This window comes from Canis lupus, chromosome 5, assembly GCF_003254725.2.
Source record: "Canis lupus dingo isolate Sandy chromosome 5, ASM325472v2, whole genome shotgun sequence".
Taxonomy (NCBI): domain Eukaryota; kingdom Metazoa; phylum Chordata; class Mammalia; order Carnivora; family Canidae; genus Canis; species Canis lupus.
The window spans coordinates 19,331,746-19,620,103 of record NC_064247.1 but is presented as its reverse complement, the minus strand read 5'-3'; the positions used below and the strand labels follow the sequence as shown (position 1 = coordinate 19,620,103).

Genomic DNA, 288,358 nt, shown 5'->3' with positions numbered 1-288,358 from the left:
TTTCCCCTGGCAGAGAAGCAGGAACATGAGCAGTGTGTCTGTCAAACAAACGCCTAGGCCAGCCTGAGAGAAGCTTCCTGGAGACACCTGGAAAGTATTCAGGAAAGAGCCTGCACCTGGCATCAGGCAGCTCTGCCTCTGAACCCTGGCTCAGCCCTCGTGAGCTGTGTGAGCTTAGGCAATTTACTTAACCTTCCTGAACTTCAGTTTCCCTCTCCATAAATGAGATAAACAATAGGTCACCAAACAGAAGCTATTGCTTTTCCTTGACCTGTAAGACTATTTCCCAAACTCATCTCAGATACAGCCATTCCTGGGGTCACAGGGGAAATCATTTCTTAATCCCCCATCCTTTGGCCCATCTGTAAAACAAGAATAATATCGTTCAGGTCTGTGGTTCTTGAATATTATTTATGCATCAAAATCATCGATAGAATATTTTTAAAATACAGATTCCCAAGCTCTCATCCAAGAAGTTCTGATTCAGCACTTCTGGGTGAGGATCCATCAGCATCTGTCTAGTCAAGAACCACTAACCCATGTTAAAAAATGCGGTGGAGATTCAACAAAACAATGGTTTGCAACTCACAGAGCACGGTTCCTGGCATCCAGTGTTTGCTTACTACGTGGCTCTGGTTGCAATGGTGAGATGGTGATGTGGATGGGAGTGGGTTGGACTAGGATGGTGGTGGGAAATGGTGATGAAGGATGGGGCACACCAGTGGAAGTGGGGAGTGATGGTGGTGACTGGCAGGTGGTAGAAGTCAGCTCCTTGGAGATTGCTAACTCAGCAAGAAGATTCAGACTACCTCTGGTAGAGCATGAGGAGACAGAAGATGAGAAGGTTCCATTGGGAACAAGCATTCCCTCTGGCCTTCATCAGGGATTTCTTTCAAAGATTTTATTTATTTATTCATGAGAGATAGAGAGAGAGGCAGAGACACAGGCAGAGGGAGAAGCAGGCTCCACGCAAGGAGCCCGACATGGGACTCGATCCTGGGACTCCAGGATCACGCCCTGGGCCAAAGGCAGACGCTCAACTGCTGAGCCACCCAGGCGTCCTTCATCAGGGATTTCTTTGTGGACTGTATCAAAGAAGCAGCAGCTCTTTGGAAATCATGTTCTCCTGTCTTGAGGGATAGGAAGTAAAAATGAAGCCACGGACTACAAAACTGTACTGACTCAAAAGAGATCAATTGTGTGAAACCGTATCCTACAATCCAAACTAAGATCAAAATATTTTCACACTGGTTCCTACAGACCCAGTGGACTCCATAAGATCATGAAAATGATTTAACAGTAATTCCATACGAACTCAAGTTCCAGAGACTAGACCACCGACAATTCACTTATTTGCAAATTCTGACCCATCCTTGCCCAGATCTCACTTACTAACTTCTTCCCTAAAGCCACCCTATCACAAGAGCCCACTAACTTCCCACTTTTCAGCCACTACTGAGACTCTATCAACATGATGCTCCCCATGTTGTAGAAATCACCGCATTTCCCAGGGGCTTTTATAAAGGGGCTTCAACAGGGAAGGCAGAGATCATGACCCTTTGCTCTTAGAATGTCGGCTCCTTTTCTTAAAACACCATGTGGACCCACTGAATGTGGGAAATGGCTCATTGGGGAATCAAATACTTTGAAGAATTCAACAAGTTACCAACTCCCTGACCAAAGCAAATCTCTGGAATGTTGGAATAAACCCTCAAAGTTAAATTTATTTGAATCTCTTTGTCCTCATTATGAAGAGAGATCTGGGGCCTGGAGGAACCATCAACAGGACACTTAACCTTCCCACACACAGAGCCCTCTGAGCATCTCTTGAAGAAAAAAGGCCAGTGGAAAAGCAGGGGTGACTTAGTTAGATCTGCAGAGGCCATTTTTCTGACAAAGGTCAAATTCACTGGATCCAGGGGTCAGAACACAGACCTATATTTTGGGGGCCACCTTTCAACTCCCTATCCGTCCTTGACGCTGTGAAAGTAAGAGATGCCTGCCATCTGTACAAACCTGGCTCTAAAGGTATCCCTTGGAGCCCATCTTAAGAATGTCATTTTATTCTTCCATGAAATGTTCCTTAGTTTTACCTACTTAAGAAGACTTTCCAAGTTATCACCAGCAAAAAGATGTCCTTAACCTTTTCTAGAAAAGCCCGGACCCTGAGAAGCATAGATGTTGACAGGAAGCAAACGCATTTCCTCATCCTGAAAACTCTGCTCCCCTCCGCCTGCCTGGCTGTTCACCAAACCCCATGCAACTCCTTGAGGCTTCCTGGAAGCCACCCCTCATCCACCCTATTCATAATCCCGCAGAGATTTGGCCAGTCTTCTGTTGCCTTCACTATGTAGTGTGTGACTTCCTGATGCTAACTTCATCTCCATCTCCCCCCCGCCCCACACCACCACCTCCCTGCTTGGTATGAGGGATGGGGGGATGGGGAAGCAGACAGTTGACCTTGAAGGTCCCTAAATTCTAGCCAGAGTTGAAGCTATTGAGCTGGGAAACCACGTCCCTCTTGCAAGACCTCCACTTGGCCTCACTTCCCTGCTCAGGGATATGTCATCTTCTCCCCTCAATGCGAGCCACCTCATCCTCTTCTCCTGCCCTTCCAGGGCCGTCTGTGGGGCTGGGCTCCCTTCCTTCCTGGCTCTTGGAGATCTGTGCCTCCAGGCAGGACTCCTCACTTCTTACTCCCACCCACTTGGTTCTCACCTCCCCTCTGAAGGAGTCAGAGCAGAATTCTTAACTCCTCTATCTATTCAGCTCCTGTTCCCTTGCCAATAATTAACCTTATGATTATTTAATGAAGACACACAGAGGACTCCAGCATTCTTAGTAAAGCACCACAAAAGCCTGATTCCAAATGCTATTATTTACTCATCACGTTACCAGCCAGAAAGTGAGAAAGAACTTTCTATAGGTCTCTGTGCCTTCTCTGTTAGAGGCGGCAGATGGTTCTCAACCAAAAATAGACTTGGTCATGCTTGATATAAAAAAATAAAAAAAAACACAACACACAATGCATACACCAGACCAAAAGGACAGAGATGGAAAGCAAATCAACAACTATTACTACTACAGCTTTATTTTTGCATTCAAAGGCACTGGTTTGTATGTACTCAAATCACATCAAATCACCATCTATATGGAATTGAAGAAAACTAAAAAAAAGACAAACCTGTGTGTGGTATTTTTTCCAGCAGACATCAAGCTCAAACACTAGATTTTCAGTTCAAAACCAAGCACATAATAACCCTGCTGCCTGCAGGGGCCTGGGGCCCAAACATGGCCTGTGTGATACCCTCAAGAACAAGTCCAGGGGGGATCCCTGGGTGGCGCAGCGGTTTAGCGCCTGCCTTTGGCCCAGGGCGCGATCCTGGAGACCCGGGATCAAATCCCACATCGGGCTCCCGGTGCATGGAGCCTGCTTCTCCCTCTGCCTGTGTCTCTGCCTCTCTCTCTCTCTCTGTGACTATCATAAATAAATAAAAAAAAATTTAAAAAAAAAAAAAAAAAAAAAAAGAACAAGTCCAGGGGCAAGGCCAGCCCTGTGGATTCCAGGGATCAATTGCTTCAAATAATTGTCATCCTGTGACTGCCTTCCCTACCTCCCTTGTGGGCTGGCTTGGAAACTTCCGCAGTGGCTGATCACCTTAGTCTTCACCAGAACAGCAACCGTGTTCTCTTTTCCAACTGTGCACAGGGCAGCAGGTGCTTCACCGCCTACTCCAGCAGGTCTGTGAGCAGCAGAGCCAGCCCCAAGTCATCCTCCCTGCTCAAAGCCCAGCCAGCAGGGCAACTCTAGGGAGGCCACAGGGTCACTCTCCCCCAAGAGCTGGCAGCAGAATTCAAAAGTTTTCATCAACCATAGGAAGTAGAAAAAATATCAAATGGGGAGCGGGGAGGAATCCAGTGAGTTGTGCTGTGATAAGCTTGCCCTGAGGAGTTTCTGCAAGTCATTATTTGGAAGCCTAGAAGCAATGTCTTCCCCAGGGCTGCCTTGTTCTCACAAATACTGAGAAGCCAAACAAAAACACTCAATCTCAGAGCTTCCAGGAACCCCTGACGAGGCTAGGGATAGCCCCCAGCGGAACAACAGTTCTGTGTATGAGGAGAGATCAGAGGCCAGTGGCAGAGGCAAGGGACATGAAATCCAAGAACCGCCCCACCCAGATAGCTCCATACTGGACTGGTTTCCATCCATCCATCCATCCATCCATCCATCCATCCATCCAGCACCTAATGTGTGTCAGGGGTTACAGCAGTCCTTGTCCTAGTAGAACTTTCACAGGAAGATAAAATAAGATTTGTGATCATAAAATACCTGTTTTCTCAGAGACATGCAAGTTGAGGTATTGAGGTACACGGAGAAGGAGGAAGGTCTAATGCCCAAGGCAGGAGGGTGTCCTAGAGGAAGTCATGTCTAACCTGAGAACTGGACATAGAGAAGGACCTTACAAGGAGGAAGGAGAGGCAGAGTGTGGCAGACAGTGATGGTGACTGTGGCCATATTCTGTGACACTGAAAGAAAGTCTACACCTGGAGCAGAAAGGAAAGGGGAGGCACATCGGTGGAAGAGGAGACTGGGTGGTGGATTATCGGTGCTTTAAGGAATCTGGACATGCTCCCAAGGATATCTGGATAGTCTTAAGTAAGGGGGAGGTGGGGGACAAACTGGAGATGGGGAGCAAATTCTATAATGAGATCTGCAATTTAGAATCACTTCTCTTAGAAGCAGCACCTTGGCCTTGAGCTCTTCATTATCTTTGACATGCTCAGCACGGGGTCACGGCAATTGATAAAAAAATTAAAGTTAAAAAATATAATAAAAGGCAGGAGATAGGAGGCAGAAGATGGAAGGAGTCCTTTAATATTGTCTGAGTGTCATTGTGGGAGCCAGCAGAAGGCCTCCAAGGTCCAAGGCTCTCTAGAATCCACATATGAAGGGAGAGCCCTCACTACCTCCGATGCCCAGGAGAGGCCAGGCCACCACCCTTCCTGCACACAGACGGGCTCCCTCATATGGCCTGCCCACCAGCTGGGCCTTGGGTAAGCATTCCACTGTTTTCTGGCCAGTGGCTCCCCATCACATTAGGTCGAGTCTGTGTTCATAGAAGATGCCCAGAGACTCCCTCCACATGCTCCACCACTGTCAGTGCAATCCTAGAGACCAGCCCCTCTCTCCTGCCCAGAGTCAGCATATTTCCAGAGGGTGGCTGTTGGGGTGCTCCAGGACATCCCTGGGGAGCACGTGGCCTGAACATTGAGCTACTGTTGGTAGGTGCATTTGACACTTTTCCTAACGGACCTGCTTGCTGCCTGTTCTGCAGATGGGGACACTGCTAGTGGACACTGTGAGGAGGCCACTCCGGGCCAGGCCCCATGTGGGCTCTTCTGGGCAACCTCCCTCAGGTCTCTGCCTGGACAGGTTTCCCACACCCATGACAAGAACCTGGAACTGGGGGTTTGGGATCATGTGGCCTGAAGGAGACGTGGAAAAGTATGGAGGTGCATGGAGCAGTGAGAGAAGAGTAAAGAATGAATTAAAACTCTTCTAACCAAGACAAATGGGCCACTTACTTAGAAACAATCTATTGCCAGGTACCAACAGGAATCCTGAAGCAACCAAAGACCTGTGACCCTATCAGGGGTTTATACGTTTCCTGTGCAATTCAGAGCTCCTAGAGGTTGACCCCTTGATTTAGGGGAAAATGGATGCTCAATAAGGCTCTAGAGACACAAGCATACATGCATTGATAACTCATGTTTGTATAGAGCCTTAGAGTTTGCAAAACTTTATTGCCACCACATTGGGTTTTCACAAACCAGATGAAGTAAAAATGGAAGGTATTACCACTTGGCAGATGAGGGAACTGGGAGGAGGTGAAGCAAAATAGGTGTGGCACAAATGATGTGAGAATTCGGTCTGAAAAATCGAGAATCAAGCCCTGACTCTCCACCAACCAAATCTGTAGTAATAATTGTGTTTGTGTATTAATTCTGGCAAAAATGGCTGTATTTCCCTCATTTCCAAGTTCCTGTGGTGGGAATGGGCCCCTCACTGCTACCCCCAGGCATGGGGGTAACACAAGCAACACAAGTCACATTCACTCCATGGCTCCCAACAGCTTGTGGCTCTTTCAGTTCCAGTGTACAAGTGCTTTAAGCAGAGCCTGGCCTGCGGTAAGCAGTATATGAATGTTAGCTGCTATTGCTTATCTCTCTGTCCCCAACACCTAGCACCGTGTCTGGCACGTGCCGGGCACTCAGTAATGCTGAGGGCAAGATTGATCAGAAGGCCTTCATCGTCCAGTGCAGAAGAGAGACATACATACATATAATGGCAATGAGATGAGTGCTGTGGAAGGTATGATAAGTGTGTGGCAGTGGGAAGTGTGAGGGGAAGCTGCTGGTCATGGGAGGAAGGGTGAGGGAAGATGCACTGAAGAGGTGATCCATTACATGGGGCCGAAAGAGGGAGAGTGTAGAGCTTGGACATCTTAGCAGGAAGGTAAGTATGTAGGAAAGTCCGTAGATAGGATATAGCAACGTGTACTCAGAGAAGAGCAAATAGGGGCACCCGGGTGGCTCAATGGCTGAGCATCTGCCTTCAGCTTGGGGCATGATCTTGGGGTCCTGGGATCAAGTCCTGCATCAAGTTCCCTGCGAAAAGCTGGCTTCTACCTCTGCCTGTGTCTCTGCCTTTCTGTGTCTCTCATGAATAAATAAATAAAATCTTAAAAAAAAAAAAAAAGACAGCAAATAATTCAGTCTGACTGGAAGGTAGAATCATGATGGGGAATCACGGTGGGGGGAATCATGGTAGAAAAGGTTGGAGCCAGTGGCCAGGGCGAGATATGAAGAGGTTTGAATGTCAGGCTAAGGAATTTGGATCTAATTCTCTAGCAGTAATAGAGACCCAGTGAAAGCTTCTCTTTGAATCCAATAAATGGATATTTAGTAGGGAGAATGGATTTGAAAGGAGTAAGACCAGAAGCAGAGAGGCCAGTCAGGAAACTACCTTCATAGTCCAAGTAAAATACAAGAAAAGTTTCAACTAAGGTTGGATCCTAACATAAAGTTGAATCCCTTGGATGTGTCAGGGGAAAAGAAGAAGGAGGCAAAGATGGTGCTGAGGTTTCAGACTTGAGTGCCCAGGTAAATAAAAGCACCACTAACTGAGTTTAAAAAACACTGGCCTGAAAGCACATGAAGGTTTCCCATCTAGACATGCTGGAGACACTTGTCCAGTGTGCACAGCAAGCTGTGCAGCTGCTGGCTGAAACTAGAAGAATTTGTGAAGAGCCTGTAGGAGAGCCAATCCTGGAGCTGTAGGTTTGGGGTTGTCAATGACAGGCTTAAACCACAGCAAAGGGTGCCATCAGTCAGGGAGAGAAGGTGACCTGGATTTGCCATGCATGGGAGCCATGGCCAGATGCTCATTCTGCCCAAGAACTTGGAGATGAGAGAAATACAGTCTTCTAAGAATGAAATAGTAATAAACAGACAGCGGGTATGAGGAGCTAACTGTGGGAGTTAACCAAGAGGTCTGTAGTCAAGCACCCCAAGAACTGAGAAGGCCTAAAACACTGATCAGAACAACCTGGTGTGACCCCCTTCCTTTGAACCTTGTCTATAGCTATGAGGCCTGGGCTTGCTGCAGGATACCAGCCTGAAGACATGTCAGTGTCCCAAGAGCATCTCAAAGAAACCAAGCAAGAGCCGTGTTTGCATCATGTTCCACCCCTAGCCTTTTTCAGTAAACCTAATCAAATGAATTTCTTTTACTGTTTTTAGTTTATTTGAGTTGGGTTTCCTCAGGCACCTGGGTGGCTCAGCGGTTGAGCATCTGCCTTTGGCTTGGTTTGTGATCCCGGGGTTGTGGGATCGAGTCCCACATCGGGCCCCCCCAGGGAGCCTGCTTCTCCCTCTGCCTATGTCTCTGCCTCTCTCTCTCTGCCTCTTATGAATAAATAAATAAAATCTTTATTAAAAAAAAAGTTTGAGTTGGGTTTCCTGATACTTCAGCCAAAAAATCTGAAACTAACATCCTTAGTCAGCTTATAAGCATAGCAAGAGGATTAATGAATGGGTCCCAATAGGGATATGGCTGGGGACCAGGGGACTCAAGTTTAAGGGACAGACCATGCTTTCCAGGCTCATTGCTTATATAGGGTTGAGATCTTTGACTTCCCATTTTCAGAACTCTGGACTCATGAAGGATACAGTTTCTGTGGCTCTGTCTTAAGAGTGAAGAAGCAGGACGCCTGGGTGGCTCAGCAGTTAAGCATCTGCCTTTGGCTCAGGGTGTGATCCTGGAGTCCTCAGATCGGGCTCCCTGCATGGAGCCTGCTTCTCCCTCTGCATATGTCTCTGCTTCTCTCTCTCTGTCTGTATCTCTCATGAATAAATAAATAAAATCTTAAAATAAAAAAAATAATAAAAAAAGAGTGAAGCAGCATCTTTCCAAGCAGACTGCAATAAACTTGCCCCTGGGTCTCATTGGGCCAAGTGGGTCACAGCCCCTCCTGAACAAATCCTGGGCTAATCCACATTGGCCTGGATTCCTAAAGTCAAGAGAATGCCTATTCTTAGGCCCAATAGGCCCGACTTTGGAGCTAAGGGCAGGGTTGGCTTCCTCTCCAGCACATGGGAGTAGACAAGGGTTGGGGACCCGAAAAAACAAAACAAAACAAAACAAAACAAAAAAACAAACAAACAGGGATCCCTGGGTGGCGCAGCGGTTTGGCGCCTGCCTTTGGCCCAGGGCGCGATCCTGGAGACCCGGGATCGAATCCCACATCGGGCTCCCTGCATGGAGCCTGCTTCTCCCTCTGCCTATGTCTCTGCCTCTCTCTCTCTCTGTGACTATCATAAATAAATAAAAATTAAAAAAAAATAAATTAAAAAAACAAACAAACAAACAAACAAACAAAAAACAAACAAACAAAAAAAAACAGGATAATTCCTAAATGACAGGGAAGCGGATGTCAGGGAGGCAACAAAGACTTCCACTAGACAAACCAACTTTACCAACTTTGAATACAAGCTGGCTTCCTAGTTAGACCTACCTGAGGAGAAAATAAAAACACTGCTCATACAAATATCAGGGCCCAAGTTTTATTTCATATTAGTAAGGTTGTTTTCATTTTCAAGCAGCAGCTATAATAGATAAACCCAGAAATTTCAACGGTTTAATACACTAAAAGTTTTTCTTGCCCAAACTCTAAATAGCATTCAGAATGATAGGAATGTCTGCTCTAAAGATGCCAGGGTCCCTCCTGCCTTCTTCAAAGTGACTCTGAAAGTCATCCTGGACATCAGCATTCAGCCAGAAGATGATGGAAGAGAAAGTGGAGGATTGAGAGGGAAGTTCTATGGGCCACACCTGGAAATAGGGGACTTTACCTCCGTCCATGGTTACATGTCACATATAACTGAAGGGAAGTCTGAAGAAGGTGCTCCAACCATGTGCCCTAGAGGGAGGGGTATGTAAGCAGCATCCAGTCTGTGCCACAGAGGCTTCTTAACATTCCCTGGCTACCTTCCCTGTTACCACCCAACCTTACCCTATCTGCTCCCTCCACCCATTTCTTTTTTGTTTTAAGATTGTATTTATTTGAGAGACAGAGAGAGAGTGCACAGAGGGAGAGGGAGAGGGAGAAGCATACCCCTCAATGAGCAGGAAGCCCGATGTGGGACTTGATCCCAAGACCCTGAGATCATGACCTGAACCGAAGGCAAGTTGCTTAACCGACTAAGCCACCCAGGTTCCCCACCCCCTCCCCATTTCAGTTGCCAAAGAGAGAAAATGAAACAGGAGAGAGGATGGAATCCTGGAGAAATATAACATGTAATCTGTGACCCAAGAATAAAAAGAAGCAATGAAGATGATGGAGAGAGGAAATCCAAGAACTAAAGACAAAAACCATGAATGTGGACGCATAGAGTTCGTTCATAGAAAGGAATCCCAAAAGAGAAAGAAGACTTAATCTGTCTTCCTGCCTCATCAGATGGTTCAGAGGATTGAATGAGCTAGGAAAGTGGAAGCATTTCCAAAGTGGTAAAATGCTGTAGCCATGGAAGACATGACTTCTGATACCCTATCGGTTTCCTGCCACCATCAAAAACCCAGCCTGCCGGCAACATTCCCAGTCCCTGGAATTGCCAGTCCCACCCTACTCCCTCATTTTCTGCACTCCCAGCAGTTCTCCAGCCAGGAAGATTGGACAACTACTCCCACAACCTGAAAAAATGCCCCATGATTCCACAATGCCAGGTAGAGCTTCCAAAGTGAAGAGATGCCCCTCAACCCACAAGAGGTCATGAGGGCTGGCATCCCCAAGTTACAATGTCCCAGGGCCCCTTGCTCACACTGGACTGGACAGGACTGCACTTATACTGGAAGAAGAGAAAAGAGAGAGAGAATAAATACAAGAAATCTCTTGTACAGGCGGTGAGATGGGAGGGTAGGAGGAGTGTTTCAAAAGCTTTTCTAAATTTAATTATATGTCATTTTCTAATTGTACTTCATAATTGTGTAATTATCCCCAAGTATTTTTCTTTAAGTAATAGAACTCATAATTACATGCTAATTGAAATGTGTAATCTCGTCATTAGGATATGTAAATACATAATAGTGTGAAGATAGGTAATTAAAATTCCAGGGATGACTCTGCCATAAAAACCTGTAACATGTTCCTGCTTCTGTCCCAGGATTCTCTGCTCCAATAGGCTTTGAAATTCCACCTGGACGGGAGAGATAAGCTCCAGGACCCAGGAAACATGGAATGAGACAATGCATTTACCAACAAAGACAGGCCAACAGGCAGTGAGATTGCCTGCCTCCCTCTTCGTGATCCTAAATTCCCAAAATTCCTCTCCAAGATTTCCCACTTTCACACTTTTCCCCAGCAGGAAGGAACCCTAGACTTTCAGAACAGCTAAATGTGGGCCCTCTGATAACTCTACCCCACCTGAATACAGAGCTCAAAGAGGGCTAGATTGGCCATGACACCAGACCCAAGTGATGCACAAAAGGAAGAATGTATATCCCCTCTGTATTAGGGTTCTCCATGGAAACAGAACCAGTAGGATCTACACAGACATATTCAAGAGGAGATTTATTCTAGGAATTGCCTTATGTGGTTATGGAGACTGAGAAGTCCCATGACCTGCTGTAGACAACCTGGAGAAGTAGGAAAGCTAGTGGTATAATTCAGTGCAAATCTGAAGGCTTGTGCATCAAAAGCTGAAACAGAAAGTTCTGGTCTGAGTCTGAAAGCCTGAGAACCTGGAGCACTGATGTCCAAGGGCAGGAGAAGATGCATGTCTTAGCTCAAATAAACAGAGTAATTCCTTCCTCCACCTTTTTGTTTTATTTGAGCCCTCAACAGGTGGGATGATGCATGCCCATATTGGTTAGGGTAATTTCCCTTACTCAGTCTACCAATTCAATGCTAATCTCTTCTGTAGGCACCTTCCTAAATGCATCCAGAAAAAAACGTTTTACCAGCTGTCTGGGCATCCCTTGGCCCATTCAAGTTGACATATAAAATTAATCATCACACATCCCTGTTTCCCTAACCCCCTAACCCCTGTTATGTCCCAAACCAATCACAGATCAATATCTGAGATTTCCTTCATGGGTAGAATCTGCCCCTTTAGGGCATCCCACTAATCAGGATCACTCTGTGAGAGGTTTCAGCCAGCTGGACAGTCCCAAGGGCAAGGCAGAGAACCACGGACACAGACCGTGAACAACCTGGTCGATGTGAGATGACACACTCATGCCTTCCTCTGTAGGGTGACAAATGTCCTCATGGAGTAATTCAAGAGCTAAGGAAGCACAGTTGAGGAGGGGAATTCACTCAGACATGAGCAATGGGGAGGGTGTGAGGACAGGCTTCTTGGAGGAAATGATACCTCAATTCAAGCTTGAAGGGTGAGTGAAAGATGAACCCAGTAGAGAAGTCAAAGTAAAGAGGTTGTTAGGTAGAGGTGACAACATGTGCCACAGCTAGGAGGTGAGAATGTGGACAATTCAATAGGGTGTAGAGCATGAAGCAGAGGGTCAGGAGAAAAAGGCCAGAGAGGAGACAAGGCAGGACTGAAGAGCCTTGTAACCTTCATTAAAGTTTGGGCCCTCTGAAGATAATGTCATTGCCTAATTTGGAAAAAGAGAAGGCTGGAAGGGTGGAAAGATGAACAAATTGGAGGACTGATGAAGTGATGGCAGATGGGAAGGTCTTGGATATCACAGCCAGGCCTAAAGCAGGCCTACAAGCTGGGCTCCCTGGAGGCTGTGGTGTTTTGTTCTCCTTCTGATTGCCTCGTCCCACAAGGCCAGCAGCAAAGAAGAGCCTAATCGCCTAGACCCAGTGCTCTCTCCAGTATGTGAGCTCATCCTGAGAACATAGAGAGGCTTCCTTTGTCCACCCAATATTTCTTACTGGCTCTAGTCACTTCATATAGACACGTACACTCCAAGACATGCATGGCAGCACTAAAGGCCCTTGACCCCCCAAGTCCCAAAGGAAAAACCTCTCCAAGCTAACACACTTAAAGAGAGACTTTTACACCAAACACATAGATTGATATTTGTTCCCATCATCATATTAAAAAATGAGGATTTCAAGCAAGCTGCTAGGAGATTCAGGGTGGGACATTCAGAAATCTCAGAGTAAATGGGCCTACAGCCCAGATGTGACAGGGCAGACACTTTTCTGGGAATTGGGTCACACCCTTGCCTTTCAAGTGCAGGACCTGTTGAAGTATGGCTTGAGTGCCAGAGAGGAAGAGGGAGGATGGCTCTCTGCAGGAACCTAGTGGGACTCCTTGGTGACCACTTTGGTGTGGGAGGGAAGAGGAGGGGAGATTAACGTCAGAAATTGGAAAGAAGGGAGGTAGAGTCCCCCATCTGTGCGTATTTAAGCATTTTCTCTGTATACCAGTCAGATGAGGGTTGAACTGTGACTTGACTCAGTGTCCCCAGATGCCAGCAATCTGTTACAAGACCCCCTCTAATCACTTACACTGAATAATTCTTATTACAAGTCCTTTTTTCTTTCTTCTGAGATGTCGTTTGAGGAACATGAAGAATTCAGCCCCTGTGCACACAGAAATCCCCATGCCGATGTTGGCAGCCTTGTTCTACCATGATGAGCTGGAAGGCTGGGGATAAGGCGTGAGAGCAGAGGGATCCTCAATACCTGTCCCTGTGCTACTCTTTAGAAGATAACGGGGACCTTCTTCCTGATATTTTCTTGGAAGCCTGGAATCTCAACTACAGTCACTGAGGCCTCAGATGCCAATTTTGGCCAGATGGCTTAAACCCCATCCCATTTGTTCAGAAAAGTAACAGTTGCTGTGGCTTAGACATATTCTTTATGAAAGTTTCTATAATTGGCTGCCTCAGAGACACACACAATGGGGCTTACATGGTAACAATACAGCAGTGTATTAAGTTAAATTACATTTCAAAAGCCATTATCTACCTCAGAAGTCTTTCCCAATAGGTCTGGAAGATGAGGCTGGATAGTTCCCAGCTGAGTCATTACCCAGGGCCTCTCTGGCGAAATCAGCAGGTGGAAGGGCAGGAGCAGATGGGATGAGGGAGTCACCAGCAACCAGAAAATGCAGCTGAGATTCTTGGACATAACTTGTGGCCTGACACCCTGTCGTCTAGTTGTGGTCCTCTGTCTTGGGTTGTTCATTTCAGCACCCTTATGTCAGAGGCCATGCTGTGACAGATGGGGCATGATGAATTTTCAAATCACACACATGTGAGTTCAAGTCCTGGCTTTGCCACCACAAGTTGAGGGATGCAGAGAATTTTACTTTACATCTCTGAACTTCATTTTATTTCAGTAAAATAAAAATAGACACATACATCACAAGACTGTTGTGAGGATTAAATTAATGTCGTTGAGTACTTGGCACATAATAGGTATGCAACAATGGTCTTTTCTTGCCTCCACTTGACATAAAATATGTCCTACCCTCAGGGCTCTTTCCTTGCCCCAGAAATTATCTCTGTCTAGTTGGCTGGCTCATCTCCTTCCTATCCACCCTAATAAGAAAATGGCGAGTATTTACTGAGCAATCACTAACAAGGAAACCATAAATGGTGAGTAATAAATCTGGAGGGATGGGGAGAGTGGTCAGCAAATGATGTCCTAGAGAAAAAAAAAAATAATGATGTCCTAGAGTCTCATAATTAAAGCCATTCATCATCCAGTAGATGATAAGATACAATCAGTAGATGATAAGATACAAGGGTTGAGTGGGGGGGTGGTAAGTGAGACTCCTTGTAATGGAGTACAAGGGATGGAAGATTCCAGAGGCCATGTGCCAACCACTACTCCATACTGCCTATCTTTAAAAGTTTAGACAGTTGGACAGTCTGGGTGGCTCAACAGTTTAGCGCCACCTTTGGCCCAGGTTGTGATCCTGGGGACCCGGGATCGAGTCTTGCGTCGGGCTCCTTGCATGGAGCCTGCTTCTTCCTCTGCCTGTGTCTCTGCCTCTCTCTCTCGCTCTGTGTCTCTCATGAATAAATAAATAAAATATTTTTTTAAAAAGTTTAGACAGGGATCCCTGGGTGGCTCAGCAGTTTAGCGCCTGCCTTTAGCCCAGGGCATGATCCTGGAGTCCCGGGATCGAGTCCCACATCAGGCTCCCTGCATGGAACCTGCTTCTCCCTCTGTGTCTCTGCTTCTGTGTGTGTGTGTATGTGTGTGTGTGTGTGTGTGTGTGTGTGTGTGTGTCTCATTAATAAATAAATAAAATCTTAAAAAAAAAAAGTTTAGATAGTCGGAAAGAGAAGAGAAGACATGCAAAAACAAACCAAGTACAGCCACAGGATTATGAGGTTATGGTTAGTTGGGGGACCATAGGGCACTCTGTGCAGCCAATGCTAGTTCAGATGGCCAATATTTGGCAATGCAAAGACTAGAGGAGACAAGTTTGAGAAAATAGCATGAGGACTCAATTATTGCGAAGCTCTCCTTTATTGGTTCTGGTTCTCCCAAGAAGCTGAATATAGAATCAGAAATGTGGATTTAATCCCAGCTATTCTGTTGTTGTTGTTGTTGTTGTTTTAGAGAGAGAGAGAGAGAGAGAGAGAGACCATGAGCAGGGGGAAGGGGAGTAGGAGAGAGAATCTCAAGCAGACTCTATACCCAGCATGGAGCTGACACCAGGCTCCATCTCACAACGCTGAGATCATAACCTGAGCCAAAATCAAGAGTCAAACACCTAAAAAAAAAAAAAAAAAAAAAAAGAGTCAGACACTTAACTGGCTGAGCCACCCACATGCCCCCTAGCTCTTCTGTTTAAAAGTTAGTAACATTGGACACATCACAACCCTCCTGATCCTTAGTTTTCTCAACTGTAAAATATGAATAAGAATATTGGTTTGGCTGGGGTACCTGGGTGGCTCAGTCAGTTAGGCATCTGCCTTCAGCTCAGGTCATGATCCCACAGTCCTGGGATCAAGTCCTGAGTCTGGCTTCCTGCTCAGTGGGCAACCTGCTTCTCCCTCTCTCTCTGCCCCTCTTCCTGTTCATACTCCCTCTCTCAAATAAATAAATAAATAAAATCTTAAAAAAAAAAGAGAGAATATTGGTTTGGGTTCCAAGATTAAAGAAGAAAGTGGTAAACGGTATACAGATCAGTGATTCCCAGGCACACCCAAATACTAATATTACCTAGAGTGGGGCTAAAAATATAGATTTCTAGAGTTGACACAGCTCTGACTAGCCAGAGCAGAGCGGGAACATGTTTACTGACCAATTGGAGGTCCTGCCAGGGCTCCCTTGGACTGAACCTAGCCAGAAGCTGGCCACCATGGAAGGTAGGTGAGGCAGCTTCTGGGAGTGTTTCTCCTGGCATATACAAACAAAGGGATAAACACAATAATTTGCACTCTCCCCTTCTCAAAACCTTCAGTGGCTGCCTATTGCCTACTAAACTAAGCCTCAACTCCCTAGCTGAATGCTCCGGTCTTTTCTAGAGTCTTCCTCCACTCACTGCTCACATACTTGAGTCTGAAATGGGAGTCAGTTGGCACCACTTCTTTTCTAGCACATTTAGCCTTCTGGTGTCATTCCACCTGCTGGAATGTGCTCCCCAGCCCCAGCTCTGTTTTAGGAGATCCTACTCAGCCTTAATTTAAGGTCTATCTTGAGCTCTGTTTCCTCCATCACATCTTTGATCACCTCCAGCTGGAAGGATTCTTTCCTTCTGCTACTACAAATTTCATAGCTGGGTCTTATATTATTCATCACATGCCATACCGCCATCCATGTCTATCACTTCCACTGTTTGATTAAAAGACCCTGGAGGGTAGAAACTCTATCTTGTATTCCCTGGTTCTCAACACTGTCCTGCTCAAGTTGTCTCTCCTTTCTTCTGCTAGCTCATGATTTCTATACCCTCTTTAAGATCCAATCAACTGCTAATCCCTCTATCCAGAGAGCTGGACAGTGTATACCTGGCTCCCTACCCCACCTAGGGAGGCAGTGTTGTGGTTGGGAGCACACACATTCAAATCTGAGTTCAAACCATAAAACTCTCTCAACTCAAAAACTGTGTAACACTGAGAAATTTATTTAACCTCTCTAAGCCTGTTCTTCACGGCACCTTTCACAGCAAATGGGTGAATATATGTAAAGCATTTAGCGCAGTGCTGGGCATACGTATTCAATGCTGAATAAGTGTTAGCTTAATATTAAAACTTCACTCTAAGCTCCCTGAAGACAGGACCTGCATCTTGATCTTTGTTTCCCTGCTGCCTACCCAATGCCTTGTATACAGTAGATAGTCAGTATATGTCTGTGGGCTGCACGAATGAATGTGCATTCAATATTCAATAAATGCTGAGTTAATTTATTGATTGTTGGTTGGTTGGTTGGCTGATTGGTTGGATGTATAGAGGGATAGGTGGTCCAATGGTAGGTACTTTGTTGCTTATTGATGGCATGGATAAGTAAATCAGTAGTTATTCAGTATATGTTGGCTGGTTAGTTCATCGCTTGAAACAAATGAATGAACAAGGAAATGAATGAATAATAGGTATTTAATAAGAAGGTTGGTTGTTTTCATGGTTGATTGAATTAACAAACAGATTTTCCACAAATAGCAGATGTTCCATAAATGTTGGCTTGTTTGAGTGAATGAACAAATATCCCTAAAATATAACAACAGCCTGGAGCCAAAGCCAGAGAGGCCACAGCTAGAGCGTTGGAGGAGGAGAGGGCTGATAGAGCCTGCCCCCCATTAACTGCCTCGGAGGAGGTTCCCTTCTGCCTGCCACTTCTGAAGCTCTCCCCACCACCCCACAGCTGAGTATGCACATTGCCTGGGGCTGCAATAGGACCTGGGGGTGGGGAGAGGACTGGAGATGGGCCACCCCAACCCTCTTCTTCCTACTCAGCCGAGGACCAGCCTGTACAGGCTCCAGAGGCCCCTGGGCTATCCTCCCTGCCCCACCCCTGGGTGGGGTGGGCTGTACCTCTGAGCACAGAAGTGAATTCTAGATTACCTCCTCACCCCAGGGGCAGGGATGTCAACTAATTGGCTCACACATCCTTGGCCCCATTCCTTAGACCTGCTTTTCCCCTGAGGCAGCCCCAGCAGTTCACGTCTCTAGTTAATGAATTATTTTGCAACACGTCTGGAGATGCATGAACTCGAAATCTTACACATGTTGGAGGATTTTTGCCATTTCCATTAAATATGCCATTCACTTGGTGGGTAATTAAATGTGCAATAATGGGCTCTAATTTCCATCTTAAATAACTTCCTAGGAGCAGCAGAAAGGGAGATGCAGGGTGTAATTTTCTGGAAAACCTCCCCCCAACCCTAAAGCTTTTTGCACGTAGAAGAAGGGAGAATTCAGTAAAATAAACTTAATTTTGATCCTATTCCACCTGTGAGTCATCTGCAATTAGCCCTATTGGGGAAAGAGAGGAGAGACTACAGGACAATAACAAGCCCCCACCCCAAAGCCCAGGGGAGCCTGGGGACAGCCTGAAGGGGGGAGGTATAGAGCAGCAACAGCAGCTAGGGTATGGCTGGGAGGGAGCATCTCTGCATACCCCACACCCTCCTCCATCTCTCCATGCTTCACACACCGTACACGTGTGCTGTAGGTGAGCACACACATGCCTGTGAGGACCCCCAGCACGGGATTGGCTTCCTAGCCCTAGAAGCTCCAGTCTGAGCCAGCTGCAGGGAGGCAGCCAAGCAGCAAGGGGGAAGCAATGGGAATGAAAAGAGCCAGGTGTGTGATGCCCCCTCCTAGGGAAGCAGCATGGGCTTTGAAGTCAGATACATCTGGGTTCAAATTCAAGCTCCCCCACTTGCTGTGAGAACACAGTTGGATTACTTCACCTCCCTGAGACCCAGATTCCTCATCTGCAAATGAGAGTAGTCAAACCCAACTGAGAAGATGATTGTGATAATCAAAGGATAAACCATGGATAAAGTCCCATGGTAGCAAGGTCTTGATAAATCACATTCCCTCCTGTCCTTCTACCCTCATCCCCCCTCAGCTGGCCAAGAGGGCCAGGCTTGCCTGGGTCAACTTTTAGTTCCAGGGCCCCCAGAGACACTCATCCTCCGAGAGGTGCCCTGATTCCTCCCTGCTCTACAGCATCACTCCTCGGACTGGCTTGTACTGGTCCCACTCCTGCCCTTCCCTTGGTCCCATCTCCAGGACAGCATTTCAGGGGAAATGGAACTTTCAGCCTATCTCAGGGCCGGCCTGAAGTCACAGACAGGCTGAAGAGGCCCGAGGGAAATGGGCTCCTGATGGGAACACAAAGATAGCACAAGGCATGAGGCCAGGCTGAAAAGGCCAAGAGCAAGCCCTCGATATTCTAGCATGGTCTGTGGTGACTTCTTGGCCAGCCCCCAGAGGCATTCCTCCCTCAGTGAACCTGCAGAAGCTGATGGCTGGAGGCATGGAGCCAGGCTGTCCTGAGCTTGGAGGGCCCAACACCAGGGCTGTGCCTGACTGTGTCTCCCCTCAGCTTGGTAGAGCCGGGGAGCCAGGACAAGCATGCTGGGATGGGGCTGAGGGCCGTAACTCAGGCTGCCTCCCTGCTCCTCCGACTGGTCTGCACTCTGGGCGTCTGGAAAGGAGATTGAGTAAATAACTGAGGACACAAGCCAGGTTGTCTCCAGATTTCAGTCCAGGAGATAGGCTGCATAATGGCCTAGCTGGAAATAGACTTGGGGTAGAGGTAGAGTGAAGACGAAACAGGAAAAAAAAGAAAACCTGATTGACTCAAAGCAGAGGCTCCACTCAAATGAAAAAGGAGATACGAGTGAAGGTGCTGGGAGGGGGTGTGGAGTCCTTTCTGAGGTGAGAGCAGAGACCAGAATTGAAAGGGACCCAGAAGACAGTTACCCAGCTCCAGGGCCTGGGCCCCATTCAGTGAGGTGAAGGGGGCGGCCCGTATCCGCCTCAGGCCTCTCAGGACCTGCCCCTGAGTGTCTTCTTCCACTCACTCACTCTCCCTGGCCTTACTCTTTACTTACTCACTTACTCAGCTAATCTTTCTAGACTGTCAACGTTACACAAAGCAGACTCTTCCTATGATAAACACCATGGCTTTTAGAGGCAGGAAGGCCCGGCTGAGTCCCTTTTCTGTCGTTTACAGTTTTATGACTTTGGTTAAGTTACTTGAGGTCGCTGGACCTCAGTTCACACTTCTCTGGAATAGGATAGGATAGTCGTGCAGAGGAAAGAAGGAAACGTCTACAAAGCACTTACTGACGGAGGGCACACGATTCTGTGTGAACTCTAAGATTAGTCATTGCTGTTACTATGAAGCCAATGTGCTAAGACTTTGAGATGCTCAAAACATGATTATCTCCTTGGAAAATCAGCGCATGAGATACACTATATAAGATTGTGTCCCCAAGGAGAAGAGTGCTCTGTTCTTTTTATTGCCTATGGCATGCATGATAAGGTTTTACACACAATAGGAATTCAGCATTTGATAAATGGAGTTAAATTCCTTAACGACCGAGGATGAACCATTTCGGGTGACAGTTGATAGAGAACGTGACCTTATACAGGGACATTGGGCTGGAGAGGTGGCCACTTAAGTTTGGGCATTGACACAGACCCAAATCTAGACCAGCCAGGAAGTTGGTACCTGGACAGTCTCCAGAAGTTTGCCTTTATGATGTTTCATTTGAATTTTTCTTAAAGACATAAGAGATCAAACATTACACATAGGTGGTCAGGTATTAGCGCTACAACATTCATCTCTTATCTTTTGTGCACTGTTTAATCCTTCCTGGAGCAATGTTGACGTGCAAAGCAATTCCAAGTTGTGAAGATGAAGGGAGAGGTATTGAGGGGGACGCAGGGAGAATTCATAAAATCATAGGGCATGACACGAATCTGGAGGCTCTGCGCATAATACGAGACCACAAGGGCAGAAGGGGCTTAGGAGGTCACCCTCAGGCTTCCTGCTCATCTGACAGATGAGCACACAAGGTCCAAGGAGGCTCGGTGACTTAGCCAAGGCCACTGGCTGCCTAGTGACAGAGCTGGGACAACATGTAGTCTCCTGAGTCCACTTGGATGATCCACTACACCTGGCTGTCCTGTTCCTTGAACATGAATTCATCAGAGAGAAGCAGATGACTGCTTTCCCTCCCAAGCAGGCCAGAGGGACCCCAAGAACATCACTTAGCAAGAGAGAGCCAAGCACAGCTCCTTGTGAGAAAGAAGGCAATGCAGCGGGCCATGGCCACGCTCCAACAGATCCCTGTTCTTCTTGACTCCCCAGCCACCACTCCTTGACTCCCCAGCCACCGCTCTCTACCCTGGCTTTTGAAGGGATTGGTGTTGTTAAGCAATTTTACATCTGCAACAAAGCCAGCTATTCAGGAGACATAATCCTGGACACAATTAGAACTGACACCTGCTTTGAATAACAAAAACAAGCTGAGGGATATTTAAGTGAGTCACAGTGCAGTTGCCACATTAAAAAAAAAAAAAAAAAAAAAAGGAACATGGGACCTGAGAGATGACCCTCTGGGAGGGATAGTGGCCATTGGGGCCAGGCTCTCCAAACTCAGGAAAGCACCCAGAGCCCCATCTGCCCTCTCTTCCCAGACCCAGCACACCAAAAAGACACAGGACAGCAACGTGCAGCAGAAGTGAACACGCTGGGGCCCCAGGGGGCGTGGGGCACACTGAAGATCCTGGAAGCTACGAGTGGACCCAGCCCCAGCCTGACCACATGTGCAGAGTCCCCTGCTCTCCCCCTGCCCTCACACCCAGTCCGCTCATTCTCCACACCATCTCATTCTTCCTGAGAGCTGTTGCAAAGTCTCAAGTGAGAATTTTTTTTTTTTTTTTTTTTTTTTTTTTTTAGATTTTATTTTTTATTTATTTATTCATGAGAGACACACAGAGAGAGAAAGAGAGCCAGAGACACAGACAGAGGGAGAAGCAGGCTCCATGCACCGGGAGCCCGACGTGGGATTCGATCCCGGGTCTCCAGGATCGCGCCCTGGGCCAAAGGCAGGCACCAAACCGCTGCGCCACCCAGGGATCCCTCAAGTGAGAATTGAGGGACTTCTCTCGCCCTATGATATCCAGAGCCTGATACAGGTTGAGTGTGTAGTGAGCATTTAATAAAGAATTGTTAAATAATTGCTGTCAAGTATTAGCATTCATTTCCCTGGCAACTTTATAGCTTAATTCTATCGTACCTACTCCTTACTTGGGTATTTTATGATCTTTCAGATGTGGGTGGCCCTGAGCACCATTTCACGGATGGAACACTGAAGTTTGAATCAGTGAGGAGGACTGGCCCTGGATCACCAGGTAACCAGAAAAGCCAGGAATCCAGTAGTTCTTTTGGCCTGTACGCTCTCTGCCCCATCACGTGCCTCCCTGCCCTGAGATGTTCCACAGAATAGCATTTAAAAGGGAACTCCCCTGGGGCACCTGGGTGACTGAGTCAGTTAAGTTTCAACTCTTGATTTTGGCTCAGGTCAGGAACTCAGGGTCCTGAGACGGAGCCCCACATTGGACTCTTCACTGGGAGTGGAGTTTGCTTAAAATTCTCTCTTTCCCTCTGCACCTCCCCACAGCTTGTTTGTGCATGCTCTCTCTCTAACTCTCTTTCTCTCTCTCTCAAAGAAAAATTAAAGAAAAATAAAAAATAAAATAAAATAAAATAAAATAAAATAAAATAAAATAAAATAAAATAAAATAAAATGGAACTTCTTCCCACAGTCCAGGACCTACCTTGGGGCCATGCACGCACATTGTAGGAGCTCATTAGCTAAGATAAACCAATTTAGAGGTATTTGACTTTGGAGGCTATTCTCTCACAGGGGCCAGGGGATGAGTGGGGGAGGTGATCTAAGCCTAATGGTAGAGGTAGGGGCTGCTACATAGGCAGTGGTGAGAGGAAGCAACAAGAAAACAGAATAAGGGGTGCCTAGGTGGCTCAGCCGGTTAAGCATCTGCCTTCTGCTCAGGTCATGATCTCAGGATCCTGTGATCCAGCCACGTGACAGGCTTCCTGGTCAGTGTGCAGCCTGCTTCTCTCTCTCCCTCTGCCTCTCACTCCCACTTCTGCTCTCTCTCTCAAATAAATAAATAAAATCTTTTTTAAAAAGGAAAAAAAGAAAACAGAATAATAAGGCAAGTTCAGATAATAATAAAGAGCTGCAAAGATTGTCACACTTGGGAAATTTTAGGGGAAATACACAGGACAGAATGCATCAGTGGAATCAAGGACTCGTGTGAGTCAGACTCTACGTGCTCAGAAACTTGCGGAAGGGGAAACTAGGGCAGATGAGGTCTGAGACACTTCATGGACGTGGAGCCCTGTGTTGGGCTTGAAGAAAGGTTAGAATCTGGCTGAGTGAAGGGCGTAGGAGCTGCGTCTTCCCCACATGAAATCCAGAACAAGGTAAATGGAAGCAGGATGGGTTTATCGAGCAACTATTATGTGCCCGGCACCGTGACAGATGCTGTCCCATCTATAAGAGCTCATTCCACAGAAGAGAGAACAAGCATAATGGGAGGGCATGGCGACAGGGGAGAGATCAGACTACAGCAGGGGGCCCAGGTAGGAGAGGAAAGGAATGAGAGGCAGAGGCAGAGGAGTTCAGGCTAAGGCATGAGCCTCCCAGCTCGCATGCTGGGCTGGGAAAGCATCCCTAACCTCCCACATGCTTGCCACAGCGCTGTTTCCTGATTGCTCAGTAACGGAAACTAAGCCAGGAGCAACGTGAGAGTGGGAACCGAATCCTACATCCCTGCAGTGGTTCCCAGACTTTAGCATGTGCCACAGAGGCACCTGGAGGGTTGCTCAAACACGGATTGTAAGGCTCCACTTGCACAGATTCAGTAGGTCTTGGGTCAGTCCTGAGAATCTACATTTCTCACAAGCAGCCAGGTTCACAAAAGACCCTTGTGATCCTTGCTTCCAGGTTCACAAAAGGCCCGTGTGATCTTTGCTTCATGAGGGGGTTTCCTCCTACATTGAACAGAGAGCTGGCTTGTGTGACCAACAGGATATTGTGGAAATGATGGTGTGGGACTTCCAGGCAAGGTCACAAAAGAAGTTGCAGCTTGCCACGTTTATCTGGGGCTGTTCCAGCCACCATCCTGTAAGGACACTCAAGCAACATTGAGGAGAGGTGCACAGGGGTGGGAAGTGAGGCCTCCCAGCAGCACCCAACACCGCCGTGCCAGCTGTGTGAATGGGCCACCTTGGAGGCAGGTCCTCCAACCCCACCCAAGCTCCCTGACTGCAACCTGAGCAGCTTCCTAATAGGCCCTAAGCCAGAAATTCCAGGAACTATGAGGGATGATAGATGGTCACTGTTGACTTAGGCCAGGAAGTCTGGGGGCCATGTGTTAGGCAGCCTAGGTAACTAACACATCAGATGGTGTTGACACAGCTGGCCCAGAATGACTGCACTACTTGACTCATGGTCCCTAGCATGTGCCTGGCATACAGGGTGCACTCAATAAAGGGTTTTCAAATGAATTAATGAGTAAGTGAGCGGATGACTGCATGGATGCAGGTGGGTGACTTACAGCTGCACGTACTGGGGAGCCACGGAGTTGGTGAATGTTAAGACATCAGAAGTATCTGAGGATAAGTGCTGAGAAAGGTCTGTGGAACTGTGGTTTGCGGAGAGGCCCTGCTGGCAAAATTGCCCGCTTAGGGCACAGTGTCCTCTCTAGTTTCCAATGCCTCTGTCCAAGAACGGGGCAGCCAGGGAGACTCGGCCTGGGGCCTGGTCTCTCTCATTCTCCTTCCAGCGTGCAGGAGACCTGCCAGGACATCCATCCACCCTTGCATTTCTATCCTCATCAGAGATCTTTCATCCCTCTCCTGCTATCCTAGGTCAGCCCTTCTGCCACAATTCTGCAGCCCTCTCTTCTATTCCTCCAACAGGGGAGGGCAAATACTCTGCTGCTGGCCCCATGATGACTTTCCTCCCTCCCAGCCTAGGATGTTTTATCCCTTCTACATTACTCTTGTAAAGCAGTTCCCAGGACAATGCCAAATATTTACCGAGCACCGGCTGCCTGTGCCAGCCAGCACCAGACTGAGTAGATAGAGACAAATAAGACCCATTTACATCTGAAAGATTTCTGTTAAGGACTTCACAGTACTCAGGACCAGTATCTCTGTTTTAGTTAAAATCCCTTCGTGTCAAACTCCACCCCACACCTCCCCACACCTCTAAACCACTGTCATCAGTTTGGGGCTGGTGTGGGTATGGGGGTTGTGACCACAGGCCTGAGCTAGGCACCACCTCACTCAGGGGCAGAAATCTGCAGAGAAGTGTTAAGTAAGAACACCTCTATCAGAGGGGACCGTTTGCTACAGCCCTAGCCCAGGAAACGTTCTCTGCTCCTCCAGATATTTGATTACTGCATTTGCAACTAGCCTGGAGTCTCGGAAGAAAATTGACTTTACTTTGATGCTTTGCCAGCTCGCTCCCTCTCTTGCTCTATTGGCTTCAGTCACTCTGCCAGGGCTTCGGACTTGTTTGTCTTCCCTTGCATTTTGGCCCGCAATGTTTGTGCAAGCAATGCTCAGGATTCAGTTGGGATTTCTAAAAAACACAGTATCTGATATGCTGCAGAAGGTTGGGGGTGTCTAGCTCACTTCTGAGCAGAGCTTTAGATGCTGAGCCATTTATTTTTAGCATCGTCATGGTCAGGGTAAGTGAGCCAATCTATGTCCCCTTCTCCCCTTTGGGTCTCAGAGGTCACTTTCCAGGATGCCCAGAGCCTCCCAGACAAATGGAATCAGGGTAAAGGCAGAGGGTTGAGACCAGCCTCAATTGCTAACCTCTCCCAAGCCTTCCCCATAGGAGCTCCGGAGTAGCTTGATGATACTTGTAAACTTCTAGAGAAACTCTCATCCACATGAGGAAGCAGCTCACATGGTCCCACAAAGGATACAGACCACCTGTGTCACCTCAGGCAGTGCCTGTCCAGGAACACTTCAGCCCTACATATTCAGGTTCTCAGAGTGTGACTTCCAGCCCCTTCCCTAAGACTGCCTTCTGTAACGAAAGCACCTCACACCTATCAAGTCCAAATCAGAACATTTGACCTTCCCCTCTATCTGCTCAGACTCCTTAATATCACCACCAACCAGAACATCTCTATGTACCAGGAAGCTATCCAGTTCCCGGTGGGTACAAGCATGCAAAAACCCTAATGTTCACTTGAAATTTCACATGCCATCATTATCAACTCATCAGTTGTTCCCCTCAACTAGTAGACTCACTCTGTTCATTTTTTTAAATCCCTGCAAAATATCAAATCTGCAAACCATAGTTTTTCCATCTATAAGTTAAATGACATTCTGTGAAAAAAGTGGCTAGTTCAGCTTGCAATTCGGTCATACCAGTGCTTTTCCTAGACACACCCACCATATTTCAGTGCACAGCAGAAGGGCTCTGTGGGTGCACCACACAAGCTCAAAAAAGATGTAAATGTCTTGTCTCAAAAGTCAAAATTTAATACAATTAGTGCTCGGTTGCTTCATCTAAGATACTCTTTAGGGACTCCTGGGTGGCTCAGTGGTTGAGCATCTGCCTTTGGCTCAGGGCCTGATCCCAGAGTCCCAGGATCGAGTCCCACATCAGGCTCCCTGCATGGAGCCTGCTTTTCCCTCTGCCTGTGTCTCTGCCTTTCTCCCTCTGTGTCTCTCATGAATAAATAAATAAAATCTTTAAAAAAAAATACTCTTTGGTGAAACTGGATTTTTTATTTTATTTTAATGTGAGTATGTGGTGGTGAAAACCTGCTAGAACAGGTTGGCAGTATTGCCTTGATCTATGCCAGGGTGCCAGTGGTTTTATCCACCACTGTTCTTGAAGTGCCAATATTATGAAAAGGGCAAACAAAATATTAGTATTATCATGAAAAGTTTTAAACATACAGATCCCTTGAAGGAGTCTCAGATCCCTGGGTCCTTGGACCATACTCTGAGTACTACTGGGCTAGAGCAAAAATAATAGCTAGGACAACCAGGTTCCCTGTCTGAAATTATTTAAAGTGAGAAACACTTAACCAACAGGGTAACTAATAGGAAGAGGTAAACTTGAGAACAGTAAAACCCTTAGATCAGAGCCCATAGGCCCCTGTCCTGGGTGGGCCTCACACCTCAGGGGGGCCAGTGCTTTCTTTCATAAGCCTAAGACCTGTGGTGAGAAGGGCTAGCAGTATCATCTAGATGGGACACCACCAGCCTGAACTAGGACTTGCAAAGGTCTGTTCTCTATTTCTTGCCTTTGGGAAGCTCACAGATGCTCTACCTCATATGTGGGATTAACCAGATTCCCAGAAAGCTCTAGGCTCAGAGCAATGTGGTTGTCACAGGCTGTCATAGGTGGGTCCTGGTTCCAAGAGGGCAGCCTGGTGAGATGATCTGCTGGCCAATGCAGTAATTCCTTCATGGAATTACTGAAGTTTAGGTGACCAGGATGGTATTGTCACATTTCTTTTGTTGATACTCACTTGTGTCGACAGAAGATGAATCCAGGATGTTAGGCTACCAAGGGTCCACCACCAATCCTTGGGCTCATGTATCAGCTCTCATCCATCTGTGTTCATCCATGGTCCTCCCTTCAGTCTACAGCATCCAAGGACAGGGAGGCACCCATGCTCTCCCATAATTAGCACCTTTGCCTTCTGCAAACCCCATATCACATATCAGACCATTCTCTGGGGATGGCTGGGCTATCTCCTCCTACAGCTTTATTTATTTATTTATTCAAAAAAAATTTTTTTTTAATTTTTATTTATTTATGATAGTCACAGAGACATAGGCAGAGGGAGAAGCAGGCTCCATGCACCGGGAGCCAGATGTGGGATTCGATCCTGGGTCTCCAGGATCACACCCTGGGCCAAAGGCAGGTGCCAAACTGCTGCGCCACCCAGGGATCCCCTCCTACAGCTTTAGAGATAACAGTTCCACCATGCCAACAGGCCTTTCTTATTAATAATGTCTTCTCTTGATTCTGATGGATATGATGACATCATATTATTTCAGGTTAATCTTCATCCAAGACAAGGGATTTAGCAACTTCCTCCACCTGGTGTTCTTCATCTGTCCTCCCTGCAGGTGGCAGTGTACAGTACTGGAGTGGAATCAACACTGAAAGAGATCATATTCTAAAGCACCCAAAGAGGTCAAAAGAAGACATGATTGGGAAATTCTTAAATTCACTTTCATTTTTAAAGGATTTTTGTGCTGAATATAAACTTCTTGGCTGACAATCTTCCTTTCAGGACTCTGAATATGTAACTCCACAGCTTCTGGCCTCCTTGGGTTCTCATGAGAAGTTAGCTGTTAACTCCATGGAGGATCCCTTTATTTATTTTTTTTAAAGATTTATTTATTTATGATAGAGAGAGAGAGAGAGAGAGGCAGAGACACAGGAGGAGGGAGAAGCAGGCTCCATGCCGGGAGCCCAACACGGGACACAATCCTGGGACTCCAGGATCACGCCCTGGGCCAAAGGCAGGCGCTAAACTGCTGAGCCACCCAGGGATCCCCGAAGGATCCCTTTAAATGAGTCATTTCTCTCTTGCCATTTTCAAGTTTCTCTGTCTTTGGCTTCTGATCATTTGACTATAATGAGTATAGGCATGAATTTCTTGGAGTTTGTCAGGCTTTTTTATGTATGTATAGATTAATGTTTTAAATCAAATATGTTAAGTTTTTAGCCATTATAAGTTTTCTCTCTTTTCCTCTCATTCCTCGCCTTCTGGGACTCCCATTAATGTACATTTTGGTGACTTGATGGTGTCCCACAGGTCTGAGCTCTGAGTTGAGTCAACTAAAGACACACCTTGAGAATGGCTGTCTTTCAGGAACTTCCATATGACTCAAATAATAACATTTCTCTTTTTGGAGAGTCCGAACCCATTCTGCCCTCTTCTGTGGCTACTATGCTGCTGGTTTTCACAGAAACCATAGTTGTGAGGCTGTTGGCTTCCAAGGTTACTGTGGAGCTGGGGAAAGGGGAATGGAAACAGGGCAAGATAAAAATACTAAAGAAACACAGTGTTCTTGCTGACATTAGGCCATTTCTTGAGTAAATGATCCACAAATTGTTGCATAACTTGGTTAAATTCCAGAATTCTTGAAGTTGATTTTGACTATATTTGCCAGTGTTCTCATTACTTTTATTTTTTTTTATGATTTTATTTATTTATTTGACAGAGAGAGAGAGAATGAGAGAGCACAGCAAGCAGACCCTCCCTGAGCAAGGAGCCCAATTTGGGGCTCAATCCCAGGACCCTGGGATCATGACCTGAGCTGAAGGCAGACGCTTAACCAACTGAGCCACCCAGATGCCCCTCTCATTGCTTTTATGAAGAAGATTTTTGGAAGTCTTTCCTCCCTCATTCTAGAAGTGCTTTAAACTGAACACCCCGATTGTAGCCCTATCTGAAAGATCGTCAGTGAGGTAGAACATAAGCCATGGCTCAAGCTAAAGTTATAAGGAAATACAAATGGAGTAAGATGAGGAGGAGCTGGCAAAAGCTATAAAGTGGATGAAAAACAGAGTACTGGGGAAGCATGTTAGTTAGTAGAAGGCAGAATAAGGAGTAGACACACAGAGTTGCTGAGTCACTAAGTGGCCAAACATTTGAGGAAATGCACGCAAATTTCTGCTGCGAATGTCCCTTCAGATACCTTGAAATCACAACCACCCACCTCTTCCTGCTCTCCCTGAGATCTGCTCAGCTTCCCTTGGGATCTTTAAAATAAAGTCCCTATACAATGAAGTAATTTGAGTGAGGAGCTGTTCCTTCTAACCAAAAGAGGCAAATAAAACATCCAGATGGAGAAAAGGGAAGGAAATCCCGGGCACAGAATTCATCATGTGCAATGGCATAGCCAAGTCATAAAACAGACTGGAGTGTTTGAAAAGATAGAAAACGGAGCCAGAAAAGAAGAAAAGACTGAGAGGCAGGAGAAAAATCATCAGAAGGACAAGGATTGTATTTCATAGTTGTTAAAGGAGATGCTGGAGGAATCTGGAAAACGTTTGCTCTGGTGGTTTCTGTGAGGAGAGGGCTGTGCACAGCATTATATCCTAGATTTCCAGTAGGCCAGGGTTTGATTCTCCCTAAATTGGGTTAATACCTGGAGAACCCAGACTGAAAGGATCTGTTCTTTTTCTTTCTTTCTTTTTTTTTTTTTTTTTAAGATTGCATTTATTTATTCATGAGAGACACAGAGAGAGATGCAGAGACGAAGGCAAATGGAGAAACAGGCTCTTGGCAAGGAGCCTGATGCGGGACTTGATGCCTGGACCTGGGATCATGACCTGAGCCAAAGGCAGAGGCCCAACCTCTGAGCCACCCAGGGGTGCCGGGTCTGTTCTTTAAAGCAGAGATTCTCAAAATGTGCTGCCAAGACCAGCAGCACCAGCACCATCTGGGAATTTGCTAGACATGCAAATTATCAAGCCCCACCCTAGTCCTACAGAATCTCTGCATTTAACAATCACTTCGGGTGATTCTGATGCATGCTAAAGAACCTCAGGTCCACCAGCTGAGAGAGGTCTCTGCTTGAACCTAGTGAGGAAAAGCCCAGGTAGATTAGAGAGACACATGCACAGAACTTGGCAAGGTGAGACATTCACCATCCATGAGCCCACCTGCATGTGGCTAAGACTGAGGAAGTCTCACTCCTGGTCACAGGAGTCTGTGCCTCTCCATCACTGGCTTAGGGAGGAGATGTGGAGGAAGGAGATAGGGGAGCATTGCATGTGGTAAGGGCAATGAACTTGAGCCCCTCAGTGAGTGGAGGGATCCAGAACATCCTAGATCCAGATTTATCTTAGCATTATTATAGGTTCCCACCTTAGTTTTCTAGCTGATCAAAGCTGCACTGTGCTGATTTCAACATAAACTCAAGATTGTAGAAGCAAGAGAATGAGTAGTCCTCCCCCAGGTTCTGTCTCTTATCCCCCTTAATCTGGGACTAGAATGTTCAGGATTGCCTTGGTCAGTTAGAGACAGTTCCACCTCTACTCTTACCTCAATGGTAGACTTGGGTGCAAAACCAGCTCACTCCTCAGCCCTCAGCAGCTTTGATCACACAATTTATCGATCCTCAACATTAGATCCAATAGAGGAGCTTTCAAAAAAAATTTTAAGTCTGAGCCCCAGCCCAGAGCGATTAAATCAACATTTCTGAAATGGGCCTATCATTGGTATTTTTAGGGTGATTGCCAGGGTGATTCTAACACACCAGGGTTGAGAACCACTGATGACTCTGGTTCCTTTGTGAATCCCATCTTCCTACTGTGAAGGAAGAGAACCCTATGGCAGGGGCCTGGCAGCTGTGACAGACACACCAAATCTGCAGGTTCAAAAGATGAAGTGAGGGAAATTGGCCTAGGGAAGTGGAAGGACCTGGAATTTCTATGAGTATGTGTACCCAACTCAGGAGCTCAACGGTATCCTGAGGACACTGAGGAGCTGTAGACAAACCTGAGATGGGGAAGTGTGTATCTAGAAAAATCATGAGGTGGTGGTGGTGTAGGGTGAAGACCAAGTGGAGGTAGCTGTATTGAACCAGTGTAGTTGATATGTCTGGTTCGGTGCCTGATACAAAGGAGGTGCCCCAGAGCACTGGTTCCCTCCCTGCTCCTTTCAACCAGGAGCAGTGGTCTGGCCACATGGAAAGAGACCACACACTCATTCTCAGAGCTGTAGTTGGGCTGGAACCAGCTCCTTGCTTATAGAGAGACCTGAGCTCAGCACACTCTCTGGGAGTTGACACCTAGAAGTGTGTGGGCTGTGAGTAGAGGTATGAGATCTCTGAACATGATGCTCAGACTAACCCCCAGGGATATGTACAGCACACTGGAACCTGAGCAGAGGCCCTCGAGGGTCACATGGCAATCATGGCTTCAGTTCACTAGGGTCACAGTGCCACCAGGAGTCCAGGGAAGCTGCTGAACTTCCCACTGGAGATCCCACAGGGTCAAGAAGCTTCCCCAAACCTCTCTATTCCCCTCACTAGTCCTTTTGCTCTCTAAGCTCCAAGAACTCATTAAATCCTTCCTTGATGTGATTTTCATGCTCTGGTGTGAGCACCAGAGATAGATAACAAGCTCTCCCAATAGGAGATTCCTTTTGTTCATCCTGAAATAAACTCTTTCCAAATTCAGCTTTGAGACCCAGCCAACAGGTCAGCTGCTATTCTGACCATGACCTGCTCCTAGAGTGTGCTGCTCGTGCCAATCCGTGCAACGAAGACTTACATGTCTTCATTTATTCAGTCTGCTCAGCTCAGCATTGTTTTTGAGAAAAATCCAGCCCGGCCTCTTGGGACCTTGTCTTAATAGACTGGTTTTGCAATGGCTGCCCCCACCCTGCTGTTTCCTATCAATTTAGCTGCTTTGCCAATTCACTTTCATTATAATCTCCTTTTAAGCTTCTCAGCCCCCTACCTTCAGTGGAGGCTTAATGGGTTGTTTTTCTTTACTTGGAAGGACCAATGCCAGAAAAGTATGGATGTGAGGAGGGCCTGAGAACCAGGACCATGCCTCACCCAGAGCTTCAGCATCCCACCACGTTCTCTGTACCGGGTCTGTCCTACCCTCTTGGTATCTTAGATCTTGCAATTAACAGAGAGAGAAAGGCTGCCTGGCTCATAGACCCCGGGACAGTTTATTGACTCCATGATACCTGATGCTTCATGATAGTATCATGAATCCAGACCATGGAGGATTCAAGCCCATCTCCAAAAAATACATTTCAACAAAGTTCACATATATGTTAAGTCCCTTTCCCCATCTACACTGCACACTGCATAATTTCCACTAAAAGCCCCATCCTGAACATCATCAGAAGAACCTATATTCAGGTGCCTGGGTGGCTCAGTCGGTTAAGCATCCAACTCTTGGCTTTGACTCAGGTCATGATCTCAGGGTTGTGAGACTGAGCCCTATGTCAAGCTTTGCATCTGGCTCTGCACTCAGGAGGAGTCTGATTGACATTTTCTTTCTCCTTCTCCCTCCACCTCTCCCCCACTTGTGCATACTCACGCTTGCGCGCTCTCTCTCAAATAAATAAATCTTTTAAAGAAAAACATGTTCTATGACTTGTACTGAGGATATTCCTTGGAATAATTAAGGGACAAATGCAATGTTCATTCTAATTAAAAGGTATTGGAGCTCAGGCATCTCATGTAAACTCTCACCTTGAAGAGAACAAGACAGGACAGGGTTGGGTATGCAGGCTCTAGGGCCAGACTATGGATTTGAAGCCCAGCTCTGCCACTTACTAGCTGTCTGACCTTGAGCAAGACACTTAACCTCCTTGTACTTCAATTCCTTCATCTTCAAAATGGGGATAATGAGAGCAATCATCTTCTAGGATTGTTGCAAAGATGAAGAGTGTCGGTAATATAAGATGCATGAAACAGTGCCTACTACATAGCAGGTGTTTAGTAAAAGGAGCTGTTACCAGTTTCCTCTTGGGGGGCTTTTGTGCTTCATGGAAGCTTCACAAGTGTACATGGGTAGAAGTTTCCAAATGGATGTGAGGTCTCCCAATATTCTGACATTTTGCTTGGATTCTCCCAATGCTACAAATCACAGATAAGTACCAAGATTATACAGATACCATATGCTGTCCAAAGGAAAGACAAACCTAATGCACCCACCCCACCTTTCCACTCCTGCCAGTTTTGAGAGAAGTGCCTGTCAACATCCAACTGAAGAAGTATATTAAGTATTAATATAACCCACACGCCAAAAAGTATTAATGTAACCTAATTGTTCAACTTCAGCCATGGTAGGACCAGCTGCTGTCACCTGGTGAATGCCCAACACAAATAAGCCACTTAATACCCTTAACTCAGGCTAGGAATAAAATCGTATGTCTTCAATTTCCATCTGTGGCTTGGGGTTTCTCAAACAGTTGATTTAAATCTCATTTTAAACATATTTTAGCCATCTAAACCATAATGAAAATGTGCTATATATTAAAAAAAAAAGAAAGAAAGAAAATGTGCTATATACCCAATTTTGGTATTGGGAGACCACCAGCCCATTAACCTAGGTTACAAAATTAACTCATTTTTATACAAGCCTCTGAATGAAATTTTCCTCTTTTAATTAACGCATGTCTTGAGACTGAAAGTCAAGCTGTGCAAAACTCATTGCTATTAGCAATGACTTTAGCGGGTAAGTCAGGATTCCTTGGTGCTATGCAACCAAAACCAAAATCTGCAAGTAAACTGGATCTGGAAGTGAATATAACTCTGTAGTTTGATGCATAGCCTGTGACTTCTTATACTTCTTATATTCATCAAAATGACACTACTGTTCTCACTGATTGATTTTATACTAAGTACATGTTGCCAATTTGCAATGATAAAATAAAGGCATGCTAATAAAACACTGCTTTGTATCATATATTTAAGGGCTCCAAATAAAGATTTTATCTTCAAAAGCAGTTTGAAACCCTACTCTAATGGTTATGATGGCGTGCTGGTGCCCCTCAAATTGCCCGTCTCTTCCAGAATACTCTCTCCATTATACATTTATACTCTTATTATATATGACCATGACTCTCTCCTGATTTAACAGTCTCAGAGGCTCCCTCTCCACTTCCCATTAGATAAAGTGAGGACCTCTTGGTCAGGCTGCCACATACTCACTGGAATCAGACCCTGTTCTGGGTCCACAATCATAGAACTACTTGCAAAGAACCACTTGCTGTTTCCCAGGAAATACCAGGTATTTCACATTGTTCCATTGGTCCCAAAGGCTCTGTTCTCTCTTCCCACCCCCAGCTGTATCCCTGCCCCTGCCTCAGCTCAGTTCTGACATTCACAGAATCTCCTTACCCAACCTCATGCCTTATTCATGCTCCTGCAGCACCTGACCCTTGGCCCAGTACTGAAATGATTGGTATAAGAGATCCACACATGACTAGGAGTTTCTGCTGAAATAGTGAGATATTTATCTCTACATTCTGGTACACATGAGGCACGTGATAAAAACAAAGGAAAGGCAAATGGGGAGTCGGGAGAAGGGAGGACAAAGGGAGGGAGGGAGGGTGGGTGGGCAGAGGCCAGCAGGACAAATCAGGGAGGATTGGATCCTCCATGGTGACGTCCTCACAAGGTGGACACAAAACAACACGGCCTCTCATGCCACCCTGCCTGCCTCCTAGGAGTGTGATTAAGTTATGTTCTGGACTGTGTGACTACTCTGTTACTTGCTCTTTCAAGATAATAAAAACTTTAATGTGATTTCAGTTTCATGATAATAAAACCGATGAGGCAGGATCACTCCTACTATACAGATGAGGAAGCTGAGCCCCAGACACATACGGTGATGGGCCAGGGTTAGAGCCCAGACGCCACTGAGAGCCTGATCTGACCCCTGGAAAGGCCCCAGCTCACCTACCATTGTGTGCTTGTGTGTCTGTGTACGGGAGCACAGACAACATGGCAGGGTGCTGAAGGGGCTGGGGGCTTAGTCTTTTCTACTAAAAACTTGATTCGACCAAGGCTCGCCTTCTTGTGAATCAGAGGCAGCTGTTCTGTTTTGGGCTTTCTAGTCTGCACAAATATGTTGGTATGGAAACCACACTTTGGAGATTACGATCGAAACATCATTTGCCTCCACTGGTTTTCTTAAAACCCTACATGCTGATAGTAGGTGGGAAATTTCTACATTTATCACTTCAGTCCTTTCTTGGCAACGAGCATCTGTCTGTAAATAGCTGTACAGTAATTGCAGCAAACTCTTTCAAAATATTTCATATCTGTGCTCTCTCAGCAAATAAACTGCTCTCAGACCAGTTTTTGGTGCTTGTCTGCAACCAGATCATGAACCCCTTGAAGACATTGTTATTTTATTCAGTTCTGGGTGCTCCAGGCTTGAGATGGGTCATGACATCAAGGAGACATCCAGCAAATGGGGTTTGACTGGATAAACATGACAACTGGCAGATGTGCCAGTACAGATTCGAATCAATAACCTTTTACATTTGCCTAGCTCTACATGATCTCTAAAGCTTTCTTGTCATTTAATTTGCCTTGACTCTGTGAGTTACACAGGACATATGTTATTAGTCCCATTACCTAGAGGAGAAAATAGGAACGTAACAAAATCCAGAGACAGCTGTGCTCAATAACAGGCAATGAAAGCTAGATCAGAACCCAGACTCCGGGGATGCCTGGGTGGCTCAGTGCTGAGCATCTGCCTTGGCTTAGGGCGTGATCCTGGGGTCCCAGGATCGAGTCCCATATCAGGCTCCCCGTGGGGAGCCTGTTTCTTCCTCTGCTTCTCTGTGTGTCTCTCATGAATAAAAAAATATCGTTAAAAAGGGAGAAAAAGGAAAAGAGCCCAGACTCTGGGGTTCCTGGGACCAGCACCCTTCTCTCCCCACTGACCGGGCCTCCCCTAACTGCCTTCCACACATGGTGCAACAGATACCTGAGCCACAGACTCCACATCAGACTGCGACACCCCATGCTTGCTCTTGTATTTATTCTCCTGTTTTATGAGCATCTTCTATGGTGATTTAGTTTGATATTAATCGGCAAGGGCTGCCCCAACAGAATACCACAGAGCACATGGCTTTAAGAACAGAAATCCATTTCTGAAGCCTGAAGTCTAAGACCACGATGCCATCAAGGTCCGTCCCTGGTGAGGACTCTCCTACTGCCTTGCAGGTGAGCACCTTCTCACGGTGTCCTCACATGGCCTCTTCTCTGTGCTTGTGAGGAAAGAGAGAGCGTGCCGGTGTCTCTTCCTTTCCTTATAAGGCCACCAGTGAAGACCTCATCTAACCTTAATTACCTCCCAAAGGCCCTGTCTCAGTATACAATCACACTGGGGGTTAGGACTTCAACACAGGCATTCCGGGAAGACAATCTGTCCATACAAGGTTAATCCAGATCTCTCCAGAATGCCTACAGACTGTATCCTGGCTCCTCTCCTACAGACCTTCCCTGACCCTACACAGCCATTTTTCTAATCAGCCTTGACTCATCTTCATTCTTTTTTTAAGATTTTATTTATTTATTCATGAGACACACAAAGAGAGGCAGAGACATAGACAGAGGGAGAGGCAGGCTCCTCTCAGGGAGCCCAATGCGGGACTTGATCCCGGGACCAGGATCGTGCTCTGAGCCAAAGGCAGATGCTCAACTGCTAAGCCACCCAGGCGTCCCAACTCATCTTCATTTAAATTAATTCTGTTCTGTGACAGAGTTCTGGAATACAATCCATTTGTCCACTAGAGTTTCCCCCTGTGCTTATCTCAGTTAATTTCTGAGTGGCCACATGAGTGAGAATCACAATGAATGTCTCTATTTTTCCATTGAGCATGAGGGCAGGGGCTGCCATAGGGCTGAGCTGATGTGAAGGGGAGTTCCCTGAACTGTGGCCAAAGGTGCTTTCTAGTACTTTAGAGGAGTGGAGGCACACGGAAGAGGGGATCTACCTCTGCAATCTTAACCTCTGTCTCACTCAATGGGCTGCAACAAATTTCAGCTCCCATAGAGACCAGAGAGAGAAGCCTGCCCTGCTTTGGGCTGCTCACTCTGTAAGATCCTGTCCTGTAGGGCCAGTACCAGCATGAGGGAGGAGCCGGCCCATCCTGTGTGATCCCAAGAGCCCTGCCTCACTCGCCTCACCCTAGGCCTGATCCTGCTGTCCTGGCTCTTTCTGACCATACCCTCCCTCAAGGGAGAAGCTCACAAGGCTGAGGCAATGTGCCCACCCACAGCCCATGTGTCCCCTTCTAGATCCTAGAATTCAAGTGGCCCTGAGGCTACACAGGTCTCTCCCGGAGGGCAGACCCCACTGGTGGACACAGCCCTAGGCAGGAGGAATGCCCATAGGACTGTCCACATAGGGCTCTGCGTAGGAGGGAGTGGGTCAGGATGTGGGAAGAAAAGGTGGCCACATGCCGACTCTTCCCATCCAGCCACGTTCCGGGGAAGAATCCAGGGATTCTAGGATTCTAAATTTGAATCTGGCCTTCCACATCTTTAAGAAGGTTTATTTGTCATGGCAAGACATTCCTGACTTTATTTGCTAGTTTGATATGTTACTTTTAACTCTTTAGACAAGATGGTATATGGCCTTCCACCCACACTCCTGACCTAAGCCCCACAAATGTTAAAGTGGACCTGGGGGAAGCAGTCTTGAGAGGCTGACTTAAGATTCAGCAGCCCCTGTGGGGAAACAACCACACACACACGTGCACACACATGTACAAACAAGTGACTACAGGTCTTTGTTTCCTACATATGACCATTGTGATGGCCATTGTGTTCATTACCAGGGCCATGAATAATTACTTCCTAGTAATTTATGATCATGCCTGGCAGGGTAAAATGTTGAGGTGGTGTGTGTGTGTGTATGTGTGCACAAAGTGTGAGCACAATGGGGAGAGAGAAGTGAAAGGTGGTGGGAGCCCTGTACCTGGAAACTGGCCAAAATTAGATCCACATCCTCAGGGTGAGGGGAGAAATTCTGTAGAGCCTCACACATAGGTATATACACAAAACCACACACAGACCACACAGATACAGACACACACCATATGGATATCACTTCCCAGGGGCCATCCCCAGTCCCTAAGACTTTCATCTCTTCCACTCCCTCCCACCACCAGTTCTGACCTGTTGGGATTGACTGTATAAAAAGTTGGGACGCCTCGGTGGCTCAGTGGTTGAGTGTCTGCCTTTGACTCAGGCCATGATCCTGGGGTCTGGGATCGAGTTCCACGTCGGGTTCCCCACAGCGAGCCTGCTTCTCCCTCTGCCTGTGTCTCTGCCTCTCTGTGTGTCTCTCATGAATAAATAAATGAAATCTTTAATTAATTAATTAATTAATTTAAAAGTTGTCCATCTTTTGTTGGCCCCAGAAACAGGACAATGTCACCAACATATGGTTGTATGGTCTTAGACGTGTATGGGGAGGTGATACTGGACCCTGTCCAAGGTTGCTCACAGCTGAAGGGTTCCTAGGCCCAGCCCCAGCCCCAGGCCCACCCAGCCCCAGATGAGGCTAGGCCATGATGAAAGTTATTTCTCAATTGTGTCATTACCAGGGCCATGGATGATGAATGCACCCAGCTGGAGCCCTCTCTCTGGGGTCCTCGTGGGCAGCACCCTGTAAGGCCCACCACATGCCCCTGGGTTTACAGGTCCTGGGACCTGAGCTGCTTGCTATGGGTTCATGGTGGCAAGAAGGTTGGAGAGGGGAGAAGACGCCCCAGCCTCGGGGGTTGGAGACATGGCCAGAAAGCCCCCTTGCAGCCTTGCCTGCAGCTCTAGCCAAGGTCCTCATGAAAAGACTGCCAGGAGTCAGACTTTCTCCCTGTGCCAGCATCGCCCCCACCTGCTCCAGCCCCTCCTCGCCCGGATCCGCTGTGCAAATACAGGGCCACTGCCAACTGAGGGAACAGTAAATCTTCCCTCACTCTTTTATTCATGGCCTTACCTCTGCAGACGGTGCTGAGGAAAAACAAACCCCACAAAATCCCTGTGGGCTCCAGCAGTCTGGCAGCCTCTTCTTTGCTCTTCTCTGGATGGCGGAGGCCGGAGGAGAGGCCCACCCAGACAACAGCACACCCTCCTCCGCCCCAGTGAGCTCAGTGGGCACCCCATGCTGAGCCCCATACCAGTTCTGGGGAGCAGAAATCAGTGAGACCTGGGCAAACTGGGAAATCACTATTTGTGGCTTCCAGGAATGGCACTACATCCACCTCACCTTCCTAGCCTCCTTCAATGTGCAGGAGAGCTTCTGGGCCTGGGCGGGGGCCAGGCTGGCAAGGGGAGGTACAGCTGCGCTGGCTGCCCGCTGAGGAACCACCATCAGAAAGGAGGGGCAGCCAGGACCCCAGGGCACTCTTGTTCCAAGGATCCCAGGGCCAAGGCAGCATCTGCTCATGCTGTAGCCTTTGCAGAACAGCCAGACCTCGAGAATTCCCGGGAAACTTCTCTGCCTCCAATGCTGGGTCGCCAGGGCGGGCTTCTTCTAAGCTCGGTCAGAATGAAAGAGGACTGGAAGAGGCCGAGGGGCACTAGATTTTACAGAACGCCTTTTATATGGAAGTCAGGCAGCGAACTTAGTGTGACCCACTGTCCTGGTTTGCCCAGATGGTGGTTTCTGGGGACATGGGGCTTTCAGTGTTAAAACCAGGACGATCCTAGGCAAATGGGAAGGAAGGGTCAATCTGAGGGGCCATGGGAAAGGATTCGCCTGTCACATGGCCAGGGCCAGAGGACAGCTTGGACCAAAGCTGCCTGTTAATGTTTCTAACCAAACCTTTCCTCGCTGCTCCTCCTCCTTGTCTGCAGGGGTAGGCAGGGGAGTGGAGGGCATCCTGAGGCTGGCTTAGGAGCTGCCAAGAGAAAACAGGCAGAAGGAGAACATCTGTGGTCTTTGTGGGAGGGAGGAAATCACCTCACTATCTTTGGGACGCTGGGGCTTGTGAGGCCCTACACAGAGCCTAGGGTGTCAGGAGGGAGCTAGGAGAGCACGTGTAATACTGCCTGTCAAGGGGCACTACCCATCCTGGAGCCCTTCACCCCAACACAGACACTGGACAAATGGACATGGGGAAAAACAGCTTTAAAACAGTTTGCCTGGGGCACCTGGGTGGCTCAATAGTTGAGCATCTGCCTTCAGTTCAGGGTGTGATCCCAGGGTCCTGGAATCGAATCCTGCAACAGGCTCCCCTCAGGGATCCTGCTTCTCCATCTGCCTAAGTCTCTGCCTCTCTGTATGTCTCTCATAAATAAATCAATAAAAATCTTAAAAAATAAATGTGTTTGCCTGGTGTTGTGCCCACTGCTGCCAGGACCCAGAAGGCAAGCCTTCAGGGAGATCAGCTGTGAGTGGGGTCCTGGTGTGAGCATGGGGAGCCAGCTTGATCCTTCATCTCTCCCAGCACCACCCTACGGAACCTATGGTGCCCCCCATGCTGGGGCAGACGCCTCCAGAGGGAACAGAGGTTTGACTTAAAGCTGAGGAGGCAAATCCCAAGGAGACCACTAGGCCCAGACTCCTATTTAACAGGTGGGAGACCAAGTTCAAGGAGGCTGAGTCACTCACACAGGGACACACACTCTTGCGTGGTTGGAGCCCCAGACTGGGCCTGTACCCCATCGGATGCCACAGCCAAAAATCCCTCAGAAGGGAGGAGGCTCAGAAGATGAGCCCAGCCCAAGAAAGCCCCTGCCTTCCTGGAGTCCACACACTGCTCTACGAGAGGCACATGAGTGGGAGATCCGCGGCTTCTGGAGCAAGGCTGCTCTCTCCATTCTGTCAGAGTCCACAGCCTGGTTTACTCCAGCACTGGCTCCAGCACCAGCTCTGGCACCGGCTCCCAGTGGAAACCCTCCAGTAGATGCCCTGGGACTGCTCTGCTCCCGGGGCCTCTGGAGCAGAGCAGTGAGTCTGCAGAGGTGCTGGCCTGCTCCACCTCTCACTTGCCAGGTGCTGGAATATGTAAGAAAGATCAGCCTGACCTCAGCAGTAGGAAGCTACGCCCCATCTGCTACTAGGAACCCCCCTGGGGGTGGTGGCATTTAAGACAGGTTTTTTTGTTTTTGTTTTTTAAAGACAGTTTAAATAGCTGTTAAGAACCCTGGACGGGATGTCCGGGTGGTTCAGCGGTTGAGCATCTGCCTTTGCCCAGGGTGTGATCCCAGGGTCCCGGAATGGAGTCCCGCATCAGGCTCCCAGCAAGGAGCCTGCTTCTCCCTCTCCCTGTGTCTCTGCCTCTCTCTCTCTCTCCATGTCTCTCATGAATAAATAAATAAAATCTTTTAAAAAAAGAACCCTGGGCTGCAGAAGGGGAAGTGGGTGGGGGGATGGGGCAACTGGGTGATGGGCACTGAGGAGGGCACTTAATGGGATGAGCACTGGGTCTTATATGTTGGCAAATTGAATTTAAATAAATAAATAAATACATTTTTAAAATTAAAAAAAAAAAGAAGGAAAGAAAGAAAGAACGAACCCTAGGCTCCAATCAGTTAGCAGGAAGCAGAGTCCCAAGGGCAAGGCATACCCCCAGAGTGCATTCTGATGTGTCTGAGTAGAAAGGTGTTGTGTGTGTGTGGGGGGGGGAGCGGTATCCAAAGCAGGGATGCTGAGAGAGGCTGAATAGTGCAAGCAGGTGTAGCTGGGCTCTCTCTTGAGTAGCCAAAAGGGCCCTAAGTGCATGGCCAGGAGAAGGCAGGGCACAGAAAACAATGGAGACTGGGGAAAACCATATCCTGACAGCTCCCGTTCCCAGCTTTTAGCATTCATAGCATTTCCACTTTTGTCCTATTATGGGTGAGCCCAGCACTTCCAAAAGTAAAATGTAGTAAAGAGTCTGAGGAATGTTTCCGAGGAATGACAAGTTTGCTCCCTTGTTCACAGCAGCGCTTCTAGGAAAAGCAGGACCCCACAGAAGGTCTAATAAGGACAGAGAGCCTGTGCCCACTGTACCCTCCAGACCTTGCAAGCACGGAGAAGGAGTAGACCATGGGCATGGCAGCCAGGAACAACCTACTTGGGAGGTCTCAGGGAGCTCGCCAGCTCTGCCTAGGCAGGTGGGACCCTGAATCCTTGGACCGGAGAGACAGGTTTCCTGCACAGAAATGCCCTGACTTATTCCATGATAGGCCCTTGGAGCTCCCTTAGCAATTACTGCTTTGTGCCTGGCTGGCCACTATAATTTATTGCAAATAAGTCTCATAGCTCCAATAAGGCAGTCGGCTTCTCTACCTCTGAATCCCCTACAGAGCTTAACACAGCTGGGCACCCAGCTGGTCTCCATTAAAATCCTTCTGGACCCGAATCTCCCCACCCTTTCTTGCTCCCATCTCCACTGCTGCACTCTGGCTGCTGGCCCAGGGGAACAGGGCTGCCCCCTCCACTCCCTAGCACACTTCCTCACTTTCCTAAGAGCAGATGAAAGAATTGGCAGATGCTAACAAAGGAAAGGCAGGTGGGAGCCTCTGAGTCTGCAGATCAGACTGGTAGCCTGGCAAAAGATACTAGGAGCTTCTGTAGGTAAACAGGAACCCGCTATTAGCAAATTCTCTAATTAGGGTTCTCTTTATCGTCCTCCTGTGGAAGATACTCATTTGTAACATTTAAGTCACACCATGAATCTCACGGAGAACTAGAAATCTGTAAGAATATTGCCTAAGAAGGATTTCTGGCAGGAGCCACTTAACTTCCCAGGTTGTGCTTACCTCACCTATAAAAAACAACGATGGCAATGCTTCGTGTAGACAGGTGACTCAACTAGGTGGTAAAGCACCTTCCAGTGTCCACTTCTGCATAACACTGGACCATCCCGTTCACCCACGTGCAAAACAGTGATGTGGATGTAGAGTAAAAAGACCCACGGTTCACTGGCACTAGTGGCGGGTCTTGGGGAGATACTTAATCTTTCTGAACTAATCTTCTTGCCTGTAAAATGGGCACAAGAATAATAATATCTTCATCACGTAGGTATTATGAGATTGAAGTGAGATACACATGAGCAGTGTCGATAAACTGTAAAACCCAAACGTTACTGATTATCAACTGGCTATAAGGACTGTGATAAATAAAAACCTCCCTTTAAATAAGCCAATGCTTCTCGGTGACATGAGAAACACCAAAACGATCCTAGTTGATGGATTTCCTGCTAACTCTTCCCTGCTCAGGGGGATCAGCTGCCCTGAACCTGCCTCTTGGGATGGGGGCTTTCCAGAGTCAAGGAGTAAATGCTTGAGTTCAGGGCAGGGGCTGGAGTCTAAGAACACAGGGTGAGGCTATCTGCCACCTGCCAGAGCCTCTCCCATGTTGCTTCTGCAGTTTGAGAGCCAACGCCCAGCTATCACCTCCCAGGTAATACAGTGACAGTAAATCGAGGCCCTTATGTTTTAGTGTACTTCACGCAAAGGGAGCAGATCCTCCAGGAAAGAATATTCATTTGTACTCAAAAAAAAAAAAAAAAAAAAAAGTGCTGATAAACTCACAAAAAAGTTGTGTTATTGCTAAATGCTAATTGCATTTCCTTGGGTAAGCACCATAAAAAATTCATTGCAGTTTTTAGAAACAAGATGCCGGCCGCGTTTTAATTGCTAGAGAGGAGAGAGTTGGGGAGAAGCTGAACCAGGAAAATGCTAACTGGGCATAAACTCAGAAAGAAATCTCCCCAAGAAAGAAGGCCCAGTGCTGAGGTAGAACCTAAGGAGACATAGGTCTTGGGAAACCAGAACCTCTTAAAAGAACACTGACTTAATGGTTCTCAGGCCTGTGACATCAGCCCACCCGGACAGATGGGGCTTTTAGCTGCAGATTGTGACATGTAGATTTAAGAAATGTAAAGAATTAAATTAAGGAATGCCAAAATTCTAGAGAGATGAGCAGGAGTCCGTTGCAGAGCTTTAAGAAACATGTATGGGAGGAAATTTATAATTGTATCCCTTAGTGTGTGTGTGTATGTGCATGTGAGAGAGATTGAGAGAGAATGAGAGAGAGGGAGGGTGTGTGGGTGTATGGGAGACAGACAGAGATAGAGAGAGAATGAGAGGTGGACCGAGACTGTACATCACTTCACTTTAATAACAGTGCTCCTTAGACCAGTTCACAGAACTGTCATTTTAAAGCCAACACCCTTACCCAGCACCAACCAGAGTGCTCTTGCAGTGCCCCCCCCCCCCCCCCCACCTCAGCAGGGCCAGCCAGAGCCAGGTGAGAAGAGACAGTGGGTGAGAGGACTGAATGGGGAAGATCCTGTCTCCATGGGCTCGGCCCTGCCTTGACCCCATCTGCCCAGAAGCCACAGGGCCAGTGGCTCCTCTAGGGAGGCACCTGCCCCTGCCTGAGAGCACATAGAGAGGTGGTCCCAGGGCATCCCTGAGCATCCTCTCAAAAGATGTGCACAAGAGCTGGGGAGGGAAGAGGGACAGAAGGGCAGGCACCCAGCTGCTGCCAGCAGCCTCTTCCTCTCCGACTCCATTCCCACACCCCCCAGCTCCCCCACCTGCCCAGCCCAGCCCCACCCACTCTCCTGTTACTGAGGCTCTCTGTTGAGGAACAGGGACTCCAAATGAGGCCCAGCTCCAGGGACTGGCCCGCAGCTGGTGACTGTCTGGTGTGATAGGAGGTCCGTGCCTTCTGCATTTGAGGGTGCTGCTTCTCCTCCATCTAGTGAACCTGCCGGAGACCCAGGAAACATAAGGCTGGAGGAGCAGTAGGACTAGGGGAGGGAGCCCTGGGCTGACGGTGGAAGGAGCCAGACCTACGGCACAGCCCCATCACCTCCCAGCCCAGTAACATTCATTCTAGTAAGTCTAATAAGTCACTTCACCATTCGGAACCTTGATTGCTACTTCTATCAAATGCAGCTAAAAATATGTGCTTGAATGAGAAAGTGGGTGCATATGTCCCCCGTAAGTTCTAAACTGTATTACCAACTGACAGTGCCTGTGCCCAACCCTGCAAAAAGATGCTCTTTGTCATCACGCCCTGTATTTGTAAAGTTCTGTATATATATAAATAACACACAATCTTAGCCCTCCCGCTAAACAGAGGAAGCTGAGCGCCCTGCCCAGTGTCCCACAAGAATTAATCCCTTGCTGAACCCAAACTGTGAAATGCCTGGCTCTCTCCATAGTACAGGAAATGCGGGCACGGGCACTCATCACCGCCTTAGAAACCAGGAGAAAACACGCACACGAAAACCACGCGGACCACTTGCTAACCACTCGCTAACCAGCGTGGCACCATGCAGCTAGCTGCTCCTGGTCTTACCTCACTCACTCATCGCAGGAGCATTCCAGGCAGCTGTGGTGCTATTACCAGGAACCTGAAGCTTGCCAGGGTTAGGGATTTGCCAAAGCTATCACAGTAAATGGCAGATCTGGGCTACGAACCCAGGTCTACTCTTACTCAGTTAATACTTCAATTGATAGAAATCCAATGGATTCGGTGTTATAAGCATCACTTCCTTCTCCCACTCTAGGGAACATTCTCCAGCCCTGAGCAGAGCCCAGGTCTAAGAGGTGAAGGTCACAGTTTCTAAGGGTTGGGACCTTTACAAACTCTCCTGCCTCACCCCCACCTCCACACTCACCCTCGCCGTGTCATGGATCCAGTCCAGGAACTCAGCAACCTTGGCGTAGACACCCGGGTGATTGGGCTCCGCACAGCCACGGCCCCAGCTGACCACCCCCACCAGGTGCCATGTGTCCCCATCTGGGCACACCAGGGGTCCCCCGCTATCCCCCTGAGGCCATAGAGACACACAGAAACAGGCCATTAGTCCTCCCTGGTAGAGGGAGCAGACCCTCCATTCCCAACCCCTCCTGCTTCCAGCATGGGATCTCCACTTGCCTAGCCCCCCCTTAAATCCTTAGCACACAGTTTGACTTGCCCAGGCACCCCTCCTCCTAGAGAGGCTGCTCAGAGCAGGGGCCAAGCCACAGCAGATCCCCCCAATTCCCGCCCTCCACTTTGGTCCCCCTCACTGCCGTACCTGGCATGCATCAGCCCTCCCGTCCATGTAGCCGGCACACAGCATGCGGGGGGTGAGCGCCCCGCTATACATGCAAGAGCTGTTGCAGAGCTGGGCGTTGAGCAGAGGCACCATGGTGTCCTGAAGCGTATCTGAGTTGTGGGCTGCGGGAGGTAGACGTGGAGATGGAGGAACACAGAGCCAGGCCACGGAGCACAGGGCAAGGCCACGAAGACATGACGGCAAGAGGGAAGGTGGTTAGAGGCCCCGGAGACACAAGACCCAAAGAAGGGAGCCCAAGGTGGGAGTTGGGAAGGAGGCACGGGGCTGTCAGACCAAGAGTGAAGAGGGGGTGGAACTCACATGCACCCCCCCCACACCAAATGCTGAGGCCACAGCACTCCCAGGATGGAGGGCGGCTGTGTGAAACACCTGGCTTCAGGGGAAACTCAAGGAATGTTCTCCCAGAAAGACCCAGGCAGGGTAGACGAGGTCCCCAGAGATGAAGAGGGCTGGTACTGCCGAATGGCTGGGGAATGGAGGTGGGTAGTGGAGGTGCCTCACCTGGGGGCGAATGTCCCCCCACCCTCCCACCCCTAGGTTCCCTGGGGCCCTGGGAGCTGACTCACTGTGGCTGGGGTCCGTGTGGCCCCAGCCAGACACCCAGCAATGAGAGCCCCTTGGAAAATCTTGCTTCTCAGCTGGCAGGCACACAGCACCCACTGTGTCTGTGGAGAGGCACTCAGGCTCAGCTTCCCTTCCCTACCACCTCACCCTCAGCCTGGGGGAAGAAACAGGGCTGGCGGGTGCTCCTCACTCCCTCTCAAACCACCCTGGCTTCCAGCCTCCACCAACCAGGCCCCCACGGGGCCCGGGGGGAGGGGGGGGCAGGTTGCACACTGCACCATGTTGGCAGGGAGGTCACCATTCACAGAGGACAATGCATAAACTGCCATGTGCATGATGTGCATGGTACCTTCTAGGCTGGGCAAGGTACACACTGCACCCCCAACCTGGGGACTGAGAAAGAGTGGGAATTCCTTCTGGGTGCTCATGCCCAGCTTCTCCTAATGAGGATTCATTTTGGATTTTCCTTAGGGTGTCTGATCCCTCTTGGGGCATTGTTTCCAAAAGCGTGTGGCAAGTCCCACAGGTCGGGCCCAGACTTGTTGTTCTTGATAGCACAGAGACGTGCCATTCAATAAACACTAATTCACATGGGGAGAAAGGATGTCCTTCTCAATGCCTTCTGTCCCTCAAACTGTACCAAAGAGAAAGATTCCATCGAGTGCCCCTCTGTGGCTCGCCCAAGGCCTGTCAACCTCCACCTAACACAGAGGGGGCCGGCCTCACAGACTCAGGCGCTGCGAGTCTGCACAGGGCACCTCGCTGGGACTGGAACGCTATCTAGTTTGCATACTGTGTTTTGTTTTGTTTTGTTTTTAGATTTATTTAATTATTCATGAGAGACACATGGGATCACACCCTGAGTCAAAGGCAGATGCTCAACCACTGAGCCACCCAAATGCCCCTACTTTGCACATTGTATTTTTCCGGCTGTTACTTTGCTACGAGTAAGATGGGTTCTCCTAGGTAGGTAGTAACCTAGTTCCCCTTTCAAATGTACTTAAGTCAATTTAGAAATATTAACTGCTGGGATGCCTGGGTGGCTCCATGGTTGAGCGTCTGCTTTCAGCCCAGGGTGTGATCCTGGAGACCGGGGATTGCATCTTACATCAGGCTCCTTGCATGGAGCCTGCTTCTCCCTCTGCCTGTGTCTCTGCCTCTCTCTCTGTCTCATGGATAAATAAATAAAATCTTAAAAAAAAAAAAAAAAAGAAATATTAACTGCTGAGCAACAGCTCAGAGAGTACAGGTCAGTGGTGGAATCTGTGAAAGGCAGGCAGCAAGCACCCTGATCTGGGAAGCCTGAGGCTATAGGCGGTGGTGGGAGGGAGGAGCATAGAATGCACGCGAGTGTGTGCCTATGTGCACGAGTGTGTACATGTGAGAGAGTGTGCGCATGTGTACTTGGGTGATGACCACATGAGTGTGCACACGTGTGAGTGCACGTGTGTGTTTATTGGTGAGGGTGCATGCACACGGGTGTGTCGGCGGAAGGGGAGGCGGTGCTCTTCCAGGGCAGCGGCTGTGGAGAAGCCAGACCCGGAGTCAGGACACCAGGCTCAGGAACTGTTGGCTGCGTGATCTTACAAAGAGTCACCTTCCTTGCTAAATGTCACTGCCCTTCTCTGTTTATACCTGCCTCATCTACCTGGCAGGGCTGTTATGAGGACCAGGGGGAAATAAAGCCTATTAACTGTAATGTGCCACACGGTGGCTGGGACCAGGGGCCCGCCTGGGGACAGGGGCCGAGCAGCCTATTGGTAGAGCGACAAAGAAGCTCTGCTGGGGACTTTGAGGCAGGTCCCACTTGCAGCCCAGCTCTGTAAAGGGCCACACAAGAGCTGGTGCAAGCCTAGGTCCAGGTGATGCCAAAGCTCACTGTGGTCCCCAAATGAACTGAATGTGTTAAGATTTATACCCCTGGGAGGGAACCTCAGAAATGAGCTAGCCTCCCTGCTCCCCCTGCCCTCCCCAAGGCCTGCCCCCCTCACCACAGCCGGCAGTTTGCTAGCTTGCTCGCCCCAGGGCCAGCGCCTCACCTGAGAAGTTGAGTGGTGTCCGGAGCCGCAGCAGAGCGATGTCGTAGTCATGATTCTGGGTGCTGTAGAGAGGGTGAGGGATGATCCTCTCCACCACAGCCCCCTGGTGGGGCCTGACGGCACTGTGGCTGACCAGCCCGGCATGCACCCGCCAGCTGGACAAGCGGAATAGCCTAAAACTGCACACAGGAGCCATGCTGAGCCCAGGGAAGGATGGGGCAAGAAGAGGTTGGCCTAAGTGAGGTGGCAGGTGGGGGAAGCTGGCCAGAGAAGCCATTAGCGGATGCCCCCATCACCAAGCTGGGAGCTCCGAAAACCCGGGGACTGTGACTCCCAGTGTCCCTGCAGCAGCTGGCAAGACACTGGGCATGCAGCATGTGCTTAATAAGTGTCTAGAACTGCCAGAGAAGTCAGATACTGTGGGTGATCTCAACTCCCACCCTCTGTCCTGAATAACTATCCTCCATGTTTTATAACATCAAAGAGGCTTGTGTGATAGCCTAACTGTGAGGCAGGAAAACTTCTAGGAGTCCTGTCTCTCCACTTACTACCTATGATCATGGGGAAGTCACCCCTCCTCTCCCAGCCTCGGTCTCCTCATTGTAAAATGAGGAGTGCTTATCTGCCCTGCCTGCTGCCAAAAGAGGCCCAAAAAGATCGTTCACTCATCATTCATTCCTACGCTGCTCCAACCAGTATTTATGAGGCACTTATTATATTCCAGGACTGTTCTAGGCCATGGGGACATGGTAGTGGGAAAAAATCAACAAAGAGACTCAGTGGTAAACAAGATGGAGAGTCTCTGTTCCCATGGAGCTTCCAGTCTAAAGGGGAAGAAAGGCATTAAACAAATAATTACACGGAAGGTGATTTAATTACAGCTGTGATAAACATTAAGAAGCACAGAGTGCTGTGAATGTGAGAGCGTTTGAAAAACTTCAAAACTGAGCAAATATAAAGAACCAATCTTTGTATTAATGCAATTCATGCAGAGCTGTTCTTGGCATGGAACGGGGAGAACTTCACAATCCGAGCCTCTCAGAACGGGCATGGGGCAGCAGACAATTCGACGTGGACGTTATACAGGACATACCGACCACCAAACAGAAAAGGGCCCCCAAGGCCTCTGCTCCCCAGCGGCCCCTGAGACTTGCCTGTGCATGCAGTGTGCAGCGGTCACCACCCAGCGCGGGGCCAGCACAGAGCCCCCGCACGTGTGCCGGGAGCCCAGGGCCACACTGGCCTGCCAGGGCCAGCTCCCAGGAGCCACGGCCTGCCCGCCGACTATCCGGGAGGCCAGGGGCCTCGCCCCACACTCTGCAAACCGAGAAGCAGGAAGGAGATGGTGAGCGAGGAGGGAGGTGGGTGTCAGCATGGTCCTAACTCCGGGAGTGTGAACAGCTCTCATTTATCACTCCTGCCCCTAAGTTTGGGGGATGGGATGGTAAAAGTGCTCATGACACATCTGTCTGCCCCATCAGGGGTGACCGTGCCTGCATTGTCCATGGAGCCCCAACACCTAACAAAAAGCCTATCCCACAGAAGGAGCCAAAATGGACAGGTGGCTGGAAGAGGAGAGGTGAAGAGATGCATATACGACTGGGGGTCAGACGACAGGAGCTCCAGACTGTCCCGCATGGCTCTGAGTTTGCCAACTTCCTTTGTCTCTTGGAGGTGTTAACCAGTTAGCAGCCAATAGTAATCCCTTTGGGGCCCTCCAGATGAAAGGGGGCGGGAGCTTCCAAAGTCACAGCAGGTAGTGCCAGGAAGTGAAGCCAGGAAATCTGCCTAGATCAGTGGCTGGTGGGGGACAGGACAGAAGCTTGGACGGGGCTCTGTTTTGGGGCAGACCTGTGTCTGTAAGAAGGGGACCTGCAGGCAGAGGGGCAGGTGGCCAAGGAGCTCCACCCCAGACCCAGTTGAGCCTGTCTGTGGGGCTCTCCATGCTTAGGACAGTGGGGAGACTCCTTCCTCCCACCGCCACCTTCCTGGACCCAAGATGTGACTCACCAGAGCATCTGAGGGAAACGATTAGGCCAGAAGCACAGCTGTCCCTACAAAACAGAGGTGGCAGCAGGAGGTTGGGCAAGGCCCCCCTGAGGGCATGGAGGCCATGGGTAGCTGCCAGATGGAGCCAGAAGAGGCCTCTGGGGCAGCCCCCCATCTGCTTCCTGCCCCATCCACACCCCTAGTCCCCTCCCCACAACAGGTCTCCAGGTCGGCAGTGCTACTCTGCTCCATCAGCCCAGGGCACCAGCAGGAGCTTGTGGCCCTTGAGGGCTGTCTTGGGCAGGGCCCTAGGTGACAAATTGAGTATTTGTAGATAGGAAATCTAGCTGTGCTCACTGAGGGCCCCTGAATAAACATGTGTTCAGGGGATGGATAAAGGAGGAATGAAGAATAGCATGCTTCGCCCCATGCCCTCCCTGGGCTTACTCTGTTCTCTATCTCCAGCCCTTTGCCTGGCTGACACATCCTTGCCCTCCTCTTCCTCCTCCTTCCTAGCAAATCCTAATCCCTGCTGGACCAAAGCCCTCTTCCCTCTCCTACTCATCTCTGGCTCCAGCAGCCCAATGCCTTGATCCTTCTAGTGGCCCAAACCCACAGTGCTCTGGCTCTCCTGGAAGAGTCCGTCCCTACTCATGTGAACAGAGTTTGTGATTTCTGACTGGGAAATGGTCCTCTATGTCCTACTTCACACAGCCAGTGTCCTCACCACCAGGCTCCCATGACAGGAAGATTTTTGCTGAACCGTCCGCCAGGGAGTAAGGGACCTCACTCAACCTCCTCAGAAGCCCTACCTGGGCTGCCACACCTCCTCCAGGAGGCCTTCCAATCTGGGAGAGAGCCACGCAAACCCCTGGGAGCTGTTGAGCTTGATGTCAGACAGGTTCACTCCCTTGTGGTGAGTGAGTCTTGGCAGAAGAGAGGAACAGAACAGGAAGAAACTGGTTTACACTGCAGCACGGGAGATGCTAGAGTCATGATCAAGATGTGCATGAGATACAATCCATGCAGCAGTACAGTCACTGAACAAGACTTTGACAATGACGTCTTCTGGGATTTCTATTTGTTACAAAGCAGGGATGTTCAAAGAAGAGACAAGCTGGGGCACGATCGTGCCCAGAGGCCAGGAGATGGCCAGAATGACCTCTTGCCACTTCCTGATCACTTTGATGGGGACAGGCAGGTAGAGGTCTCCAACTCTCCTTCCCCACCTCCCCACCAGCCCTCCGCCCTCCCCGACCCCAAGTGGGAGCCCTGGCCCCACTTACCTGAGATGCCCGAGGTTCTGACAGATCCTCAAACCCAGGGCGGAGCTCCAGCCCTCGTAGCAGACCAGGAGCCAGTCTGGCCGTGCCCTCACCTGCACTTCCAGCAAGTCCTCCGTGTTTATCCTGAAAGATACTGAAGGCGCAGCATGAAAGTCACATCCTGCCTGCCGCAGGATGGAGGGGCAGGGTGGGCAGGGGGAGCTGGACCTGGCCATCTGAGACTGAAGAGGCCTCAAGACAAAGCTTCTAGGTCACCCAATGTCAGGCTCCCTGTCCCCCATGGCATCAGGCTGGTTCTAAGAACAAAATAACCCCTATTTGTGCTGCATTCCAGTTTTGTGTTTTCACCAAGTGCTTTTAAACTGCTCTGTCGCTCATTGTCACAGCAACCCTGTGGGGTGAGTGTGACCGTCTTCCCATTCTGCAGAGGGAAAACTAAGGCATGGAGGGTTAAGAGACCTGCCCCAGATCACAGATCTGCACGTGATGGATCCGGGACTTCGGTCCGGGTCCTCTGGTATCAAATCTTGCGGTAATACCAATGATGGTTACCACTGAGCATATGCTTTCTCCAGGTTCTGTGCGAGGCTCCTTTCCACATTAGCTTGTATTATTCTTACAACTTTAAGTAGTAAATAGTCCTGTCTCCATTTTACAGGAAGGAAACGGAGGTCCCAAGAAGCAGTGTGCCCAAAGTCACACAGCTAGCGAAAGGCAGACTCCACGCTTATTCTAACTTCTATAACTGATTCCAGCCCCTGTCTGGGAAGATGATCTTCTGATCCTCGGTGGCTCATGTTTGGTGGGGAGAGAACAACATGAAAGGAAGGTAGGGGGGTGGGCAATGTGCAGTAGGTGAGGCCCCTGCTGCCTACACGCTTGCTCCCCACATGCACCTGTTCCCCCTTCCCATCCTGCTGGCTCACTCTGCCCCAAATGACAAGTTGCCATCCCTACTCCCCACCTGGGTTCCTGGCCTGGGGTCCTGGCCCTGCCCCATTCCCCAGGTAGTGCTGAAAACTCCACATCAGAGATGGACTTTTCAAGGCTGGACCACATCACTCCCTTCCCCCAGAAGAAAAGCCACAGATGCTGGCAGTGATGTCATGGCCTTCATTCTGATACTCTTGCCCCTGGCTGGAAGTGAGGATCCCAGAGCTGTGAAGGGGTTTGGGGCTGGGGTTGGGGGGCAGTCTGCAGGCTTGGGGCTGTGGCCTACCTGTTCTGGGGAGCAAGGGGAGCAGGGCTTCCTGACCGCTGGCCTCAGAGCAACCCAAAGGCATCTCCTCATCCTGCAAGGTCCCGGGAGTAGGCTGAGAGGCTGCTGGCCACAGATACAGCACTTCAAAGGACAAGGGTAGGAAGAGGGTTACAGAGAAGAGACTAGGAGAAGGGAGGGACTCCCACATGCAAGGGCCAAGGGACAGAACAGAACCCCTGTAACAGAGGGAGACAAAAGCAGCTGCCTGGGGACTCCTCATGAGCCACCCAGCCTTAGACGGGTCCCCACCTACCACACTGAGGAGGGGCATAGCTCACTCTCTCCCTCTTGCTCTCTCTCTCTCTCTCTGACTGGGAAAGATTTCTAGAGAAAGTCTGGCTTGGGCTTCCCTGGGTTATCCATTCAAGTACCTTCCACTTCCCACTGTAGGACTAAAGCATTCTTTACACTAAGCCTAAATCCCTCCTGCAGCCTCTCCATCCCTTCTCCCCTGCTGTCAGTTCAGAGTAGGTGAGAAAGATGCTCTTGTCCTGTCTGCCTCTTATATCGGATTGTATCTTCCAACAGGCATCCCCCAGACCCAGTTCCTCAGCCCTTCCCAGAGCACTGATGGGTCCCAGCACTGACCAAGAAGCCACACGCCGACACTCGCACCAGCCAGCAGTGCCAGGGCCCCCAGCCCCACATAGCAGCGCCGCCCTGAGCACCAGCACCCCAGCGGAGAGCCTGTGGGAGAGGCTAGAGGAGTCTGTGTCCCACCCCTGCCTGCCAGCCCCCCTCTGCCCTGAGGCACTACCATGGGGCCAGTTTGCCCCACTGCACCTGCCCATCACCGCCTGCCCCATCACTCCTGAAGCCCACCGAGCCCAGTCAATCCCCAAGCTGGGAACAGAACACAAGCAGGTCTGGGATAAACAGTGAGGCAGCCTCTCACCATCAGTGACTTGGAGCTGTCCCAAATGTAGGAAGATTAGGGGAATGTAAGAAGATTACCCATTCACTGTCCCCACCCTGTCATTCCCCTATAGCCCAGTCTGGCCTACAGGGTTGCTGCCGGGCCTCCGGCCTCTGCAGTGGGTCTCCTGGCTTTGCTTTGATGATCCCAGGTCCTGGGGTCTCTTCTGCATACTGAGCCTCCATGTCAGCTTGGCCATCTGGCATCAGGCTCTATGGAAATAACCATTGGTCACTCAGCAGGATCTCCACACCAAGGAGAGAAGAAAGAAAGAGAGCTTACTTCTCATCAGGAAATCAAAAAAGGCTTCCTAGAAAAAGCAGCCTGAAACAGTCCCTCATAGGTGAAATGGGCTGGACTGGACATACATGAGCTTTGGGTATTCCAGGCAGTTGAAGAGGCAAAAGCATATGGGTGGGAAAGCATAAAGCAGAGTACGTTATATGTTTGCCTGACGTTCATGTGCCATGAAGGGAAGAGTAATGGAAAATAAGATCTTGGAAGAAATATCAGACCAGCAGTTCAAAGCTAGATCTATGTGCACTTAACAGCTCTCCAAACTTCAATCTTCTCATTTCTAAAATAAGAGTGATAACCACTACTACCCAACAAGCAACCTCCCTCCTCTAGTATCTTATCTCCATTCACTTTCCAAGTCAGAGCAATCCTCCTATAATCCAAACATAAGCAAGCTAATCCCATCCTTAAAGTACCCAGTGAATCTTCATACTTTTTATGAAAAATCCAAAGTCCTGTGGCCTGGCCCACAAAATCCTCTGTGATCTCACCCTTCCTTGCCTCTCCATCGCCACCTGCCAGCATGGAACCCAAGATCATACTAATACACATGCCAGTCCTCAGGGCCTTCACGAGTTCTCACGCTAGAGACTTTGCACTGGCCTTTTACCCACGGGGCTGACTCCCACGACCCTTTAAGACCAGCTTAGATGTCACTTCTCCAAGAAGCTTTCTTCAATCTAGAAGGTACCTGTTGGGTCCCTATATTGTGCTCATTTACTTCTCTTTCTCTCTGTCCTTCCCCACTGGACTAGGCTCCCAGAGCCTAGCTCAGGGCCCACCACAAAGTGGGAATTCAGTGTGTCCACTGAATGAAAAGAAGGAAGGCAGGCAGGTGGGGAGACCACAAAAGATTATATGATCAAAAGGGTTTTATAAATTACAAAGTACAATGCAAATGCTAAGTATAACAATAATATTAATAAGAAATATGTAAAAGCTATGGATCCTTTCTTTGAGGGACTTAGGACACAGTAAAATAGATAAAACCTCTTAAAAGTTAAAATAACTCCAGGGGCACCTGGGTGGCTCTTTCAGTTAAGCATCCAACTCTTGATTTTGTCTCAGGTCATGATCTCAGGGTCATGAGACTGAGCCCCACATCAGACTCTTTCTCTTAAGATTCTTTCTCTCTCCCTCGACCCCTGTCCCCACCTCCACCCACCCATGTGTGTGCATATACTTTCTCTCTCTCTCTAAAAAAAAAGTTAAAATGACTCCCATCTCCCCTGAAGACCACAACTTACCCTGTCAACACCTACAGTTATACCCAGTGATCATAAAAACCTGAAACACTGACTCCAAGACAATGTTGGCTTACATGGGATTTCCATGTGTCACATGGAATGTTCTTGTCACATTCCTCAATCCTGTTCAATTGAACTTCATGCTCCTGCCCCTCTGGCTGGGAGAAGAAAAGGACTTTGAAGACTCATCCAGGTCAGTCACTTCTAAATCACCCTGGGAACTCCTCTATTGGGACTGTGAACACCCTTGCCAGTACAGCTCACAAGTAGGGCAGCAGCCCCAACTTTCATATGAAGCAAGACCCCACTCCTACCTCCCATCACCTACACCAGCTACAGCCCAGGATCTGTAGGGCTGGACCTCCCCCCAACAAAAGGGCTTGCTTCTCCACAGGAAACATGCAGTCTTGGCTTGCCCCTTACCATAGATACTCCTTGTGTCTAAAGATGAGCCTCAGGGGTACAAGCAATGAAACTGAAGAAACACAAGTGGGGGAGAGTGACTCAAGCACCCATAAGAAAGCAGAGAAGTGGCAACGGCATTTGGGATTTGGGTTTCTTCTCTGAGAATACAGTTTCTCTTTTTTTTTTTTTTTTTTTATGATAGTCACAGAGAGAGAGAGAGAGGCAGAGACACAGGCAGAGGGAGAAGCAGGCTCCATGCACTGGGAGCCCGACGTGGGATTCGATCCCGGGTCTCCAGGATCACACCCTGGGCCAAAGGCAGGCGCCAAACCGCTGCGCCACCCAGGGTTCCCCAGTTTCTCTTGAACCGACATCCTTCTGAGCAAAGTGGCAATGCTTGGTCTAGAAAGAATTCTAGGGCATGCCCAGGATTTCCTCCTGTCTCAGTATCAAGGGAGCTTGGCTTTCAGTTCAGCTTCTGGACTAACTAGCCTCACCCCAGGAATTGCTCTACCTCAAAACCCACATGTTTGAGCTTATGCAGTAGCCTGGAACAATGGTCAATAATGCTGCAGGATCTCCTGGTCCTCTTTTTGAATAGCAGTTCAATGTAATTATGATTTGCGAAGCACTGTCTATGTGCAAAACACTTGGATAGGCCTACAGGAGATAAGAGAAAAGAAAAGTCTGTCCCTGGAGAAATAAAGAGAAAGTTGGCCACACAGGGCCCCCTCCAGGATCTAGCCCTTGCACCAGAGCTGCCAGAGGAGGCTCTTTCCACTTGCCTAAAGTCCCCAGGGTGGGGGCAGGGAGAGAGAAAGAGAGAGAAAGAGGCCAGGTCAGGGATGCCCCAGATGCATGCACGGCCTTACCATCTGGGTCAGTGGCACCGAGGTAAGCCCTCAGGGTCTGCTAGCCAGAGTTCTGCTCCTGTTCTTGGATCAGCACTGATTAAATAGCCCAGCCAGCTTGGTTGGAGGGTGAGGTTTCCCTAGTTCACATATGGGCCCCTCCCTGTATCCTCCCCTCTACACACACACACACACACACACACACACACACACACGTGCCAGAGAGACAATCAATCTGCTCAGAAACCATGAATAGACCCTTGTTGCAGGAGAGGGGGCCACGGGCTGGGCTGGGCAGCCTCAGCCCCTCCCATTTGCTAACTAGAAGCTTAGAAACAGAGAGAAAGGTTACAGGGAGGAGGGGAAGCCAGCTACTGTTGCTTAGCAACCAGGTCCCTTGTGCCAAACAGTGTGCCCCATGCATGCTAGCACAATTCCCCCTTCCTGCTGACAGGACTGTATCGGAGGGACGGGTAGAGGATTTTTGGAAATGTTTCTGAGCCCTCTGGATCACATCTCATCTCTGTGTGGGTTGGATTTCCCAGCAGTTTGGGGTTGTCATCATGTTGGAATCGGGATGATAATGAGGAATCTCTGCCATTTCTGTCCTCAGGGCTACACCTGTCACCCCCATGCTGGGGAGATGGGGCCTCTCCACCCAGCTTTCCTGGGGGCAGTTACTACGGGAACCCTCAGCGCCATCTTGCTTCAAAGCACAAGTGGCCCAGCTGAGCCCAGGGTAGGCCAAACACACCTGGGAACCACATCTCTTCAGGGAGTCGTCAGAACAAGGATGAAAAAGGCTTGTGTGGTTCCCCTCCTTCAATGCTATTCAGAGATCCCTCAGCTGGACCAGTTAAGAATATAGGCTTTAGGGATCCCTGGGTGGCGCAGCGGTTTAGTGCCTGCCTTTGGCCCAGGGCGCGATCCTGGAGACCGGGGATCGAATCCCACGTCGGGCTCCCGGTGCATGGAGCCTGCTTCTCCCTCTGCCTGTGTCTCTGCCTCTCTCTCTCTCTCTCTCTCTGTGACTATCATGAATAAATAAAAAAAAAATTTAAAAAAATAATTTAAAAAAAAAAAAAAAGAATATAGGCTTTAGAAGTCAGGCCTTCATCTAAGTCCCATTCTGCTTCTTCCCTTCCTTAGCCTCACCTATACAATGAGGATAATAGTACTTACCTCATAGGATTGACGTTGGATGGAAATGAATGAGATAATTGAATATAAAGCTCCCAGTCTGGCATCTAGCATAGTATCTACTCAGTAAATCTTGTCTGCTATCATTACTATTACCACTGAACCCCATCCACACAGGTTTTATTTTTGCTGTCTATTTCCCTCACACAGTCAGTCAATTCTGAGCTTATGGTAATCACACAGAGCTCCCACACTTCTAAGACAATGAAGAGACAGAGGTCAGCTATGAATCATAGAAGCAGGAGAGAACTGGTCGCTGGCGCTGAGAGAAACCCCTGGTTAGGCTCTGAGATCTCTTAAAACAAAGACCCCTCAGCTTACAAATATGCATGCTTACCTTGTGTCCAGAACGAGTTTGGGCATGGCGAATGAATAAGTCACAAGCGAGGAAACTGTAAGCTGAGAGAAGACATGGGAGCAGATATAAATAACTGTTATTAGTGAAAAGTGAAATAACAGAGGAATGAACACAGAGGTATAGGAAGATAAAAAAATAGCTGACTCCTTTGCCCAGAGGACATGGAAAAAAACTTCATAGTAGAGGAGGCATTTGAGCGGTGTTTTGAGAAATGAGAAGGCAATCATATAGAAGGGCATTTCAAATACACTACAGGTGATATCAGTGAAAATGCCAAAGACCTCTGAAAATTCTCTTCTCCATAAAAGCAAGGAGAAAACTGACAAAATAATTATCAGAATCAACTTTTTAAAAGTCTGGAAATTAACCAAAGGCTTACAGCAATGTGGAAATCTTGGTAAGAACAGTGAGCTTTGTGGCATTTTAATTTGTTGTATTCCATCACCCTCTCTCCAGCTCTGAAGTAGTCTTAGAAACTAACATCCCATAGTCACATGGAAAACTAAGGGCAGCCCCAGTAACTCAGTGGTTTAGCACTGCCTTCAGCCCAGGGCATGATCCTGGAGACCCAGGATTGAGTCCCACGTTGGGCTCCCTGCATGTAGTCTGCTTCTCCCTCTGCCTGTGTCTCTGCCTTTCTCTCTCTGTGTCTCTCATGAATAAATAAATAAAATCTTAAATAAAAAAATAAAAGGAAAACCAGCAGCCTGGCACCACAGGTAGAACAGGATGGAAGTTCCTTCAAAGTCTCATTTCCAGAGAGTTGGCATTATTTGAACTGTCTGGAAGATCCCTTTATGGAGACCATCTTACTTTGACTGGACTTTGAGCTTACCCAGTATGAACAGCTTTTTCCCTAAGATTTGTTGAAGACAATCAAAGACAGTTGTTGAATTTTATGGCTGCCTAAGACAATGGATAACGGTTGGGGCAAACAATAAGCTAATCAAAAAACCTTTAAAACCAGGGGAAAAGGTGTCCACAGAGGCTTTGAAAGGCTCTGAAATATTCCAGAGAATCTAGAAAGCAGGCTCATGCACAGGAATGGCACATACTCAGGGCTGTGTACATATTTAGGAAAGACTTCGGAAAGGTCCTAGGCTCTCATCTCTGGCTAATCTTGATATTCTGAAAAAGAAGGAAGTGAAGGCTAAGGCAGAGTTGTAAGCTTTCTGGCTGAGTGTTGAAGGCATGCCCCCAACATGCCCATAGAGTCCTTCTGCAAAGAGTGAGAGACTTCTTGGTTCTAGGCATCAAAGGCAAACCTCTGTCCAATCTTTAGCTGACCACTAAGCTAACTGAGAAGAGCCATCAGTGGCCACACATGACAAAGAATACAGGCATTACAGAATTCATTCAGAAAAGTAACTAAACAAACAGCTAAACAATAAACACTAGGGAATGGGGAGAATCTGATTTCCAGAGTTGATGTATTATATTATTTATTTATTTATTTATTTTAAAGATTTTATTTATTTATTCATGATAGTCACACAGAGAGAGACAGAGAGGCAGAGACACAGGCAGAGGGAGAAGCAGGCTCCATGCAGGGAGCCCGATGTGGGATTCGATCCCGGGTCTCCAGGATCACGCCCCAGGCCAAAGGCAGGCGCCAAACTGCTGCGCCACCCAGGGATCCCTATTATATTATTTAAAACCCAGTTTTCAACAAGAAATTGTGAGGCACACACAAAAAATAAGAAAGTATGGCCCATATACAGGGGGAGAAAATGGAATCAGTAAAAGGTTCTGGTTCAAGATACTGAATACAAGGCTCCTGAATTCACTTCTTTCAAGACACACCAAATCTATGGCTACACGGAGGGCAATTCTCTCTGAAAGAGTGACTAGCTAAGTGACTCTTACAATAGGGCTAACAAGGAAATATCCACATCATAACTGGCAGGGAAGTTTGAGACACTCTTGCCATAAACTCTACTCATGGCACAGCAACATATAATCAGGAGGGAACTTAGAATTTTCAAGTTCTCCCTAAGCATTTGAAGCCCACATCTTGCACTCCAACTTTTAAGACTTCCATCTGAAGGACAGGCTCCCAAACGCCTTGTTCTGAAAGTGAATGAAACTTGCATCCATGGTATCCACTATCAGGTCTGAGCACCTTATTCACCTTATAATTCATATAAGTTTTAACACAGTGACTATAGTCTGTAACAGTGCAATATATAATTAAAATTTGCTAAGACTATACAACTTAAATGTTCTCACTAAAAAGTAAGTAAATAAATATGTGGGATACAGATATGATAATGAACTAGATGAGAGGAACCCTTTTACAATGCATATAAATATCAAATCATTAAGATGTACATCCTAATTTTACAACCATAATTTTGTTAGTCATTAAAAAAAAAAAAGAATGTGTTTTAGATTAAGCTAGGACTGGCCTTTTTTTAGCCATCCTTCTCTGATTTGCTACCTAAGAAGGCTCTCTTCTCTTTCTCTCTCTACTCCTTCCTTCCCAGGTGAGCTAAGTACCCTGGCTGTTTCCTTGGTTTGAAGAGGATACCCACCTCTAAGGTAAGGTAGCAGAGGCCTACAGTACAAACTTTAAGAAAGCACTCACTAGTAAATGGAGTGTCAGTACTTGAATATCCTAAGAGTAATGTCTCCTTAAATTTTGTGCCCTGGGGTGCACTATCTGAAACCAACTGAAGCATGACCCCTCTGCATGAAGGTCCTGGGATCTCTATTTTTACCATGGTGACTCATATGTATCCTGACCCAACTCCCCTTTCTTCCCCCTGACAACTCGACTCCCAGAATCATGTCTACAGATAAGCTATGAATCATGAACCTTGAAAGTTTGCTTTCTCTCCTAATTCAGTCACTATTCTCAAAAACAACAAGGGCCTTTCTCACTTGTCCTTTGGACAGATCACACTGTTGTATTTCTCCTTTGTCCAAATGGAAATACCTGAGTTCAACTTATACAGAATTCTCAGAAAGTTTGTTGAAAGAATCTACCATTTATGCTGCAAGAGGTTGGAGGCCATCCAAAACCAGGTCTCCTGACATCTGGCCTGGATTTTCTCCCATTCCTATCACACATACACACCCCACAAGTCATATGTTCATAGAACAGGCAGGCTCAGAGAGAAGTTCCACCTATGGACTACTGCTCTAGCCAGTGCCTGTGGAGTTCCATCCTGCTCATAATCTTCTCTTCCTGACTGCCTACCCCACAGATTTCAGACTTGCTTAGATAGCTCTGATAATCACTCTCTCTTTCTTTCCCAGAGAAAGGAAGTTTGGTGCTCTCTGTGGAGGTTGTGAAAGCATGCGTGGGATGAGATGCAGGATCAAGATTCTGAACAGCTCTGTACATCCTTTCAGTGCAATCCCATTCCTCTCTTTAAAAGCTTCATCTTTACCAAGAACACATCTCTCACTCTCATCTAGCCTCCATCTGCTGCACAGTCCATCTGTATGTACAATATCCCCAGGTCCCCTCAAACAAGTCCCACTGCCTCCCACTGGGGTTAATTCAAGCCACCAGACTCTCTAATGCCATCCCACAGCCTAATGAGGCCCAACTATGTATCTCGTTCCCTCCAGCCCTCTGGAGAGTGGTTTTCTCAATGAAGAAATTAATGATTCCTAAGTCTAATATAAGAGAAGCTTTAACGTGTGAAAATTGGGAAAATGCGAGATCCAGTTAACTTATTCCAGACCATTACTGTGTCTTAATAGGCAGTGAAGAAACCCTGTCTGTTGCCATTTTTGCTTGCTTTGAATACAAAGAAATAGATAAAAGTGTATTTAGAATGAAAAGAATAGCTATGTGGTCTCATATGGTAATCAGTTGCTTAATCATTAGCATACTGCTTTCTGAGTACTCTCTTCTGTCTTATTCTGACCAAAATCTAAAATAGAGGATGCCTAAGTGAGTGTGGAGGGCAGCCTCTTCAGAAGGGTCCTGAAGAGGCTAGAGATGGCCCCTACTTTCTCTTCTCCCCTCACTCCCCCTTCTATCCAGCAATACCCCACTAGCAAGAAGTTTGACTCTTCCTTGGCAAATAGAAATCTTGAATATCTTGGGGTCACCTTTGCCTGCTCCCAATTCCTGGCCTTCCATCCAGTCATTCAAATTGGACATCTCACAGATCTACCTCTTCTTCTTCCAGCTCCACAGCCACCACCCTAAGCATCCACAAGCATCTTCCCCAGAATTACTGCAACAGCTGCCCAAACGATCTCCTGCTTCTTGTCTATTCCATTCTAATCAGTCTGTGTCCCTTCACTCCTTTTGAGCAAATCTAGATGTTCAACTATCAATATGGAAGGATAAAATAAGTGAAATGGACTGCCTCTTCTTTTCTACTGTGCTGCCAAAGTTACATTTTCTAGAGCAAACCTAAAAATATTAAAAAACCTTCATAGATCACCATAGCTCCCACGATAAAAGCATTGATTCATGTGCTCATTCATTCATTCAACAAGTGTTTTGCAGGTTCCTATCAAGTGCTAGGCACTTTTCTAGATTCTGGAAGTAGATCAATGAATAAGTCAGGCATAGCCCTTGCCCTCGAGGAGCTTATAGGCTTTTACTGTCAAGCCAACAATAAGAATGCAATCCCTGATGGAGGAAGAACAGGGTATAAAGGGTACATCTAACTTGCACCCAGGGTATCCTTATCATGGCAGAGGGTTTTTCCCAAGTTTACCTAACATACTTTTCTAGTCTCATTGTTTTTCCTCCCCTTTAACCTCCCTCCCATAAGCCAGTCACTAGCTGTTTCCAGAATATCCCTAGAATAAACCATTGCACCTTTGTTCATGCTGTTTCCCCATTCCTGAAATGCCCTTCCTCCTTTAACTAATTAATTATTGTAGTCCATCAATCAGCCAAAATGCATTCATTGAGAATGTACTATGTGTAAGGCACTGTGCATATACTGAAGATAGCAATACTGAGCAAAACCAGACACAATTCCTGCCCTAAAGAGCTTACTATTTCATGGGAGGAGACACACATGAATCAAAGGACCACAAAAGGTACTTATAGCTCTGAAAAAGTGGTATGAGAGAGAGTTACAAGGTACTAATGGAAGCATGTAACAGAGACGTGATTGAGTCTGAAGACTCGGGAAGGATGTCTCCAAGGAAGAGATGATTCAGATGGGATCTGGGAGGGGGGGAGACTGCTCCAGGCAAAGATAACAGGCAAATTTCCCTTGGCATGAGAGTGTCTGCTGATACCAAGGGACTAAAAGAAGAGGAAGCCGAGAGCGTAAAAGAGATGATGTGTGCAGAAGCAGGAGCAGTGGGTAGACCAGATTAGGCAGAGACTTTAGAGCTAAGGTAAAGGTCGGTCATTATTCCCAGAACCATGATGATCATTTTTAAAGATTTTATTTATTTGTTTGAGAGAGAGCATGGGCAGAGGAGTAGGGAAGGATAGAGGGAGAAGCAGGCTCCCCACTGAGCAGGGAGCCCAACAAGGGGCTCCATCCTAGGACCCTGGGATCATGACCTGAGCCCAAGGCAGATGTGTAACTGACTGAGACTCCAGGCACCCCATGACTACCATTTTTAAAAAGCAGCCCAGGCACATAATCAGATTTCCACCATCCTTTAAGACCAAGTTGAATGTCCCTCTACCTCCCCCAATAGCCCTTGCACTAGTAGCTCATGAATCACATGCATGTGGGACATGGCTGAGGGCTAATTGGTGCTAAGCCCTCAAAATCAGGGACACTCTATCTTCATCTTTGTCTTTTCTGCTGCACACAGTGTCAGGCACGTGTTAGGTGCTCAGTAGAGGTTTGTTGAAGCAATCAATCAACGTGTGCAGTTGCCAGTCTGTTTTATTACCTTTCTTCCACCATCCTTTCAGTCAAGAAAGTTCTACTCACCACACCCCACCCACTCCACCTGAGTTCAGACTCCTGTGATCTCTTGCTTTCCAAACAATCTCCCTGCCTTTCTTCTCAACCCCACACAACCCATCTTCCATGTGGGTTCCTCCCTAAGCAAAGGTCAAACCAGGCCACTCTGCTCCTTATATAAACCTTCACTGACACCTCATTCCTCTCAGGGTCAAATACAAATTCTTTAGTCTAATTATTCAATGCACATCATGATCTAATCTCAAACTAATCTTTTTGGCCTCATGTTGCATTGCATCCTTTCTCCTTCTGTACCTTATATTCCAAGTATAGTCAAAGTCCTAGAATATTCCTCAAGTAGACCGCCACCCCCACTTCAACTCTTCGCTTAGCCTGTGCTCTCAGCCTAGAATGTCCTTCACTCAGTTTTCATAAGGAGAAAACTGCTCAAGATACAGCTCAACAGCCAGCCCATCACCAAACTTCTCGCCTAATTCCCCAAATCCAGAATTAGTGGCTTCTTTTTGTACAGGCATACCTTGGAGATATTGCTGGTTCAGGTCTAGGCCACAGCAATAAAGCAAATATCACAATAAAATGAGTCAAATGAGTTTTTTGGTTTCCCAGTGCATATAAAAGATATGCTCACACTATACTGTAGTTCATTAAGTGTGCAATGATAGCATTATGTCTAAAAAACAATGCACATACCTTAGTTAAAAACATATTGCTTTAAAAATGCTATCAGCTGAGCTTTCAGCAAGCTATAATCACTGATCACAGATCACCCTAACAAATAAAATAATAATGAAAAAATTTGAAGTATTGCAAGAATTACCAAAATGTAACACTAAAACTCTAAGTGAGCAAATGTTGTTGGAAAAATGGTGTCATAGATTTGTTTGATGTGGGGTTGCCACAAATCTTTAATTAAACAAAAAAATACAGTATCTGCAAATTACAATAAAGTGAAGTGCGATAAAGTATGTCAGGGCACCCAGGTGGCTCAGCGGTTGAGCGTCTGTCTTTGGCTCAGGGCATAATCCTAGGGTCCTGGGATCGAGTCCCACATCAGGCTCCCCACAGGGAGCTTGCTTCTCCCTCTGCCTGTCTCGGCCTCTCTGTGTGTGTCTCTCATGAATAAATAAATACAATCTTTAAAAACAAACAAATAAACAAGGTATGCCTGCAGAGATGGAGTTATTCCTAGTACTTTACCCAGGAAACAGCCCATCATCTCCTCTGCACTGTACTGTCCCTGCATCAGCCACTGTGGCAGCCATAAAAAGTGAGAAGGACAGAAAAAGCAGCTCTCTCCTCCCCACGCAGGAGCATGCATTCCCCAGAGGATAGCAAACAAGGCCTCCGTTGTTCAAATATTCAGACAAAATATTACCCAAGTTGTATTCTAGAAAATGATTTCTAAGCCTACAAAGATCTGTCCATCGTTTCTGGCTGATTTCTCAAGTTCAGAGATAAAATACGAAGTTTGTAATTCACATGCTATAAATAAAAGTACACCTGCCTCCCAAATTGCTCATTTTGTTAAGCAACCACTTTTTTTTTTTTTTTTTAATTTCGTTGAAAGCCATTTATACTTTGGGAACCATTCACATTTCTACCTAAGGATTTAGGCTTGTAGAATACACAGCCGGGTCTGGACTATGAGAAGATTTTCCCACATGGTGAGTTGGTGGTGTCACCACTGGACAAAAGGACATTATTCATCCTGCTTTAATTAAGACAAAAAGGAGTAACAAAAAATATCAGTCGTAGGGTTCATTAAAAATAACTGCAATGTCTGCTGTAGTTCAGCAATAGCCATCTGACACTTTAAGTCAATGTTTAATGACCGATAGGACTGTAAACCTTTGTGACTTAAAGAAAATAGGTCCCTCTCTCCAAGTGCCACCTTCTTGGAAATCCACATTGTTACCCACTGGTCTTTCCTTTCTTCTCCTAAGACTGGCTGTCATCCATCATCTGAAGCCCATTCAGGCCTGACTGTGCATCATGCAGTTGGGGGCACCACACTCAGTTCTCTGCCTTCTTGGCATCTGGTCCAGCTCAGCGCTCCACGTGCAGAACACAGAGACCAGTCATGACCTCAGAAATACGCCCAGATTTCTGTTGGATTTACCAATCCACATACGCAAAATGAGAGTTTTCTTCTTTTTCACGTGGGCTTGTGTAGGGGCAGCTCCTTTGACGTTTATTCTGTCTTGGTGACCATCCTGGAAAGTCAAGGACTTCTATCTGCATTTGGCAAGTGACCACACTCAGAGGGCAGAGGAGCTCAGTGGTTTGCCCACGTTCATGCTGCTGGGCCAAGTGACTGGAGCAGGAAGAAAATCATGTGTTCTGATCCTGCTTCCAGAGCCGCCCCCCACAGCCCCTTCCACCCCGTCTCCAGGGCTGCCCCGCCCCCCACAGATCTGGGAAGGCCAGTGAGAGACTGACAAGATGAGGACCCCTTGAAGGGAGAGGCAAGCCTAAGACTGGGTTGAGGTGGGGGAGACAGGGAGAGGTTTGGGGAACCATATCAGCTTGGATGGGAAGGTGGGAGGGAAGGGTGGAAGTGGTCGACAAATCCAGCATCATCAGCCCAGGAAGGTTCTGCAGGGAAGGAGATTTTCAGAAACCCTTTCTTTACATTATGGGAGAACTGCTTTGATGTGTGGTAAGGTGAGGAAAGAGGGGAATGAAACTGCAGGGTCTTGCTTTTTTTTTCTGGTTCCCATTTAATTTTAAAAGATACATCCAGGGGCACCAGTGTGGTTCGGTGGTTGAGTACCTGCCTTCGGCTCTGGTAGTGATCCTGGGGTCCTGGAATTGAGTCCCACTTCAGGCTCCCTGCATGGAGCCTGCTTCTCCTTCTGCCTGTGTCTCTGCCTCACTCTCTTTGTCTTTCATGAATAAATAAAATCTTTTAAAAATAAAATAAGGGATGCCTGGGTAGCTCAGCGGTTGAGCACCTGATTTTGGCCAGGGCGTGATCCTGGAGTCCTGGGATCAAGTCCCACATCAGGCTCCCTGCATGGAGCCTACTTTTCCCTCTGCCTATGTCTCTGCCTCTCTCTGTGTGTCTCTCATGAATAAATAAAATCTTAAAAAAAATAAAAATAAGAATAAAAAATAAAATAAAAGATACATCCTGGGTGGAGACCCCAAATGCCCCTTCAGCTCTCCTCTCTTTTTCCTGCCAGAACAGGAGCAAAGTTCCTGGGGCCCGGGGCTGCATAAAGATGCCGGGAATCAGCAGTGAGCTCTGTCAGTCTCGCCTCTGTCCTCTGCCAGCCTGTGAACTGGGGTTACAAAGCAGCTGTCACAGTAACTTGACTAATTAAATTAGAGCCCACTGAATGCTTTATTGACCTGAAACTCACTCCAGTGAGCAGGCCCAGTTAAAAGGTGACTATGTTCATGGCTATGAGTTAACAGATTAAATAAAACAGACAAAGATAACGATGGGCAAGAGGAAACGTCCTGTTACTGTAAACAAAGTGTGTGAAGCACAGCTGCCAGGGTGTGTGACATGTAGATGTGTCTCGGGCATGAATTGGGGTAAATTGTGGGTTGCCCCCCCCCCATTCAAATACCTCTGTTGAATGTGACCTTATTTAGAGAGAGAGACTTTATACAGGCAATCAAGTTTTAAAAGGCCATTAAGATGGGCCCTAATCCAATATGACGGGTATCCTGAAAATTAGGGGAGATTTGGATAGAGACACATCAAGGGAAGATGTACAAAGAGACAAAGGCAGAAGATGGCCATCTACAAGCCAGAGAGATGACTGGAACAGATCCTGCCCTCACAGTCCTGCCAACACCTTGAGTTTGGATTTCTAGCCTTCAGAACTGAAATAAGACATTTCTGCTGTTTAAGCCACCCAGTTTCTGGCATTCTGTTATAGCACCTCTTGCCAACTAATACATCTGAAGACATATGAGAGGCAGAAAGATGCCTGGGTGAGGACTTTTCATAAGAACAATAAAAAGAGCACCAGCTCTGAACTCAAACAAACCTGGGCTGGGACCCTGACTTCCTATTACCAGCTGTGTGCCCTCAGGCAAGACACGTAACCTCTCTGTGCCTTGATTCCTCATCTGTAAAACAGGGACAATAGTATCTTCTTTGGGGCATCTGGGTGGCTCAGTGGTTGACCATCTGCCCTCGGCTCAGGGCTCAGGACGTGATCCTAGGGTCCTGGGATCAAGTCCTGAATTGGGCTCCCCGCAGGGAGCCTGCTTCACCCTCTATGTCTCTGTCTCTCTCATGAATAAATAAATAAAATCTTAAAATAATAATAATAATAATCTTCCTCAAAGGAGTGGTTTTAGAATTAAATGTGAAAACACAGTCTTTGGCTTATACAGACTCAGGTTGCACACGGCCCCTCAGCAATTAAGCACAGTTGCCCCTGTAAATTCTGACCATCCAGCAAAGACTGATGATACTGATCATGAGTCCCTTTTGTAAAATAACTACAAAGTGCACATTACCTTGATTATTACCATGCCGTCTACGGGATTCTGTGAACATTATGATGAATGCTTCCCATCTTGATTCCTTCTGCCTCACTGAATTTATTGCACACTTGCTCTTCCTCCTGTCTCTCTGACTAAAGACTTCAGCTTCCTGCTCCTTGGTCCTCCTCCTTCATTTCTCCTGCCAGACTTGGAACAGAAGGGGAGTATGCTCAGCAGCCCCCAAGGCCTCTCTCCCTCATCACTTCCCTCTCATGCTCATTTCTGGAGACAGCCATGCAGACTTTGCAAAAAAATGTTTTTGTTCCCTGCTTTAAGAAAAAAAAAAAAAGCTTGTTACTTAAATCCTCCCACTTCCACCCATAAATAATCATCATTGTAATAAAACCAAATGGAAAAAAAAATTAAAAAAAAAACAAATGTAAAACCACTTCCAGTAGTAGTAGTAGTAGTAATAATAATAATAATAACCTCAACAACCCTGTTTGTTCAGAGTAGTTGGCAAACTGGCTGTTTTGGTTAACTGCCTGCCTGTTCTATTTAAAAGTTGCCCCCCCCCCAAAAATAAATAAATAAAAAATAATCAATGAATCAATAATCAAAGTTGCTCAATCAAAGTTGAAGACCCATTTTCAAAGAACTAGAATATAAATCACAAATGCTAAACTCCAAGTACACTTGGATGGTTTCATCTTCACCAGTCCAGGAGGTTGCAGAATTTGGCAGTGTTTCAGGGCTTCAGTTAGTGCCGAGGACTCCTGGATAACAAGAACTGAGGGTATTTTGTGTCTCTGGGTGGTATAAATCCTAAACAAACAGGCTTTTAAACATATATGCAGGGACACCTGGTGGCTCAGTGGTTGAGCACCTACCTTTGGCTCAGGTCATGATCCTGGGGTCCTGGAATCAAGTCCCACATTGGGCTCCCCACAGGGAGCCTGCTTCTCCCTCTGCCTGTGTCTCTGCCTCTCTCTCTGTGTCTCTCATGAATAAATAAGCAAAATCTTAAATATATATATGAATATGAATATGAATATAAATATGTATATATATATACACTAATATCCACTCACAGCCTAGAGAAGAAGTCCCCCTGGGACCCAAAATCAACCCTTTCCCATGTTAGAGGTCTCACGGGTTACTTAGAAGGACAGTCCAGCCCACACGGCAAAGATGTCCGTTCTCTCTGCATGTGGGCTGCAATGTCCCATATTGTGTGGGGCTGACGTGAAACCACTTCAAGGTTATCACTAAGGTTACTCTGTCAGCTCCATATCAAGAGAGGCATTAGACACCATTTCTGCCCTCAGAGGAGTTCCAGTTTCGTTGGGGAACCACCTACATAAATAACCTCTGAACTGTATACACTGAGCTCAAAGCTCTGAACACTGGCATTAGCGGGTCTGTGATCGCTCCGCTATGTCAGGCTCTGGGCTGCGTGTTTTACATAGATTATCTCACTCAATCTTCTTAGCAGGCCCATGAGCTCTGTCACATTATTATCTCCGCTTTACAAAGGAAGATTCTGAGTCAGAGAGAATCAACAGCTTGTGCAAGGTCACAGAACTAAGGAAATGCAGACTCAGGTTACCCGGGGCAGTGTGACCCCACAGCCACCCTCTTCTGCCCTTCCTCCCTCACGAGCCCAGCCAGACCAGCTACCAAGAAGACCCATCACAGGACCAGATTGAAATCCCTGTCCGTCTTTCTTCCCTTCCCTCTTATCCCCATGCTCTCACCAACAGTTCCCACTAGTCTTTCCCAAGATAAGATGAAACAAAAAACCAGAAAACTAAAACTAGAGGTTCTCTTGGGAGCTCCTTTCTCCTACTCCACAGCAAAGTCCAAGGCAAGATATACTTCGGTGCAAATTTAAAAAGGTGTTTATTGTCTTCACTTCATGGAAGAGTAATATTGCTTTCTTAAAAAAAAAAAAAAAGATTTTAATTATTCATGAGAGACAGAGAGAGAGGCAGAGATATAGGCAGAGGGAGAAACTGGCTTCCCACGGGGAGCCTAATACAGGATTTGATCCCAGGATCCCCGGATCATGACCTGAGTCAAAGGCAGATGCACAACCATTGAGCCACCCAGGTACCCCTAATATTGCTTTCTTAATGAGACTGTGACTTTGTCTTTAGGAAAAGAAAACTGTCTTATGGGTCTGATGGTTTTGGAATAGAGGTGAAATTTGGTGGGGTGAGGTCCAGAGCTGACGACCAAGAAAGAATTCTTGAGACGTCTATGGTGCAAAATGACTGTTTTATTAAAGTATGGAGACAGGACTCATGGGCAGATAAAGCTGCTGCCTAAGGCCTGTGGGGGGTGGCTGATTTTACACCCAGAGGCTGGGAAGGTAAGCAAAAGGGAGATTTCAAAAGGATTTTCATATGCTAACGACGACCCACACGATACTGGAGGCCTTGCCATTGTCAAGTTAAAGATTGCCTTTCCGTCTAGCAAGGTATTAACATTAGAACAACAAGTTTCCTGAGGAATGTGACACACATCCCACCCTGGGCAGTCCTCAGTGGGTTATCAGCTGTGCTTTGTCCTCAGCTAGCCCTGTTCCCTCGTCAGGTCTGCTTCTCCTCTAACTGAATCTCTCTTTCCATCTTACTGCTTTGCTGGCAAAAATTACTAAGACAAACAAAATGCAGAAAGTTAAGACTCTATGGAGTTCTCTCAGGGGCCCCAAGTGAAATGATCGTAAGTTGATAAAGTGAATGTGAAGCAACCAGGCACATGAGGTAAAGGGAAACAGAAAGGGAATCAGAAGTAACGTTGCCTCGTGCGTGTACTACAGCGCCACCCAGCTAGATGGACGAGGTAGCTGGTGTTTTCCTAAAATGAACAAGAAGGAGATACAGGGCTGTGGGCGATTTCAGAAGCTCTCTGTAAGCCTGCTAGAAGTCCCAATCTGCTAAAATCCAGAATGCCCGATGTGTTTTTTAACCAGTAGCCTTGCTAATAATTGCTTTCAGAAAGTCAAGGAAGCAAACAGGGGAACATTTTATCCAAGACATCCGCCGGAGAACAACTGCAAATTTCACAACAGGCTAGGAAGACATGATGTGGCCTGGCGCAGGCCCTAGCTCTAGGAAAGCATATTTCAAAGAGCACAGCAAGGTGCCAGAACCGCCTTCATGGCCGCTGCCACAGACTTTAACAGACAGACATCATTCTATGAATGAAGGGAGGGGGGTAGGGAGTTCAAAACGGAAAATCTGACAATAAAATATGATGATATTAAAAAAATATGCTGCTATCATACAAAAACAGCAGTATGGCTGCAAATGGAAACCGACGATTGTGTTCTCCAAAACACCACCACAAACAACAAAAAACAAACGGGCCCTTCATACGCAAAAGTATCCGAATGGCCTGGACAGAGGTCAGGAAGATCAAGCACAGCCCAGGATGTGCGGAAGTTTATGAAAAACATTATTTCAAGAAATTTGCAGGGGTGGGGCGGCAGGGAGGGAGTGTAGTCAGTGAAAGGAAAGGAACAGAAAGAGCTCAGCTCTGCTGGGAGCTGACAGGGTGGTGTTAAAATCCAACAGAGAGCAGGCTGAGCGATTCCGACACTGTTGTGCTTCTGTATTTCCTACCAAGGAGAATTTCTCTGAATTCAGCCTGGAAAGGATAGAATGAACATAGTTGGAGGAAAAATAAAGCCCGGGGTGGGTGGAAAGACAGAAAAAGGAAAACTGGGTTTTAGATGAACTCACAATTCTAGCCTCAGATGAATTCTATCCCATGGGACTTAATAAAAGAAACTGCATGTGTAGTTGCACACCCAGGCTATTCGTGAGCATGAGCAAGTGCCCTGACTTTGAAGGAGGCAAATGATCTGCTGGTACTTCGGACCAATGTGATGGGCTAACGCCCTAGTTTAAAAAAAGATCCTAGGACACATTACTAAATAGACAGTTGGTGAGCAATAAGTCCTACTTTTTAGTTTTAAATAATAATGAAAATGTAGATACAGATATGCCAAATGACCTCGACTTTGCATTTAGGAACAGAGCTTGGTATTGAAATGAAATGAAATTTATAACCTGGGTTAATCTGACATAACGTTACGCATAATTTTTGTCATACTACACCTTAATCAAGCATAAATGGAGCCCTTCATGCAAATGAAAACAATTACTATTCTCTTAAAGCAGCATTTCTAAAGTCAGAGAAATGGGAATGGGAGACAGAAGCCAGGAAGTGGCTGCTCCACACCCCACATCACTCCCTCCAGAGAGTCCTTAAGGAGAGGGGGCTGCCCTGCCTTAAACTGAGCCAGCCCCAGACTCTAGCCCATAGTCAGTCCCTGGATCCACTAGCTGGAGCTGGGTCACCATATCTGCTGGAGTCTCTTGTGAAAGAAACCCAGGAAAATCTTGTTCTAAGAGGGCAGAGGATATCCTCTGATGAAATAATCAACAAGATGAAGTCTTTACTGGTCACCTTTACAACACTCAGAAACTATGGGGTTGGGTTAGCTGGAGTGAGCAGCTTGGGGCAGAGAGGACTCGACATGGGGAAGTGGTGGTGTGAGTCGGCTGTCAAGCATAGTTTGGTGCATACACAGAACTCACACCCAGTGTTCAGGGAATGGGAGTCGAGGGGAACAGTTTGAGCCTGAGTGGAGAGGTAAGGATGGGGACACAGGCAGGGAGGCAGGCAACCAGAGGACACTCCTGCTGGTGGAGACCGGGGAATGACAAGAGCTGAGAAAGGAAACAAAATTCAGACTTTACACAGGAATGAGCCCTGGGTTTGAATAGATATGCTGTCTGGCATTTGCTCCAACACCCGGTGTGTTTGTGGGAGCAAGGAGGACGGGGACATACGGATCAGATGGTCATAGTTGTATTGCTTGTATGATCATAACTGTTGCAGATGGGTGATGGGTCCCTACGGGTTCACCATACTGTTTTCTTTTTGTTTAAGATTTTATTTATTCATGAGAGACACACAGAGAGAGGTAGAGCCATAGCCAGAGAGAGAAGCAGGCTCCATGCAAGGAGCTCAATGTGGGACTTGATCCCAGGACTCCAGGATCACACCCTGGGCTGAAGGCAGGTGCTCAACCACTGAGCCACCCAGGCATCCCATGTTTTCTGTACTTTTATATATGCTTCTCCCTACCCTTTTTTTTTTTGCAGCGACTAAAGCTCTTCCATTTACTTAGAGTTAAAAAGAAAAACAACAACAGGGCAGCCCTGGTGGCGCAGTGGTTTAGCGCTGCCTGCAGCCCAGGGCGTGATGCTGGAGACCCTGGATGGAGTCCCATGTTGGGCTCCCTGCATGGAGCCTGCTTCTCCCTCTGCCTCTGTCTCTCTCTCTGTGTCTCTATGAATAAATAAATAAAATCTTTAAAAAAAATAAATAAAAACTAAGAAAAAAAAAAACAACAAAACAAAATCCTTCTAATGGGCTACATGAGCATACCTTCTGTTACTTCTCTAACCTCCCTTCCTCCCACTCTCTCCCTCACTCTCTGCTATTCCTGGAGTTCACCTGGCACACTCCTTCCACCCTAGGGCTTTGCAAGGGCTGGTCTCCCTGCTCAGAATTATCCACACCCAGGTAGCCACAAAGCTTGCTGGCCTTCTCAAGATGTACTCTGACCATCCAATTTAGAATGACAGTTCACTTCCTCTTCCCTCTTTCTCTGCAACTTTGGTGGAGTTCACATTTATCCCTCTACATTGATGTTTCCCATAGCATTTAAAATCTTCCAACATCCTAATTTGCTTACTTTATGTTTATTACCTGTCTTTGTCACTAGAATTTAAATCATTAAAAGGACAGGAAATTCGGGTTCTGGGGTGGGGTAGTGGCATCCTTCAGTGACTAGGGCAAGACTCGGCATCCAATAAATATAAGTGGAATGAATGTAGGAAGTTTTAGAACTGCTCAGACAAGGTAGGGGGTAGGTGTCTTTGGTCTTGGTACCAGTTTTTTCCCACCCCACTCTTTCACACTAAACAAGAATCTAGGGCACCTGATTCCTGAGGAGGAGTGCAGAACTTATACATAGCTCATCAGAATTACTGCCTTCCTCCCAACCTCTAGGCAGGGATTTCATAACTTGGTTTTGAGACCTCAAAGGCTGTCCCCAGTCATGTCATGTGACATCACAAAATTCTTAAACCACACTCCTCATGACACAGTGAGAAATTCTGTCTAAACCATATGATAATTGAAAAACTCAAAATTAGAGCTTTGTTGCTTTCAAGAAATTTTAGGCTTCAGCACAATGCATATACTCAGGAGGAAGTCATCACAAATGTTCAAAATCAAGTCTATAAGGAAGAATGAGCGCACCAAAACCCAATTAGAAAAGACTACTTTGTGCCAAAACTTTTTTATGTGAGGCAATTTCCAATAGCTTTATCTCTTCCTGCGTTTATAACTATCTCCCTTCGTGAAGAAGTTACTCCTATACACAGCCTCACTGATCCATGGTACTAACTAGCTGTGGAACCTGGGCGCACTACTTTGGGCTAGTTTTATGTCAAAACTATCCTCGGCGTGTGTGTGTGTGTGTGTGTGTGTGTGTGTGTGTGTGTTTACACATACCACTCAGGACTTTCAAAAGATAGACAAAATCTTGACAAATTAAATTAACAATAGAACGAAACCGGGGGAATCATTGCCTTAAAGGATAGCATCAGTATTTGCAAGTGTGGGAAGCAGATCATCCAAAGAAAATACCATTCTATTCAGAATCTATTCATTCTAATACCATAATCTATTCACAGGTGATTGTTCGATGACATTTCACAGGTTATAGTTACTAAGGATGCTGTTCAGAGTCTGAGTGACCCTCCTGGGCTGATCCAGGCCAACATATACACCCAGGACGAAATTTCCACAGACCAGCCCTACATGCCTTGTGATGCTCCCAGGCTTGAGGTAAGAGTGCCATCTGGAGGATCCCCATTTTTGAGAGAAATCCTTGTGCAAAACTGACCATTGAAAAAACCAAGAGGAAAATCACCAACAATTCAGTATCCACATAGGGCCAGAAGTCATTAGCAAGTAGATTCAAGTTATTTATAGTCTCGCCTTTATTTTTTTTTAAGATTTTATTTATTCATGAGAGACGAGAGAGAGAGAGAGAGAGAGAGAGAGAGAGAGAGGAGAGAGAGAGGCAGAGACACAGGCAGGAGAAGCAGGCTCCATGCAGGGAGTCCGATGTGAGACCCGATCCGGGGTGTCCAGGATCACACCCTGTGAAGGCGGCGCTAAACTGCTGAGCCACTCAGGCTGCCCCAGTCCCGCCTTTTTAACAAAATTTTTTCTTTCCTCTGAAAGCTTGGGGAACCTTTCTTGAATTTCATTCTTACAGTCATTTGTCTAGTTCTGGTTGTTATTTGGAAAGAGGTTTCTTCTAGTCGGCCCACAGAGCCACTAAATGAGTCCTTGGTCAAGTTCGCCTCCTCCCAAGCTCTCTCTAAAAGCAGGTTCCACTCCCCTTTCAACTCAGGTTCCCGGTCAGAACAGGTACCTTCAAGGTCCCTGTAAAAGCTTCTAGGCAGACCCACTCCCACATGCTCAGATGGCTCATCTCTAACTGAAATGAACACCCACTGAATCATCGGCTCTCCATGGCACTGGCCAGGGAGAAAGATGCAGTGCACCTGCTCTGTGTTCCGTGGTATTCAAACTATTCATTAGGGGAAAACAGTCCTGAGAGACCAGAGTCGACACAGCCTCAGAAGAACTGCAATGCAATTTTCTTGCTGAGGGGAGGGAAAGAATGCAAAGTGTGCTTTTCAGTTACAAGAGATCCCACCCCCAAATTGCTGTACCTGTCAAGCAACAGGAATAGCTTCTATGAACAAAAGAAATCTGCTAGTCGGTGTAATAGTCCTGTGATGCATTTATTTCAGTTCTGTCCTTAGTTCCCCATTCTCTCAATTGCTGAAAGAAGAATGCTACCTGAAATTGTGCGCATTTTCAAAAACAGATATTTTCTTCACCTGTGAAAATGGCTCCTTTCTCTCAGGAGAGAGACAACTCCTTTGTTCTCAAAAAAACTAAAGTTGGTTCAGGCAATTCTTTGTTCTGTGAGTTCCCATTGTAGGACGTGCTCAGTATAGACAAACAGCTTATCATTAACCACAGTGGAGTTCTGTTATTAAAAACAAAAACCACCTTCTTCCTTATTCATTATTCTCTGCGACCCTTTGAGCAAGAAGAGGAAAAATGAAGCAACTGCCATGAGTATGGGCCGAACATGAACTGAGGGTAAAGACAGAACATGTGAGGACAGGAGGAAAAAACATTGTTCTTGTGTGCCAGGAATCAAGGCGTTAAGCCTAAGGAAGCATGCCCACGGTCCTAAAACTTCTTCCAGGCCACATCTGCCTGGACAGCACCTAAAAATCACACCCTTTGCCCTCTTTCTGGGGACAGGAAACCGTATTTCAGTACTAAGAGTCCTACCGAGGTTCAGGATAACCTAGATATAACGCATACCTCCGATGGCCGAAATTAGTTAAAAACAGACTCAGCTGAACTGAAGAATTACCTGTGTCCAGCAAATGAAGGGTTAGGATACAGAGCCCAGAGTTAGCATCTCAGGGCATATATATGTGCCAAAGGAACATCATCAATTTAAAACTTTTGCCATTTGATAAGGTACAGAAAGAGTGGAGCTTAAGAAAAGAAGGTGAGAAAAAAAATTCCAACCAAGAAAACAGAATTTAGTTGAAAGAGCAAAGTGCCAAAAATGTATACTGAAGGGAAGTCCTAAGACTTCTGAGAAATTACCAGAGAGTTATGAAGAAGACAACAATGAGTGAGTTCTCTGTGAGGATCATAAATGTCAATAAAAAGAATGGCAGAGAAGTCAAGGAAACTCATTGGTCTCTTTTGTCAAAGCTCCCAGGTTATTAAAGACTCTCACCCTTAACTCTGAAAAGCATTATTTATTGGAAAGAAATATTAAAGGAAGTCTCCTTAATCCAGCAAGGACAAATACAGTTCCCCTATCCCCCAAAATAGATCTCCCATCTGCTCACAAGTTCTCCACCTGCCCCAATCTCTTGGGATTCCCTGAATTTGTCGATCTGAGGCCAGGGCCTCCATCTGCAATGGAGTCAGTTCCCAGAAGGCCCAGAGCAACATGAAATAGTGCTACCCTATACTTTCTTATCAAGGGATGATGGCCAGAAAAACAACAAATTGGGGTGTTTTGCTTGACAGCTCATCTTAACATCCAGTTCTTCAACAAAGCCTCATACAAGCCAGAAGGTAAGGCGTTCTTAGGTGAAATCAAACTTCCATGATAAACCGGTTCACCGAAACTAGCAGATGATTCCAAGAAGTCTTTAAGGGATAATTATGCCAAGAGAGGAATCCACACAGTCAAGACATGGCTTTCTTAGGAAGATACAGCTATTTAATCTTAGCAAGGGCAGCTGCTCTTCTTTCTGTGTTCTGGAACAAGGCACGAATTAAAGCTTTTACTTCACTGGAAGAGAATGCAGCTGCCAAGGGCCCCTTTCCATCAGCCCACCTGCAAAATAAAAGATAAAATTCTATTTCCTCTTATGTCTCTGTATAAGCAAGATTTTAAAACTGCTTATCTGTTCCCAAATGCTTATTTGTCTTAAATAAAAGTAAAACAAATCCTGGCATCCTTCTCCTTCTTGATGGCTCTACTACTCTATCTCTTTAACTTCTTCTGCTTCTTGGAGGCATCCTGGTATCAGCACAGTTAGATGAAGAGATCAGGTTGGGAAGATAAGACTATTCCCTCTTATTCTATACTAAGTCCTGTTTGAACTTGAGAATTATGGCCACATCCTCATATGGTTACATGGAATCTTGGGATCAGTAACTATTTTTAAAAATGAGCCACAGGCAACAAACTTTAACCAACAAAAGACTGGTATAAAAAATACACAGTAAATTCCCAAGAATCAATAATGAAATCACAAACAACCCCATTGGATAAAGGGCAAAAACCACGAACAGGCATTTTACAATAGAAGAAAAATAAATGATCAGTAAAAAGATGTTCAATATCATTAGAATTTAGGGAAATATAAATTACAATGACAAGGAACTACCATTTCACACTAACTAGCAAAAATTTTAGCATCTGATAATACCAAAAATTAGTGAAACTGTCAAGCAACAGGATAAATAATGAAATATCTGTAAAATAGAATATGATACAACAGTGAAAACAAACTACAGCTCTGCGTACTAGCATGAGTGATCTTCAAAAACAAAATATTGAACAAAAGAAGCAGGTGATAGAAAATTCCATTTATAGAAAGTTCAAACACGAGCAAGTCTAAACTATATTGTTCACGGATATGTGAAAGTGTGGTGAAACTATAAAGAAAGGAAAGGAGAGAAGTACCACAAAATTCAAGACTGTTTGTGGCTGTTTGGTGAGAAACATCTGGAGAGGGGAATACGGGAGTCTTCACAGGACAGGTATTATCTTTCTTACATTAGGTAATAGGTACACAAACACTACTGGTTTTCTTTAAACTGTAAGTAGATTATGTATATATACTATATTCCTTCATATGTATATTTTTATAATGTTAAAACACTTAAACTACACAACTGGAGGTAGCTTCTTCAGTAAAAAATTTTCCCCATTAGTTACCACCCCTATGTTTACTGAGATCTCTGTGTTTACTGAATTCCTTAGAGGCAGAAACCAAGAAGCTAAGATACACTAGTACTATAACTGTTCTCACAAAAAAGAATTAATGATTACGAGGCTGCAGCAATGTCCTTTATAACTGCAGAAAGAAAATGTCTTATCTGCTGCCTCTGGAGTCTTACCTAAAGACATCTTATTACCCACTAAGGACTTGTAAATAACAAATAAATAAATCAAATTTTGTACTAATGTAATTGCAAGTATTTTGATGTGATTTTTTTTTTCAGGCAGAAATCTCATTTTCATTTTTTAAGATGGACAACATATGCTGAGAACAACTCAGACACATCTGTGGAGACTGCGCTAATGCACTGGAGCATCTTTAATAAAGTAATAAAGCAAGCCAAAGCAGGCAGACAAGTAGCTGTAAGGACGGAGAAGGACCTTAAGGCCTACTCAGGGAGTTTCCTCTGCAAAGTATGCATACTCATCAACAATTTACCAGACAATAATGGGAGCATCCATAAATGTGTAACTAACCCATATCTTATCTTTTCTGTGCAGCATCAATGAGCTCTGCACACTAAGTATGATGCAATAAAGCATACAACTACTGCACATGGCAACATTAACTGATGGTCTCTGGTGTCGGAGAAAAATATCAGGCACTTTATTTAAGAAAAGATGAATCCTCTCTATGTGTATGATGCTTAATCTCTAAAGCCACTGTACTCCCTACAGAAGTACTGCTGGTCGATCAAACAGTGGTTTGATGCTGACTATTCCGTACAAATAAAAGTCACTTTTGTGTTAACAAATCAAAGCCAATATTAAAATGGATCCACTGTTGGGTTAAAACAGGCAACAATTTCCATCCAGGTGTCAGAAGGTTGTACTTCTTACAAATGTAAGATCATTGGTGCAGTGTGTCAGAACAATATGCTCAAGACCAAAATAACATGAAAAAGAAGCCTTTATGTTATCAAATATGGGAAAGTGGTAATGAAATCTACACTATTACAGGCCATGCAAAGGCCTCAACTACTGCTACTCAATATGAAACTCTTTCCTAAGCAAAATTAAGAAACAGAGAAAAGTACTCCTATCAATGGCATTAATACTTTGTAGCTATCTTTGGAGAGACACAGAGAGAGAGAAAGAGAGAGAGAAAGAGAGCGCATGTGAGTGATAATCCCCTATAAAAAGGGTTATACCCACCGATCCCCAATTTCTTGCAGGCTGGCTTGTAACATCATCATCAATTCTTTGAATGGCATCCATTTTGACACATAGACTGGAACTTCTTCTTGGTATTTCGTGTTCTTGCTTTCTTCAGACAGAGGTGCGAATACGTGGGGTCCCTCATCCATCACTGTTTTGCATAAGGAATACAATCTATCACCATCTTCAGTAGAGATGTCCTGGTTTTGCAGAGAGGGAACACAAAAGAAAAGAATTGGGCCAGCTCACCAGTAAGGAAAGGGCAAATCTCTGGTGCATGCTCTCCAAGGGGTCAGCTACAGCAACATGTTTTCCAACCAATTTAGTACACCTTAAGAGACATAAGAAGGTATCAGCAGCTTTCTGACAATACTCCTAAAGCTAGAATGACACAAAATATGTTTCAACAGATTGTCAATAATTTAGTTTGTCTGCATGAAAGAGCCCATTTCTCCAGCAGAATGCTGCACCACTTGCTGCAAAGCAGGGGATATTTTTATAAACAAGGACTTAACCAATCTATGCTTTAGAGACATCAGTTGGCAGAGTCCAGGCAACCTGCACATTGGCTCACATTTAAAATCCCAACTGCAACAGTGTGTTACAAAAGTACCTGCACCAGGCTGCACTTCACTTTACCACAAAATTTCATGCACTTGCAAATTAAATAAATATAGGACTTTCTACCTTACATGTAGGGCCTACCCAGTTTCCAGACTCCTCCTTCATAATTCACACAGATGCTAAAGGGAAAAGCAGTATAATCCTACTTTCTTATTTAAGTATAAAAGATAGAAATTAGCAAGTCTCTAGCAAAACAGAATTAAGACGAAACTGAAAAAAAAAATAACAGTATAATGAGTTAGACATAAAACATGAGCAATTTCTTCTACCATCTGTGTTGACTAGAAATGAGATTTCAACATCATTTTCTTAGTAAAGCAACAATCGGAGGCAAGAACTGCCATCCCAAGTCTGGTGAAGCACCTAATGGCCTTTACCTCTAGAGCAGTGATTCTGCCAATGATCTCAGAAATTGCCGTATTGAGTAAAGTCCCCATAGCCTTGCAATATATATTCACTGGCAGGACATCCTGCCACACGATTCCAAGTCTCTTCAGCTGGTGTAGTACCTGTCAGGAGAATATAGCTGTTGATGTGAAAGAGAGACTGTTGCAACTCTATTTTTTACATTCACATTTATCACGCGTGTATGGGAAAAGAGGCATTATATGAAGGTGAGGTAAAGTCATCAAAAGTATGAGCTTCTTGAATATATGACTCTGGTAATATCCCTGCTGGATGAAATGTACATTTATCCTGAGAACGGGAAACCACTATAAGAAGATAAATCATATGGACGCCTGGGTGGCTCAGCAGTTAAGCGTCTGTCTTCAGCCCAGGTCATGATCCTGGAGACCCAGGATCGAGTCCCACATCAGGCTCCCTGCACGGAGCCTGCTTCTCCCTCTGTCTATGTCTCTGCCTCTCTCTCTCTGTGTGTCTGTCATGAATAAATAAATAAAATCTTTTTTTAAAAAAGATAAATCACGAGCATTGAAAAATGTACAGAATTGTGAACTTACTATACTGTAGACCTGAAATCAATATAATACTGTATGTAGTTTTCACTTCAATAAAAAATATCAATCAATAAATAAAAACCATGTGCTCATTAAAAAGAAAAACACAAAACAGAAAGAACCACGACAAATCATATAGGAGAAAGGGACACGGAAATAAAAGCTAGTATTTCAAATTTCTCAAACTCAAGTCTATGGATCAAAACCTTGCTATGACAGACTTATTAATAACTAGTCACGTTATTGGGTGGGTAGAAAGATAGCTTCCTGTTGGCTTGGTGGGACAAGGAAAGGGAAGACTGTAAACGTGACTGTAAAAGGTATCCGTATTTTCTGATGGGGGTTGTGGTGAATCAAGTGAGCTACATATTCTTTGCTGCTTAAAACACAAGGGGGAGATTATCTAGAGAAAGAGCACAAATTTCAGAGCTGAAAGCAGCTGCCCACCTGCCGGACTGCTTTACTTGCTGCAGAATAATTCTCTTCGTCATCCATGTTGGAAAAGTTTCTAGCACTTGATAATCTTTCCAGGAGTTCTCCCTTCTGTGCCCTCATTTGAGCCAAAAAACACTCTGTCCCTATGGTGGGGAAGTAGAATAAAGAATTCTAAAAGTTATTCAATTACACACTACAAATCCAGGGTGGAAGATGGGAGACAAGCATGAATCATACATTATTCTGCTTATTTGAAACTGCTTGCCAGATGACATCATAAAGCTGTTTTAAGGTTGCTAGAAATAATCACTTCTAATACATTAGCCAGTCCCTCCAAGCCCACTCTCAGGATAATAAGTCTTTCCCAATAGTCTGTACAGGGTCAGATAAGAAACATTACTTATTCAGAAGCAGCTACTTATTTTTCTGATATATCTATGCCACCTAAGGGAAAAGTCATGAAATAAAAAGCTAAGTGAATCATATACGTTCTCTGCTTTTCTTAGGCTATCATTATAGTAAACATATTGATTCATCCCACACTTCATTTCTTTTGATTTTTAATAATCCCAAGTAAAGCTAGGTAGTAGAATGGAGAGCTACCCTAAGGTTTTGCAAAAGAACAAGCCCTGACATTAGTAAGCTCTTACCGACAATGCTAACAGAATTTATCACAATACAAATCTCATTACGTGTTATTCTGCTGACAAGACTCTGATTTGGTGAATTCACTGTGCACCAGCAATGCAGCTTGGATCTCTAATGTACCATGAAACCATGTCATGAAAAAGTAATACTTCCACAAAGACTACATTCACTTTATAAAATTAAATAAATGGGAACAGTTGCAAACTGAATGCTCTCCCACTTTCCAATATACCTCAGGACCACCGCCTAACTTCTACCTGCCTAACTCACAAATTACAAAGATACTAGGCAGAAAAGCTGCATAATCAGTATGTTTTCCTCAATTTAAGGTATGCGTTACCAAGTCTCCTGAAGCTGGGTACAAGATCCACAAAAGTAGCGGTGCCATCACAAAGAATGGGGGCCAGACGTGATCTGAACTGATGCCCCAGGGTCAGCAAGTGGTGAGCAATATACATACAGTTGTTGTGGTGAATGGCAGCCAACTGGGGCAGTGTTTGAAGGTTTTCCCTAGGTGAAAAGGAAGAAAGAAATCACAAATTGTTGAAGCTGAGGTGGATGAAAAGTTACTTCTCTTTTAATATACTTAGAGGCTTTAACAACTGTCTCCTGTACAAATATATGACGAGATACAGTCTCATCACTCCCATCCCAGGCAGTGTGAGGCTGTTCTGAGTGCAACCAGGTCCTGAAATACTATTCCAGATTAACAAAAAAGAAAGAGCAAGGGAACCCAGATGTTCATGTGTCTGACTCTATGTATGCAAACCTAGCAGAGTGGTACACAGTAATTCCCTTCAAATCTAAGGCTGACAAGTCTGTGGAAGTGGGGACTCACTTCCTCTTCCTCCAAATTCCCTTTTTCACTTACACAACCAGGCACTCAACTCTTCTAATTCACTAGCTTCCAAATTGGCTGCAGATCAGAGTCACCTGGGAAATTTTAAACTATATTGATGTTTAGACTTTAATAACCAATATTCTTTAAACATGTGGTTTTTTAGTGGTTTATTCCAGTTCATTGTGAATTTCAGTAACCCAAATATTTTTGGTGGGAATATAAAATTGGTGGTTTTAACCCAACTTACATTTTAGACACATCATATCATACAGAAATCAAACACATATCACTTACTTGTGATATGTTGGCACAACATCATGGAACAAATGGAAGATGTTCCTCACGGAGTAGAAAAGTTGAACAGCACTGAAGGAAAAAAGTTTCAACAGAAATGCATAAGGGAAAAAAAAAAAAGAAATGCATAAGGATACTGACAATGAGAAAAAAAGGTCAAACTCGGTGCACATTAGTTGATAACTAACTTAGTTATCAACTAATGTGCACTAATTAAACTACGGTTTAAGAGAACACTGCCTTGGTCAGTGCTGAAAACACCCTTAATCTAGGTAGAAAAATATTCTCCACCAGTATTTGCTAACTAGACTGCAGTTCTAAAAACCTGGATCTACTAATAATTTTAAGCACAGCAGCATTAGCCCAAAGCCTCTTTCCCATTATCAATTTGTGTTCTGCCAATACCCAGAGTATCCCTTCAGTAACAAATGGAGCTAAGCCTCAAGCAAATGTCACCTGCTCACTGACGCACTCTGCAAAGGGCAAGGTATCAATAAAGGCATTCACTTGGTTCTTTTAGAATCAGTCTGACTTTCAGCTTTCACCTTTTCTCCTTCTTCCCCCAATGCAAGGAGATGAATCAACATTTCTAGGATAGGATCTAACCTCAAAATTTTTTGCCCTTTAAATCTGGCCTTAGAACACCTGAATATTATTATTAAAATGCACTCAGAGCAAATATACGGTTTGTACAGCTTACTTCCACAAAGGAATATCTTTTTTTTTTTTCACATAGGAATATCTTAAACTATGTATGTACCTTGAATAAGTCACAGGAATTCCACAAATATTTAGAAAAGCAACTCATGGTTACTAGATCCCAAAACACTGTTACTACCTGATTACTAAGATACCTGATGAAATTATTTCATTTTATTTTTGCTGCACGTGTTGCTATACAAGGTTTGGTAATAGGGAAGTGAGTTATAACATGCCTGTGTTTGTCTGTCCTGGTAAAAACTATTTGTTTTGGAGGAAAGAATGCATATAGATACATAGTACACAAAACGACTGTTTGGTGTTCTGTGTTACCAAAAAATGGAGGAAATACTGCCTTGTATTTCTAACTTCTGGTCTAACATATATCAGGTGAAATAACAGTTACTCTTAAATTTATTTTGCCAAAGGAGTATATACTTTTTACATGTATTTTTCTTCCTACTTATATTTAAAATTGGATGGACTTGTGAACACAACAATTCACTGAAGTCATGGAAATATCTTGGTAAATATATTCTTTCTAGTGCAGAATAAAATAAAGGGGTTTGTTTGCAGGTAGAGATCGAAATGAAAGCTCTGGAAGCCCACCTGAGATGCAATGTGGTTAAGTCAGGTCCAGGTGGGACTGTTCTCTCCTGTGAGGATGAAAAGTAAAGAACTGCTACCCACAGATTCAAACTAGAGAGACTTTTGTCCGTCTGTCTGCTCTACATCTTCTCAATTCTAAGAGTAGGAGAGGTGCTCACAAAGCAAAAAGAGATTCAGACGAGATGTGGACTAGAGTTGGAGGTACCTGAATATAGTGTAGATTAAGAGAAATCATCCTAAAAGGGTAAAATCAGATCTCCAGAACATTCCATGCTTTTCCTTCTACCTTTGGCCTTCCAACAAACTATTATTGCATTAAAAACAAAAATGTAGGGGCACCTGGATGGCTCAGCGGTTGAGCATCTGCCTTCAGCTCAGGTTGTGATCCTGAGGTCCTGGGATCGAATCCCGCATAGGGCCCCCCTTGAAGAGCCTGCTTCTCCCTCTGCCTGTGTCTCTCTGCCTTTCTCTGTATCTCTCATGAATAAATAAATATAATCTTTTTTAAAATGTAAATTAAGGGGATCCCTGGGTGGCGCAGCGGTTTAGCGCCTGCCTTTGGCCCAGGGCGCAATCCTAGAGACCTGGGATCGAATCCCACATCGGGCTCCCGGTGCATGAAGCCTGCTTCTCCCTCTGCCTGTGTCTCTGCCTCTCTCTCTCTCTCTCTCTCTCTCTCTCTGTGACTATCATAAATAAATTAATTAATTAAAAAAAAAGTTTTAAAATAAAAAAAAATGTAAATTAAGTATAATTAGGATCTGTTTTTCAAAAGGTAAAATGAATTCTAAGCTAAAAGGCCGGGGCAGACTGGAGTAGATGGTGTAATAACCATTATTACCACCGCCACCGGTAATAATAAAATAAACATTTAAGTATTGATCATTTTCGAGGTGGTATTCTAACTTCTTTACGTGTGCCTTCTCATATAACATCATTCAACTCATATAAAAAGTAAAAGTCAAACAAAAATTAAAAGAGCTTTTTGTAAAAAAAAAAAGAGATTAACTTTAATGTTAAAGAAACTCCACTCATCATCCATACACGTTTCCATTTTAAACATATGCTGTGAGAAGTACATGCTACTGTAAATAAAAGTTAATTATCAGTATGTATCAGTGTGCTGCACTGTTTTTCTAGGAAAAAAAAATACTAACTAATGTTAGGATAAGAAAACCCAAAGAATTCCAACTAATTTTCTTAATAAATGTCTAGGTTCGGTATACATTTAAACCAGTCACTGCCGTTTTCAGAACGCTTACCACTGATCACTGCTGGTTGTTGCCTCTACTAAAGTCTGGTAGGCAAGTTCCATTAACTGCTTCACAGATTCACTGATACGGCACGTGGGCAAAGAAAAGGAATGTTGGTCCAATGTATTTTCAGGCTCTAAATTCACCACCTCATTAAACTGAGTTTTGGACATATTCTGTACTTGTGGCTTCTCATCCTTCTCAGGACAGGGTAAGGCTGGCACATTTATCTTATAATCAGGAGTAATCTAAGATTCAAACACAAAACACAGAAAATGTATTGTCCTGAGAATAATGCAAAGGCAAATATACAGAAAGGATAAGATGCTGGTGGCCTGCATGATGACCCAGCTGTGGCTCTACAGAACAATCAAAAGATTTGAATAAATACGGAAATGATTTTAATGACTGCTCAATCTTGGGTGAGAGCATGTCATAAGTAAATAAAGAATCCCCTTTACTATGGCATTCTTCCATTTCTTCTGTGTATTCTTCATAATGGTGGAAACTGGCCCAAGATTTCAGGTAAATGAAAGGACCTCCAGAAATCATCTTTCTCGGGCCAGACTATGAAATTATTGCAGACAAGTATAATTGTGTGTCCTGTGGTCATTAAACACATTATTTCCTACCAGGAACGTGTGTTGGTTCAGTCTAAAAAATAACCCATTCAGGCTAGCATATCGTCCCCTAAACAAAACAGAACTTCAAATCAAAACCGAAAAAGCTTCCCTTACATTTATACAGAACGGAAATTCCTAGATGTATCAAGACCCTGAAAGAACACCAGGCTGCTAGGCTGCAAACATCAGTGATATTTTTAAATCTGACTTTTAACAAAGTCACTTAATTTCTCTAGTCCTCAATTTTCTCATAGTAAAGTGAAGAAATTGTCCTACAATAATGGTCTTCAAACCTCATTTTCCAAACATACCAGAAGGGCCAAGGAAAAAAAAAGAGATTAAGCAGGTGGGAACAGCAGGCTCTGCTGCAAGAGCAGCAGTCCTGTTCTGCACATGCTGGACTCCCCACCACGTTTCTAACAGAAAAAGCTCCAAGTTCTAAAAAAATGGTTATGTCACCAAATTTGCCTTCCTGATCTATAAAATGATATAATAAAACCTACTTCAAAGGGCTATTAAGAAGTTTAAGTAAAAAAAATAAAATAAAATAAAATAAAAGTTTAAGTGACAATACAAATGTCTCAGGGTTGGCAGTCAAATTTATGGCTAAGAGAGTAGAAGGAAAACATTATAGAGGTGATTTAAAAAATGCTAATGTTTGTCTGAAAAAGAGTGGGCCCAAAATACACGTGACCCAATTAAGTGACTTCTTAAGGAAGGTGAGGGAACCCGTGATGGAAGCATGTAAGATCTAATCTGCTGCCTGTCAGGTTAAAATGTCAAAACAAGACCCACAACAAAACGTAGCTTTAGATCTTAGGGGAAAATAGTGGCTATACACAAGGAATGGTTTAGAGGGAATTTAGAAGAAAACCATGAAAGGCCATTTAGCTGAAAATGGTTTTTAGAAAAAGGAAGAGGATCTTTTCAAAGCTGGGCAATGGAGAAGATCTAATCCCAGGGCCTAAATGCCAACAGAAAGAACCAGGATCAAATCCAGAGCAGTGGTTCTCAAACAGGAACAATTTTGCCCTCTGGAGGACATCTGGCAATGTCTGGAGATATTTTTCATTGTCACCACTGGGAGAGGTGCTACTGGCATCTAGTGGGTAAAGGTTAGGTATACTACTAAGCATCCTACAAAAGAGCCCCCCCACCCCAACCAACAGCAAAGAATTACCTAGTCCCAAATGTCAACAGTGCCACTACCGAGAAACCCTGACCTAGAGAAAGCTACTATTAGGATTTGAGTTCTTAGGAAAATGCAGTCACAGTGTCAGAGCTAGTTGAGTATAGGGAGCTCAGAGATTGTCTCGTTCAATTCTGTCACATTACAGAAAAGGAAAATGAGGTCCAAAAGGTTAAAAGATTTGGCCCAGGGCCACAGAGCAATCCAGTAACAATCCTATTTACATCAAAAAGTCATGAGACAGGAAAGTGGGTCATATATGAACTCATTTACCAGATATTTACTGAGCACTAAGTACATAGTACTATGTACCAGTATTCTCTTGGTACCGGGGAGATACGACAGTAGACAAAACAGTGGGGAAGAAAAAAAGAGCCCACGTGGAGCTTATTTTCCAAAGAGAAAGAAACAATAAATAATAAGAGATTCAAAGAAAAATAAAAGCAAGGAAAAAAGGGCATAGGAATAGGAGGAGGTCACAATTTTAAAAAGAATTGCCAGGAAGGGGAACAGTCATACCCCTAGTCATACAGGTAAACATGTTCCAACAAGAGGGAACAAGAGATTCAAAGGTTCTGCAACCAAGTGGGCTGAGTCAATTCAGGGAACAGCAATGAGTCCCAAGTGTGTGCAGCAGAGTAACTGAAGAAGAATGCAATGGGAGATGGGGTAGAGAGGAATGGTGGGACAAACCCTACAAGGCCTTGGAGGCTACAGTCAGGCTACTCTTTTTCTAAATCCAGGGAAACCCCTGGATTTTGTGCAGGATAATTACATAATCAAATGATATTTATGTAAAAATAAATAAAACCCCACAGCACAGTTGCTGGTACTGAGTGGATTACAGCTCCTTAATTATTCAAAATACCTCAAAATGTGTTCAAACCTGTGCCTCTCAAATGGCTGATGAACTATTTTGTTAGGTGGACACAGTAACAGGGCACCTCCAAGGGAATATCGCAAAAGAAGGGACAAAGGGGGAAAAAGAAAAAAAAAGAAGGGACAAAGGGAAGAGCTTCATCCCTATGACTGTGACATGAGAAAAAGAGCTGAGAAATGTTCTATTAAGAGACTACCTTAGTTTACATTTTACTTTAAGTAATACCTTACACTTACCAAATATTATTTGATATATGTAAAACTTGAAAAAAAAATAGAAAATACATCGAGGGCAGCCCGGGTGGCTCAGCGGTTTAGTGCCACCTTCAGCCAAGGGCGTGATCCTGGAGACCTGGGATCGAGTCCCACATCAGGCTCCCTGCAGGGAGCCTGCTTCTCCCTTTGCCTATGTCTCTACTATCTCTGTCTCTCATGAATAAATATATAAGATCTTAAAACAACAACAACAAAAAAACTAGTGCCTCCGCTAGCCTAAGAGATGAAGTCAACATTTTTACAGCAATGTATAATCTCTGGACTCAGAAGCCAAATTACATCTGTCACAAAATTGTGGATTAAAAACTCAAGTAATAAAGTTAATTTCAACAACAGGAATCTATGATATTTACTTGTTTTTCAGTGTATACTATGCTTTCGTGTACACTCTCTTATCTGGGCCTCACAGTAACCTAGGGAAGAGGCAGCTATCAGGACCCCTTGAAAGATGAGAGAACTACCCGTTGCAAGATGAGTAACTTCTCTCACTGAGCTCAGCAATTGTCATACTCTCTTCCACTCTACCAAATTTGTCTCAAAAATGCACGCGGCTCCTAAACACAACATAATACGTGATAAGCCCCAGTACCTTCACAGTGTTGTGAATTTCAGAGGTCATTAGGTTTCTAGCTGCCACGATCACATCCTGACATTTCTTGTTAGCAAAATGAGAATTGATGTTGCGGGCATATTTCAGCAAATCCGTAGTATCTCCTTTTAAAAACCTCATCTCTTTTAGGGCATTTTCAAATTCTTCAGTGGACTGTATGATCTGAGAGAGACAAGGGGGAAAAAAGAAAGAATTATATACACATATTCCATTTCAGTATTGGAATTTCAAACCCAACACAAAAAAACTAACAGGGACCAGGTAGGCATTTAAGTTTTACAACAGACCAGCAGTTAGCAGGTATACATATATTAGGTATTCTTCTGGCCCAAAATCCATTAGGAATACTATCTTCAATATGAACTTCTGATTCTACTTAATAAAAGTGCAAAGATCTCTAAAATAAATACACTTATTTTAGTGTTCAAGGAAATGCTAAAAGAAGCAAAAAAGTAAAGTGTCACACAGTAGCTACAATAGTTGATACAAGTATAAAAGAACAATTGTTTTCCAAAGGTATCTTACTAATGAAAATATACTTAAAAAGAAAACATACTTCCCAATCAAAAGGTAGAAAGTAGGGAGAGAAATGAAGTAATAGAGAATTTGCTTTCACTCCCTATTAATAATTTCCTTAAAAATCTCACTAAAGTGCAAAAGGTCCCCAAGGAAAAACAAAAGATACCAATAGGTACCTACAGTCTCTTCCAACCTTCTGTAATATATCTGCACTCACCTCTTCATACTGCTGCAACTTGCTGCTATTAGTTGGGATAGAATAAACCAAGCAGTTTTTAATGAGGCACTCAGACAAGTCCTCCCAGATCATGTCACCAAGCATCTCAGCCAATATGATCTTAGATGTTTTTTCATTTTCTAGGTCAGTATCAAGAGGTAAATCTGAAACAAACAAAAAAATTTTAAACAAGACGCCATTCACAGTTAAGATTATTCTCAAGTTTCCTAGTTTTCTAGAATTCTAGAAATTTTAGCATGGGGAAGAAAACAGCACAGATCATTCTACAGCTATCTCAACTGCCTGCGTGGGACAAAGCATGGCACACAATTATTACTTTAGTCTCATTGCTGAACTGAGCAATCTGCACTGTATTACTGCCTGTACTCTACAACAATAAAGTATTAAGCCATCCACATCATACAGTAATCATCTACTGCAAATCTACCGATCGAGTTACACGACAAGCACTCCGAAGTTCTGCATACCAAGTTGAAACTCACTTCAATAAAATCCCAGTTCTTTAATAATGAATGAACATCCTCTGTCATCTTTGCCTAGGAGCAGCATGTTTATCCTAAGTGAAATATCAAAAAACACCTTACATTACAGCATGATAACTAACCTAGCAAACAGAATACTTCAATACCTCTATAGTATATTGTATGGTGGTTATTTCCCCCAACATATTTGGATGGAATTATTGAAAATATATTAATTAATTAAATAATTAAGAAACAGTGGCCAACATAGAGGGAAGAGGAACCATAAAAGACATAAGCTATTTTTAACCTAGTCCCAATTCACCGACCTTAGAGGATAAGAACCTTAAAAGAAAGTAAACATATTATCTCAGAGCCTTGAGAGTCTTAACAATGTCTAAAGTCTAGACTTGTACAGCCACCAACCACATTTTGCTGCTGAGTACTTGAAATGTGGTTGGTATGATTGAGGAACCGAATTTTTAAGATTTTTTAATCTATTTCAGTTTAAAAATGAATGCAAAGAGGAGTGGCACCTGGGTGGCTCGTTAGTTAAGCACTTGACTCCTGATTTCAGCTCAGGTCATGCATGACCTCAGGGTCATGAGATCAAGCCCTGCATCTCTCTCCCTCTGCCCCTTACCCTGCTTGTGTGCTTGCTAAATTAATGAATAAATGAATGAATGAATTAAATCTTTTTAAAAAATGGGAGTCAGGGTATGTGATCATAAAGAGAGAACACAAAGCAGCTTGTGGCAATAGAATAGTTCCATATCTTGATTATGGTGGTGGCTATGTGGACCTACGTATGATAAAACTACACAGAGCTATACACACACACAAATGAGAGCAGATAACACTGGTGAAATCTGAATAAGCTCTGTTGAATTGGACCATCGTCCATTTGCTGGGTTTGGTATTATACTAAAGGTAGACGAGATATTAATGCTGAGGGAAATGGCTGAAGGGTACATGGGACATGTATATCTTTTGAATAAAAATTTTGAAGTAAAAGAAAAAAAGGAAGCAGTGTAAAGTAGTTTTGTTAAGCACAACTTCGTTGTTTCGGTAAGACTGCAACATCACTTTAGCTACTGTACCATGTAAGCTATTATGCTGTCTGTAGTGCTCATGTCAGAGGCAGGCACACATCATTTCTAGTACGTCACATGAATACCTCACCAAGCTAGTCGGCGTAAACAGATCCATTCCATTCTAATTATTTTTTTCTATGCACCAGTGTAACACTGTAATGCATTTATTTGAATACTTATGCATACAGCACAAGCTACACTGGTACCTAGATAAACTGTAAAAGGCAATTAAATTGAAATGCTAATTGTAATTATAATATAATTATTTTTCTAAATTTAAGAAAAATAACCATGGACAAGGTATACTACCGATGAAGAATTAAGTGAAGATGTAAAAATGAATAGTATCATGGGAAAAAAAAGACTGGAAGAGAACATCACACATTTCACAATAAATGGCAGCTGCAATTTACTAACACAGAGCAAAACAAATCTGCTTTTTAAAAAAGAGAATAAAGTAAACAATATTGAGACATTTTCAGCAAATATACATATTTCACTATACTGTTCAAAAGTACTCTATTCTTATTTTAGTTTTTTATTAAAAAAAGGTAACTGAATTTTGTCATATTTTCCATATCTAATGACATGGAATTTAATACGAAATCTATTATTAAATACAATTTAATATGATGACATAATAAACTGGTTGATAGCTTTCTTATGTTAAATACCTTTGCACTCCTAGAATAAGCAATGGCTCTTTTTTTTTTTTTTTTAAAAGATTTTACTTATTTATTCATGAGAGACACAGAGAGAGGCAGAGACATAAGCAGAGGGAGAAGCAGGTTCCCTGCAGGGACCCTGATGTGGGACTCGATCCCAGGACCCCCCAGGATCACGATGTGAGCAAGGCAGAAAATCAAACACTGAGCTATCCAGGCACCCCACACCCCAGCAAGGTCTCCCCCACCCCCTTTTTTTTAAGACTGACTTACTTACTTACTACTTACTTACTTACTTACTTACTTACTTACTTATTTATTTATTTATTTATTTATTTATTTATTTATTTATTTATTTATTTATTTATGATAGAGAGAGAGAGAGAGGCAGAGACACAGGAGGAGGGAGAAGCAGGCTCCATGCAGGGAGCCTGACGTGGGACTCGATCCTGGGACTCCAGGATCACACCCTGGGCCAAAGGCAGGCGCCAAACTGCTGAACCACCCAGGGATCCCTAAGGTCTCTTTTTTAAAGATATTGGATTTTTAATTTACTACATTTTGTAAATGTTTGCATTTAAAACCCAAAGGTAAAATTGTTCTACAGTGTTTTCTCTGGGTGTAAACTATCATTATTACATTTTGGTATTATTTATGCTGGCTTTTGTTTTTTTATTTCTATTTTTTAAGATTTTATTTATGTATTTATTTGAGGGAAGGAGTGTGAGAGCATGAGCAGGGGGCAGACAGGCAGAGGGAGAGGGAGAAACAGGTTTCCCACTGAGCAGGGAGCTTGACATGGGGCTCAATCCCAGGACCCTGAGGTCCTGACCGAGCCATCCAGGTGCCCCATCCTAGTTTTTAAAAACTTAACGTAGGACATAGTCATATTTTTCTATTGACCGAAAGAGTTTGATTAACACAGGGATTATTTATAATTTGAAGTATACACAGAAATGAGTATAAACTCTCTGTGCCTGACTAGTGATCTTTTTAGTGGCAAGTCTTTGATAACCTTTCAAATTTCTTCTACAATTACTTGTATGTTCAGAATTTCTGCTCCTTGGTAAAAATGTGTAATCGATACTTTCTAGAAAATCATTCATGGCAAGAACAAAATTTGCTTGTTATGACAAGTCCCAAACCACTAAGATTTATAAAGAAAAAGCTCAATTTTCTTTTTTCTTTCTCTATATCCACAAGCTTCTTTCTCCATGCCCAAGTGACCAATGCTATCATTTTCGTTTGTATTCTTCTATTATAGTTTTTTAAAAAATGTGTGTCTATATATATATATATAGACACATACACGTACTTGATATGGACTGAATTGTACACTCTCCTCCACAATCTGTATGTTGAAGCCTTAACCCCCAATGTGACTGGATTTGGAGATAGGGCCTGGCCTTTAAAGAGATAATTAAGATTAAATGTGGTCATAAGGGAGAGGTCATATTCCAATAGGATTGGTCTCCTTATAAGAAGACGAAGAAACACCAGTGATGCACTCTTACAGAGGACAGACTAGTGAGAAGGCTGTCTGCAAGGCAAGGAGAGGGCTCAGGAGAAACCAAATCTGCTAATACCCTGATCTTGAACTCCCAGCCTACAAAACTATGAGAAAATAAATTTGTTCTTTAAGCCACACAGCCTATGGCATTTTGTTATGGCGGCCACAGCAAATCAATAAAATTCTCATATAAGGGACTGCTCTCTTTTTTATAAAAATGGGTTCATGCGGTGATCACTGGGTGGCTCAGCGGTTAAGTGCCTGCCTTTGGCCCAGGGCGGGGTCCTGGAGTCCCAGGATCGAGTCCCACGTCGGCTCCCTGCATGGAGCCTGCTTCTCCCTCTGCCTGTGTTTCTGCCTCTCTCTCTCTATGTCTAGCATAAATAAATATAAATAAATCTTTAAAAAAATGGGTTCATGCCATAGATTTTAAACTTAACTTTTTTGTCACTTAGAAACAGATCATAGGGCAGCCCCAGTGGCTTAGCAGTTTAGTGCAGCCTTCAGCCCAGAGCATGATCCTGGAGACCCGGGATCTAGTCCCACATCAGACTCTGATGGAGCCTGTTTCTCCCTCTGCCTGTGTCTCTGCCTCTCTCTCTCTGTGTCTCTAATAAATAAATAAAATCTTCAAAACAAACAAATCATAGCCATCTCTTAAGCCAACATCTCCATGTCTGCTTCATTTCTTTTCCCTAGAAAAGAATGTACCAAGTATGGCTCAAACATATGTTATGTAACTATTGCCCAAATGATGCACAGTCCAGTATGCAAGTATACAACACTACTCAAACATATAACCTATTGATATCACTTCTGTAAAGAACTAAAAAGTGGAACACTAGGTCAAAGGGGTGTGTGTGTGGGTGTGTGTGTGTGTGTGTGTGTATATATATATATATATATATACTATAATAGAGCTTCATATTATTTTCTACAAGGCACTCATAAAAAGCACTGAAAGAAACTACCTTTTTACTTTTTCTTTTTTTTTTTTTTTTAAAGATTTTATTTATTTATTCATGTGAGAGAGAGAGGCAGAGGGAGAAGCAGGCTCCATGCAGGGAGCCTGACGTGGGGCTCGATCCCAAGTCTCCAGGATCACGCCCTGGGCCAAAGGCAGGTGCTAAACCGCTGAGCCACCCAGGGATCCCCCTTTCTACTTTCTTACCAGAAGTGTCTCATACAGATCTTTTAATGTCAGCCCTACCTAAGGATGAAAGTTCACCTTGATACTGTGATTTCCATTCCCCTACTAGGGAGGTTAAGCAATACATTTTTATTTTTGTTTATGAACAAATTGCACCTTCTCTTCTGTGAATTGACTATTCATATTTTTGACCTATTATTCTTTTCCTATGCATTATGTCCCTAACTGAAGGCACAAGAAAAATACCTTGGATTTCTGCAGTTTATACAAGTCTGAAGACTTTTTTTTCCTTCTCTACTACTGTTAAAACTAGAACCAATTCCTTTCTTTAAACAGAAGTTATTTTATAAATAAGTAAATTAAATGACCACCAGGAAGGCATACAAACACCAAGAGCATTTTAAAATTCTTTTCTACAGCAAGAAAGTTTGACTATTCAGTAAGACAACTGAGAAAAGCATAATAAGTCTAAATAAATAAATAATTCTTTAAAAAAAAAAGTAAGTCAAATAACTAAAAAGTATTAAAATACCAGAAATACTTTATTTTTAATAGTATAACAACCAAAAAAATTATTCAAAGCAATACAGAAACTGGCTATTTCAATTGTGAATATACAAAGATCTAACAAATAGGCTAAGATGGAATGTAATCTCTTATGTTAAATCTAGTTTGTTTCTATCAGATTAATGGGGATTTTCCTATTGAAATATGTAAAACAATACTTGGTCCAGGGCGCCTGGGTGGCTAAGTTGGTTAAGTGTCTGACTCTTGATTTCTGCTCAGGTCATGAGATGGCAGGGTTAAAAGACTGAGTAGGAGTGGAGCTGCTTAAGTTCTCTCTCTCTCTCTCTCTCTCTCTCTGCCCCTTCCCCACCTCTCTTTCTCTCCCTCTCTAAAAAAAAACAAAAAACAGTACTTAATTCACCTCTGCTTCTCCCATAATTAAAGCAAAAGTCCCAAAATGTGACATTACTAAAAGTCCAGTGAGAGAAATATATCCTAGAATTCAACTAAATATTACAAATGCAGAATCCGGGGTAGCACTGGTGACCCTATTTTCAATACAGGGAGGAGAATGAATGTAAAACAGGGCATGAAGTAAGCAGGTGATAACTTTACTCCTGTGGCATAATTTACTCCCCTCCAATCCTCTATATATTCAGATTGGGGGCATTTTTATCTACTTTAAAATATTACTTACTTTTAAAAACAATACTGACTTTTCCTAAATATAAAAATACAAAAGCACTACCATGGGGCTACATACCTAGAAGGTGTTTCTGGAGCACTTCCAGTACCAGTTTGATCTTTGCAAAAACTTCAGATGGTGACGGATGTTCCAAGTCAGTCATTACAGATTCAAAACGAATAATAATGATGTTAGGCTGCCTTTCTGTAATAGCACAAAGGGATGGGCAAGATGCCAGAGGCTTAAGGATATACTTCAGCAGCAGCTGACCTGAAAAATTGTGTGAACACTCATCAGAAATCACTGGAACAAACTTTTAAAAAGCAAGCATGCCCCCCCACCATATCAAAAAAATTCTTTGAACCTAATAATAAAAATACCTATACTGTGACATCACACACCACTCATGCACTGCAGGTTTTCCCACTGACGTTTCCCAGGCTGTCTACAGATTTTTTTTTTTTTTTTTTGTCTACAGATTTTTATTTAAATCATTCAAAAAGTCAAATTAAATAAATAGCAGTAGCTGGTTTGAAGAAAGGAAAAAAGGAAAGACAAGAAAGGATCCAAGCCCTTAATAAAATGGGTAGTATTTATAAGAATTCCATTTGATGAATCACAAAGCCAAACCTTAGGTTTCATCATCAATATTACCTAGAGAATAATTTTACAAACCTCTCTGTCATTCCTTTAACACTGAACCTTCTGAGATCTCATGAAAATGAAACCACATAGTATGCCTTACCAAATGATTTAAGCTTCATTTGTAGTTCCTCAAGAATAGAAAATGCCAACAGGACAGAACTGATTGGTGGCACAGGGGTCTTCTCTTCTTCTGAGACTGTTCAATGTATAAATGAAGTTCTGTTTGTAGGAAAGATTCCAAGTTGCTGGTATCTAAGAAAAAGGGGGAAAACATCAGCTGTCTCAGCAATACAAGATATTCTCACTTCTATTCCGCAGGGGTCATTCTCTACTGAGATTTCTAAATATGTGGTTTTGTTACAATACACTTCTAATGCAACCAAATTTTAATTATGACATACATGTCCTTGGCATCACTTTAAAACAGGAAATGACTTTCTGGTATATTCAAAGAATCAAACTAAGTGAAAAAGCAAAATGATGTGCCTAAATAAATTGTTTATTATACATGTACTGAATGGAGGTAAAAGGAATGACGAGTGGGGTCCTAATCTCACTTAGGATCTCTTTAATGTTCTTTTTACCAAGTAAAGAAAGAAAATACCCTGCCTAATTACAAGGGTGTATTTTAACAAAGAATTATATGACTGCTATCTTCTCTTAAAGTCCACTTGGAAATTTACCCAAAATTTTCTGGATTACTTCCTTCAAAATGTCCAAAATACATACGTGTGTGTGTCTATATATGCGCACACATATTCAATGAATCTGGAGGCCCAAGTGGATATGGAAAAGGGGGTGGGTAGACTGAAACAAACTAAATTTCAAGATTCAATGCTAGAAAATATAACAGGTATAATGGCATGTCCTTTATATATACTCTCAGAGCAGATCAAAGAAGACTCATACCTACAAGTGAGCAGAGAGGCTGAGAGCCAAGCAGCATAAAGCAAAAGCCAGGACCAAAATAACCCTATTTCTTCATCTTGCAAAGCACCCCCTATGTCATGATTTTGCCATTTTTTTCTGCAAGGACTGAAAAAAACTGCACCAAACCGCTGTCCTACTGACATCCCCCAGTCTTCTTTCCTCACCAAGAGAAAAAATGGTTGAAGAGCTTTTCAAAGCTTTCTAGCCAAGGTAAGCTGCTGGGATTAGGGCTATTGGGAATGGGTGTACCTACAAAGCAGTGGAAACTGTGTGGTCTTAAACTGCTACCACCTCCTCCACTACACCCTCATCACGTGAATCCCATCCACCCAATCATCTTCCCCTCCTGTGCTCCTTCCTCGTGACGGGGATAAAGAGATGTAAGGAAAGTAAAGTGAGGACACATTTTCCAGGTGAGTTGATCCTAACAAGCATTCTGCAGAACAGAGGAGTCCATGCAGGCTGATAAATGAAACAACCTTATCCACCAATATAAAGTATTTAGAACATATTCAGAGGCCACACTGGTTCAGGCAGATTAAGCAAAGCAGTCCACCTGAGGTCAGCAGCACCTTTTGATGGCGGGAACTTCCATACAATCAGCTTCTGCCACTCTTCTCCAAGGTGATAAAGTATGTTCTGTTTTTGTATTGTCAGCTCCATGCTGAGAGATTTCAACACTTTTAAATCAAAGCATTTTCTAGATTTTAGTAACTTCAAGCATTTCTGTGCCTGGCAATGAAATGGAATCATCGTTAGACATTCCATCTGGACTCAGGGCAATGAGAATATATTTGTATAATGATAAGGGATACATGGAACACAAAATTTACTAAAAACAAGAACAGAACAGTGCTAATTGCTTATACTGTGGAGAAAGCATTTAGTACCTCTTCCAGACACTGAGCAGCAGTGACATACTTCTTCTCCGTTAATGCACAATTATATTCTTCAATAGCAGCAGAAAACTAAAACGATAAGCATAGTCATTAGGTATTTCGTTTTATACATCCTATAATTTCAAGTCTGTTGCTTATTTGTTTTTAAAATTTGAAAAAAAAAAATACCTTAGAATCAGGGGGATACACATTTAATAATGAGACCAATTGGAAAAAAATGACTTTCTCACCAGCAAAACACTGAAGTTTGAGTTGAGTTTACTGACCTGCTGCAGCTGCTTAAGCAAACTTAGGACTACTGAGTCTCTTTCCAGCTGTTGCTTCAAGTCTGTAAATTCAGCAGTTGATACATGAAGATCCCGGCGAACCTAATCCACATATCAAAGATAAGTGCTTTTAAGCTATACTATATCTAAGAAATAAAACATTTATGGCTAATCAATAAGCTTTATTATGTGAACATAATTCATGCTGAAATTTAAATGCTGGTTAAGATAGGAATAACAACAACAAAAAATCACAGAATGAATTAGGAAGAGATCTTAAACGGTCCTAGTCCACTTAGTCCAAACCATTATCTTATGCAGCAATACCCACTGCCATGAACATAACAGGCTCGTGTTACCACCTAACCTTAATTTAAGCAGTATTTTTCATCAGAGAGCTCATCCATCCACCTGGGTATCCTCACTGCCAAGTGACAACTCATTCTACAGCTGATAGCTCTAACTATTAGATTTTATGTTGAATCTGAAGCCACCTCCAATTCTGTCTTCCCTTTTTCAGGAACTGTACACTACTGATTCCTATTTTCTATATCCTTACCTCTTCCTATTCATTCTTCATTCATGAAATATACACTGACTGAATACCCACTACAGCAAGGCTTCTTCATTCAGGCTTCAACACGCTAAAATTTCCCCCATCTTTGAGAAAAACTTCCTCCATCTCAGCAACCCCCTATTTCTCAGTGGCTACCTTATTTCTCTCCTCTCTCTCACAAAATGCTTCTTGCAGAAATGATCCATACTGTCTTTCTCACCTCATTCATTCTACAATTCACCAAGATCTTGTTTCTACCCGCATCATTCCATCAAAACTATTCCAAAACAGTGCCCCAAACACCAATCAACTCCTTGTGAAATCCAAAGCATACAACATCAGTGTTCAACTATGTATCAGTACAGTTACTTCCTTTCCTTACTTCTCTGAAATTATTCTCCATTGATTTTCCTCCTAGTTCTCTGGCCATTTTCTTTGGGGAACTTCATTTTCCCTCTGACCACTTCATACATATTGACAGTGCTCTTTCTCTGACCCTCTTCCTATTCTGAACCAGTGGTTCTCAAAAAACAATCTTTCTTCTTCTTCTCCTTCTTCTCCTTCTCCTTCTTCTTCTTCTTCTTCTTTTTTTTTTTTTTTTTTTTTTGCCTCCCTCCCATCCAGGGACCCAGAGACATCTGGTAGTGTCTGGAGACATTTCAGGTTGTCACAACTGAAGTTTACTGGCATCTAGTGAGTAGAGGCCAGAGATACTGTTCTATACCCCACAATGCAGAGGATAGTCCACCATAACAAAGAACTATCCAGCCCCAAATATCAACAGTGCCGAGGTTGAGAAACTCTGCTCTATAAATTCTCTCTGGACAATCAGTGGCTCATGGCTTCTGCTTTTAAGGACTCCTATCTCAAGTCCCATTACTCTCCTAAGCTCCAAACACATGTATGGATGGGTGACGTGCACATGCAAACTGTTGACTAAAATCCATTTCTCCATTCTCCCACAGTAACAGGGCTACTCAATGAGACTATATGCTGTAGCCTCTCCCAGTGGAATGTGACCATGGGAAAAATACAGCAGCACCAATGAAATACAGCAGCAGAGATGTGCACCCTTTCCAAGTCAGAGTCAAGAAAACAGATGTGTGTCCTCCGTGCCCTCTTTGTTCTTAACCTCTGTACAAAATGTTCAGTCTGCCCACTGCTGTGAGTAATCAATTGTCCATCTCTTACTCAAGGAGTCTCATGTCTTCTAGTAGCATCCATGAAATTGTGGCAGGCTAACCTGCAAGTAGATTAAAATCTCACATCCCAGGGATCCCTGGGTGGCTCAGCGGTTTAACACCTGCCTTCGGTCCGGGGCGTGATCCTGGGGTCCTGGGATCAAGTCCCACATTGGGCTCCCTGCATGGAGCCTGCTATTTCCCTCTGCCTGTGTCTCTGCCCCTCTCTGTGTGTCTCTCATAAATAAATAATAAAATCTTAACAAACACCTCACATCCCTTCACAGTTCTTGAGAACTGTGGAGAAGCAGCCTGGAAGCCTAGACGACTACAATTCAAAAGCTATTTGAGCTGCTGCATTTCAAGGTCTGTCTGTCTCTCTTTTTTAAAGATTTTATTTATTTACTTGAGACAGAGGAGAGAGCAAGCGTGAGTATGAGCATGGGGAGGGGCAGAGGGAGAAGCAGACTCCCCTCTGAGCAGGGAGCCAGACATAAGGCTCCATCTCAGGAACCCAGGACCCTGGGATCATGACCTGAGCCCAAGGCAGATACTTAACCGACACAGCCACCCAGGTTCTCCTCTCTTTTCATTAAGTCTAGCCTTCATCTTAATACACTCCAACCGTGCAGCTCCGTTTGAATATCCCACAGGTACCCCCACAAAAACCTACTACTCCTTCTCTAGATTCTGTTTCAGGGAATGGCATATCAATGACCTTGTTCTCCATGATCCTTGGATCCTTGGAGATCCGTCTTTCACTCCCCACATCAAGTCCCAAAGATCCCATCTCTTAAATGTCACTAGAATTCATCCTCATCCTCCTCTCCATTCTCACTGCCTTTGACTTGAGAGTAGGCCCCCATCCTTTCTTCAAACTGCAAGCAGAATGGGATTCCTAAAATCCAAACCTGATGTCATCACTCTGCTTAAAATCCTCGATGGCTTCCAGAGACATCAAGATAATGTCCACACTGCCAAACCATATACAAGGTCTTTGCTTACCTTTCTATTCTCTTGTGTCCCTTCCCACCACACTCCTCGCTGAACACGAGTCATGGGGAATCCCCACAGCTCTCCAAAAGCAACATCTCTCCATTACATCTATGTCTCTGCAATGCTGTCCCCTATGTCCACCTAAAATACTCTTCCCTCCTCTTTGTCTAACTACCTATCACTCCAGGTTTTGGTCTGATAGTACTTCCTACAGGAAGCCAAATTAGCTGTATTCTCCCCCTGTAACTGAATTATTTCTAGTTAATGTGTATCATACTATTTTAGTCATGAGAGTCACATTTTGAAATAAAAACTCGCTGGAGCACCTGGGTGACTCAGTTGGTTAAGCATCTGCCTTCAGCATGGGTCGTGATCTCAGGGTCCTGGGATCAAGTCCCACATCGGGCTCCCGGCTCAGGATTCTGCTTGTCCCTCTCCCTCTGCCCCTCTCCCCACTGCTCATGCATGCACTGTCTCTCAGATAAATATAATCTTAAAAAAACAAACAAACAAACAAACACAAAGCTCTCTTGTTCAGTAACTACCACAGTATTTGGCACCTTGTGGATGCTCAATAAGTATATGAAATGACTAAATAAATCACTTTATAATATTTACCTAATAAATCTCATTCTCTTTCTCCAGCCATTAGCTTGAATCTTACTAAGGCTAAATACCCTCTGTTTCTTTCACTGTTCTTCCAACAACAAAATGGTTAGGCGTGAACCTCCTCATTTAGACAAGGCACCTTTCAAAATAAAAACAAGAACTGAATAAATTTCACCAATCATAATCTGGTTAGGGAAAGGTACAGATAATACCTGACTCTCGTTTCTAATACATTTCTAATAGTACAGTCTAAGATTACACTTTTGATTCACTGATCAATCAACTCATTACAAATATACCTTCAAAGTATTATTTGAACTGTGCCAGAGTTGTAGAGTAATAAATTTATTTTTATTAAAATCTTTAATCAGAATTATTGATGAACTGCCTATTAAACAGATTTTCTAGGTAACTAGAAATCCCCATTTATGATTAAAGTTTCATATAGAACTTTTGAAAAACATATCTGCTCACTTTCCTTATTTAGTAACTATCACATAGAGAAAAGACTTGGATGTCTTTCCTTGAGGACTTTGAAAACACTTCACCATCTTGATTTAGGGTATCAATGAGCCCTGTCCAATAATTTAGCAGTAGATGTAGAAGGCTTCTAAGATTATACCTGTTTAATATCAGCTCTACTTCCTTCAAATGAATATGTTTCCTTAAAATAAAGTACAGGAAAAAAAAATCCTGGTGAAATAATGTGAAAAATGTTTTTGAAATTAAAGTGACTATTTTTGTTTCCAGACTGGTTTACTTCTTTTTGTGACAACCGCACTCTGGCAAACATGATAAGCATTTCTAAACCCCACCAGACCTTCCATAAGAATAGCAAGCACTGGCCCTACACAGTGACATGGTACAAGAGGGCAAGAATTCTCTAGGCATCCAGATAAAGTGGCTTTATGACAGGAAGCAGAGTGGCTGTAATTGGCAAATCAAGCCAATCTTCCAGAAGAAGGCCAAATAACCAAGATTATGCTGAAGTGGGAATGTGTGGAGGCCAGCTACAGATATAAAAGAATGTTGATCATTAAGAGATGAAAGTATTTTAAACTAAGAGACTAGAGAAAGGCCAAATGATCCAGAGCTTTATTTTGAAGACAATAAAATTCTGAGATTTTTTTTTTCTGATTTACAAAGTGCTATTCAAATGCATGACATTAGTATTATAGCTTTAAAATTTTACTGTGAAAATCATTTAAACTATAGTTTTGGAAAATATTTCTATTTTAAAATTGGAAGTTACTCTAAAATTATCTAATGCAACTTCCATTTACCAATGACAGTGAGGTCTTGAAAACTTACACACAGAATTGAATTGTCTTAAGAATCAGGAAGCTGAACCACCACCCTACAAACCTAACCAATGTAATGAACCATTTTTACCTCACTCTCTATCCTGGATTTCAGCAGGTCAATGTCCTCAGACAGCTTATCCACTTGGGTAACCAGGTCTTGGGCACTCTGCATGCTAGGCAGGAATTCACTATACTTCTTGCTGATCATAGTGCACACCTCACCCTATAATATAACACAGAAGAATTACAGTAAGATGAGTGGAGAACTCTATTAAAAATACACTGTTTGTCTTCCATAAGGAATCCTCCATGTGGGAGTCTTCTTGCCAGTTACCCACACCCCTTCCCTTTTCCTCCAAGCCAATGGTTTTCTTGAAAAACACATTTCTCTCACCCTTAAGGATTCTATAGCATTATTAGGATGCAAGAAGACAGTGATCACCAAATTCCACCAGTGCCCAAAAGTTGTACAAACTCTGGAAAAGAAAGGGGGAAGCCAGAAGTTCCCAGATTGAACTAGACTAGCTCAGACTATAGCCACCAATTTAATCACATAGCAACGAGAAAAGCAAAATGATAAATTAAATCTACAATCTGTATACTTCAATTTATGAATTTCTATCTTCTTGCTTATAAAATTTTAAGGCCTAATCTTAAAACTCTAATTTAATCTGAGCTTCATCAATAAACAAATTATTGAATACTTTGCACTGAATGCTTTGGAAGATACCAGAAAAAAATTATGCCTTCCCACAAATAAGTTATTTTTAAGTAGGAAAAATACTTTCAGTAACCAGAATATAAAGTAGGAAAAATACTTTAAGTTACCGGAATATAAAAATGTAATACAGAAAAAGCGTTCATATCCTCCAGAAACACAAATGAGAAAGAGATCACCTCTGTTTAAGGAAAAAATGGAGATATTTTTCGTGCAGGAAACTAGATTTGAGATGGGACATGAAAAATGGGTAGAGGGATCCCTGGGTGGCGCAGCAGTTTGGCGCCTGCCTTTGGCCCAGGGCACGATCCTGGAGGCCCGGGATCGAGTCCCACATCGGGCTCCCGGTGCATGGAGCCTGCTTCTCCCTCTGCCTGTGTCTCTGCCTCTCTCTCTCTCTCTCTCTGTCTGTCTGTGTGTGACTATCATAAAAAAAAAAAAAAAAAAAAAAAAAAAGATAGAAATACTACAGGTAATGGTGGAGAAGTACCAACATAAGCAAAATCTGGGAACCAGGAAAAATATTGAGTCTGGAGCATAGAAAGTAATTGCCAAGGGCACCTAGGTGGCTCAGTGGATGAGCGTCTGTCTTCAGCTCAGGTCATGATCCCTGTGGGAAGCCTGCTTCTCCTTCTGCCTATGTCTTTGCCTCTCTCTGTGTCTCTCATGAATAAATAAATAAAATCAAGAAAGAAAGAGAGAGAGAAAGAGAAAGAAAGAAAGAAAAGAGAAGAGAAGAAATAAATTGCCAGTTGGGTGAAAATCCAAGTTGGTGAAGGAAACTGAGTGAAAGGTCCAGAACAGGAGGAGCCTTCAGTGCCATGCTAAGGTAGCTTAATAGTCTTTCCACCATTTAAAAAGTGGTGAAGGGCAGCCCGGGTGGCTCGGTGGTTTAGCGCTGCCTTCGGCCCAGGGCCTAAACCTGGAGACCCGGGATCGAGTCCCACGTCAGGCTCCCTATGTGGAGCCTGCTTCTCCCTCTGCCTGTGTCTCTGCCTCTCTCTCTGTGTGTCTCTCATGAATAAATAAATAAAATCTTTAAAATAATAATAATAATAATAAAGTAGTGAAAAATCCTAAAGCCCGTTAAAGAAAAGATGCTCACAACATGAGTACGTACAGGTGAGGAAACCATTTTTATAAAATCTCATTGTCTGTAAGACCTACTTCCTGTGCCTTTATTATAGGGTGGCAGACTTGCTCCCTTAAATCCAGACTTTAGAGGCGTGCACACAATTTTAAACGAAAGCAACAAAGATGCGGGCAAATACTTGCAAGGTAAGGATACCAAGAGAGAGCGAAACTGAAACTGCGACTAGCAATGTGCTTTTTGTGTCTGTATCAATCTCCAGACAGCAGGGTCCACTGAAGTGCTCTTTGCAAATGTTTTACAACACTCAGAGCAGCCTCAAGCGACTGGGGGATGAAGCCCTGAGTTTCATCAACATGTGGATAGACTGGAACTACATAAATTTCAGAGGAGAGAATGGTAACAATTCTCCCCAAAGCTATTTTATTCCTCAGCAAAAGGTATAAAAAGTAGTGGGCGGAGGAGAACACAGATCAGGGAGTGGTCCTGTCCACCTTTCTAGCCTTCAACATGCTCCCTCCCTGGACACCTGGGGTCCCACCTTCCAGTCCCACCTGCCCTGCTGGTCTCCTGTCTTCCTCCCAATCCCCGGAGCCCAGCCTGCCGATCTGCATCCTAGCCCCAACCCCCAGCACCCCCCAGGACACCTCAGCTCCCTCAGCACCCCCCAGGACCCTGCAGTTCCCCCAGGAGCCCGCAGGACTCCCAGGACCCCTCAGCTCCTCCAGGACCCTTCAGCTCCCCCAGCATCCCTAGCACCTCCCAGCACCCCTCAGCTCCCCCAGCACCCCCCAGGACCCCATCACCCCGCAGCACCCCTCAGCACCCGCAGCACACCGCAGCACCCCCAGGACCGCCCAGCACCCCCCAGCATCCCTAGCACTCCCAGCACCCCCAGCATCCCGAGCACCCCCCAGCACTCCCCAGCATCCCTAGCACTCTCAGCACCCCCAGGACCCCCAGCACCCCGAGCACCCCCTAGCATCCCCAGCACCCCGAGCACCCCAGGACCGCCCAGCACCCCGAGCACCCCCTAGCATCCCTAGCACTCCCAGCACCCCCAGGACCCCCAGCATCCCGAGCATCCCGAGCATCCCGAGCACCCCCAGGCACCGCCTCCCCTCCCCTCCCCTCCCCTCCCCTCGGTGCGGGGCGTCCGCGCCTCCTTTCCCCCCGACCGGATCCGGGGCCCCCCTCCGAGCCGCTCCCCGGTCCACACAGCCCGCAGCCCTCCCACCTCGCACTCCTCGCGGCTGAGCCTCCCCCGACTCGGCTCACACCCGGCCCGCGCTCAGCGCCCACGCCTCTCCCCGGCCCTCCGCCGACCCACCCGGCGTCCCTTCACCGCCAGCCCCTGGCTGCCGGGCCTTCACCTTGATCTCCTCCACCCGCCGGGTCAGGCGGCTGATCCGAGTGCCCAGGTCCTCCTTCTCCAGCCTCCCCGAGTGCGCCAGGACCTCCGTCACGAAGGAGGCCATCGCCGCGCCCGGAACCGACGGCGACCGGGTCACTCTCCAGCCGCCAGCGCAGCAGCAGCCCGGGCCCGCCGGCGGCGTGGGCGCGCGGACTGCCGGGAAACTGAGTCTCGAGCTGCCCAGACCGCCGCTCGGAAGGTGCGGCCGCACTACAACTCCCGGCAGGCACCGCGACTGTCCTAGCGTGGAATTTCCACGGTGTCCCGTAGTTGGCAAACTGGGGAAGACGCGTTTCCTCCCTGGTGGTTTTCAAATAGTGTGTCGTTTCCCGCCAGTTTTTCCCCTAAAAGAAGTGAAATCTTTTTACTTAAAAACCGGCCGTAAATGAACCTCTCTCAACTTCAGAGCGTTTACCTGTGAAATGTATCCAGCGAGACTACCCGAGGAACGCACTTTGATCTTTTTTTTTTTTTTTTGTGAAATATTCACCCTTGAGGGCTGCAGCGTCCATCAGGGTCCGTATGAACAGCGCCCTCTGGAGGTGTGCAAAGCAAGCGGCATCACCCTGCAAATGAAAGTCTAAATTGCACTCCTTTCGTGCTGCAGAGTTTACAATGCAATCTAAGTACATAGATTACGTAATCTCTGTGCAGATACTACATGTATCTGTGTAACAAACACACATGTATTTTTTCTATGTAATACATATTTATATTAATATTATTTCTATTACCTAAGCATAAATATCATTAGAACCGTGTAGACTAGAACAAGATACTTGACAGCCTTCTGACATTACAAATCGACTTTATCAAAAGTTTTTAAAAATTGTTTCTTATTTGCATGTATTACATACTGAAAGATATTCACAATATACTATGTACATGATGATTCTTTTTTTAAGATTTTATTTATTTATTCATGAGAGACCCAGAGAGAGAGAGAGAGAGAGAGAGAGACATAGAGAGAGAAGCAGGCTCCATGCAGGGAGCCCGACGTGGGACTCGATCCAAGGACTCCAGGATCACCCTGGATCCTGCACCCCCCCAGCACCCCCCAGGACCCCATCACCCCGCAGCACCCCTGAGCTGAAGGCAGGCACCCAACCACTGAGCCACCCAGGCGTCCCAGGAATGGAGTGGTACTGCTACACACACATAGTCCATGCCAACATGAATGAATGAATATTTGAATAAATAAAAAAATAATAAAATGAATGGCTTCTGTTTTCCCTCACTAACTTGATCTCCTACATAGTTCACAGGTTTTTATGTCTCGCAACTCACAGATTTTCACAAATTGTCAAGAAAGGGCTCTGAAAGGGCCACCTGTGTGGCTCAGTGGGTTAAGTGTTCAACTCTTGATTTCAGCTCAGGTCATGATCCCAGGGCCATGGGATTGAGCCCTGAGTCAGGCTCTGCTTCTGCTCTTAAAAGGGAGTCTGCTTGAGGTTTGTTCTCTTTCTTTCTCTCTCTCTCTCCCTCCCTCTGCCCCTCCTCCTACCATGCACTCTCTCTCTCTTTCTCAAATCTTTTTGAAAGAGAGAGAAAGGGGATCCCTGGGTGGCGCAGCGGTTTGGCGCCTGCCTTTGGCCCAGGGCGCGATCCTGGAGACCCGGGATCGAATCCCACATCGGGCTCCCGGTGCATGGAGCCTGCTTCTCCCTCTGCCTATGTCTCTGCCTCTCTCTCTCTCTCTCTCTCTCTGTGTGACTATCATAAATAAAAAAAAAATAATAATAATAAAAAAGAAAGAGAGAGAGAGAAAGAAAGAAAGAAAGAAAGAAAGAAAGAAAGAAAGAAAGAAAGAAAGAAAGAAAGAGTAAGCTCTGGAGAAAAGGCAGGGGAATAAGGAGCAGCACCTGAAGGAATTTCTCCTGACCTATCAGATCTCATACACATGTGGCATGCCTGTGCATTCAAGAACCAAAATAAAAAATGCAAACCTGGATGAATATAGTACAACCAGACAGCATTCCCAGGGATGCATAATATTTTGCCCCTGTGTTCATTAGAACATGTGGTTGCTACAAAAGCAGCAGAAGGAGCCTACAATTTGAAAGAGCCCCCCATTTTGCTTCAAAACAGTGTGGAGGGAGGGATGCAGATAGTGGCTGTGGGCATGGATGAAATGATTGGTATGTGTGGATAATTTCTGCAGCTCGGTGGTAGGACATGAAATTTCTTTTTCTATTTGCTCTACTTTTGTACATATTTGAAATTTTCTATAATAAGACATAAAAGGAAAACAAGGGGGGACATCTGGATGGTTCACTAGTTGAGCGTCTGCCTTTGGCTCAGGTCATGATCCCAGGGTCCTGGGATCGAGTCCGCATTGGGCTCTCTGCAGGGAGCCTGCTACTCCCTCTGTGTCTCTCATTAATAAATAAATAAAATATTTTAAAAAGGAAAAAAAGGGTCTTCAAGATGATTCTGGTCACCTCCCTGACCCCCCACACCACTGATAATCTGATCAGACTGTATTGAGACATCATGCAGGTAAAGTCAAGGTCATGTTGTCTTAGATCCTTCCTCCCTGCTTCCCCTCCCCACACCCCTGCTTCCACTTCGTAGGGCACCACAGGATAATTAGGAGGTTAAAATATGAATAGGGGGCTACACTGGTCAACATTTATGTCTTCGTTATAAGAGATCTCAACTTTCCTCTGTGTTTTGCTATAAAGATGAACCCTCCCCACATGCTGTGTCACCAGGGTGCAGGCACAGTGCAGAAGAAATCTCTGTGGCAGCCTGGAGACCACAACACGAAGTGACAATCTGAAACCCCCGGCTCAGGAGCTGGATCCATTGCTTACCAGCTGGGGGACCTTGGCACATGACCTAACATGTATTTTGCAGTGGTGGTGTGAAAATTAAATAAGGACAAAGTATCTAGTCAAAGTCTGGCACTTAGCCATGCTCAGTAAATGCAAATTATTTCCTTTCCTGTCAGAACGCGCTTCTTGGCAACAGCAAATAGGAATGAAAGCAGGCCTGAGTACCAGTTACTCTAGCTACTACTGCCCTTCAGCCCCAGGAGGTTGGGGAGGGAACACTACCCTCCTGGTAGATCCTGGGTCTGGACAGGTTCCTTGGATGGGGCATTTTCCATCTTTTTTCCTGCTTACAAAAATATTAACTTGTAAAATGCGTCAAATACATATGCAATCACAAGGAAATAAAAATTATCCATAATCCTTCCACTAAGATAACCATGGTTCACAGTTTGTGGTAGATGATATGTATTTACATAGATATAAATATACGCTCTTTTTTGAAAGTGAAATTGTACCCTACATACTCTAAACACTGGTCACTTGCCTGTCTCACTTAACAACGCGCCAAGAATATTTTTCATGTCATTGAAATTTCTTCTACCTCACTTCAAAATAGCTGCCTAGTGTTAACCAAAATGTATAATCATCAATAATATCTCCACAGACATTTTCATGATCTTTGTATATATTCACAATAAATTAGTTAACTTTCTAGAGGTAAGGTAGTGGGTCAAAGTATATTTGAAAGTATGGAATATGATGGTACACCTGGGTGGCTCAGTGGTTGAGCATCTGCCTTCAGCTCAGGTCGTGATCCTGGGGTTCCCTGCAGGGAGCCTGCTTCTCCCTCTGCCTCTCTCTGTGTGTCTCTCATGCATAAATAAATAAAATCTTTAAAAAAATAAAAATGAAACATGAGAGCTGCCTGGGTAGCTCAGTTGGTTAAGTGTTTCACTCTTGATTTTGGCTTGGGTCATGATCTCATCAGGGTCCCGGGGTTGAGCCCCACATGGGCCTCCGTGCTCATCAGGGAGGCTGCTTGAGGATTTCTCTCCCTCTCCATCTGCCCCTCCTCTCTCTCTCTCTCTCAAATAAGTACATAAATCTTAAAAAAATTAAAATATGAATTATGAAATCATGTTTCCCTCCAGAAAGGTTACATCAGTGTGTATTCCCAGGACATCATTCTCATCTTAGAATTGGGGAGTGATTTTACCTTCAAGTTTATGAATTTACTCATCATATAGATACTGATGGCTTACTGTCTGGCCTTTTTTGCCTGTCCCGGGGCCCTCCTCCACAACCCACGCCCACATCCCATCTTGGGCACACCCCCAAACCCAACATTGCCAAGTTCCTGGCACCTGCCTCAGCTGCTGCCTAAAAACTGAAACAAGAGCCCTCTCCAAATGTGAATGACCTTCCACTGGGCCTCCCCAAAAGTACTGCCCGCTAACCAGTCACCGAGCCACCTGTCCTTTGCTTTCTGCCACTGTAGTGGGAGCAGCCATGGCCTGGAGTTTCCGCGAGAAAGCCCAGCTTGGAGGGCTGCTCCTCTCTCTCCTCGGCTGGGTCTGCTCCTGTGTCACCACCATCCTGCCCCAGTGGAAGACTCTTAATCTGGAACTGAACGAAATGGAGACCTGGATCATGGGGCTTTGGGAGGTCTGCGTGAATCAGGAGGAAGTTGTCGTGTGCAAGGCCTTTGAGTCCTTCTTATCTCTGCCCCAGGACCTCCAGGTATCCCGCATCCTCATGGTAGCCTCCCATGGGCTGGGGCTCCTGGGGCTTCTGCTCTCTGGCTTTGGGTCTGAATGCTTCCAGTTGTACAGGAACAGATGGGTATTTAAGAGGTGGCTTTGCCTCCTGGGAGGGACTTTGGAAGCATCTGCTTCAGCCACCACCCTCTTTCCAGTCTCTTGGGTGGCCTACGCCACAATCCAAGACTTCTGGGATGACAGCATCCCTGAGATTGTGCCTCGCTGGGAGTTTGGAGATGCCCTCTACCTGGGCTGGGCTGCTGGGATTTTCCTGGCCCTCGGCGGGTTGTTCCTCATCTTCTCAGCTTGTCTGGGAAAAGAAGAGGAGTCCTCTCTCCGGATGGCTGGTCCTACAGTCCCACCATTCTATGCCCCAGCAGACAGGTCCAGTGACTCCTTCTATCTAACACCAAGACCTAGGAACCTGTTCATCTAGGACCGGCCTCCTCCACGGAATCTCTGGAATAAAGGAATGTCAGAAGAATCCTTTCTCCTCCTTATCCTTCACCACTCTACATTTATTTGCCTCCTTTGGGGGTGGTAGTCACTCTCCCTTTTGTTAAGGATTTGGCTATCTTGGTGATACAGTAATTCATAACTTCAGAATGAAAAATCAAAGCAGAATTTCTGACAAATGTGTTTTTCTCATTTAGATTTTACTTGTATAAAATGTTTTTAAACTAATAACATTAATTGTATACCTGATTCATTACTAAATATATTGCAAAATTGCTTCTATCATAGGAAAAACCTAGTGTGACCAGCCATTGTAGATATAATGCTGTGGGGCACCTGGGTGGTTCAGTAGGTTAAGCATCTGCTTGTGGCTCAGATCATGACCTCGGGGTCCTCGGATCGAGCCCCGAGTTGGGCTCTCTGCTTAGCGGGGAGTCAGCTTCTCCTTCTCCCTCTGCCCCTCCCACCTATTCACGCTCTTTCTCAAATAAATAAATAAAATCTTCAAAAAAATTCTGGACAATATGTCTTGGCAAATGAAAACGAACTATTGGTCCAGGATAATACCTTGAGAGGAAGCTTCCTTGTGTTTATTTTCCTCCTCAGGTACACAATTTGAAGGGGGGTTTCACAATATATCTGTGTGGTTTTGTAGATTCTTACTATCCCAGAAGGGAAGATATATTCCCCTTTCTGCTATATTATGAGGCTGTGGGTGGTCAGCTCTGTCTTCCCAGGATGAAGTTAAGAAACAGTGTGAATGAGAAGTAGAGTGAGCAACTGTCCTGGTTTGCCCAGAACTGGGCACTTTCCATGCTAAAGCTAGGAAAGTCCCAGGCAAATCAATGACCACCAAATGGCTGTGCCCAAGAAGTGCCCAATGTGGGTGGGTGTGTGGAGAAAATTAGCAGTTTCTCAGAAACGTCTTTTACCTATACAAAATGACGTTATAAATCCTTTAAAATGGAACTCCAACGTCAGCAGATCTACCCAGGCAGTGGCTACAAATAAAGTCCCCTTCATGACCATGATCCAAGTTCCTTTGCTTGTCCCACCTGCTCTGCCAGGCCCTCAGGCTGACTACCTCACCCCTAGGTCTTTCTCAGGCATTTGTGCAAGTCCTCAAGGAGAAGCCTCATGCTTACTCATAAACCTGTGTGTCAGCTGAAATCACCATGCATTACCCACCCTGTTTCTCTCACTGCCATCTGTCCCCCACTCCCTTAACCAGTCGATAGAGTTGACAATTCCTGTAGGAGAATAAAGGTTCTGGCTCCCAATGTCCCCAAGCAGGTCACTTCACCAAGTTCAGAGGCATGCCGGATTACTTGCAGGGCTGGGGAAATGCCTTTCCCTCCAAGCTGGTGCTTTCCCTCCAGCTTCACCTGCTGAGCTCTGAGGCAGCACTGCTTGTTCTCCATCAAGTAGCCTGGCATATTCAGATGGCTGCTGCTCAAGCAAGAATGCACACACCAACACAAGTATACATAAGTTTGCCAGCATAGGCCAAGCCAATTCCCTCCTTAGAGAAATAACATGAGTTTTTTGTTGTTTTCCTGAGAAAATGAATCTTTTCAGGTGCAATTTTACCTCCAGCAACGTTTACCGTCTTACACAGAGTGGGGTGCTCTCTAGGAGTCTTACTTTCTCCAGATGCATGTCCTTAGGTCTATGTCCACTTGATGTACACAAGCCTAAATGTATCTAAGTCCATGACCTTAGATAAATAAATTTCTGAGCATAAAAGGGCAGTTTGCACCAAAGTCATATTCTGGCTTTCTACGGTGCCAATGCCCATTTTGTCAACTACTCCCTCTCGGGAATGAGGCTCAAATACCCAAGAGTTACACTTGAATCGCATGGGATCTACAGGATGGACTCATCATTCATCCATCTGGTCATTTATTCATTCACTTAACAAATGCACTAAGCACCTACCATATACCCAGCATTGTGATAGGAACCAGGAATAAAATGGTTAAAGACAAAATTTATCCCCCCCTCCAATACAGGCAAATAAGGGAGACAAACATTAATATGAGAGATCATTTGCTAAAGGGAGATTGTAACCATGACAAACTTTACGAATTTGGAAGGGTACATCCTTCTATAAGATCATGCAATTGGAGAAATTGTAACCTAGTCAGGGAGTCATGGCTGGATACCCTAAGGAAGAGATAACTGGCTAAAAGCTGAAGGATGGAGAGCAGTTCTGGATGAAGAGAGGAGTGTAGAAGGCAAGGTTAGTGAGGTAGGAAGGAGCCAGATCTTGCAGAACCTGTAGATCACATTATGGAGTATTGTCTCTATTTTTGGGACCACAGGAGGCCGAGCAGGTGCCCAGGAGTAGGAACTCAGCTCCCGGGTGACCACAGCTCTACCCACTCCCTCTCCTCTCATACCTCATCCCCAGTTTCCCGATTACACAGTTGTGTAGGGTTTCAGAGTTTATAAAACATCTTCATGTATCTTGGTAGCTTTATTTAACACATCATGAGAGTTGTTTTTGAGGTTGGGAGAGCAGATATTATTTGTTTTGCTAAAGAGGAAATTGAGATTCAGAGCATTTGGGCAACATGCCCACAGTGAGTCATTAGCTGATCACGACTTGAATCCAAGGCTTTGATGCCAGGGCAGTCTTTCTTCACCCCATCCTATTGCTTCATGAAGATGGGTTGCTGAGACAATCTGCCAAACCAAAAGAAAAAACTAGCACTGGAGCAGAAGAAAAAAATCAAAGACCTACAAAGAAAAATATTGTCCTTTGTGCTCTGTTGAGACCTAAACAGGATTTTTGTTGCCAGGTGGCTCACCTGTTCCTGCTGGTGGCTCACAGCGCTTATCCTAATCCCATGTTTGCAGGTGCTAATAGTATGCTTATCATCAGCACGTGATTATGGCTTCCACTGCCAAAACAAAACAAAACAAAACAAACAAACAAAAAACCCCACAAACTACAAACTAAAGATTTGTTAAGAAAATATTTTGTCTTCCTAATTCTTCTTAGAGAGGACACAAGGCATTTTTTAAAAATGGGGATGGGTTGGAAATTGTTGATTGATTCCCAAATAATCAACAGCATGTCACTCCCAGAAGGAAATGTAAATCCACTTTTAGAGAAAGAGTCTGAGGAGGAAGATGTGTTTCACTTACAACTCCCACTGTTTTCATCTACCTGTTTTGTAGGGGAAATAATGAGAAATAAAAATAGAAGTAATTAATCTTCGACTCAGCCTTTTCTCGTAAAGACGTGTGGCATATTATTCTAACATTAGGAACATTTCTTTTTTGTGATTACCCATAGAGAGCTGTGTTGTCATGTGTATTAGAAACAGCAAAGGACATCAGTCAATCAGAATTCCGAATCAAAAGCTTTTATTATGTGCAAAGCATTGTACGAAAATAACTCAGGGGCTCCTCAAATTTGATGTTGTTAGAATTGGATGTGTCTCAGTGCTGTCTTCTCCAACAGCCTGCCTTTGGGTCTGAAAATTTCACCATTAGCAGATAAGGCATTCCAGAAGGCCTCTAGTAAAATACTCATCTGTTGGGGATCCCTGGGTGGCTCAGCAGTTTAGCGCCTGCCTTTGGCAATCCTGGAGACCCGGGATCGAGTCCCACGTCGGGCTCCCAGCATGGAGCCTGCTTCTCCCTCTGCCTGTGTCTCTGCCTCTCTCTCTCTCTATCATGAATGAATAATTAAATCTTTAATAAAATAAAATAAAATACTCATCGGTTACTCTTGTTAGCCTCTGAGACTAGATCTAGAGAAAGCATCCTAAGGGAAGCCAATGTGGATTAGACACATTTTGGGATGGGAGAGAAGTCAGAAATAGTTTCATGAGTTTCTGGATGGTAATGTGTCTTAGCAGGCAGGACTAAGACAATTATGACAGTTAGGAAAATGTTTGTAGTCACTGGCCTCGAACATAGAAACAAAGAACCTGGAAGTCACTTTCTACTCTACTAATTGATGGATTAATTTTTTAAGCCATTCTTTTTGCTATTCCATCCATGTTTATAAAATGTAGAATGGACTTCTCTGTTGCCCAGAATTTTTAATAAAGCCTCAAAGTCAAGTCCCATGGGTGCTATGTGTCCCATATTCCAAAGAGAGAGGCTCAACACACTGCTTCTAAGAAGGGGCCGACCTGGCCAGCCCCACACCCAACAGACTACATAAGAGAAGCGCACAGATTCATTAGGGAGGATTCTTGGAAGGGAATTCATAGCAACTGGTGGGTATTGTGATGTTCCCTACCCATCCATGTGAGGAAGAGGGTGGAGATGGATCTCAAGAGAACCACACAGAGATGGGGGTTCTTTCTAAGAGGGAAGACAGTGTCTGAAACACACTCATTCCACACTTGCTGCCCTCAGGATGATGCCCAAGAAAGTTCTTGAGAGAACCTGCTCTGTGTTGTGGAGGCAGAGAAGGGTACCTGATGCCTACTAGGGCAGTATGCAATAGGAGGCTGGCCAGAGGGGCACAGAGGCAGCAGCTGCACTTGGCCTTTTCGGGAGGAGGGGGGTGAGCTTTCCACAGCCCCAGTGGATGCGGGGCAGGCAGCCTGGGTGACACAGTCTCAGAGCACTGTTGGGAGGGGTGAATGACTTAACTAGGAACTTAAAAGGTCTGTAAGAGGTCAGCCAGGAGGTCCAAAAGCCACATCAAAGGACAGCGTGGAGGTTTTCTACAGGGTTCTCTGGAGAACCCATAAAATACCTGACACAAGAGCTAATTAATAATCGCATTCCTGACATAACAAAGGATGTTTGAGAACCAAGAGAATATTTACTGTTTTTATGTAAAAAGTAGACACTATCCTTTGCCTTCTTTTAAAAAGTCTCCTCCCCCAGACTCTAGGGGAGCCAGACGTTGGGAGGAGGAGGGGCATGGAGCAGAGAGAGTGGAGGAACATTCTGCTGCTCCTTCCCTCCTCTTAGGCTCTGACCCTCAGGCGGCCTGAACTCAGCCAAGAGAAGCACTTAAAAATGAATGAGTACATTTTCAATCTAGGTGGGTCTGGGCTCTGGAATACATGAAAATCATTGTTTTAATACTCCTACGTGACAAGAAAGCCATACCATCTTCCTGGGATGCTATCAGGGGCAGGGAAGAAGGAGATCCGTAGGACTATATTGGAAAGTGGCAGTGGAAAAAAATGAAAGCTATTGACTTGTTCTACCTTATCGAGTTCAAGCCTTTAAATAACATGACTAAAGAAAAAAAATGTATCTGAAACGGAAGAATTAGATAGAGGATGCTGTGATTTTTCTATCTATCCAACATATCCTTTCAACACCTCTCTCCCCGTCAGATTGGCCAATACCAACACTTCTATTTGCCAGAGGCCCTTAGGCATCTACATATGCCTCATTCCTTAGGACTCACCTGCGGGCCCTGTACAGGCTACACCAACCCTTAAAATTCTCAACCCAGACAGATTTCCCTACAAGAACTGCATCTAGGGCTCTACTCACACTGAGTCATTGCTACTTCTCTTTTCTCCTTGACTCTTAAAACATAACTACGAGGTATTTTCCTGTTTTATAGACCAGGAAAACAGGGTCAGCCAGCATCTGTACTCAGGTCAGATTCCGATGTCAATATTCTTTTCATAACATCTTTTTATAAGAGACATTGGTATAGCAGTGATTTATAAATCAGGAAAGCTGGGGACCTGTTCGCCTCAGGGAGGAGATCTGGCTATTCCTTAAGCAGGGACAGTCATGATGACTCAGTGAGTGACAGTGCCACTTTTAGGTCATCACTAGGAAATCTGTCCTTATTGTTAAAATCTGAATGCTAATTTGGGAAGACCATCTCCCACATGCAACAATACCTCTAGCCCACCTTCAAGACTATAGACAGAAAAACTGACCATCCTTCTATGAATATGATTAGCACTAGGACTAAGACTCATCTAATTTTCAAAGCTAACTACTCATAGTTCCTGGGCACCACTTTTGTGCCAGCTTATCAATTCCAAGTCCCCTACATTTTACAGAAGGTTTATCCTCTACTTCTCAAAGTTAATATTCTTGCTCATTATCACAACTTCTCCTCCTCCTGGTATCATAGGGGCAATCAGGCTGATCTTATTTTGAGAAGGGAAAAGACCAGGTCTCTGTCATGTAGGACCTATTCACCTGTCTATAAATGGTCAATAGGAGGTCGAGGGTCCTCATAACTAGCCAACAACCTAATAGGCAACACAACAAGCAAGAGAGTTGAAAGAGGGAAGATATGGAAATGTCCTGAAAATCCCTCTTAAGTGAGCTCTACTCTGACTTGCAGGTTAATAGGTCAGTTTATTGTTCAACAATTTAGAAAGAATGTGGAGAATTTTTTTCAAGGTTCAGAAAAAAGTAACAATGACAAGTAGCTGAGAAGTTGAGCTTCTGAGCAAATTTTAAGGAACTCATATATTTATAGGAATTAAAGGTGAATTATACAGAAATACATTTTTCTGTATCTCTATCAAAGTCAAGTGCAACAAGAGGAATGTTAAAATATATTCAAAAAGCATGAAAGCCTGTAAAGTCTCATTGAAGGAGGATCTATAGCCTTTTTATGAACCCATAGAATTTGGGTGTGTTGACCATGTAAAAGCCACTTTCGTAGCAGGCATAGGAGCTCTTTAAAGGACTGTCAGCTGTGACTGTACATCAAAATCACCTGTGATGCCTTCTAAGCATGAGCAACAGGGGCCCAGACCGAATGTAACAAGTCGGTATCTGCAGGGTTGAGGCTCAGCTGCTGTTTTGTTGTTTTAAGTGACACAGCTGACTCTGGATTGGCAGCCAAGGTTAAGAACCACTGCTGAAGAGCTCTGGATTAAAAAAAGCAGGAAAAGAAACCCACAAGCCCTTACAAAAGGGAGACCTAAACAAAAGCAAAATATAGTTCTCTGAAAAGACTTAATAAACCCCTGATAATACTAACCAAAAAAAAAAGAAGTACATGTCACCCAATATCAGTAATGAAGAGACATCACTAAAACATCATAGATCCTATGGTCATTAAAAAAAAAAATCATGAGGTATTATGAACTTTCTTCTAGTAAAAGAAACACACAATTCTAAGCTTGGATGATTTTAAAAAATGAATTCTTCCAGACATTAAAGAAGAAATAATCCTATCTTATCCAAACTCTTCCAGAACGCAGAAAATAAGAGAATATTTCCTAATTCATTCAATAAGGCCAGAATAACCTTGATACCAGAACCTTGAAAAGGACGTATAAGAAAAGGCCAATCTCTCTCATAAATATATATGCAAAAATCCTAAACGAAATATGAAAAACTCTGTGTACATATAAAAATACCACGATCAGTGTATTCTGGGAACACATGGTTGGTGTAGCATTTATTTATTTATTTTTTAAAAAAATTTTTTATTTATTTTTTTTTTTGGCGTAGCATTTAAAATTAATAAATGTGGGCAGCCTGGGTGGCTCAGCAGTTTAGCGCCGCCTTCAGCCCCGGGCCTGACCCTGGAGACCTGGGATCAAGTCCCACATCAGGCTCCCTGCATGGAGCCTGCTTCTCCCTCTGCCTGTGTCTCTGCCTCTCTCTCTGTCTCTCATGAATAAATGAGTAAAATCTTAAAAAAAAATAAAAATAAAATTAATAAATGTAATTCACACACGAGCAGAATAAAGGAAAGATCCATGTAATCATTCTAATAGGTATAGAAAAAGCATTTGATAAATTTCAACATCTATTTGTAATATTTAAAAAACTCTTTGCAAAATAGGAAAAGGGAATCTTTATTTATATAATAAATGGAATTTACTAAAAGCCTACACAATGCTTAACGGCAGAATACTGAAAACTTTTCTCTCTGATATTGGAGGACAAAGATGCCTACTACCACAACTTCTATTCAGCATTGTACTGAGGCCCTCAAGTAAGTGTTATCAGGCAAGAAAAATAAATGTTGAAACGAATAAAAGTCATCCTTCACAGATAACATAATTATGCATAGAGAAAATCTTTTAAAACTACCGATCAGGGATCCCTGGGTGGCGCAGTGGTTTGGCGCCTGCCTTTGGCCCAGGGCACGATCCTGGAGACCCGGGATCGAATCCCACATCGGGCTCCCGGTGCATGGAGCCTGCTTCTCCCTCTGCCTGTGTCTCTGCCTCTCTCTCTCTCTGTGACTATCATAAAAAAAACAAAAAAACCTACTGATCAACTGTTAGAAAGTGAACTTATGTCATTGGATACAGAGTTGAAAACATCATTTTCTTTCCAGATTTGTGTCTCATCCTTGCACAGGGACCATGATCACCTTCTCCCTGTTGTTCTAATTCTAGTATATGTGCTGCTGAAGCGAGCAGAAAAATATCCCTTTGTTTCTAGATACCAGCAAAAAACAATTAAAGATATAATTACAAAAATGACATTTAAAATAGCTTGAAAAGAAAAAAAAATAGCTTGAAAAACATTGAATTTCTAGGAATATATGGAAGAACTTTATACAGAAATTAAAAGAAAATCTACATAAACAGGATATATTGTGTTCATAGATTAGAAGATGTCAATTCTCTCCAAATTATCTATAGTCACTGTAAACCTAATCATAATTCCTTGAAATCTGTGTCGTGTGTGTATGTGTCAGTGTGAAACTGACAAACTGATTCCAAAACTTATACGGCAATACAAAAAATTAAGGACAGGATAATCTTGAGGATATTCAGAACTGGATGACTGACTATACTGGAAATCAAGACTGATAGAGCTACACGAACTAAGACAGTATGACATTGGTGCAAACAGAAGGGTCCAGAAACAGGCCTCTACATCAGACACTTGATTTATGACAAAGGCACAGCACTGGGAAAAATACAGTAAATGGTGCTGGGTCCATCACCTGAATGGGAAGAGTCAAAAAGCAGACACTTCTGGGAGGTTACAACACAATGTCTTCATGACCTTGGATAGTGATTTCAACAGGGTAAAATAAACATTAACCCTGAAGGAAAAGATTGGGTCAACTGTACTACATTAACATTAAAAAGTTGGGGATCCCTGGGTGGCGCAGCGGCTGGGCGCCTGCCTTTGGCCCAGGGCGCGATCCTGGAGACTCGGGATCGAATCCCACGTCGGGCTCCCTGCATGGAGCCTGCTTCTCCCTCTGCCTGTGTCTCTGCCTCTCTCTCTCTCACTCTCTGTGACTATCATTAAAAAAAAAAAAAATTAAAAAAAAAAAAAAAGTTGTTTTCATCCAGCCATCAGGGGTGAAAAGCTAGAGCCAGAGGATCTATGCAATGCATATGTCCAAAAACTGTAAGTGGCTATTTTTTTTAAAACTCCTATAAATCAACATGTAGCAAGTCAGTAAATCCAACAAAAATATAGGCACTTATACTTAATTAGGTATTTCACAGAAGAGAATAGCCCAAGGCCAATAAGCATATACAGAGATGCTTGTCGTCATTAGTGAGCAAGTCCAAATTAAAACAATATCATGCACCTGCCGTAATGGTTAACATTTAAAAAACTCAAAACCAAATCTTGAAAAGGATACAGGGCAACTGGAGCTCATAAACTGCTGGTGGGAGTTTCAGTCGGTATGATCACTGTGAAATTGTCAGGCAGTGCCTAGTAAAGACAGCCCTCTACCTGTGACCCATGTACCCTACGATAAAGCAATTCTGCTCAGTTCATGCCAACAGAAATGCATTCGTGTGGGCATTGAAACACATGCAAAGGACTACTCCTACTTTTTTTTTTTAATTTTTATTTATTTATGATAGTCACAGAGAGAGAGAGAGGCAGAGACATAGGCAGAGGGAGAAGCAGGCTCCATGCACCGGGAGCCCGACGTGGGATTCGATCCCGGGTCTCCAGTATCGCGCCCTGGGCCAAAGGCAGGCGCCAAACCACCACGCCACCCAGGGATCCCAAAATGAATGAATCGCCCCTTCTATCCCAGCTCTGCTGCACCAGCCCTTGCCTCTTGTTCCTTCATTATTCAAACTGTTTTATGTGTTTACTTCATACTTCTCTCTTGAAGCAAGTAGGGTAAAAATGAGTTTGTAATACCTTAAGAGTTTTTAAAGGAGCTAAGAAATCCACACAGAAGCAGGTTGCGATTCTGGTGAACCCCAGAAAGTCTAAGCCCAGTGTCAAGGGAATTTATGTTGAGGTCAAGTGCCCTGGCCAAGCCCTTGAAACACTTCAGGTTAAGAGCCATGTAGGTTTCTCCCCACCCCATTTGGGCCCCACCCCCCTACCTCTGTGGCCCTCATGCTGCTTTTCCACAATCCTTTAAACGCTCTTAATCCTTTAGTCCACCTAGTTTGTGGACTCCTTAAGAAACTAGGCTGTACCTAAAGCAGCCAGCAAATGTAAGGAAAAAGAAAGGATTCCCAGCACTGCACTTGGTGGTCTGAGTGGATCCAAATGACAGAAAGTACCCAACACCACACATACATATGTCCCTCTGTTCCTTTCTTGGTCAACTACAGATTCCCAACAGCCCACCAGGAAGTGATGAATGTGGAAAGGTACAAAGCAAAAGATTTTACAAGACCACCAAGGGCAGGTAAGCAGTTGTTTTTTTTTGTTTTTGTTTTGTTTTTTTTGTAAGCAGTTGTTAATAGGCTGCAGAGACACAGGTTAGCTTCCTGGCTTCACTACTTAAGACATCTAGGCCCTTGGACAAGCCAGTCCCATCATCCCAGGGCTGTTACGTTAAGACTATAGCTGTGCACAGTTCTCAAATAATGGTGGAGATTAAAAAGGGAACAGCAAATGGTGGTCCTTGGAATCTCAAGCAGCAAAGCAAATCAACGGTAAGAAAATTGGTCAATTTCCCATGAGACAATTATCTTGGCAGTGAGCTTTGAAACACAAAAGCACCTCTGAAATCCTGTAAAAGATGGCCTACCCCTAATTTAGTCAAAATGGAAGAAAGTCTGTTTTAAGAGAATACATTTTTCCCCCTCCTAAATTCGACAAATTATAAAGTAGATGGGCCTACGGGCGGCGCAACAGCAAATGCGATGGAAAGCGGCAGTCACCACTAGGTGCTGCTCAAGAATCGGCTGTAGCCTGTGTCCCCCCCCTCCTGTCAAGACTCTCAACCCTGTCACCTGTTTTTTGTTTGTTTGTTTTTTCTCGAAAACGACAAACTTGACAAATGCTTACTGAGTCTATTTCCGGAAAAATGTGTGTTTAAATGAAAGCCATTCCACACGCCAAAGGTACAACAAATACTTTTATTGCACATTTATAAAATCTGCATAGTTGTATCAAGTGTTCTTCCTGCCTACTATGCTCTCATTCATGTTAAAATTTGGTTGAAACACGTATCCAATCTGGAACCTTTTAAAAATGGTCAACAGGGGATATTTCTCTCTCTACATATACATATATATAGATTTTTCTTTTCTTTTTACAAACCCATATCCCTTATCTTTTAGAAGCAAAAAAAGGGGAGGGGTATTCAAATGTTTTTTTCTTTTTTTGGGCCAGCAGCAGCCTTTGACATCTATTGTTGACGATTTTTGGATGCTACAAGATTTTACTGAAACAGTGAACAACTCTCACAATGCTATCGTGACTCAATCATGCTTCATGACGCCGTTCTGTCTACGGTCCTTAGTGCTTTCCTTTCTTTACTCAGGACTGAGTGTGAGGTTTTCTGGTTTATTTAAAAATATAAAAATAAGGGAGAGAGAGAAGAGAGGAAAGGCAGCTTTCTTTTGACTTTGCAGCATCTTGCTGCCACATGCCCTTATATTTCTACCCACATGTAAAAGGGCAGCAGTTCATCAGCAACTCACTGTCATCTCCTGTCAAGAGACAGGCGAGGTTTAGATTTCTCATCTCTTGCAGTTAAGAACTTTTAAATGTCACCTGTATTTGATAAAATAACTAGTAGCTGTTCATCTGGTTCAGGTTCTGATGGATCACCCTTGTATTCACTGTCAAAAATATTTATGCCTGAAGGATAATTTTAAAAGTGGCAAGAGGCTTACAAAAGCCCAGGCACTTTTGAAGGTACAAGAGTCATTTAAGGTCTTCTGACATAATTCAATACCTTAATACAATGGTTCTTGTCTTTTTTTAGTGAAATTGCTTTTATGATTCTGTACCTAAAAAGTGCAATTTTATTTTCAATCCTTCTTTACACGCAGAGCATGGTTGGGTCTGGATCTGAATCTTACTTTCCCACCTAATCCCTTCCCCAGGGTAAACACTGTGACAACAGACTTCTGTGCAACAGGCAGGCAGCCGGAGACCAAACTGGACCTTGACCATGTGGGGGCTTATTTCACTGTCACAGCTGAAACCCCCTGAATTGACTCCATGACAGCTGCAAATCGGCTACAAAGGTCATAGGGAGAATTAGGTCGAATAGTTGGAGGCTCCTTCAAGACAATGATTTCTGCAGAAGGATCTAGTAGCCTTGGTAGAAACTCCCCTAAGCACAGTTGTAGATTTTCTGTGGAAGGAAAATGAATGGTTACATATACAGCTAAACAGTTCTCTGAGTACAAACTAGTTAAGTCTGCAACTATAATGGGAAAACCTTCCATAGAGCCCACTCATTCTCCAACCTCAGAGGTCAGAGCATGGTGCTGGCCAGCTAACAACAAATGATGATTCCTTAAGTCCAAACCAGGAACAAAGAATACTTGGCCAAATAAACCAAAGCACTAGGTCACTGCTTTAAGCCATGTGATGTGTGACAGGATAACACTAAATATTCATTTCATTGTCAGGCCTTCTAATGTATCATCCTTTTAAAACTTGAGAAAGTGGATTTGATACTCTATGCCATTAACACAATAGTGCTATTTCCTTTCAATGATTAAAACATACTAGCGTGTACACATGACCTTAAGTAAAGCTCTACCACATAGTCCTACAGAAAAATTGAAGACCTTAAAAGGAAATTTGTAACTACTAATTATAGAATTTTCCAGTAAATATTATAAACATGAATACTTTAACAAGTCAATAGAATATCTTTACATCAGTGAGAAACTAACAAAGAAGCTTCATGTTAGAACATATACCAACTTTCTATGTCTATCAAAACTCACCCAAACTCTTTGGCACCCTCTCCAAAATGCTTTGGACAAGCAAGGCTATTCCACTTACCATTTTATTAATTCTGATGGCATCATAGCTAATAAGAGGTGTTCTGTCTTACAATTTCAAGTCATGGGAAAGTTTAGTTATGGCACCACCAGGCTTGACAGATCAAAGAGTAATACAAGTCTGACATTCCCAGAGAAGGGTAATTTTTTTGAACAGGGCTTGCAGCCAGGCTGTTTGCAGAGGTGCTTTAGTGGCCACAGAGGAGGTAAGGGAAGCTAACGGGGACAAAGGTCTAGGATCCTATCCCTTGTTTCACTAGAGCAGATCCACTTTTAACTCACTTATAGGCTTCAATAATCCTTTAAAAAGGTTTGATAACCAGGGCTGTAGAGTGAAAACACTGTCATTTCTAAAACTGTGAAGAGCCTCAGAAGTTATTGCAAGTGCCAACAACAACATACCAGCAATATCTTGCCCAAGGTAAGAGCACCAATGGTTTCTCATGATCTCAATGGCATGTAGGTCATCCTTGGAGATGTCATTATTAATGATAAGGTGAATGCAGGGAATGATCAACTCATTCATCACGTTAATGCCCTCTGTTACAGAGTGGTCATCGTTTGTTTCAAAGAGAGAAGCTGCTTTGGCATTCAGCTCCTACGGGTAAAAGGCAGATTGGGGGGGAAAAACAGTCTGAAACAGATAAATACCTATTTCAGAAGAGCCTAAACAAGTGGTTCCCAAAATTTACTGCATGTTGCCTGGGAATCTTTACAAACTACTGGTGCCCCACCCCCGAGCATGCTGATTTGATTGGTATGCAGGTGACTGGGGCACTAGGGTTTTATTTAAAAGCTCCCAAGGTGATTCTAATGCAGCAAGGACTGTGATCCATTTACCTAAACTTGCAAGTCAAGGTCTTGCCTATCATTGTTTCTACTAAACTGCTCATTCAATGGCTCTCAATCTCCACTGAGCATCGGAATCATCTGCAGAAGATACGCTGATGCCTAGGCCTCTCTCCAGAGCCTCTGGTTTGACAGTCTGGGGAGGAGTCACCACAGGGTGAAAGTTCCCTAAGTGACTCTAACACACACTGGGGGTTGTGAGCCCATGATGCAAAGAACTTCAATCACTATTACCACCGACCAACGGAAGATGAGCAGGACTTTCAAAATGTAATCTGTACTTGGTGATTTAAAGCATAATAAAATTCAGACATCACAGCTACAAGTCCTCTTTTTCAGCTCCAAAACGCCCTGCCACATCCTCTAACTGAAGCAGAAATCAAGGTATAAATCAGAAAATGAAACTCTTGAGATGAATATGTGTCATGACTTAATCTCTTCCATCTGGTGTTAACAAGGCAGCAACAGCAATGTTGGCTGGACTCTTCTCAGGAAGAGCAATCGTGAAGGATGTCAGGGAGGACAAATCCAGGCTCCCAATGTGGGGAGAAGCTTGCCTTTTGTGGTTCTCTGAAGGACAAGTACCTGTCCAAACCCTTGGAGAGGCAGAGGGCATCCAGGTCTGCCATTCTCCACGAGGCCAAATGCCAAAGAGGCCAGGCTAGACATTCAGTGCTGTAGGACCGTGAGATTAACAGAACAGCAGGACCAAGTCTTATGGTTTATACCTTTTTTAAAAAAAACCCGGAGTCTCTTAGGGGTTGCTAAAATTCCCATCTACTAGCTTAGCAGGTAGCATTGCACAGAATGTAGAAAAAACACTGCATTCCTTCAACATGTATCTGTTGCATGCTTACGATATGCCAGGCACAGAGAAAACAGCAAAATAAGAAAAGGGTCTGTGCTTGAATTCACAATCCAGCAGAGAAGCAATGTAATGATAAACACCATAATGCAGTTGTACATAGAGGGCACAGAGAAAGGGGTAACTGATTCTTGTCCTAAGAAGGGGCTAAGAAGAAGGATATTCATTTAAGTAACTTAAAATAATCTGTTTCAATTTACAGCTGCTCTCAAGAGTCTAGAGAAATCTAAAACCTATCGAAGATTAGTTTTTAAGTTGTATTTCTTTGTGGCTTCAAGGAACAGAGATGAGGACAAAATAATAAAGATCGTTAAGGCTTAATGAGCAGTACACACCAGAAGGCATTTTCTTCGGTACAGAGCGATGACCGATTCCTTCACCCCGCGGCGGGGCCCCTTCGTCAGCAGAGCAGCATTGCTCTGGTAGGCATAGACCAGGTAGGACAGTGCCTCTTGGTACCTTAAAGAATGGTAGATCATCAATAGCTGAGTGCTCCTTTCTCCAAAACCCAGGGCTTCGACCCCTCTGTCCCCCAGTGCAAACATTTACATGGCTGCAGTTACAGCCAAGTCCTCAGGACAGAAGCAGTGCAGTGCCCTGGGAAAAGCCAGAGGCCCAGAGACTGCAGTCACTCTCAGCTCTTCTGCAAACTGGTCAAGAAACCCAAAGCAAGCCATGAAACTTCCCTGGGCTTCCTGGATTCTAAACCAAAGGCGGGGACTGTGTGATTACTAAGGTCCATTCCAACTCTAAAATTCATTTTCTGAGTTCATCTTCATTTATCACAAAGAAAATCTGGCCATTACGTATCCTCACCAACATATCTACCACTGCCTGAAGGATGGCCTACCATGTGTGTTCAGTGAAACAGTGGGCAAGGCAGGGGTGCCCTGGTGCGTGGGGCAGGAGAGGGGATGCGCGGCCACAGTTCTTGGTATTCCCAGGTGGGCATCTGTGTGGGTAGTTAAGAGGGTCGTGACCAATAATCCAAAAGACATAAAAGGCCCACATACTTTCCTTTCTGGTAGAGCTCCAGGCCTGTTAGGAGATACACAGACACTTTCCGAAACAAACTATAATCTTCATGCCACTTCTGAAAAGGAATGAATGCCATTAGCGATTACGGTCACCATAAACATCACTACCCTTTCCCACCATGGTAAGTCTGACACTGCGTACAAGTGCTTATCCAGCACTTATGGCCAGGCACAAAAATCACAAACACAAGAGCTTTCTGATCATGACATAGTCACCATTTACAATAAAGTCCACTGTTGACCTTAATTTTCAGTGACCTGTTAGTTCTTCTGAGGAACAGAAATATTTATTTCATGTGACCTTTAGAATGTATTATCTTAATTTCCAACACCCCCATCAAGGTCCTGCAGCTCTGGTTTAAACAGATGCCTGTCGGGCAGCCCCAGTGGCGCAGTGGTTTGGCGCTGCATGCAGCCTGGGGTGTGATCCTGGTGACCCGGAATCGAGTCCCACATCAGGCTCCCTGCGTGGAGCCTGCCTCTCCCTCTGCCTGTGTCTCTGCCCCTCTCTCTCTGTGTCTATGAATAAATAAACAAAATCTTAAAAAAAAAAAAAAAAAAACAGATACCTGTCGAGTTCTGACAAAATTGTGCACCTTCAGGAACCACCGTAGGACAAGGCCGTTCCAATTACACAGAATGACACTCAGCTCAGCAGGTGTCAGAGGCACACTGGGTGTCACAAAGCACTGTTTCACTTCTAACACAATGCTTTTGGGGAAATTTGTATTTATATATGCATTTTAATGAACGGAAATTTCATTTCAAATATAGAAATATAAAAAGCCACACAATGATTTTAAAACAAACCAAAACCAGGAATCAAGGCTAAAGTAGGTATTAAAAGGAAACGAAATGTTAATTTATTCTAACAGAAAAACGGAACAAAGAAACAGGTTATTGAGGGTCAGAAAAGATCATTTATCTATTCTCACCCACTTGTGGTTTTTGGGGGGTTGGGTGGGGGCAAGTCAGTTTGCGATAACACAAAATTGTTAGCTTGGCCTTAAGAAGTAATATTTTGTTTTATAGACTTAAAAGATTTCACCTTGTACTCTTCCATATTCATGTCATCTGGACCAATCTCCTTCAGTTTAGCTTGAGCCACCTTCATGATGCTGATCGATCTGTGTGGGACAAGGGTCAGAAAACTGTGAGGTGCAGGGCACAGCTTTCCCAAAGTCAGAGGAGGTCACGGGGCCCAACCTAGAAGCATTGGGCAATGCACCTGAGCGCTGCATCTCACCTTTCATCATAGCTAAGATTTTTATCTGCAAACTGTTCCAAGAGGGTCCGTTCTACAACTCTCTTGGGTGCCTCATTTTGGAAAAAGTAGACCAGCACATGCTGGAGCCGAGGGTCGCTGTGAGAAGTGGGCGTCTCTTTGGCAAGCTGGTAGAGCCTGGAGTATTCTTCATGGAATGCCTATTAAGGACAAAACTGGTAGTCAGAACAGGGTGCGCTGTGGGGTTCTGCTCACAGAACCTGATGCCTATGGGCTAGAGAGATTCTCGTAACTCCAAGGAGACTTTTGAGAAATTCATATTGGGGAATTACAGAGGCAACCACGGAATCTATAAGTTGTTTGCATTTCATAAGGGTGAGAACTCCTGTGGCACCAAAGATGTACTGCATTCATGAGAAACTCATTTTTCTCATAAGGTTTTAAGAAAAACAAATATTTAGTACTAACTAGCTCAGGCTAACCTTGGGTTCCAAGGACCTGAACTTTTTAAAATGCACATAAATGCAATTTATTCAAGTACCTTAAATTTTATTCAGGTACCTTAAAAAAAATGGCCTACTTTCTTGTTTTATGGCTCCCAAACCATAAAAGCAATGCCTCACTCCCAGCTTTATTAACAGATATCTATCTCCTAAGGACAACAGGAAGTCCCCCAGGCCAGGCCTAACATAGTTGGGCATAGCTCAAGAATGCTATGCTAGCACTGAGGGGAGGCACTGTCAGTATCATGGGAGGGACTGTCCTGTCTATTAGTGTGACTGGAAATGGAGTTTTAGGTGTTACTTGAAGGAAAAACATTCTTCATCCCATTTTTTACCGTCTAATAGAATTATGGTCTTGTTACTATGATACCGGTGGTATGAAGATTAGATTTTTAAAAAGAGATACCTTAATAAGCCCTGCTTCAGACCCATCTCGGTCAAAGGTCTGACGGGCTTTAGCTATGGCCAGGATGACCCCTTGCATGGCGGGGCTCAGCATCACCTACCACAAGAGGGCACAAAACACAGAGAGAAAAAGAAGAGAAGAGAAGTTCAAAAGAAGACTGAATGGAAGAAAGGTGAGTAGGCTGCTGAAGGGAAGAGTGGCAGTGTGCGCCCATGGGCAGCAACTGCTAGCGGTCCAGATTTGTGCACCTGCCCCCATGCACACCCAAGGCCCCGTCCCTGTACCGTGTGGTGAAAGCTGGCTCAGGAAGAGCTGTTCCTATATACTCTAATTTAGCAGATAAAAAAGAGGGACATCTGAGAGCATCTACAGACGGCACTGCGAAAAAATCAAGCTAAATGATAGCTCTCCCAGGGGAAGTGTCCACAGTGAGAATTTCAGTGGAGTTCTGCAATTTGGCTGCGTATCCCAGTACACAAATATTTTATTAGAGTTCTACTAAAATAATCAGTACGCTTAAAACAGTCTGGAAATTAGGTGATATACAAATATGACTTTATAAAACCAAAACTTTTCAATGATCTAGGAAAAAAAAATATCCCACAGGAATAAAAAGAACCCCAAGGGATAGGATTCATAACTGTTACATGCAGTGCCAACTGAAAGGGACCAACTGCAAGGAGCTTGGGATCCCACAGCTTCTTCCAAAAGCTTTGGAATCAAAAACTTCAATTCACATTTGTTTTGCTCACTAGACAACTGAAAATTTTATATTTGGAGGGAAAACGATAAACTAATATTTCCAAAGACAAAGGCTCCTAATTTAAAAGGCCTTTTTTTTTTTTTTTTTGCTCAAAATACCAAAAAAGTAACTGAGTGCTACCCTTCCGAGCCATCTAGACTCTGAGGTGCCTCCATCAGTATACAGTATATGCCTGGGGAGATATATACCAGGCGCAGCATTCAGTGGGAATGAGGCTATCTTTTACAAAACAGCATATAAGGTCAAAACCAGGTGGGCCCTCTTTTCGTTACATGTTTCAATTACAACTATTTGTTCCAATATTAACTATTGCCAAACATCTTAGACAAGTATATCAGTCACAGGGGAAGGAACAGAAGACTGGAGACAGACAGCTGAATCCTGCACTCATCTGTGTACCTCCTCATCATATCCATCTGCATCAGATCTAACCAGAATCCTTCCCACACTGGGAATCTCGACTTCAGAGGCCTCAGAATTAGGCTGGGCGGCAGACTCTGCGTCCTTCGCCTTTGGGGGCTGCTCTGACTGCTCTGCAAGGTTTGTTTCCGGGGGCGGGGGCTTCTCGGGTTCAGCTTCCTGAAGCTGTGGCAGCAGGATGGAGAGAAAGAGTAAGGACAAAACAGGAGAAAGAGAGAGGGACCGGTTAAATGCAGCAGAGACACAGTAATAGAAATGTGAGAAAGTGGCGGTCATGGCTGCGAGCCCACCCCTCCTGAGTGTGGGCTTCTGCATCACTGTCACCTCGCTCAGCGCCGCTTCCACGCCGCTCCTCTCGTAGGCACGCGCGGTATTGGCAATGGCCTGTGCCGTCTGCTCCTTCACGATCACCGCGTGCTCGGATGCCAAGCAGCGGACCCCGTGAGAAGAGGTTGCTGAAGGCTCTGGTAATGAATGGTACAAAGGGATTAGCATCTGATGGTGAGTGACGTCTAGAATACTCTGTGTAAAAGGGCAAGCAAGACAGACACAGAGGTTCATCTACAACCCTTTTAGCAAACATTTAAAGTAGAATCTGCAAATCTCCCCTAGAACCTAGTGACTCAAAGAAATGTCTACTTCAGAAAGAACCCACTGATGGTTTCGGAAAATTGAATGTGCTCCCAACTTTGTCATATTGCTTTACGTTAATGAAGGCTTCTGACAAATGGCCTTCCGTTAGGAAGACTGCCTCTGGGGAATAGGTTTCATAGAGTCTGCTTAGTAATCCTACCATAGCTTCTCCGGCCACCTGGGAAACCATGAAAACCGAACAGATGAGAAGTACAAGGAGCTGGTCTTTCTGCTCTTACTTCTGCTCATCGCAAAGGACACCCTCAAGCCACAAGCTATTCTGTCAAGTTGTGCAACACCAGCAACGCTTCGTGCAACATCAGCTACACTTGGACTATACACAGTGCAGACCGTGGAAGCCCTCAGTCAGTGGAAGCGCCAGAGCTGGCTGACGGGGGGCATGGTGAACACCGCCAGATCATGGAAACACGGGCCCTCCCCAGTTACCTGGGGACGGAGAGAAATCCTGTGATGCTGAGCTGGTGGAGGAGTCCATTTGTGGGATTTTGCAAGACTGCTCTTCTTCCCACTCCTCGACTTCCTGCTCAAACCTCCAGTTATCTTCCTGAATGTAATGCTTCAGCTCAACAGACAGGGCATCCACTTCTCCTAACATCTGATCTGGTTCACTTGGGGCTGCCTCTGAGACGAGAACGAAAACAGAGTTAAAATGCAGCGCCATCCAGCTGAAGGTCACAAGGAATTAGAAGGTCCTTTCTAGAAAGAAAACAAAAGACACTTTGTCCTTTTTCTTACTCCACACAAAAAATACATACATACATAATCCATCAGAAGTAATGACAGTATAAAGCCAACTATCATAGCACACTAGTAACAGGGCCTGGCAGATTAGTAGGTAGGCATGCAGAGGTATCTGTTGAATGAATGAATGAATGGATGAGTGATAGAAAGCAGGGATTTGGAATAGAGGCCAAATCACTGGCAAAATAGCAAGAACAGACCCAACATTTAGAAATCCAGAACAACATTAGATCCAGTGGAAATTTCAAGTTGAACAGTTTTATCAGTGTAACCACAACTATTACTGATAAAAATACCCTTCTTAAGATGGTTAGAGATGAATTCCAAGACATCTATACTGCTTCAGGTCCACATAAGTGGGTGGTATCAGAAAGCAATGTGATACAACGGTTAGATGGTAAATAATACCTGGGGGATAATTTAAGGTTTGGAAGAAAAATGGCAAGGATATCAAGAACATATGAAATCTCATTTTTTTTTTTTTTTAAGATTTTACTTTTGTTATCTCTACATGGGGCTCGAACTCATGACCTAGAGATCAATAGTCGCACATTCTTCCGACTGAGCCAGCCAGGAACCCTGAAATTTCATTTCTAATCCTGTGACCAAATCAAAACAAAAAGCTTACAGTAGAACAACACATCCACTCCCGGGTTGCCTTTAATTCATCTTTTCATTAAGTAAATGACAGTTTCCATTTATCAGTTTCTATAGTATAAAAATGAACCATATATGTAATAACAAGGCTCCTATACACTACCAACAATAGTCCAGTCATTTGTACAACTCCCACAAGCAGCTGTTCCTGCTCTGGTGCTGCAGAGATGCAATTATGAAGAGCAGTTACTGCTAAGTGATCATTCTGTCTCTCCCCTGTCCCTGGCCACACCAGCAGATCAGAAAGACAGTGCACCGCCTGAACAAAATGCCTTCTGTGTTTTCTTACTTACTCAACCCAGTACAGTCTGAATATGAAACGGAAAAGTCTTCCATGATCTTAGATGCAAAATGCTGCTCACAAGACTTCTCCCAGAAAATGTAAAAGGAAGAGAGAATAATGTAAATGGAAGAAAGCACAGAATTTATTTTATTTAAGATTTTACTTATTTATTTGAAAGAGAAAGAGAGATAGCTAGAGAGAGCATAAGGGGAGGGCAACAGGGAGAAGCAGACTCCCCACTGAGCAGGAAACCAGACTCAGGGTTGGATCCCAGGACCCTGGGATCACGACCTGAGCCAAAGGCAGACATTTAACCAACTGAGCTCCCTAGGCACCCCCCACACCACAGAATTTAGAGTCAGAACTGGATCTGAATCTTGGGCCTGCCATTTGTTAACTGGCCGTGAGTCTGGAGGAGCAGAGTACCTCAGCTGGAACACATTGGCAAGAAGAATTCCTAGCCTGTCTTTTAGAGCTTTCAGTTATGAGAGAAATAAAGTTTGAAAGCACATAGTAAGTAGTAAAGTTCCAATATAAATGATAATGATTGCTCTCACAATTATAGTATTATGAGAAATATGAAATTGTTCAGGCAAAGCCACTAAAATTTAGCTATTCTCAAAGGGTCCAAAAACATGTGCACAAGGATGTCCCTAAAAAATTAAAAAACAAAAACAAACTAGAGACAATATAATGGTCTGTCAATGGAGGCTGGCTTAAAAAATTATATATGGAATTATGGATGGAATTATGATGCAGTTGTTAAAAAGAGTTGGTTCTATTTATAAAAATACAGAGATTAAAAAAATACAGAGATTACCTAATACATATGAATGATGAAAAAGATGCAGAGTAGAATGAAAAAATGTCCCATTTGGGGGAAAAATCGGGTGGGGACATATATTGATAAAATCTCACTTCCTGAATACTCTGTAAGAAACCTAAGAACGAATACATGCCAGGCTCCAGGATAGAAACAGGAAAGCAAACTTATTTTTTCTTAATTCTCTTTTATACTGTTATTTGTAAAATGCATTATTATTTTATAATAAATTATAGTTAAAAAACTTTTTTTTTTTTTTAAACCACAAGACTGTTCCCTTCTGTGAGCAGTAGAGATTTTCCCCATCTCTGGCTTCCACTACACTATGTTTACCTGCGTTGAAGTGTGGTAGCTTGTCGTTAATGTACATCAGACAGTAAGCACTAACATTTCTCAGGCCCCCATAAGAATCTCTTTCAAGTTCTTCCCAGGAAGATTCAGTAACAGAGATGTCATTGTACTTGAGCCAGACTTGTCGGGGCTGATTATAAATATAGGCCCAGTAATGTCCAGCATTTGCTTGCCCTTCATGGACGAGAACAGCATGTAAGCGGTAAGGCACCTGCAAAGGAGAAGATATTTTCCTGAGTCAGATTAAGCAAAGTAAATGAGAAATTTTAGGTAATTAAAATTCAAACTTATGGCCAGCTAGCAGACATAAGAAAACTGACTATTTTATACACGTGTTTGAGATAGGGTTAACGGTAAGTACCTTGACGATACAGTATGAACAAAAATACAGTCTTGGAATCTACCAATTGTGTTTCAATTCCTGAATCTTTAAAACCACACGTCCACACGTCTGAACGAGACGACCTCTTTGATGACTCTTCAAAGTCTTCAATCGCAGATCTCAAGTCAAAGATAACACAGATCTATGCATCCCTCTAATCCCAAATTCAGTTTATTTAAAAATAGAAATCACCTTCACCACTCATGTTGAGAAACATGTGCTGCATTTAGGACCTACAGCAAGTTTAGCAGCTCTCTTGTTCTACACTGATTTTATTTGGTACTGAATTTCACGTTAGCACGTTTCATCATGAATCAGTCATATGATCCCTACATTTCACCTGCCGAGTGACTCATCCACCTATCTGGGGTGAGGACCCTTTCAGTTCCATACTTGTTTGTGTTTGAAAAGCATTTGTTTTTTTGAGATGGAGAAAAACGGCAATGCTATAGGTACTGATGAAAAAAAGAAAAATCAGCCAGAGAATCATTCAGTCAGTACCTTCACAGGTTTTCCTGGTGGGGAAATTTTTGAAACACAGAAGGGTAAGTGAAGAAAACCCAAGATTTACACAGCGCATTCCTGCTGTGCCTCCATGAGACCTGGCAGCTGACAGGGTTCTCCTCCTCCAGCCACGCACAAAGAAGCCACACTGAGCACTCGGGCCCTGACTGCAGCATCTTATCCTCTTTGTGCTCACGATGTTATCCCAAACAAAAATTTATGTGGACAATAAAAATTTCTGCCCTGACCACATTCCCTTCTGGGATTTTCAGGGAAACAAAGCTTGAAAGCACGCTGCTAAGCCAAGCATCACCAAGGATGATGATACTTTGGAAAAGGGTGTGGAACCAGTCCCTGCCTGGGGTTTTCCCCACCACACGATTTCAATTATCACTCTATGAGAAATTTCTTAACACTTGACAGCAAACCTTTCTACTATATGAAAAAAATACCATGTGGCAGAATCAAAACAAATCTGTTTTAAATGTTACTGTTAGTAGAAGATACAGTCCTTGTTTTGGCCTGAAAAGAAATAGAAAAATACTTATTTCTGTCCTAAGTTTATTATTCTAACTCAGGGAGGTTCCCAGTCAGTCTAAAAGAAAACTATCAAATTTTCTTTTGGATCTACCATCAGTACAGGAGGACATGCCTTAACTACTTTCCCATCAATTTTCATTCTACCTGACGAAGGAGAGGGTCACAATACATCTGCTCAATAGTCTGGGTAGTGCTCGCAATACAATTCTTTAAATCTGTTAAAGAAACAAAAAACAAGAAACATAGTTAAAATGATGTCATTCTATGCCACACAGGGTGCTTCAGCTAAGCAAAGAGCACAGATTCTCTGCGCCTGGGTTCTGACAATTTCAGCTCTACTCTATGAATCACGAAGGAGTACAGGCTTTCAAGGCACCTAGTGCTTTTAGCTTAACATAATTCCATCAATGGTTTAAAAAATTATCTCTTCTACTTGGCACCAGAATTTCTCCCAAAAGAAACCACCTCTATTTAGAAAAAGACCTTAATGGGTCACTCTGGGTATAAAATACATGTCCCTGAGACAGGACGAGAGTGGAGAAGGCAAGGCAAAAGGCAAGGCAAAATATATGTGGTAAGAACTTGGGAGGAATCTGGGTTTGATGATTTAATTTGATCTGACTGATGTGATTTGATTGATCTGATTATTTTATTTATTTAGCTCCCTAGATAAAAGGAGAAAGGAACAGGAGGGAAAGTCTGAGCAACATGACAACGAGACCAAAGGACTTTTAAAAACAGAACACTGAATAATTCCATTTTACATTGTGTACATTGCTCAAACATTCTCTGCCTCATTCACCTTCAGTAAAAACATGCTTCATATACACAAGACTCATAAAAAAGGGAAATCTAGGAGCACTACATTCTCTTTTTTTTTAAGATTTATTTATTCATGAGAGGCACACAGAGAGAGGCAAAGACACAGGCAGAAGGAGAAGCAGGCTCCATGCAGGGAGCCCAATGCAGGACTCGATCCCAGGACCCCAGGATCACGACCTGAGCAGAAGGTAGATGCTCAACCACTGAGCCACTCAGGAGCCCCTAGGAGTGCTAAATTCTAAGTCTGGGTCAACTAAAGCCTGGGTTCACATAAACTACAGGAACAGAAATCAGCATATGCAGGAAAATCCTGACAGCGATCACAAATGTCTAAGAGTCCCAGGAGTTCCCAGAAATCTGGCGGAGGGTTTCTAGGAGGGATCTTTCCGCAGTTGTATGCTGGAAGGAACTGAAAGTACAAAAGCAGTCCCAATCACCATGTGCCTGAATTGTGCCTCTCCATCATTTATGCCTAACTTCCAGTGGAAAGGGAAAGGTTAGTTGTCCAACAAGTTTTTAGAGAGCCAACCTTGTATATCTTGTTCAATCTCACTCCTCCACCTCTGAAGACAGGTTTTAACAAAGTTTATCTCCTCATCCGTGACAGTTCGAGGAGCTGGCTGTGCAGGCATTTCCATGGTAGACCGGGAAGATGTAAGTGGCTTATTCATTGCAATAGACTCAGGTAGAGAATCTTCAGAAGAAAAGGTACCTTCAACATCCTGAGAAGAGCTTTCCTTACTTGTACTGAAAAAAGAGAAAAATTGTATTTGCATGATAATTTCCAAAATATGTCTTGGCCTCAATTAGTGTGCTTTGTAAAACTAACTGCTACATGGAAAAGTACTGCTATAATTTAATGAATATTTGCTCTATAAAGGCACTGAGCCAAACCATTTCTTTATATGCATCACCTCATTTAATACAACTTGCTTATGAGGCAGATATTGTTACCATCCCTAGTTCACCAATGACAAACCCAAGGTTTAGATAAGTTAAGCAACTTACTCAAGCTCACTCAGCTAGTAAATTATGGGATTTAAACCCAAATCTGAGTCTATGGTTCATGTTCTCTAACCACTTCTTCTAAGAAGGAACATTAAGGAAGAGTACAAAGAAGACTGGACTGGAAAAATCAAGGAATCATAACAGAGTTTCCACGATGCAGATAACTGAATAAAACACACAGAAGCAATAAATATGAAGTATGGGCTTTTTTCACCATGGGTTCTAGTGATGGTATTAGCCAGGACACACACATCATATCTGATCTGGGCTCATGTGACTTGGTCTCTTAGTTCTTACACAAGTAAGCCCCTCTTGGCTGTCCGCTTCAATTTCTAGCCAGTTCTTTAACTGTTTTAATTGTCTACTCATGAGTAAGTCTTTCCCTGAGGTTGACTTGGTTGAGCATCCTTCTCAGCAGATGTGAGAATGAGAGGTTTTGGAAGATCGGGGATTGAGAGGCAGTGAGCGTACTGCTGGTTCAAAACAAGGTGACCTTGGTGGGGCATGGACACCATTGCAGGCAGTTTCAGAAGCCTCTGAAATAATCCCTAACTATCCTGTGGGCAAGACAAGTGAGCACCCTGGTGGGAATCAGAAACATTCCCAACTACACGGGAACAAACCCTTCCCTTTAAGACAAGGAACTCATGGCTTTTGCCCTCTTCATGGGGTGAGTGCTTATCAGGTGGGAAGATGGTATACAGTTCAAATAAAACAAAAAGCCCTAATGTGTACTATCTTTTTAAAATTTTATTTTATTTATTCATGAGAGACACAGAAAGAGGCAGAGACACAGGAAGAGGGAGAAGCAGGCTCCACATAGGGAGCCTGACGCGGGACTCAATCTCGGGTCTCCAGGATCAGGCCCTGGGCCGAAGGCAGCGCCAAACCGCTGAGCCACCCGGGCTGCCCACTATCTTCTTTTAATAAAGATTTTATTTTTAAGTAATCTCCATACCTTTTTTTGTTGTTGTTAAAAATTTTATTCATTCATTCATGAGAACACAGAGAGGCAGAGACACAAGCAGAGGGAGAAGCAGGCTCCCTGCAGAGAGCCTGATGTGGCACTCGATCACTCGATCCCTGAACCCTGGGATCACGATCTGAGCCAAAGGCAGATGCTCAACTGCTGAGCCACCCAGGCGTCCCGTAATCTCCATACCTAACATGGGGCTTGAATTTACAACCGTGAGATCAAGAGTCACATGCTCCACCAAATGAGCCAGCCAGGTGCCCCTCCACCCCCCAAATGTGTACTATTTTAAACACTTGTTTTCATTACCTTTCCTTGGATGCCAGGTCAGAAACTGGGCAGTGCACGGAAGAAAGTGGTAACGTCATGTGTGCATCACTTTGACATGTGGGGCTTTCTGAGGCAGGTTTTGTGCTAGCAAATTCAATAACGTATTTCAGCATGTCTGGGAGTGGAAACCGAGCTGGGCCTGAGCCGTACTTCACATACCTAAGAGGCAAAGACAGTGGTGCTCTATTGGCCGAGTGCATCTAGTACTTTGTGGCTTGCTGACAAAAGATCTCTTACTGTGTAGAAAAGACTTATTCCTAAAGGCTGTGCAGTATTTGATGCGTCAGTCTGCAAAGTGAGAATTCTCTAAGTACAAATGTTAAAACTGGTAATGATCTACATGTTTACATCTGGGAGAAAACATTTTCAAACGGGCTCCTGCTTGAAGCCGTGTCTGCTACGCTTTCTCTTGATGTTGCATCACATCCAGGCTCTGGGCATAATAAAAGTAAATTCTTTGTCTTAAAGGAAAACAGATATATTAGCAGTACTCATATCTGAAAATAATGTTGATGAACTGGTACCCAAGGCTTTATAACCAAGCCCTTAAGGCTCCTACTTGGAAATTAGAAACTAGGAACAATGAAAGAAAGCTGGAAATGTAAAGGTGTTAATAAAGATCAGAGTTTAAGAAAACTGGCAAATCTTTCTTCTGCAGGGTCCTCAGTATCCTCTTATTCATGTATTCAACAGCATAGGCCAGCCATAAATTATTGACTATTTCTTTGGGATTAAATAAATAATAAATATTTTTAACATGTAACCAAGATAATTAACAAATTATTTTAATGCTATCCAATATTCTGGCATTACCAGGACGAGTGAGACTCAAACAAAATATGTACTTTGATGAACTCTGTAATGACAGCAATTAAATAGTACTGGGTGACTGGCTGGTACAGGTAAACCCTATCATTATAGGGTTCCATTAGAGAGGGAGAGGAAGGCACTGCATATTTTTCTTCCCCATATAAAGTGAAAGAAACAGGTATAGGACTGGGAGGAAAGAAAGTTGTGTCCATATCAAAAAGGACATTATGAAATGAAAATACCAGTGGGAAATAAAATAATATTATTCAAAGTCAACCACATGGTTAGAGGATAGGGAGCAAAGAAGACATTTCATCCTCACTAATTTGAAGGGGAAGTAAAAGTAAGCAGCTGCCTTCTGTGGAGGGTTGCGGCTTTTAACTGAAAAGGACATCAAATACGTAACTAAGAAAACTGTACTATTCCTTAGATGTATTTTCTTGTCTTTATTTCAGCTACTACCGACTTATTGAACTCTACTTACCCTTCAAGATCTAGTTTCTCCATCTCCCAGCTCTGAACTTCTAAAGACAGGACCTGAACCTTGTGTATCTATACCACAGACATGGTTAATAGATCTTCAGAAACACAGTGTTTGTGGAAAGCAATTACTTTACACATGACTGGCTTGGACCAAAGGAAAACATTTTCTTACTAGAAATGCAGCACAGATGTAATAGGTGATAGGATTTTAAGCCATCATTTTACACTGTAACTCTTCCCAGGTTTGCTGTATTTTAATATGATACTTATACAAAACTTCAGGAAAAATATTTCTCTAAGAAACTTATCTTCAATTTTCTGACATAATCATTGTTCTGTTCTACTGAATGAATTCCTTTAAACCCACTACTTCATACAATGCAGCATCTGTATTCAGTTAGTAGAATCAGAGCAAAAGTTTAAAAAAGGTGTTTACACTATATGCATGACATCTTATTTTTCACATTACGTCAAGGTATCTTACAGAAGAAATGGTGAACTTTTTGCTTAATGATGAAAGTAATGCAACACACCTGGTATGAAAACTCAAATACAAAAGAATGTAAAATAAATCATAAAAGTCACCCACTCCCATCTCGATTCTACTTCCTACTGGCATCCACTAACAGTTTCTGTATATTTTCCCAGAAGCAAGTCACTCTTAGAGACAAGCAATTTTTTAATTACCCAAATAAAATTATCTGAGATTTTATTTATTATTTTTTTTAAGATTTTATTTATTTACTCATGACAGACACATAATATTATTATATGAGAGAGAGGCAGAGACACAGGCAGAGGGAGAAGCAGGCTCCATGCAGGGAGCCCAACGTGGGATTCGATCCTGAGTCTCCAGGCTGATACCCCGGGCTGAAGGTGGCACTAAACTACTGGGCCACCAGGGCTGCCCCTAAAAGTATCTGAGATTTTAAAAGTCATTTTATTTATTTATTTTAAAGATTCTATTTTATTTTTTTAGCAATCTCTACCCTCAACATGGGACTCAAAACTACAACCCTGAGATCAAGAGTCACGTGTTCTACTGATAGAGCCGGTCAGGTGTCCTTAAAAGTCATTTTTTTTTCCTGAAGTAACATCATAGTACAGAAAATGCTCCTATACTTACTTTAAAATCGAAGTAAGTCAGAATGCCCTGCTGGTTACTGGTAAGTTGAGTTTTTGTATGTTACAATGCATCAGGTATATTTGGTGCTATAAAAACAATTATAATCTTATAAAGCATCACTAAAACCTTAAAAGTAAAATATAGCTGCAAATCAAGTTCTGTAAATCACTTAGAGGATGGTATTTGAGGAATCAATCCTCAGCTTAAGTCTATATAAGACAATGAGAGAACTCATCACCAAACACCTTGGATAAGTTCACCCTAAGAGAGGATGCTGGAGATGGGAACTTATGGGTGCAGAGTCTACCTTGGGCTGGTATGGAAAGTGTTGCCTCTTAGGGAAGTAAGTGACCTAGCAATGGAGTGAGTAGAACTGGGGTGGTGGTGACAGCAAAACTGTGGGGTAGCTAAAGGAGGAAAAAACACCATTGACATTATATGGGATTTCCTTCTAAATGCCAAATCAATGGGATAGATAGATAGAAAGAAATTACATGGACTCCTCTTCCTTAGGAAGTCATGGGGTGATTCTAAAGAAATAATCAGTGGGAAACAAGTCAACAAAAAAGGGGGAGATTTCCCTCCATGAGAGAGAAGACTTTGTGCCAGAACTGTTAGCCCTTGGAATCACTTAGCACCTGCTCCAGGTAGAACAGCACTTTCTGTTTGTGTTTTTATCTCTTCCAGATCCTTAAGAAAACATTTTCCCAAGACAGAGGGCCTGAAGTATGGTGACAGTTACCTCTCTTGTGTTTGTGAGGAAGATGACGAGGGAAATAGAAAAAGTAAAGGGCTATGAACTCAGAAGCTGAGCTCCCATCGTGTATGCCAGGGACTGACTCCGTGCCTCTGCATCCCACCAGTCCTTGGGACTACTATTCACCCATGGATACTACAGCTCGTCTTATAAGTGGCTTCATGCTTAGAGAATAAGTTTTCTTAGCTATTTTGTGTATATAAAAATGTGTGTATATGTGTAATGTGTGTATAAAAACACACTCATTAATACTTAAAAAACTCTAAACCAATTTTTAAATTTAAGCAAATTATCCAATTTTAACACTCTACTCTCTCCTTCACATTTCTAAGCACAAAGATGTCACGACTTACCTTTCCAGTTTTTGCTGCAGAACTTTTATTTCCTCCTTCAACTTTCGAATACACTCTCTCTTACTTCGAATAAGCTCTTTGCTCTTGTACATGTACCTAAGCAAATGATAACACCACAAACACAATTTATATTTAAAAGCATTAATGGCACACGGTGCTAGCAAACCAGAGATACAAGGGAACTTCCTCGAACAGACAAAGAGCATCTATGAAAACGTATAGCTAAGATCATACTTAATGGTAAAAGATTGGAAGCTTTCCCCCTAAGACCAGGAACAATGCAAGGATGTCCACTCTTATCTCTTCTACTGTTTTACTGGAGGCATGGCCAGTGTGAGGAAGGAAAGAAGAAAAGAAAGGAGAGGGAGAGGGAGGGGGAGAGAGAGAGAGAGAGAGAGAGAGAGAGAGAGAGAGAGAAAGAGGATGAGACATGGAGGGAAGGAGGAAAAGGGAAGGCATACAAATAGCAAAGGAAAAAGTAAAACTGCCTTTCATTGCAGATGACATAATCATTTACACAGAAAGTACCAAAGAATTTACAAAAATGCATCAGAACTAGTAAGGGAGTTTAGTAAAGTCAAAAGATATAAAGTCAATTAAAAAAGAAGGAGGGTGGAAATCTAAAGCTGGATTTTTTAGAAACCATTGTAACATCAAAAGCATGAATTATTTTAGTATAAACTTACTTAGATATATGTTAAGACCTGTACACTAAAAATTAAGAAACACTGTTGAGAGAAATTAACGATTTAAATAAACGGAGCTATACCATGTTCATGGATTAAAGAACTCAAAATAGTTAAGACATCAGTTTCCTCAAATTCATCTATACATTCAACATAATGCCAATCAAAATCCCACTGGTGAAAAAAAAATCCCACTAGTGGGCACCTGAGTGGCTCAGTGGTTGAGCATCTGCCTTTGGCTCAGGTTGTGATCCCAGGGTCCCGTCATTGGGCTCCCCATTGGGAGCCTCCTTTTCCCCCTGCCTATGTCTCTGCCTCTCTTTCTGTGTCTCTCATCAATAAATAAATAAAATCTTAAAAAAAAAATCCCACTAGTTACTAGGGAGTAACCGACAAGCTAACTCTAATACTTACCTAGAAATGCAAAGGACTAAAGTAGCCAAAACAATTTTGAAAGAAAAAAAAAGGGGGGGAGGCAAAATTGGAGGATTTACATGATCTGATGTCAAAATTTACAGTAAAGTTACAGTAATCAAGACAATGTGTCACTGGTTTAAGATTAGACACAACAGATAAAACAGACTCTAGAAATAGACCCACAACTACATGCTCAATTCATTTCTGACAAAAGTACCAAGGTAATTCAATGGGGGAAAGGATAACTGGACATCCACATGCTTCCTTTCCCTGCCCTCCAAAAAACAAAAGCCGTTCTCTCATATTATATATAAAAATAAACTCTAAATGGGTCATAGACATGAATATAATAGTTAAAACTAAGTCATTTCTAGGGGGAAAAAAAAGAAGAAAATCTTTGTGACCTTGGGTTGGCAAAGATCTCTTAGAACACAAAAACACAAACTGTAAAAGAGAAACTGATAAATTAGACTTCATAAAAACTAAAAACTCCTGGTCTCCTAAAGACAGTGGTAAAAAAATGGAATAGACAGCATAGGCAGGGATTATGTGGATCTGTCTCCAAAATCTGTAAAAGAACCCACTCTTACAACTCAGTATGAACACAACCCACTCAATTAAAGAATGGACAAAAGATCTGAAAAGATGCTTCACCAAAGAAAATATACAAACAACTGTTAATTAAGCATGCAAAAAGAAACTCAGCATTGTTAGTTATCAGGGAAATATATGTCAAGAGAAAAATAAGATATTCCTACAAACTCACTACAATGGCTAAAATTTAAAAGCCTGACAATTCCAATTATGGGCAGATCTGGAGCAAACAGAACTCTTACACACTGTCAGTGGGAATGCAAAATCATACAGTTTTAGAAAACAGCTTTGAAATTTCTTATACAATTAAACATACACTTTTCATACAACCTAGCAATCTCACTCCTAGGTGTTTTACCCAGAAGTACTAAAACCACACCAACACTTTGGGGGTGAATGTTCATAGTAGCTTTCTTCATAAACTAAAACTGGATACATCCAAAATGTCTATCAACAACTGGTGAATGGAAAAAATATTGGAATACTACTACAGTGGGATACTACTCAATATGGATGAATCCCAAAAACATTATTCTCAATGTAAGAAGATACACTGCTGTGTAAGAAGATATAGTCACAACAGGGTGTATTCTGAATAGTAATGTCACTATTGTGACATTCTAGAAATGGCAAAACTATAGAGCCAGAAAACAAGTGGTTGCTAGAGCCTAGGGGTGAAAAGAGATTGACTGCAAGGAGCATGAGGAAACTTTCTGGGGGATGGAAATGTGCTATATCCAACTGCCTTGGTGGTTATTTGACTATATACCTTAGTCAAAACTCATTGGCTCTACACCTAAACAATGATAATATTGCTTTGTGTATAAACTATACGTCAATAAACCAGACTGTAAAAAGAATAAAAATGTACAATATAAGTCTAAGTAGTTGTGTTTTTTTTTCCCCCCAGGAATACAAATAGCATTGAGATTAGAAAGAAATACACTGTGGCTACTCCACATACTGTTCTTCGCCCTAGAAGGAACAGGGCTTTCATCTGAAGCCTACCTACTCAAGTTGTGGTCCCAAGATCAAATGTATCATTTGCGCATCACCTCGAGAGCTTCTCAGAAATACCAACAACTCTTGGGCTCCAACCTAGATCCAATGAATCCAGTGACTCTATATTTGCGATTATCAAGACCTCTAGATGATTCCTATGCACAATACACTAGTAAATGCTCCCCCTTCTTCTTCTGTAATACATTAAGAAGACAATCACAGAACTCACCTGTCCATATAAATGATCTGAGGAAACTCCAGCTTATTGTGAATTTTCTCTGGCTGACCAAGGGACTGATTGAACTCGAATCTTGAGAGTTCAAAGGTCAACACTGGAGGTAGCTTTGTAAACCAACGCTGTGTCAGAAGCAGAAATATAAAAGACAGAAGTTAATTTTAGGAAATAGCAAAAGCCACGTTTAAAACATCCCTCATCAAACTTTCTTCTTCTCATACAGAATTTATATTTCAAATCAAATTCACCCTACAGGTTTATTTATCCCAAATATTAAAATGACCACTTAGAATCATGCCCTCTTAGAAAATGTGGTTAAACATTCCTCAAGACTTCAAATTTATGAGCCAGTCAACAACATTTTACTCAACTATCATCCTCGGAAATAACTGCCCTTAAATAAGTGAAATTGCACCAAGAATCTACACCACTTACTCACTAAGTCATCAGTATTCAAAAGAGGGTCAAAGCCTAAAAGATATCAGCTAACCTAACCGAAGAATCAGAAAGTAGGACCTTAGCAGCATATATATACCTAAGGAGTCAATTATCTCCACGAATCAGCTCAGAGAATATATTGAGCATATATGTGTGAACATATATACTATTTACAGTCTATTAATCATAATTTGAATCCCCTTTATTTCTAAAACAAGAAACTTGAAATAGCCTCATGACTATGAGTACTCAAGTTTCTGAGAAAATCTTTGATTTTTAAGACTTTACAATATCTCAGGAGGGACCTGGTCAAATCAACCCAGGGTGTGATTTTGAGCTTCAAGAAAAGAAAGCACTGACTTATAAAAAAATATCTCAACTGCTCCTGACCACAGATATGGAAGAGCTAAACCAGGAGAGGCATTTCTGTTCAATTCACCTGTATGCCAGCAGTCTGCAAGAACAGCTTTGAGACACTCACTCTACCAAAGGTATAAACAGCTAAGTTCCCTTTCCTTCTCTTGTTGGCACGAGGTGAATCCAGACAGCCTGTCTACCTCGGGGTAAATCCACATAAGCATAATGATTTTCTTTCTTTCTTTCTTTTTTAAAATAGCATTCCCTTTCTTGAATAAAGGTCTCCAGGTCTAAGGAGCTGGTGAACATCCCTTCTCTTTTGTAAGAGCATGCCTCAGCTGTGTCCAGGCAGGACTGACGTTGTGCCCCCCAAGCAGGTGTTAGGGGAAGCAGTAGCTCTCTCCTAGTGCTCACACTGCCCTGAACTCATGCCCTCGACAACGCTCACATCAATCAGGAAAAGCTCTGCTTTCTCCTATAGTAATGACTGAGTTAGACTCCCATAAGCCCACAGTTTTATTTCAAAATATATGAAAGGAGATCAAGCCAAGCTGTATGCTATTATCCACAGTTATGCTCCAAATTCACTCATTCTCAGGCATTAGTTTCTCTTGCTCTCCCCCTCTAACTTTCTCCCTTTCTTTCCAACCCACAAAAATAAATGAATATTAAATTTGAAAAAATTTTAAAGCAAAGGCAGAATTTACTATGAAGAACAGTAAATATTATAATAGGGAAAATATTCTAAATGGCATACCATAGGAGTTAATCACTGTACTTTTACCCTCCGAAAATATGGAGGCAGTGGGTTCTCCCTACTGGTACAGGTAGGCTTCAACAGAAAAAGAGAAACTTGATCATACTTAAAACATCAGAAGCAGCATACAACCTTTATATGATTAACTCAAATTCATACTTTCAGTAAAGAATTTATTTACTAAACACTCAGGCTGACTAATGCATATCAACTCACGAGAGACTTCAGGCTAGTTCGACATCTGGTAAGTGTACAGTTATTTAATATCTGATGGGAAGACAGTTTGCCAAAAAGCCTCAGCCCTACTTAACTGGCTCTGTCACTGGCACAGCAAATAAAAAAAAATATCCGACTTACCTCTTGTCCATACGTCACCGAATGATCGGAAGGAAGCAGCTCAATGTCACCCTCCACCATGGCCCCTTCCAAACATTCGTCTAAGTTGCGATAACCATTTACCTGAAGGGGATACTGGCCGAAGGTCTCATTGTTACAAAAGGGCTTTCCTAGGCAAAGAAACAGATTGCTTTTTTAAAGACCTCACTAGTATTATCTAAAGACTTTTTTTCTGGCACCGCACAGACAGTGTCTTCCTAATTTAGCAACTCACTGAGAAGCTTTAGAAGCGTCCTTCAGCCTGTATGGCAATTTCCAATGAACCGGAGGGTCCAGGCATTGACCATAAATAACTGCTACTGTCATAAAGGAAAGACCAGCAGACATTACGTGCCTCCTGATCAAAGACTACCCCACCTCTTGCAAATTAGTCTTGCCAAGAAAAGCCTTACCTGAATCTGGTCAAACTCTAGATCCAATTACCAATTTATAAAAAGAGAGGTAGAGAGACACGTGTTAAACTGTATCATAGATGTGCAAGTGGCGAAATTTCAGACTGTGGGGAATCTCAGAGAACAATCTGGTTTCTTAAGAAATCCATTTCAAGGGAGAAAGAGACTGGGGGCATAGCGCAGAGATTTTGATAAGAGACTTAAAAGACCAAGATTTTGATGAGACTTAAAAATCAACTAAATATAAATGATCCACATTTGGATCCTGAATAAAATAAATTGTAAAAATAACACATCACACCCCCCCCCGCCCCGTATATAAAATTATAAAACAACTTGGATACCTGAACACTGACTAGATATTTGATATTAAGTGCTATTTTTTTTGGAGTGAATAGTGGTATTGGGTTGTTATACAGAGAATATCAGAAGCGTAAGAGGAAAAAGGAGTTTGGGGATGTCTGGTCATGGACTAATGGTTGCTGAGTTCATGGGGGTTTTTAGAATGCTCTATCTGGAGATAAAAATTCTCCATTGTGAAAAAAAATTTACAATTACCCATGCAGCTTTGATAAGTCTCTAAAATAGAGAAAGATCTTTGACAGTCTAACTCATCAAAACCTTTTGAGATTAAATATTACATTGGGGGACAACTGGGTGGCTCAGCGGTTGAGCGTCTGCCTTTAGCTCAAGGCATGATCCCAGAGTCCCGGGATCAAGTCCCACATCAGGCTTCCTGCATGGAGCCTGCTTCTTCCTCAGCCTATGTCTCTGCCTCTCTCTCTTTATGTCTCTCATGAATAAATAAAATCTTAAAAAAAAAAAAAGTTTAAAAAAATAAATAAAATAAAATAAATACTACATTGGAAGAAACAACACAGAAAATTGAATAGCATCACCAGGTCTGACATTAATACTAGGTTTGGGATGTGCAAAGTATACAATTTAATTAACAACTCTGAGATAAACACTATGCCCATTTTATAGATGAACAGACTGAGGATCCAAGCATTCACAGTTTGTCCATGTTACACACATACTAAGAGGTAGAACCATACCCATAAATGCCTGACTCAAAAGCCTTTTCGACGAATACAGATAGTCACACAAGTCTAGAACTAACATTTACAGCAGAGAATTTACCTTCACGAACCCCTTCAGTGAGGAAAGTACCGTAGAATAGCTGCACCATTGGATTTTCAGATTTGTTCCTGGGATTGCTGCTTTTAAGAAAAGGAAAACAGTTCTCTATCATTTGGATCAGATAAGCACTACACGAAACCTAACCACCATTCAAAAGCAAAAATAGTACATTTTCATCAACCTTCAAAGAGCCAAGTATGGTCCAAAAAGTAACAGGTTAGCTCAGTTTAAATACTCATTGAGCAAATATATAGGCATGAGAGCTGGCTGTGAGGAGCTGAAAGTCTAACGGGAGAGTCCTACATGCAGAGAAATACTTGTATCTGTATACATTCAACAAACGCATCTACGCCCAGTGACAGATGTATATAAATTCTAGAATAGGACAGAAGCAACAAGAATCCACCCTCTTTGCGCAGTTCTGCAAATAAACAGAAGTTTTCCCAGTAGTACAACAGAAATGGACAAGCCCACCTTAACATCTTTTTTTTTTTTTTTCCACCTTAACATCTTAACATGTATATTTCTTTTATTTAGAGTTAAAACGATTTAGAAAATTTCTCGCCACCTACATTCAAAAGGGGATTCTTTGAATATTCTTTGCCCTGAATTTCACTTCTGAAGTTCATTTCAGTGACTGCAACGATTAAAGTTGATTTACCCGTCTTACACCGCCACGTTCACATCTAGGATTGGTTCGACCTTTTAACACATTGGGTAGTAGCACAGGCTATGATTTTACAAAGTTCAGGGTTATGGCCCTTTCAGTAAAAGGTGGCAGGTTAAGATGATTATCTGCATCTTCAGGGAGAAAAACCAAAGGCAAGGAGGATAAAAAAATGACAAGTATCTGAAATTTACCCCCTTGAAGTTTGGCAAAAAACCAGCAACTCCTACTTGAGAAGAGTAGTTGCCCTCCCTCCTTCAATGTCATAATTCTCATTGGACCACTGTGAGTAGAAAGGCTATACAAAAAAAAATCCTCAACACTCACTGAACATTAACAGCTAGCTGGAATGCGTCCTCTAGCCAATCCAGGAGCTTGTGTGTGAATTCACTCACATCTTGCTACAAGAGAGGCACAAATTGCATAAGAGTTAGACCCAGTACCATACTTAGGGACACAAAAATCTGCCCTAATCCTACCAATGATTAAGATTCTATTACTATGGAAGGATTTATTAAGGACAAGCAGCATGAAGAGACAAAGGAACACTGGAGGCCAGCTAACTGCAGAGACGAGCAGCCACTGACCAGCATGTGGCTACGAGGAGATTGGAACACCACCAATTCCAGCCACGTCTATTTGTAACAACACACAAAATCTTCTAGGTAGGCCTTAAAAAAAATAAAAAATAAAAATAAAAGAATTTTTTAAAAAGGTCGGGAGAACAGAGCCTAGTGCTGTAGAACAGGAGGAGGTCAGAATGGAGAAAGGACACTTTGATGAAACATTTTGAGTGTTCGATAGAACTGTAGGACCTTTGGATAATCAAAGGGAAAGTTAAATTTTATGAAGAAGGTGCTCCTCCAATAGTGATGGCTGTGTTTTCTAACAGAAGATAGAGAAAGGCAAGTACTAATGTCTAGGAGAGAGAAATAGCTCAGAACAGCTGCTCAACTTAGGGTCTAGATGATGCTGCAAATGGGATTTTTATCTGGGCCATTCTGAGGTCCAGGGGGAGTCACAGGGCTTTACTTTTGTCAGCAACCCTTTGCTCTGATTCACCGAGGTATCTTCTGACCTCCTCCTCTCTACTCCAACAGCCCCAGTCTGCTTCCCGTCCTGTGTAGTCACATTCAGAGCTGACCCGGAGTTACATCACTTGGATAGCAACAAGGTGTGACTTCAAACTTCACAGACTTTGAGGGAAACATGGGGATAACAGGCTTTTCGTACCTGCTGTTCCTCAGGTGATCGGAATGCTCCCTTTAAGAGATCCAGGGCTGCTGAAGGGTCTACAAATTTGCGATTTGATCCCATCATCAGAGCAAACAAGTACTGCAGCTCTTGCATAAATACGATATTTCTCTTTTCCTGTGGAGAAGATGGCAATGTGTGCTCTCACAACCCCCCATGTAGGAAATCAGAACGTATGAAAGAGAAAAGTTGTAAGAGATCCCTCCCTGACATTTACCTAGCTCTAGGTCAGTCAGGACACAGACTACCCCACAGGCCCTCTGATCCGGTCTGTGGAGGGGATTACCTTAAACTGAAATATCCATGTGGAAGCCAGGAGGGGAGTGCTGTCGGAAAGGCAAAATGCTTATTTTCTGAAGCTGCCCTCCCTCGCATTAGGAAAATGCATCCCCAAAGTGAGATCCTGGAGAGGGTTGGATCGCTGGCAGGAAGCCATGTCCTGTGGCGAGAGCTGACCGACCATAGGCTCTTCTAGAAGGGTCCAGGCCTCCAGCATTGGGTCACCCACTTTGCAACCCACGCCTGAGCGGGAGGGAAAGGAAAGGACACTACACGAACATTCTGTGACTTAGAATTTCTGAATCTCCTGCCCAGAGGCAGAAGAGCTGAGGCTGTCAGATGACTTGCCACTTTCTGGGAACTGTTCTCATTTTATTCCTACTTCATTTTCATTTCATGTCACAAAGAAGGAAAAAAGCCATCTGGAAATGAAAACAAATACTAGCACAAGCCAGAGGACATCACAGCTATCAGTGTGGGCCAGAACTTAAAAGCCTTTGGGATGAGAGGGACCAAACACGAGTGAGGACTTCTCCACACCAACTTACTGTGTGACTTGGACAGTTTTCGAGAACATTCTGTGGCAGACTGTAGCTGAGAACAAGTCTTCGAAATTCAGGCAGTTGAAAGAGAGACTGAAATAAAGAAAGAGATTCATAGCCTTGCTTTCAAGATAACTGCAGCAGAAAGATCTTTTACCTTGAAAGTGCATGTGACTGTCACCTGCTATTTCTACCGCTGCGACATCTGAGGGAATGATGGCTATGTGTACAAACTGAGCCAACGGAATAGTAATTCTTTAAGGAAAAAACCAGAAACATCACGGGTAACAGGAGGGATGGATTAACCAAGGTAAAGTTCATGTACACAACAGATCGTTATGTAGTCATTAAAATAACATTCCTGAAAAAAATATTTTCCTAAAATGAACTAGTACACGGCTGTGAAAGTGAATGCCCGAGAGCTTTAGGATCAACATGGAGAAATCTCAGAGCTATATCCTGTGTGTTGAGGGATGCGTACAGCTGTGGTCTTATCTGTGGGGAAGGGAGGCTGTGACTGGAATGGGGACAGCAAGGCCTGGAGAGCACAGGGACCCCACCATTTATTTCTAAAGCTGGGTGCTGAGTGCAGCAATGTGGGCTACTCTCCACTCTTTGTCACAAGAACTACATTAAAAAAAAATTCAGTAGCAGTAATCTCTGGCTTATTTATAAAGCATACGTAATCCTACTATGAATATCTTCTGAAGATTAATGTTTGTAAAAATCCCTTGTATGAATAGAACTCCGCATCCCAACACACTCCTCAGACGAAAACCCCTCAGGAAAGACCCAGATGAACCACTCTGGAATGAACGTCCTGGGGAGACAACAGCCTCTGGCTTCCCTCCCACTCCCCCAGCGAGGCGGGGATTCCATCAGCAGGGTGAGCACACAACTGGGTGGTGCCTTTAGGATCAGGTCACACTGTTCCATCAACGTGCTACCTGGAGTCAGGGCAAGACTGCTCTGCTCTCGACTTGATCTGCTCTCTCCTCTTCCCACCTCACCTGTGCCCTCCCACAGTGGGGCCACTCTCACTCTGCTGACGTGGCCCTGACTCTTCCCAGAACTTATGCTCTGCCATGGCAAACTGGCTTCACATTTCCAAGTCACTCCTCTCTACCTCCTCTCCTCGCCCAAATCTGGATTTCCCCAAAGACACCGCCATTCTTAAAAAACCTCCAAGTGTGAGCTGATTACATTTCCCAATCCAGTATCCACATGACACTCTGGTATCTGCTTCTTCTGTGTCACTTAATTCCATCCCCCTCCTCCACTCATCAAAGTTCAGAACTTCAGAAGAATCTTCGAATCCCCTCTCTTTCTTAACCATGCACATCCAAGGAGGAAGAAGTCACCTGGACTCTGGGGTGCTCCTTAGAACCACCTCCTCCTACTGTCCCTATCAAGTGCCCTCATGGGTCTCCCCTCACTGCTCACCTGGCTCATTGCACAGGGTCTCTCTGCCTCTAGGGCCTCCCCTGTACCACTTCACCTGCCACACAGGTTCCTGTCTTCCTAACAGGACTGAAATAAAGCTCCTGATTCACTGACACCTGCCATAGGTTAACAGCTCTTCTTCCTTCCCCAAGTCCTTTCTGTACCCAACCCAACAGGACACCCTGTTAGCTCTGCCCTCTGAATAAATCAAGAATGCACTTCCATGGCTACTAGCCAGGTCCAGGCCAGTGTCACCTGCCCCATGGACAAGTCTGGCAGCCCCCTGCAACGTTCACTCCACCTGTCCCTCACCCCCTGCCCCCGTTCTGCACTCCTCACAGCAGCCACAGCGAGCCTTATAAGACACAAGTCAGAGTCACTCCTCTGCTCAGAGCCCTCAGTGACTCCCCAGCCTCACCTCCAGTGACTCTTCCCTCTGCTCCTAGCATCCCAGCCGCTCGAGCCTCCTGGATGCCCCAGGAGCACATCAAGCCTGCTCCGACCTTGGGGCCCATGCTCTGGGGTTTCCCTCACCTGGAATGTTCTCCCCCAGAAGCTGCCGGCCTCACTCCCTCACCTCTTACATATCTGGCACCTGCTCCAACCTCATCCTCCTGGGCAAGGAGGCCTAACCTACCTTGCTGCGCCCTGCTCCAATCTCTCCTGCAGCAATTTTGCTTTGCCTTAACCTGCTCCTACTTCTATCACACCAATTGCAACCTAGCATGTTATATACATTTAGCTGCTTAATTAACTAGTTACTTCTGCAGTTTACTGCTCCTTGTCAGTCTTGCTTCACAAAAATTTAAGTTCCATAAGAGCAAGGCCCTGTCTTGGTTCTATTCATTCCTTTATCTTAAGGGCCTAGAATAGAGCTGGACATACAGTGAGTGTTCAACTGATATTTGGTGAAGGAACACAAGCACTTCCAGCCCGGGGACCCCTTGGCTATGCAAGCATCTTCTCTCTAGTGAGGCAGTCCTCTATTCCATCTCTACACCGGTATCTAAGGTCACACCCAGGATATGTCAATTCCTGAGACTTGGCCAATTCTCAGACCTCAAATTCAAAAATTCTGCTCTTGAACCATAACCTATCCTCTGGCAATACTGACCCAAGCACCCCCAGGACATCTGTTCTGTAACTTCATCAAGGACCCAAGCAAAAGGACGCTTCCTGTTCTCCCAAATCACTAGTCCTTCCTGTTTTCATTCCTCTCTCTCTCTCTCTAGCTTTGATTCCATGGTCTTTAACCATACTTCATTAACTCCTCAGACTTTCATCAAACCCAGGAAATTTAGGAAAACCTAAATTAAGTTTCATTTTCCACTGAAGAGTCTCAGAGTGCTGCTAAGAAGTCCTGAGGAAAACATGCCCTACTGACATCGCTATGCATCTAAGGTCAACACACTCAAGTAGACATGCCGATTCTAGAAATCCCACTATTGTATCCTGGTGCCAATGGGTTTCCCCCTGACCACGGCAAGCCTCTTTTAACTTCCGAGTCCATCCTTTCTCCATGGCTTCAGAAAGTGGCTGCTCAGGTCACAAAGATGATGACTTTAAAGTACCTCAACTGTAGTCTGCAGCCCTCATCTTCCTTCCCCCCTCCCCTACCACTCTCCTGCCCCTTTCCTACTCAGGACCAAGCCCTCGCTGGGGGCTTTACATGCCCTCTGCCCAGGCTCACTCAAGAATCTTGCTCAGTGGTGACCTCTGCTCCTTTCAACATGCCCACAAGTGTGAAGGTTGAGGAGGCTGTGAATGCAGGTAAGGTGCTCAACCTCTCTACTCACCCCACAAAAGGAATGACCGATGTCTCTAATTCCACATTCCTTCTGACGTGCTATTCACAACACAAACACCAGTCATCTTTAAATAGAAGTGGCATCATTTCAGCTTCTCTGCTCTAAACCTTCCAATGCTTTCCTACCTCATGTACAAATCTTAAGTCCCCATCATGACCCCCAGCACCCCCTCACCTCCACTACCTTTCTGATATTGTCACTGTCTGTTCCCCACCCTTGAGCACTCAGTTCTGTCTTCTTCCTATTTCTCAATACGTTAAGCAAGTTCTTGAACCTGGGCCTTTGTACTTGCTCTTCCCTCTGTCTGCAGGGTCCTTTCTGTAATTAGAGGACGCATTCCCTCACCTCCTCAGGCCTCTGAGCAAACACCCATCTGATCAGAAAGGCCTCCTTCTCCGTCCAGCTTCTCTACCCTCACTCATGTTTATGGCACTTCTCACCACCTGATACATATTTTACTCTCTGTCCCATTCTTTTCAAAGGAAACTCTAATAGAGCAATGGCTCTGATTTATTCATGCTGTTCCCTCAGTGCAAACACAGTGCCAGGCACAGTCAGCTGAATGAGTCCAGATCTGACGTGTGGAAGGGGAGGTCTCTGTTTCTGGCTGAGCAGCTGGGTAGATGTCAAATGCCGTGAAGGACAAGACTGGAGGGGCAGGATTATCTGCTGCTCTGTGGCCATGTTAAGTTTAAAGGCACCTGGGAGTTATTTCTAGAAACTCTCTCTAGAGCATTTCGTCCACTCCCTTGGCTTTATCACCATCTATATACTAAAGATTCCCAGAGCTGCATCTATAGTCCAGTTCTTATTACCAAATTACAGATTCATGTAGTTAACTGCCTACATGTTTCTTCACGTGACACACTGAAGGCAGCACAGGTAAAACTGAAATGAGATCCCACTCTTCACGCACACCCAAATATTCCTCTTCTGGCCTCAAACAGTACTATCACCCACCTGGTTCCTCAAACTAGAAACCCTGGAGTCTTTCTCAACTCTCAACCCTATATCCAACTGCCCCACCAATCCTGTAGATCTGATCTCCTACCTAACTCTAGAATGCTTGTATTTCTCTCCTTCCATGGCTACACACTTCTCTGTTGCAAGCCACCATCATTTCCTGCCCGGATATTTCTGACCGCATCCCAGCCAATGCTTTTTCCTTACAAACTCTTGCTTGCTCTGCTGCAACATGTGATTCAGTAAATGCTGATCCAAAACACCTATTCACCATCTTTACAACTACAGGATGTTCTGTTTTTAGTATTGCCCAATTTGGACACCAGAGCATCTAAATCCAAACACAGGAAATCAACCAAAACACAATAATACCATGAAGAAAATAACACACCCCAGTCTTACATATCTGTTTTCATTTTTTTAAGATATGTTTCTCACATTTCAGTTTAATAAATTACAAAATTGTTTCTGGAAGACACAGTTGTCTCTTAAAAATATCATACCTGAGGGGTACCTGGATGGCTCAGTCAGTTAAGCATCTGCCTTTGGCTCAAGTCATGATCTCAGGGTCCTGGGATGGAGCCCCGAGTTGGACTCTGCTCAGTAGGGAGTCTGCTTCTCCCTCTCCTTCTACCCCTTCCTCCCATTTGTGCTCTCTCTTTCAAATACATAAAATTTTTAAAGAAAAAAAATCATACCTGTATAACAGCACTAAACCAACACGTATTGCCAATATTCTTCAGCCCAACTGGCCACCCATCAACTCTCCTCCAGTCATTAGGATTGGGATTTTCTCCCCAGACTTCACAGCGTTTTCTCTTGGAGCGTTTAGTTTCTGCAGAGGCTGCCTCGTGCATCCTGTATGATGCCGTTACACCACGTATCCAAAAAGGAAAAAGTTAAGGAACAATGTATTATATATGCAGAATGTTGGTAATCTTTCATAGATAATTCAAAATGCCAGATAAACTATTTACTGACTGGGCTGGGTCATTGCTGGCTATACAGTAACTATAAAATTATAATGCAAGTGAAAAGTAAGGTTTAGACATAGATGTTAATCCTTCCATCAGAGATTACTACTTATAAGGCCCATGATGGAAGCGAGCTGATGCTCAAGACTATTTATGGCTACTGTATTGAAAGTTTTAGATTTCAGCAACAGTGCCTGATCTCAGACCTTGCCACTGAGAGAGGCAAGAGAGACACTCAACTAAAGATAAGAGCCTTTAAACTGCCGAGCACACAAAACCTGGCCTTATGTTTCCCTGAAAGAACAACTCAGTGGTGTGAGGGAATAAACATGTCCAGAAACTGACAGGCCACCACTGGAACTGGATGTTTACGAGCAATACCAGACAATCACCAAATTGGCACCAATTCAAAAAAGATATCCTTGGTCACTCCTGAGACAGGGTAGTTGAGTGATAACTTTCATTTTCAAAGAGCTGACAACATGACCCTTGAAGTTTACAAAGGCTCTGGGTTTATAAAGGGAATATATAATGTTAGATGCTTGTACCAGGATGGGGTTTCTACCTCTAGCAATTGTAAACTACAAAAGCTTACAGACTTCTATTCAAAGACTCCCAGGTACTGTAAGACCCTTATCATATTTGGCTTTGCCAAAAAGTAAACCCAAGAGTAAGTAGCCTAATGTGAACTTAAATTATCCTCTAAAAGAAATTTCATTTGGATGCAAATAAAAGAGGTCGGCAGAATGATCCCTCAGTGGCATCCACAGCTCTTAACCTTTCCACCTACATGCTAATGTGGGGAGCTAATGACAAATTATAACAATAACCTGTTCAGATCTCTTCCATCAGCTTGAATTTTGGGGGATTCCAGTAGACTTAAAGCAATGGCAGCCTGAAGATCATCTTTGTTATCATGAGTAAGGTCTATCACTTCTGTAAGATAAATAGAAATTTAATTAGTCTACATGTAGGCACCAATGTCCTTCTGGCTGCATGGTAGGAAAAAAGGCAAAAACATTCACAAAACCTGATATGCTCCCTAGCTCTCACTACAGTGGCTCATCTGTGGAACAACTTTATCACTCTATGTCAAAGTCACACGTGTAACCCACAGTTATATGGCAAACTTAAGACGAGCCAATAAGCTGTGAAAATGCAATGAATACCCACTTCTGCAGTCTTATTCCTGTATCTTGCAGGTTAAGTTGTCTCTTTACTTGTCATCATAAAATGTCAGCTAAGTATTGAACATTCAAGGTACAGATATTTTCAATCTCACACAAACTATTTTAGAGGATAGAGGACATACTCCCCAATTTATTTTATGTAGCCTGTATAACACCTATCCCAAACCAGCCAAGAATAATAAGAGAAAGGAGAAACAACAAACTCACACACAATCACAGATGTAAAAAGAGAAACATGGTATTAGCAAATAAAATCCAATAATGTACCTCAAAAATCAGATATTAAGACCAAGTTGAGTTCACTGCAGAATGCAATACTGAGTTAACATGAGAAAACAGACCAGCAGGATATGCTTAGAGGAATCATCACCCTTACCAGATACAGAAAAAGTATTTAATAACAACATTCACCCACTATTCAGGAATAAAAACCCAAGCCAACTGAAAAGAAAAAAGAATATTCTTAGGCTTAGAAAAAGTAGCCATGAAAAGCTCACAGCAAACTTTATACTTAACTGTGAAAGGTAAAACCCAAGGTAAAACCACTTAAATCCAAGACTGTGGGGATCCCTGGGTGGCTCAGCAGCTGACCGCCTGCCTTCGGCCCAGGGCCTAATCCTGGAGTCCCAGGATCGAGTCCCCCATCGGGCTCTCTGCATGGAGCCTGCTTCTCCCTCTGCCTCTCTCTCTCATTAATAAATAAATAAAATCTTTTCAAAATAAAAAATAAAATAAAACCAAGACTGAGACAAAAATGTCTACCATCATGACTTTTATTCAGCAGGGTTCTGAATGTTCTGGCTAGTTCAATAAGAAAATAAAAGAAACTAGGGGCGCCTGCCTAGGTGGCTTAGTCACTTAAGCGTCCGACTCTTGGTTTTGCTCAGGTCATGATCTTAAGGTCGTGGTATCAGGCCCTGCACCAAGCTCTGTGCTCTTCTCCCTCTGCCTCTACCCCTCTGTCATTTCTCTCTCAAATAAATAAATAAAACTTAAAAAAATATAGAGAAGGATCAGTAAATAAGAAACACAGCTGTCATAACTCACAGATAATAATCACCTATGAAGGAAATCCAAAATAATCTACAGAAAATAGCTATAAATAATAAGAGGTGATGAGCTAAAAGATCAATGTACAAAAGTTAAGTGAACTTCTACATATAAGCAATGAAGAATATTTAATTTAAAAAGGAAAAAAACTCAAAAAGAACACAAAACTGCAGTAATCAAGAGTGTATGCTTCTGGCATTAGAACAGGCATATAGATCAATGGAAAAAAAGAACTAAGAGTCCAGAAATAAACCCTCCTATTTATGGTCAATTGATTTTTTTAAATGTACACAATCTGCCCACCACGGAGTCCAATGCAGAGCTTGAACTCACCATCCTGAGATCAAGACCTGAGCTGAGATCAGATGCTCAATTGACTGAGCCACACAGGTGCTCCAATGGCAAATTTATTTTTTTGACACAGGTGCCAAGACAATTCCACAGGGAAAAAATATCTCTTCGACAAATGGCACTGGGACAACTGGATAGTCACATGCAAAATAGTGACTTTTAACTCCTACCTCCCACCCTTTACAAAGATGAACTCAAAGTGAAACAGGTGCCTCAAGATCAACTCTTAAAAGAAAACAGAGGTGCAAATTTTCATGATCTTGGATTACACAATGGTGTCTTAGAAATGATGACGACAGCCAAAGGCTGTCACTAATATTAATATTAATATTAAAATTATAATATAATATATACATATATAATACCTTATATTATATAATTATAATTATAATATAGCTGATAATATTCTGAACACACTAACAATTTTAAAGACATAAGAAGAGGGCAATGGGATGGGACTTGCTTCTTCGATATGACAAAATAGACTATACACGCAACACTATCTGTAACACAGTCATGCCAATTAAGCATCTAAGTCTATAGGAAAGACAAGGGACAGGAAAATCCATTGAAAAATAAAACAGGAAAACATTTTACATTGGCAATGGATAAACAACCACAGAAAAATAGATAAATTTGACATCATCAATATGAAAAACATTTAGGCTTCAAAGGACACCATCAAAAAAGTGAAAAGACAACTCACAGAATTTTTATAAATCATGTATCTGCTAAGACACCTATATATGGAATATGATTTAAAAACTCCTGCAACGGGATCCCTGGGTGGCGCAGCAGTTTGGCACCTGCCTTTGGCCCAGGGCGCGATCCTGGAGACCCGGGTCCCACGTAGGGCTCCCGGTGCATGGAGCCTGCTTCTCCCTCTAGGCAGAGGCTGTGTCTCTGCCTCTCTCTCTCTCTCTCTCTCTCTCTCTCTCTGACTATCATAAATAAATAAAAATTAAAAAAAGATTGAGGTTCATGCTCAGCCAAACCTTTAAAAAAATAAAATAAAAACTCCTGCAACACAATAAAAAAACAAATAGCCCTATATTAAAAATGGGCAAAGAATCTGAATAGATATTTCTTCAAAGAAGATATACAAATGGCCAATAAATACATGTAAAGATGCTCAACATCATTAGCCATTAAGGAAATGCAAATCAAAGCCACAATCAGGTATCAGTCTGCACCCATTACTATGGCTACTATCAAAAACAAAAAACAAAACAGGAAAAGTAACAAGTGTTGATAAGGATTTGGAGAAACTAGAACCCTTGTGTGTTGTTGACTACAAAATGGTACAATTGCTATGGAAGTTTGAAGAACTGAGTTTGGCAGTCCTTCAAAATGATAAACATAAAAAAAAATGATAAACATACAAAGCTTCAGGACACTGGACTTAGCAATGATTTCTTGGATATGAAACCAAAAGCCCCAGAACAAAAACAAAAACGGACAAATGGGACTAAATCAAACTTAAAAAATTTTTTATGCATGAAAGGTTACAGCCAATAGAATAAAAAAGCAACCTACAGAATGGGAGAAAATATTTGCCCATCAAATAGCTGATGAAAGGATTAATATCTAGAATATATAAAGAACTCCTACAACTCAGTAACAACAACAAAATAATAAATAACCCAATTAAAAAATAGGTAAAGGACTTGAATAGATGTTTCTCCAAAGATAACATGCAAATGGCCACCAAGCAGATGAAAAGATGTTCAATATCACTAATCATCAAAGAAACTGCAAATCGAAGCCACAATGAGGTATTACCGCAAACTCATCAGGATGACTATTAAAAAAAAAAAAAAATCAAAAAACACCATACAAAATAACTAGTGTTGGTGAAGATGTGGTGAAACTCTGGAATGCTTGTGCACCACTGGTGAGGTTGTAAAATGGTGCGGCAACTGCTCTGGAAAACAGTACTGAGGTTTGTCAAAGAAATAAAAATAGAGCCACCACATGAGCCAGCAATGTCACTTCTGGGTATGCATCCAAAAGAAATGAAAGCGGGGTCTCAAAGAGGTATTTACACACCCATGTTCACAGAAGCACTATTTCAAACAGCCAAGTAGTGAAAACAGCCCAAATATCCACCGATGAATAAATGGGTCAACAAAATGTAGTACATAGATACAACAGAGTACAATTCAGCCTTAAATGGGAAGGAAATTCTGACGTGTTACAATATGAACCTCGAGGACATCATGCTGCGTGAAGTAACTAGTCACAAAAGATTCCATTTAAAGGAGGTATTCATTCAGAGTAGTCAAAATCATACAAAGTGAAATGGTGGCTGCCAGGAGCTGAAGGGAGAAAGGAATGAGAAATTACTGTTGAATGGATACAGAATTTAGTTTTGCAAATGAAAAAGTTCTGGAGATAGATTTCACAACAATATGAATATATTTAACACTACTGAACTGTACATTTAAGAATGGCGAAGATGGTAGATTTTATATCATTTGTTTTTTACAACTAAGAAAGAGAATCCCAACTAATAGATTATGAAGTGATGATAGAATATTACCATTTTGAAATCTCCAATAAAATAAAGAATCTCAGCAATAAACACCAATGGCTGCAAAAAATAGTAGGTGGGGGATTTTATAAACAAATATAGCTGATAATATTCTGAACACACTAACAATTTTAAAGACATAAAAAGAGGGCAATGGGACAGAACTTGCTTCTTCGATAGACAAAACAGAAGATAGACTATACACGCAACACTATCTGTAACACAGTCATGCCAATTAAGCATCTAAGTCTATAGGAAAGACAAGGGACAGGAAAATCCATTGAAAAATAAAACAGGAATGAAATCAGCAAATTTCAGAACATGTAAAATATGACAGAACAAAGGATTTAATTTCTTTGGACCTTAAACTGCAAGAAAAAAGGCGGGATTATTGATAAAGAGTCTCTTAAAAGACATTCAAACATATTTAATGCTTTAATGTCATCTGAATCATTATTTTCACAAGCCAACTGCAAACATATTGTTACTGAGACAATCAGGGAGATTTCTACATTGGCATTTGAGCCAGATTAAGGAATTACTCATTTTTAAAGGGTGACAATGTTGCAGCTATGAAAGTAGTCCTCTTTTAGAAATATTAAAACAAGAAAGTTAAACACAGGACCGTTATATGACCCAGTAATCCCATTCATGGGTACATAACCCAAAGAATTAAAAACAGATACTCGTGGTGCCTGGGTGGCTCAGATGGTTAAGCATCTGCCTTCAGCTCAGGTCATGGTCCCAGTGTCCTGGGATAGAGTCTGGTTCCCTGCTCAGCAGGAAGGCTACCTCTCCCTCTCTTTCCCTCTGCCTTTGCCTCTCCCTTGCTTGTGGTCTCTCTGATACTCAATGAAATAGAATGGGAAGGGATCCCTGAGTGGCGCAGCAGTTTAGTGCCTGCCTTTGGCCCAGGGCACGATCCTGGAGACCCGGGATCGAATCCCACGTTGGGCTCCCGGTGCATGGAGCCTGCTTCTCCCTCTGCCTATGTCTCTGCCTCTCTCTCTCTCTCTCTCTGTGTGACTATCATAAATAAATAAAAATTAAAAAAAAAAAAGAATCTATTTAAAAAAAAAGAAAAAGAAATAGAATGGGAAACATGAAAATCCAATGTAACGCATAGCTGATACTACAGATCGTGATCAAATAAAGCCTTCTTAATAAAAAGCACCAGGATAACTGAGTAGCTGTACGGGAGGGTAAGGGGAATGAGGAATCAAACCGTATCCTTACTATATGCCTTGCCCCCTCCCCCACTTTAAATAAGTTAAAGAATGTGAAAATCAAACCATCACAATTTTAATATCCTATGACTTCAGGGTATAGAAGGAGTTCTTAAAAAACACAAATCACAGAAAAAGACATAAATGTATCTACAATAAAATTTAGCTATTTAGTTATAATTTAGTACATCACCATAGTGTGAAAACACAAGTCAAGTCATTGATAGGGAAAAGATGCATGCAACACACAAATCCAAAAGAATGGGTTATTATCACATATGTATAAGGTCAGTATCAAGAGATGTATCTTATTATCAGTAAGATAATATCAGGAATCAATTAGAAAAAAGCAAACAAATAGAAAAATTGAGGCAGAAGACACAAAGAAATCTCACAAACATGAATGGTCAGAAGGAAAAAGATGCTCAATCTCATTACCAATGTAAAAAAAAATTCACTGAAAATTCACAAGACGTTTTATATCAAAAATATGGGCAATGATTTTATAGACTAACAAGTTTGAGAGCAATAGTTATTGCCAAATCCTGTTAGTGGGATTGTAATAAATAGTTAAAAGAATCATTTTGGAAAATATTGCCCATAAAATTGAAGACAAGCGTATTTTACTACCCATCAATTACACTCCTAGGTACATACATTAAAGAAGCCCTTGCATACATGTAATAGAAACATGAATCAAATGGCTCACAGCAGCCTTTTTTATAATAGCAATAAATATATTAAAAAAAAGGAAACTACCCCAAGTCAATAAACAAATACATAAAATTGTAGCATATTCACCCATAAAATACTACACAGCAGTGAAAGTAGAGGAACTAGTTATAAACTTCAACAGAAATGAGTTTCAAAAAGAAAAATGTATAAATAAAATTTAAAAAGAAAAAAGGGGCAGCCCCGGTGGCCCAGTGGTTTAGCACCGCCTTCAGCCTGGGGTGTGATCCTGGAGATCCTGGATCGAGTCCCACATCAGGCTTCCTGCATGGAGCCTGCTTCTCCCTCTGCCTGTGTCTCTGCCTCTTTCTCTGAGTGTCTGTCATGAATAAATAAATAAAATTAAAAAAAAATAGCCTTTAAAAAAAAAAAAGAAAAATGTTGGGATGCCTGGGTGCTTCAGTGGGTTAAATGTCTGACTTTTGGTTTTGGCTTGGTCACCATCTCAGAGCTGTGAGATGGAGCCCAATGTCGCGCTGCACACTCACCCAAGAGCTTGCTTGGGATTCCGTCTCCCTTTCCCTCTGCCCCTCCCCCCTCCCTCTCTAAAATAAACTTTAAAACTCTTTAAAAACAAAAAATGTTGATTGAAAAAAATCACTATTTGCACTGAAATATATATACAAGGATACTCTTAGCAGCATTATTCAGAGTAGCTCAAAACTGCAAAAAGTCCAATTATCCATCAACTCCATCTGCCCTAGCTGATGGCTCCCTCCTCCTGGAAGTCTCCTTGGCTTTCAGAGTCCCATTCTCCCAGCTCTCCCAGCTCTCCTGGTCTTTCTCCCTGGACACTGTCCACACTGTCCACCTGCCCCGGCCTCTGATCACTGGGAGTGTCCAATGATTAGTCACTGAACCCATTCCCTCCCATGCACCCCCCAAAAGCTCACCCGGTCTCCTTCACATCCCAGTCACAGGTTTATGATTCCAAGTCTTCTCTCTCTGCAGCCGGATCTCTCCCCTGAGCTGTATGCTTGGATCCCCACTGCCTTTCTGACACTCCACCTGATGTCTGGCAGGTGCCTCAAACTCAGCATTCTTTTCATCTGCCACCCATCTGCTCTAGCGGCAGTCATTCCCAGGGTGCTTAGTATAACTCCAGCATTTTCATTGCTTAGGAAAAAAAACCCTGCAGCTATCTTAAGTCCTCTCTTTCTCATGCCACTTATTCCACGATAAGCACAGCCCCTTCAGCAGGCGCCCCTCACCCTCCCCACCACTACCCCCTGGCCCATGCCGCCAGAACCCGCAAAACCTCCTGACTGTCTGGGGCTCCCCGCTCTGACCCATGTTTCACGACCTCACCCCTGCAGTTCTGTTCTGAACAGAGCTGTCAGAATGACCTTTAGGAAATGGAAACCAGTGTTCCTCTGCTCCAAGATCTCCACTGGCTAGCCTCTAGCTAAAGGGAAAGCCAAGTGTGCATGAAGGCTCTGCAGGCCATGCCTCCTGGTCCCTCCACAGCCTCACCTCTTACCCACCAAAGCCTAAGCTCTGGCCTCCTTGCTGTCCTTGAGCAGATGGTGTATATATATCAGTCTTAGGACCTCACTGATTCACTCTCTCATCTCCCTTGTATCTTCTCAGAAGGCCCCACCTGGTAAAAATCCAATTACTGGTGCTCCTTTTTTCATTTCTTCCATTCCATCCTCTACTTTTCTCTATGGTATTCGTCATTTTTATAAGCTATATAACTTACCGACTTGTTGATCCCTTCTGTGAGAAAATAAGCTACGTGAAAACTGGGGTTCTTATGCTTCTGTTTATTTCCAGTGCCATACAGAGTGCTTAGCACATAGTAGGTACTCATTAAATAAATGCAGAATGAATGAATGAATGAATCCATGTAATTGCTTAGCATTGTGCCTAACAGATAATGATGGTCCAATAATTAGCTATTATTAGCATTATTCTGAAAGAGTTGATGTATTGATAGGAAATACACATATTTTCTGCTAGTTCACAGCAGGACTAAGACAGCATATACCTACTTGCTAATACTTCTTTGTTGGCAGCACTCCCCTCTACTTCAGATGGTTCTGTAGCAACTGTGTCCTGACTGGGCTCTTTAACTCTTTCCTCAGTGAGAAGGCTGACGGCTTGGGTGATGTCACCATTACTGGCCTAAAGAAAGGGAAAAACAGAAATTTCAAAAGTAAAGCACCACAGCATTTAAAATAAATGGTGAGTTTGTTTTTTGGTTTAACTCCTTACTACCCAAGTGACTGAGTATGTCAGGGCGTAATTCTAGGGTAGAAAGTCGAAGAAAGACAGTATGGTGTTGGATAGTGAGTGTACCATGCTCAAAGCATATACCAAACTCCTGGTTACAAGAGGGTTGTTGCTGCGCCCTGATTTCCCACAATAAGCAAACAAGAATGAAATCTTGCTGGAGATTTGTTCTCACCACTCTGGATGCTACTACTGCCAATTTCACAGACTAGCTAAGGCATGATGTGTCGAAAGCAGGTCGGCAATGAAAACAGAGATTCTAAATGAAGTCAGCCTCTTCAATAAACATGCCAAGCAGTTACCATATTCCAGGGTGGTGACTGTATTTCTATTTGTTTTTAATTTTTAATAGGACAGGGACGCCTGGGTGGCTCAGTGGTTGAGCATCTGCCTTCAGCTCAGGTCATGATCCCAGAGTCCTGGGATCGAGTCCCACATTGGGCTCCCTGCAGGGAGCCAGCTTCTCCCTCTGCCTGTATCTCTGCCTCTGTGTGTCTCTCATGAAAAAATAAATAAAATCTTAAAAAAAAAAAAAAAAACTTTGTATTAGGACAACCTTCTAACATATACAGTGGTAGAGGCAGAGGGAATGTCTAACTGAACTCCAGGCACCCATCACTTGGCTTCAACAATTATCAAGTTATAGTTAGTCTGGTTTTAACTATTCTATCCTGTTTAACCTCTCTCAGACATTTTTTTTCTCTCTCTCAGACATTTTGAAGCAAATCCTAAGCATCTCATCAGTACATCAGAATGTACCTTTTCAAAAACATAACCCACAATGCTATTACCACACTTCAACAGTGTTTTAATATCAAATCACCAGCTCAAATTTGCCTAACTCAAAGATTTTTTTTTTAGCGTGTTTGAGTCAGGATCCACATAAAGGCTACAATGTAATTGGCTGATATATTTCTTAAATCTCTTCTGACCTGTGGGGTCCCCCCAAGTTGAGTCTCCCACACCCAACTTCCCCCAAACCTTATAATTGACATATTGAAGATACTGGGTCATCTGTCCTATAGAGCTTCTGTTCCTATATGCACTTTCATTTTGGCATAAAAATAGCTTGCCCTGACAGAACTATGATATTGGACAACTGTTTTAAAGCCTGTTGGCTAACAGCGGCCTTGAAACTAACCTTCAGAGCTTCATGAAGAAAGGAGGGGTCCTGAATGCCTGTGATTTCTCTTAGTTGGTTTAACAGCATTTGGCAGCTCTGTATTTGAGAAACAAAAAAAACCACACACAGGTCAGTCAGAAAGCGAACCTGGATACATTTAAAGAATTTTAGTACAAGCCACCTGGCTAATCAGGCCTAAGACTTGAGTATTTTATTTTAAGGAACTGACGAGCTCCAAACAAGAAGGTACTGTCAGACACATTCTAAAATGCCAAATCTTGGAGTGCCTGAGTGGTTCAGTCCGTAGAGGATCTGGCTCTTGGTTTCAGCTTGGGTCACAATCTCAGGGTTGTGGAAACGAGCCCCACATTGGGCTCCGCACTCGGTACAGAGTCTGCTTGGGATTCTCTCTCCTTCTCTCAACCCCAGCCCCCTATCCCTGGTTGTGTGCTCTCTCAAACAAAAAATAAATAAAATCTTTTAAAAATAAATAAATAAAATGCCAAATCTATTACTTTTTTAATAGCTTAATCATGAGGGACACCTGGGTGGCTCAGTGGTTGAGCATCTGCCTTTGGCTCAGGTCGTGATCCCAGTTCCCTGGGATGGAGTCGTGCATCAGGCTCCCGGCAGGGAGCCTGCTCCTCCCTCTGCCTATGTCTCTGCCTCTTATGAATAAATAAATAAATAATCTTTAAAAAACAAATAAAAGCTTAATCATAAAAAAATGCTTTTGGCGCCTGTGGAAAAAATATGAATAAACAATAAAACTAGTAAGTATATAAAATATTTAAATGTAATATTTAGCCCTTATAGTAGCTGAAAGTGCCTGAGGTTTTTTTCTGAGTAACACATAACTAGGTCATATAAGGAGTCCAGGGAATTTGCATGGATGTGAAGATGTGCTATTTTAAGCTTCACTGCACATGCCATTTTTGTGTGTCATTTTTCACTGACAATAAATTTCTAATCACATAATTAACAAATGATACCACCGACATCATATTTAAAACTACAGGTTTGATTGCTTAAAAAGAAGCATGGACAAAACTAAGATTTTCTGAATTATACTAAAAATTCCAGAAGGAATAAAAAATGGAATACTTTCTCTTCGTTAATCTGAATCACGGAAAAACCTATCTTGTTAACTTTCAGCTACCACAAGATCAGTGTATAACCCCTTTGCAGCTCTCAAGTCTTTAGTGGAACATTTCCATCGTGTTTTGCACAGAACACCTGTTTTTTTTTTTTTTTTACAAGCAAGCTCAATGTAAATATAAAAAATTGGCTGGCCCAATTCTTTTAGATGATTATGGAAAACAAAATAGTTCAGGGGGCGCCTGGTGGCTCAGTGGGTTACACATCTGCCTTCGGCTCAGGTCATGATCTTAGGGTCCTGGGATCGAGCCTGGAGTTGGGCTCCTTGCTTTGTAGGGAGCCTGCTTCTCCCTCTCCCTCTGCTGCAACCCCTGCTTATACTCTCTCTCTCTCAAATAATTATTTTTTAAAAAAGAAAAATAGTTCAAGTTTGAGAGGAAATCAAATTTATAAACATGCCTAAGGTTATTCTAGAATTAAGCTCCAATTCAATCCTTGATGCTTCTCATCAACTACCTTTCAGTGAGTGATACACAGTCCATGTTCACTGTCAGCTGTAACAGAAATAGGATCCTATGTTTTTCAACAGCTGAGGGCCCAATGCAACACTTAAATATCACACAACAAGAAATAAATAACTGAAACAGCCCTGCACAGTGCTCAGAAAAGCATCAACAGCCTTTCTGCTCTAGTCATGGGCCATGGTCACAGGCTAGAAATGGAAGCCTACTCTGCTGAGACCAGCAGTCTTGGAGGGTAGAGTCTTGTCAAAGGGAGTCATTGCCTACACACTGGGAGAGCTCTCACACTAAAAAGTGTCCAGATTTAGCCTGGGCAAATGCTGGAAACAGCAGGGCATTTTTAGAAAAATAATGTATTAAAAAGTTTTTTGGGGGGCACCCGGATGGCTCAGACAGTTAAACATCCAACTCCTGATTTCAGCTCAGTTCATGATCTCAGGGTCCTGAGATTGAACTCCAAGTCAGGCTCCCTGCTCAGCATGGAGTCTGCTTGAGATTCTCCCCCCTCCCTCTGGCTCTCCTCCTGCATGTGCATGTACTCTCTCTAAAAATAATAAAAATAAAACTTTAAAAAATAAATACAATTTTTCTTCCAAAAGAATTCTAATTCCATTTTATTTTATTGTGTAAAAATGTGTGAATCTACATTAATCTCAATCATACACAATTGTCCAAAAAATCATAATCAAGGGGCACCTGGGTGGCTCAGCAGTTGAGTGCTTTTGGCTCTGGTCGTGATCCTGGGGTCCTAGGATCGAGTCCCGCATTGGGCTCTCTGCAGGGAGCCTGCTTCTGCCTACATCTCTGCCTCTCTCTTTGTGTCTCTCATGAATAAATAAAACCTTTTTAAAAAATCAAAACTAATATGCCCCAAAAAGGGTGGGATGATATAGACCTTCCTCAACTTACGATGGGTCACATGCCAGTAAACCCACTGTAAGTTGAAAATATCATTAAGTGGAAAATCCACTTAATACACCTAACCCAGCCTACCTAGCTGACCTTAGATGACTCAGAACACTGAACATCAGCCTGCAGTGGAAGAAAAAATCATCTAACGCAAAGCCTATTTTATAATAAAGCATCGAGTTTGTCATGTGATATATCGAATACTGTCCTAAAAGTGAAAACCAGAATGGTTGTAGGGGTGCAGAAGTGTTGGCAGTGTATTACTGGTCACTGACCCCCAAGACAGCATGGCTGTGTGCCCTGCCCAGCGTCTCCAGAGAGGAGCATATCACACAGCGCTGCTAGCCTGAGAAAATATCAAAATTCTAAATGCAAAGTATGGTTTCTACTTCTGTACCATTGTAGAGTAGATCTATCATAAGTCAGGGACTGTCAATACTTGGGAGAATCAAGTGAGTAGCATTATTAACCTAAATGGAACCAGTGAGGTAGCAATGGGATTGATAACCATACCTTCACATCTCAAACTACTCTGGGTACCAACTGACACCTAGGGTTCATAGAAAATAATTCCAGTCCAAAATGGCAGCTAACATACACTGCTTACTTTCAGCCAGGTACTGTTAAAAATGCTTCATCTGTATTAACTAAGTTAACTAACTTCCCCTTTGTAACAAGACTGGGATAGGTGCTAAGCCCGTGTAACACAGAACAGGCATGGGGAGGTCCCGTACACAAGATTATCACTAGTTAAGGGCTGGAACTGGGATCTGACTCTAGGCCCCTGGGCTCCAGAGTCTACATGCTACTCTATGCCCAGCTGTATCTGAGAAGACAGGAAAATAGGCAAGAGCTTCTATTTAATGCAAAACCAGGTAATGATTTTATTCCTGTATTTTGACTTTGGTCTCTGCATCTTCCCAAGCTCCCTATGATCACCATGCCTGCCTTCAACAATCACGGCTTTGATAACACAATAGTACAATCAGTTCTAAAGCAGCTACCACCAGGAAAGTACTGCCTCTGAAGTAAATGCTATTTCTGAATGAATCTAAGGGGCCATCAGTTATAAGGAGCACACTTATCTATTGTGGCACTAAGGAGAAAAACTGTGGCCACTTAAAACGAGGACACGAGGCCTTCATGATGGTCCTAGGAGACACATGAAGTGGTCCCACCAGCTTCCTGCAGCTCTACAATTCATTTATGTTGAGAAATATAGCAATTTCCTCTGCTCCCAGGGACACTGCCCAGCACATGACAGGCAATTCTTTTGCATGTTTCTCAGTAACAAAACTAATATACCTAGGCTATTTTCCGTTCTTAGGTCACATAAAACACTTGATTGTAGCTTTGCACGAAAATCTGACACTGTGCTCATTCCTTCAGTGACAGATATTTTGCCTCAGGTAAAATCAAATTTATACCCTGCTGTTCTGCTTCTATGCCTTTCTTCACCCAGTTTTTTTTTTCCCCACCTAAATGTTAAATTATAGTATGATCTTTTAAATTGAAAAGTAAACTAACCATGTGGTACCAACGGTACCTGTAACTCACCTGTCATGACAGTAGGAACAGCTATGACCAAGCCCATACACGTGCAGAGAACGATTAAGTATACCATATCTGCTGCTGGCAGGTAGTAAATGGAAGGAATGTCTCAATTTCAGAGATCTCAGAATGCCAAACAAAAGGAAATCAATGAAATACAGTATTCAACTGTTAAACAATTCACCAATCCTTATATTTGGCTGTGGATTAAAGCTCCACTCCCCTTTCTCCACTTTGTAAATAGATAAACAGTGGAACATTAATACATCTAGAATAATACATGCGGAAGGAAAATAAACATTTGGTTTCCCTTTTTTTTTAATTTTTTTTTTTTTGGTTTCCCTTTTTAAAAAGCTACTAGGCACATATGACAACTATGTAAAATCATTTTGCACGACTCTAAGAATAATACTCTACATGTTAATTCAGATCCAAATCTCTGATCTTGCTATTGGAAAACCATTATCTGATTCTACCCTTAACCCGCTGAACCTTTTCTCCTACTCATTTCCTTACCTCACGAATGCACTTGCTCTCATGCTGTCAGGCGTTCCTTCTATTACCTCCAAAAATGCCTCCTACATTCTGGCAACCCAGTCAAAGGCTTTATTCATCCTACTTCCCTTTTATAAAGTCATCCCCAAGAACTCTGGTTCCCACTATTCTCTCTCTTTCTAATCTCCCATGAAGGAGGGGACTTCACCATCTCTACCTGATATTTCTCATCGTGTGGTCCTCTAAATGTTTCAAACGGGAAATTCTTGCCCATGTAAAAGGCAAGAATCATACAACATCCTACTTAATTTGAAGGACAGTGATGGCAACAGTTGGGACGAACATACAAACATCTTCTCTGTGTCAGGAACCTTAGGTGCCCTGCATACCTGTAATCCTTGTACGAACCCAAAACGGTAGGAATCATCCTCTTCATTGTGCAGACCAGGAAACCAGAGTTTACAAAACTTATTTTGTCATCAAATGTCTTAAAAGACAAATCAGGGACACCTGGGTGGCTCAGTCAGTTAAGCATAGACACTTTTTTTTTCCCCAAAGAGTTTATTTATTCATGAGAGACACAGAAACAGAGAGAAGTAGAAACACAGGCAGAGGGAGAGGCAGGCTCCATGCAAGGAGCCTGACGTGGGACTCGAACCTGGGTCTCCAGGATCAGGCCCTGGGCCGAAGGCAGCGCTAAACCACTGAGCCACCCAGGCTGCCCAAGCATAGACTCTTAATTTTGGCTCAGGGTCATGAGATCGAGCCCCGTGTTGTGCTCCCCACTCAGCCTGGAGTCAGCGGAGGGTTCTCTTTCCCTCTGCTCCTCCCCCTGCTAGGGTGCGTGCACGTGCTCTCTTTCTCCCCGCCCCCCCCAAATAAATAAATAAGATTTTTCAAAAAGACAAATCACAGATAACTATTATAAGCTGGAATAAATTTCCCAAGGATTAAGCCACACTACTGATACACACAAATAGCAGCTATGGTATGACTCAAGTCTCATGAATGTTTAGGCAAACCTATGTTCTACGTAGGACCCTCAACCCAAATCCTAAAAAGTGCTATATGTTAAGTATTCATTCTACAGTAACAGACATATTAAGCTTATTAGAGTCCTACTATATCACTAACTCAGTTTTTCCGGGTACTTCACAAGAAGCTGATTTAAATATTAACTTCACCATAACTACGGCATTATATACATAGTACACACCCAACAGGAGACAAGACAAAGCCTGTGCTCCAGGCATAATGAAGTCAAATAACTGGCAAGAGCCGACAGGTTTGTATTTCCTTGGCTAAATTCACATTGTTTTCACTAAAACAAAAAGGACTCTCTTTTCTTGCCCAGAGGCAGTGAAAAAAGACAGGTATACACAAATCTCTAGTAAGAAGAAACTCAAGCTTCCTGATCTCAGCTACTCGGTGATTTTGGTTCAATCCAGTCCACTTCTCAGGACGGAAGTTTTCTTTTCCATAAAAGATTTTATTTATTTATTTGACAGAGAGAGAGAAAGAGTACAAGCAGGGGGAGGGGCAGGCACGGGAGCAGAAGGAGACACGGGGCTTAACTCCAGGACCCCAAGATCATGACCCGAGCTGAAGGCAGACACTCAACCGACTTCCCCAGGCACCCCAGAACTGAAGTTTTCTTAGAGCAAAGAGAATAATTCATCTCACAAAAGCAGTGAGCAGGACTACTCACATAACAAAAACATTACAGCATCGAGTTTTATAACAAACACCAACTACAACTAAAATCAAATTCTTTGATCAGATGAGGCAAATTTGTGAGATTACTAATTAAGAGTTTTATCTCTAAAACACCAAGTTTAGGGACTCCTGGGTGGCGCAGCGGTTTGGCGCCTGCCTTTGGCCCAGGGCGTGATCCTGGAGTCCCGGGATCGAATCCCACGTCGGGCTCCCAGTGCATGGAGCCTGCTTCTCCCTCTGCCTGTGTCTCTGCCTCTCTCTCTCTCTCTCTCTCTCTCTCTCTGTGTGTGACTATCATAAATAAATAAAAATTTTTAAAAAAATAAAAAATAAAATACCAAGTTTAGCATCATGATGAGGAGCTTTATAGACTATTCCATACCTTCAAATGGAGATATTATTATCATTCGGACATCACATTTCCTGACCTTAATTGTCTATTCTCCCAAAGACATTTCTAAATTTGAAACTTAGCAAACTGATAAATGTTCTTTTACTCCAAAGAGTACCTAAGTTCCTTGTGAGTCTGCCCAATAGAATTCCCTCCAAAATTAAAGATCTGTTCTTCCAATTTTAAAACGAAATTTAAGTAGCCAAGGAAAGCAAAAAGAACAGTTTTAGGAATCAAAGACACTATATAGCAGCAACTCCAGAAATCTAGTCTGCGTATCAGGGTCTGAAATGCATTCAGAGACTGCCCTACTGATTCTTCCACCTCCCACAAAATAAGGACCAGCCATGGAAGCTCTCATGTTGTTTTCCTTTTAGCAACAAATCCATGTTTATTCCAACAACTCCAATTTACTCACAACACGCCAGAAGGCTAGGACTCTCTAAAAATGGCAGACAGCAGTTTTTGGTGGGTAAAAACTAAACCCCCAGAAATAAGGCTACTTGATAACTTACTTCAATGATGTGAAAAGTAGGTACATGGTGAAAAGGACTGTTTCAGTTCATCAACTGACCCAAAGTTTTCAAAAAGCATTAAAAGCTTTTAAGAAGGGGGCCCCTGGCTGGCTCAGTCGCTGGAGCTCTTGATTTTGGCTCAGGTCGTGATCTCAGGGTTGTTGAGATCCAGCCCTGCGACCAGCGTGAAGCCTGCAAAAGATTCTTTCTCTGCCCTTCCCTTGCTTGTGGTCTCTCTCTCTCTCTAAAATAAATTAATTAAAAATAAAAAATGTGGGGGCCCTGGGTGGTTCAGTGGTTGAGTGTCTGCCTTTGGCTCAGGTTGTGATCCCAGGGTCCCGGGATCAAGTCCCACATCACGCTTCCTGGAGGGAGCCTGCTTCTCCCTCTGCCTATGTCTCTGCCTCCGTGTCTCTCATGAATAATTAAATAAAATCTTTAAAAAATTAAAATTTAAAAACTTTAAAAATTAAAAATTTTAAAACAGCTTTTAAGATGTTGCCGCTCTTATATGGCAAAGAAGGGGCTGACACTAGAATTAAATGCCAGGAAAAAAAAGGAACTAATTGTTTCTCATCTCTTTTTTTCGAATGCACTAAACAAATCCAATAGCACAAAAGGATATACAGCGAAAAGGAACTTCTGTCTCCTGTCCATCCTAGCCCCACTTCCCAGGAGTAACCACTATCAATAGTTTCTGATATATCTTTCTAGAAGTGGCCCCCCTGCACATGAATATATCTTTTCATACTGGACATCGTGTCCTGCAACTTGCTTTTTTCATGCTGTTGAACATATTAAAGCAATACTTTTTCATTTCTTTGAATACATGCTCCAGCCAACTATAAGAAATGAAGCTGCGAAGTTTTTACAGTAAGGACATATGCAATGCATCTTCACAAATCAAAGAAAATACCACTTTTAGCAATATACCGCAAAGGTTGAGAAACTAGCAAAACAAGGGTAAAGATATAGGAATCAAATTTACATGCTTATAGTGTCACAAATCTAACACCAAGATTAAAAGTTATTATTAGGTAGGACTCGGAGTGCAGTTTCTATTTGTGATAAACAGGAGGGACGTGAGAGGGTGATGTGAGAATGGGTTAGGAAAGGCTCTAAAAGTAGCAGTTTGGCCTTGATCTGATGAACAATGGAAAATCATCACATGACCCTGGATAGCGCAGAAATATGAGGGAAAATGATGGTGCTTTAAGAGGATTGATCTCGCGCACCTGAACATCTAGTTCAAAGACAGATAAAAACTAGGGAAAGAAAGTTCAAGCATGAGAAGACAACGAATAAACAGGTGTGAGATAAGGAGGATGCTGGGAGGAGAAATGAAAAGGTAGGACACCTACGGGAACATCTCAGAGAATGGAGAAATAAAGTTTTAGTCAAATACTTGAAACTGGATGCCTGAGAGAAAGCTGCTGGCAATGACATAAGAAGGCGCCAGTGGGAAAACCAACCAGTATAATACACCACACTACCAAGATGAAGGGTCAAAACACCTGATCACCTTGACAGATGTAGGAAAAGCATTTGACAAAATTCAACACGTTCTCATGATAAAAGCCATCAGAAAACTAAGGACAGAAGAGAATTTCCTTAATATGACAAAGGATCTTTATTAAAACAAAAACAAAAAATTAAAACTCACAGATAACATCACACTCAACAGTGAAAGACCAAACGCCAGCCCCCTGAAATCAGGAACAAGACAAGGATGCCCACTGTTAGCAATGCTATTCAACAGCATACTGGAAATCCTGGCCAGAGCAATTAGGCAAGTAAAAGGTATCAGAATTGGAAAAGAAATAGTAAAATTATATCTATTCATAGATGACAGGATATATAAAACCCCAAAGAATCCACAGGAGTTACTAGAGCTGATAAACACATTCAGCAAAGTTAATAAAAGATCAATAGGTGAAAATCAATGGTTTCCATACGGCAGCAATGAGCAATCTGAAAAGGAAATTAGAAAAACAATTCCATTTATAATAGTATTTGGAAAAAGATAAAATACCTAGTAATAAATTTTATCAAACAGGTGAAAGACTTGTACTCTGAAAAGTGGGAACCACTGTAAAAAAAAGTTAAAGGAAACCTAAATAAATGGAAAGATATTCAGGCTGATGGACCAGAAGACTGGATTAGTCAAGGTTCTACAGAAAAAAGAAGAGGGTGTGTGTGTGTGTGTGTGTGTGTGTGTGTGTGTGTAAAGGAACCCTGTATTCCTAGTTTCTGTTGGGGTGGGGGGGAGTTATTTATTTAATTTAAAGACTTTATTTTCTCAAGACACACACACACACACACACAAGCAGAGGGAGAAGCAGGTTCCCTGTGGGGACCTGATGAGGGACTCAATCCCAGGACCCCGGGATAATGACCTGAGCCAAAGGCAGAAGCTCAACCACTGAGCCATCCAGGTGCCCCAAGAAGTCATTTATTATAAGGAACTGGCTCTTGCAATTATGGAGGCTGATTAAGTCCGAGGATCTTCAGTTGGCAAGCTGTAAACCCAAGAGAGCTGGAGATGTAGTTCCAGTCTAAGGGCAGAAGGCCAATGGCCCAGTTGAACAGTCAGGTAGGTGACATTCCCTCTTACTCAGCCTTTTTTGTTCTATTTAGGTTTTTAAGTGATTGGATGAGGCCTACAAACATTAGGGAGGGCAATCTGCTTTACTCAGTCTACAGTTCAAATGTTATCTTATTTAAAAGCACCCTCACAGACACACCTCGAATAACATTTGACCAAATATCTGGGTACCCTGGTTCCCAGTCAGGTTGATACCCAAAATTAATGATCGCAGAAAACTTATTATTAGGATAGCGATATTACCCAAAGTAATCTACAAATTCAATGCAATCTCTGTCAAAATTCTAACAGCCATTTCTGGAGAAATGGAAAAGCTCAAATTCACAAGGAATTTCAATGGGCCCTGACTAGCCAAAACAATATTGATGAAGAACAAAGTCAGAGCACTCACATGTTTAGATTTCAAAAGTTATTAAAAAGCTACAGTAATTGGCACCTGGTGGCTCAGTTGGTTGAGCACCGGCCTTTAGCTCAGGTCAAGATCCAAAGGTCCTGGGATGGAGCCCCACATCAGGCTCCCTGCTCAGCAGGGGGCCTGCTTCTCCCTCTCCCTTCCCACCAATGCTCTCTCTCACTCTCTCAATAAAATCCTTAAAAAAAAAAAAAAAAAGCCACAGTAATCTGCCAATTTAACACTGCACAAGACATAGACATCAATGAATTAGAATAGAGAATTTAGAAAAATCTACATCTATGGTCTGGTAAGGGTGCCAAGATCATTTGATGGGGAAAAAATAGTCTCATCAAAAAATGATAGGGCAAGTAGACATTCACATGCAAAAGAATCAAGTTGGGGCAGCCTGGGTGGCTCACTGGTTTAGCGCCACCATTGGCCCAGGGCGTCATCCTGGAGACCAGGAATCAAGTCCCATGTCAGGCTCCCTTCATGGAGCCTGCTTCTCTCCCTTTGCCTGTGTCTCTACCTTTCTCTCTCTCTCTCTCTCTCTCTCTCTCTCTCTCTCGCTCGCTTTGTCTCTCACGAATAAATAAATAAAATCTTAAAAAAAAAAAAATCAGGTTGGACGCCTACCTCCACAATACACAGAACCTAACTCAAAATGGATCAGCAACCCAAGTATGCGAGCTAAAACAAGCCTCTTAAAAGAAAACAAAGAGGCAAATCTTCATGATCTTGGATTTGGCAATGGATTCTTAGATATGGCACCAAAAGCACGAACAGAAAAAAATAGGTAAGCAGGACTTCACCACAATTAAAAAGTTTTGTGCATCAAACAACATTATCAAGAAAATGAAATAACCACCCACAGGATGGGAGAAAATATTTCCAGACCATAAATCTGATAAAGGTCTAATATCCAGATTATATTACAACTCAACAATTCAAACAACCAAAGACAAACACATGCAATTCAAAAATGGGCAAAGGACCTGAACAGACATTTCTCCAAAGAAGATGCCAATAAGCATATGAAAAGATGCTCAACATGAGCCATTTGGAAAATGCACATCAAAATTACAATGAGATGCCCCTTCACATACGAGGATAGCTGTTACAAAACAAAACAAAACAAAAATGGAAAATAACAAGTGTGTGGAGAGGATGGAGGTGGAGAAATCAAAACCCTTGTGCATTGCTGGTGGGAATGTAAAATGGTACACCTGCTGTGGAAAACAATTTGGCAGTTCCCCAAAAAGTTAAAGACAGAATTACCATATGACCCAGCAATTCTACTTCTAGGAATACACCCAAAAGAGCTGGAAACAGGTACTCAAATGTTTGTACACACATGTTCACAGCAGCACTAATCATAAGAGCCAAAAGTTGGATACAACTCAAACGTCCACCAAAGGAAAAATGGATAAAATGTAGTAAATACACAGATTGTAGTATTATTCAGACATTATAAGGAATGAAGTACTGATAGATGCTACAACATGCGTGAAACTTGAAAACATTATACTAAGTAAAAGAGCAAGACACAAAAGGTCACGTATCATATGACTCCATTTATGTGGGATATCGAGAATAAGTAAATGGGTGGATATGGGTTTTGAAAATGTTTTTAGAACTACAGAGAGGTCACAATATTGTGAATATGTATATTAAATGTCACTGGACAGTACACTTTAAAATAGTTAATTTGGGGGGCAGCCACAGTGGCACAGCGGTTTGGTGCCGCCTGCAGCCTGGGATGTGATCCTGGAAACCCACATGGGGTTTCCCTGCGTGGAGCCTGCTTCTCCTTCTGCCTGTGTCTCTGCCTCTCTCCCTCTGTGTCTATGAATAAATAAATAAAATTTTTAAAAAATTCTCTTTTTCCCAGGATGTCTGGGTGATTCTGTTGGCTAAGTGACCAATTCTTGGTTTTGGCTCAGGGCATAATCTCAGGGTTGTGAGATCAAGTCCTGTGGCAGGCTCTGTGCTCAGTGTGGAGTCCGCTCGAGATTCTCTCTCCCTCCTACCCACCCATGTGCATGCTCGCTCAGTCTCACAGTCTCTAAAACAAATACATAAATCTTAAATAGAAAAAAAAAAGATTGTCTCTTTCCCTCTCCCTGCACCTCCCACCAACTTCTATTCTCTTAAAGAAAATTTTTTTTTAAATTAAAGACTTTAGATTACGTGAATTTCACTTCAATTGAATGAAATCAAGAGAGATCTGTCCTTGCACAGGCACACACACACCAAAAATGAAAGAGGACAGCAGGGAAGTACTAACTTGGACAAGAATATTACAGAGAAAACATTGGTTTGGGATAACTCCAGTTTAAACTGACCACCAACCATCATATAGCATGCTGCCAGCACTTAGTCATACAGATTTTTTAAAGATTTATTTATTTACTTGAGAGAGACAGCGTGAGAACAGAAGGAGGGGCAGAGGGGAAGGGAGAGAGAGAATCCTCAAGCAGACTCCCCAAGGAGCACAGAGCCTGAAGCAAGGCTCAAACCCAGGACCCTGATATTATGATCTGAGCGGAAACCCAGTTGGATGCTTCACTGAGCCACCCAGGTGCCCCTATTCCCGGAGATCTTTGATTTGGCTTTATCTGTCTGGTATTTTGACCTCCATTTTTATGTAGAAAGCCCAGATAGTGGGGCTAGCGCTACATACACCAGATCCTAACACACATTAGCCTTTGTGGACATCTCAGCTTTCCAGGGTATCAATGTCCACATCTGGAAAATAAAGTACACTATAAGCTGTGACGGCCCTGGTACCACCATCAAACGAAGTAATGCGTACAGGATTTGTTAGTAAAATGAAAAAAACATAGAAATGTCAAATATTGTGACCTGCCTGTCCCACAGAACCCGCCTAGAGATTGGGAGGGGACTACCTGCGCTTTGGTTTTGGTGAGATCACTTACTAGCTGTACAACATAGCAACTTCTACTTCCTCCTACTAAATCTTACTTTACAAGGTTGCTCTGTGGATTCAATGAGAACATACCCTAAAGCATGTCATCCCTCCGTCCAGTGACAGTTGAAAAGTTTGGTTTTAGAAAGGCATGTGTTTCCAGGTAGAATGTGGTAGAGTGGTTTGAAGTCCCAGTCCGGCTACTTACCATTTAACCTTGAGTAAGTAAGCCACATTTCCCATCTGCAATACGAAGGCTAACAGACTGGTTTCAAATCTCACAATAGGCCTTTACAAGCTATATTAGGAGCCGAGTCTGAGTATCCTCATCGGTAATAAGACATAATAATTCATAACTTGCAGTTTTTGTAAATACACAAAACACACCAAGAAGTGCTTAGGGCCATAACTGGCATATGGCAGATACTATTATGACAAGTATATATTTCCATGCCTGTGACAAAAGTCACTATGCAGCACATGGTTATTACCAAGGATGCGGATACACAAGCAGAACTATTTAATAAGCATTTGCAAAGAGAGGGGGAGAAGTCACTTGCAAGCTGGGATTACCCATGCAGATTGGGAAGAAGTTAATAAAAGGAAAGCTAACAGGTTAGCCCTTAAATGAGAAGCAAGGTAGAAGAGGTCCTGGAACTGAAGCCTTAGGCCAGAATTTTGCCTTAGGTTATGAGATCAACACTAAATCAACTCCCTAAACCCATTACTATGTTTGTAAGATGAAGACGATAAACTCAGACATCTTTTCCAGGGCTAATTTTCCTAAGAAAGTTGTAAAAATGATGTAGCCGTTTGGAAGTGAGGGCAAATGACAGTATATCTGTGATAAGACTGTGGCAAATGATTAAAAAAATACACGCTAGAAGTTTTTAGGAAAAAAGCAAAACAACTGATAGTAGGAGTAAAGTCAAACGCCAAAATAACCACCAGCCAAACAGTGGAAGTGAGGAATCATCACATACAAAAGCATGAGAATGAGGCTCCAATTGATACTTGAATAACCGAGGTGGAATGGGCAAAAGAACTACTTCTGTAATGCCACAGATTTCACCAGAGGGTGATTAGTCACTGGTCACCTCCGAGAGATCCCTTTCGTTCCCAAGAGACAAATACTAAAAGCCTACTACTGGCAAGGCTCTCCTTGGGTGGCCTGGGGAATGCTGATCCCATAAAAACAGTCATTGCCCTACAATCTAACCTTCTGCTGCCTGGTCAGCCTCTCTGCAGGCCTCTGGGCAATCAGCCCTTTTCTCCCTGGAGCCTGGACAGGTCCCCACAGGCACCTCCTAACTGGGTTCCTGCCACCACGGCTGCTGCCACCACAAGCTTTGCGGTGCAATCTGGGAATCAATTTGCCTCGGTCTGGGGGCTGTGCTTCCTCTCTTAGCCAAGAGCTAATCTTGCAAGGGTCTGTGTTTTCTGAGTTTTCCACAGTGACTTGAAATCAAAATGTGACTGAGAAAACATGTAAAAAAAGAAACAGGTGGACTGAGAAACTCTGGGACACAGGGCCATAGATGAATAGAAAATGGGAATTCTGCACAGCAGGACAGAGCTTCTCCAAGTTATCACCCAGGGATGCTACCAAAAGGTAAGCCTCGATGCAAGCAGTCTAGAGTGGAGGCCCCAACAGTGGTGTGCTGATTTGTGGAGCCTCCTGATTTCCTTGGTATAAATATTTCCACCGTGATGATTTCAAGCTACCAACATGAGGTCGCTGGACACAGAGTTGGGAAGAGATGAACCCATTCAGCTGGAAAGACAGTGCAAGCTGGCTCTCGCACACGCAAATCTCTATCATTTCCAAACTCCTGGGTGATGCAGGTGCTGCTGGTCCACAGACGGTATTTTGAACAACAAGAGAATAGAAGACAATGAAGGTGTCTGGCACTTAAGCTAGAATAAAGTTAATGTGAGATAATTTAGAAGAGCAGGGAGAGACATCACCTAGATCAGGGTTTCTCAAGCTCAGCATTACTGACATTTTGGGCCAGATAACTCTTTGTTTTGCACATTCTGCACATCACAGAATGTTTGGCAGCATTCCTGGCTTCCACCTACTGAGGTCAGTAGCATCCTCCTCCAGCAGTCACAATCAAAAAGCTCTCCAGACACCACAGATCTAGATTCATCTCTAAGAAATGAGGAAGGGGAGGGTTTGTTTACCTCTTACACGAGAAAAAGAGATACTGAAGAGGAAAAACAAAAAGCAAAAAATATATAAGATACCTCCTTATAAAAACAAAACCCTCCACTCATCTCTTTGGACAGTAGCAGGCTCAGCCAAGTAGAAAAGCAGCTATATGTTTAGGAAAAAGGCAGAGAAGATTCAAAGTTTAAAACATCAGGAGAGTTCTGGAGGGTAAAAGGTTCTGACCTATGACAACAGGCTCATTGACTAAAAAGTAGGATCAAGGCTACACTGGTCTATCAGAATTGCTTGAGTTCAATCCTGGCTGTACCATTTATTAGGTGGGTGATCTTGGGCAAATTATTTAGCAAATATAAGCCTTCCTGTATGAAAACTTCATGAAGGAAAAAAAAAAAAAAAACTTCAAGAAGGGCAGCCCGTGTGGCTCAGCAGTTTAGCGCCTGCCTTCAGCTCAGGGCCTGATCCTGGAGACCGGGGATCGAGTCCCACATCAGGCTCCCTGCATGGAGCCTGCTTCTTTCTCTGCCTCTCTGTGTGTGTCCCTCATGAATAAATAAATAAAATATTAAAAAAAAAAAAAAACAAGAAAACTTCATGGAGTTGTTTTAAGTACTGAGATAGTATATGTTAAGCGCTGAGCACAGAGTCTGGCACACAGTACATGCTCAATTAGCATTAGCTCCTACTATTACCAGCATCATTATCTTCCTTAAAAAAACATCTGCTTCACTTGGCCACTGCTTAAATTTCTTCAATGAAATATAACACATGGAAAGATCTTGCCTGGTGAGGCAGTACTTGTCAATGCTTTTTATAAATATTGTACTCATTGTGTGAGCAGAGACTAGCTGAAGAGGCCTTAAAATTGTGAAAGCCAACCAAGACTGACTGATGTTCCAAAAATCACAACTAATGAGACAAGGTAAACGTGAATGAAAAGCCAATAAGTCAAGAGAAAGCAAAAAGGACATTAAATTTTTACTGAAACTGGCAGGTTTTCATAGGGCTCCAGTTAGTGGTAAGGAGCATGTGATGAATCCTAGTACAGCTGCCAGGGATGACAGGTTTATAAGAACCAACCTGACTTCAAGTTGTTTATCCTACAAAACCAGTAAATGGTGCTGCTGGTTTTTATCTAAGTCAAGAACTGATTAAAACACAGAAATCTGGGAACGCCTTGGGTGGCTCAGCGGTTTAGCACTGCCTTCGGCCCAGGGCCTGATCCTGGAGACCAGGGATCGAGTCCCATGTTGGGGCTCCCTGCATGGAGCCTGATTCTCCCTCTGCCTGTGTCTCTGCCCCTAACCCCTCTCTGTGTGTCTCTCATGAATAAATAAATAAATTTTAAAACAACAACAACAACACAGAAACCTGTCTGGAAGAAATCTCTGTAGATATTGGAGTATCAGTCTGCAGTACGCGGTATTTAGCAATATCACAAAGTATTCTCTTTCAGACTCTAGTACATACTGAGAACATATTCCAAAGGTGCTGCATTTTTCTCACTAAAATTCTTGGGAGGCTATAAAGGGTTGCCTGTCCCGTGGACAACTGACCAATAAGGGAGGAGAAGCATTCTAGGTTTTAAATAGCTTGTGAGTGTCAGGGGAGGATAGCTCCTCTCAACTAGAACAATTAAAGATGCTTTAAGGGAAACGCAGAGTGCTTTTCAGAGAATCCCAAACGGAGTCCATTCTAACATGAAACTCCTCAAGATGAGGAAGTTATTAAAACCTTTCCTCTAAGATGTGAAAGGTACTTTCCCTAAATGAGATTCCTTCAACCTAGCCTGCTCATTTCAAGCATTTTCATTAGCAAAAACAAAAGGGGCAAACATTATCAAGCATTCCAAGCTTATCATCTGTCTCTATGGGGCGAATCACTGGAAAGAACAGTGAATGTCATCACTCTGCAGGTGGCCAGGAGTCAGGGGTGCTCCAGCCAGCCACAGCCAACCGAGTTCCAAGTTTTCCCAAAATAGCTATGACTTACATACAAGTGCTCATCAAACACCTCACATACAGACTCTCAGAGTGCTGAGAGAGGGGTCACTACTTAAACTGTGGCAGAGGTAAACGAAGATGCCCGTTGATGAACAGGCACATGGCTGCGGACAAATTTAAATATGACCTACCCTCCCTTAAAATAGCCTCTTCTCTAAATCAACACAACTGTCTCAAAACTCAAAGATTTTCCCCACCTGTTTCGAAGTCACTGTCCTAAAAAAACAAATAGAAATGATCTGTGAAACCGGGGGAAAACCCTGCCTCAGATCCCAATAGGTATCTGGGGACTCTTAACAATAGCATCTCCGTTAGAAATCAGAAGCACGTGAAGTACCATCCATGTTACTTTCATTTTGGAGCCCAGGACCTGGAGGAGATTTTAAAAGGAAATGTGTGCGCTCCTCCACCCCCGGGGTCTCCCGTGTGCAGGAGAAGAATAAACAGGCACAAAAGGTTCCCCACGTGGAGGTGTCTGACAGCTTTGCCTTGTAAATATTTTTTTTTTTTTACGAAATTTCCTCCTTTCCAGACTCTGGCTGGAATACTTGGCACAGGTCTCCCATTCGGTCTCGAAAAAGCACAGCAGTTGTGGGGGGGGGGGGGGGGGTGAGGAGGTGGTGCTAAGTTGTAACTTTTCCAAAGTAACGTTAGAAGACGTTCTCAAATGGCTCACTGCACCAAGCTTCTACACGCGGCATTATCAGCCTTTTGATTTTTCTGAGCCCAGAAATCCTTGTATTGATTTCGATCTTCCTAGATGATAGGAACAAGAAGGCATTTATGAGAATACCTTCTATTCATCGCTCTGTCCCTCCTCCCTCCCTAAGACTCCACTGATGAATGCACGGGGGGGCGGGGGGGGGGGGAGCGACTCTCAAGTTTACTTAAAAAGAAAAAGAAAAAGCGAAGAAAGAAGAGGCCGGGGTGGTGGGGCCAGGGAAGGCAGGGAGTGGCGACCGGGACCCCCGCTCTTTCGCAAGGTGTTGGCCCATCCCGGCTGCAAGTCGGCTCGCTTCGGTCGGCTTCCGACACTTCAAACAGCCACAAAGGGGACCCCGGACTGCACGCCGCACTCCCCGGCCAGCCGCCCCCCTCGGAAGCTCCCCGCCCAGGTCGGGGCCCAGGGGCGCCCCCCAAGCATCGCCGCCGCGCACAGCCCCACGTCCCGCCCCGCGGAGCCGGCTCTCCAAAGCCCCTAGGCTTCCCGGCCCCGGAGCCCCGCGAGGACCTCAGACCCCCGCCCGGCGCCCTCCGCAGCCCCCGCCCCGCCCCGCCGGCCGCCCCGGCGCCCTCCGCCGCCCCCGCCTGCCCCGCGGCCCGCGGCCCCCGCCCCCGCCCCCCGCCCCTCCCGGGACCCCGGCCCCCCGCCCGCCGCCGCCGGGCCCACCGAGCCGTGTCGGTCGGCGGCTCCGGCCGCGTCGTCCTGCTGCAGCTCCGCAGTCATGGCCGAGGCGCCCCTCCGCGGGTCATCCGGCTCCCGCCGCCGCCGCCGCCAGCCCAGCCTCGCAGGAGGGGGAGGAGGAGGCGGAGGCGGAGGCGGAGGCGGAGGCAAAGGAGGAGGAGGAAGCCCCGCCCCCGCCCCGCTCGGGCCCCGCCCCCCGAGCGCGCCCGACGCCCGGCCCACAAGCCCCGCCCCCGGCCTGCGCGCGCACCCACGGCGCGCGGCCCCGGCCCGAGCGGCTGAGCGTGCTCCCGCGCACGCCGGGCGCTGACCCCGCGCGGGCCACGTGACCCCGGCCCCGCCCGCGCCCGCCCCGCGCCCCCGGCCCCGGTTCTGCAGCGGGGCTCGCGGCCTTGGAGGGCGGCGCCGTAACGCGGATTCAGAGCTCGGGGCGCCCCCGACCCCGCAGCCGCCACACCTGAGACCGCGTTGTCAACAACTGGGCGGAAACGCGGGCTACTGGCCGTGAACCACGTTTATTCCCGTGTATCACGGCGACATGCGGTGGCACCTCGGCCTCGGCTGCCCCAAACGTGTGCGGCGGGGCGAGACCCCCTTCCTGCGCGGGCCCCTGGCGGCGTCCTGGGCGGGCATCGGAGATGGAGGGCGGCCGTTCCCGTGCTCCTGGCGTCGCGGTCGCTGCGGCTGTGGCGGCCCCCGCCGGGGCTTCCGAGTCCGCAGGTGAGCGCCGCCCCCCCCCCCCCCGCCGGGGCTTCCGAGTCCGCAGGTGAGCACCGGCCCCCCCCCCCCGCCGGGGCTTCCGAGTCCGCAGGTGAGCACCGCCCCCCCCCCCTCGCCGGGGCTTCCGAGTCCGCAGGTGAGCACCGGCCCCCCCGCCCCCCCGCCGGGGCTTCCGAGTCCGCAGGTGAGCACCGGCCCCCCCCGCCCCCGCCGGGGCTTCCGAGTCCGCAGGTGAGCACCGGCCCCCCCGCCCCCCCGCCGGGGCTTCCGAGTCCGCAGGTGAGCACCGGCCCCCCCCCGCCGGGGCTTCCGAGTCCGCAGGTGAGCACCGGCCCCCCCGCCCCCGCCGGGGCTTCCGAGTCCGCAGGTGAGCACCGGCCCCCCCGCCCCCGCCGGGGCTTCCGAGTCCGCAGGTGAGCACCGGCCCCCCCGCCCCCGCCGGGGCTTCCGAGTCCGCAGGTGAGCACCGGCCCCCGCGCGAGTCTGCAGGTGAGCGCGGCTAAGGCGCGAGCACGCGGTACGGCGCAGCTGCAGCCCCCCCGGGAGCAGGCCCGCCTGCTCGTCCTACCTGGACGCGCACAGGTGCCCCTTTCCCTGGCAGGTAAACCGGCAGAGGGATCAGAATCTAACGCAGTCACCGGGCAGACTGTGCGTGCATGGATGGTTGCAGGACTTTTATGTTTATGTCTTGGCCTCCCCACCCCCCCCCCACGAATAATCAAAAGCTGTGCTTGGCCTCAACTCAGGGGTCATTGCAAAACAAGTTGATTTCTCAGCCTGGTTTATTCACAGCACTGCATACCTCTAAATGACTGGAAAGCTCTATTTCTGTACGTCTTTGCCATGTCTCTGGGGCAACTCCTGTTTGTCTTTGCACATTCATCGTAGGAAGCCGCCGATTTAATGTGAGCAAATGGAAGTGGAAACTTATAACTTATTCATGAAAATTTCCTTAAAAGACCCACCAGAGACCTCCTGTATTCCTGAAAGAGCTATATACAGGCCATTTGGTAAATAAAGGTCTCTGAATTTTGGTTAAGCGTCTCTCTGCTATGTGGTTCTAAACAGAAGTCCAGATCTAATAAATTTTATATAATCACTTTGAGGACTCTAGATCTGATAAATCCTCTTAGCCTCCTGGGATTTAACTACCCCCTGATCTTGGACAGGGTAATCAGCTAGAGACACCCCGTTCTACCAGAGTATTTGATGAACAGTCTAAGTCAGTGCTTGGCCATCAGTCAGTGAGTTTCATGGTGATCAAATGTCAAAAGTAGACATCATGGAACATGTGCCGTCACCACAGAAAATCCCGGCTCACTCCTTCTTACAACGCACACGTGAAGGCTCCAGAATAATTACATCATTAGTTGATAATCATTTCAAGAGTGTTTGGGGGAAAAATGAGCAATACCAAGTAATTGACATATTTTAAAAAGGGAATCGTTTTCCAGGTATTACCCTAAAGGAGAAACTGAATTTTTTTTCTTTTTCTGGAAATCTTCGGTCCCCATGCCAAGTTACTTTTTCTGAGTCAATGAATTTATAGTTCTGCTTTTGACTTACCTCAAAGCCAGAATATAGTTTGTATTATAATAAAATGATCCCGTTTCGATGTTACTGAATACTTGTGTGGGATAAATGAGAATGAAGAGTAAGTGAGGAAGAGAATAAAGGGGCAGAAGGATATGTCTACTTCTGTTTCTTCTCTGCCTCTCTGTGTAACTGGTGCTTGCCACTGGCTTTGAAGGAACTGGATCTGAAGGCTGGGGCTGACAGTCAGGTACGACTCTTCTTTGCACTATGGATTCCTTTCTAGGAAAGACTGAGTCAGAAATAGCCTTACTGGACAAGTTTCTTATCAGTTGGGAAAATGGCCTTTCTCACTAATTTTGCAAAGAGTATGAATATTTGTTATAGCCCCTGAATTAAACAATTAGATGATATGCAAGATTAAATTATAGGCATTAAGAAAGTGTTCCAGAAATGCCTCCCTTTGGCTACTTGAAAAGTAAATGCATTTCTAGCCTTCCTGAAATGTAGTGTAGGCAAATGTAGTTTATAGGATCAAAACTTTCAGGGATCCCAGGGTGGCTCAGCGGTTTAGCGCCACCTTTGGCCCAGGGCCTGATCCTAGGGTCCCAGGATCCAGTTCCACATCAGACTCCCTGCATGGAGCCTGCTTCTTCCTCTGCCTGTGTCTCTGCCTCTCTGTGTGTGTGTGTGTGTGTCTCATGAATAAATAAATAAAATCTTTAAAAAAAAAAACTTTCAGTGAAGTGAGTTCATTTCCAGTTTTGAGGTATTTGGCCTTGCTACTCAAAATAACTCAGGTCCCCTTCTTTTCATTTCTCTAGAAAATAAAAACAAACACTACAAAAATGAAAACAAAACAACCCCCCCAAAACCCTTTTAAGATCTGTTTTCTTCAGAATTCGTGAAAACCTTTAACTCGTGGGATTCGGTTTTTCTTTTATAGGAAGGTGAAAATAACTTTAGCCTCCAGATTGAAAGGTGATAATAAAAGAACAAGATATAAACCCATTCCTGCAAACTTGATTTTTGACAGCATTGCAGACCAGTGGGTGTAAGATGGACTTTTAACAAATGGTGCTTAGACAGCCAGTTATCCATATAAAAATTAATTTGGACTCTTACATCATAAATAGAAATCAGTTTTATGTGGATTAAAGACTTGAATGCAAAAAAAGCAAAATTAAATTTTGAAACTCTCAATTGGAAGATATATTTTGAGGATGGGGAACTTTCTTAAATCAGAGACATAGTCCATAAAAGATCAATAACTTCAATTATGTTAAAATTAAGAATTTCTTCAAAAGGTACCATGAAAAAGAATAAAATATCCACAAATTGGGAGAAAATATTTGCAACACACGTAACTGATAACATTTTAGTATCTAGAATAAAATTTTTAAACCTTGGTTCTGGTACCATATTGGGGCAGAGACTTCTTTGTTTTGGGGGCTGTCCTTGTAGGATGTTTTAGCATCATCTCTGGCCTCTCCCTACTAAATGCCAGTGGCTCTGCACTACCCACTTGTGACCATCAAAACATCTATAGACATTGCTAAATGTTTCTTAAATAGCAAATTCTCCTCCAGTTGAGAACCACTGAACTAAACTAGGTGAAAAACCCCTTACAAAAGAGACAGGCAATGCAATTGAAGAAAGATCCAAAGGCTTACATAGGTACTTCACAGAAAAGGAAAGCCAAGTGTATGAAAAGATGCTAAACTCACTGATAATCAGGAACACAGGAATTAAAACCACAAAGATACCACGCCATGCATACAATTGACAAAAATCTTAAAATACCACAATCACAAGTGCTGACAAGAATACGGAGCTACGAGAGAATACTCTTTGGTAGTGTAAACTAGCACAACCACTTTGGAAAACAAGTTAGACATCAAATACTAAAATCTGAAGTTGCGCATGCCACACAGCCAGCACATCCTAAGTAATATCCTAGAAAAATTCTTGAATAGGGGTGCTTGGGTGGCTCAGTGGTTGAGCCTCTGCCTTTGGCTCAGGTCATGATCCCGGGGCCTTGGGATCAAGTCCTCTGCCTATGTCTCTGCCTTCTCTTTGTGTCTCTCATAAATAAATAAAACCTTAAAAAAAATTCTTGAACATTGTTACCAGGATATACGTACAGAAATGTCGTAACACTTCTAATAGCAGATGAAATAGGAATCATTAAATATATATTGACATACTGATAAATATATATCGATATATTAACAGTAAAATTGATGAATTTTTTTGTAGCTGTTAAATGGAACTTTATACAGCAGTTAATATGAATTACAGCTATGCAATATCATGGATGAATCTCAGGAACATAGTGTTGTAGGATAAAAAGCAAATCACAGAAGAATGGCATACAATATTTCATTTGTACATGTTATTAAAACTGTCAATATATTGTCGAGGGACATAACACATGGCTAAACTACTAATAAAAGCCTGAATGTTATAAAGACAAAATTTGGGTTAGAAGCTCTGAGGAAAAAAAAAAAAGAAGCTCTGAGGAAAGGGAAATGAAGGGATGGTATGAAGAAGGGGCGTGTAGGGGAACTATGGATATTAGCAATGCCCTATTTTCATAAATCAAGTGGTAGATATATGAGGGTTCATCATGTCATTTTACATACATTTTATTAACTAAACATTAAAAGACCATTCTAGGGCAACCTTGGTGGCTTAGCGGTTTAGCACCGCCTTCTGCCCAGGGTGTGATCCTGGAGACCCTGGATCAAGTCCCATGTCAGGCTCCCTGCATGGAGCCTGCTTCTCCCTCTGCCTGATTCTCTATCTCTCTCTCACTCTCTCTCTAATAAATAAATTAAAAATCTTAAAAAAAAAGACCATTCTAAAATTGAGATCAAAAGCATATATCATCTTCACTCTAATAACATTTCTCTGCCCTCAGGAAATACTGAAAAACACAAGTCTGTAGTTTACAAAGATTACTTTTTTATGCTGGCTGATGCATTAGGCAGAGATTTAACATTTTGTCTTAATAAGTAGAAATTATAAATTGACTATCTTCAAGATAAAACCAATGAAAAATATTACCATTCCATTTTATGCAAAGTGTGCCAAAAATCTAGATTTTAGGTGATGTCCAATGAGTTAGAAAGTCATTTTATAAAACATTTTCCCTTTTAGCTTCTAGATTTGGGGAAAGACTTCTGTGTCAAACTCGTGGCTTCCTACAGAAACCAGAAATAAGCTTTAAGATAAAAGCCAGAAAGCTACCCAGGAAAAGCAAATAGAAACTTGTATAATGCAGCAAGCACTAGAGCATAAATTGGAACTCCAGATGACTTAATTTTTCACCCAGAACGCCACTGAAGTGAAAAATCTTTCTCCTCAAAATATCGGAATTTGAAAAAAATAGATGAGGCAAAAGTAACTAATACAAACTTGCCTTCAGAAATGCAAATGTTTTTACTGATCTGATACTTAACTCTGGAAGAAAAGAGAACATTTTTAGAGGAAGTAATAACTTTCCCGAGCATTTATAGACTAGGTGGTGTTCTGAGTGCTTTGCATTCATGAACTCATCCTCATAATACCCTATGAAGTAAGTGCTATTATTATTAATATCTTGTTTACAAATGAGGAAAACCACTTCAGAAAGGTTAAGTACTTTGCCCAAGATTTTTCTACTAATAAAGACAGAATTATGATTCTAAGCTAAGTACTCTAGCTTTCTTTCTATAGGCTGAGGTCAAAAATAAGTAGAAGAAACAGCCTCTAAACATTTTTCTGAGGAGGTGCCACTTGAATGGAGTTGACAAAGACAGAGAAAGTTGAGTAAGACAATGGGAGTGTTGGCACTCCATCAAAAAGGAGTTATACGTAGAGTAACACTGGCCCCAGTTTGCTTGGGGCAGTTATGGTTTACCCCTGTTTTCCCAGCATGATTATTAGTAACTTCTCCTTTCTCAAACCTCTAGGTTTGGATGATAAATTGTATCGTCATCCTACTTATGGAACAGTTTATCTTGAACATAAGGAATGCCTGGAGAATCTCACCATAGTACATCCCAAAGTCTTGAGGTATAGCTAAAATGCAAATCTAGCCAAGTCTGATAAGTATGCCTCAATAACAAGAATTGGCTAATCTGTTTATAAAGAGCATAGCCAAAGGGAGTGGAGGGTACTGCATTGAAAGTGGGTGGGATCACTGCCTGCAGTTCCATGGCCTTAAGGGATTGTAGCTTTTTCAGTTTTGTAAGCCAACTTCTATGACATTTAAGACTTAGAGGGGCCTGAGAGCCATCCCTGGAGAGTTGGAGACAATGTAGAGTTAAAAGGAAGGAAAATCTTTGATGGTCTCTGTCAAAGGGGCAGAAGTCGAATAGGGTTTTCTTGTCCCCATGGGAGAAGAGAGTTTAGAATTTTAGATGTGGGGATGTTGACAGTGAGAACTTTAACATTCTGAAACAGTTCTTTGTTGCAGTATTTATTGTCTCCTCTACTTCTCCAGAGTAAGAAGAAACTTGAAACTAAAGGTGTGCTGAATAGACCTCTGGACTCTTCAGCCATTTTTGTGAGGAGCTGCAACCCTATGGAGGGAATGTCCATTGCTTTACAGAGTGCAGGCAAGTATTGTATTCTCTGAGCAGGCAGTTCACAGAGTTGGTCTGTGCAAATCAAAGTGCTCTACTTACCAGGGAGTACACAAGATTTAGAAAAGTACTTAGCTTAAAAGTATTAGTCATGTTATTTGAGGCAGAGGATTCTCAGCTTTTATTCCCACTTTATGAAAAGATAAGCAAAAAAAAAAAAAAAAAAAGATAAGCAGTGATCCCAACAATTACAGTTGTATGCTAAATCTCATCATTTAATTGGCAAGACAAAGACAAAGAAAATTGGACAATGACAACACTGATTTGGTTATGGTGAATAGTACACGATCTGGTTATAAGCTAGTTGGGAGAACCTGATGAAAATATTTTCAACATTAGAAGTGACAAATAAGTTTTGATGTCTACAAAAACTAAAAAACTGGGTAGGATAAAGAGCTCCTTTTCTATCACTCTGTGACATTACCAAGTAAACCTACATTTAGGTTCAGAATAGATTCTTGAGATTCCTGGGGGGAGGCTTCTTGAAACAAAAGTTTAACAGAAGTGACATTTTGTTTCTTTTCTTGGCTAGGAATTCATTCTCAGTATTTAACCATACTTGGAAAGCTATGATACATCTTTTGGCTTTCCCACCCACATACATACATTAATTGGGAATCTCTGAGTTGGTTATCATAAAAACTAAAAATCTGGGGCCACCTGGGTGGCTCAGTTGATTAAGTGTCTGACTCTTGATATCAGTTCAGGTCTTGATTTTGGGGTCGAGGGCTCAGGCCCACATTGGGCTCCATGCTGGGCGTGGAGTCTACCTCAAAAAAAGAAAAAACCCACTGAGGGCGCCTGGGTGGCTCAGTCTGTTGAGTGTCCGACTCTTGATTTTGGCTCAGGCCATGATCTCAGTGTCTTGAGATCAAGCTCCGCATTGAACTCCACATCAGTGGGAGTCTGCTGAAGATTTTCTCTCTCCCTCTTCCTCTGCCTCTCCCCCTGCTTGCACATGCTCGCTCACTCTCTAAAGTAAGTAAATAATCTTAAAAAGAAAACAAAACAGAGTCAGAACACAAAAGGTCTGACAAGGGGTGTGTGCCCTGGTTTTGTAGCATCGTTCAGGGAACATGAACATGCCATAGTCACAGCATGACATGAGGTGGTTGAAGTGCTCCTAGAAGACCAATCAGACTCACAGCCTGAAGAACCACAAACTAGGGATCCCTGGGTGGCGCAGCACTTTGGCGCCTGCCTTTGGCCCAGGGCGTGATCCTGGAGACCCAGGATCGAATCCCACATCGGGCTCCCGGTGCATGGAGCCTGCTTCTCCCTCTGCCTATATCTCTGCCTCTCTCTCTCTCTGTGTGTGACTATCATAAATAAATAAAAAATTAAAAGAAAAAGAACCACAAACTAGAAGTTAAGACAAATACAGTCACCCCAAAGTGAGAAGGGGGATTGTGAAAAGGAGAGAGGTAGAGAAAAGGATCCCTAGGTTTTTCTGCAGATCCTCTCCAAGTCTCTGGCTGACATTCTTCCATAGACACAGAGCACTGCAAAAAGGACAAAAGAAATCAGATGAGCTCTGAGCTGTTGCCTACATGAGACAGCTTGCAGCTTGAGTCTCACCAAATTCACTTCTAAACCACAAAAGCATCGACATTCATCGTAGGAAGATTTTACACACACATGCACATACATACACCTCCTATACCCTTTAGACATAACAGAATTCAGAGTCTCAGTAAAACATAATATGCAGGTTATAATCCAAAATTACATGATGTATAAAGAACCAGGAAAATATGACCCATTATTAGGAGAAAAGACAGAGAAGCCAGACCAGGATGTTAGGATTAATCAGACAAGAACATTAAAGGATCTATGATAACTATCCTCTGTGGAGTAAAGGAAAACATACTCATAATAAATGAAAAAAGAGAAAAACCTCACCGGATAATTATAAAATATGAACAAGAACAAAATGAAAAAATTTCAAACTTAAACACTCAGTCTCTGAAATTAGAAAGTCATTGAATTGGCTTTGTAGTAAGGTACACATTGTGTAATAGAAAAACGATAACGTTATCTTGTGGTGTGTATTTAGGTGTAATGCAGATGACAACTAGAGCATAAATGATGGCAGGGCTAGTAAATGGAACCAAATAATTGCAGGATTACTACATTTTATGGGAACATACAGTAGTCACTCTAAAAGTAGACTATGAGAAGTTAAGAATGTTTATTTTAATTCCTAGTGTACCCACTAAGCAAACTGTGCAAAAAGCATAGCTAAAAAGCTAATAGGTAATCTTTCATGGATATTAAAAATAAAAAAATCCAAAAGGAGACAGAAAAGGAGGAATAAAAAAACAGAAGAATATAGAGAACAAACTATAAAATGGAAGGTTTAAATCCAGCTATATCAATAGCTACTTTAAATATTAGTGGATCAAATATTGCAATTTAAAGGCAAAAATTGACAATACAAAACTAAAAGGAAAACCCAGGTATGCTATATGCAAGAAACGCACTCAAAATATAAAGGCACATGTAGGCTGAAATAGAGGACATACCATGTGCCATGGACTGAATGTGTCTGTTCCCCCAAATCCATATATTGAAATTTTACTTATTTTACTTTTAATATTATGTAAATATTTTATTTATTTATTTATGAGAGACACAGAGAGAGAGGCAGAGACATAGGCAGAGGGAGAAGCAGGTTCCCTGTGGGGAGCCTGATGCAGAACTCAATCCCAGGACCCTGGAACCACAACCTGAGCTGAAGGCAGACACTCAACCACTGAGCCATACAGGCATCCCCATATATTGAAATTTTACCCCCCAATGTGATTTTATTTTATTTTTTTAAAGATTTTATTTATTTATTTATTGAGACAGAGAGAGAGAGAGAGAGAGAGAGAGAGAGGCAGAGACACAGCCAGAGGGAGAGGCAGGCTCCATGCAGAGAGCCTGACGTGGGACTCCATCCAGGGTCCCCAGGATCACGCCCTGAGCTGCAGGCAGCGCTAAACTGCTGCGCCACCGGGGCTGCTCCCCAATGTGATTTTAGTAGGAGATGAGTCCTTCTGAGGGTGATTAGATCCTGAGGATGGAGCCCTCGTGATGGGATTAGTGCCCTTCTAAGACACCCCAGAGAGCTCCTTAGTCCTCTTTCCATTATCTGAGGACACAAGAAGTCAGCATTCTGCAACCCAGAGGAGATCCCTCACCAGAACTTGATCCTGCTCACATCCTGATCTTCAGACTTCCAGCCTCCAGAGCTGTGAGAAATAAGTTTCTGTTCTTTATAAGCCACCCAGTCTGTATCCTGTTATAGCAGTCCAAACGAACTAAGACACTGTGTAAACAGTTAGTATAAAAAAGGTAGAGTGGTTATTAGTATCAGACAAAAATAGACCAATGCAAAGAGTATTATCAGAAACAAGGAGGGTCATTTTGTAATGACAAAAGCATTGATTCGTCAGGAAGATATAATAACCATAAATGTGTATGTGCCTAATAACACAGCTTCAAAAACACATGAAGCAAAAATTGGAAGAATAAAAGAGGAAACAGACAATTCCACAATAGTAGAAGTCTGTAGCACCCCACAGGAAGTGGGGAGCCAGAGAAAGAAAGAAATAATGAAAATATAATCTCAGCAATGCTATACATCACCTTGATCTAAGTGATATTTGCAGAACGTTACATTCAACAATAGTGAAATAAACATTCCCTTCAAGTATACATGGTGCTTTTACAACAAATCATATCCCAACCCATAAGACACCTCTCAATCAAAATAAAATTATTGAAATCCTAGAATATGTTCTTCAGCCACAACAAAATTAAAAAATCAAGAACAATATATATAGTCCCCAACTTGTGACGATTCCACTTATGATTTTTTCAGCCCTCTGATGGTGTGGAAGTGATACACATTCATTAGAAACTATACTTTGAAATTTTATCTTTTCCTGGGCTACTGCTTTGCTGTCTGATTCTCTCTCATGATGCTGGGCAGCCCCAGTGAGCTGTAGCTCCAGTCAGATCACAAGAGTCAACAACTGATCCACTTATAATAATTTTATAATGGGTTGTACCCATACAAAAATCATTCTGGTTTTCACTTTCAGGATAGTGAAATTACGTGAAGTACTAAACACTTTATTATAAACTAGGTTTTGTGTTAGATGATTTTCTCCTACTGCAGGCTAATGTACGTGTTCTAAGCCTGCCTCAGGTCAGCTCGACTAAGCTATGATGTTTGAGAGGTTGGGTGTATTAAGTGCATTTTCCAGTTAATGGTATTTCCAACTATATGATGGATTTATGGAAATATAACCCCATCATAAGTCAAGGAAGATCTATACAATATCTTGAAAAACATCCCAAATGTTTAAAATAAACAACTTCTAAATAACCTATAAGGCAAGAAAAATCACAAGAGAAATTAGAAAAGTAATGAATATACAAGACATCAAAATTTGTGCAATGCCACTAACCCAGTGCTTAGAGGAAACTAAGTATGTTTTATTTTATTTTTTAAATTTGAGTGCAGTTGACACACAATGGTACATTAGGTTCATATGTACAACATAGTGATGCAAGAAGTTTACACATTATGCTATATTCACCACAAGTGAGGCTATCATGTGTCCTGATATGTCACTATTACATCATTAACTATATTCCTTATACTGTGACCTGTTCATTCCGTAACTAGAAGCCTGTATCTCCCACTCCCTGTCACTTGTTTTGCCCAGCCCTCCACCCCCCACTCCTCTGGCAACCATCCATTTGTTCTCTATATTTATAGGTCTGATTCTGAGAAGGCTACATACTGTATGGTTCTCACCAAATGACATTCTAGAAAAGGCAAAACTTTCGTACATCAAAATCCTATATGGTTTTGAGTAATACTGTTTATAGCTTCCCAGGAGTGGAGAACCAAGGCTTTATTTATTTACACTCTTAGGAAGAAAGTAGGGAAAGTAGGGAAGTTACCTACAGTGACTACTGAGTCACTGGAAAACTTGGGTACTCCTTAGGGACCAAGAGTTTAGAGAAGCAAGAGTAGTTAGAAAGTTAGGCAGGGAGGAATTTGCTGACAGTAGATCAGGTGGGTTGGTGTTGGGGAAACTGAAGAGGATCCTTTAGAGCAAAGAAAGAAGACTAGTGAGTAGAGGCGTGACAAGACTTTGGAGGAATCCTGGAAAAGCGCACGGTGCAATAAAACACCCGGTAGGTCAGAGTTCTCTGAGGCTGCAGGTGCGGTGGCTGCCACGAGGCGGTGCTCTGACTACATCTGCTTTGGTTTCCACTGTGCTTTTCATTTCCCCGCTCCTCTCCGTCTTTAAGGGTTCTAACTAAAGGTCTGTCACACTCCAGCCATCGTCAGCCAGCCTATTATTAGTGCCAAGCCTTCCTCCTGGACCAATGACAGTGTAAATTTCAGCAATGGCAGAAAGGGGACAAATACAGCTGTTGTGCATTTTAGAATAATTGCTACAGGCCATTTGGAGACAGCTTTATAATAACGGCACTTATGCGGACTTATACAGTATTTCTCTTTCCTGTTTTTTCCCCCCTCACCACTCTGCAACATGAGTTTGTTAATCCACGCGTCTCGTGAGCCTAGAATTATCTTCTCCCTAATATTATTTTTACTTATTTATTTTTAAAGCAACAGGCACTTATTTGGGCAATTGGAATTGCAATTCAGAAGACAACAGATTCGGGTAGAAACCTGTGTTCCGTCTGCCCCCCAGTTTTATAGAGTGAGGTTTGCAGCCCCTGGGAAGGTACCATCCTGCCTTTTCATACCCTAGTCCTTCTGCTAGAAGCTCCACTCTCCATGCCCTTAACCAACTTGACTGCCTTTCCCCAACACAAGTGGTATTTATGAAAAACCTGTCTTTACCCCCGCCCCCCCAAGTCTGGCTCACGTTTTTGTTTCCATTGTCGCCAGTTCACTCATTGGCTTGCTAGTGTTCATCTCATTGCATTCTAAGTGTTTCTTATCTATCACCTCTGTTCCAAGTTCCTTGAACTTTCTTAACTTTGTATTCCCCAGTGTCAACCACAGTTCCCCACATAGTGAGCAAGTGAATGGGTAAATAAATAGAACAAGCTCTACTGGATCGAAGCCCTTGCCCAATCTTAAGTCCACAGCACAATTAGAAATATCCAAAAATTTAGACCTGAGTGAGAAAATCATACTGGCTGCTGTGGTTGATCATGGCCTCTCCACAGGAAAGTTCTAAATGGGCCTAAATGGAGAAGCCCTGGGTCCGCCATGAGCCACAGATCAGGGAAGATTCCCAGAGCTGGCATAGCAAGATTTCAAGGCCCATAATCTGTACAGAAGACTTGGATAGCATGGATCGCTGAGGAAGGCTACTTGCCTTACATGTGACGCACTGTCCTGGAACTGATGTAGGCCAGAAGTATGAAGAGGAGCAACAAACCCATGATTCCATGTTCCTCCAGTTTTAGGGGGGTACATCTTACCCCAGGTAATTACGAGAACCCTGAACTTTATCGTTTGAGACTACCAAAGAAGCATGAACTATCTGTGTCTGTGTCCCACATTTATCCTTTGCACTGCTTGTTAGCTGGTTCTGGAGCAAACCAAATAAAAGCAATCTTGCTGCGAAGATCCCACCCGTCCTTTGTGAGATGGTGTGAAAGTGGCATCTGGATGTGGTCGTGAAAAAGCTTGTCCTTTTTGGTGTCCTCTTTCTTGCATAAACCAAACTTCTTTTCTGCCCACTTGTTAATTCTTCCCTCTTTCTCTTTCTTCCATCCTTCTCACATGTTTATTTATTTTTTTAAAAAAGATTTTATTTATTTATTCATGAGAAACACACACACACACAGAGAGAGACACAGGCAGAGGGAGAAGCAGGCTCCATGCAGGGAGCCTGACGTGGGGATTGATCCTGGGTTTCCAGGATCAGGCCCTGGGCTGAAGGTGGTGCTAAACCGCTGAGCCACTCGGGCTGCCCCTTCTCACATATTTAGTGAGTACAAACTAAGTGCTGGAGATAACAAGCTCCGTGCTGGAGATAACAAAGATGAATAAGGCACAGTACTCTATCTTCAGGGAAGTCACAGGATTCTGAAGAAATAGCAAAGTAAACAAATAGTCTTAATTAAAAAAAAAAAAAACAAATAGTCAAATATACTCAAATAAATGCTATTATATAGGAGGTCTCTATGAGGCCTGGAGCTTCAGGGAGTGGGCCATGGTGCACTAGCAGATGTCCAGTGGCCAGCTGGTGGGGGGGAGCCCTGATGGGTAGCGTTTGCTGATTTCCAAGCATGGCAGACATTCCCATCATGGCTGATTTCAAGCTACTAACCTGATGTCACTAAACACAGAGTTGGCTCTTTTGATGCAGTAGGAGCCAGCTCCAGTACACCACCATGATTCCACCTTCTAAGACCCTGAGCAGAGAATCCATTCAAGCTATGCCTGGGTTTCCGAACTACAGAACCATGAGCTCATAAATGAGTTTTGGTTTAAGCTGCCAAGTGGTGGTAATTTGTTATGTTGCCATAGAAAGCTAAATAGAGCCTGTTCTACCCTTTATATAGATGTGAAAACTAAAGCTTAGAAACAGTAAGCAACTTGTCCAAGGCCATGAGCATCTAGCAAATGGTGGAGCTGGGAGGGAAAATGCAATGTATCAGACTCCAAAGCCTGGAGACTTTCACCCATGTCTTTGGAAAACCGTGAAGGGTCAGAGTCATGAGGGATACTGTTCCTCTGTTTTTTTTTATTCATTCATTCATTCATTCATTCATTCATTCATTTTTAAGGACCAGGAAAAATTGTGTAGCATTATAAAAAAATGAAATCTGAACCAGAAGAAAATGTAGAGTATAGCTTTGGACTTGAAGTGGTGCCCCAATGGTTACCTTAATATTTATTTCAGAGGATAATGCTATGGAGAAAAGAAATTTCATGTGGGACTCTATTCATTAAATATTTGATTTTGGCTAGTATGTCCATTTCTACTTTTCTCCTCCAGCCTAACCAGATGTGCTCAGAAAATTTGGTTTCCCCCAAATATGTACATCTGTCAAAATTCCTGTCAATTTTAGCACCACTGCCAAGGGAGTGAACAAAGAGAGTTAGCGATTAACTTCAAAGAACTTTGTTGGAGAGGAATAAAGATATTTAAGGTCTATTTTGTGAACTAATTGCATTTGCATATTTATGGGATTTACTGATATAGCAGTAATTAAAAACTATTTAGTAGTCTTAAAGGACACATAACTCAGTTGCTGTTTGCATAATAAACACTTCCTTATTATGTTTGCATAATAAACCCTTTCCCCCTCCTTCTTCCAAAAGACACTGGTCCAGCTAAAAGTGTCATATCTTACTTGGGAATAATGGAGGAACAAAGTGCAAGGGCTCATGGGAATGTGGCAAGGGGCTTCTGAAAGAAATACATCTCTAGGCACTCTCTTAATGGTAGGTCTGGTCTAGACCATGTTCGGGAAATAGCACATTCAAACCTCAGATTAATAAGTCTTTCTTTTCCCAGCTGATATTTAAGAAGCCTGGATGCTTAGTTCCTGACAATTCCAATTTTTTATTTGAATACACTGATCTCCTTAAACAGCTTGAATGGGGTTCACCTCACATTCATCCTTTCTAAGAAGCTAAGGGCAGGGTGGTGGTGGTGGTGAGATCTTTGAGTAATGGATTATAAGAAACAATGTGAATGGGGGCGGGGCACCTGGGTGCCTCAGTGGTTGAACATCTACCTTTGGCTCAGGTCGTGATCCTGGGGTCCTGGGATTGAGTCCCACATCAGGGTCCCCATAGGGAGCCTGCTTCTCCCTCTGCCTATGTCTCTGCCTCTCTCTCTCTGCCTCTCTCTCTCTCTCTCTGTGTCTCTCATGCATAAATAAATAAAATATTTTTTTTAAAAAAAGAAGCAATGTGAGTAAAAAGTACTATATTAAGGAGAAGAGACAGTTTTCATGAAAAATTAAAGGTTTAATGGGGAAGAGATACCAAATCTAAAGGCACTGAGTAAAAAACTACATCCAGACAGGACAGGACGGTAAGGTTGGAAAAAGAAATATCTGAGCCATCTGGTGTTGCAGAGCAGGGCGATCAAGAAAGATCGGGAAGCGTGTGTATATAAACTATTTTGAAGACAAGTCACTCACACATAACCTTTCCCATCTTGGCAGAATTCATCAGCCAATAAAGAGCTGTAATGGGCAGGATCACCAGACTGTTGTTAAATTAGCTAATGAAGGTCGTAATGTACCTGTATTACACATCATTAGTAATGGCCTTCCAGTAACAGATGGGTATATGAGGAAGTGAGAAGAAAAGGGAGGGGAAGCATGTCCCAGAAGGTTTGACTTAGAGCAGTGGCTTACTAAAATGCGTGGCAAGAATATAATGTTGATCATCATTTTGATTAAACCTTTGCATAAAGGCAAGCTTCTGTGTTGCCTTCCCATAAAAAGGGCTGTGTACGTAGATATGCTGCCTGGACAGTGCTGGGACTTTGATGGCCAGATCAATCCTTGGTGACCTTCTCTCTTGATAAACCCCTATTTATCTGACCATCCTCTTTAAAGGATATTTCTCAAATAAACTTTCCGTAACTTTGTATCAAATTTCCTCTGCCAGGTTAGATTTCTTTTCATTTTTTTTCTGAAATATTTTTAAACACACAGCAAGACTGGAAGACTAGCAGAATGAACCGCCCCCAACCATTTGAGAATAGACTGCCAACAGGATGCTCTGTCACCTGTGAGTACTTAGTGTGTGATTCTTACAAACAAGAACATTACATGATCTCAATTCCATCAAAGTCAGGGAATTAGCATTACCACCTCATTACCATCTAATCTACAGGCCCCAGTTAGAGTTTTACGAATTCTCCCCAAGATGTTCTTTTGTAACAACAGGATCCAAGCCGAAATCATACGTTGCACGGAGTTATCATGTGTCTTTAATCTGCTTTTGTGTGATATAGTCTCTCGGTCTTTCCTTAACTTTCATAACCTCAAAATTTTTGAAGACTATATGCCTGTTTTGTAGTGTCCCACAATATGGGGTTGTCTAGTATTTCCTCCTGGTTGGATTCAAATTTTGAATTTTTGGCAGGATGATAACAGAAGTGCAGCTGTCTTCTCAATTCCTCCTATCTCGTTGCATACAACTCCCATGATTGGTAATGTTAATTTTCATTGTTTGATTAAGGTGTTGTCTGCCAGATTTCTCCATGGAAAGTTTTTAAAAAATCATTGTGATTAATAAGTATCTTGTGTAAGTCTCCTGTTTCTCATCAAACTTTCACCAACTAGTTTTTTTTTTTAATTTTTATTTATTTATGATAGTCACACAGAGAGAGAGAGAGAGGCAGAGACATAGGCAGAGGGAGAAGCAGGCTCCATGCACTGGGAGCCCGACATGGGACTCGATCCCGGGTCTCCAAGATTGCGCCCTGGGCCAAAGGCAGGCGCTAAACCGCTGCGCCACCCAGGGATCCCCTCACCAACTAGTTTTTATCAGACATCGATGTTTCTTGAGTGAATTGTTACTACAAAGATATTAGCATACCTTCTACATTTGTCGGTTGGCATTCTAACATAAGAAAAAGCCATTTCTTCTTTCCATTCATTTATCTAAATCAGCATGGGCTTGTGGATTAGTACTTTATTTAGTGAGTTATAATTCTTCACCATCATATTGATTCTGATGTTTGAATTGTCCCAGATTTGGCTAGTGGAAGACCCTTCAAGATGATCACGCCCTTTGATCATGTCCCTATTATACTTTCTAGCACCTCTTTACTTTGTGATGCAAGGAGATGTTCTAGGCTCTTCTTGAACTTCCCCTGTCCAGCCCTGAAATCAGTCATTTCTCCATTTCTTACTTTTAGGTCTGTATGTTATTTAGAAACTAAGTGCTGGGTGTTGGATATACTCATTGATACTGGGGTGTCTCTGCCCCCAGACCCACTGGTGGACATAGCTAGAGATATATACATGTAAAGAAATGTGTACACACACATTTACACTCTGTTTATTTCTATATTTAGCTACATGTATTGAGAATCATGAGTTCACACCATTACTTCCAAAACCAACTCAGCACCACAGGGTTTGTCCTGGTTTTCTCCCTTTCCATATTTGTAACTCCTGTCACCAACAGTAGGAAACCGATCAGACTACATTTTACTGGTAGATGAAAATTAAGATGAGAGCTTCATAGATTCTAAACAAGGGGACTGAATAGGCAAGAGAACAGGGGTTAGGTATGCACTTTTTCACTCACATTGCTCTGCGAAACTCATCTCAATCCCACTTGTAGTAAAGAGACAGATGCTGGAAATGGTATGAAATTTAGTTTTTGTTTCTAGAGCAGCTGGAAGTCTATCCATGGCGCATAGACTTATCATGCCTCTTATTCCTTAATAATGAAGAGTGGATGGGTACTCAATCAAAAAGTGAAAAAAAAAATTTATCGAATGATGTTAAACTTCAGTGCCTCTCATCTTCAGTAAGCCTGGGAGCATCCTCTCATACGTAGTTACTTTCTGAATTATACACATTGACAATTTAAGAAAGCACTCTCATTTATCAAAAATCAATGTTTCTTTTAATTAAAGGGGCTTAGGAAAAACAAAAAGCACTTTTCCCACTGTATTGTTAGCAGTTGTTCTTCATTAGACAATACCAGGTTTCCATTAGCTTTGTGTAATTCCAGAGTCCAATAACCACTGTCAAATGCTGAAGATGTAGCTGCATAAGTCTGATTTAGAACAGCTATTTAGATCTCAATTATTAATGAAATTAGTGTCCTGAATGTCAGCAAGAGCACTGCCTTAGGTAAAGGCTGTAAAGGAAATCATATTAGTGTGGAATTTCCTCTCCTTAGGGGCTCCTCTTAGATTACATTATTCACTTAGCTATCTCCTGTCAGGGAAATTGAAATGTTGGCCATGATCTGATCCTGGGGCAGAACCAAATGGAGAAGTTAAGGGGTATCGCAATGGCATTGATTCCAAAACGTTTGTGTGGTGCTGGCATTGCCTTTGGTCCTGTTATTATTTACAAAATAACACCAGCAAGGACAGCATATACTGGCAAACAGAAGAACGAAGTGAAGAGGAGCCCCTTTAGGGAAAATTGAGTGGCAGTCCATCCGATAGGCAAGTTTGCATTTCTTCTCTTTGGGCTGTGCCCGGGAACACTGGCAGGTGCCATGGCTCCTCTGTGGCCCTTCATCCTGGTGGCTGCCTCAGGTGGGTCCTTTTAATGATTTATTTTAGGCACTGAATATTAATTCTTAGAAGTGAAAGACAGTATTTTTCTATATTGTGCTGTATAACTCCTTACAAGTGTTCTTTTTTATTTATCATCTGTAAAATGCCAGTCCTGTGAGGCTACGTGGAGCCCAGTGATTTGTTATGTCTTTGCTCCTACGATTACAGTTACATATATATAAACAGAGTCACACAGTGGGACTCTACACACGGCTGAAAATATGGTCTGAAATGTTATAATTGTTTGATAAAATCTCTGCTCCTTTAGAAATCAAGCTCTCTTTGCGGCAATTTGCCCTGATAGTTTGGGGCATTCTTTTTCAGATTTGCTTTTATGTGTGAACAATATATTTTTATTATCCAAAATAGTCTTGGCTTTGTTATAAGCTTTCAGTAGCCCAGAGAAAGAGTCTCTTGGATACAGCACGGCTAAGACACCTAGATATCGTTTTGGTATCAGGGGTTTCACCCCGCTGTACAAAGTCTATATAGATAATGAGTATATCTCTAAAGACAAGTACTAGAAACTTGCATGTTTTGAGTGTGCAATTCCCCTTAAAATACTTCAAATTTCTAGAGCTAAACTTTTGTGGTGCCAACATTAACTCTACTGAATTGGGCCATTGGCATTAGGATCCAATTGATTCTTTAAAAACACATATAGGTCGAGAATATATGCTTTTTCTGTGTTCCCCTAAGGCCCCCACTTTCTTGAGAGGCCTCCTAGAGCTCATATCTAGGAGTTTCTGTGTTTTAAAATATAACTGGAAGTGGAATGAGTCAATTATAGAGATGAGGAAGGAATTTGGTAACCCAGCAGCTGGAATTGATTTTTTATTGGGTGGAGAAGAAAAATAGCCACTTATCGTTAAAGTAGAAAAATCCTGAATATTGAACAGAAAGGATAAAAGCATATCTTAATTATAAAAATGAAAACAGGAAATTTCATTAAATGCCAAATGGGTTTCTTAGCAGAAAATAATTGTGAACATTAAGCTAAGTAAGATAAAATAGAAAAATAAAGGTAAGGAAAAGGAAGAAATTCTTCTTAATGAGGTCTCTTTCTAATGTTTTGTATTATGCTTGGTTTTTGTTCTAAATGTGACAGAAAATGTGTTTTAATGGTGTCTAGTAATCAGTACTTGACCATAAATCATACTGGGGACATGTGTTGCAGAAAAATCTGCCCTTTGGAATTTTTGCTGGGTTAATATCCAGATGATTTGTAAATACAGGAGCACTAAACCAATCACCAATTCAAGGCCGCTGCCTGAAGGTAGTGTCCCGGGCAAGAGGCCCAGATTAGGACACCCGTTTAGTTTCTGCTGCACCACTCACCAGCCATGTGACCCTGAGCAAGTCAATTAATCTTTTAGAGATTCAGTTTTCCTGTAAGTTAAATGTTTATTTTGTATATCACGAAGATCAAATAAGATAGCATTGTGAAAGTATAAAGTACAATGCAAACAGAAGATATTTTTGACCTGAAAACACACATACACAGAAAAAATAACAATGGGCTGTTTTTGCCCAGTGATGTACACCATGCAACATGCCAATCTTTCTTTTGAAGGGCTACTCACTGCTGTCCCTAATATTCTCAGGGAGCCAGGTCGGTGTAATGTCATGGGCTTTGGATCCAGAGCAGTTATGTTTAAATTTCAGCTTCTTCATTTGCTGGCTGTATGAGTTTGGGTGGTACTAGCCTCACTAAACCTATAGTCCCTCACCTGTAGTAAAGTGACTCTTCATAGGGCTGGAGAGTACCTCTCTCATAAGGCTATTGTTGTGAAACCCAAATGAGATAATTCATGTAAAATGCTCTTAGCCCAGTGTGTGGCATACAGCATGTACTCAGTCAGATTTGGGAATTCAATAGATCACACACGTAAATCTCAATTTCCTTGTAACTTATCAGGTATACGTATAACTCTTTTATAATCCTAAAGATGACATACTAAAGTGAGAACAGCTCTTTTCATGAGAGTGCCAGAACACTTTAGGATAGAATTTGTTGAAACAAGGCAAACAAAAGAATAATTCTATTGTATTCTGATCTTTTTTTTAGTCTCTCTTCTCTTAAAAGTACTTCATAGCTCAGTCCCTAACACATGCTACTTTCCAGAAATCTTACCAGTGAATTATTTGGAGCCAATTATTTGCATCCATAGAGGCAGTGCTAACGAGGAATCTTTCCTGGGTCTGTGGATAGCTCCCATCAGTGTCTGTTGAAACATCACTGAACTGTGAGTCATTTAGTGCTTGTGTGAATGTCACATTAGCTTTCAAGGGGCATAATTTACTGTTAATTAATGGTCACTTAAATCCTTAATCTCTCTCCTGTAATTGATCTTTCTCCTCAGGCAAATTTGCATTCATAGTAGAAATGTAATTTATTATTTCTTCCCATTTGAAACAAAGAATTCTCTACCCTTATAGTTTATTTAAGCATACTTGCATTTCCTTTCTTATTTTTCCTCTTACCATTGCCTGTTTCTCTGTCGTTCCTAGTCCTAGACTCTAGGACTTTCTCTTTTTACCCAAAGACTTTGACATGATCTGGAAAATAATGTTCACCCTAAGGCGACCTATGGATTGTTTCCTAGAAAAGATAGCAGTAAGGAATTTGAGTCTTTATGAGCAGAGGGTATAGAGAAAACACATTCATTTCTCAGAATTATGTTTTTTAACCCTGTCTCAGATAGTTTCCTATATCGAAACCCGCACATTTCGGTGTTTCCCCAACTGGGACTTGAATTGGGAGCTTCCAAGCGAGGTGAAAGTAAAGTTGCCCAAAGCAAAGTTCACAGGAAAAGCACCAGACAAGCTTTGCTTTGTGCTCCTCCTGACTTCTCTCCCCTGGGGTACACCAGCAAGAAATGGTCTCAGGTAGAGAACTTCACAGCACATTTTTTGACGATTGTGGTTCACAAAAAACCCTAAAAATGATGCCTGATGCAAGCCACCTACCTTAGTCCTGCACGCCTGAATAGCTGATGCCATTTTAGGCATCTCCTTGGGTGAATAGTTAGAGTTAAAATGCTCATTAGCTTCGCAGCTCTGGTGGTAATGAAAGTGAATATTCCACTGCCCACGATGAGTCTGCAATTGCACCTCCAGCGTCGTTGTTAGCATTTTGGTCACACTGACATTGATAAATCATAGAAATTGCTGCCTGTGGCGGCAGGTGACATGACATCGTTCATAAAGAAATGGGTATAAACAGGCCTGTCGCAGAGAGAGAAGATATCTCATTTACAGTTTCCTGCTGGATCCTGCACACCTTCAGCAGCTCATCAAAATAACCATCAAAACCACTGAGAGGTGAGGTGAATTCACGCACAGGACACTACAGATAGATTTCCCTCACGCACTGTGGCAGGAGGTGTGCAATTTGCTTCAGTCCAATGACTTAGCGAAGCTTTGAATCCCCCAGGAGCTGGCAGGGTTTGTGAGCAAAATATCTTTTTGCAATTCAGAGGAAGCCCTCACAAATTTGTCACTTCCAATTGTTGGTGCTCGTTTCTCTTGCTTCTTTTCCCCTGGCCGCCCCTTCCTCAACACCAATCACCGCTCTTCTACAAATCAGGTTTCCCAGGTCATAACAAAAAAATAAAAAAATAACCCACACACAAGAAAACAATGGTTGTTCTCTGAAACCAGAAAGAGTTTTCCCAAAACGAAGATCTCATTTTCTGACAAGTGCATTTTATTTAAAGATGGTTGAGTGAGAAAAGAAAAAAAAATTTTTTGAGGAGAAGAGTATGCATTGAATTCTCATTAATTCCATTATTTAGGAGTCCTCACAGATCTCTGGACTCGCTGGTTTGCCCCCATTTCTGCATGGGTTTCCTATTTAACTGTTGAGTTGTGAATGGAAAAATCAGAAGAAAAATCCAAAGAGGAGATCATTTTTGGCTAAGTGTACAGGGTAGTTTTTTTTTTTCCTGTGTTTTAGGAGGGGGTGATACAGAAATAAAGGATTCTGTCTCCAAGACATGTGATTGCTGTGAAAACAGAATTGTAGGTGCAGTTTGGATCCTTGGAGACGGGGTTGATTTATTTATCTTTACAATGCGATGCCTCTATTGGGCACTTAGGTCATCAGCTTACTTTAAATAAGTGTCTGCCAAAAAGCCCACCAGCTGGCTGTGAACTTCAGCAGATTGGGGATAAGCTGAACACTATGATCTGCTAGGAGCCACCAAGTCCTGAACAGTCTGAGATCTCCTAAAGATGCTAAACTCCTCTTATTTTCATTCTCACAATGACAGTTTTGTTTTTCAGAAATCCTAGCCATAGATACGCCTCATTCCAGGAATTCTGCTCTGTATCGTCTCACGAAGCAGCTATTACAGAAACATCACAAGAAAGTGAGGCCAGTTCACGACTGGACCGTGGCCACCACGGTACACCTGGACGTGCTTGTCCATGCCGTATTGGATGTGGTAAGGACCACCTTACCCTTTCCAATTCCTGTTTCCCCTTTGTAAAACCACCTGCTGTTAGCGCAGGAGCCCAATTGAGCTGGTGGGGAAGTCGTGCTAGACTTGTGTTAGCAGTGAGCAGGAGGTAAAATATTTATTAGGTAAATCATGCTGTCTAGCCCTTGACTTGCGATATGAGAGGCAGATCGTCTCAAAACAGGAGTTCCATGGAATTCAGAGGTTTTAAGACTTGTGGTCATAGATCACTGTACTATTTTATGAGTTTGCTGAAACCAAAAATGGTAATAGGTAATTATTTCTCCTGTGGCTTATATTTCTTAGTGATAGTTGTAGATTTAAGAAAAACATCTACCACTTACTGCCTGAAATTGAGAAAAAGAGAAAAAAGTGCCCTAGTGCTAGAGTGTATACCCGATGTGTTTGCTAAGGATGGTAAGGGAAGATTTGTTTATAAAGCTGTCTTTCCTTCTATATCTAGAAAGTGGGTTGTTGTGGGAATTAGATGAGAGACTCCATGGAAAGCAGTTAGCAGAGGTCTTAGGACACCTTCAGGAAATGATGGCTTATTCCTGCTTCCTCTTCTTTTTTCTTCATTGTAAAGCCTTCAATATCAGTAGGTTCCAGATTTATTTAGATTTTTCTTAAAAACTGACTCTACTGAACTTGTTTGTTAATGTAGTTTAATATTTTTTTCAATTTACTACTCAAAACTTTTTTTTTCTAATTGAGTTATAATATACATATGTTGCAATGCACAGATCTTAAGTATATAGTGCACTGGGTGCACCCAGAAAATTCACCCCTCTATCAATATAACCAATATTTCCATCACCCCAAGAATGTCCTTCATTGACTTCTCAGCCAATCCCCATCCCTCCATCCACAGGGACAACCACTGTTCCAATTGCTTTCAGCATAAATTATTTTTGCCAGTTCTAGAATTTCATATGACTGAGATTTTATTGTATGTCCTCTATTGTGTCTGGATTTTTCATTCAGCATCGTGTTTTTGAGGTTCAGTCATGTTGTTGAGTTAATCAGTAGTATTTTTTTAATTGATGAATAGAATTTGGTTACGGTTATACCATGATTTGTTTATCCATTCTTTTTCTTTGTTTTTAGAGAAAGGAGGGAAGGTGAGCCAGGTGGGAGGGGGAGTAGAGGGGCAGAGGGAGAGGGAGAGGGAGAGAGAATCTTAAGCAGGCTCCATGCCCAGCACAGAGCCGAACATGGGGCTTGATCTCACTACCCTGAAATCATGACCTGAGCCAAAAATCAAGATTTGGACACTTAACCAACTGAGCCACCCAGGCACCTCTGTTGATCCATTCTCATGTTGCTAGGCATTTGGTTTCCAGTATTGGGATGTTATTAATAAAGCTAGTATGAACATTCCTATACAAGTCTGTTTATGCGCATGTTTTTATTTTTCTTTGGTAAAACCTAGAAGTGGAATAACTGGCCGAGACAGGTGTACCCTTATTGAGAAACTGCCAGACTGATTTACAAATCAGTACAGGTTGTATATTTTACACTCCTATGAGTCAGCTATGAGAGTTCCCATTGCTCCACATCCTCATCAATATTTGGTGTTATCCGTCTTCTTAATTTTAGCCATTCTGTTGAGGATGCAATAGTATTTCATTGAGGTTTTACTTCAAGTTTCTCTGATGGCTAGTGACCAAGATTCTTTTTTATGTGCTTATTGGCTACTTACATATCTTTCTTTGTGAAGTACCTTTTTAAGTCCTTTCCCTATAGACTCATGGGCATTGTTTCTATATTTTCATATGTATACATTGCAAATATTTATCACCAGCCTCTGGTTTGTGTACTAATTATTTTAGTGGGTCTTATGATGAATGGAAATTTTAAAATTTAATGAAGTCCATTTAAAATCAATTCCTTAGTTGTGGTTAGTGCTCTTTGGGTACTGACTAAGACATCTTCATGACTCCAGGTCCACAGAAGTTATTTTCCTATATTTTCTGTCTAAAGATTTATAGTTTTTAGCTCCTTAGATTTAGTTCCATGATCTAGTAACAATTAATCTTTGTGATGGTGTGAGGTATGAGTCAAAGTTTTTGTTGTTGTTTTTGTATTTTGTTTTTGTTTTTGTCTGCATTCAGACAGGAGTCATCTCAGCAGTATTTTTGAAAAGGCACCACTTCACCATTGAATTGATTGGTGCCTTGGTTGAAAATTCAACTGCCAGATAAGTGTCAGGCTATTTCTCTTGAAATCAGGCGGTGTAAGTCCTCTGCATTTCTATGCAAATTTTATAATCAGTTTGTCAGTTTCTATCTTTATTTTATTTATTTATTTATTTATTTTTAATAATAAATTTATTTTTTATTGGTGTTTCTATCTTTAAAAAAAACTGCTGGGAGTTTGCTTAGAATGGTATAGAATCTACGGACTAATTTAGGGGAGAAGTGACATCTTAATAATACCAAATATTCTAGTTCTTGATTATGTTATGTCTCTCCATTTTTTTCGGTCTTCAGCAGTGTTTTATAATTTTCAATGTAGAAGCTTTACATATATTTCTATTAAATGAATCCCAAAGTGCTTTTGATGCTGCTATAAATATTACTTGAAATTTTTTATTTTGTACTTATTTGTCATTATAATAGAGAAATATTAATTTTTCATATTGACTTCATATACTGTGGCCTTGCTAAGTTCACTTATTAATTTTAGTAGTTTTTTATAGATGAATATTGTCTTCATATACAATCGTGTCAACTGAAGATAGTTTTACTTCTTCCTTTCTTTTTTTTTAAAAAAGATTTATTCATTTATTCATGAGAGACGCAGAGAGAGGGGCAGAGATGCAGGCAGAGGGAGAAGCAGGCTCCCTGTGCAGAGCCTGATGCAGGACTTGATCCAGAACCCTGGGATCATGACCTGAGCCAAAGGCAGATGCTTAACAGACTGAGCCACCCAGGGGCCCTCTTTTCTGATCTGTTTTACTCTTTATTTTTTCATTGTCATATTGTATCACCTAAGATCCCTCCTACAATTTAACAGAAATGGTGAGAGCAGACATCCTTGTTTATTCCCATTCTTGGGAAAAATTTTCACTGTTAGGTATAATGTATAGCTATATAAATAGCTATAGTTATAGCTATTTTTTGTTGATGTTCTTTATCAGGTTGAAGAAGTTCCTTCCTATTTCTTGTAAACTAAGAGTTTTATTTTGTTTTTTAAAATCATGAATGTATATTGAATTACCTCTAATGTTTTTTTTCCATCTATTTTTGAACGATCAGATAATTTTTCTGTTTTATGCAGTTAATAGGGTAAATTATTTTGATTGATTTTCAAATGTTAAAGTGTCCTTGCATTCCTAGGATAAACTCCATTTAATCTTGACATATTATCCTTTTTATATATTTCTAGATTTAAATACCTGCTTAATATAGATTGCATCTATGTTAATGAAGAGTATTGGGCAATAGCTTTTATTTCTTGTAATGTATATGTCTCTCTTGGTGTTAGGGTTATGTTGGTCTTTAAAAACTGCTAAAACATCTTTCCTTTTCAATTTTCTGAAGGAGTTGTATAATATGGATATTTTTCTTTCTTAATGTTTGATAGAATTCATTAGTGCAACCATCTAGATAGGATTAGAGTTTTCTTAGTGAGAAGATATTCAAATGTCAATTCAATTTCATCAATATATATAAGAATGTTCAAATTTTCTATTTCTTCTTCTGTCGCTTTTAGTAATTTGTATTTTTCAAGGAATTTATCTATTTATCCAAATTTTCAAATTTATTTGTTTATAATATTGCCTTTTCCATTCCTCATGTGGGGAAATTGTGTTTTCTCTTGTTCAATATTGTGAAAGTTTTATCAATTTGACTTATTTTTTCAAAGAACCAAATATTCATGTTGAATTTTATCTGTTTATTTCACTGATATCTGCTCTTTTTAAAAAGATTTTATTTATTTATTCATGAGAGACACAGAGAGAGAGGCAAAGACATAGGCAGAGAGAGAAGCAGGCTCCATGCAGGGATCCCAATATGGGACTCGATCCCAGGTCTCCAGGATCACGCCCTGGGCTGAAGGCCCAACCACTGAGTCACCCAGGCGTCCTTGATAGTCTGCTCTTTATTTAATTTCTTTCTTTTAATTTGTCTTTCTTTACCTAGTTTCTTAAAGTGGAAGCTAAGATCATTGATTTTATGCCTTTCTCTTCTAATTTTAGCATTTATAGCTGTAAACTTTCCTTTAAGCACTGATTTAACTGTATCCTACAAAATTTTGCATTATTTTAAAATCAAGACATGAGTAAAATGAAACATCTTACTAAGGCTGATTACTTCCCCCTACCCCCAATACCAATGCAATCAGTGATCTTATCTTTTACTTTTCCAGAAAGCCACATAAATGGAATCCTATAGTATTTTACCCTTTGTTTTGGCTTTCATGTGGCATAATGCCTTGGAAATTACACATGTTTTGCCGTAGAGTCAGTAACATTCCATTGTGCAGGTGTGTGTACTGCAATTGGTTTATGTTTTTACCAGGTGTTGGACATGTGGGTTATTTCCAATGTGGGGAAATCATGAGCAAAACCACTATACACATCTGCATATGTTTTCACGTCTCTTGGATAAATACTTAGATGGAGGATTGCTGAGTTATATGTATGATAAATCTGTGTTTAACTTTATAAGATACCACCAAACTGTTTCCCAAAGTGGTTGCATCATTTTGAGTTTCAGTTCCTCTATATGATTGTCAACACTTGCTATTGTTAGTCTTTCTAAATTTTAACCATTTTAATAGATTTGTGGTGATAGCTCACTGTGGTTTTTAACTTGTATTTCACCTAAGACTAATGACATTGCCTATCTTTTTGTGTGCTAATTTGCCAATTGATACCTTTTTTTGGGTAAGTATTCAAACCTTTTCCCCATTTTTTAAAAAGTGCTGTTTGTTATCTTACTGAGTTGCACGACTTCTTTATTTATTTTGGGTCTATTTCTGAACTCTATCCTAGCCAACTAATCTATGTGTCTGACACCAGTACACTGTCTCAAATACTGCAGCATTACAGAGGTCTTGAAATTAGAGTATGTCTTCTAACCTTTTTCTTCTGTTTTAAAATCATTTTGACTCTTCTAGGTCCTTTGCCTTTTCATATAAACTTTATTTATGTATTTATGTATTTATGCATTTATTTTAAATTTTTGTATATTTTTTATTGGAGTTAGATTTGCCAACTTATAGCATAACACCCAGTGCTCATCCTGTCAAGTGCCCCACTCAGTGGCCATCACAAAGTCACCCCATCCCCCTGCCTACCTCCTTTTCCACTACCCCTTGTTTGTTTGCCAGAGTTAGGAGTCTCTCATGTTCTATCACCCTCACTGATATTTCCCATTCATTTTCTCTCCTTTCCCCTTTAATCCCCTTCACTATTTTTTATATTCCCTGTATGAGTGAAACCATATAATCTTTGTCCTTCTCCAATAGACTTACTTCACTCAGCATAATACCCTCCAGTTCCATCCATGTTGAAGCAAATGATGAGTATTTGTCGTTTCTAATGGCTGAGTAATATTCCATTGTATATATAGACCACATCTTCTTTATCCATTCATCTTTCGATGGACACCGAGGCTCCTTCCACAGTTTGGCTATTGTGGACATTGCTGCTACAAACATTGGGGTGCAAGTGTCCCGGAGTTTCACTGCATCTGTATCTTTGGGGTAAATCCCCAGGAGTGCAATTGCTGGGTCGTGGGGCAGTTCTATTTTTTTTTAATTTTTATTTATTTATGATAGTCACAGAGAGAGAGAGAGAGAGGCAGAGACATAGGCAGAGGGAGAAGCAGACTCCATGAACCGGGAGCCCGATGTGGGATTCGATCCCGGGTCTCCAGGATCGCGCCCTGGGCCAAAGGCGGCGCCAAACCGCTGCGCCACCCAGGGATCCCTAGTTCTATTTTTAACTCTTTGAGGACCCTCCACACAGTTTTCCAGAGTGGCTGTACCAGTTCACATTCCCACCAACAGTGCAAGAGGGTTCCCCTTTCCAACATTTGTTGTTTCCTGTCTTGTTAATTTTCCGCATTCTCACGGGTGTGAGGTGGTATCTCATTGTGGTTTTGATTTGTATTTCCCTGATGGCAAGTGATGCGGAGCATTTTCTCATGTGCTTGTTGGCCATGTCTGTGTCTTCTTTGGTGAAATTTCTGTTCATGTCTTTTGCCCATTTCATGTTTGGATTGTTTGTTTCTTTGCTGTTGAGTTTAGTAAGTTCTTTATAGAGCTTGGATACTAGCCCTTTATCTGACATGTCATTTGCAAATATCTTCTCCCATTCTGTAGGTTGTATTTTAGTTTTGTTGACTGTTTCCTTTGCTGTGCAGATGCTTTTTATCTTGATTAAGTCCCAATAGTTCATTTTTGCTTTTGTTTCTCTTGCCTTTATAGATGTATCTTGCAAGAAGTTGCTGTGGCCAAGTTCAAAAAGGGTGTTTCCTGTGTTCTCCTCTAGGATTTTGATGGATTCGTGTCTTACATTTAGATCTTTCATCCATTTTGAGTTTATCTTTGTGTATGGTGTAAGAGAATGGTCTAGTTTCATTCTTCTTCATGTGGCTGTCCAATTTTCCCAGCACCATTTATTGAAGAGACTGTCCATTTTCCAGTGGATAGTCTTCCCTGCTTTGTCGAATATTAGTGGATCATAGAGTTGAGGGCCCATTTCTAAGTTCTCTATTCTGTTTCATTGATCTATGTGTCTGTTTTTGTGCCAGTACCATACTGCCATACTGTCTTGATGACCACAGCTTTGTAGTACAACTTGAAATCGGCATTGTGATGCCCCCGGCTCCGGTTTTCTTTTCCAATATTCCCCTGGCTATTCAGGGTCTTTCTGATTCCACACAAATCTTAAGATTATTTGTTCCAAATCTCTGAAGAAAGTCCACGGTATTTTGATAGGGATTGCATTAAATATGTAAATTGCCCTGGGTAGCATTGACATTTTCCCAATATTAATTCTTCCAATCCATGAGCATGGAATATTTTTCCATCTCTTTGTGTCTTCCTTAATTTCTTTCAGAAGTGTTCTGTAGTTTTTAGGGGGTATAGATCCTTTACCTCTTTGGTTAGGTTTATTCCTAGGTATCTTATGCTTTTGGGTGCAATTGTAAGTGGAATTGACTCCTTCATTTCTCTTTCTTCAGTTTCATTGTTAGTGTATAGAAATGCCACTGATTTCTGGGCGTTGATTTTGTATCCTGCCACACTGCCAAATTGCTGTATGAGTTCTAGCAATCTTGGGGTGGAGTCCTTTGGGTTTTCTATGTACAGTATCATGTCATCTGCAAAGAGGGAGAGTTTGACTTCTTTGCAAATTTGAATGCCTTTTATTTCTTTTTGTTGTCTGATTGCTGAGGCTAGGACTTCCAGTACTATGTTGAATAGCAGTGTGAGAGTGGTCATCCCTGTTGTGTTCCTGATCTTAGGGGAAAGGCTCCCAGTGCTTCCCCATTGAGAATGATATTTGCTGTGGGCTTTTTGTAGATGGCTTTTAAGATGTCGAGGAATGTTCCCTCTATCCCTACACTCTGAAGAGTTTTGATCAGGAATGGATGCTGTATTTTGTCAAATGCTCTCTCTGCATCTATAGAGAGGATCATATGGTTCTTGGTTTTTCTCTTGTTGATAAGATATATCACGTTGATTGCTTTATGAGTGTTGAACCAGCCTTGCATCCCAGGGATAAATCCCACTTGGTCATGGTAAATAATCTTCTTAGTGTACTGTTGGATCCTAGCCAATTTTTGCATCTGTGTTAATCAAGGATATTGGTCTATAATTCTCCTTTTTCATGGGGTCTTTGTCTGGTTTTGGAATTAAGGTGATGCTGGCCTCATAAAACAAGTTTGGAAGTATTCCATCCCTTTCTATCTTTCAGAACAGCTTTAGTAGAATAGGTATTGTTTCTTCTTTAAATGTTTAATAGAATTCCCCTGGGAAGCCATCTGGCCCTGGACTTTTGTGTCTTGGGAGGTTTTTGATGACTGCTTCAATTTCCTCCCTGGTTATTGGCCTGTTTAGGTTTTCTATTTCTTCCTGTTCCAGTTTTGGTAGTTTGTGGTTTTCTAGAAATGTGTCCATTTCTTCTAGATTGCCTAATTTATTGGTGTATAGCTGCTCATAATGTTTTTAAAATGTTTGTATTTCCTTGGTATTAGTTGTGATCTTTCCCTTTTCCATTCATGATTTTATTAATTTGAGTCTTTTCTCTTTTGTTTTTAATAAGGCTGGCTAATGGTTTATCTATCTTATTAATTCTTTCAAAGAACCAACTCCTGGTTTTGTTGATCTGTTCTACAGCTCTTCTGGTCTCTGTTTCATTGAGTTCTGCTCAAATCTTTATTAACTCTCTTCTTCTGCTTGGTGTAGGTTTTATTTCCTGTTCTTTCTCCAGTTCCGTTAGGTGCGAGGTTAGCTTGTGTATTTGAGTTTTTTCCAATTTTTTGAGGTATGCTTGTATTGTGATGCATTTCCCTCTTAGGACTGCTTTTGCTGTATCCCAAAGATTTTGAATGGTTGTCTCTTCATTTTCTTTAGTTTCCATGAATTTTTTACTTCTTCTCTAATTTCCTGGTTGATCCTTTCATCTTTTAGCAGGATGGTCTTTAACCTCCCCGTGTTTGAGTTTCTTCCAAATTTCTTCTTGTGATTGAGTTCAAGTTTCAAAGCACTATGGTCTGAAAATATGCAGGGGACGATCCCAATCTTTTGGTATCGGTTGAGACCTGATACGGTTTGTGACCCAGTACGTGGTCTATTCTGGAGAAAGCTCCATGTGCACTTGAGAAGAATATGTATTCAGTTGCATTTGGATGTAAAGTTCTGTAAATATCTGTGAAATCCATCTGGTCCAGTGTATCATTTAAAGCTCTTGTTTCTTTGGTGATGTTGTGCTTAGAAGATCTGTCATTTGCAGAAAGTGCCATGTTGAAGTCTCCCAGTATTAGTGTATTATTATCTAAGTATGTCTTTATTTTGGTTATTAATTAATTGATATACTTGGTAGATCCCACATTAGGGGCATGAGTATTCATGATTGTTAGGTCCTCTTGTTGGATAGATCCTTTAAGTATGATATAGTGTCCCTCTTCATCTCTTACTACAGTCTTTGGGATAAACTTTAATTTATCTGATATGAGGATTGCTACCTCTGCTTTCTTTTGAGGACCATTTGAATGGTAAATGGTTCTCCAACCTTTCATTTTTAGGCTGTAGGTGTCCTTAGGTCTAAAATGAGTCTCTTGTAGACAGCAAATAGATAGGTCTTGCTTTTATATACAGTCTGAAACCCTGCACCTTTTGATGGGGTCATTTAGCCCATTCACGTTCAGAGTTAGTATTGAAAGATATTAATTTAGTGTCATCATAATACCTATTCAGTCCCTGTTTTTGTGGATTATTTCTTTGGGATTCCTCATTCTTTTACAGAGTCCCCCTTAATATTTCTTGCAGAGCTGGTTTGGTGGGTCACATATTCTTTCAGTTTCTGCCTATCTTGGAAGCTCTTTATCTCTCCTTCTATTCTCATTGAGAGCCTTGCTGGATAAAGTATTCTTGGGTGCATGTTCTTCTCATTTAGGACCCTGAATATATCCTTCCAGCCCTTTCTGGCCTGCCAGATCTCTGAGGATAGGTCTTCTGTTAATCTAATATTTCTCCCCATATAAGTTAGGGATCTGTTGTCTCTTGCTGCTTTAAGGATTTTCTCTTTATCTTTGGAATTTGCAAGTTTCACTATTAAATGTCAAGGTGCTGAATGGTTTTTATTGATTTTAGGGGGATATTGATTCTATCTCCTGAATCTGAATACCAGTTTCCCTCCCCGAATTGGGGAATTTTTCAGCTCTGATTTGTTCAAATATGCTTTCTGGCCCTCTGTCCCTCTTGGCACCCTCTGGAACCCCAATTATATGTAGATTTTTCCTTCTGAGGCTGTCATTTATTTCCCTTATCCTTTCCTCATGTTCTTTTAATTGTTTTTCTCTTTTTTCCTCAGCTTCTTTCCTTGCCATCAACTTGTCTTCTATGTCACTCAGTCTTTCTTCTACCTCATTAATCCTCATTGTTAAGACCTCTAGTTTAGATTGCATCTCATTTAATTGATTTTTAATTTTGGCCTGATTAGATGTAAATTATGCATTCATGAAGTCTCTTCATTCCTTTATGCTTTTTTCCAGAGCCACCAGTAGCTTCATAACTGTGCTTCTGAACTGGCTTTCTGACATCGAATTGTAATCCAAATTTTTTAACTCTGGCACAGAGTACTGTTTCTGATTCTTTCTTTTGTGGTGAGTTCTTTATAGTCATTTTGCTCAGTGCAGAGTGGCTGTATGAGTGGGCTGCATCAAGAATATCAACCACGACCTAAGTAAATTTCACCCTAGATGATTCTTGTTAGAAGCGAAAATCCTTCTCTCTGTAGCATTCCAGATGTTCTCTCTTCAAATCTCAGGTCAAATTGGTAGGTTTTCAGGATGATTTGAAAGTAATCTAGGTAAGTTGGTGGGGCCAGGTGAGTTGAGGCACCTACTCCTCCACCATCTTGCCCTCCCCTCTCATATAAACTTTAGAATCAATTTCTATTTTTAAGAAGTGCTGGAGTTTTTATTGGGATTACATTAAATCTATAAATGAATTTGGATTAAGGAGATCTTAATCTTAGTCTTGCCATCCATGAGCACATTTTATCTCTCTGTTTATTTAGTTCTTTAATTCCTCCTACTAATATTTTGTAGTTGTCATGTCAGTGTTTTACACATATTTGGTTAAATGTATCCCTAAGCATTTCACATTTTTGGTACTATTATAAATGGTATTTTTAAATGAAACTGTTTATGGCTAGCATACAAAAATACAGTTGATTTGCATGTATTGGCCTTGGATCCTGGGACCTTACCATCTCTTATCCAGTTTTAGAGGCCTTTCTATAGATTCTTGCAGATTTTCTATGTAGAAGGTCATGTTGTCTGTGAATAATGACAGTTTTGCTTCTTTATCTCCATTCTTCATACCTGTATTTCCTTTCATTGTTGCACTGGCTCAGACTTCCAATTGAATAGAAGGGTGTACTATCCCATAAATGTCAATTTGATAAATGTGTTCAATAGTATTATCAAAATCTTCCCTAACTCTTTAAATTTTTGTCGTTCTACTAATTTCATAGTTAGGAGTATTAAAATCCCCAATTATAACTGTACTTTGTCTATTTCTCTGCTCTGTTGTTAGGTGAGTATACATTTAGAGTTACATGTCCTCTGGATGAACAGATCCTTCTATCATTATGAAATACCCCTCTTCATGTCTGCTAATATCCTTTCCTTAAAGTTTTTCTCATGCTTCCTTTTTACATGGAAGAAGAAGAGACTTTTCAGTCTCTGTGTGACATATTCAAAGTCATTTCTTGGAGACAGCATATAGTCGGGTCTTGCTTTCCTTTTTTAACTTTAATTTTTCAATAAGTATAAATGTACAGGAAGTTGCAAATAAATTTACAGGGAGGTTCCGAACCCTTCACCCAATATCCCCCAATGTTAACATCTTAGGCAAGTGTCATATAGTACCTATACTAGAAAATTAACATTGGTTCAATCCATAGAACTTATTCAGATTTCTCCAATTTTACATATATTCATGTGTGTGTGTGTGTGTGTGTGTGTTAACTTTATCATATATGTAGCTTTGTGTGACCACCACTACCACAAATGGAGCTACACAGTCATTACCATAGAGCTGCCTGGTTCTGCTCTTTTATAGCCACACCCCTGTCCCTGTCCCCTGTCTCTAACCACTGGCAACCAACAAATCTTTCCTTCATCTTTGTAATTGTGTTATTTTGAGAAGATTCTATAAATGCAAACATGCAATACAGTAACCTCTGGGATAGGTTTTTTCATTCAGTGTAATTCCCTTCAGATTCCCCCATGTTGTGCAGTTCTTGAGTTCATCGGTTTTATTGCTGAGTAGGATTCCAGGGCATTGCGCTCTTAAAAAAAATTTTAACCTGTCAATCTATACATTTTAATTGAACTATCTTGTCCATTTACCAATACCATCTTGCTATTTCTTTTCTAATTGTCCCATCTGTTTTTATTGTTGCTGTTCTTTTCCTTTTCTCTTGCCTTATTTTAAGTAAATTAAACATTTTTTAAATATTTGACTTTAGTTCTTCTGTTGGCTTTTCAGTATCCCTCTGTATTATATTTTAGATGTTATTTTAGGGATTTCTATAACCATCACTCACTTCATACAGTGTACTTAGAATTAATGTTATTACCCTTCGCATAAACTGTACAAATCTTACAACAGTAAAATTCCATTTACCTGCTCCTCTGTCCTTTGTATTATTTTTGTCTTCAATTTTACATTTACATACATAATATGTTACTACTTTAATGTATTTAGTTAAAATAAGTTAATAATTTATTTTTATTGAAATGGAGATATTTTCCTATGTTACTGTCTAATGCTGTGCTGTGAATCACAGACTCTGATTTTTTTACTGAGAATTAGGCATTGTAATTGATTAAAAAAAAGTTGAAACTAAAAGTATAGTTGACACAACAAGTTTTTTTGTTTTGCTTTTTTAAGATTTATTCACTTGGGAGAGCAAGTGAGCATGTGCATGAGCAGGGGGAGAGGCAGAAGGAGAGGGAGGGAGAGAGAATCTTCAAGCAGACTCCCTGCTGGGCACAGAGCCCGACATTGGCCGCAACCCTGAGATCATGACCTGAGCCGAAATCAAGAGCCGACGGCTTAACCCACTGAGCCACCCAGGCGCCCCACAAATTATTTTAACATCACTTTCCTCCAGCTTAGATAAATAAATCCCTAACCATTATTTCTTTGTAAACAGGAACTTTAAATGATATGCACACACACACAAAAAAAATCTCAGTTTTAGCAAAAGTTCTAGATTTAAGATTCTGGAAACTATTTAATTAAATGCCAGGAAATATCCACCCGACTCCAAAGGCCTGGTCTTACATAAAGCTTCAACAGAAAACTTCCTTAAATTTCCTCTGTAATTGGATATTGAACTAAAATTTTTGAGAGTAAATTTCCTGGAGCTGTATCTTCATGTACTTAAGAGATTCTAGTCCTTGCTACTTGTCAGTGGGTTTTCATGCCTGCAGTGCTTACAGACATAGTACAATGGGAATAGCATGGTCTGAATAAAGACACATGATGTGAGCCATGTCATGCAAAACCCCAGGACATGTTGATGATCAACTTTGGATAAAGGAATAAGACCACCCTAGGTCAATCCTCATTCTCCCTCTTTCTACCTCATACTTCACTTTCCTCCAGAGGATTATTTGGAGAGAAATATAGAAAAGAAATAAAGTTTCTATATTAATATTTTCCCTTAGGACAACTGTGACAAATTGAATTTTTAAAAATCTGTTTCTTTCTATCCTGATAAATGAAAATAAAACCAGATTCTTTCTGGTCATTAAGGAGAACACCATTATTTTTTTCAAAGATATGTTTTTCTCCACTATCATGGAATATACTAATTTTTAAAAGGATTTATTTATATATTTATGAGAGACACACAGAGAGACAGAGACATAGGCAGAGGGAGAAGCACGATGCAGAACTCAATCTCAGGACCCCAGGATCATGACCTGAGCCAAAGGCAGATGCTCAACCACTGAGCCACCCAGGTGCCCCTAGCCTAATTTCTTACTAGAATATGTTATGACAGTAAATGTGTCTTATTGGATAAGGCTGACTTTCCTTCAGAAATCTGGAAAAATCTCATAGCTCATCCCTGTAGTTTTATCCCTGTCTACTACTTTAGCCTCATCTCCTCAATACTGCAAAGAAACCAACCCCTTGTTGTCTCTTGCCTGTATGCTCTTTCCTCCACAGGAAGTCTTTGTCTTCATTTTCCATCTGCAAAATATAACAGTACTTCAAATCTTAGCTCCCGAAAGAGATTTCCCTCATATCTGCAAGCTGACAGCAATGTCTCCTTCCTTTAAATCCATTGAAGTCTACATATCTCGTAACACACAGAGCTATTTGTTAAAATGTCACATGCACTAATTTACTAATAAGCTGCCTGTGGGAAGGACGGGCTTACTAATATTCATATTCCCCATAATATGCAGTGCAGCATATCTTACTTCAAACATACTGGATAGATACCCATCAAGCAATTAATTGATTAAAATAGTCTAATATGCTTCGCAAATGTCTCCATTACATTCAGCAGGGCTGAGCCTAAAGTTCATTGTGGAGGTGGGGCCAGTTCTGAAAGACTTGATGAAATCCTGCACAGGATCGGACAAGAATAGATAACTTGTTGGGTACATCTGCCAGCAGCTGAGCTTCTGGCAACTTTTGTTTGGAGTGAAGAGCTTTCAGCCCTGCTTTCACCATGGCACCTCGCTCCCATTATAATGTTTTGCCTCCTGTTTTGTTTATATGAAAGACTACAGTCTCGTCTTAGAATTTCTGGGTATTATGAGTACCTTAGGGAAATCTGATTATAGAGATAGTCTACTCAACAGTGAAGAGTTTCAATTTGTTTCTATTGAGTTTTGTCAATTCCGAATCCCAGATACCTTTGTATTCCAGTCCATTGACTAGAGCCTCCCAGCCAGACGTTGAGGCATCTGTTTCTATAGTCTTTGGAACTGGGAAAGATAAATAAGAATGTGCGGGAATTATCTGTATATTTGCTAACCACCAATTTAGATCTAAATAGACTCCCTCTGTTAGGAAGACTAATGAATTCCAATTCTCTGAAATATCCTTTGCTTTTAACAAGCAAGATGGAAGGTATCTAAAGAAAAAAAGAGAGAGAGAGAGATACACAGAGGGAAAAGCTGTGAATAATGCCACCAGAGAACCAATTATGTTCACCAGCTGGCATTGAGAAACTTGTTTCCTTTGACAAAAAAAAAAAAAAAAAAAAAAAAGATTTCAGTTTTAGTTTCAAACTCCTTTTTGACATTGTGTTCTTTAGGGCTGAATGACAAATGCTCCCAGAACCCCCCCCCCTAATATATTGGGGAGAAATTCTTAACACTTGTTACATGTAATATGACAAAGCAATGGGCAGGAATAGGAAAATGAGCTAAGGCATCAACATGGCAGTTAATAACAATCAACTGGATAAAATAATAGTCTCCCCAGCCACATGACTGAGTCAGTGATACATTCAGGACTTGGCATGACAGAGATTTAAAAAAAAATGGTCAGGATGTTTCACAGTTCTAAAAATATATTTTTTGTGAAAGAATAGTTAAAACCTGTATTTTCCAGTAATACAAACTGTATTTTGAACTTGATTTACCGCCCTATTTGGGGGGACCCCTCATTGATGGCCGCTAAGCCTAGAACTGAGCCCTTTGTGCTTTAGTTGGGGGAGACATCACATCTTACAATGTTAGTAAATCAAAGCCTAGTTCAACAGCATGAGAGCTTAGAGGAAGAAAATCAAATCTAACTAAATAATGCTGATTGTAAAAAACATTATCTATTTCAGAATCTCTCAGCTGGTAAAACTTGGAAGGAAGTGGTGTCGCCTCAAGGTTCATTCATGCTGTAGCATGGGTCAGAATTTCCTTCTCTTTTAAGGCTGAATAATATTACGTTGTATGTATATGCCACATTTTGCTTATGTATTCATCTTTGATGGACACTTGGGTTGCTTCCACCCCTTGGCTATTGTGAATAATGGTGCTGTGAACATGGGTGTACAAATAACTGAGCCTTTGCTTTCAGTTCTTTTGGATTTATACCAAAGAATGGAATTGCTAGACCATATGGTAATTCTATTTTTAATTTTTAGGAACTGCCACTGTTTTCCATAGCAGCTGTACCATTTTATATTCCCACCAGTAGTGCACAAGGATTTCAATTTCTTTACATCTTCACTAACACTTATTTTCTGTTTTTGTTTGATTTTTTTTTTTTTTTTTTTTTTTTGGTTTTGTTTTAGCAGCCATCTTAATGAGAATAAAGTGGTATTTCACTGTGGCTTTAATTTGCATTTCCCTAATGATTAGTGATTGTATAAGTCAGCTTGGACTGCCATCACAAATACCACAGACTCTATTTTTCACAGTTCTAGAGGCTGGGAAGTCCAAGATCAAAGTTCTAGCCAATTATATTCCTGGTGAGAGCTCTCTTCCTGGATTACAGATAGCTGCCTTCTTCCTATATACCCACACGGGGGAGAGAGAGGGATCATTCTGTCTTCCTCTTCTTCTAAGGCCATCAATCCTAATAGATGGTGCTTTCATTTAACTTTAGCTACCTCTTCAAAGTCCCATCTCCAGGGATCCCTGGGTGGCTCAGCGGTTTGGCACCTGCCTTTGGCCCAGGGAGTGATCCGGGAGTCCCCAGACCAAGTCCTGCATCGGGCTCCTGGCATGGAGCCTGCTTCTGCCTCTGCCTGTGTCTCTGGTTCTCTCTCTCTCTGTCTCTATGTCTATAATGAATAAATAAATAAAATCTTAAAAAAAAAAAAACAAAGTCCCATCTCCAAATTTAGTCATATATGAATTTTAGAAGAACATAATAACATAATTTGATCCACAGCAGTGATGTTGAACATCTTTTCATCTGCTTATTCACCATTCGTATATCCACTTTGAAGGAAGATCCATTTTGAAGTAGGGTCATTGTTTTGTTTTAATTTGTAGAAATTCTTTGTATATTCTGGATACTAACTCCGTATCAGATATATGATCTGCAGATATTATCTCCATTCTGTGGGTTGTCTTTTTACTTCTTGATGTGTCCTTTAAAGCACAAAAGTTTTTCATTTTGATGAAATTCCATTTACGTGTTCTTTGGTTTCATGTGGTTATGGTGTCCAAACTAAGAGTTGACTGCCTAATTCAAGTCACAGAGATTTACTTCCATGTTTTCTTTAAAAAAAAAAAAAAAAAGATTTGTTTATTTGAGACAGAAAGAGAAGGCACACTTGAGTGGGGGGAGGGGCAGAGGAAGAAGGAGAGAGAACCTTCAAGCAGACTTCCCAGTGAGGGGCTCAATCCTCAGACTCCAAGATCATGACCTGAGCCAAAACCAAGAGTCAGCTGCCCAACCAATTGAGCCACCCAGGCACCCCTCCTATGTTTTCTTCTAAGAGTTTTATAGTTTTAGCTCCTACATTTAGGTTCAAAACAGTCCATTTTGAGTTAATGAGTTAATGTTTGTACATGGTGTGAGATATTCCTCTTAATTCCTAAGAACATAGTAGTTTTAGAATGCGCTTTACTAAAGTAAATATGAAAAAAAGTTAGTAAGGAAGGGGTTCTTTTTTTGGTTGTTATTCTTTGGGGCCTTTTAAAAAATTTACTGACTCATTGCAGACATAGAGAAATCACATCTATTTATATCACCAAAAATGCACTTCATTTACATTAAGCTCATCCAGTCTGTTTGATAAGCAGAGAAATCTAAACATAAGGTAACTTCACAGGAATGGCTGCCAAGAGCAGTTGAGATAACACTCATTAAAGTATTATGAATAATATCATGATTACAAATAAAAGCTTGGTCTCATCTTTTTAGCCCAGAGTTGGCTAAGGCTACATGTCATTTTTTAATTTGATTAATGGCAGAGTAACTAATTGGGGTGGAAAGGGATTAGCAAATCATTCAAGATGTCAGGTGTAGTCATAGCACCATTTTGTCAGAGATGCTATAGCAAAGTTTGTAATGACAGACGTGTGTAATAAATAGGAGCCAAGAATACTCAGATTTAAACAGTTAAGGAGGTGCTTTTAAAATCAACATTTTTAGTTAGATTTGATTTTCTTTCTCTGAGTTATCATACTGTTGAATTGGACTTTGATTTATTGACATTCTAATATTTGGTACCCATTTTCGTTTTGCTTTGCAGGATGCACAGAACCAAAAATTAAAGACAAGTATATGGTACCAAGAGGTAAATGATGTTTCCTTCCATACATGCTGGACTCTTGATCTTAATCTGTTGCAAAATATAATTATTCTAAGGAATAGATATTTTCTTTGTGTTTGTAAGTTAGCTTCTGCAGCAGACCTAATTTATTAGAATCTGTGTAAGATACGTGGCCATGTTTTCTGGTTGGGGCACCATCTTTAGGAGCTGGAAGGAAAGTCCTCTCCCCTAATAGTGCCAACAAGCAGATCAGTTGGGTTATTCATCCAAATCCCTCTTCGGTTCTTTGGTGAGCTTGACATTTCCCCCTTTTAATAAATTTCTGTTCTGGCTACTGCTAACAGGTTTGGGATGATGAGTTTTTATCCTGGAACCCCAGCATGTTTGATGAGATTAGAGAGATTTCTCTTCCTCTAAGTGACATCTGGGCCCCTGACATCATCATTAATGAATTGTAAGTGTTCCGGGGTGTATTTCCATGGGGTTTAAGCTGCTTGGACTATTCAGGCCCATTGCTGTTTTGGTCATTGTTGCTATTTTTTGTTTCTCAACTTGAAGAGAATCACAGTGTTGGGAATATTCAAGTTAGAAGGACCATGGGTTGACATCATTTAAGATAGATAGAGATTTGATTACAAATACTTGAGGTTACCCATGGGTTATGCCTGTGTTGCAAGAGTAGCAAGTAAATTAACTTTTGAGGCATTCCTGAATCCATCTTTGCCAGGGTGAATTCTATCATGGGAAATGTGAATCTGTCTTTGCACTTCTAGGCTAGTTCTGGATATCATGGTCACTACCATCTCATAATCAGTTCCGTTTGTGGATTGAAATGACGAAGGCCCTCTTTGTAACAGCAAGGTCTCCTGTGTTTCTCATAGGGTGGACGTTGAGGGGTCACCTGACCTTCCGTATGTCTATGTGAACTCCTCTGGGACCATTAGGAACTCTAAGCCTATGCAGGTCGTTACTACATGCAGTTTAGAGACATACGCTTTTCCGTTTGACATCCAGAACTGCAGCCTGACCTTCAGTAGCATCCTGCACACAGGTAAACCACGACAGGCCTAGTCTGCTGGTGGGAGACACACTCGTGCTGGGTTGGCACACATAGGTGAGATTCTGTCTATGAGGCTTATTTTATTCTTGCACAGAAGTGACAAGAACCTAAATCTCTTCTTATAGTTATTTGGTTTCTGTTGTAATTCAAACAAAGTACAGTGCTGTGCCCAGATACATAGCTCATTGCTGCTGTTGGTTTGGGAATACTATATTCACCCTCTGCTGCCATCAAGAAGGTTATAGAAGTCAGGACCAGCGCTATCATTCTACGGATAATGGAGTACAAACTGTAAATTCACGGTTAGGTTGTTTGTTTGTTTCGCTGCTAGAAAGGTTTTATTCCACATCTCTCTCCCTCATTCATAATGGTTGTATGGAACCCCATCTCAGGGAGATTGTGCATGTGGCGGCAGGAGCAAAGGGAAGAATTTGAACTGGAAGTTGGGAAAGGGGGCTATTACCGGTGCCTCTCTCTGTGGGGAAGTCACTTGTTTATGTTGTTTTCAGTGGAAGATGTCAACCTGGCCTTCCTGAGGAGCAGAGAAGATATTAAGCAAGACAAGAAAGAATTTTTGAATGACAGTGAGTGGGAACTTCTTTCCGTGTCCTCAACATACAACATCCTGCAGAGCAGCGCTGGAGATTTTGCGCAGATTCAGTTTAATGTAGGTCCTTCTCCTCCCTGATCCCGCTGGCCACTTCCCTGCAGGCTTAGGCTTGCCATGCTGGGCTGAGGAGTCACTGCTCTGTTGCAAATTCTCACTCATTACCTCTGAGAACAGATGATTCCGGAGGCTCTGGACATCCCCTTGTGTTAAGGCATTTCACAGCCCAGAGATTTAGTCACAGATGCAGGATTTCTGTATGTGGGTATAGAAAGAATGATTTTTCAGGCACCTGAGCCACCCACCATAGCACACATCCTCAAGCCTTCAGTACATACTAACATCCTCATTCCTAATTGCTACAGAGAGGGAAAAAAGAAAACCCACATACAACAACAACAAAAAATTGGGAGAAGAGTGTCTCTTCAACATTATTGTCCTGTTTTTAACTAAGTAAATTATTAATCCCAGATACAAATTTATAAGATTATCATTATTAACTGGACTATCTTGAGCAATTAGTTAACAAATCACCTGCAGGGTCCTCAGAGACTATGGTGGTTTCTGAATCAGAGAGAACAACTGCTCAAAAAGGACTCATTGAGAAGCCAGACTTCTCAGTTGCACCACCAGGGATATTCTTGGCTGCATTGTCATGGAGAAATTTGTTCCAGCAAGAGCTTAGGAGGTGGGGTGCAGGACAGTGAAGCCTAATGTTTTACATTCCAGAGGCAGCCACCCTTCCTTCCCTGGCCTTTCTAGCAAACTGTTCTGATAAGTGGTTTGCAGCAGGTTCATGCAACTGGTAGACCCATGATTAGTATTCATTTCTGCTTTTTTGCACCAAGTCAGCTAGTGGTGGTGGTAGTTGGGTGGGGAAAAGTCCTTCATGCCCGATGATGTTTGATTGAAAAACAGAGACTATAGACAAGTCAGGGTCATACACAGGATGAATTCTGGAAACAAACCCTTTGAATAAGAAGGAAAATTCAGACTAGACTAGGTGCTATGGTTATGCTGGATAATTCTATGCTAAGAGAGGGTGGTATTGAAATAAGCTATTATTGAGGCCACAGATGCCCCTCCATTGTTAATAGGTGTCCCATGCAGTTTTCTAGCGAAGCTCTTGTTAAATCAGGGCCTCCCAGAAATAGCTGTGGTTTGAACCTGACTCAATGGATAACTAACTAATCACAACTCACACCTTCTTGGTGGTGGGGTTTGGGTGTTTCCCTGTTCTGCTTGGATTTTAACAAAGCTGGCATTGTGGCTTGTTTGTCCACTTTTTTTTTTTTTTTAAGCAAGAGAAAAAGAGGGGAAGAAAAGAAAGCTTTTTTAATTTCAATGAGTTTCTTGGCTAAGAGTAAACACCTCATTAATTTTAAAGATATCAGCCCACAAACATTATTAATGCAGCCCGAATAATGGAGAGCATTAAAGGGAAATGTGAGGGAGTAGCACGTGCAAGGTGGAACATAGTCACCTACCAAGCACTCCAGAGAGCGCTGCACACACCATTACCTACACTGCACGACGGAGACAAACACAGGCAAGAGATGGGACAGATAAAGGAGTACGCGCACGCACACGCACACACACACACACACACACATGCATGCATACATACTCTCCATAAAGCAGCCACTATTTGTGGCTACATGTCACCCCTTGCCCTGAATATTAATTTGTCCTCTCAGTAGTGGCAAAAGGTTTTCTCTGTAGTAGCTCCATTTTAAATATGATGAACAGAGACATAACAGATTATTTAAGGAAAGGAGAAGCTTCCCTGCATGTCAGGAACGGTGATCCCATTCTTCTGTTCCATTCACTGTCATACTTCATCTCCATGTACAGGGTCATACTGAGGCATGCTAGAGGTGGTCATTGATAGGATTTCATGTTTTTGGAGCTTTCCCCTGGGTCCCTTTGCCCTGGGGCTAATGTGGATTCTCTAGCAGGGCTGGCTTCCACCCTGGCCCTCTGGAACAGGGTAGGGAAAGAAGCCTGAATAGTCACAGATCATGTTTCCCAGGGCAGGGAGCTAGGCTCAGCAGCAGCTCTACAACTTTGAAAAGACTTAAAATAGATTCAGTGACTATCTCAGTCCTCTGTCTCCTTTGACCTCTCTCAGCCTCCATGCCTCCCCATGCCTGCTATGTGTACCATGGCTAGGCTTATGTTCTTTTACTCCATACCAATCATCATACTCTGAAGTCAACAACTTAAGTATCCTGGTGTCCTTCAGTAGCCCTTGGACAATGATGTGAAATTCAGAGCCTGGTTCCATGCCAACATTGGGTTTACTAGGGTCCTGACAGCAAAGGGCCATCTCCCTCTTAAACTAATCATGTGCTGTTTCCTAGTCGAGGCTGCCCAGCGGGGGGTTGAAGACAAGTAGGGGCAGGCAGGAGGAAGAATGATCTGTTCCAAATATGTTTGTCACTCTGGGCCTGATGTATACTGCTGCCCCTGATATGAAATCAAATGCTCAGAATGCCTTGTTGGTTCCAGCGAATGTGCAATCATATCTGCTGGCTCCAGGACACATATTATTTATCAGAGGGCACAGCTAACACTTTGGAGTCCGGCTGCATTCCACAGGGGGGCCCAGAGCACAGGCACTTCTGCCTACAGAGATGGCTGTGTGCAGCCCAGCTCCCAATCCAACAGCCATAGGAGGGGAGGTTACCTCCAATACATTATCGGAGGTGCTGGTTCCCAGAAACAGCAGGCTGAGGATTTGATTTCTGTATGGCAGCTTTTTGTTTTTTGGGTTTTGGGTTTTAGGTTTTTTTTTTTTTTTTTAAGAATGAGGGTAGAAGTGGGAGGACGTAGGAATAAAAATGTGAGAATTCATTTTGGATGTAAGAGGGTGGACAACTGTGGGAAGTAAAGTGAGCCCAACACTAAGCTATCCTCACACTGAGTGAAGTGTCCACGTAGGCGGGAGGTGGGGGCCATGCAGGGGAGTCCTAGAAAAATGCAGAAGGGCAATGGAGAAAGAGAGGTGCCTTGTCTATCCTCTTTCTCTAACATAGTTGTCCTTTCTAGAGTGGTTTTGTTGAGCTATCTATTGAATGCAGCTCATAAACTTGATAGAAGATCTTTCTGAGCTTCACCAGATTGAGAGAGGGAGAGAGACAGAGAAGAAAGAGAATTTAGAGTTCTAGATATCTCTCTAGTGTCACTCAAGTATCCCTGGAATCATGGACTTTCTGCTAATCGAGCCTGACCCATGGTCCAGACCCAAGAAACTCGCCCTCCTGTGCAAGGATCTTACTTAGATGGCAGTAACTTTCCCATTCTTTCTGAGTTGGGAATGTTGGGAGGGGCTTGGGAGAGAAGGAAGATAGTCGTCTGTATGAAGCGTGAGTCTGGGCGTCAAAAGTTCCAACTATGTCATAAAGACGGTCATGCAAAATTGAGTACTGGTGGGGTCTACCATCAAGGAGGCAATTAGAGGCTAACCTTGGGGCCTATTCCATCTCCAAGGAGCTCTCCACACACACATTCTGAATTAGATTGATCTCTTTCATTAACATCAATAGGCTCCAAATACCTTTGTGTACTTATTATTACCTAGCTTTAATGGATAATGAAATTGTGGCATAATATTGCTAACACCTGAAGGGTGTCTAATGGAGAACACGGACTGAAACTAAAGTGCTTTTTCTTCCCTTTCTGTGGAATTTAAAGGCACCAGCTCCCTTAGTCCATTAGAAGTGATGGGCTCCAGGTAGGGGCAGTTCCGCAGAGAGCAGTGTCTCACCAATCTGGTGACGTACTTTCCTCCCCAGCATCGGCAGGCAGTTACTGTCTCTGGCATGACCTGAAGAGAGGTAGCCCTTGGAGGACTGACCTCATGAGGGGAACCCCCATTTGTGCTAACTCCACACTCTCACCCTACTGAAGCTAAAAGTAGCAGTACTCATGGACTCCAGTATAACTCAGCAAATATCTTTTGAGCTCTTATCATGTACTAGTCTCAGTGGACCCACCGAGGACACAAGCATAAGTAAAACAGGGCTCCTCAAAATGCCGCCTAGGGAGACATTGTAACAATAACCACAAAACTGAGCATTTACTTGACACCAGGCACCATTTTAAGAGTTTGTACCTGTCAACCTCACGTGTCTATGAGATTGATGCTCTGAGTACAAATCGTACAAATGGATGAACTAGAGTACAGAGAAGTTAACTTGCCCAAGTCTAGGTCACTTGCCCAAGGTGTATAGGGTGACTATGGAGCTTGGGCTTGAACCCAGGCAGTCTGACTCCAGAAACTACATGCTAATCCTATATGTAGCTCACAAATCAACATAATGTAGCATATTCCAGTCCATTCTTTGGCATTCGTCCACTGTGTGTTACTGAGCGAGTTGCCTATAATAGTTTCCTAGGGCTTCCATAACAAAGTACCACAAACTAGTACCTTAAAACTAATTCATTCTCTCACAGTTTTGGAGCCTAGAAATCGGGGTGTCAGCATTAGTTCCTTCTGGGAACCCTGAGGGAGACCCTGTTCCATGCCTCTCTCCTAGCTTTTGGTGGCTGCCAGCAATCCTTGGCTTGTAGATGTATCACTCCAGTCTCTGTCCCCATCCTCATGTGGCATTCTCTTTTGTGTATCTCTTCTCTTCTTCTCATGAGGACACCAATTATTTTGGAATAAGGGTCCACCTCCTGGAGTAATAAGACCTCATCTGAACCAATTAATTATGTCTACAGTGATCCCATTTCCAAATAAGGTCACATTCTTAGCTTCCAGGAAGGACATTAGTTCTTGGGGCCATTATTCAACCCATTACAGTCCACTGCCCTCTGGCTCCCCAAAATTCTTGTTCATCACATGTGCAAAATGCATTCACCCTATCCTAGCATCCCTAAATGTCTTAAACTATTTCATGCACCAACTCTGAGACCAAAATATAATCTAAATATAAACTCAGAAGGTCCCAAATCCCTTCATCTAAATCAGGTACAGGCTCTGGGTATAGTCCATTCTGGGACAGACTTCTATCTGCAGACTAAAACATCCAAACACCAGAGTCTGGTTGTGGATTCCATGGGATGGGGAGGGGCAGAAACCTATCCTATTAACTATTCTAATTCCAATACTTAAAAAAAGTACTTGACTCTCTGTTCATGCTCAATTAATGTCTCTTGAACAAGACAATAAAGGGATTTGAGGATCAAACGAGATGCGAAAACAAGCCATTTCTGAAAGCTATATGATAAAATAAGAATTTCTTTAGGCTGTACTGGGCTTGTAGAGAAAATTAGTCTAGTCCATAAGTAATATTTCCCCTAAGTCAAACTAAGTAAAAAAGGAAGGTCCTTTGTTCTTGAAAAAAAAACAAAAACAAAAAAAACAAAGAGGGGGTCTATTTAGCTGTATAATTTTATGAGCCAAACACAGGCGGGGGAGATTGCTACTTTATGTCGAGTAGCTGTGTACCCTTGTAGCTACATGTCTCCCTTCCACTTTTGGCCACTGCTATCTCCAGGGACACATATCCTCCTGATAGCACTGGCTGCCTGGCTGGTGGGGCCCAGTACAAAATGAAAATGTGGGGCTCCCTGTTAAAAAATTATGAGTTTCAAAATGGCACCAGCAGAGCATGCAACCAAGTGCCAGGCCCTTCTAAGTGCTGGGCCCTGTGTACCTGCCCAAGCCGCATGCTCCCAGAGCCAGCCTGTTCTCCCAGTCCCTTGGCTCTTGCCACACTTCTTCCCTGGCACAATGGGGGGCATGTGGTCTGGTAAAACTGGGGAGCCATCTTTGGTTCTGGCCCAGGTTTATGTTCATTCTCTACATGAGCCTCTGGGTAGAGAGGAACCACCTAACCATGTGCTCATTACACAGGAGCGTTATTGACACAGTACAACAGCCCATCTCAATGATGGCCAAGATGTTCAGCAAGCAAAAGCAAGGTGCTTTTTAATTTTTTAAAAGTTCTTTTTAAAACATTTATTTATTTATTTTAGAGGGAGAGAGAGAGGAAGGGCACAGGGAGAGAAGGAATCCCAAGCAGACCCCATGCCCAGTGTGGAGCCCAATGCAAGGCCCAATCTCATGACACTGAAATCAGGACCCAAGTCAAAACCAAGAGCTGGATGCTCAACCACCTACACCTTGTGGCCTTCCCAATAAAGTGCTTTAAAAAGTGAAAAATCAAGGCATATACCCAGGATCACTTAAACTGGCACGTATCGGGGCACTTGGAATTGAAGGCCTCTGGAGCTTGATTCTCTTGACTAAGTCTGGGCTGTTTCTGCTTAACCATCGTGGCTACTTGGACATTCTTTAGGGTGTTCTTACCCTTTCCAACCTCTTCATGTCATATCTGCCAGGAAGTCTAGGGGAGTCCTGGTCACCCCCCACCACCCTGCCGGGCACACCACAAAGACCCTGGTGGACTCTGACCACTTGACTCCCGTCCTACCATCCCCAGCTAACCACTGCCATCTCTGTTACAGCATGATGAAGACACCTTGAGAGGCTGAAGTGGACGACAGGTCATTTTGTTGTTGTTTTCCTTGTTGACCATGCTTTGGTAGAAATGTGTTTTAACTGAATTATTACAAAGCCTGAGTGTTGCTTTTGTTCAGATATTTGCACCCAGTTATGCCTAGTAGACTATAATCCTCCAAACAGCTCTGACCTGCCGAGCTCCACAGAGTCAGGATATGCTCCCAGACTTAGTGGCTGGGGAGCCCCCACCCCATTCTCTTCTGCAAGGTGCTAGATATCTGGTCTCAACCAAGCTCTTCCCACCACCGTCTCCTCTGGCCCTGGCCTCTGCCTGGGCTTCTCCCTATGTGCTTGCCTCACAGCAGGAGGCGAAGATGAGGGAGAAGAACTCAGCTCTGATGTCTGGTCAGATCAAGAGTTGTAGCGACTGGTGGAAGAGAACCGGGCACAGCCCAGCTCTGCCATTTACTCAACTTACTTCAGGAACCGAGCTTTATTTTTTCGACTCTAGAACGGCGGTGTTCCATGACCTGCCAAGAAGCTCACAGTGAGAATTAAATAAACCACGTCACATGTGTCAAAGCATCTCACATGTTATTGGACACCTAGAAAGCATTCAGTTGTGTAGTGAATCAGAGAAATGGGAGACTCCAGACACTATTTTGTTCCCAGATCCCACAGCAAAGGGCTCAGAACCTTCATTGTTCAGTAGACATGTCCTGAATACCCACTATAAAATAGGGATTATTTTTGGCCCCATGAGGGATTTTTTTCATCATTGCTGCTCTTGCCCTCAAAGTGTCACGGGACGCAGTCCTGTCATTCCCTGATGAAAATAGTTTGTGTTTATTAAAGACATTTCCTACCACCATCCCAGAGAAGTGAGGCATACAAAAAATGGCAGTAGCAGAGCAACTTTGAGTCTCAGATCCCCAGCTGAAAACCCCACTCAGCAGCTCTGTATACCTGGCCATGCTGCTGGGCATCTTCATTGTCCCCCCTGCTTAGATCCACTTCGCCCCTTCTGCTGCCCTGTGCTTCTGGAGATGAGCTGCAGCCTCATTGACCAGTAGGAAGAGGGAATGGATTGGCAGGAGGAGGGGGAGGGAGAGTAAGATGGTTATCTCTCCATCTTTCTCCGTGTGGAGTCACCACCAGGCTGGCTGTGCCCCTAAGAGGGAGCCCTAGATCCTGTGTGGGCTCTCTCTCCTCAGGTTCTAGTCACATTCCCAGCCCCGGGCCCCATCAGGGCTAAGGGTAAGGATAACTCAGTCAGTCCTCTCAAACATCCAGGGCACCACCCTCCTTCTTGTGGTTGCCCTCTGCCTGCCCACACCTTGTAAGCAGTCTCTTTGCTAAGCTCTCCTCAGATCTCCCAGGGGTGCCATTGGTTCCTGCCCAAACTCTGACAGACACACAAGTGCTGAGGTGCTCACATTCCACAGAGGAAGTCAGGGTAAGCCGAGAACAGTGCCAGATGTTGCATAAGTGGCATAAGGAGAAAGATCTTAGTGTAAGACCTGGATTTAAAACAGTTACTCGCTGGCTGTGTGAGTTTAAACAAGCAGTTTAATCTCTGTGAACCTCAGTTTCCTTGTCTGTAGAATGGAGATACTAATGCCCAGCCCTTCAAGTGGGTGTGAGGATTGAACAGGACAGGACACAGGAGACACTTAGGCTAGTGCCTGGCCCATGGCCGGTGGCAAACAAATAGATGCTGATGCTTCTTCTTATAATTAGTAATGTTAGTTCCACATAAAAGCTTAAAGGGTTTTTTTTTCTATTTTCTAAACCACAAAATAATCTTTTTCTAACCTACAGTCTTTTCACATTATGCAAAAATGTTGGGATGTCTATGGATTCTATTTTTTTAACTTTTATTTAGTTTTTAAAAAGATTTTATTTACTTATTCATGAGAGTGACAGAGAGAGAGGCAGAGACACAGGCAGAGGAAGACACAGACTCTCTGCAGGGAGCCTGATGCAGAACTCGATCTTAGGACCCTAGGGTCACACCCTGAGCCGAAGGCAGACACTCAACCACTAAGCCACGCAGGTGTCCCTGGCTTTGGATTTTAGCCCCTCAGTGCAGACCTTCTCTTCAGTAGACGCCTTGTCCCTGGCCAGGTGGTGATTCGCAGGCGCCCGCTGGTCTACATCGTGAGCCTGCTGATTCCCAGCATCTTCCTAATGCTTGTGGACCTGGGGAGCTTCTACCTACCACCCACCTGCCGGGCCAGGATTATGTTCAAGACCAGCGTGCTGGTAGGCTACACCGTCTTCAGGGTCAACATGTCTGATGAGATGCCAAGGAGTGCAGTGAGCACCCCTCTGATTGGTAAGCACCCACGGGGACACCAGACACCCAACTTCCATCATTCCTGTCACAGATCTGATGTGGCATTTCAGATCAGGGGCAGGAGAGCCCCAGACATTCTGGCTAATTCCACCTCCTCTGGTTCCTTCCCTCAGGGGTCTTCTTCACAGTCTGTATGGCTTTCCTGGTTATCAGCTTATTTAAGTCCATCCTGTTGGTCAAATTGCTCTATGATGAGAGGAACAGCGGGCAGGAGCGGCCCCTCTTCTGCCTTCAAGGGGACACTGATGTCGATGGGCCTAGAGTAGATCCCAGAGCCCAGCTTGCTGGGGTCCCAGGTTAGTGAGAAACCTCAAGGTCCCTACCTAGGCTTGCTCTATCACACTCTCTGCACCGGGTCCCATTAGTGGAGCACCAGGCCATGTGTCCTGCTGTGCAAAAAGTTTGAAACACTTGCTTCCTTGCTTCTGTGATGCATTTATCTTACTTCTCTGGAGACCTGCTGGCTTTCCAGAAAGCCGCACTTTAGCTCAGAGGTCAGGCCTTCAGTTGACTTTGCTTGTTTTTGTTTGTATTTTCCAGTTTTAACCGGTTAGCTAAAGTGACCGAGCGACTGGCCCTAGAATCATAGAGTACTGGTGTGTGTGCACACATGCTTGTATGCATTTGGATCCCTGTTGCTTAATGGGAACCAGTGTAGGATTTACCCCACTGCTCACTTTGGCAGCACACATACTAAAATCGGAACAATACAGAGGTTAGCATGACCCCTGTGCAAGGATGATAGGCAAACTTGTGAAGTGTTCTGTATTTTTACTGTATATTTGAAAGTTGCTAAAGAGAGTATATCCTAAACATTCTCATCACAAGAAAAAAAAGTGTGTAACTGTGTGGTAGTGGAGGTTAACCAGACTTATTCTGATGTATTGGTATATATGTACATTCGTCTATGTCGTGAGTCTGCTGGTTCCCAGCATTTTCCTAATGCTTATGGACCTGGGGACCTTCTACCTACCACCCACCTGCTGTGCCAGGGTTATGTTCAAGACATAATTTTGGTATATATATATAATTATTATGCTGTACACCTGAAATCTAATGTCATATGTAAATTATATCACAATTAAACAAAAATAATCATCCCAGTCCCTAAAGCTCCAACTGAGTCCGTGGGGCTGGCCCCCAGCTCGGAAAATCTCCTGGATGGATCTAGCCTAGATGTCCTTTCTGCACAACACAGCTCTGCTTCCTTCTGCACAGCCTATCCTCCCATCAGCAGGCGGAGGGGAGGCCCCAACCCCAACCCAATCTGCCACCCTGTTTTGCCCACAAACCTTCCTTGGTAAGCAGCTTACCAAGGCTTCCATTGGCTTCCATTGGCTCCAGTGGGAAGCCCAGGGGGCTTTGGGAGCCCTTGGCTCACCTAGGATGTTTTCCTCTCTCACACAGAGCCCATCTGTCGAGAGCACCTGGCCCCAACAGGAACCCTGGAGGAAGTCTGGTTCCAGCTTAAATCCATCAGCACCTACTTCCAAACCTGGGACCAGTCAGACCAACAGGAGGTTAAATGGCTGGCCCTCCTGGAACGTTTTGACCGACTGCTCTTTCAAGCCTACACCATCATGCTGGGGCTCTATGCCATCACCCTGTGCTCCCTCTGGGCCCTGTGGGGCAGCTCGTGGAGACTCAGGGCAGGCTAATGGGTTTTGTGGAGAGGAGGGAATGGAGCATAATGGGTTAAAAAGCTCCTCACCTCTTGTTGCAGTGCAGGTGTCCACACCTGCTGAGGTACTGAATGACCTAGGATGAATGTATTCATGACAAAAATGTCCAGATATCTCATGGTATACAGTGAAAAAGAAGCTTGCCTTCTTATTCTATTTCTCTCCCCAAAAGTGACCACCATTAGGAATTTCTTTCAGAAAATGTCTAGGTACATTACATACATACATGTTTTGACAGTTTAGCTTTTTTTGTTTTTTGTTTTTTAAGTGTAAGATCACTTCATCTCCCAGTTCTATCTTGGTCATTCAGTAAACTGAATGACTCAGTTTACTGAGTGTTAGTTAAGTCCTAGGTGTTATGTTAGGCAGACCAGAGAATACAAAATATGTCATTCTTCACTTGACTCGATTCCCAAGGACAATCTCGCACAAAGCAGGGTGCAAGATTCAAGGCACATCTGTGTCCTGAAGCTCTTGTTCCCGGTGTCTCAGATGAGCATCTCTTCCCCTGCACCACATCACTGTTGGAGAGAAGCCGGGTAACAAGCCCATCAGACCCAATCTAGCACAACATTTAGCCAACACACACTATGTGTAAGGCCCTGAGCTGGGGGATAGGCTTCATGCATGGTCCTTGGGTTCAAGGAGATTATAATCCACTATTGTTTTATTAGTCTACAAGGGCTGCCATAACAAAACACCATAGACTTTGTGGCTTTAACAGAAATGCCTTTTCTCACAGCTCTGGAGGCTGGAAGTCTGAGATCAAGGTGTCAGCAGGGTTGGCTTCTTCTGAGGCTTCTGTCCTTGGCCCACAGATGGCTGCCTTGTCCCTGTGTTCTCACACGGCCTTCCCTCTGTGCATGTTCATATCTGTATCTGAATTTCCTCCATTTACGAAGACACCAACTATTGGATTAGGGCCCACATTAATAACCTCACCTAACCTCACCTCTCTAAAGGCCCTACTCCAGATACGCATTCTGAGGTACTGGTGGTTAAGACCTCAACATGAATTTGAGGGTGGGTAACACGATTCAGTCCATAATACTCTCATGGCTGTGGACTCTTGACAAGTCCCAAATCTGCAAGTAGGCTGGCAGGCCGGGACCCACAGAGTAGTTACAGTTTGAGTCCAAAGCAGAGGCAGGAGTGTCTGCTGGCAGGATTCCCACTTATTCCAGGTAGCCCGTGTTTTACTACTGAGGCTTTCAACTAATCGGATGAGGCTCATTCTGGAAGGGAATCTGTTTTACCCAAGTTTACTGATTTAAATGTTAATCTCATATAAAAAATACCTTCACAGAAACACCTAGAATGATGTTTAACCAAATATCTAGGTCCTGTGGTCTAGCCAAATTCACACACAAAACTAACCATGACAGTCCCAATGGTCCTGTACCTTCCCTCTATGCCCACAGTTATTTGTTAAGACAGAAGAGCCCTAGAGTCACGGGGCACTTGGGTGACTCATCAACTTCTGGCTCTTACTCTCTAGTAGCCAAATCTGCACCAACTAGCTTATCTTATGACAGTTCCCGTGGCCCCATAGCTTGAATTCTAAGGTTAGAGCTCAAGTCTTCCACAGATTTTCCTTCCTTTTATTTCGACTTTCTTCATTTCGCATTGCTTCTTTTTATGGAGGCTTCCGTCTAGCCTAACCGGCTTGCCATTCCACCCAAGCTTCTGCTGCTAGTTGACATATTCTTTTGTTTCACCAATCTGTGTGCCACTCCGTCTAAGGACCCTGCTCAGAACAGCCTTCCCCCACCTTCTTCCTCTGATCATCTCATGACTCTGTCCCTTTCTCTCTATCTTTGGTATTATCCTCTTCTATATCCTTCCTCCTTTGAATATTTTATAGCCTATGTTTATGTGTACCTACGTGTGTGGAGTGTGTGTACATAGGTGTATGTGTTGTGGGGTATGTACGTGTGTATGCATGTGTGTACACAGGTGTGTGTGTGATGTGGGATGCATGTCTACATGTGGTGTATACACATGTGTATGTAGGTGTGTGTTGTGGTTGTGTGTACATGAGTGTGTTGTGTGTACATGTGTGCTGTGCATGTGCATTTATATGCGTGTGTGTACAGAGGTGTGTGACGTGGGGTGTGTGTGTACATGTGTGCTGTGTATGTGTGGATATGTGTGTGTTGGGGTGTGTGTTGTTGGGTATGTGTACATGTGTGGGGTGTGTGTACATGTGTATGTGCATCACCTGTCACACAGACCACATACTCCTGGAAGAGTCACCCCGTTTTCTAATTCTAGTTTCTGTCCCATCTCTGCCCGGGTCCACACAGAGTTTTGCTCATGGCAGCTGTGCAATAACAATTGCAGAGCAATTCATCCTAGCTCACTGCTGATGTTGGACACATTTCTCGCGTGTCTTCCCAGGTCTGAGGGGAGAGTCGCCCCAAGGTCAGACTCCCTGTCCTCCTGCATCCCTCTGCCTGCTGTCAGGGCAGCCATCGGGAGCTTGCTGGGTAGACCACAGTAGGCTGAGCAAGAATCAGCACTCCTAATGCTGTCAGTGGAGGACTCAAAAGTCCAAAGCTGTTTGCTAGGAACTTTTTGCGGCGCTAAAATTGCCTTTAAAAAAAACCTACCTCCCCTTCCCCCTAAAGAAAAAGAATTTAAATTCAAACAGCCTTTACCTGCATCCTCCCTCTCTCATTACCTCCCAGTTAGTGCTCAACGCCAATTGTCCATGAAATTCCACTGCTGCTGTTAATGAAATGAGGAACATAAGAAGTTTGTGAACAGGAAGTGTCCATGCAAACCTCCACCTGTTTCCCTCCTCACTTCCTCCTTTCTGTTCCTGGCCTCCTCTGCCTCTACCTGCTGCCACCACCTGCTAGATTGCTCTTCACTTCCTCGGTTATTAGAGGGGCAAAGGCCTGCCGTGAGCTCCTCACTACCAAGTCTCCTTCCTTTCCAGCTGTCCCTGGAGAAGGCACCTGGTTTGGGTCCTGGCTCCATCACTATCTAGCCAGGGGACCTGGAGCTAATTTCTCAGAGCTTCAATTACCCTATTTGGCATTGGGGTTGCTCCGACTCACTCTACCCAAATCACAGAACTCTGAGGATCAGAGTGAAGCCATGTATTTAGTGGTACTTTGAAAAGTAGATGATACATCCCAAAGTAACAACAAGACCTGCCTGCTGTCAACAAATGGATTCTCGTCTTAAGTCTGTGGTGTGAGGTCCTTGTTCCAGTACTTCAATCAGAGTCCAGTTACGGGCTCTTGTTCTCCCTGCAGGCGCCCTCATTCCAGGATCCACAGGCCAAGGACTGAAGCCGTCGCAGGCCTTCTAGCAGGGGCCGTGGGTGGTGGGACTTCCACTCTCCATGCAGCCCCCCTTCGCTTCCTCCCCGGAGAACGTCTCCAGGTTCTTTATGTCTGCTTGGAAGAGGCAGCCCTTGAGGAGGGAAGCCTTGGACCTCCATCCAAGCACCGAGTGGCCGTGACCTCGACCTGGCAGCCAGGGCCCAGAGGCCCTGTGCAGAGGGAGGAAGACAAGGCGCCCGCAGCCGTTATTTACAGAGCAGCTTCAGCTCGGCTCCTCCAAATGCTTACAAGTTTCACGATTCCTGTTTCACAGAGGAAGGAAACTGAGGAACAGAGCAAAAATGGGATTCTCCCAGCTGTGAATGCTCCGACCATCTGCCGTTTCCCAGAATCTAAGGTAGTTTCAGAACTCACCAAGAAATCGCAGCTCCAATTTTGGGGACTTCGCTGACGCCGAGAGTAAAGGCTGAGCTAAGCACCCAGGCTAGACAGGCAGCCCTCTATTTTATATGTCATTGGATCTCAGAATAGCTTCCAGAGCTGCTGCCGTGCTCCCCCACAGCCTGCCTGCCGCCCCGTGCACAGCCCATAGCCGGGGGCTCTGGCTCCCTGCGTGTCCTCCAGGGGAGGAGCTGTTGTGGTGGAGGAAGCTGAGCCCCTCGCCTTACACCTTCATGACCCGGCCAGCCTCTGTGCTCCAGCTTTGAGCCTGGACAGGTCAGACCAGGAAGCAAACCAAAGAGATCACAGCTCCAACCCCAGGGACAGCCAACATGGAACTGCCCCTGGCTCCCCGGGGCCCTCTCCCTTCCCAAGGACCTAAATATACACATAAAGGCAGGGTTAGGGACGCCTGGGCGGCTCAGCAGTTGAGCTGAGCATCTGCCTTGGGCTCAGGGCATGATCCCGGGATCCTGGGATCGAGTCCCACATCAGGCTCCCTGTGAGGAGCCTGCTTCTCCCTCTGCCTCTGTCTCTGCCTCTACTTCTGTGTCTCTTACGAATAAATAAATAAAATCTTAAAAAATAAAAATAAAAAAGACAAGGTTAGCAAAAGGAGGCGGAGCTGAAATTTTTATCCAACGGTGTGACGCTGAGGTTTCTAGAAAACTTCAATCTTGTGTTTAAGATAGGGAATTCCTCCCCCAATTCCTGGATGTTGGGTGATCGTCCCAGGGCAGAGACCCCAGTTCTCCTGTTCCCTCCAGACGGCTGTGCCTCCCTCCCTGCGACCCCATCTGTGCCCGGGCTCCCATCCCAGGCATCTCCCTGTCCTGTTCCCTGGCTCATGCTCCATCTCAGCAGCCCGAACCTTTCAGTCCTGAGTTATTTACCTGCTGAGACAGTAAGAGCTTCATAATTAGCTGAGCAACAGCATGGAGGCTTTTATGAGCAGCCAGGTCCCCCACCACACTCTGGTGTCCGTAATTGAAATGACCCACGCCAGTGATTAGATTAGGGGGCTGAGGCAGCCCAGTGTGCCACCTCCAGCCCCCTCCCCTGTCCTGTCGGGGGGGTGATGTAGTTAAGTTTGTGCTTCATTTGGCAGAGGCCATAAAGCAGGCATTGCAGTGAGGCTTTCTGCAGGGGTGGGAATGCACTGCTGGGCAGTGGGCGGGCTCTGTGGCAGGCAACAGATTCCAGATTGGGGGAGAGCCCCTTGTTCCCCCTTTGCCTTGGCCCCTCTATCATTCCCCCAGCCTAGTGCCAGCCTCCAAAGACCTGGGCCTCATGGGATTATCAGTGATACTCAGTGTCCCTAGGGACCAGGTCTGCACATGGTTGGCCAGACCCTGATCAGACCCTGCTCCTGGTCACCCTGCTCAGGACCTCCTCTCTGGAGACCTCCAGGCCAAGAGCAAGAGAGTTGAGGTGCTGTGGGCATTTTTTTTTCTCCCCACCTCCCTGACTAATCTCAGCTTCTCAGCTCTTTCCTGTACAGGCCTTCGGCACCCCTGTCTCCGAACCTTGTGGCTTCCTCCCAAGGGGGCGGACAGCATGGGCTTTGGAGTCCAGCATTCATTTGTTCTGTTAGAGGATGGTTGCTCAGAGCTGACATGGTTTTGTCCTCCGTGCAAACCCAAAGGTTTGGTAGAGGCTGCCTGGAGTGCTGTCTTGAGACAGGTTTGGGGGCCCTAAGTGGGTTCTGTGGGAAAGAAGGCAGTGATCCATTGGTGATGGCTGCCCCAGGAGAGAGAGGAGGGTAAGAGGAGAAGCAGAGCTAATGTTTATTGAGGCTTTGTCATGTGCCAAGCACCGTGCAGAGTGCTGAGGTGATAGTATTCTAGGACCCGAGAGTGTTGGCCTCAGGAGAGCAGGGAATCTATCGTGCTCACTGCTGTGCTCCAGTACCTACCACAGGGCCTGACACATAGTAAACAGTTAGTGTGGCAGCATGTGTTGGGTGAACCACACAAGGTTCAAATTCCTCTCTACCACTACTTAGCAATGTGATTTGGGCAAGTCATTGAAGTCTGTGCCTTCAGTTTCCTTGTCCATAAAATATGATTAATATTACACCTAGTTTATAGCATTCCTAGGAGAATTATGAGTGACCATATGTCAAATGCTTAGAAAAGTGTCCAGCACATGCTAAAAAAACGTGGTTAAGTAATAGTTTCTATTGTATCAATATTCCCATTTCCCTAGTGCTCAACATCACTCATATCTGCACCAGACACTCTCTAACTGCTCTCTCTAGGTAATCTCATTAGATAGATGATAGATAGATAGATGATAGATAGATGATAGATAGATAGATAGATAGATAGATAGATAGATAGATAGATAATACCAGGGTTATTGTGAAGATTATATATATTACAAGATATGTATGTGTAATGAGACCTCATGGTGTATATAATCCTCATAATAACCCTAGTATTATCATTGCTGCTTCACAGCTGAAGAAGCTAAAAGCACAGGGAGGTTAAGTACGTTGTCTGAGATCACTAAGCTAGCAAGTGGCAATGCTAGGATTCAAGTATAAGCAGCCTGGCTCCAGACTCCATGCTTTTGGGGATCCTGCTAGAGTCAGGCACGCGCTAACTCCAGAGCTTGCACCCTTGACCCTGGCTTCTTAAAAGAGGCTCATCTTTGCTAACCTTGTATGTGGCTGGGGGGGGCGGGCTGCCGTAGAAGAGATGAGCTTGAATTCTAATGCTACCACTCATGAGGTTCACGACCTGGGGCAAGTAACTGAGTTAGCTCAGAATGTCAGGTTTTTCTTCTCATCTGTAAATTCTGAAAAAAGAGCGCTATCACCGAGGTGTTGTAAGGAGTGAATGAGGTAAGATTTATAAAGTGCTAAGCACAGCACCTTGCACCGGAGGCATGAAGAGTGATAGCAATTATCAACATCATCGTCATCATTATTATTCACCACCTTTCCACAGGGCTGTTACCAGAGCCCAGACAGATTGAGATTACACACACACACACACACACACACACACACACACACACACACAAGCTACATAAACTCTAAAGATCTCCTACTCAGTGTATAGTCTCTGCATCAGCATTCTCAGCAGCATGGGAGCTGTTAGATATGCAGAATCTTGGTTCCTCTCAGACCTACTGAATCAGGAACCTGAATTCTCACCTGATCCCAGGGGACCTGTCTGCACACTGCAGTTGCAGAAGCCCGGACTTAAGAATGATGGTCAGGGACACATGGGAGTTCCTGGAGGGGGCCTCACGGCAGGCCTGGGAGCTGGGGTTCGTGGGCAGCTCGGCGTCACGTGGAGCCCGCCTCTGCTCCCTGGGCAGCTGGGCCCGCAGGGCACCTGCCAATCACCCGCTCACTCAGTAATCTGGCTTCCCCGCAATCAGAGCAGTCAAGCACTCGGTGCAGCTGGGCGGCTGAATTATAGGCTGTGGGCAGATGGCGGAGATGGCTCTGTGTGTGCCATCCAAGGGAGAAGGGAGTGAAGGGCCCTCCTTCCCCTGACAGCAGACACCCTCTTTTCTGGAGGGCCAGGCTGCCGGCAGCAATGCTCTGGCGACCCCTTTCCCCTGGAACCCACCCGGGGCACAGGGCAAACCGCCGAGCCCTCGCCCTCCTGCCTGCTGGGTCCAGGCCATGGTATCTCAAGGGACTTCAGTCGTGTGACTCCCTCTTCTCAGGGAGGAGCCTCCTCTAACAAAGTAGCCTCCCAGAGAGATGTAGCTCTTTGATCCAAAGCTTTGCCTCTCCCCAGAGCTTGTTGCATCCAGTGAGATGGCCCTGAGACTGGAGGGACCCCAGCACGGTCATCCTTCCTGCGTCCAGGATGAGCCCGGCACAGAGCACTGGGGACACAGAATACAGGTGAAGGGCCAGGCACGCCCGTTTTCCGGAAAGCCAGGCTACAGTTGGGGAAGGCTTTGTCGCTTTCTCCCAGGAAAGCCCTAGGTATGGGGGTAGGGAGGGGAGGAACCCAGGTGACAGGGTAAGCCATGCTGCTGTCACAGCTCCTGCCCCCCTCCACTCGATGGAGCCTACACTGTCTGCTCAGCCAGGTCCCCAAGGCTGCAAGTGGCCTGTCACTCCGCCACTGTGTCTCAGCCCTGGTTCCTGGGAGGGATGAGAGCTCTCTCTGCCTCCCAGACCTTCCCTTATGCTGATACTTCACATATCCATTAGGTTTTATGGGGCACTGCTTCCAGGCCTGCGGGGAGTGGGGGAAGGCTCTGGGGCTCCCCTCAAGGCCCCAGGTCTCTCTACAGCCTGCTGTTCCATCTGGCCACCTCCCCTTGCTCCCTACCCTCTTGCCTTTCAGCCACCATGGCACTGTCCCTGCCACCTGAACTTGACACGGAGGAAGCCCAGGCTTGTCATTTTGGCTTTGTAGGCTTGGGGCCCCTTGTTCTGCCTCGTTGGGCAGCATATGTGCTTGCATGTGTGTGTGCCTTTATGTACATGCACATGTGCGTGTGTGTTTGAGGTGGTCACTCAAAGTTGGAGGGGAACTAGACCAGCTTGTTTCAAACTCTCGTTTTGCAGATGAGGCTGGGACAGGATAACAATAAACCCTAGATAATGATAAAGATGATGGTAATGATGCTGATTACGGATAGCCACTAGCTGTGGGGCACTTACTGTGTGTCACTCTACAAATGAGGACTTCTCATATTGTATCCAGTTTAGTTTTTACAGTAGGATAAAAAAATACAGGAACTGAGGCCACACAGGTTAAGTGGCTTGCCTAATATCACACAATGAGTACATGAAAGAGTAGGATTTGAACTCAGGATTATCTCACAGAGCATCCAGAAATTCGGTATCTAGGTGGATTTAGTATCTCTGTGTATGGAGAGATGGTGGTAGTAGCAGCTGGCCTCCCTGTCACAGGAGCATAGCAGAGCTAAATGAGCTCCTGGGGGTTGAAGCTGCAAAGGTAAGAGACTATTATTCTCAATGTAGAGCCCAGAGGAGATGTAAGCTCTTCTATTTCCCAGTGCAGTGTGCTTCCCTTGAGGTCTTATCCTGCTGGGCAGGAGGCTCCAGCCCCAGTGCCCTGGGGTTAGAAGGTACGCAAGCTGTCTTAGGCTAGAATCCTGAGAACCCCATGTGCTCCCCTGGCCAGGCAAAGAGAAGCAGGTGAAGGCAGAGGAGGGATCCCAAATGAGGCTGGGCTCCTGCAGGTCAAATCAGGATGCGCACGGTCCAGATTCGAGGAGGAGGCTGCAGAAGGCTGGCATCTTGGAGCCCTTGACAAGCCGAGCTGATGTGGGAAAGTAATGGGGCTGGCTGGAGGGTGGAGTGGGGGAGGTGGGGCTTAAGGGGGTAACGTGTGCCTGGCACTGGGGGAATTCTTCCTTTAAGTTTTTATTTTAATTCCAGTGAGTAACCATACAGTGTTATATTAGTGTACAATAAAGTGACTCAATACTTGCATATATCACCTGGTACTCATCAAGACAAGCGCGCTCCTTCATCCCCATCACCTGTTTCCCTCATCCCCATGCCCCACCTCCCCTCTGGTGACCATCAGTTTGCTCTCTAGAGTTAAGAATCTGTTTCTTGATTTGTCTTGCTCTCTCTCTCTCTTTTTCCTTTGCTTGTTTGTTTTGTTTCTTAAATTCCACATATGAGTGAAATCACATCGTATTTATCTTTCTCTGACTGGTGACTTACTTATTTCACTTAGCATAATATTCTCTAGCTCCATCCATGTTGCTGCAAATGGCAAGATTTCATTCTTTTTATGGCTGATTAATATTATACTCACTCTCATATATATATATATATATATATATATATATATATATATATATCTCACATCTTCTTTATCCGTTCATCAATCGATGGACACTTGGGCTGCTTCCATAATTGGGCTATTAGAGATAATGCTCCTATAAACATTGGCATACATGTATCAGTTTGAATTAGTATTTTTGAATTCTGTGGGTAAATGCCTAGTAGCACAATTGCTGGGTCGTAAGGTAGCTCTATTTTTAACTTTTTGAGGACCTCCATACTGTTTTCCGGAGTGGTTGTACCAGTTTGCATTCCCACCAAAAGAGCAAGAGGGTGGGTGAGCTCTCTTTCAAGGAAGATAAAGAAGATAGTAGGGAGAAAGTCACCCAAACATAAATTCAGATTCTGGTTCCACCACTTAATGATGCTGGACAACTTAAATAATCCTCTGAACCTCAGTTTACTCATCTGAAATACAGGGATTTTGATGTCCAACATTCAGAATGAAGACTCTGAAGGCATAAAAGACATAATAGTTGCTCAAAAAAGTATGGTGTCTTCCTCTTCTCACACCCTACCAACCATTCCTAACTCAGGGACTCTGGATAATTAATTTCATTTATAATAATAACAGTAGTAACAATAGGGACTACAACTTTCATTTACTGAGCACTTACTACATGACAGACATAATACTAAGCATCTTTTTTGTAAGATTATTTATTTATTTATTTATTCATAGAGACAGAGAGGAGAGAGAGAGAGAGAAAGAGAGAGAGGCAGAGACACAGGCAGAGGGAGAAGCAGGCTCCATGCAGGGAGCCCGACGTGGGACTCGATCCCGGGTCTCCAGGATCACACCCCGGGCTGCAGGCGGCGCTAAACCGCTGAGCCACTGGAGCTGCCCTAATACTATAAGCATCTTACTCGTCTTATCTCATTCATCCCCAGAACTCTGTGCTAGATTCCATCCAGCCAAGCCCTGGAGAAGCTAATGGACTCATACAAGGCCATGGAGCTAAAAAGTCACAGAGCTGACATTGGAACTGGGTTAGTTGGGAGAGGCTAGGTTATGCTATGGTGACCCAGGACCCCCAAATCTTAGTGGCTTACAGCATGTTGGGTGCCCACCATAGGCCAGCTCCAGTTCTGGGCCATGTCCTCTCTCTGAAACCCAGACTGATGGAACAGCTTCTATCTGGGACACTGTCAGTCACCTTGGCAGAGGGAAAGGACCTCAAAGGGTCACAATAGGCCTGGAAGACATACCTCTCTCTTCTACTCACAAACTAACTCATTGTTCCATTGTCCTCATCATGCAACCCACTCAACCACCATGTCGCCAGTAATGGCAATCTTTCCAACTACCCAGAGAAGGAGATAGCCAGAATATTTGGAGCATAACACTAATGACAACCATATCCAGTTTCTAATCCTTATGCTTGATGGGTTCCCACAGTAGAGTGAACCCCAGTGTCCTCATCTGTAAGGAAGGAATAACAATTCTACCTTTCAGGGTGGTCATGCTGACTACAGGACATAGTCCATAAGAATCCCAAGCCTGGAAACATGGAAACATGGTGATCATGTGTGGGGTTCAGAAATACTCTGGACGGATCAACTCAGCCATTACTCTGTGGAATGACAAATCTCGCTATAGAATTCAGAAGTTCCCAGGAGATGAGGGTTCATGCTTTGAAAAACACTGTTGCTCTCAGTGCCCATAAAACCACCTCCGGGGGAGCCAGAAGGAAAGGAACATTTCCAGGATGATGATCAGAGGCAACAGCAAATGCGATTATGTCAGCAAATGTGCAAAAGTGCTGTACGCTTTTGGAGGACTCTTCATTTAGGACTAATTAAATACTTGGAAGCAGGAGATTGAAAGGTCCGCTCTGAAAATCTACTCTAGGCCAGCAAGACGCTTCAGAGCCTATTTACAGCACTTGGAGAGCTCTAGAGGAGGAAATGGGTGGCTCTACTGGGAACCACACAAGGCTACCAGGGTGAAATCACTCAGGACATTGTGGCGTTCCCCCTACCCCAACCTTGGTCTCCCAGGGTCTACGGTTTGGGTGATGTGAAAAGCATACCTGAGGTTTATGCTGGTGGCAGTGAAGCAGGGAGCTGCCTATAGAATGATGTGTATTAGATTTCTGGGGCTGCCATAATGAATCACCACAAACTTATTGGCTTAAAACAACACAAATTTGTTCTCTTACAGTCCTAGAGGTCAGAAGTCCAAAATCAGGGTCACTGGGTAAAAATCAAGATGTTGGAAGGACTGGTTCTTCTGGGAGTTTCTAAAGGGAGAATCGTTTCCTTGCCTCTTTCAGCTTCTAGGGGCTACCAGAGCATGTTGGGTCAGGGCTCCTTCCTTCACCTTCCAAGCTCATCTCTGGTTTCTGCCTCCTGACTCCACATGGCTTTCTCCTCTTCTATCATCAAACCTCCTCTGCCTCTCTCTTAAAAGGACTCTTGTGATTCCATGTAGGGCAATCAGGATAATTCAGAATAATCTCTCCATTTCAAGATCCTTAACACAATCACCTCTGCAAACTCCCTTTTGCCGTATAAGGTAACATTCACAGGTTCCAGGGGTTAGGACCTGAGGCTCTTTGGGGCCATGACCCAGCCTACCACATGCGGCATCTGTTGGGTTGGAAAGCCAAAGAGCAACCACGAACCAGCGCACTCCACAGATCTCTCATGGGGCATCCTTTAGGCCTTGGCCATGGTGGGACCTGTAGGGCAACCCCAGAAGAGCCTGTGACACATCTGTCCCTTCAACCATGTAGGCAGCACATGATACACAGTGCTACAGAGCAGCAAAGACTTGTCATATAATCAATTAATCCATGTATTAACAAATATGTGGGCAGCCGGGTGGCTCAACAGTTTAGCACTGCCTTCAGGCCAGGGCGTGATCCTGGAGACCCGGGATCCAGTCCCACGTCAGGCTCCCCACATGGAGACTGCTTCTCCCTCTGTCTGTGTCTCTGCCTCTCTCTCTCTCTCTCTCTCTGTGTGTGTGTGTGTGTGTGTCTCATGAATAAATAAATAAAATCTTAAAAAAATAACAAATACGCATTCAGCACCTACTGTGTCCTGTGGGAGCTGATTCAAACCTGGGGCCCTACCAGGTTCTCCCAAGTAGGAGATTCATTCAATAAATATTTATCGATCCCCTACTAGGTGTCAGGCACTATTCTGGGTACTTGGAATATAACAGTGGACAAAACCCCCAAAGCTCCCTGCTTTCATGGCACTGACATTCTATCAATGGAGACAGACAATAAGGAATCATCATAAGTCAATCACATAGAATGTTAGGAGGTGATAGAACTATAGAACAAAAGGAAAAATAAGGCCAGGTAAGAGGGGTCAGGTGTGCCCAGGTGGGAGCAGGCTGGTGAGAGTACTAAGTGGATTAGTCAGCATTGGTCTCATTGAACAGGTGAGGTCTCATTGAATAGGACAGGTTGTGTCCACCCTGAAGGAGGTGAGGAGGAATTAGCCAAGTGGACACCTGGGAAAAGGGAGCTCTGGGGAGAGGAAAGATCGAGAGCAAAGGTTCTAGGTGGAGTGGACAGAATGGTGGGAGGGCCACAGCAAGTGAGCACAGAGAGGGAACAGGAGCCAAGTGGACTACTTCTGTGGCGCTAACCAGGCCAAACCTGAAAAGAGAGAAAATACAGTAAAACCACGTCTCTGAACACTCCAGTATAGAACTCTGGAAAGTCCTCTGAACTAGGAGCTAGTTCCAGGGTTGGGGATTGCAGGGCTTTTGCTGAGGTCACTTAGCCTCCCTGAGATTCACATTCCTCACTTACAGATTGAGAAGCTTGCACTGATTCACTCACTCGTCCATCCATTCAGGGGACTCCATCAAGCATGCTCAGTCCCCCCGCAGATGGCACACACCTGCAGATTCCAAGGTGAGTCATCCACAGCCTCTTCTCTCCCTGTCCACGTCCTTCCTGATCCACTCTGCTGACAGACGTGAAGGGTTTGGCCTGTACAAGAGAAGGCATGATGGCGGAAGGCCTGGTATCGATGAAAAATTAGACTTTTGAATATCCCAAAGGATAGCACTGGGTGGGCAGAAGCTTTAGAGAAACACATTTGGGGGACAGGATGAGAAAGATCTCTGCGAAAATGAAATGGATTGTCATGAAAGATCTCCTCATCACTGGAGGTGTGCAAGCAAAAGCTGAGAGACCATTGATGGGAGATGTCATAGAGATTTGGGTGCCAGACGGAGGCTGGACTAGATAGTTTCTAAGGCCAAAGGGAGCCTGGTGTCTCTAACTCTGGAGGACGTTGACACAAGGACAGGTTGTGTCCGCTGAGATGTGTTGAAGACCTTGCTTTAGGCAGATTGTTTTCTCATAAATGTCAAGGGGAATGAGACAGTGGCCTCTGAAGTAGGAGGGCCATGTGACCTCCTTGTTGGGTCCTGCCTCTCTATTGGGTGGTGTGGGAAGATCACTCCTTAGCCTGAGTCCTGTGGGGTCTCACTGCTTCACTCTTGTTAGGAACAATGCTGGAGTTTCTCCCATGCCTGCCGTCTCCCCATTGTCCATCTCTCCATCTATTCACACAGGACCATAGGCTCTATGTCACAGAGCATTTCCTCTCTCCAGTTAGTGGCACCTCAGGGACCCAGGTGGTCCCCATTCCAAGAAATGCATTACTTTCCAAGCCACTTGGTAGCCAGCCAAGCCGCCCTGTGTCACTGCCCAAGAGAGTAACAGACCAGAGCTGTGCCCACAGTAGGACCATGGCAGTGTGCTCAATATATCCCCAGAACCAGAGGAGGTGACCAAGGATCCCAGCACTAGGCTGGCAGCATCCTCATAACCTCGTTGACAGCTACCTGCCCCCCCAACCCCTGCTCCAGGAAGGTCAGGAGAGCTCCAGGGTAGAGATGACTTTTGCTAACTGGCCTCATTTTTCTTCCCTTCTACTAATGCCACTCATTTGTTTACACACAAATATTAATTGAGCATCTACTATGTGATGGGCACTCCTCTAGGTTCCAGAAATTCGACAATCTACAAAACAAATAAAAACCTCTGCTCCTAAAGGACCATCTCTTCAATAAATGGTGTTAGGGAAACTGGCTATCCACATGCCAAACTGGGCCCCTTCCCTACATCACTCACAAAAATTAACTTGAGATGCATTAAGGACTTCAATGTAAGACTTGAAGCCATAAAAATCCTAAAAGTAAACATAGGGAAAAAGCTCCTTGGCATTGGCCTTGGCAATGATTTTCTGGATATAATACCAAAAGCACAATCAGCAAAGGCAAAACTAAACAAATAGGGGTACATCAAACTAAAAGTCTTCTGCACGGAAAAGGTAACCCTCAACAAATTGAAAGGCAACCAACAAAATGGGAAAAAAATACCCATAAATCATCTATCTGATGAAATTTCCAGGTACAAAATATATAAAGGACTCATACAACTCACTAGCAAAATAATAGTAATAATAATAATAATTAATAATAATAATAATAATCTGACTTTAAAATGGGCAAAGGACCTGAATAGACATTTTCCTAAAAAAGATATTCAAATGGCCAACAGGTACATGAAAAAGTTTTCAACCTCACTAATCACCAGAGCAATGCAGATCTAAACCACAATGAGGTATCACTCCAGACCTGTTAGAATGACTGTTACCAAAAAAGAAAAAAATTAATATTTGTGAGAATGCGGACAAAGGGGAGCCCTTGTGCATTGTGGGTGGGAATGTAAATCAGTTGTGTCACTGTGGAAAACAGTATGGAGGTTCCTCAAAAAATTTAAAATGGGGATTCCTGGGTGGCTCAGCAGTTTAGTGCCTGCCTTTGGCCCAGGCCATGATCCTGGAGACCCAGGATCGAGTCCCACGTCAGGCTCCCTGCATGGAGCCTGCTTCTCCCTCTGCCTGTGTCTCTCTCTCTCTCTCTCTCTCTCTCTCTCTGTGTGTGTGTGTTTCATGAATAAATAAATAAAATCTTTAAAGAAAATTTTAAAATAGAGCTACCCTATGATCCAGAAATCCCACTTCTGGGTATAATAACTACTTGAAGATATATCTGCACTCCCATGTTCCTTGCAGGACTATTCACAGTAACTAAGATTGGAAACAACCTAAGTGTCCATCCATGGATGAATGGACAAAGAAAATATGGTCTATACATACAATGCAGTATTTATTATTCTGTCGTTAAAAGAGGAAATCCTGCCATTTGCAATGTGATGCACCTGGAGGGGATTATGTCAAGTGAAATAAGCCAGACAGTACAGACAAATACTGTATGGTATCACTCTGTGTGGGATCAAAAAAAAAAAAGGTTAAATTCATGAAGCAGAGAATAGATTGGATGGTGGCTGCGGGGGCTGGAGTTGGGGGCTGGGGAGACATTGTTCAGGGGTCCAAACGTTTAGTTACAAGATGAACAAGTCCTGAGGATCTAGTGTAGAGCCTGGTGGTTACGGGCAACAACACTGTATTGTATACCTGATATTTGCTAAGAGAGTACACCTTAAGCCTTCTCACACACACAAAAAGATAATGTTGTGAAGGGGGATATGCTCATCAACTGGATGGTAGTCATCATTTCACAATGCATATGTGTATCCAATCACCACTTTGCACACTTCAAATGTACACAATTTTTATTTCTCAGTTACACCTGAGTAAAGCTCCACGGAGCTCACATTCTAGTGGGGGAAACAGATGATAAACAAGATCTACACACCGGCGTTGGGTGTGAGACGGTGACAACCCCGTGCAGAAGGGGCACAGGGCTTCGACGTTGGGGGCAGGTGATGGCTCACAGACGCACCATTGCCTCCCAGTTCCCTCCCCTCTGGGGCTGCAGGCCAGCTGCTCCGAAGCCACCCCGTCCAGTCCAGGTTCCGTTGCTGTATTTAACTCTTCTAGAGAGTTCGCAAGCCATTACTTCATTTATTTATGCATTCTATTGATCCCTTTTGTTTATAATGGGAAGGAAAACTAATAGCTTCTGAGTCTCTGCTATGTGCGGGGTGCTGTCCTCGTGTCCTGGCTCCCTCGCTCCTTAAGGCCCCCCGAGCCCCTGGGGGGATACATGTGTTATCCCCACTCTCAGCTCCAGAAAACTCAGGTTGGCCGCATTAGGTGTCTTGACCAGGGTCCTCGTATGACTGGTAAACCGAGCCACCGAGCTTTAAAGTCAAGTCTGACTCCAGTGTCTGCTTTTTTCATGACACATGAATTAATGATTTTTATAACTGTCGTGGGGAAGAGGGAGTGGGTCTTGGAATATCTGGGAGGGGGCGTGCACGATTGAACCAGGGGATGCTGATTCCATTCCAGATTCATAATTACTGACCTGGATTACTCTCAGAAAGAGTCCATGAATTTGGTAGACAGGTGAATTTAGTAGGCAGAGCAATTATTCCTTTATTCCCATTTTGTAGCTGATAAAACTGAGGCCCAGGCAGCTCGGTTCGCCCGCAGCCACACAGGGTGTTTACAAGGGAAGCAGGACTAGAGCCAGCTTGTAGTCCGTTCTTCCCCTTGCTTCCTTTTAAAAACCCAACTAGTTGTTTTTTTTTAAGATGATATATTTACAAGATACAAAATTTAAGTGCGTAACAGGGTAGACAGAGAAATGTCTCTCTCCCCACCGTGTCCCCAGACCCACATCTCACGGCCCCTAAAGCAATAACCACTGCAGGCTGCTGTGCTTCTCTCTTCTCTCTTTCCCCCGGTTGGAAAACGTAGAAGAGAGAATCACATCTTCACGTGTGCTGCACCCTTGCTTGGCTTATGGTTTTATTATTAATTTCTTATTTTTTTAAGATTTTATTTTTTAAAGATTTTATTTTTACTTCATAAGAGACACAGAGAAAGGGGGAGAGACATTGGCAGAGGGAGAAGCAGGCTCCTCGCAGGGAGCCCGATACAGGACTCGATCCCACCCAGGACCCCAGGATCATGGCAAGAGCCGAAGGCAGACACTCAACCACTGAGCCACCAGACGTCTGTGGTTTAGGTTATTTAAACCAGGCTCAGCCACACTGAGTGACTTAGTGACCTTGGGCAGGTCGCTACGTGTCTCAGAGTGGGGGCTCTTCAGCTATAAGATGGGGACACTGTCACCTACCTCGGGGAGCTCTTGGGAGCATCAAAGTGAAAGAGAGAACATGCAGGAAAATGCACTCTAAGACATGCAGAGCCATATGAAGGTTGGTAAAACATTTTTATTCTCTGCCTTAGGATGAGCCCAGAAATGATCACGATGTTCTCACCACCTCTCAGAGACAATGGAGAGAATGGAGAGGAGATGGAACTCATTTCTACAGGATGAAAGGAAATGATTCAAATTGTACCAAGTGCAATTAAAGTTTAATATTAGAGGAGACTTTGCTTTGGAATCCCAAGGGGGTTGTGAGGGTTCTTTCTTTGAAAAATTTTCAGAAAATACTAATAACGATATATTAAGACACTAATCTTCCCAGAAGCAAGGGAATGGAAAAAAGACCTCTCTCATCCCTTCATCTCTAGAAATTAGAGCTCAAGGAAAAGAGAAATTTAAGCCAAAGAACCTTCTGCCTCCAGGTCTAGCTGTGGGGTGACCACTGGGCTAATGACCCATCGCCAGCCACACTAAGGCCTGGCTTCTGCTACCAGCTTGCTAATTCTAGATGCACCTTCCAGGGTGGCTTCCTACCCTGGAGACCACCCTGGAGTTGGCTCTGTTGTTTGTGACCAACAAACAGAATTTGATGGAGATTTGGGGAATGAGGTAGGGGAAAGCTTCATCATATAAGAAGGAGATATTCTCCAGAAGCTGGAGCATCCAGGTCTTGGATACTTGCACGGATGTGGAACGAGACCTCCAGCCTCCTGTGCCAGGAAGGAGGGGAGGGCAGGAGAGAGGCAAGACAGGCCTGCCTCTCTGCTGTATCTCATACCTATGATTCCCACGTAGCCTGTGTGAAGGATTGCCACCTCCCTTGTGAAGATAGGTCCCTGAATCTGCAGAGTTTCACAGTAGGAAGTTCTCTAGGCAGGTGGGCCGGGGAGCCAAGCAGCCCAGCACCGTCCCTTGGGTTTCACTTTGCTTGGGTGCGTGTCTCTCCCAGACCATTGCTGCTGCTGCCATACTGGCCTATTCAGGAACCAAGTCCCCTTCCTTCTCCACCCTTTAGTGTGGTGGATGAAGGCTGGGAATCCCTGCACTAACACATATTAAGCGAAGAGACAGAGGAAGGAAGCAAAGGAGTATTTGCAAACTGAAATACTTGGTCTTGTATGGCTCAGGGTGCTCAGGTGTCCTAGACCAGTCAAATTCCTCCTCGTGTCCCCACAATATTTTAGAGGATCCCAGAGGAGCAGCACAACTTCACAGGCCCCTTGCTTGGGTTTCTTCATTTCTCCTCCTTGCCTGTCTGCATGGGGGACAGAGTGGGGGGGGGGGGTCAGGGTAGTAATATGAGCTCCTTAGAACAAATCCAGCCATCTTGACCTTTGGGGTCAATATTGAGACAAAGGGCCTCACTGCACCCTTTCCTTCAGGAGTCCCATCCTGTCTGCTGGGAGGACTGGAAAAGGCCTCTTCTCTAGGTGACAGATGATAAGAAAACTCCATTCCTCCTAAGGAAGCCCCACCCCATGCACCCAGACTCCACAGAGTAATATTACACCCCAAAACCCCTACATCACTTCCATACCAGGAGGGGATGCAGAGGTTCCTGGTCCCAAATTTATTGTGAAGTCCCATAACCTGGCATATTTGCAGAGACTGGCTCTACTATATTGGGATCAGGATGGTAAAGGGGAGTATTTCTGAATCCACTTTGTACTGGGGAAAACAAAAAACATAAGGGTCCATAAAGTTTTCATGTATTCTTACTCACGACTACTCTTTAATAAAAATATCTTTAGGGATCCCTGGGTGGCGCAGCGGTTTGGCACCTGCCTTTGGCCCAGGGCGCGATCCTGGAGACCCGGGATCGAATCCCACATCGGGTTCCCAGTGCATGGAGCCTGCTTCTCCCTCTGCCTGTGTCTCTGCCTCTCTCTCTCTCTCTCTCTCTTTTTCTGTGACTATCATAAATAAATAAAAATTAAATATATATATATATATATATATCTTTAATTTGCAGCCTTATGTAGAGTAAGCCCAATGAGCCTGTCTTTTCAATTACAGCAATCAAGGCAGGACTGGGACCCCCATCCGTACATGGGATTGGATCCAGAGTCCAATCAACCTGGGTCTCAATTCTACCGAATGTTCTGGGACTCAGTGGCATCAGGCAGTTACTGACCCGGGCTTTCGAGTCTGTGGGATCTAACACCACGCTCTCCACTTATCAGCTATGTAATTCACACAGGTTGCTTAACTTCCCTGTGCCTTTTTTAAATTTTAATTTTTTAAAAAATATTTTACTTATTTATTCATGAGACACACACAGAGAGAGAGGCAGAGACACAGGCAGATGCAGAAGCAAGCCCCACGCAGGGAGCCTGATGTGGGACTCGATCCTGGGACTCTGGGATCATGACCTGAGCCAAAGGCAGACGTTCAACCACTGAGCCACCCAGGTGTCCCTTCCCTGTGCCTTTATTTTCTCATCTGCAATATGGGAATCATAACATCTTCATAGGAAATAAAGATTAAATGTGATAAAGTGTTTAGCACAGTGTGCTAAACAGTGCCTGGCACACAGTGTGCTTGGCAAATGACAAGGACTGTTGGTGGAGTGGATCAGAACCAGGCATTCCAAGGACCAGGATCTAGACAGAGAAAAAAAGTCATGATGTGACATGATGGGACACCAAAGGAAGAAAGGCCAGGAGGGAAGAGACTGCTCCTCCTGTCTCCTCCCTGTAAAGGCCACTGCTGCCTCTTTGGGCAGAGAAACTAGGAAATGTGAGTCAGGCCTCCTCCCAGCCTGCTGGCTTCCACCATGCCCATGGGGAGACCACCCCTAAATCTTTCATCCTTCATGCCAGCGTGTGTCGGGTCCCTGGAAGTGGCTGGAGGAAAGGCTCACCTGCCTGCTCCCTAAGCCATCCTCAGAGAAGAGAGGCAGAGCCCATAGGGCCCCTATGATCCAGTGCCAGGTGTGGATATGCAGCCAGTAGGGCTCCATGGACCCCCCTCCTCAAGTGGACAAGGGAGGGTGAAGAGGCCTCTCCCATTCGGAACAACCATGACAAGCCATAAGCCTTCCCCAGCCCTTCCCTAGCAGGTGGGCGCCTGGTGGGGCCAGCTGTTACTACAGGTTGCAGAATTTTTCTAAGTTTATGGGTTTTAAAAGGTCAGGCTCTTTGGTGGTAAAAGTTTTAGAGACCAGTAAAATTTACTGGAGAAGATGGGAGACACGGCTCTAATGAAAAGGCTGGAGCCAGGGGCCTACAGGATCTCAGCTCCCCCCTTATGGGCCGTGGGAACTGAGGCAGGTCCCGGAGGCTCTCTGGGCTCTGTTTTAACCTGGAACATCGTGCTGAGGGGCAGGACAGTGGAGGCCAGCGTTAGCCTGGGCTTGTAACTACCTTATGACACCGAGTCCCAGGGCTCTTTCTAGGATTTGGACCCAGGTGCGTTGAATTCTAGAAAACCCCAAACCCATGTGTGAGGCCAGTCCTCCTCGCCCTGGTGTTGGGAGCCCGGGCCTACAGCTCCTGCATTCTCAGGGCTTTTCATTACCCTCGCTGGGTGGCTGCCGACTGCGTGTCTGCCTCCACTCCCTGGGAGGAGCCTGGCCGTCTGCAGGCAGAGCTCGGGAATCAAATTAGCCAAGGCCTCTGCTTTTCCCTCGTCCCCACCGGCCAAGGAGAGTTCATCAAGGCCTCGCACTAATTTTTATCTTGTTTAAAAGGGACAAAAGTGACTCCACAGTTTCATTGGAGGCAATTTACACCCCGCCACTGGCCACAGCTCCAACCACCCCCGGTCTGTTGTGCCATCAAATCCATTAATAGGAGATTTCTTCAGGGGAAACTTGATTGCTGCTCCATCAGAGAGGCACGCAGGCAATACATCTCCATTCCAGGCCGTGGCCTGCCCGGCTCGCTATAATCCTATTACCTAAGAAGCTAATTCTCTAATGCACACACTGTACCGAGACATCCTCTCCCCACCCCCACCCCCACCCCCACCCCAGCACGGTCAGGCAGTCCCAGAGGATCCCAGGAGCTCAATGCAGAAACCAAGGCTTGAGGCTCAGACGACAGGGGCTTCAGGCTTTCTCGCTGCCCCTGCGTGGGCCTCGGCACACACCCCGCCGCAGTGTGGAGGGCCAGCCTCATTCGGGCCATTCCCGCCCCCCCAACCCATCCTCTGCTTCTCGGCTCAGCCTCTCCTGCAGCCTTCTCTTCTCTTCCTCCCTCTGCGCCTCTTGTGCATCTACTCCTAGCTTCTTCTTCTTTCTCAGTTTACTGCCCATTTTTTTCCTTCTTCTCATCTTCCTTTTATTTTTTACTTCTCTTCCTTCTTCTTCAGATCCCCGTTTCCTGTCGTCTCACCTTCTGTCTCTGTGCACCCTGCTTGGGCTCTGCACCTCGCACAACGAGCTCAGTGCCCGATGCTCCTTCCTGCTCTCCATCTCCAGGTGGCTGGGCTCGGTGGAGGGAATGGGCTCCAGGACACAGTGACCTCGGCCTGGGGCAGGAGACAAGTGCCTCATGAGTGTATGCCAGGAGCCCCCGGGGAGGACAAAATGGGGCATTTGGGGGCAGTGGTTAGGGCATGCGGAAGGCAGCAGCTAAAGGTTATTTGTTCTTGAATCATCGATGAAGCAACTGTAATGGAAACCCCAGGTGGCTTGCTGCCAAGCACCCAAGCTGGTGATGCCCACATGGAGGGACCCGGTCAGTGCTTGGTATAATGCTCCATGCAGATTCTATAAAGCACATCAACGAGAGGAAAGATCCTTCTAGAAATTTGCAGCAGATTTCTAGGGGACAATGGCCAAAAATGGAAACAACATGAGCCTAAGAATCTTTGCACATCAAGCCAGATGCTGGACTTGAGGATGCATTTAGGGATCCACTAGCACCCCTTCTGAGTCTGGACTCCCTTAAGACCTCAGCTGGGAGCCTGGGGGCAGGCTGGAGGCCTGGGGGCGGCCTGGTTCTTCTTGCTCTGTCCTGTTGTCAAACTTGGAGTCTGAATGCATTCATTCTGGGCTGGGGGTGTCTAGCTCTCTAACTTCTCTAGAAATTTAGGGGGTGCCTCTTATCTTCTATTTTACCACTTGTCCCCATCTCCATTCCTCTAAAAGGAATTCCTAGAGGTGATTTTCCTTGTTTTTCTGGATTGTGCAGTGAAGAAGCACAGACTTACAGGAAAGGTAGCCCAGCTTCCTCGAGCTTGACCAAACGTTCCAGAACCAGACTCTGGCTAACAGCCATATGAAAGGACTCCATCGGTGAAAGGTATAATGCAAAATGCAGATTTCATCACGAACGTGAATAAGGAGAAAAATCCAGATAAAACCAAAAAGGACTCGTCCCTGCCCAAGATGATCTTTTTTAAACTTAATTACAATTCAGAAAATTCTTCCTTTCTACAGTGTTCCTAGCCTCTGCCATACTTAAATTCAAATGGAAAAAGAATTGAAAGGAATAAGAATGTTTTGTTGGTTGAAGCTTGCTATAGGTGCATGTTGCTTTTAACACACTCAAGGTAGAAAAGTCGGCTCCTACTCCAAATGGTGAAGTGGGAGTGGGATTCACTCAAACAAATTCACAGCGATACTCTTCTCAGACAATTTTGTTGGCGCACAGTTGGATATCTGAAGGATAGATCCATTCCTATTCAATTTACAAAGGAAAAAGAAACACTTCTTCCAAGAAAACATTTAAAAGGAAAGTGTTGAGAATGCTCATGAATTGATATTAAGCAAAGAAAGGAATGGGATGCAGAATTAAATGCGTGGTATATTTACTTCATTGTATACATAGTAGAGAAGAAGATTATAGGGGAATATACACCAAAATATTAACAGTGGCTGTCTCTGGGCAGTAAGTAAGCCCACAGATGATTTTAATTTTTCTTCATATTTTTCTATAATCATGTATTACTACTACGTTTTATGACACATATTTATTATGTCTATTAAAAATATATAAATAGGTTGGCATAGTGCTAATTATACATACATATATGTATTACTACTTAAATACTCAAATTTAAATATTTAGATGAGAGAAATAAATATTTAGATGAGGACAAAGAAGCAGACGCGTGGTAACCCCAGGTCCCCTTCCTCAGTCTGCAGAGATGCCGGGTCACCTGCTTAGCTAGGGGCACACGCTGCCTGCCCCTGCTGCCTCACCCACCCTGCCCCAGCCCCGTGCTACCAAAACATACTTGCCACAATGAAGGTAGCAGCCCGAGCACCTCCCAGCAGACAGGCTGCACCCTTGCTGCAGGGGGTCCTGCCGCCCTGTCCCCCAAGCTACTCCTTGGGGAATCTGGCCAGGCCACCTGGCTGAAGGGGCAGGCTGAGCCTGGCCACATGACATCAGCTGGGCGGGCTCCCCTCTCACTGGCTCCTTCTCCTCCTCGCCTCCCGCCCTGAAACCTGATCCAGCTGGAGGATTGACTGCCCTGGTGGTCCGGGCAGTGTGAGGCTCCGGCCTCAGAGGTGTGGAAGGCAGCCCGGAGACACCGCAGGCTGCCTGGGACATGAGGCTGGCAGCGTGTGGGCAGGCTGCTCCTGGGCGCGACTCACCCTGAGGCCACTCCGAGGCACCCCACACCCTGGAAAGCTCACCATGCTGTTGTGGGTGCCGCAGGCACTGCTGGCCTTGCTTCTACCCACGCTCCTGGTGCAGGGAGAAGGTAAGGGGACGGTGGGAAAGCACACAGGATTTGGCTGGCCACCTGCAGAGGCCGGGCAGGGGATGCTTCATTCCCCCAAGGGTCGAGGGAAGGAGGGTTTTGGAGTGGGTGGTGCTGCAGGAAAGTCAGGGATCTTGCCACATGTGAGCACGAGAGAATTTTAAGGCACCGTGGTCTACCTCAAAAGTTGGGGCAGTTGAGTGCCAGGTGAGAGCAGCGCTTGCTGAGTGGGGCCCAGCAGCAGCCTGGTCTGTGGGAAACGTGTCCACAGGTGCCAGAGAGGGGCTCCTCTCTTCTTTGCCCTGCCCCTAAACTCATCGCAAGGCAGCTGCAAGACACCTTAGAGCTCATTTGGTCTACCCCTTCTGGCTACAAATGGGAATGCGGTGGTTCAGAGTGGGGAAGTGATTCACTCAAGGTCACACAGCGCCTCAGCAATGGAGTGGGGACCAGAGCAAACAAAGCCATCCTTCCTCAACTTCACTAGTCCTGTCACATGAGTTCCCTGGGCTTCCTTTCCTTAAGTTCCCTTCCAGAGCTAAATTGTGGTGACACCAAACTTCTCTACATTCCCCCACCCACCCTTTCCTGCTTTCCTGGGATACAAGGTGGTCGGGTCACAAAGGGATCTATTTTCTTTTGCTACCAACAATACTGATTCCCCATCCCAGAAGGTTTCCGCCCCACCCAGAGCTAAGTTGGAGTTGGGGCACAGTTAGGATGCCGTCCCGCGGCTGGAGGGAGGGAAAGGCCTTATGCATGCAGTGGTTTGCCTCCCCTGAGCTGTCACTGGGACAACACGCCCAGGCTGCGTGTTAAGACTCTGGTCTGGGGCCTCCCGGGCTGAAGAGAAGTACTGTCCCTCCCAGCAATGGCCTTTTGCTCTGAGGCCTGCGGGGCCCTCTCTTCTGCTGTTCAGATTCCCCAGCAATAGGATCAGGGCTGTTGTTGGTGTAGTGAAGACACACTGAGATTTGCACTTGAATCTCATTTCCTCCGCTTGCAGGGCACAGCACCCACCTTCCTGAGCTTTGGGAATTCTTATCTGTAAAATATGCTGTCATGACAGCCACCCCCGTGGCTGCTCCAAGATTGAAATGAATAATATGTTAACTGGTATGATTCCACAGGAGATACTCAATAAATGGCCTTCTGCCTCTCTCTGACCTTCTCTGTTGTTCTGAGGGAAACTGAAAGTTTGTCAGGGCTAGGCGGGTGGGGAGAGGAAGGGGGGTTCTGTAGGAGAGATCGGCTGTACGGGTTGCACACATTATATAGACAAGACGAGGGAAGAGGCAGTCTTGTTTAGAGAAAGCCAGGCCCGCTGGCACCTGGTCTGTGAAGGACCTAGGTGGTGCGCTGCCAGGATCCTGACACCCTTTGCTCTGGGCCTCTAGGGGCTCCCCTTCTCTACCCCTTACCTTTCACCTTCATATTTCTTGGCACCTTTCAGGAAGTGCTTCTCCTATGCCCCAGAGGGATGACAGGTGCACATGAAATCCCCATAGAATGGGGACAAGCACCTAGGGGTTGGGTTTTCTCATCACCGTTTTGTCCTTGGAGGCCTCCAGTTCTGGGAACAACCCAGTTTCTCCTCGCCTCCTGTACACCTCACGCCTAAACCCTCTTCCTAACTCCACCAGGTCCGACCACAAGCAACCCTCTGAGGGACACCTGGCCAACCCACCACCAGGAGTTTGTGTATATATGTGGCTGAAAGGAGGGCATTTTGCAGGAAGGAAAAGGAATGTCAGATTTCACTGGATGTGTCCTTTCTTTGTCAATAGCAGGCTGGGGCCCAGGAGCCACCGGGGACCTAGGCAGATGCTGAGATCTGACCTTAACTGAGGCAAACCTTCATGCAGACCTGCGGGCTTACAGATGGATTGTGCACTTGGGGCCACCTTTCATTGCAGCCCCCCTCTCTGTCCAGGACCACCTCCTGGAGTCACTCCTCCTTAGCCCCAGTGCCCTCGTCCATCCCCCACGGGCTCACCTCCTCTAGGCTGGGGCCAGCCCGTGGCCCACTTAGACCTCACCTGTCTTGCAGCACCTGCTTTGACAGCCAGCTAGCACCCTCCTCACGTGAGTGTGTCCGTTACCCTTAGGAGACAACAGCTTCGGATTGGGGCAGGACTCTCTGCAGACACAAGGTCCCAGCGGTGGGAATTTCAGTCTGTGGGAGGGATCCGGGGATCTGAGGTGGAAATAGTGGAGATGTTTTCCTTTAAATAGATTTCAAACCAGGGCAAGAGAACTGGGGGAAGCCTCGGGCTCTGATGCCCACTTTGAACTGTTCTTCCCAGCCAGGCATTGGAGGCACCTCCAGGCCCAGAACACCTCCAGGCCTGCTCTGCTGAGGCTGTCAAATTACCTCCTGGCCAACTACCAGAAGGGCGTGCGGCCTGTGCGGGACTGGAGGAAGCCAACCACGGTGTCCATCGACGTCATTGTCTATGCCATCCTCAGCGTGGTGAGCACTTGACCCCAATCTGCCCAGCTCAGAGGTGGACCTTTTGGGATGGGAGACCACGGAAGGCCAAGTGACCCCTGAGCAGTACAGTGGACATTCAAGTACCCAGAGTACCCGTGATCCAGCACAGACCTGCGTCAGGACAGACTACATCATCCACAACCTGCACAGCTGCCCAAACCAGAAAACTGGGGTCACCTGCCTGGCTGCCTCTCCCAACCCTTATGGTTAGAGAGTCACTTACCGCAGGTGGTTCTTCACTCGTGGTAACCACGTCTCCACATAGGTTGTTGAGGCTTCAACTGTCCTGCTCATCTCTAGGCCCTTGGTGTCTTACACAGGTCCCTGACACACAACAGGTGTTGGTAAATGACCTTTGCAGAATTAATTCTAAACCAGTGATGCATCTTTCTCTCTGTGTGGTTTTGCACCTCTTGACTCCACACTAGGGCAGGAGAGAGATCAGATACAGATACAGATACATAAAATTATATAGACATAAAGAGAGATGATATTTTTTATATGTCTCCTCTTATCTTCTACTGTGCTATATATATTATACATGTAAAATATATGTAATGTGAGAGACATATGTATAACATGTAAAACAGAAAATAGTAGAAGATATATATATATATGAAATTTTAAAATATTGTTTGTATTTCTTTCTAAGTGTGTCTAGTAAGAGACCAAGTCTTCCTGGTTGACCCCATTTTCCCTTTTCTTCACAGTCACTTTCCAAAGGAATAGGGACACAAAGCAGCAACTCCTTTGGGGGAGGGGTGTGCAAGGTGGACACCCGCCCACAGGGCCACCAAAGCTGAGTTTCCTTTCCCTTCACAGGATGAAAAGAACCAGGTTCTGACCACCTACATCTGGTACCGGCAGGTGAGCCCCCAGCCCTGCGCCCAGCCCCATTTCCTGGGACCAGGGCTTCCCCTTCCAGGAAGGACTCCTCCATCCCAAAGGAATCAGGAATCTCAGAGGCCTTGGTGAGGGAAGGGGAGCAGGGAGGTTCAGAGGCTGACTCACGAGACCTGGGAGTCTGGGTCTTCTCCTCTCAGGACTGGCAATGGAAGGAAGTGTAACGCTCAGTAAAGGAGCAATCCTCCAATCCCCTCTGGTTTCTGAGGGTTTTCAGAGTCCCTCAAACAACCATCTGTCGTCCAGCCTCCATGGATGGAATACCTCTAGTGACTGGGAACTCCATGAGCGGCAACTACACTTTCAGACAACTCTAATTGCTACAAAGTTCTTCCTTCTAATTAAGCCAAATGTGATGACAACCAAATTGGGTGATTGACATGGGGCAATTCCATCCACTAAGTCCTCACACCTCGGCCACCTCCCCACTCTCCCAGCTTCTGACCCGTGTTGCTCAGGCACTGGTGTAAGGCCTCACTCTCTGAGGCCTGTACAGCACTTCTGGTGGGGAGCTGGCGGAGAGGCAGGCAGACATGGGGGTTCCAATGCACAGTCTGGTCCTGCTCTGGTAGCCCCTGAGCTGTGGGGCAGATGTGAGAGCCCGAGGGAACCGGAACGGCTGGAGAGGGGGTGCAGGAGACGGGCCCAGTCCATAGAGGTCAAACCTGAGAAACACTCTGTCTGGGGACATGCCTAGCATATGTGGGTCTCGGCTAAATCCCTCCTGCTCTTCACGAGCATACTCCACTACCACTAGCTCAGGGGGCAAAGAGTGGGGTGGAGGAAGATGCTAGAACGTTAGTTCCTGCAAGACTGCTCTCTTCCACCTCGCAGAGATCTCTCTCTCTCTCTCTTTTTTTTTATTGGAGTTCAATTTGCCAACATATAGCATAACACCCAACAGAGATCTCTTAATACAGTGCACACCCCGTGTCAAGGGAAGGGGCCCAGCAAGAATAGGCAGCCTGGAGCTCCTTTCCTGGGACATCTGGCCTAGGTCCCATCCCTCTAGGTCACTTGTCTGCCCAGCAGTGAGGGGACACCAACCAACCAAATTCCAGTGACTGTGCTAAGAGACCAGAATCAGAGACACAAACTAGACTCAGGCCCTGCCCACAGTGAGTTCACAGACTGGTGGAGGCCACAGACTCATGAACAGACAGTTGAATGCAGCAAGACAAGCACCCCAATGCAGCAAGAGCAAGAGGCCAATCATGAGAGCACAGACGAGACACATAAGAACCCAGCCTGGGATGTGGGGGTCATGGAAGGTTCCTGAAGAAGGCAGCAGACAGATGCTTTGGTTAAGTCTGGAGGGACGAGTAAGACCTCCCTCAGGGGAGAAGACGGGGAGTGCAGAGTGGGAGAGCACGGGCATGCAGAGACGCGGGGTTCCACTGCATGCGGCTGGAGAGAAGAATCCCAGAGAGGCCTGGCAAAATTAATGAGGCTAGAGAGAAGGCTGGAGGGCAGATTATGCAGCCCTTTGTTGGCCGTTTAGCTCTATCCCAAGTGCAAGGGAGGCCACTGGAGTTTTAAGCAAGGGAGTAATGTGATTAAATTGACATACTTTTTTTTAAAAGATTTTATTTATTTATTTGACAGAGAGAGAGGGCCATGGGTCTTGGTCTGCTCATACGTAAATTGGGATAATAACCAGGTGAGAGCTGGTTATTGTTAAGTTTTGATCAACGTGTTGTTCACCATCCTGTCAGAATGATCTAAAATGTCAATTCAGGGGTGCCTGGGTGGCTCAGTCGTTTAAGCGTCTGCCTTCACTTGGGTTATGATCCCATCATCCCGGCATCAAGCCCCACGTTGGGCTCTCTGCTCAGCGGGGAGTCTGCTTCTCCCCTTCTCTCCCCCGCTCCACTGCTCATTCTCTCTCTCAAATAAATAAAATCTTAAATAAAAAAAAAAGAAAAAAAAAAAAAAACAAAGCCCTAACACAGCACATCTCTCCCCTGTGAGGTGCATGTTATTTCCTGCTATACATATGAGCAGACTGAGACCCAAGATCCTGCGGTTGGTGAATGGGATTTTCAAACAGGGGAAATGACCCCATGCCTTCCTGGGCACAGCTTCACCTGCCTGGGTCACACTTGCGTGCCGGGAGTGTGTGAGCACAGAGGTTGGGGGGCTCTGGGGTACTGCTGATTCGGGTGCCACCAATAGCCAGCTTCCCCTGAGAAGATGATCACTGCTGCCTGGCCACTGAGTGGTGAGGTCATCTCGAGTTGTCACTGCCCACACACACACCCTCCGCCCGAGTTGGAGGGGGCTGCCTGTGACCATCCCCGCTCCTCCCCTAGTACTGGACTGACGAGTTTCTCCAGTGGAACCCCGAGGACTTTGACAACATCACCAAGCTGTCCATCCCCACCGAGAGCATCTGGGTCCCAGACATTCTCATCAATGAGTTGTGAGTGCTGTCATCTGCTGCTGGGCGGCCGGGGCTGGGGAAAGACGGGGCATGGGCACAGGGACAAGCTCTGCTGTTGCCTGAGTCCCTTGCAGGCTTGCAGAACTGGAGGTAACTGTAGGATTTGGCTCGGGTCCCCATCCCCCTTTGTTGTTGTTGTTGTTTTTCTCCTTTCTTTCTCTTTTCTTTTTAAAACTCCTCTTTTTCTCTGCCTGATATTGAATCCTTGGTCTTGGTCTGAGGGCTCCCTCCCTGGGAAAGAGAAGCCAGTGAACGAATTCCCACTGTTACAATAGCCGAATGAGGGACAGCTCCATTTTTAAAGTGAGATTACCGAAAGAGATGAAGTCCCCCAGTGGTCACCACCTCTGGTCACAGGGGCGATTGAAGCGGGGAGATGCTCAGACCTCTCAGGTCACATGAGTGCCTGACTGGCTCCAGCTTGCACCCCCAGTGAGAAGTGGGCGCCGCCATCCTTTATTACCAGCAGCTGAACACTGTCTCATGAAGCTCCGGCCAATATCTCTTCCCCACATCCTTCAGGCTCCTCCAGGCTCCACTGCCTGGGCCTCTGAGTGCTAGGGTTGGAGGATGGCTTGGCGAGACGGATGGAAGGAGGAGGTGACCCAGAGCCAGTTGACCCCCACCTAGTACGCACTGCATTGCCCAACGTCCGGGGCGCCACTCACACTGTTTTTCAGGGGAGGCAGTTGACCTAGCGCCCCATGACCTGCATAGCTCAGGCTGGAGGGATCCCAGTGCCTGGCTGGATCACCAGTTACATTGTGAAGTAGCCTGATCTTGGTTTCTCATCTCTCAGCCTGATTCCACAGAAGGGTTCAGGCTCAGGATCCCCAGCTCAGGCCATTCTGTGCCACAGTAGTCACTTGGGAGAGTCTAGGGGTTGTGGATCTGCCAAGACAGTGGAGCTAAGTTTTACAAGACTTTCTCACCTTGCCTCAGTTTTTCTCAATGATGTCTCTAGTTCCTTCTTCTCCAGGCAAGATTATTCTCATGTCAACAGGACTTCTAGGGATGGGAAGCAAAGAGAAGCCCGAGTCAGGATGGAACCCAGGGTTCTGCTTGCCCACCAGGCCTGCCCATTGCCACTGAGCTGCTAGCCCTGGGAGCTGAGCTCTGCCCAGCTGGGCGGGTGGTGGAGCAGGGACAGCTGGGCATGCTCCTTCCAGCTGGCAGCTGTGAGGTACCTGGATTCCCTGCTGGCCCCCTGTGGCTAGGTTGCCAGGGGGAATAAAGGAGAAAAGCCCTCTGCTGCTTGGAAAGTAGCCTTGACAATGGCAGGTAAGAAAGCCTAACATAGATAAGAAAACTGGAGAAACAGGCCAGAGAAAACTGCGCCACCCAAACCTGTCCTGAATTTCTATCCCTGCCGGGTGGCTCAGACACATTGAGTCTCCCAGAGCTTCTTGAGCCCCCAAACTGGCCTCTTCCCTGACCAGTGTGGACGTGGGGAAGTCTCCGAGTATCCCGTACGTGTACGTTGGGCATCACGGTGAGGTCCAGAACTACAAGCCCCTCCAGGTGGTGACCGCCTGTAGCCTCGACATCTACAACTTCCCCTTCGATGTACAGAACTGCTCCCTGACCTTCACCAGCTGGCTGCACACCAGTGAGTACTGCACCTGGGCTCCGGGCAGGGGGTGCAGCTTGGGAGTAGAGCACCTGTGGGAGGAGGACCACCCCCCCCCCCCCAGGAGGCTTTCTCCTTTATCCAAGTTGTGTATTTTCTCAATGTCACTGAGCCTGTTCCTCATCCTCCAAACCGGACTCTATGGTCGCCCTTGCTGCCTCCCTCAGCTGTCGCAAGGGTCCAGTGAGACAGTGTAGCTGGTGGCAAGACACTCAGTGAAGCCAGGATATGGCCCTAAAAGTCCCTCACTTGTCTTTTTTTTTTTTTTTTTTTTTTTTTTTTGGTATGCAAACAAAGTGGAATGAGGCTTTATTTTAAACTATGGAGGAAAATCCTAGAACATAGAAAGAACATGGCGAGGGCAAGAGTCAAGTGTGGGCCGAGGAGGAGTCCTGTGTGCTGCAGGACTGGAGGCAGAAGTGACACGGGACTCTGTGAACTATCCTGGGGCTTGTAGCCACTGGGATCTGACACAGCCTCGAGCCACCCACCTTTGGGCAAAACTGCGGGGCAAGGCTTGGGAATATTCCGGATGCTGGCTTTTGGGATGCCCAGTGTTGCTCTAGGACCACAGAGGTCCCTCACTTGTCTTCTCTTCTCCACTGATACACCCCCCACCCTTCTCTCCCCTAGCCTTTTGCAGTAACCTCCTAGCCGGTCCTTCTCCAATTCATGTTCCTCACAGCAAATGGGGAGAACTTATTAAAATTAAAATGTAACCATGTCACTCTCTGCTTAAAAATCTCAGTGACTTTTGGCACTCCTGAGGCAGAACTGAAATCTTTCCCGCCATTCCAGCCTTCACCCCATGCATGCTCCCCTGAGCTCAGCTCCAGCCCCGATGCCCTCCTTTCCAAGCCTGAGGCTCCTTATTCTCTCCCTGTATCCCAGGCTGCTTCCTCTCCTGGGCTACCCTACCCCTCTTCCTTCCTCTTCCCCCACCCCCCACCACTCCTGCCACCAACCCCGCCTAGTACGGCCAAGTCCCCTGCTCACTTAATCCCAGCATTGGCTCAGTGCCTCTGGGAAACCCCTCTTATCCCCAGACTAGGCCTCCCCGTTACCCAATTTTGTAGCATCCTCTTCTCCCCGCTGCCATTGCACTTGTAGGTGCTTGTGCAATGTCTGCTTCCCTAGCAGAGGCGAACCCAGAGAGGGCAGGACCATGATCTCTGATCCGCCTGTAGGTCCCCGGCACAAAGGAAGGTGCCCGGCAACTTTTATTTAGTGGATGAATGCAAGATGTCACTAAAGTCTCATGAGGTAAGTGATCCTTGTACTCCTACAAGAAGCCGTCCCTCATTTCTGTCTGATTTTATCACATTAACTGTGAATTACAAAAATAGTAATACCTAAGTTCCTTGGACAAAAACCAGAATTACAAATAATCTTTGACTGTTGACCTCTACCCTCAATCCCAAATTTTTCACTGACTTCCCACACTAAGACTTCACAGCTTTTATCAATATGAGCTTCATATAGAAGCTTCATTCACTCTTCCAGATTCTTCTCTATCCTTTGCATATACGCTACATACACATCTAAGGAAAGAACATGAAAATTATTTCATAGGTTTTTATTTTACGAAATGTATCATCTATGCTCCTGCTACCTGATTCCTTTCACTCAACAAGAAGTCTTAGACATTTTTTCCAAATCACTACATATTTAGATCATTCTCATAAAAGAGAAAGCTATCCTGCCAGCTGTAGGATAGCTTGGAGCTTGGATGCATCATAGTTTATTAAGTCTTTTCCTGATTGGTGGACATGTAGATCTTTCTATATTTTGCTGTAATGGATACTCCTGGCCTTCTAGTGTATGTCTCTTTCTCTAGCATAGATGCAGAGAAGTAAAACTGCTATTCTCTAAGTGAAGATTTCACTTATTTCCCTAGTTCTGTTTCTTTCTTTCTTTCTTCTTTCTTTCTTTCTTTCTTTCTTTCTTTCTTTCTTTCTTTCTTTCTTTCTTTTCTTTCTTTCTTTCTTTCTTTCTTCAATCTTTCTTTCTCTTTGCCTTTCTTTCTTTCTTTCTTTCTTTCTTTTTCTTTCTTTCTTTCTTTCTTTCTTTCTTTCTTTCTTTCTTCAATCTTTCTTTCTCTTTGCCTTTCTTTCTTTCTTTCTTTCTTTCACATTCTTCCCTTCCTTCCTCCCCCCTTCCCTTCCTTCCTTTCTTTTCCTTCTTTTAGAGAGAAAGCACACATGGACAAGCAGGGGTAGAGGGGCCAGAGGGAGAAGAAAAGAGAGAATCTTTTTTTTTTTAAACATTTTTTATTATTATTTATTTATGATAGTCATACAGAGAGAGAGAGAGAGGCAGAGACACAGGCAGAGGGAGAAGCAGGCTCCATGCAGGGAGCCTGATGTGGGATTCGATCCCGGGTCTCCAGGATCGCGCCCTGGGCCAAAGGCAGGCGCCAAACCGCTGCGCCACCCAGGGATCCCGAAAAGAGAGAATCTTAAGCAGGCTCCACACCCAGCGCAGAGCCCAATGTGGGGCTCAATCTCATGACCCTGAGATCATGACACAAGCTGAAATCCAGAGTCAGATGCTTAACCAACCGTGACCTTGGGTCACCTTCAAGGGTAGGCAGCCCTATCAGGAGAAAGGTGAAGAATGTTGACTTTTGCTCATTTCATAAATGGGCAACCCTAATGGAAACCTAGAAAACCATTTTTGAAAGGAGTGGGGGAGACACAGCGAGAAGGAGAGAGGGGCCTTCCTAATAAGTAGTTTGGTTCTGGTTCTTTGCATTTTGCTGTGTTTTTGTCCAGGCTGTCACTCCCCTCACTGCAGCCCCACCCCCAGAGGGGCACCGTGGGCGCTGTCACCTCATTGTGCAGCCGAGGAGACCCAGCCTGCCGGCCAGGAGCCAGTAAGCTCAGCCCGGTCCCTGGTCCCGCCGGCTCTGCACACCCCACTCCACAGCCGCCTCGATTTCTTCCCTCTCAGTCCAGGACATCAACATCTCCCTGTTGCGCTTGCCGGAAAAGGTGAAACTGGACAAGACCATCTTCATGAACCAGGGCGAGTGGGAGCTCCTGGGGGTGCTGACCCAGTTCCGGGAGTTCAGCATGGAGAGCAACAGCTGCTATGCAGAAATGAAGTTCTACGTGAGTGGGAGCGGGCATGCTAGGGGGGATGGCTTGGGGGGTGGGATGGGGGGGATGACGGCTGGAGGGGGTGGGCTGGGGGGATGACGGCTGGGGGGGTGGGCTGGGGGGTGACAGCTGTGGGGGCGGGCTGGGGGGATGACGGCTGGAGGGGCGGGCTGGGGGGTGACGGCTGGGGGGGCGGGCTGGGGGGGATGATGGCTGGGGGGTGGGCTGGGGGATGACGGCTGGAGGGGGCGGGCTGGGGGGATGAGGACTGGAAGAGGTGGACTTCAGGAGGCACGGGGGTGGGGTGGGGGTTGGAAACCTCTGCAGCCCTCGCCTCAGCTGCAGGGACACACTCCTGCCCTGGAACCACAATGAAGTGGGCAGGGAAACTCCTGGGTGGCCCTTGCTCCTCCTCGGCAGCCACAGGCTGGAGGGAAACCATCCAGGGCCTTCTCTGGGCAGCCCCGCTGGAAGCCGCAGAAGCTGGCCGGGCTGGTGGCTCCAGGGGGGAGCGGGTCTGCCCCGGGTGCCCCCACCGCTCCTGTCCTGCCCTTAGGTGGTCATCCGCCGGCGGCCCCTGTTCTACACGGTCAGCCTGCTGCTGCCCAGTATCTTCCTGATGCTCATGGACATCGTGGGCTTCTACCTGCCTCCGGACAGCGGCGAGAGGGTCTCCTTCAAGATCACACTCCTCCTGGGCTACTCCGTCTTCCTGATCATCGTGTCTGACACGCTGCCGGCCACGGCCATTGGCACTCCCCTCATCGGTAGGGCCCACTCTGGCGGGGGGCGGGGGGGAGTGCAGTGTGGCCAAGGCCCTGAGAAACCAGCCCCCTCCCGACCCTGCCATGCGCACAGGTGTCTACTTTGTCGTGTGCATGGCGCTGCTGGTGATGAGCTTGGCCGAGACCATCTTCATCGTGCGGCTTGTACACAAGCAAGACTTGCAGCAGCCCGTGCCTGCCTGGCTGCGGCACCTGGTTCTGGAGCGAGTGGCCCTGCTCCTTTGCCTAGGGGAGCAGTCAGCTTCTCGAAGGCCCCCAGCCACTTCCCAAACCACCAAGACTGATGACTGCTCAGGTGAGAAAGGGAAAGGGCCAGGGTGTGGGGACATGGTGGAGAGTCTCTGGCTGGATGTGACATGCCCGAGTCTGGGTGGGGCCTCGAACTTGGGTGCTGTCCTGCACCTGGCACCCCATGCCAGGCCTCACTGGGAGGCAGCAGAGTTCAGCCAAAGGCCTCAACGAGCCCCCTTCTTACAAAACCTCTACCTCCTCTCATCAGCCTGGGCATGGGTAGAGAGAGGGAGAGAGTTCCAGAGGCTGAGCAGGTCAGGAGCAGAGACTTCTGGGCTGGGAGTAGTCCTTCTCCAAGATGGACCCCAAAGGGAAGCAATTGGATGCCACCCAGGCAGTTATGGGACTTCTTACCTCATGTGACTAGGTCTGCAGCCAGCATTTCCAAAGCTCTTGCACTCCATCAGCTCAGAGACCTGGTCCCTTCGAATTTCAGACATCTATGAGACAGAGAGACGGGGGGGCAGGGGATGTGAAATGAGGAGCTCATTCTCCCTGAGACATTGTTGCCGCCACCATCTGGGGGTGGTGTTCCTGGTTTGTCGGTGTATTTGGGCACGTGCATTTCTGGTGCACTATCACACATCATCCACAGGCTCCCTGATAGGATTCTCATTCTCATTTGTCAAATGAGGAAACAGAGGCATAAGGCCAAATAGTTTGCCTTAAGTCACAGAGCCAGGAACTGGTGAAACTGATTGGAACCCAGGCCCATCTGATGCTAAGTTAGTATTTTTTAACCACTCCACCCCCTTTTGTCCTACCTTCTGGCAAGAGCTAGGCCTTTCACAGAAGGTCTATGACTAACCTGAGACCACCTCAACATGATCCGATGAGCTAGTACACCAATCTAATGACTAGCTTCACTGCTCACCTGTAAGGGCCATAGCCAAAGGTGTATTTCCTGGTGCAGAAGGACTTGGAGTCCTGGAGAAGAGGACACCAAGGTAGTATGGCATAGTGGAGAGAGCAGTGAATTCACGGCCCAGAAATCTTAGGGCTTGGTGGCCTCATTTCTAAATGATGCTCCAGCTGTGTGACCACAGACTAGTCACTTCACCTCTCTGAGCCTTTGTACCTTCATATAAAATGTGCACGTAGTAATCACTCCTACTCTGCTTCTCTCATGTGGCTATCATGAGGCTCAAAAGAAATAATAGATACTAAATTGCTGGGAAGTAATAAACACCGAATTCATGATCTCAATGACTGGGGAAGTGGATGGAGGATGTGCTAAGGAGGAGTATACAGGAATCTTCAACTGTGTTTCTTTCTTTATTTGCATTAGTCAGATGATGGGTTGACAAATAGGAAAGTTAATCTCTATACTCTTTACACCTGAAATTGTTCATAATAACAACTTCTGCAAACCACCACAGAAACAGAAGGGACAGTGTTTGCACCATCCTGCTGGGCCTCCCTCCTTTGCCAACACTCCACCCTTTTTCCAGACATGGGAAACCACTGCAACCATCTGGGAGTACCCCGGGACTTGGAGAAGACCCCAAGGAGCCGAGGCAGCCCCCCACCACCACCACGGGAGTCCTCCCTGGCAGTGCGAGGGCTCCTGAAGGAGCTGTCTTCCATCAGGCACTTCCTGGAGAAGAGGGACGAGAGCCGAGAGGTGGCCCGGGAATGGCTGCATGTGGGCTCCGTGCTGGACAGGCTGCTCTTCCGCATCTACCTGGTGGCGGTGCTGGCCTACAGCATCACCCTGATCACCCTGTGGTCCATCTGGCAGTATTCTTGAGTGGGTACGGCCCAGCATGGGTATGGGGGAGTCAGGCACTGGTTAGAATGGAGATGGGAGAGTTTCAGGGCCCAGAGGATGTCACGGACTTCTTCAAGACCCTGTCCAATGCCAGTGTGTCTCAGCAATTCTGAACTAGGGCTGCAACTCTTTCCCAGAAAGCTTGGTGTTGCAGACCCTTACATTCCCACCCCCTGCCTCCCACCCCCACTTATCATGGCTATACAACACACAGTCTTAGGGCAGCCCGGGTGGCTCAGCGGTTTAGCGCCGCCTTCAGTCCAGGGCCTGATCCTGGAGACCTGGGATCAAGTCCCACATCAGGCTCCCTACGTGGAGCCTGCTTCTCCCTCTGCCTGTGTCTCCGCCTCTCTCTCTCTCTCTCTCTCTCTGTCCTACATGAATGAATAAATCAAATAAATAAATAAATAAATAAATAAATAAATAAATAAATAAAACACAGTCTTAGATGGGGAAAAACCCAGGCATTCCCTAACTTCATTCTATTTATCTGTGCATCAAGCCTTAGTTTCCCCCTTGTCACTTCCCAGCATAAGGCACTTTGGAATTCTGCTCATCTCCCTCAACCTTGTTTTTAGATTCAAGGCAAACCAACTCTCTCCTGCACAGGCCTGATAACACTGCATTAGGTTTATCGACCCTAAAGTCTCCTCCTCCACCTCACCTATGGCCACTTCCCTGGACACTCATGTTCTATCAGATGATGGAGGGTGAGGGTGGCTGAGGGGAATAAAATACAACTAAGCCCTAAACTCCCTTCTTAACCGTTTGTCAGAAGCTGGGTGGGTGGAAGAAGAAGTTTAACGTTACTGGTGGAAATGAGGTAGGGGTATTGTCCGCAGTTTCCGTTGTTTGGTGCTTCCAGCCCCAGAGAATCAGGAGAGGTGACTAAACAGTGGCTGTTAAGAAGACACAATAGGAGGTGGAATTCAAGGCGGGAGGATAAGGACCACCAACACTTAGCAATGGAAAGATGAGGAGGGGGAAGCTCAGTTCTGTTAACCCCTAGAAAGATGCCGGACGTGTCCACACAGTCCCGTTACCGTTCTGGACTCATGGTGAAGCTGGTAGCGAGCTCTCTCCCTGCAAGAGGATCCTGAAGCACAGGCAAGGGCATCAGCACCACGGTCAGCAGCCACTGGTTTGGTCTTAGGAAAACCAAGGCTGGAGCTTCACTATGCGAACTCTCCGCAGCCAGGTCCCAGCACGTTCACCCAAGAGCAGGACCCTGAGAGAGGCAGAGCTGGCGTGGTCTTTGATGTTACCTACATCTTGGTCCCGTCTCCCAAACACGAGGGTTTATAAGACATGCTGAGGAGGGCCCCAACTCTATCACTCCGTCACTCCAGCCATCTAACAAGTGTTCAGAGGAAAGGAATGCCAGACCCCCACTAAGACGGCCCTTAGTGTCACAATGTTTGCCTGAGACTTTCTCTGGTTATCCCTTTCTCATTCCAGCCTTATCCCTCTCCCCAACTTGGCTGTCTGTCCTTCAGGGGAAGACATGTTTGAGATGGAATGAACCTGGCCAGTCTAAAAGGAAAGGACCCAAAAGGAATATCTCGGATGAACTGTCCTGGACTGGCCAATCATAAGGGTTTCAATATAGAACACCTAAAGTGATACCTTTTCATGACCCCAAACTGCAGTTCTAGTGTGTAGACCATCCTGGGAGGCTGGGTGGAGGGCAGGCCTAGGGCCCTTGGGAGCTTCAAGACTGGGAGATCCTGCAGGCTGAGGAAGGAGACTTACGTGTTTTAGCTGCTCTCAGCTTCACATGTTCCCCAACATGCAAAATGAACTCATTAAATAGTATCTAACTGGATGCCGGTTCCTAAGGTGAACTGGGAATGAAGTTTCACCTGCTATTTCCACCCCAGACATATGTGCTTTTGCTATTAATTAGGGATTTAGTGTTTATCTTTGTTTTGTTGTTGGGTGGATGTCAGGTCCTTCAGCAAAAAGCAGGAGACCATGGGGCTGGGGATTGGCCCCATTCATAGTTGTTGTCTCCTGTTGAGCAGAGATTGTGTTAACAGTGGGCATTGTTCATCCAAACTCTTTCAGGATGGCTCTGGAAGCTCCCACTTTGAAGTCTAGTCTTGGGACCAAAAGCTGCCCCACTCCACTAGGATTTGCTGGAGCTGCTCATGCCACCAGCTGATTCTCATGCCTCAAGCCAGAGAGAGAGAAAGGTGGACAGTCTGGCACTGTCAATGCACCACTGGTCAGTAAGTGGGTGGCTATTGACGAAGTGTCCAACCAGAGAGCTACTAAGACACTAATCAACCTATCGATTCCTCATCTCCCCCCTCCCCACCCTTCACCCACAATCAATGGGGCAACAGAGCCCAGCATTGAGGCAGCCAATTAACCACCTTGAGAATGAGCTGCCACGTGTAACATCTTCTGCTCCACTAGCCACAGCCAATCAGCTCATCGATCGGGCATCCAGACTGTGCTGCTCAGGGACAGGAAACTGAGGCCCAGGGCCAGAGAACCCCCAATGTACTACTTCTCATCCATCAATACCTATCTTGAGCTTCTCCCAAGGAGACCTTTACCCTATCTGGGATATGACAATGCCCAGAATTTCCTTCCCACCTGTTATGTCTTCCAGAACCTGCTCCCTTTCTTTCTCCTGCTGCTTCAGCTCATTGGCTCTCATAAGAAAATCAGATAGAAAACCAGAAACCACCTATGTCTTTGTGTTTCTGAGAAGCTTGCTGGTCCTCTGTCTTCTCTCCACTCCTCTCCTGCAGCCTTCCCTTGCTACCCATGATACTTCAGCTCTCACCTCCTTTTCCCATTCACCCTGCTTTCCAAACCTGTCATGTCGATGTAAAAGATACTACTGAGGGTCCGAAGCCTTCTAGCCCTCTGGGAATTCATGGCTGGTACTGCTCCAGCCGTGGAGCGCACCACCACCATCGCATCTGGGAGGCTGCGTTTCCTCCTGGGCACTAGTCACCTGGGCTCCATGACCTCAGGGCTCCTGATAGGAGTGGACCTCCCCTGGCTTCCAGGATAGTCCAGGGAGAGGAGCTGAGCTCAGGGTCAGGAAACGAGAGATTTCCCTAAGAGAACAGGAGAGAGGAAAAGTTGCCTGGTGGGGTGAAGGCGGGGAGGGAGAGCATGTGGAGAGGTGGGGTTCAGCAATCACTAGCCAGCTTCTCTTCCCTCCCCTACCTCCCCCCAGCCTCTGAATCAATACATTTTGAATCTAATCTAATAACAGAGATTTAACGAGGGGATAATGCGCGTGGAGCGGCCAGGCGCTTTGTCTCTTCTTTCATGCGGCAGCTGGGGCCGATTATCCGGGGACAATGTCCCATGCTAATCACTCCCTCTTTCCTCCGAGTGTTTGGGGAGGGGTGGTGGGCAAAGAGGGCAGCTCCTCCCTGATTGGAGAGGAGGTAGAGGTGGGGGAGGAGGAAGAAGTCGAGAAGGGTCTGGATGGCCCCACACAATTGTCTTGACCTGACACCAACTCATTGGCCCTCTCCCCAGGCCCACGCTGTCCGCCCTGACCAGTCAGGGGCAGGGAGCCCTAACTGAGCACAAACAACAGATAATTACCTATCAGCTGCAAGTCCCAGTGGCTGGGAGCTGGGTGGGTTTTTTTTTTTTTTCTTTTCTTTTCACTAACTTGGTCCTCTATAATTTAAGCTCTCCCATTAATGCTTGTGATTGGCCAGCCCTGACTGTCATAGTTAGAGAATTAAATCGTGGTTTTAGAGACCAAGAATGTCCCTCCCTGAAACACAGCCACTTCTTCTCTCTTCTCTCTGGGACTTTTGTAAATGGGCTTGACCTGCAGGAAGAGGTGTGAGGTTAGACTAGCAAGAACTTCCTGAAAATCATCTTCTTGACACAGATTAGATTGGGTATCTGAAAGGGAAAGAAGGGAATCTCATTTTTGAGAAGTCTTGAAAGAAAGAGAGCCCTGTGTCTAGGTTGGGAAGGTACAGACCAGAGAGGAAAGATCTGCCTCAGTTTCCACTGTCAGAGCTCTAGCTGGAGGGAGCCCGATACCTGCAGTGGCCACTCCCCTTCATTTCTGCAACAGTTATGGGAGCACCATAGGTGAGCCCAGTAGCTGCCACAGACTTGCATCTTGGCCCCATCACATGCCAGCTGTGAAACCATGGACAAGTACTTAGTCACCCCACCACACCCCCCGTGCCTCAGTCTTCTCATCTGCAAAGTGAGGATCATATTAGTACCTGACTTATCAGTATTGTGGGCACCATGCTCCCAACATGGGACAAAAGCTCAGGGAAGCATGAGGCTGGGGTCCAGAGGTGTCTCCTGATAGCTCAGCCCTTCCTCCATCTGCTCATATCACATTTTGAATGGGTGAGCACTTTCCCCAGGGAGACTGGAGATGAGACCTTCATCCTTCTTGTCCCCATTTCAGAGATGGGCAGGGCGAGGCCAGAGGGAGTTCAGGTTCCTGTTCCCAGCAGGCTGGATTCAGACCTCTGTGTCCCATACCTCTGGGTCTCCTTTTCTCCTATTCCTACCCCCCTCCCTTCCCCTGCACATTCCCAACTCCTTTGCACAGAGTTCTTCCTTAAAACCACAGCTTTGACTTCCTGCTCTGGGAAGGTCTTTGCATGCCTATCCTGATCCCAGACCACTTTCTCCTCTTCCATCCCCGTGTCCCTCTGCGAAGAGAAGGAAACTCTTGGCAGAGGGACACACCATGAGAATGACAGCGGGGACGGTGAGAACCTAGGGATCCACTTCCACGTGTCTGGGAGAAGCCTTCCCCGCCCCACCCCCACCCCCCCAAAAAAACCTTAGGCCTAGGCTTTGGCTTGGAATGAGATGTCAATCTTTGCCCAGGGGAAGGACAACCCTGTCTTTTTGAAGTCTGTCCACAAGGTGGCAGCAAAGTCCAGAGGTTCTATGGAGAGGTCTGGAAACATTACCCCCTTCCCTTCTTCCCCCAAGACCTCTGAAGCACCTTCCTTCAGGCGGGCCCTTTTGTCCCATTGCCCCCTCCATGCTGATCCCTGAGCATCTGACCCTCTTGCTTCTGTGCTCAGGCCTGGGCTCCACCTTAAGCCACACATTTGGTTGCTCCTCTGCTTGCTGCTTAGGCAACGAAGATATTGGTGCCTGATAGCAAAGAAGCTGTTTTACCCAAACCTGTACACATACAGGCCCATGGAGGACTCTCAGCCCTTCTCTTCTGCTCATGTCTCCAGGGCCGCAACCCCGGCCTGTCCCAAACTGGCTGAGATGGTCCTCAGTGGTCCCAGGAAAAGAAGGAGAGAGGCAGGTGGTGCCCAGAGCAGGAGGAGCTTGTTGAGGGTCAGTAGTCATACAGGGGTGGTAAGACATGGAGTCCAACAGCTCTGGGGTCAGCGGTGAAGATGTAAAGTTGGTCCCAGGTAGGGGGGACGAAATAATGCTTTTACCCATCCCAGCACAACACTACCACGTTCTCCTGCTGTAAAAAATCACCAATCTAAAAACACAAATGTGTTATCTTGCAGTCCTGAAGTTCAGAAGCCCAAAATCAGCATTGTGTTCTTTCCAGAAGCTCTAGGGGAGAATCTCTTTTCTTGTCCCTTTCAGGTTTTTTTTTTTTTTTTTTTCAATTTTTATTTATTTATGATAGTCACAGAGAGAGAGAGAGAGAGAGAGAGGCAGAGACATAGGCAGAGGGAGAAGCAGGCTCCATGCAGGAGCCCGATGTGGATTCAATCAGGGTCTCCAGGATCGCGCCCTGGGCCAAAGGCAGGCGCCAAACCGCTGCGCCACCCAGGGATCCCTCTCTTTCAGGTTCTTGAGGCCACCTATACCCCTTGGCTCATGGCCCCTTCCCCATCTTCAAAGCCAGGACCAGAAGAGCTTCAGACCTCTCTGCTTTGTCACGTCTCCTCCTCTGCCTCTTCTGCTTCCTTCTTTCTCTTACGAAGACCTTCATGGTTACAGGGGACTCACCTGCATATTCCAGAATCTTCCCCCCATCTCAAGATCCTTAACTTCATCCAGCGGCAAAGGTCCTTTTCCCCTGGTTGTGGTGAGATCACAGGCTCTGGGAATGCGGAAGAGAGTATCTCTGGGGGAAAGGCACCGGTCCATCTACCACTGTGAGATCTGGTGCAAATTGCTTAGCTTCTCAGTTACCTCATCTGTAAGATCCATTCAATCACAGTACCTGCCTTGTGGGATTATTACGAGGGTTTAAAGGGCCAACACAAGAGTCTAGCACAAAGTAAATGCTTGATGAATTTTAACTACGGTTTTCTTATTGCTCTTATGCATAAACCTAGAAGCTTCCCGCCCAGACCTCTGCACAGCAAAATGAGGTGTGATCCATCTCAGGCCCGTTTAGTTAATACATTTCTATTAGGCAATGTTCATGTGTGCAGTTGTTCATGGTCATGTTTCCTGCATTGTTTTATTACTTAGGAGAAGGGAGTGTGAAAGCAGAACCCTGGAAGCATGAGCCCAAGACCCCAGCCTGGCTAGAGATATGGGATTAGGACCTGCTGGTTTTCAGCAGGCAGAGGTGCCTGACCATGGGTGGTAAGGTCTTCTCAAGGCAAGAGGTGTTCAACACAGAATGGGGTTTGAAATCCCTTCCCCTCTCCCGATCCACTGCCTTTGTCTGAGAAAGCACACAGAGGCAGGAGAAGGGGCAAGATGACCTCTCAAGGACCTTCCCAGCTTAGGGTGCAGGAAATCTTGCCTTTCCACCGAGGTAACACTTAATCATGGCATAAGCTCCAGGTCTACACTCCCTCCTTTTCTCTTGCCTGGCATATCCAATCCCACCGCCCTTTCACCCAAGGACTCATTTGTCTGGTTCTCACCAATGAAGCTCCAATCTATCTGCCATATGCGTTTGGCATTGGGCTTAAGATTCCCACCAGGGGCTCACTCCTCAAAAGCCTTGCGAAGGCGAGTGGGGCTGGTCCTCCTACTTGAGCCTCAGCCAGCACGTGCTTGCTCACATGTGCCGGGTCCTTTACAATAATGGTAGTACACTTATTTGTCGTTGAGTGATTTGCTTCACGTTTATTCCTGGCTCTCAGCCTGTAAGTTTCCAAAGGCAGGTGTTTGTGGTCCTACTTGCCGCTCACGCAGCGCCTGACACGCAGCCCGTGCTTTGCATCTGGTGAGCGATCAGTGAATGCACTGCAGCTGGGGAAAGCGGCCTGCATGCAGAGGGAGACCTCATCTGAAACTCCGTGTCTATGCCGCCCCTCGGCCCTCACTGTCTCTGCCAGTTTGGGTGGGAGCAGGGAGGCCCATACAAGAGCAAGATCCCGGGCAGCTGAAAGGGCCCTGGGAACTGTGCGTGGCTGGCGGTCCTGAGGACACTGGGTGTCTGTGAAGCTCCTGATGCCACTTCCTCAGTGACCCTTAAGAGAAAGATATACTTTCTGCTGGAACTTCCAAATTGAGCCGTAGCTGTTTTGGGGCTGTATCTGCCAAAGTAGTGGGCTCCCACAGCGGGGGCTGCCTGCTTCTTACTCGGCTCTGGATCTCCAGGGCCAGACATATGCCTGGCACAGGGTAGAGGCTTAATGTTTGTTGAATGAATGAATGAATGAATGAATGAATGAATCGATGAATGAATGAATGAATGAATGAATGAATGAATGCGGTGGTGTGGATTCTGTTTGAATCTGTTTCTCCTAGGATGACCATATAACTTGTCATCCAGGCCAGAGCAGTTTTGTCCTGGAAATGGAGGCAGTATTAATAGCTGCACATGGACAGCCGGCCCTAACGTGGGGTTGTCCTGGGCAAGCGGGATGTATGGCCACCCTGCCTGTTGCCTCTTGAGGGCCCTTTCCACGTCTGAGACCCTACCCCCAGCTGGCCAGCTGGGAGGCTTCCACTGCCACAAATTCTAGAGACAAGAGATCTCGGGCTGGGGGAGGGGAGGAGGCCTCAGCACTGCCCTTTGTCCACTCTGGGATCGTGGTTTCCCTCCTGAGGTTTGCCTCAGAGGTCGGAAGGATTTCCTGTGGGGTCACAGGTCAAATGCCACATTCCTTAGCAGAGCTACATGGAGTCCTGGGCTGGCCTCTGCCCTCCCACCTCCAAGAAGAAGGATGGGCTGATTCTGGAGCAGGAAGCAGCGTGAGGCAGGCTCTGGCAGGGTGAGGGGCTCGGAGGGCCCCACCATCCAAAGGGCTTGACCCCCCCTCCACCCGCCAGCTGGAACTGCTGCCCTGTGCTTGGGTGGGTGGGTGGGTGGGTGGGATACAGTGTGGAGGGGCGCTGCAGACAGAGGGGATGTGCCCCATGGGATTGAGAGTTTGCTAAATGGGGCTGGGTTGACAAGGAATCCTCAGATAAACCATTGCCTTAGAAGTCTACTTTTCATTAATAATCCATTTTTATGGAGGACAAACCCCTAAGCCCCCTTCAGAGTCTAGAGGGAGTGCAATTGTGCTGCTAAAGGGGTAAATGGATCTGGATCTCTTCCAGCTTCCTGGTCGTTCCCTGGGGGCTCCCCAGAGTTTAGGAATGGAACAGAAAGTCCCCTGGGGCCAGGCCATATCTAAGCTGTAGCTCCCCTGAAGGCTTGCTATCAGGGAGATGGTGGGATATGGGGGTGAATTGAGAGGTTCAATCCTGAGGGCCTACTGTGGTGCATGCTGGGTTTGGGATCAGTCTCACCATCCCCGGCACGCACCTGGGCCCCAGCTTAGGGGCTGCCATGTGAGGTTGCACAGGTTGAGTGCCATACAATCCTGGGGGTACCATTTATATGGACCCCAATGTGAACAGAGCCCCTTGGAGTCGGGCCCCTTAGGAAGCTCTATGATGAGCCTTTACATCATGCGAGTCCCTCAACCTAGAATGTCACTCTGGCCAGATCACCTTAGATCTTAGCGTAGTTCTTAGTACCGCCTCCCTGTACCCAGCACCCCACCCCCACCCCCCACACACCTCTGTTACACATTTACTGCATGGAATTGCCACAATCGGCTTCAGTGCCCGTCTTCTCCGCTCTTGCTCCCTGCCTTCTTCCTAACACAGCACCTGCCATGTCCAGGAAGGTCTCTGCAGCAGGGAATGGGAACGTGGCAGGCTTGGGGAGCGAGCTGCCCCTCAGTACTGGAGATGGGGCGGGCTTCTGGGAATGAAATGACAGCGGTCCCTATTCTGAAGACACCTGGGGCCCTGACCCTCCTTCTGGTTGGTCGTTCCCTCCTGTCCTTTTCTCCTTCTCTCTCACTCTCCAGTGATGGGGATTTTAAAGGCTCTTTTGACTCTCTCTGCTGTAATAAGAAACTAGCAATTAACTATTATAAGGCTGTTTTACAATCGTGTGGAAGCCCCTTTTATCCACTTTGCTTTAAATGGTTATATCTTTTATCCCTAGTTTTCAGGAATATAAAACTTAACAGCATTTGCTGCAAACCTTCATACTTTGCTTTACAGTTTATTGTTCCCTCTGCAGATATATCTTTCACATAAATAAGACTTTCATCTGTACAGTACTGGGCTTGGGCCACCATGGAT

General features: G+C 44.3%; 6 protein-coding genes, 2 long non-coding RNA genes and 2 other non-coding genes across 26 annotated transcripts; 5 read left to right on the top strand and 5 right to left on the bottom strand.

Annotated features, from left to right (window-relative positions):
- Positions 1–27,311: 27,311 nt before the first annotated feature.
- LOC125755099 (uncharacterized) lies at positions 27,312–42,782 on the bottom strand. Its single transcript, XR_007410684.1, has 3 exons — positions 38,214–42,782; positions 33,029–33,149; positions 27,312–27,689 (listed from the first exon to the last, which is right to left on the bottom strand). It is a non-coding gene; the product is annotated as an uncharacterized LOC125755099 (long non-coding RNA).
- A 1,349-nt stretch (positions 42,783–44,131) lies between these two features.
- TMPRSS5 (transmembrane serine protease 5) lies at positions 44,132–69,189 on the bottom strand. 5 transcript variants are annotated; one of them, XM_025465485.3, is made up of 14 exons: positions 68,877–69,188; positions 58,501–58,562; positions 54,252–54,375; positions 53,836–53,934; positions 53,206–53,328; positions 51,987–52,119; positions 51,513–51,626; positions 50,722–50,765; positions 49,866–50,028; positions 48,712–48,890; positions 46,675–46,773; positions 46,067–46,209; positions 45,665–45,817; positions 44,132–44,745 (listed from the first exon to the last, which is right to left on the bottom strand). In XM_025465485.3, exons 1-14 carry the CDS (start codon positions 68,914–68,916, stop codon positions 44,737–44,739), a joined length of 1,485 nt encoding a protein of 494 aa, XP_025321270.3. In that variant the 5' UTR covers positions 68,917–69,188; the 3' UTR covers positions 44,132–44,736. The 5 variants fall into 5 exon arrangements, with proteins under 5 accessions (XP_025321270.3, XP_035572341.2, XP_035572340.2 ...); XM_035716448.2 differs by lacking the exon at positions 46,675–46,773 and having other exon boundaries at positions 68,877–69,189; XM_035716447.2 differs by lacking the exon at positions 53,836–53,934.
- Positions 69,190–77,780: 8,591 nt separating this feature from the next.
- Positions 77,781–108,263, bottom strand: ZW10 (zw10 kinetochore protein). The gene is given in 17 exon segments (XM_025465483.3): positions 77,781–78,390; positions 80,719–80,921; positions 81,723–81,854; positions 82,752–82,882; positions 83,728–83,897; positions 84,523–84,594; positions 87,093–87,331; positions 90,640–90,822; positions 91,397–91,560; positions 97,568–97,759; positions 98,235–98,327; positions 98,330–98,386; positions 99,637–99,796; positions 99,955–100,032; positions 100,230–100,331; positions 104,964–105,098; positions 108,057–108,263. Coding segments are annotated over 17 exon segments (2,337 nt in total). The 5' UTR covers positions 108,162–108,263; the 3' UTR covers positions 77,781–78,269.
- A 4,074-nt stretch (positions 108,264–112,337) lies between these two features.
- CLDN25 (claudin 25) lies at positions 112,338–113,260 on the top strand. The gene has a single exon (XM_025465797.3). It carries the CDS (start codon positions 112,384–112,386, stop codon positions 113,068–113,070), a length of 687 nt encoding a protein of 228 aa, XP_025321582.3. The 5' UTR covers positions 112,338–112,383; the 3' UTR covers positions 113,071–113,260.
- An 8,071-nt stretch (positions 113,261–121,331) lies between these two features.
- LOC112671577 (U6 spliceosomal RNA) lies at positions 121,332–121,438 on the bottom strand. Its single transcript, XR_003143705.1, has one exon. It is a non-coding gene; the product is annotated as a U6 spliceosomal RNA (small nuclear RNA).
- A 2,872-nt stretch (positions 121,439–124,310) lies between these two features.
- USP28 (ubiquitin specific peptidase 28) lies at positions 124,311–189,121 on the bottom strand. Of its 12 annotated transcripts, none has more exons than XM_035715994.2 (27): positions 187,357–187,461; positions 172,752–172,826; positions 168,685–168,762; positions 167,303–167,435; positions 159,057–159,162; positions 157,951–158,110; positions 153,045–153,131; positions 152,197–152,334; positions 151,291–151,364; positions 150,297–150,376; positions 148,723–148,871; positions 146,808–146,935; positions 143,880–143,975; positions 140,330–140,509; positions 138,569–138,786; positions 137,362–137,432; positions 135,774–136,002; positions 133,363–133,557; positions 132,607–132,746; positions 132,262–132,447; positions 131,100–131,195; positions 130,212–130,390; positions 130,014–130,092; positions 128,942–129,021; positions 128,264–128,387; positions 126,617–126,812; positions 124,311–125,553 (listed from the first exon to the last, which is right to left on the bottom strand). In XM_035715994.2, exons 3-27 carry the CDS (start codon positions 168,751–168,753, stop codon positions 125,378–125,380), a joined length of 3,369 nt encoding a protein of 1,122 aa, XP_035571887.2. In that variant the 5' UTR covers positions 168,754–168,762; positions 172,752–172,826; positions 187,357–187,461; the 3' UTR covers positions 124,311–125,377. The 12 variants fall into 12 exon arrangements, with proteins under 12 accessions (XP_035571887.2, XP_035571888.2, XP_035571886.2 ...); XM_035715995.2 differs by having other exon boundaries at positions 172,752–172,823; positions 187,357–187,436; XM_035715993.2 differs by lacking the exons at positions 172,752–172,826; positions 187,357–187,461 and adding an exon at positions 188,660–189,121.
- HTR3B (5-hydroxytryptamine receptor 3B) lies at positions 187,727–245,466 on the top strand. Of its 2 annotated transcripts, XM_049109949.1 has the most exons (10): positions 187,727–188,091; positions 188,371–188,412; positions 210,812–210,972; positions 228,911–228,955; positions 229,276–229,385; positions 229,813–229,982; positions 230,501–230,658; positions 239,201–239,411; positions 239,546–239,728; positions 240,840–245,466. In XM_049109949.1, the coding sequence occupies exons 1-10, from the start codon at positions 188,010–188,012 to the stop codon at positions 241,088–241,090; spliced, it is 1,413 nt and encodes a 470-aa protein (XP_048965906.1). In that variant the 5' UTR covers positions 187,727–188,009; the 3' UTR covers positions 241,091–245,466. The 2 variants fall into 2 exon arrangements, with proteins under 2 accessions (XP_048965906.1, XP_035571895.2); XM_035716002.2 differs by lacking the exon at positions 188,371–188,412.
- Positions 240,102–240,205, top strand: LOC112671572 (U6 spliceosomal RNA). The gene has a single exon (XR_003143703.1). It is a non-coding gene; the product is annotated as a U6 spliceosomal RNA (small nuclear RNA).
- An 8,503-nt stretch (positions 245,467–253,969) lies between the features above and the next one.
- LOC112671531 (uncharacterized) lies at positions 253,970–259,005 on the top strand. Its single transcript, XR_003143674.3, has 3 exons — positions 253,970–254,051; positions 254,430–254,532; positions 258,857–259,005. It is a non-coding gene; the product is annotated as an uncharacterized LOC112671531 (long non-coding RNA).
- A 6,151-nt stretch (positions 259,006–265,156) lies between these two features.
- HTR3A (5-hydroxytryptamine receptor 3A) lies at positions 265,157–279,596 on the top strand. The gene is made up of 9 exons (XM_025465478.3): positions 265,157–265,436; positions 267,743–267,909; positions 268,753–268,797; positions 271,146–271,255; positions 272,716–272,885; positions 275,859–276,019; positions 276,564–276,774; positions 276,866–277,087; positions 278,535–279,596. The coding sequence occupies exons 1-9, from the start codon at positions 265,370–265,372 to the stop codon at positions 278,831–278,833; spliced, it is 1,452 nt and encodes a 483-aa protein (XP_025321263.1). The 5' UTR covers positions 265,157–265,369; the 3' UTR covers positions 278,834–279,596.
- The last annotated feature ends 8,762 nt before the right edge of the window (positions 279,597–288,358 follow it).

What these genes read in the sequence shown, in the direction of transcription:
- TMPRSS5 (XM_025465485.3), bottom strand. Translation starts at nt 68,916, where the DNA reads ATGTTCACAGAATCCCGTAGACGGCATGGTAATAATCAAG. An exon ending in TGTCGGCGTGTGGCTTCTTG is followed by an intron (nt 53,329 to 53,835) that starts GTCAGTGCTGGG and finishes TGTCCTTTGAAG; the next exon opens with TGCTGTATCTGTGGCCAGCA. An exon ending in GACACCACTCAACTTCTCAG is followed by an intron (nt 46,774 to 48,711) that starts GTGAGGCGCTGG and finishes GCCTCTCCACAG; the next exon opens with ACACAGTGGGTGCTGTGTGC.
- CLDN25 (XM_025465797.3), top strand. Translation starts at nt 112,384, where the DNA reads ATGGCCTGGAGTTTCCGCGAGAAAGCCCAGCTTGGAGGGCTGCTCCTC.
- USP28 (XM_035715992.2), bottom strand. Translation starts at nt 187,413, where the DNA reads ATGACTGCGGAGCTGCAGCAGGACGACGCGGCCGGAGCCGCCGACCGA. An exon ending in CAGCTAGCTGTTAATGTTCA is followed by an intron (nt 150,377 to 151,290) that starts GTGAGTGTTGAG and finishes TTTTCTTAAAAG; the next exon opens with CAGCAATCCCAGGAACAAAT. An exon ending in GTGACCCTCTCCTTCGTCAG is followed by an intron (nt 136,003 to 137,361) that starts GTAGAATGAAAA and finishes TCTCCTTTGCAG; the next exon opens with GTGCCTTACCGCTTACATGC.
- HTR3B (XM_049109949.1), top strand. Translation starts at nt 188,010, where the DNA reads ATGGAGGGCGGCCGTTCCCGTGCTCCTGGCGTCGCGGTCGCTGCGGCT. An exon ending in AGTGAGCACCCCTCTGATTG is followed by an intron (nt 239,412 to 239,545) that starts GTAAGCACCCAC and finishes TCCTTCCCTCAG; the next exon opens with GGGTCTTCTTCACAGTCTGT. An exon ending in CCAGCTTGCTGGGGTCCCAG is followed by an intron (nt 239,729 to 240,839) that starts GTTAGTGAGAAA and finishes TCTCTCACACAG; the next exon opens with AGCCCATCTGTCGAGAGCAC.
- HTR3A (XM_025465478.3), top strand. Translation starts at nt 265,370, where the DNA reads ATGCTGTTGTGGGTGCCGCAGGCACTGCTGGCCTTGCTTCTACCCACG. An exon ending in ATGCAGAAATGAAGTTCTAC is followed by an intron (nt 276,020 to 276,563) that starts GTGAGTGGGAGC and finishes TCCTGCCCTTAG; the next exon opens with GTGGTCATCCGCCGGCGGCC. An exon ending in CAAGACTGATGACTGCTCAG is followed by an intron (nt 277,088 to 278,534) that starts GTGAGAAAGGGA and finishes CCCTTTTTCCAG; the next exon opens with ACATGGGAAACCACTGCAAC.